This window comes from Urtica dioica, chromosome 12 (genome assembly GCF_054948205.1).
Source record: "Urtica dioica subsp. dioica isolate 48M chromosome 12, U.dioica_male_clone48M_v1_H2, whole genome shotgun sequence".
NCBI lineage: Eukaryota > Viridiplantae > Streptophyta > Magnoliopsida > Rosales > Urticaceae > Urtica > Urtica dioica.
This window is the reverse complement of record NC_142767.1, coordinates 22,186,435-22,464,175: the sequence shown is the minus strand read 5'-3', so window position 1 is coordinate 22,464,175 and position 277,741 is coordinate 22,186,435. Positions and strand designations below refer to the sequence as shown.

At 34.9% G+C, this 277,741-nt stretch overlaps 41 protein-coding genes, 3 long non-coding RNA genes, 1 other non-coding gene and 1 pseudogene across 69 annotated transcripts in view; 24 read left to right on the top strand and 22 right to left on the bottom strand.

Annotated features, from left to right (window-relative positions):
- LOC149380464 (Transducin/WD40 repeat-like superfamily protein) overlaps positions 1–1,032 on the bottom strand; it is a 5,145-nt gene extending 4,113 nt beyond the window's left edge. For both annotated transcript variants that reach the window (XM_089604181.1, XM_089604182.1), the window contains exons 1-5: positions 693–1,032; positions 532–616; positions 343–445; positions 153–237; positions 1–25 (exon numbers count right to left, since the gene is read on the bottom strand). The exon at positions 1–25 is cut by the window's left edge and continues 62 nt beyond it. In XM_089604181.1, coding sequence (XP_089460307.1) covers positions 1–25; positions 153–237; positions 343–445; positions 532–616; positions 693–809 — 415 coding nt within the window. In that variant the 5' untranslated portion in view covers positions 810–1,032. The remainder of the gene's footprint in view (positions 26–152; positions 238–342; positions 446–531; positions 617–692) is intronic.
- A 1,618-nt stretch (positions 1,033–2,650) lies between these two features.
- On the top strand, positions 2,651–6,878 carry SR34A (SER/ARG-rich protein 34A). Of its 6 annotated transcripts, none has more exons than XM_089602758.1 (14): positions 2,651–2,830; positions 3,891–4,168; positions 4,336–4,457; positions 4,601–4,666; positions 4,758–4,832; positions 4,917–5,073; positions 5,192–5,238; positions 5,326–5,383; positions 5,599–5,648; positions 5,741–5,797; positions 5,999–6,090; positions 6,184–6,255; positions 6,368–6,427; positions 6,539–6,878. In XM_089602758.1, the coding sequence occupies exons 3-14, from the start codon at positions 4,371–4,373 to the stop codon at positions 6,579–6,581; spliced, it is 864 nt and encodes a 287-aa protein (XP_089458884.1). In that variant the 5' UTR covers positions 2,651–2,830; positions 3,891–4,168; positions 4,336–4,370; the 3' UTR covers positions 6,582–6,878. The 6 variants fall into 6 exon arrangements, with proteins under 6 accessions (XP_089458884.1, XP_089458882.1, XP_089458883.1 ...); XM_089602756.1 differs by having other exon boundaries at positions 3,891–4,180; XM_089602757.1 differs by having other exon boundaries at positions 2,651–2,863; positions 3,891–4,180.
- A 1,428-nt stretch (positions 6,879–8,306) lies between these two features.
- LOC149380462 (large ribosomal subunit protein P1-like) lies at positions 8,307–9,605 on the top strand. Its single transcript, XM_089604212.1, has 3 exons — positions 8,307–8,487; positions 8,606–8,809; positions 9,349–9,605. The coding sequence occupies exons 1-3, from the start codon at positions 8,419–8,421 to the stop codon at positions 9,409–9,411; spliced, it is 336 nt and encodes a 111-aa protein (XP_089460338.1). The 5' UTR covers positions 8,307–8,418; the 3' UTR covers positions 9,412–9,605.
- A 1,188-nt stretch (positions 9,606–10,793) lies between these two features.
- LOC149380461 (uncharacterized) lies at positions 10,794–11,114 on the top strand. Its single transcript, XR_016294118.1, has 3 exons — positions 10,794–10,878; positions 10,949–11,001; positions 11,083–11,114. It is a non-coding gene; the product is annotated as an uncharacterized LOC149380461 (long non-coding RNA).
- Positions 11,115–16,467: 5,353 nt separating this feature from the next.
- LOC149380460 (uncharacterized) lies at positions 16,468–17,261 on the top strand. Its single transcript, XM_089604186.1, has one exon. It carries the CDS (start codon positions 16,516–16,518, stop codon positions 16,990–16,992), a length of 477 nt encoding a protein of 158 aa, XP_089460312.1. The 5' UTR covers positions 16,468–16,515; the 3' UTR covers positions 16,993–17,261.
- Positions 17,262–19,555: 2,294 nt separating this feature from the next.
- On the bottom strand, positions 19,556–20,953 carry HSP21 (heat shock protein 21). 2 transcript variants are annotated; one of them, XM_089603128.1, is made up of 3 exons: positions 20,857–20,953; positions 20,560–20,748; positions 19,556–20,120 (listed from the first exon to the last, which is right to left on the bottom strand). In XM_089603128.1, exons 1-3 carry the CDS (start codon positions 20,936–20,938, stop codon positions 19,678–19,680), a joined length of 714 nt encoding a protein of 237 aa, XP_089459254.1. In that variant the 5' UTR covers positions 20,939–20,953; the 3' UTR covers positions 19,556–19,677. The 2 variants fall into 2 exon arrangements, with proteins under 2 accessions (XP_089459254.1, XP_089459255.1); XM_089603129.1 differs by having other exon boundaries at positions 20,560–20,934.
- A 6,076-nt stretch (positions 20,954–27,029) lies between these two features.
- LOC149380458 (protein IQ-DOMAIN 18-like) lies at positions 27,030–29,412 on the top strand. Its single transcript, XM_089602428.1, has 5 exons — positions 27,030–27,447; positions 27,561–27,815; positions 27,899–28,177; positions 28,286–28,432; positions 28,762–29,412. Exons 1-5 carry the CDS (start codon positions 27,319–27,321, stop codon positions 29,182–29,184), a joined length of 1,233 nt encoding a protein of 410 aa, XP_089458554.1. The 5' UTR covers positions 27,030–27,318; the 3' UTR covers positions 29,185–29,412.
- Positions 29,413–31,648: 2,236 nt separating this feature from the next.
- Positions 31,649–33,131, bottom strand: GRF7 (growth-regulating factor 7). Its single transcript, XM_089603523.1, has 2 exons — positions 32,701–33,131; positions 31,649–32,327 (listed from the first exon to the last, which is right to left on the bottom strand). Exons 1-2 carry the CDS (start codon positions 33,078–33,080, stop codon positions 31,880–31,882), a joined length of 828 nt encoding a protein of 275 aa, XP_089459649.1. The 5' UTR covers positions 33,081–33,131; the 3' UTR covers positions 31,649–31,879.
- Positions 33,132–37,346: 4,215 nt separating this feature from the next.
- On the bottom strand, positions 37,347–37,671 carry LOC149380456 (uncharacterized). Its single transcript, XR_016294268.1, has 3 exons — positions 37,642–37,671; positions 37,500–37,556; positions 37,347–37,394 (listed from the first exon to the last, which is right to left on the bottom strand). It is a non-coding gene; the product is annotated as an uncharacterized LOC149380456 (long non-coding RNA).
- A 10,341-nt stretch (positions 37,672–48,012) lies between these two features.
- Positions 48,013–49,633, bottom strand: LOC149380455 (ABC transporter A family protein). The gene is made up of 2 exons (XM_089603638.1): positions 49,499–49,633; positions 48,013–48,364 (listed from the first exon to the last, which is right to left on the bottom strand). The coding sequence occupies exons 1-2, from the start codon at positions 49,619–49,621 to the stop codon at positions 48,266–48,268; spliced, it is 222 nt and encodes a 73-aa protein (XP_089459764.1). The 5' UTR covers positions 49,622–49,633; the 3' UTR covers positions 48,013–48,265.
- Positions 49,634–50,534: 901 nt separating this feature from the next.
- Positions 50,535–52,231, top strand: LOC149380454 (uncharacterized). The gene is made up of 4 exons (XM_089602747.1): positions 50,535–50,708; positions 51,103–51,179; positions 51,570–51,669; positions 51,804–52,231. The coding sequence occupies exons 1-4, from the start codon at positions 50,628–50,630 to the stop codon at positions 51,975–51,977; spliced, it is 432 nt and encodes a 143-aa protein (XP_089458873.1). The 5' UTR covers positions 50,535–50,627; the 3' UTR covers positions 51,978–52,231.
- A 299-nt stretch (positions 52,232–52,530) lies between these two features.
- LOC149380453 (RNA polymerase II degradation factor) lies at positions 52,531–59,210 on the bottom strand. 3 transcript variants are annotated; one of them, XM_089602744.1, is made up of 16 exons: positions 58,811–59,210; positions 57,600–57,836; positions 57,211–57,309; positions 57,055–57,110; positions 56,816–56,927; positions 56,555–56,725; positions 56,197–56,469; positions 55,489–55,656; positions 55,188–55,394; positions 54,965–55,090; positions 54,618–54,899; positions 54,418–54,516; positions 53,344–53,514; positions 53,110–53,255; positions 52,979–53,018; positions 52,531–52,850 (listed from the first exon to the last, which is right to left on the bottom strand). In XM_089602744.1, exons 1-15 carry the CDS (start codon positions 58,922–58,924, stop codon positions 52,982–52,984), a joined length of 2,298 nt encoding a protein of 765 aa, XP_089458870.1. In that variant the 5' UTR covers positions 58,925–59,210; the 3' UTR covers positions 52,531–52,850; positions 52,979–52,981. The 3 variants fall into 3 exon arrangements, with proteins under 3 accessions (XP_089458870.1, XP_089458869.1, XP_089458872.1); XM_089602743.1 differs by having other exon boundaries at positions 53,110–53,258; positions 58,811–59,209; XM_089602746.1 differs by having other exon boundaries at positions 53,110–53,258; positions 57,600–57,827; positions 58,811–59,209.
- A 9,434-nt stretch (positions 59,211–68,644) lies between these two features.
- LOC149380452 (CDPK-related kinase 4-like) lies at positions 68,645–72,467 on the top strand. Of its 2 annotated transcripts, XM_089602630.1 has the most exons (11): positions 68,648–69,353; positions 69,934–70,064; positions 70,136–70,177; positions 70,283–70,391; positions 70,665–70,743; positions 70,859–71,155; positions 71,255–71,364; positions 71,441–71,545; positions 71,618–71,680; positions 71,765–71,932; positions 72,045–72,467. In XM_089602630.1, exons 1-11 carry the CDS (start codon positions 68,802–68,804, stop codon positions 72,180–72,182), a joined length of 1,794 nt encoding a protein of 597 aa, XP_089458756.1. In that variant the 5' UTR covers positions 68,648–68,801; the 3' UTR covers positions 72,183–72,467. The 2 variants fall into 2 exon arrangements, with proteins under 2 accessions (XP_089458755.1, XP_089458756.1); XM_089602629.1 differs by having other exon boundaries at positions 68,645–69,353; positions 71,618–71,932.
- Positions 72,468–78,315: 5,848 nt separating this feature from the next.
- On the bottom strand, positions 78,316–79,199 carry LOC149380451 (SAUR-like auxin-responsive protein family). Its single transcript, XM_089602239.1, has one exon. The coding sequence runs from the start codon at positions 78,945–78,947 to the stop codon at positions 78,540–78,542; it is 408 nt and encodes a 135-aa protein (XP_089458365.1). The 5' UTR covers positions 78,948–79,199; the 3' UTR covers positions 78,316–78,539.
- A 10,905-nt stretch (positions 79,200–90,104) lies between these two features.
- LOC149380450 (uncharacterized) lies at positions 90,105–92,277 on the bottom strand. The gene is made up of 2 exons (XM_089603786.1): positions 91,222–92,277; positions 90,105–90,750 (listed from the first exon to the last, which is right to left on the bottom strand). Exons 1-2 carry the CDS (start codon positions 91,627–91,629, stop codon positions 90,280–90,282), a joined length of 879 nt encoding a protein of 292 aa, XP_089459912.1. The 5' UTR covers positions 91,630–92,277; the 3' UTR covers positions 90,105–90,279.
- A 10,044-nt stretch (positions 92,278–102,321) lies between these two features.
- On the top strand, positions 102,322–103,247 carry LOC149380449 (homeobox-leucine zipper protein ATHB-7-like). Its single transcript, XM_089602246.1, has 2 exons — positions 102,322–102,842; positions 102,924–103,247. Exons 1-2 carry the CDS (start codon positions 102,486–102,488, stop codon positions 103,230–103,232), a joined length of 666 nt encoding a protein of 221 aa, XP_089458372.1. The 5' UTR covers positions 102,322–102,485; the 3' UTR covers positions 103,233–103,247.
- Positions 103,248–104,143: 896 nt separating this feature from the next.
- TRNAL-UAG (transfer RNA leucine (anticodon UAG)) lies at positions 104,144–104,223 on the top strand. The gene has a single exon. It is a non-coding gene; the product is annotated as a tRNA-Leu (tRNA).
- An 88-nt stretch (positions 104,224–104,311) lies between these two features.
- PLR1 (NAD(P)-linked oxidoreductase superfamily protein) lies at positions 104,312–106,634 on the top strand. The gene is made up of 8 exons (XM_089602796.1): positions 104,312–104,695; positions 104,776–104,860; positions 105,332–105,455; positions 105,545–105,646; positions 105,719–105,870; positions 105,941–106,034; positions 106,106–106,287; positions 106,383–106,634. The coding sequence occupies exons 1-8, from the start codon at positions 104,353–104,355 to the stop codon at positions 106,384–106,386; spliced, it is 1,086 nt and encodes a 361-aa protein (XP_089458922.1). The 5' UTR covers positions 104,312–104,352; the 3' UTR covers positions 106,387–106,634.
- A 960-nt stretch (positions 106,635–107,594) lies between these two features.
- Positions 107,595–109,057, bottom strand: LOC149380446 (ubiquitin-ribosomal protein eL40 fusion protein). The gene is made up of 5 exons (XM_089602797.1): positions 108,862–109,057; positions 108,686–108,772; positions 108,261–108,363; positions 107,922–107,988; positions 107,595–107,820 (listed from the first exon to the last, which is right to left on the bottom strand). The coding sequence occupies exons 1-5, from the start codon at positions 108,962–108,964 to the stop codon at positions 107,794–107,796; spliced, it is 387 nt and encodes a 128-aa protein (XP_089458923.1). The 5' UTR covers positions 108,965–109,057; the 3' UTR covers positions 107,595–107,793.
- Positions 109,058–115,717: 6,660 nt separating this feature from the next.
- LOC149380445 (uncharacterized) lies at positions 115,718–119,082 on the bottom strand. Its single transcript, XR_016294237.1, has 4 exons — positions 118,306–119,082; positions 117,533–117,792; positions 117,039–117,148; positions 115,718–116,042 (listed from the first exon to the last, which is right to left on the bottom strand). It is a non-coding gene; the product is annotated as an uncharacterized LOC149380445 (long non-coding RNA).
- A 1,397-nt stretch (positions 119,083–120,479) lies between these two features.
- LOC149380444 (putative 6-phosphogluconolactonase 4, chloroplastic) lies at positions 120,480–123,911 on the top strand. The gene is made up of 3 exons (XM_089604272.1): positions 120,480–120,882; positions 121,405–121,540; positions 123,261–123,911. Exons 1-3 carry the CDS (start codon positions 120,515–120,517, stop codon positions 123,726–123,728), a joined length of 972 nt encoding a protein of 323 aa, XP_089460398.1. The 5' UTR covers positions 120,480–120,514; the 3' UTR covers positions 123,729–123,911.
- A 3,706-nt stretch (positions 123,912–127,617) lies between these two features.
- On the top strand, positions 127,618–131,774 carry LOC149380443 (Ypt/Rab-GAP domain of gyp1p superfamily protein). Of its 2 annotated transcripts, none has more exons than XM_089604271.1 (5): positions 127,618–127,988; positions 129,214–129,352; positions 129,489–129,538; positions 130,056–130,109; positions 130,190–131,774. In XM_089604271.1, exons 1-5 carry the CDS (start codon positions 127,840–127,842, stop codon positions 131,442–131,444), a joined length of 1,647 nt encoding a protein of 548 aa, XP_089460397.1. In that variant the 5' UTR covers positions 127,618–127,839; the 3' UTR covers positions 131,445–131,774. The 2 variants fall into 2 exon arrangements, with proteins under 2 accessions (XP_089460397.1, XP_089460396.1); XM_089604270.1 differs by having other exon boundaries at positions 127,618–128,267.
- A 1,090-nt stretch (positions 131,775–132,864) lies between these two features.
- On the bottom strand, positions 132,865–134,883 carry LOC149380442 (cytochrome b5). Its single transcript, XM_089603258.1, has 4 exons — positions 134,763–134,883; positions 134,505–134,602; positions 133,589–133,655; positions 132,865–133,461 (listed from the first exon to the last, which is right to left on the bottom strand). Exons 2-4 carry the CDS (start codon positions 134,592–134,594, stop codon positions 133,208–133,210), a joined length of 411 nt encoding a protein of 136 aa, XP_089459384.1. The 5' UTR covers positions 134,595–134,602; positions 134,763–134,883; the 3' UTR covers positions 132,865–133,207.
- Positions 134,884–140,252: 5,369 nt separating this feature from the next.
- LOC149380441 (metal-nicotianamine transporter YSL3-like) lies at positions 140,253–143,865 on the top strand. The gene is made up of 7 exons (XM_089602559.1): positions 140,253–141,088; positions 141,192–141,364; positions 141,565–141,662; positions 141,757–141,891; positions 141,973–142,162; positions 142,262–142,379; positions 142,640–143,865. The coding sequence occupies exons 1-7, from the start codon at positions 140,704–140,706 to the stop codon at positions 143,566–143,568; spliced, it is 2,028 nt and encodes a 675-aa protein (XP_089458685.1). The 5' UTR covers positions 140,253–140,703; the 3' UTR covers positions 143,569–143,865.
- Positions 143,866–147,228: 3,363 nt separating this feature from the next.
- LOC149380440 (uncharacterized) lies at positions 147,229–150,667 on the top strand. Its single transcript, XM_089604249.1, has 5 exons — positions 147,229–147,563; positions 148,059–148,359; positions 149,019–149,177; positions 149,469–149,764; positions 150,237–150,667. The coding sequence occupies exons 1-5, from the start codon at positions 147,366–147,368 to the stop codon at positions 150,468–150,470; spliced, it is 1,188 nt and encodes a 395-aa protein (XP_089460375.1). The 5' UTR covers positions 147,229–147,365; the 3' UTR covers positions 150,471–150,667.
- Positions 150,668–152,435: 1,768 nt separating this feature from the next.
- LOC149380439 (AAA-ATPase At2g46620 pseudogene) lies at positions 152,436–154,254 on the top strand (annotated as a pseudogene).
- Positions 154,255–158,065: 3,811 nt separating this feature from the next.
- On the top strand, positions 158,066–162,206 carry LOC149380438 (vacuolar protein sorting-associated protein 26A). 6 transcript variants are annotated; one of them, XM_089603448.1, is made up of 13 exons: positions 158,066–158,264; positions 158,530–158,596; positions 158,681–158,731; positions 158,831–158,905; positions 159,171–159,245; positions 159,355–159,427; positions 159,853–159,897; positions 160,317–160,428; positions 160,608–160,674; positions 160,895–160,939; positions 161,108–161,163; positions 161,334–161,509; positions 161,617–162,206. In XM_089603448.1, exons 3-13 carry the CDS (start codon positions 158,729–158,731, stop codon positions 161,793–161,795), a joined length of 906 nt encoding a protein of 301 aa, XP_089459574.1. In that variant the 5' UTR covers positions 158,066–158,264; positions 158,530–158,596; positions 158,681–158,728; the 3' UTR covers positions 161,796–162,206. The 6 variants fall into 6 exon arrangements, with proteins under 6 accessions (XP_089459574.1, XP_089459573.1, XP_089459572.1 ...); XM_089603447.1 differs by having other exon boundaries at positions 158,066–158,303; positions 158,530–158,592; XM_089603446.1 differs by having other exon boundaries at positions 158,066–158,303.
- A 273-nt stretch (positions 162,207–162,479) lies between these two features.
- LOC149380437 (uncharacterized) lies at positions 162,480–164,479 on the top strand. The gene is made up of 7 exons (XM_089603059.1): positions 162,480–162,749; positions 162,880–163,026; positions 163,213–163,311; positions 163,415–163,606; positions 163,683–163,802; positions 163,925–163,996; positions 164,137–164,479. Exons 1-7 carry the CDS (start codon positions 162,504–162,506, stop codon positions 164,359–164,361), a joined length of 1,101 nt encoding a protein of 366 aa, XP_089459185.1. The 5' UTR covers positions 162,480–162,503; the 3' UTR covers positions 164,362–164,479.
- Positions 164,480–164,615: 136 nt separating this feature from the next.
- LOC149380436 (Rhodanese/Cell cycle control phosphatase superfamily protein) lies at positions 164,616–166,297 on the bottom strand. The gene is made up of 6 exons (XM_089603061.1): positions 165,919–166,297; positions 165,722–165,768; positions 165,526–165,618; positions 165,263–165,401; positions 165,059–165,161; positions 164,616–164,981 (listed from the first exon to the last, which is right to left on the bottom strand). The coding sequence occupies exons 1-6, from the start codon at positions 166,100–166,102 to the stop codon at positions 164,864–164,866; spliced, it is 684 nt and encodes a 227-aa protein (XP_089459187.1). The 5' UTR covers positions 166,103–166,297; the 3' UTR covers positions 164,616–164,863.
- A 3,457-nt stretch (positions 166,298–169,754) lies between these two features.
- LOC149380435 (uncharacterized) lies at positions 169,755–172,796 on the top strand. The gene is made up of 8 exons (XM_089602963.1): positions 169,755–169,993; positions 170,468–170,612; positions 170,696–170,864; positions 171,076–171,346; positions 171,525–171,790; positions 171,897–172,112; positions 172,208–172,310; positions 172,416–172,796. Exons 1-8 carry the CDS (start codon positions 169,843–169,845, stop codon positions 172,475–172,477), a joined length of 1,383 nt encoding a protein of 460 aa, XP_089459089.1. The 5' UTR covers positions 169,755–169,842; the 3' UTR covers positions 172,478–172,796.
- On the bottom strand, positions 172,657–174,800 carry LOC149380434 (uncharacterized). Its single transcript, XM_089602964.1, has 3 exons — positions 174,573–174,800; positions 173,825–173,978; positions 172,657–173,742 (listed from the first exon to the last, which is right to left on the bottom strand). Exons 1-3 carry the CDS (start codon positions 174,649–174,651, stop codon positions 173,529–173,531), a joined length of 447 nt encoding a protein of 148 aa, XP_089459090.1. The 5' UTR covers positions 174,652–174,800; the 3' UTR covers positions 172,657–173,528.
- Positions 174,801–175,184: 384 nt separating this feature from the next.
- Positions 175,185–184,960, bottom strand: LOC149380433 (neuroblastoma-amplified sequence protein). The gene is made up of 12 exons (XM_089602962.1): positions 184,671–184,960; positions 184,531–184,579; positions 184,031–184,204; positions 183,665–183,866; positions 183,335–183,528; positions 181,953–182,934; positions 180,773–181,752; positions 180,533–180,621; positions 179,906–180,265; positions 178,427–179,561; positions 178,005–178,270; positions 175,185–177,918 (listed from the first exon to the last, which is right to left on the bottom strand). The coding sequence occupies exons 1-12, from the start codon at positions 184,761–184,763 to the stop codon at positions 175,354–175,356; spliced, it is 7,089 nt and encodes a 2,362-aa protein (XP_089459088.1). The 5' UTR covers positions 184,764–184,960; the 3' UTR covers positions 175,185–175,353.
- Positions 184,961–186,241: 1,281 nt separating this feature from the next.
- On the bottom strand, positions 186,242–187,387 carry LOC149380432 (putative F-box protein At3g16210). The gene is made up of 2 exons (XM_089604158.1): positions 186,354–187,387; positions 186,242–186,248 (listed from the first exon to the last, which is right to left on the bottom strand). Exons 1-2 carry the CDS (start codon positions 187,385–187,387, stop codon positions 186,242–186,244), a joined length of 1,041 nt encoding a protein of 346 aa, XP_089460284.1.
- A 2,903-nt stretch (positions 187,388–190,290) lies between these two features.
- LOC149380431 (F-box protein CPR1-like) lies at positions 190,291–191,403 on the bottom strand. Its single transcript, XM_089604157.1, has one exon. It carries the CDS (start codon positions 191,401–191,403, stop codon positions 190,291–190,293), a length of 1,113 nt encoding a protein of 370 aa, XP_089460283.1.
- Positions 191,404–193,478: 2,075 nt separating this feature from the next.
- Positions 193,479–194,714, bottom strand: LOC149380430 (F-box/kelch-repeat protein At3g23880-like). Its single transcript, XM_089604155.1, has one exon. The coding sequence runs from the start codon at positions 194,712–194,714 to the stop codon at positions 193,479–193,481; it is 1,236 nt and encodes a 411-aa protein (XP_089460281.1).
- A 2,367-nt stretch (positions 194,715–197,081) lies between these two features.
- LOC149380429 (tyrosine sulfotransferase-like protein) lies at positions 197,082–198,646 on the bottom strand. The gene is made up of 2 exons (XM_089602262.1): positions 198,522–198,646; positions 197,082–197,832 (listed from the first exon to the last, which is right to left on the bottom strand). Exon 2 carries the CDS (start codon positions 197,677–197,679, stop codon positions 197,302–197,304), a length of 378 nt encoding a protein of 125 aa, XP_089458388.1. The 5' UTR covers positions 197,680–197,832; positions 198,522–198,646; the 3' UTR covers positions 197,082–197,301.
- Positions 198,647–202,219: 3,573 nt separating this feature from the next.
- Positions 202,220–205,483, bottom strand: DMS3 (defective in meristem silencing 3). Of its 2 annotated transcripts, XR_016294026.1 has the most exons (9): positions 205,267–205,483; positions 204,624–204,770; positions 204,393–204,507; positions 204,058–204,298; positions 203,772–203,963; positions 202,945–203,265; positions 202,655–202,880; positions 202,389–202,520; positions 202,220–202,309 (listed from the first exon to the last, which is right to left on the bottom strand). XR_016294026.1 is itself a non-coding variant. In XM_089602243.1 (8 exons), exons 1-8 carry the CDS (start codon positions 205,285–205,287, stop codon positions 202,476–202,478), a joined length of 1,308 nt encoding a protein of 435 aa, XP_089458369.1. In that variant the 5' UTR covers positions 205,288–205,483; the 3' UTR covers positions 202,326–202,475. The 2 variants fall into 2 exon arrangements, 1 of the variants encoding a protein (XP_089458369.1); XM_089602243.1 differs by lacking the exon at positions 202,220–202,309 and having other exon boundaries at positions 202,326–202,520.
- A 574-nt stretch (positions 205,484–206,057) lies between these two features.
- On the bottom strand, positions 206,058–217,138 carry GMI1 (gamma-irradiation and mitomycin c induced 1). 2 transcript variants are annotated; one of them, XM_089602242.1, is made up of 38 exons: positions 216,996–217,138; positions 216,200–216,562; positions 216,082–216,114; positions 215,912–215,998; positions 215,760–215,815; positions 215,197–215,280; positions 215,033–215,105; positions 214,773–214,828; positions 214,585–214,690; positions 214,387–214,455; positions 214,106–214,198; positions 213,832–213,882; positions 213,587–213,719; positions 213,435–213,496; positions 213,233–213,361; positions 212,918–213,011; positions 212,785–212,819; positions 212,596–212,671; positions 212,333–212,515; positions 211,940–212,098; positions 211,790–211,811; positions 211,557–211,671; positions 211,323–211,442; positions 210,743–211,054; positions 210,560–210,657; positions 210,120–210,294; positions 209,922–210,030; positions 209,714–209,808; positions 209,536–209,634; positions 209,281–209,347; positions 208,904–208,989; positions 208,511–208,792; positions 208,281–208,433; positions 208,013–208,127; positions 207,654–207,867; positions 207,364–207,555; positions 206,953–207,276; positions 206,058–206,570 (listed from the first exon to the last, which is right to left on the bottom strand). In XM_089602242.1, the coding sequence occupies exons 2-38, from the start codon at positions 216,539–216,541 to the stop codon at positions 206,321–206,323; spliced, it is 4,749 nt and encodes a 1,582-aa protein (XP_089458368.1). In that variant the 5' UTR covers positions 216,542–216,562; positions 216,996–217,138; the 3' UTR covers positions 206,058–206,320. The 2 variants fall into 2 exon arrangements, with proteins under 2 accessions (XP_089458368.1, XP_089458367.1); XM_089602241.1 differs by lacking the exons at positions 214,773–214,828; positions 215,033–215,105; positions 215,197–215,280; ... (3 more) ...; positions 216,200–216,562; positions 216,996–217,138 and having other exon boundaries at positions 206,099–206,570; positions 213,593–213,719; positions 214,585–214,703.
- A 9,297-nt stretch (positions 217,139–226,435) lies between these two features.
- Positions 226,436–231,027, top strand: IQD21 (IQ-domain 21). Of its 4 annotated transcripts, none has more exons than XM_089604206.1 (5): positions 226,436–226,677; positions 226,902–227,009; positions 228,115–228,399; positions 229,209–229,475; positions 230,155–231,027. In XM_089604206.1, the coding sequence occupies exons 2-5, from the start codon at positions 226,926–226,928 to the stop codon at positions 230,806–230,808; spliced, it is 1,290 nt and encodes a 429-aa protein (XP_089460332.1). In that variant the 5' UTR covers positions 226,436–226,677; positions 226,902–226,925; the 3' UTR covers positions 230,809–231,027. The 4 variants fall into 4 exon arrangements, with proteins under 4 accessions (XP_089460332.1, XP_089460329.1, XP_089460330.1 ...); XM_089604203.1 differs by having other exon boundaries at positions 226,896–227,009; XM_089604204.1 differs by having other exon boundaries at positions 226,862–227,009.
- A 6,094-nt stretch (positions 231,028–237,121) lies between these two features.
- On the top strand, positions 237,122–242,090 carry SS1 (glycogen/starch synthase, ADP-glucose type). The gene is made up of 15 exons (XM_089603651.1): positions 237,122–237,473; positions 238,254–238,573; positions 238,759–238,836; positions 238,960–239,084; positions 239,448–239,529; positions 239,799–239,972; positions 240,092–240,173; positions 240,271–240,362; positions 240,451–240,513; positions 240,596–240,685; positions 240,782–240,906; positions 241,016–241,124; positions 241,207–241,262; positions 241,444–241,483; positions 241,641–242,090. The coding sequence occupies exons 1-15, from the start codon at positions 237,179–237,181 to the stop codon at positions 241,797–241,799; spliced, it is 1,890 nt and encodes a 629-aa protein (XP_089459777.1). The 5' UTR covers positions 237,122–237,178; the 3' UTR covers positions 241,800–242,090.
- Positions 242,091–243,249: 1,159 nt separating this feature from the next.
- LOC149380424 (SNARE-like superfamily protein) lies at positions 243,250–244,643 on the top strand. Its single transcript, XM_089603654.1, has one exon. The coding sequence runs from the start codon at positions 243,561–243,563 to the stop codon at positions 244,320–244,322; it is 762 nt and encodes a 253-aa protein (XP_089459780.1). The 5' UTR covers positions 243,250–243,560; the 3' UTR covers positions 244,323–244,643.
- A 783-nt stretch (positions 244,644–245,426) lies between these two features.
- On the bottom strand, positions 245,427–248,996 carry TAP46 (2A phosphatase associated protein of 46 kD). 2 transcript variants are annotated; one of them, XM_089603653.1, is made up of 10 exons: positions 248,884–248,996; positions 248,257–248,376; positions 248,043–248,165; positions 247,639–247,725; positions 247,377–247,481; positions 246,953–247,114; positions 246,834–246,869; positions 246,680–246,751; positions 246,170–246,450; positions 245,427–245,865 (listed from the first exon to the last, which is right to left on the bottom strand). In XM_089603653.1, the coding sequence occupies exons 2-10, from the start codon at positions 248,353–248,355 to the stop codon at positions 245,607–245,609; spliced, it is 1,224 nt and encodes a 407-aa protein (XP_089459779.1). In that variant the 5' UTR covers positions 248,356–248,376; positions 248,884–248,996; the 3' UTR covers positions 245,427–245,606. The 2 variants fall into 2 exon arrangements, with proteins under 2 accessions (XP_089459779.1, XP_089459778.1); XM_089603652.1 differs by having other exon boundaries at positions 248,890–248,996.
- A 3,891-nt stretch (positions 248,997–252,887) lies between these two features.
- LOC149380422 (Ribonuclease P protein subunit P38-like protein) lies at positions 252,888–258,044 on the top strand. 3 transcript variants are annotated; one of them, XM_089603043.1, is made up of 6 exons: positions 252,888–253,062; positions 253,228–253,444; positions 254,409–254,498; positions 254,614–255,692; positions 256,174–256,859; positions 257,493–258,044. In XM_089603043.1, exons 4-6 carry the CDS (start codon positions 254,648–254,650, stop codon positions 257,838–257,840), a joined length of 2,079 nt encoding a protein of 692 aa, XP_089459169.1. In that variant the 5' UTR covers positions 252,888–253,062; positions 253,228–253,444; positions 254,409–254,498; positions 254,614–254,647; the 3' UTR covers positions 257,841–258,044. The 3 variants fall into 3 exon arrangements, with proteins under 3 accessions (XP_089459169.1, XP_089459168.1, XP_089459170.1); XM_089603042.1 differs by having other exon boundaries at positions 252,888–253,108; XM_089603044.1 differs by lacking the exons at positions 252,888–253,062; positions 253,228–253,444 and adding an exon at positions 253,914–253,952.
- Positions 258,045–266,500: 8,456 nt separating this feature from the next.
- On the top strand, positions 266,501–268,403 carry LOC149380421 (uncharacterized protein At4g00950). Its single transcript, XM_089603387.1, has 2 exons — positions 266,501–267,240; positions 268,027–268,403. The coding sequence occupies exons 1-2, from the start codon at positions 266,641–266,643 to the stop codon at positions 268,102–268,104; spliced, it is 678 nt and encodes a 225-aa protein (XP_089459513.1). The 5' UTR covers positions 266,501–266,640; the 3' UTR covers positions 268,105–268,403.
- A 250-nt stretch (positions 268,404–268,653) lies between these two features.
- RKD4 (RWP-RK domain-containing protein) lies at positions 268,654–269,305 on the bottom strand. Its single transcript, XM_089604154.1, has 2 exons — positions 268,919–269,305; positions 268,654–268,818 (listed from the first exon to the last, which is right to left on the bottom strand). Exons 1-2 carry the CDS (start codon positions 269,303–269,305, stop codon positions 268,654–268,656), a joined length of 552 nt encoding a protein of 183 aa, XP_089460280.1.
- A 7,420-nt stretch (positions 269,306–276,725) lies between these two features.
- LOC149380419 (protein ABIL2-like) overlaps positions 276,726–277,741 on the top strand; it is a 3,222-nt gene continuing 2,206 nt past the window's right edge. The window contains exon 1 of the mRNA XM_089604431.1: positions 276,726–277,124. The gene's annotated coding sequence lies outside the window, so the exon portion shown is untranslated. The remainder of the gene's footprint in view (positions 277,125–277,741) is intronic.

Sequence of the window (277,741 nt, the reverse complement as noted above, 5' to 3'; positions counted from 1 at the left end):
AAAGCTTAGTTGATATATCCGCCACCTGGATTATATTGATAAGGAAAATATGAAGATTGTGCAGTGAGATCAATACGCAAATTCCAATAGCTCAATAATTTGCCTCTATCTCTCTCTCTGAAAAATCCCTGACCTGATTCCCAATTCCATACCTCAATCCACTCTGCAGAGAAATCGCAAAATGGCTGGCGATAAAGCTTAACAATCCCTTCAGTTGTGCAAACGGCTAATAAACATCTGCGATAAATGTCACATTGCAAAAGAAAGCTCAAGAAATTTACAGAGACATAGATAGATAGATAGATAGATAGATAGATAGAGAGACAGAGAGAGAGCTCTAACCCCGAATTAGGAGAAAGACCGATCGGCGACCAAGAAATGGATCTAACACGCGGCTGTGTGTCCCGAGCCAACAAGATCGGAAACAAGCTCGCCGAGAACAAATCTGAAGCCAAAGTTTCAGACATCCAGAAGCGAAAGAAACAAAAAGCTGCGGAAACGGCTAGAATGGAATTGCAACAAAAAAATTACCGGTTCTGTCGACGACGCCGATCGGAAACGGCTCGGCGGAGCAGAGTGTTATTAGGCCTCGTGGTCCAAGAGGCATTGCCGGATTCTGAAACAACAGATCTCAGAAGTTCATAGTTCATACACAGATATGCTTAGAGAGAGAGAGTGAGAAAGGTCCGTACGATGATGGTGACGAAGTGACGAGACGCGACGGCGATGAGGTTTTCGTCGGACCAAACGATGGCGGTGGGATAGGCCGGAGCGGAGGCGAGAGCGGTGACCTGAAACCGCGACGCCATGGAAATGGAAGCAAGCTTTTTTTGGCCGTTGGAGAGTTTGGAGGGAAAAAAAAAAAAGAGAAGTTCGAAAGAAACTGCGGCGAAGAATGAGAAGAAGATCGCGGGATCGAGTCAGGGTTTTGATAAAGATGATAACATATAATTGCGACTTCTTTTTCTTTTTAGAAGGCGCTGAGTCTGACTCTGAGAGATAATGAATAAAGCCCTAGTTTCGAATCCCGGCGTAAGCGATTCTGCTTTCTTTTTTATGTTTATATATAAATATAATGCTCTATTGCAAGTTTGCAACTTGCAAGAAATTATGTGAAAAATATATTATTGCTTTTATATATTTATATCAACAACAGTGCACTAAATGTGAATTTACATGTTTGTAGATTAGATCGTTAAATCATTCATATTTAGCAGAATAATCGATTCAACAAGAATTTAGTCTAATACGATCACACAATTTTCTGATCACCCCATGCATCATAGTTTTCTTTGGATGAAAACAACTCTTGAGAGACATCAAACCTAATACAAGAATTCCATTCTAGTGTTAAAGATTCTACCATGCCACCTCTTGATATTAAAAAAAATTAAAAAAAAAAAAAAATCAGCGTAAGCGATTCTTGTTTCTTTTTCGTTTTATATATAATGCTCCATTGCAACTTGCAAGCAATTATGTGAAAAATATATTATTGCTTTTAATATTTTATCTCAGACAATATATTTTTATGATTTAGAGCTATATTTAGGTCAAAATGTCAAATCTATTTTCAAATCTAAACAATCTCTTCTCGGCAACCATTTTTTAATAAATTTACATGGAATATTAGACGTTGAGGAATTCTATTTTATTTAGGGATTATTCCTATTCTTGACTTGTACCATGATTTTGGACCAAAATCTACTAAACCCAAATAAATCATAAACTATGACTTAATGAAATGAGTAATTACATATTTATCTTTTATATTTAGTTTATTTTTATTAGTTAATTAATAAAACAAAACAATTATTTAGTTTATATTATGAAAACAAACATCATTACAAAAACCCGGACAGTAGCCCTGGGAATCTTCGACGCTGAAGCTCCTGGGAACGACGGTCATGGTCGTCGGAGAGCAGCCCATGCCCATCCCAGCGGCGGCGACCTCGAAGTGTCCACCGGAACAGCCCGCCATGGATTCCGCGTAGAATTTATGTGGTTTTTAAAGTTAAAAAACAAAGAAAAAACGATTCTCGGGATTCTGGATAATTTTGAAAAGTTTCTGAAAATTTCTGGGTTTTCGTTGAAGATTTATTGACGTTGATGTCAATAAAAATGCATATTTATTGACATCAATGTCAATAAATCTTCAAATGAATTTTCCAGAATCGTTGAAGATTAATCTTCAAAGAAATTTTCCAGAATCGTTGAAGATTTATTGACATTGATGTCAATAAATATGCATATTTATTGACATTAATGTCAAAAAATCTTCAACGTTTCTGGGTTTTCGTTGAAGATTTGATTCTGGATAATTTTGAAAAGTTTCTGAAAATTTTTGGGTTTTCGTTGAAGATTTATTTACATCAATGTCAATAAATCTTCAACGAAAACCCAGAAATTTTCAGAAACTTTTCAAAATTTTCCAGAATTTAGAATCGTTTTTTATTTGTTTTTTAACTTCAAAAACCACAGAAATTCAATGATTTAAACACTTTGAATAGGATCAAATTTTTTTCATGAAAATCTCTAACCCTAAACTAATATCGGGCTTAGTAATAGAGATTGCGGGCCTGAATAACAAAAGCCCACTAAATCAGAAAGGGTTTCTATAGGTGTACATGTCTGTGACTCAACCCCCAATGACCGTCTTTGAGACCGAAATCTCTGAACCCTTGATATATATCCAAACCCCCTTTGTACTTTTAACTCTCAGTTCAGTTCGTGGTGAAGCGAAGATCGGGTTTCGGAGCGATAAATCCCCGACTGGCAATTCGAGCTTTCCGGTGAATTGCCGACCTGTTTTACGGCAAAAGATCTACGATCGGTAAAGCTTCTCCTTCTAGCTTCCCGTTCACTGGTGCGATTCTCGAGGCTGATTTTTCTTTTTTCCTTAGGGTTTTATGACTATGCATATGTCTTTTCGTTTAGGGTTTCGATAATGTGTCTTTGTTTCAAAAGGTTAATCAAATTCCTCTAACTGACCCTGTGTCGTGATGGATTGAATTGAGTTCTGACCAAGTAATATATATGTTTGTGTTTGGGATTGGGATCTCCAAATTTTTGTGATTTTTATTTGTTGCTTTTTAGTTTAATCTTTTGTATGCTCGCATAGAGAGTAATTTTTATTAGTTGGGGCTAATCGTAGTTTCATAACTAGGTATATTGTGAAAGTAAAATGTATGTAACGATTTTGCCACGAAAGACACATTGCTTTATGTTTGTCTTGTTGAGTGTAGATTTGTAAGTTTGCATTTGGAGTGGACTCAGAATTTTTTACCCCTTTTTATTTCTCTTGTTGTTTACATATGTGACATTCTAACTTAAAACTTTTCATAGCTAACATGAAAAGTATACAATTGGTTTGAGTGCAATAAAGTAAAAAAATTTCCTTCTTTCTCAAAATTTTAGGCTAGATGGTTCACGCAAAATTTCACCTCTTCTTCTTCTTCTTCTTCTTCTTCTTCATCTTTTGCATTGCAACTTCAAGTAAACCTGAAGAAAATTGATCTAATTGCCGTCATTTAAATCTCCCAGTGTATGTTTTCGTATATGCTAAATGAAGTCATGGGTTAACCTTAAATTAAAACTGAAGAAAAGTCATCCAATTGCGGTCATTAAAACCTCATAGAGTATATATTCCTATATGCAAAATGAAATCACTGAGTTAATGACACAAGAATTAGATACTAAGAAATAGGGGAAATAACGTACACGATTGTCTTTCGTGCATATAACTTAAAAAATCATTATGCAAAGCTGGTTCAAATAAGAGTTCTTCCAAGGTTGTTTTTCAGCGCTGTTAAAAGTGAGCTGAGCAAGGTAAAAATTCATGAATATCTGTGACATATTACGCGATCCATGACTGAAATGTTTCTTTATGATAGATGGCAAGCGCTTGGACAAGTGTGAGCATTGCTGTCATACATAGGAATATAGAGAGAGGGATTGGGAGATTCAATGTGGAGTTTTGGGGGTTATTTTTTATTATTGGAGATTCTTGCTCACTCTCAGAAGATCTATACATCTGCTTAGTTTGTGGAGAGGATGTGGGAGATAAAAATATTATTTCATATATTTATTGCTTTGGAGCACATCTTGGAGCAAAATGAGGAATGAAAGCTTGTGGAGCATGGCTCACCTCACCTCGAGGATTGCTCTATTGGTTTGCTTCATAGTTAATAGTTTTTGCTTTTACTTGCTTTTGATATGTCATCGCAGTAAATGCAGATGATAAGTAACTGGACATAAAGATAATGATAGATGATAACATACATTGTTTTACAGATTAGTAACAATAATTTATTCATGAATTTATTTTTCTTATTGCAGTGTGATATTTGTACCGGAAATTTCTTGTAGCAGAAATGAGTGGTCGTTTTTCTCGCACGATCTATGTTGGCAACTTGCCCTCAGATATCAAGGAAGGGGAAATTGAAGATTTGTTCTACAAGGTTGATTTCAAATTATTTAATAATATATTTACTTTCTTCTATTTTTTGTTTTTAACAGTATACAGTAAATTTTATCTATTTATCTGCCTGGCATCGTTTGCGAGATCCTCATGAGCTATCTAATCTCAAACGTCTAATTGCAGTATGGTCGTATCGTGGACATTGAACTGAAGGTCCCGCCTCGTCCTCCGTGCTACTGCTTTGTCGAGGTATTCTTTGAGCTTTGATTTTCTACGTCAAGAATTTATGATTTACAAATTAATAATTTTTCTCATTTTCCATCCTTTTTTTTTTTTTTAGTTCGAGAGTGGTCGGGACGCAGAAGATGCAATCAGGGGACGAGATGGGTACAACTTTGATGGATGCCGCTTAAGGGTAAATGATTGATTCACGATTTTTCAATGATATCGAGTGCTAAAAGTTTTCTAGTGTAAACATTTTTATTTCTCTTCGATGCAGGTTGAGCTAGCCCATGGTGGCAGAGGGCCATCTTCCAGTGATCGCCGTGGAGGCTACGGCGGCGGCGGCGGCGGCGGCTACGGTGGTGGCGGCGGCCGTGGTGACGGTGGCGGCGGTGGAGGCCGGTTCGGAGCCTCACGCCATTCTGAATTCCGAGGTACCTATTTTCATTAGTAGTTCCATTACGTAAGTGAGTCGGGTCAATTATTGTCAATACTCGAAAGAACTTGGTTTCATTTGTTTCTCCTTAAAACTTTTTGCCTTTTTTGTTGTAGTTATTGTTAGGGGTCTGCCTTCTTCTGCATCATGGCAAGATTTGAAGGTAAGTGATATCCTCTAAAGCTCTGCAAACAAAGTTCAACTATATTTATCGACTCGTGTGTAATGTAAATGGGGTGATTGTTTTCAGGATCATATGCGCAAAGCTGGTGATGTTTGTTTTGCTGAAATTAACCGTGACAGCGCAGGTATTTTTATTTTATTTTTTTCCTTTTCTTTGCTTTCTGTTTGCTCTGCCTAGTATATAGTTAAGATAGCCTCATTGGAGATTCGTAAGATAAGCAACATCAGATTTAACATGATTATGTAATTGTTAAGTTGTGCCCATTGCTATGTTGGAACTTGGAACCTTTGTTTCTTCTGAGACAAATTTAATAAATGTGGAATTGTTGTATTTGTTCAGGGACTTATGGCACCGTCGATTATACTAATTACGACGACATGAAATACGCTGTAAGTCGCTGATAGATAACAGTTGAACGAAGTTTCTCTTTATTATTCCTAGCCTTTATGAATCAATGTCTTTTTTTCTTCTTCCTCTTCAGATTCGGAAACTAGATGATACTGAGTTTAAGAATCCATGGGCAAGAGGCTATATCCGGGTATGCTGTTCCCTTGGTCTCTTTTACAACATTTTTTAGAATGAATTTTGGATTTTTATTGGATTCTATCCCGGTCTTTTGTCAGATGATATTATAAGAGACTAGTTAGTTAGGCTCTCCTTGCATCTATTAGATGCATGGGAAAAAGTGGATTGTTAAACCCGATTTGTTTATTAATTATTATTTGATGCACTGTTTCAGGTCAGGAGGTTTGAAAGCAGCCCTTCAAGGAGTCGCAGCAGAAGCCGCAGCAGAAGCAGAAGCCGGAGTCGAAGCCCGAAAAGGGACCGCAGGTATTGTGGAATATATACTCATATATTATGTAGCTTTTCTTATTTGTGACGACAATTTGTCTTAGTATCCCGTGTACTCTTTATGTTTTGCAGTAAGTCTTTGGACCGATCGGTCTCCAGATCACCATCGCGATCCAGGTCAGCCTCTCCAGCGAAACCCTCTAGGTAACAATTTTTGGTCTTGTTCATCATGGTTTCAAAATTTCTGACTTTGAAATCCACACTGGTGTTATATATACAATGTCTAAACTCTAAATGCTTGTTTATGTCTTTATAGGTCTCGCTCAAGATCAAGATCCAAATCAGCTTCTCCCGTGCCGGTAAGAGCCGATTCTGGGTCTGTATATTTTTTGTTTTTTTTTTAATATAAACTTTATTTATTCAAAAAGTTTGCCAACACATAGGCTCGTTAATTGGCGTGTTGATTTATTATTGCAATGTTATTCAGGCTCGGTCTGGCAGCCCCTGAGTATCCTCCGGAAGGACATTGATTGATGCCAAAGAGGTTGGCTTTGGCTTTTTGTGTCGTCGATGAAGCGACGTAGTCGAGTTTTGGTTTGTACGATTTAGACAAATATTTAGCAAGTTTTCATGATCCTTTTATTTCACCTTGTAGCCTAGTACTACTAAGTTTGGTTTATTATCTTATTCAACTACCTTTCATGTTCAAGACTTTGAGACGTGTTTTGTTTATTGGATTTTGTGACATTCGGGGTTTGTTCCGAAATTCCCCGCTTTGGTTGGTTTAGTTATTGACATGGTATGGTGAAAGAAGAAAGCATTAATTACTTCGATAGTTGTTGCAAAGAGAGAGGAAGGTTTCAAGGAAAGAAAAAAAAGAGGGGGAGAGAAGACGAAATTGTGAGGAAGAGAGAAGAGAGATGCAAAGTATACTTTAATTTACGTTTATCCTTCTTCATCCTTTATTATTTTCTTTTTTAATTGTTTTTTAATTTACGTTTTTCAATTGTTAATGTGTTATACTTTTTCAAGTTATTTACTAAATTACTTATTCAAAGTATATCAATTAATAAAAATAAGATTCAAAAATATTTATAGGATGATAACTGTTGACAAAATGCTTAAACCCTTTCGTTTAAGTAAATATTTATGTTATTAAATTGAAAATAAGAATATTGATAAATAATTAATTATATTATTTTAATTAAAAGATCATATATTTTACAAATTAAAAAATTGAAATATTATATAAATATATATAATATTTTAACATATTTTGCAATATTATGTTCGATTTTTCATCGATTTATCGATTTTTTTTATGAAAAACAGCATTTGAAAATGATAAATGAGTTGCCATTTTTTTACATTTTTTCGTTCGATTTTTCGTAAATTAAGATGCTCGTAACGTCATCAAAAACGACATTTTCGAACTTTGGTTTATATTGCCTTGAAAATTGAAACCCATGTATGTTCTACTTCGAATTCACTTGCTTGATATGATTGAATTAGTTCTCTTATAAATTGTTTGTCAAAATTATAATTTACATTTGTTGTAATATGAGATGACATGTAAAGTCCACTATATCTATGAGTTTTTTTCACTTGATGACAAGTTACATGTGTAAAAAAACTTTCATGTTGATGTTGATGTTGATGCATTACACGACATAGTATACAAAGTCTTCATGTTTAATCGTTGAGGTCCCATAATTTGTGCTTAAATATTTAATTTAATTGATTTTTCATATATCTAATCTGTGGTTGCAACACAAACCATCACACTAAGCAAGTTACAAATGTGATTAAGTTTTTCCTGACCTAACAGGAATGAGATATACATGTATAACATTTTTACCCTACCAAATCAATGCTTCGGTAAAATACTAAACATAACTAGCTCGATAACATCCTTGTCATTGCTTCTTTTCGATCTAAAAAAAAAAAGCTTGTACATTTTGATGAACACTCTTATGCATTTAATTAGATATGTCATTGATTTATCTATCTAAAGAGTACAAGTCGTAACTATTGGTTATATATATTGAAATAAAATTACAAAATTCTGCCAGTTTTTACTTTTTATATAAAATTCTAGCTCTAGATTATAAAAAAAAACGTTTATATATTAAAAGAAAAAAAAACGTTTTTTTGTTCCAAGTTTACCGTAAACATGAAATTGGGCTTTGATTTGAAGGCCCACTTAGCCCATTTAACTCTCTCTCGTCGTTCCCAATCCCTGAACAAAAACCCTAGCCATCCCTCACATATATATTCTCACCGCACCCCAAAAAATTTACTCTGATTGCCATTTCTCAGCCGTGAATCTTTATCTCTCGCTCTCTCAGCAACCAACCTCGAACTCCAATGGCCGTCTCAGAGCTCGGTTGTGCCTACGCTTCTCTCATCCTCCAGGACGATGGAATTCCGATCACCGTAAGTCTCTCCGAGCACTCAATCTTGATCTACATTTCTCTTTTTTTCTTTTCTTTCTTCATTTCATTTGCATTGATTGCGATTCGCATTTACCTGTTGAATCCGATCGGTACAATAGGCCGAGAAGATCCGTTCCCTGGTTCAAGCCGCGAATGTGAGCGTGGAATCGTACTGGCCTAGCCTTTACTCAAAGCTCGCGGAGAAGAAGAACCTCGGAGATCTCATCCTCAACGCCTTCTCCGCCGGAGCAGCTGCTCCCGCCGCCGTCGCCGCTCCTACCAGCGCAGCAGCCGCCCCCGAAGCAGCCGTCGAGAAGAAGAAGGTACGGATTATCCGACTCCCAATTATCTTCGATTTATACCTGGTTTTGTGGTTCGTACTTGCGTACTAAATTACTTGTTTCGTTTATTGTGTGATCTGGTTTTATTAGTATTGAATTCTACGCGAAATGTAAAACAATAGGATGGGTTTTCCCCGATATTTTGTTGATTCATCACATACCTTGCTGCTTAGGTTTTCTTGACCTTGAACTTCATTAGGTCTCATTGGCTATGCATAATGTCACACATTGTGATTTATATTTGATTGTAATATAGGAAGGGATGAACAAATAGTATATATGTACATGGTCTTATAATTTAGTGCAATTTCCACTGGTCTTTAAACGTTTCAATGAATTACCATATCGTTTATACATTTATGTTACACATTGTGGCATTCATGTTTGATTCTCTCTTTTTTTTTGTAATATATTTCATTATGCGATTTGATTGCATACGGTATATATATGGTGATAACTGCTAATGATGTATATATTATTAGCACATTGAAAATATAGTTGTATGTTTATCTCATTTGCAGGAAGAGCCAAAAGAGGAGGAGAGCGATGATGAAGGAGGTATCTTCGGTCTGTTTGATGATTAGTCATACCATAACAGCTCGAGATTTAGTTTATTTCAGAGTTCGGTGGATAATTTTTTGTTTTCTTTTTGGGGGCTGCAAAGTTTTGAGAAATTTCTCGTTAAGTTGGTCGGTTTTTTTTTTGGATAGTACATGTTTAGAGTGAATGAATGGATTCTAATTATATTCAGTAGTGTCTTCGTTTTATTTTGACTTAATGATTTCATGTTTTAGTATGATTCATATTTGGCCAACATTCCAACTCCGAACGTCATGTTTTGATTATCTTAAATGAAAAAAGAAACCGACCAAATTATATTACGATAGGATTTCTGTGTCACGCTACGGAAATTGCCAAATTAAATGACGACAGGATTTTGTCAAAATTAAAATTTAATTAAATAGGGTGTTACTAATTTCGTATTTCTGCTCCGGAATTGAGTGCCGTGTGGTTGAGAGCTGTATCGATGAGGGCTTTAAGGTTGAGAGTGCCTCACTGTATCACTCAGAGCCGGAGAAGCCTGACTGTTGCCATATAAATCAACAAAATATATCAAAAAAAAAAAAATCTTAGATAAAATGTTAGATTATAGAAAAAAAAAATTGCGTACCGTATGTTATTTGTCAATTTCCCTTTACCAGTAATGTTTCGGACCGGAGGTGGAGGACTAGCGAAACTTCAAACCGGAGCTCTAGCGAATACTTTATGAAAGATAAATCAACAAATACAAAATACGCGGTTTGTGACTCTATGACTCTACATAAACGTTTCCTAGGCTTCATATAAACCAGACACCCGAACACAGGCTGATCCGTGATTCTACATAGTGTCTTGACGTGATCGTGAAGACAAGCAAAAAGCAATATAATATAAACTATCGAAGTTCCAATAGTGAGAAAGAACCAAGCCATATGATATAATATTATTTTAAAAATAAATGCTATAGACGAAAATTTTGTTGCTAAAATGTCACTAGGCAATAGAAAATATATTTTAAATTTATACTTCAAATGGATTGGACTGATGGTGAGAGAGATAGCCATATAGCCGATCCAGACCTCGACATACCTCGACATTAAAATAATAGTCAAAACTATTTTTTTATTAAAAAAAATAGCTGGCAGGCTACTATGGAGAGGTAGACTGTAGACATAATATTTGAATAATTTGATTACTTCATTAATATTGTGTTTATTGGCGAACTTGTTATTAGATGTGGCAATTTTCCTGACATCGGGCCAAATTCTGGAAGTCGTAGCAGCCTAAACCAATCAAGCCCAGTCTTATTTTAGGTATATATAAGTTGGACAAATAATAAAACCATAAATAGCATAAGGGAAAAAGACGCCGATTAACTAATCATTTTGTTGTTGATTTGGTTCTCGGTTTCCAATGATGAAGACAAAGAAGACGAAGGGTCAAAAGATGAAGTCTACGAAAAGAAGAGAATTGTCGAAAAAGGCACTCGATCGTTGGCAAAAATTTGGGGAGTGAGTTTCAGCTTTTGATTTGATATAAGGATGTCGTTTTTTCGTAATTAACGTGTTTGTGTTCTTCTAGGGCTTTTATAGAGGCACATAAGAATGAGTTTCCCCAAAGCCCTGAAGTTGTTGGTACTTATCGTTTTTTTTTTCAATTACTTTATCGTTATAAATTCCATATTCAATTCAATTAATTGTTTCCTGTAACCATAGCTTCGACCAACAACTACTTTGAAGGTCGTCGGGACTCGGAAGTATCAGGTACGTACTAGATAATTGTAATAGAAATATTATTTATTGAAGGCTAATTTAGTAAAATAGTCAATTTAAACGTTTGAAATTATTAAAAGTTTGATAAATAGCCAATTTTTATATATATTTACGAACGCAAATATTAAGTAAATCTCATATTAAGTCACGTCATCATTTATTGATATTTATTTAATATTTACCAAACCTTGATTATTTAGCAATATTAAACGTTTAAGTTGACTATTTTTTTAATGGGCACTGTAGCGAAATAGCCAAAATGAAACTGTGAAATTTGTTTTTAGCCTATGTTTCACAACTTTTAGGGAAATAGCCAACAGACTTATGTGGCAATAATTAAGGTCTGATTTACCCTTATTTATTAACAAATTCGTCATTTTCTCTCTCCTATTTTTTTCTACACTTTTTTTTTACATAAAAACTTCAAAAAACCATATCTATCTCATATGAACTCGAAATTGAGTGATTCCAAATCCTATGGATTCGTGACGCCGAGATCTTCAAAAATAGATCCATTGTGTTTGATGAAAAATCATGTTTAATACCATTGATGTAGAAAAATCATGTTACTACCTTAAATATGGAAATAACTGGAAATTTTTGAAATTATCAAAAAAATAAATAGAAACGTAACTATGATGCATTAAACATAATTTTTCATCAAACACAATGGGTCTATTTTTGAAGATCTCGACGCCACGCATTTGTAGGATCTGAAATCACTCAATTTCGAGTTCGTATGAGAAAGATACGAATTTTTGAAGTTTTGATGCAAAAAAATTATGTGAAAAAAATAGGAGAGAGAAAGTGACGAATTTGTTAATAAATAAGGGCAAATCAGACCTTAATTATTGCCTCATAAGCCATTTGGCTATATCCCTAAAAATTGTCAAACATAGGCTAGATCCAAAATCACATGTTTAAAGTGGCCTAATTACTTACAAATCTCTTTTTTAATTTTTTGTTTATTGAATCACCGATGATATTTGTATGAATTAGGGTTTCTATTTCAGAGCCGGTGGTTGCCACTTGATAAACGACGGGATTGCTCGGGCAAAGAGCAATCAATTAAAAGAAATGGTAGAAGCGACAGAGATCGCAGCTTCTCGGTACAACGAAAAGAATAAGACGGATCTGAAGCCGGTGAAGCTCTTTAGGGCCAATTATTCGTTTTGGTTAACGCTGCGTTGCTATATCACCTTCGAGCTCTCCGACGGAAATTTTTACGAAGCGCTGGTCATAGTCAAGCACAGGAAAAAGAGCGTCGTCAAGATGATGAGAGAGGCTCTTCACTATCCCGCTCTCACCGAAGCCTACACTTATCACGACTTTGATTATTCATCATCATCCTAAACTCTCTACTTATTAATTGCTTAATTAGTATACTAGTACTTGTGTTTTCTTTGTGTTCAATTAAGAATCAAACAATTAACAATGAGTTTGGTGGACCGGACCACATCACGTGGCTCACCTAGAAACAAGACGAACTCACTCTTTGAGATCATCTCTCTCAGCACCTGTTTTCTTTGAGAGGTTCTCCAATTCGGAGACATAATTGTTTCTCCAATATATCTTGAGCTACATCTCACAATTTCCTAATTTTATTCAATTTTCCGAACAATACATACGTGCTACAGAGATATAATACAACAAAAAATTACGTTGGCCCTTATAAAAACAAACACACAAAATAATAAAACGATAGGTGGGTTTCTAATTCCATCACTATTATAATCATTAATGCCAATAGTATATTGTATTTATTTACTCATATTATTGTCTGACACGTCACACGATCCTGGTTGTTTATTTGATGGTGAAAATCGTGACTCTCTCTCTCTCTCTCTCTCTCTCTCTCTCTCTCCTGATTTACTGGTATTTCCGTTAACATCCCTACTTTCTCTCTCTAAAATCATCAAGATCACCGGAATCAAAATCAAATAACAAAGAGCACAAATCTTTTTTCCTCTTAAAAAAAAAGAATTATATAAAAAAAAGGAAAATATATTCGCGAAAGGCTTTTTCTTTCTTTCTCATTAAGAGATTCTTTTCATCTTTCAGTCTGTGTGTATATATACCACACTCATACACTCGTATATCACACATACGTAGGAATACGATATTCAAAGGAGAATTATGAGAAAAGAAAGAAAAACGACGACGATGAAAGGAAGGATTTCTCGGGAGCTACGCGATATCTTTCTTTAATCTGTTCTCTAATTCAATTTAATTCCTAATCGTCACGTGCTATATATTCACTTCCGGATCCGAGTTGCAGAAAGAGCGATTTCAGAGCGTTTTGGATGACGAGAGATCTTCAATTATTAAATTGTTTAATGTCTTTGACTATATATTTTGGATCCGCCAGTTGTATACTCTACTGTTATCACTAAAAAAAAACTATTAAATTGTTCAATGTCTTGACTATAGTCTATATATGTAGAGAATAGAGATGCCGTAACTCAATGAATATTTTTAACATGAGCTATATATATATATATATATATATATATATATATATATATGCATAATTAAAAAAAAAAAATCATTTATATGTCGTTTAGATGCTGTTCTGTTTGTATCTTTTTGTGTATAGCAAGAAGTGAATTTAACTCGATATCGATCTACTTATCTTGAACCTTTTTGCATGCTGTTATATGATAAGTTGATAGAACTAAACATCATATGTACTCATACTCATGAGTCATGAATATAAATGCATAAAATTGACTGCATAAAAAAAAAAAAAATTGTGCATTGTTACAATAAACAAAACCGCTCATGGAAAAGAGAATTAAAACTAAAACGAGTGTCTATTTTAAGAATAAGAAACACAATATGTCTTATTATGTTTCACCCAATACATATAAATTCCATCACAGAACTATCTAATTCTCATAAATTCCATTATTATTATATCATTGCTAAATGGCTGTCGATAAAAGAATTAAAAAAAACAATAATTTAAATGCAAGCGTGACATACAAAATAGAGAACGTGGCATGGTCAAAAAAGACGTAAATAGTAGGTCGAGATGGAATAAAACGTACCCTTTTTTGCATGCCTTTCTTACATACAAGTGGACCCCAAACTATATATATTAATATTATTTTACGCATTAGTATCTGAATTATGAACAATGTCATAGCTCTTTGACTCGTAACATGGCGAAAGTAATTTTGTCTCTTACTTTCCGTAGTTTTCCTTCAAGGGGCTTGTTAGTTATCTCCTAAAATTTTCCAAATATCCCAAAGTTACTTCAAAAATGCGATACTTATATTGAAGAAAGAAATTATATGTCTAATGAAAAAATGAATTACAAATTTCTTAAATCTATCGCATATTTTCAATACCAAATAGAACGCAAAATTAATTAACCCATGAAGTGAAAGCGAACAAGTGGTAAAAGCTTGTGGTATCGTATATAAAATTATATATTATTAAATATATGTCACACACGAAATGTTGTAACAAATTCTTTAAGATGTATCCATGACTGATATAGCAAATAACAAAGCGTACAAAAATAACATGTATAATTATTAGTTCAATTCAGTGAAATCACAATGTTTATCTGATGAAAAAGAAATTCATAAATCAATAACTAATATTTAATAATTTTGTAGATCCCATTTTATAAATTCTTGTGAATTTCAACTCATATTTTTCTTGAGGTAGTGATTCCCTCACTTGCACTTAAACACGGTCAAATTTTTCACACTTGTATATAATAGTTCGAAACAACCATACGATTACAAACTCAAACTCTATAACTCACAAATAAGTGGTATTGAACAAGATAATGATTCACATACACAAATGAAGCAAAATTTTGACTCTCACTCAGCACTCAAGATCGAAAAACCCTCAATATGTAAAAGACCTTTTATAAAGATCGATGAACTTGATCATATGTCTAGGGTTTTTTACAAGAATTTTGTTGAATACATTTGATTACAAATTAATCTTAAAAAACAGAAATCTTTATCAGCAAGACAAAATGTTCTAAAAAATATATTGCATGACATCTTGGAAAAAAAATTCTGAATCATAAAATAAAGGCGACTTCCAACTTAAAAACGCTTTGCTATTCCCGTTAATAAATTGGATCACAAACTTTATTCAGCTAAGAATAGAGAAGGCGTTGTGATCTATATTCATTGCATATAGTTAGGCCATTTGGTTTGTTAACAATTTCAATAATCAAATTAGTTTAATTAGACGATCTTTTGGAGATGTACTTTTAGGTGGAGTAGAAGATCTTTTTCTTGTGATATATTATCTCCACTTTTTATTCTTTATATATTATATGATGACGACGACAATGACATTCACTTATAGTGGAGGTCCCAATATACCTACGAGCACTAAATGCTAAAAAGAAAGAAAAAAAAACAAGAGTTAATATTATTTATACAGTGACTATCACAAAACTTGCCCTGTACGGAAAGCACTCTCTTCAAGTATGGGAAACTCCTAATGCTTTTAATTTTCGACCAAATCTTTCAACCGTACTAGAAATCTTTATATAAATATACCCAACATAAAAGGTTAAGTGAAGTCTATTTTATATGTATGTATTTTATGAATAAATCAAGGACAACACACCCTAGCTAGCTAGAGCAAAGATCTTTCGATCCAACCCTAAAAAGAAGGAAAAAGCCTATTATTTACTTCGGTATTGTTACGCCAACTTGACATTTGGCCCAAAGTACGTGACACAATAATTTATAGTAGACACTGTGCAATTTGCGTGAGATTTTGATTATATATGACTGGTTTGGTCATAACCAGTGACGGAGGCAGGATTTCAATCAAGGGGGGCAAATTTGAGAAATATTTTTTAGGAGGGGCATTATTGAAAAAAAAACTTACAAATTTGGGTCAAAAACATAATTATTAGTTAAATTTATGGGTAAAATTATAAAAAAATATAAAAATTTGGGGTTAAAAAATAATTTTCAAAAATTGAGGGGGGCATTGGCCCATCCTAGCTCCCACCTAGATCCGTCACTGGTCATAGCGTTAGTTATTCGAGAATCATCTCTAGTTAGTTATTCACACATTAATTGATTTGCAAAGATTGTATCAGATCTAATTCAGCAAGCGCAAACGTAATGATATCAATGTTGAAATAAATTTCCACGATCATTTAACTTTTTTAATACAAAATTAATTAATGAGCTTGATGAGAAAAGCCATTTTTCCATCCTCCACTAGCCGACCATTTCTTTTGCATGCGTGTTTGACGATATAGTTTTTCTACTTCTTTATATATTTATTTATTTTTCTTTCTTTGCTTTACTATAAAAACAAACCCATCTCTTTCCTTTCAATCAAAAGCATACACGCAAATTCATTGCTCTAGACTGAACAATGGGAAATATTACTTCTTCAAGTAGTCTCTTCAAGACATGCTTAATCTCTTCATCTTTAGCCAATAATAAAAAAAAAGTTGTGGAGATTTTGGAAAGTATTGATGGCAAAGTCATGACAACTTTCACGTCTCCGATCACCGTGAAAGACGCGATCGCTCGACTATCTTCCTCCGGCGCCGACTCCGAGATAATCGGGTTATCGAAAGAACCCGATTCGGACAGTCTTCGACCCGATTACGAGCTCAAAATTGGTATGGTTTATTACGCTACAGTGCCACGTGTCAAGAGGGTCAAGGTTGCTATAACGAAACAACAGCTCAGAGAGCTTTTGGAGCAACAAATATCTTTGGAGGAAGTGCTTTTGTTGGGGCTAGAGAATAATAAGAAGAATATTAAGAGTTTACTTTCTGTTGGAGATCACTTGTTTTCGAATCGGAGATCGAGGCTTGAATCGATCCCGGAAGAGATAGAGTAGATTTGTTTTTTGTACGTTTTTCTGAGAAGTTCTTAATTAAGGCAATTTTGTACAAAGTTTTTAATCACTCTTTTTTTTTTGGTTACTAGAGAGATATGACACGAGGATGCAAATTAAAATAATGATGACTCGGTGTATTTATAATAATATAGTGACTGTTTTGTATTGGTGAGCAAAAAATATGTTAATTTCTGTTTTGTGAATTTTCTAGGTTTTTATTAGGTACATGTTGGGTTATCAGCACGTTTAGTGCCTTTGGTTAATCACGGTGCTTATAATCGATTTATTTTAATCGGTTGCCATTATTATGTATATTTATCTCCATCCTAAGAACTCATCATCACTCTATACGCTTACTTTCCTACGTCGGATCTAGTTTTTACGCATTTTGCCTAGAACCATAATTTATTATACAATCTAATTTGTCATGGTTAATTTATGTATTATTATGTCGACAATTCATACGTGAATAAACTTTCTTTATTGGTCAGTCGAAATTAGGAACAAGTTGTAACTACTATGAACAAACGCGTTCAAAGCTTGCTCTCAAAAAATCAAAGGACAAAAAAATTACATGGATAGAAATATTTTCTCTCTCTCTCTCTCTCTCTCTCTCTCTCTCTCTCTCTCAAATTTAAATATCCTCAAAGTATTCTATTTCTATATTTACAAGGTATTCACTCTTCTAGCCTCCTTAGTCCTTAGCATCTTTGCCGTTCACATGCAAAGCAAAAATATCAAAAATACTTCCCGAGTATATATATATATATATATATATATATATATATATATATATATATGCTGCTACGATTTATATGCATAGATAAAGATACAGATAGATATAGATATATTTTTCTTCGCAACTCGTTATTACTTATGATGGCTCATCTCACAAGTATCTTGCGTTGCAAGTATCTCTTCGTCGCGGTTCAATAGCTCGTAATTTTTGTTCTTCATCTTCTCAAACTTTTTTCAATTTCCGGTCGAGCTCTTTAGTCAACGTCTTTTTTTTTCTCTCAGCTCCAGCCAATCCATTATTATGAGCTCATTCGGATTCTTTTGGACAGAGCCTGCCATTTTACTTGGTGATTGATCTGCCAAACCAACAATTTTTTTTTAATTAAATCAAGGTAAACTTTTTTTTTTTTTTTAATTTTTTAAATCAATCTGACTATGTATTTATGTGTCCCATCTCATCATCTTCGTCGTCTATTCGTGGCTTTGAGCTCCATGGCCTACGTTTGTATTTTTTTCAAAGGTTTCTCAAACAAAATTTAACGAGAGCGAGAGGTAAAGATATGTGGAAAGAATGAGGTTTTTTTTTTTATCAGATGGAGAGAATGAGGTATGTCACTCACACTTTGCTTGTGGTAGAAAATAAAATAAAGATATTATTGGGACAGGGAAAAAAAAGGAAAAAGAGAGTGATAGACCTTTATATTTATTTCCGACACCAATCTTACAAAAGTTGTTAGTAAAATTTTTCTATTTATACATTTGTTGTATTGATTATATCTTATCCTATTTGTGTAAAGTCTAAACACTTTAAATATCGAATTCCTGAGATGGTTTAAGAGATAGACGCTTGAATCCAGAATATATCAAGATTTTGCTTTGTATTTATAGGAAAAAGGACGAAATTCATTAAAAACGACAAGAAAAAACATCGCTCAACGAAGAAAAACGACGATAAAATATGATTTAAATTAAAACGACGGTAGAAAAACAACGAAGCTGGCAAAAACGACAGAAACGGAAAAACGACGACAATTGACCAAAAAAACGATGACAACTGTGTTGCTTTGAATTTAAAGGAAACGACGGAAACAAACGACGGAATTCGTCAAAAACGACGACAATCGAAGGAAAACGACGAAAAATATGATTCACAGAAAAACGACAGCAGGAAAATCACAAAAGTTGTCTAAAACGATAGAATAAAAAAACGACGACAACAAAAAACATAGAAGTTGTGAAAAACGACAGAATAAAAAACGACAATCGGAGAAAAACGACGAAAAATATGATTCACAGAAAAACGACAGCATAAAAATGACAAAGTTGTCTAAAACGACAGAATAAAAAACGACGGCAACAAAAAACACAGGTTGTGAAAAACGACAGAGAATAAAAACGACGAATGTTAAGGAAAACGACAGAAGAGAAACATTGACGGAAATCGTCAAAAACGACAGCAGAAAAAATGACAAAGTTGTCTAAAACGACAGAATAAAAAAACGACGGCAACAAAAAACAGAGGTTGTGAAAAACGACAGAGAATAAAAAAACGATGAATATTAAGGAAAACGACAGCAGAGAAACAAGACGGAAATCGTCAAAAACGACAAAACCAAAATCGAGACGATCAAGGAGAAACGATAAATAATATGCGTTTTTATGCCCATTAGTTAAATGGAAGGTCGGAGAAAAGACTTTTATTCTAATAAACACGATACAGATCTTTAAATTACTGTAAAGATATATTTGTTTATTTTTTTTCTAATTAAATATTTTATTACCATTTAGCATTTACAAACTAAACACGCAAACATAACATTTCGTAAACAAAAATTTAACAGATCACATATTATAATAAAACACTATAATCACCAAAGACACCATAAGATTTATTGTACAAATGTACTAAATTTTTGAACTTCGGAAAGAGGACTTCCTCTTTCAGTCTCATTGGACATGAACGTCAATAATTTTACGCTCAGCTTTACCTTTGGGGACAGTAATGTACAAAACCCCGTTGCTGAGCTCAGCTTTAATCTTATCCTTCTCGCAGTTATCCGGCAGCTTCAAACGCGTGTCGTACGAGCTGTAGCTCTTACTCGACGACGTGTCGTTTTTGTCGTCCGCGGCCTTGTGCTCTCCCATGATAACCAAAACGTCGTCGTCGACCGAGACTTTGACGTCGTCCTTGGAGAGCCCGGGCATGTCGAGACGAATCTTGATCTCGTGATCTCCGTCGTTGATCTCCCACGGCGCTCGGATTTGGCCACGTGGCTGACCCGTGGGACCCACCACTGACGCCGGCGAGTAATCATCGAAGAAAAGCCGGTCCATCGTGTCCAGCATTTGTCGCATCGTTCTCATCGGCGACACCGTTGGATCAAGTAACCCTGCGATTAAACAACATTTATTATTCAAGAGATTAAAATCAATATCAATTATATAAGGTATAATTTTTTTGGCGTCACTCATAAAGGTATAAGCTCAATAATTTGAATCCCTAGCTCTTTAACTTTTAAGAGGTTGGTCTTGGTTTTTTTTTTTTAAAAACCAGTAGTTCAAATTTTGACTCTAGTAGCCAAATTCTAAATTTGTTTATAAATAAAATAGTAAGTTCATGTGCACTAAATCATGACCATATATATTTTTTTAGGAATTTTTAAATGACATCCTTCGAACTCGAGTATAAGCTTTGGTATAATTATGATTATTGACTTAATAAAATATAATTACTAATCAAGTAATTTAATTTGAATCATACGTTTATTGAGTGAGATATGATTAGTAAGAGGAGATGAAATATAAACAAACGTGACATTAATGACTCACCAAAAGGAGAAATATCAAGAGCGAGTCTGCGAGGCCTTTTTTCCACGGCAGTGGGTTGTTTGTTTTGGTTACCTACGTGCACGTCCACCGAAGTGTCCTTGCTCTGATCGCCGCCCTGAGCCCTAACCGCCACGCTCCGCCTCAGAGGAGTGACACGTGTCACACCATTCCTTGGTAGTCTCAAATTAGCTGGCGAGCAAGTTGGCAGAGACATCAACGTCACTGAAGCCATATAGATATATTCGTAGAAATTTGTTAACTGAACTGAATATAATTAAAAGTGTGTGCGTGTAGTACTATGGTGTTGTAGGGTTTGATTATTCTTGTGGTGATTTTGATTTGTTACGTTTTTTCTTTTGCTTAATTTATAGGCGCGCATTCGATTGGGTTTATTTGGACTGTTTCATGGGACGATATTAGTTTGGAAGGTTTTAGATGGGTCTTGAACTTTTTAGACCGCTTTTGAAACTTCTGGAGACCTTTTACGATATTAACACCTGTCCTCGCAATTTCTTCTACTCCTTTCTAATTTCTTCCGGAGAAATCCTTTAAATTTTTATTTTTTTTATCTTAAGGATATTATCTGGAACTTCAATCTTATCCATTCTCATTCTATATCTTGCCAGATTTTAAATGTTACGACTTAGCTAGTAATCCCTCTTTTCTTGCTATGTGCGTGTAGTTAAGCTACTCTTCTATATTTAACTCATGGCTGATGATAAGAGAAAATACTAGTTAGCTTAAAAATAATATATATATATATTTTAAATAGTAGCATTTTTGTTGTTAAGTGGGGATTGAATCATGAAACTAAAATTACCGAAATGAGGTGACGTGTAATTTTTACATAATAGTTATATAAAAGATGACGTAGTTAAATAGTCAATTTAAAGTTATGAATTTGTAAAATAGTTAAAGTTTGTTTTAATTTAATGAAATAATTAAAATATGTAATAATCTGATTTTAATTTTTTTTACCTCAAAATTAAGTTGAAATTTTGATTAATTTGTTCAATTGTTTCTTAAATAAATATTCTATACTAATTGTTTTCACATAGTCCATTCTTATTAATAAATAAATCTTACATGTAGCTGTTTAACGATAAAAGCGTTTAAGAACCATTCTCAATTATACGTAGCTATTTCGATTTGGCATTTGCACCGCTTGTGAAAGTATCATGGGGTTCCATCTCAAAACCAATTGGTAATGAGAGGAGTAACCCATTACATTTATAAGCTCTTGTTAGTTCTCATTCACTTTCGATGTGGGATTCCTAACACGCCCCCTCAAGATGGCGGCTCTTTGCGTTCGCTCATCTTGGGCCGAATCCCAACGATTGGATCGGATACCCGTTTGGGCTTAATGGGCTCTATTAGAGATCAAGTTTTTCATATGCGTCGTTTATGTCTAATAAACGATAAGTTGAACAAGTTGTATTTTTTCTTTATTTGTTTCATTGTATTTTCCTTATGTTTCATGGCTATATAAAGTCATTTAGTTGTACTTTTCTCATTAGTTTTGGAATAAACATTTTCACTCTCAATCATTCAAGATGAGAGTTAGTTTTCCCAATTCTCAAATCCAATCTATCATAACCTAGAAATGTAATAGGCTCTGATACCATGTGAAAGTATCATGAGGTTCCATCTCAAAACCAATTGGTAATGAGAGGAGTAACTCATGACCTTTATAAGCTCTTGTTAGTTCCCATTTACTTTCGATGTGAGATTCCTAACACGCCCCCTCAAGATGGCGGCTCTTTTGCGTTCGCTCATCTTGGGCCGAATCCCAACAATTGGCTCGGATACCCGTTTGGGCTTAATGGGCTCTGATACCATGTGAAAGTATCATGGGGTTCCATCTCAAAACCAATTGGTAATGAGATGAGTAACCCATGACATTTATAAGCTCTTGTTAGTTCCCATTCACTTTCGATGTGGGATTCCTAACACCGCTTAAGATACGCAAACGCAAGCATTGCTTCATAATTTTGGTACTATTCGTTTTCACAATTGGGTGTGTGAGAGACATTTTCTTAACTTTATAAGGTTACAACTTAAAAAAAATAATTAATTGTCTAAATTATGATCTATTTACACGTTGACTTAGTTTTTCAATGTGAGACTTTGCACTTCAATTTTCTCATTTTAACTGCATGTTTGACTACCTAATTAATTATTGATTTTATACATCTTGCAACTAGAAGAAAGAAAAATCTAATTTTACTCGCACATTTTGACAGCTGGGTCTAACTCAAAATTGTGCCACAAAATATGTCACTATTAATATAACTTGTACCATATATTTTTTTTCCGACATTATACTGCGCCTGAACCCAGTCCTTCTTTTGAAGGATTATACTTTTCAACTTTGTTGTCCATGATATTTGCAAGAATATATTCTTCTGAAGCCAGGTTCTAACATTCTAACAGTAATAACTTTTTTTTTTCTCTTTTACTTCCGGTGCATGTTCAACATATCTCTTTTACCTCATGAGTTTGTTTTCTTTCTTAATTTATTATTCAAAACATTCCAGCGCATGATAGTTGCCATCGTCCTTATATTCTCATTCTGGTATTGTTTTTTTTTTTTTTTCCCATAATGGATTCCAGAAAATTTCAGGTTTATCAATATGTACCTTACGCGCTGTTTTGAATCTCAAGCTCTACCCGAAACACTGTAAAAAATAATAAATATAAACTGCGAATAGTTACATTATAGTGGTGATTCTATTATTATTGTTCTCTAATGATTGAGTTGAGTATAGTTTTCTGAGTTAATTAGTTCTTTGAGTATTTTCATAATAATTATTATCTGTGACTACTTTTATCAATGTTTATGTTTTGACACAATTATAGAATTTATTATCAAGTATATAAGACCTAACAAAAATTAATTAGATTATATATACCATGATGGATATAGAAATCAGAATTCTTAAACACATATATTAATGAATAATGGATGCTGCCATATTAAATTCGAGTGTACTACAGAGAACACATGTACATATATATCTAATAAATCCAAACGTATTTTGCCGACAAAATTTTTCATGTTATTAAAATTTAATGCGTATAGTATAAATAGAAACGGAGCAGTTGAAAATAGCTATTTTAACTCTTGGCTAGGGAAATAATTAATAATATATTAGATTTTAAAGAAAAATAATTTATATATGACACAATGTGTGTATAATATATTTACAGTATACATATATAAAATATTTACAGTAGTGTGATTAATTTAAGTCATTTTTCGTTAATTATTCGTCATCAGTTTATTAATTTTATATGGTTAATATTTTAAAAACTGTTTAAGATGATTTGTGCTCTTAACAATTTGTACTTTTGTATTCTTTTTATTTTTCTTCGTGGTTTTCGTTCTTCTAATTTTTTTTACACTGCAAATTATATTTTTACAATACATAATTTAAACATTTGTTAATTTTAAGCTTTGTAATTTATTAACTTTGAATAGCTATAGATATGACACCGAATAATTCTATAAATTAGTGAATTACGTACAAGTCTACGTATACATGCAACAAAACTGAAGGATTTATCCCATCCAAGTGACAAGCAGATATTTGTATCATATATATCTTCTTCTTCTTCTTTTTTTATCAGAAATTCTAAGATATATATACCAACACAGCCACGTACTCTTTATACTATAGCCCGTATATCAAGTGAGTCCAAAAAAGTATACATGCCTAATAAACAAAAATCCGAGGTTATTAATTCACTATGCCCAAGAATTCCAGATACATCTTTGTGCAGACATACCTCATCTATTTCGATCCCAATAATGTACCAAGGATGTTTTTTTCCATGCTCAAAAATATTGGGACCACTGTATAACAACATACATATATCATACTCATATATGGGTTTTTGCTTCACAATCTGAAGCCAAAGTCAGAACTGTTTTCTTCTACAATATACCAATCCCATATGTACCTAAAATATAAATACATATATGATATATCACATGGGATCGAAAATCGTTCTGACTTTTCTTAGCAACCCAATGAAGGAGAGGTGTGGTAGCACATAATATTATTTTTAATTTTGGCAGAGAGTTTGTCGTTCCAAAGACATTTCAATCCCTTTTTTTTTTTATAAACATATGTATATATATAACTAAAAAAAATATCTTATCATAGAAAGATAATTAAGCTTAAAAAGAGTATATATTCGAATCGATATTCTTTCTTTGAATTTTAACGCTCCGTTAATATTAGAGTAAGTATTAAAAACATGAGAGTCCAGTACTGAAAATTAAAATATATATGCATCAAAGTTATAAATTTGTGTAAACAAAATTGGTTTCGTTATTTTTTATTTTTTTTTGTAAATATAAGACGTTTCTATCACTTGTATATTTGGTTAATAGACTTTAATCACTCGTCATAAATAATGTATGTATTGTATATATATATATTAACATACACATACACATTTAGAGTATACTTGTTTACATTTAGGGTTTGAACATTGGTCATCTCACGTGAGGTTATAGACAATTAAGTTTAGAATCAAGGATAGTATGGCATTAAATGCGGACTTCAATATAATGGAGACTACTTGTTACATTATAGTATAAAAGGTAAATTCATATCATATGAAAACGTACTATCAATCACATGGTAAATTATATAAAAGAAAGATATATTCGATGTTTACTGAGCGATAATTGACGAGGAAAAATATAAGAGCTGGTAAGTGCCTTTAATGTTCATATACTAGTATAGTAGTCTAGTCAAGAGTCAAAACTCTTATTTTTATTGAAGTTAATTAATTTGTTCACTAAATCATTTAAAGTTCCCAAGTTCCAATATTATTTGACCAAAAAAGCTGAATATGAGAAAAAACGCCCATGCAGAAAAATTACATGCGCCAACCTAAACTTTGCATTTCCCAACTTATATAGCTCTCTATAGTCTATTATACACTACTAACTTTATATGTTCTTGTATTTGAGGTTTCAAAGAAAACTAAATTTATTGTATTTGATGGACAACCTATTAAAGTAAGAGAGATTAGGATTTAGTACCTAAAAAGAGAAGAAGAAAAAAAAAAGTAGGGGAATCAATTCAAGTTTGACTGGTCTCTACTAACTGGCCACCATTAACTTTCATCAATAAGTTCGTGTTCAAGGTGGCTATTGAAAGGTAATGGAAATTCCATTTCCAATAAGCCACCTTCCATTGCTTATTGGAAATGGAATTTCCATTAGACATTTTGGTGCCTTCTATTGTTTAATGGAAATGGAATTTCCGTTACACTTAATGGAAATACATATTTCCATTAACTTCCAATAAAGAATTAAAAAAAAATAAAAAATCAAATTTAAAAATAAAACAGCCAATAACGTGAAGCCAAACATCTATTTTTCAATTAATTTCCTCTTCTGCTACTTGTATACACGCTGACACACAGCCCATTTTCTTTCTCTCTCCTTGCCAACGGTACAACAAGCCTGACATCATTTCCGAACTTCCTATCCCACTTCCAACATGTGGCGGAAATTTTTCTTCCATTTCCAAGGCTCACGGTACACGGCAATACCGTGAGGCACACGCAGGTAAAGGAATTCCTTCCTTCCGTGTGGTTCCGAACCGTGAAGCCAGGATGAGTTCGTGTATATAAAAATAAAAATAAAAATAAAAATAAAAACATAAATGTTTCAGTTACGTAGATAGAGTACAAAATTACAGTACCAAAAATAGCACCTCGTATTTACCAAACTAACCCTCCTCTCCTCTGCTTGTGAGTGTTTGTTTTGGAGTTGAAGCATTGGATAATATCCCAATTACACCGTTGGACTCGCTTTCTATTCATTCACAAAACTAGTGACACGCCAGCAAAGCAAGGCACATAAAAAGTAAAAAAGTCAAAAAAAGAGCAAAGCACTCTTCAGAAATAATGCCTATAGTTTTAGACATTTCCTTCAGCTTTCATCAATTTCAAGAAGTACTCTATCATCACACTCTCTTTCGGAGTAATAGTTATATATATATATATATTGTTACCAATATTATAGAAATATTGTACGGAAAATAAAACCGGTATAAACTTCAATCAGTAAAAAAAACATAAACGGAAAGAAAGCGATGAAGCCTGTTGTTTTCTCAATGTTATATCCGTCACACGAAAAATAAAATAAAAAGCTGAAATTAATCAATTCCGATGAGTGGATATAACTCAAATCTTGACCGCAAATCAATTACTCCAAAGCATCAAATGTTTTTTAATACATGTCTTCCGACGTATATCTCTTTAATTTTTCTTTTTCATGTTGTTGTCTCATAAAACACACTCTAATGCGCTGACACACACTTAACAAAATAAACATATTAAATATGCTCTCATGCCACTACAAAACAAAACAACAACATGTTCCTTTTCCTTGTAGTAATTAAATAATAAATACAAGAGCTATATATGATATATGATATGTTATGTTATATATGTTGCAAAAAAAAACAAATGCATGGATGTGAATAGGAGAATAGCAGAGAGCCAAGCTGTTGCAGACTCTAAATTATTGTCCCTTTTCTTTTAACCTCATTAATATTTGTGCCTCTCTCTACAACAACATTCAAAACCCACCAACCACTCTCTCATCACTTACTCTCTCATTCCATTATATACAATAACAAGCTCTAGCTCTACATTATATATCTATATGTGTGTGTATATGTGAGTTGATGATCGGGAGTTATATATAATAATATCATAATACATATCTATATGGGGAAGATTGGAGGAAGTTCTTGGTTGACTGCGGTGAAAAAGGCTTTTAGATCTCCTTCTAAAGAGCCTCGTGAGAAAATAAGTGGTAGAAGAAGAGACGATCATATACAAGAGGAAGAGGAAAAGGTATGTTGTAATATTAAATTTTCTTTAAAAATAAATTAGTATGCGTATCTGTTGATTAATTATTTAATCTTTTTGTTTCTTTGCTTCTGTTGATTTAATATATATTTATGTAGAAGAGAGGAAAAAGAAGATGGATGTTCAAGAAGCAGTCTTGTTACCAACAAGAAACACTCATAATTAGCAGCTGTGAAACTCCAAAATGTGCTAAAGTGACAGCACAAACAAATAATAAGAATAATAATAATAATAATAATAACAAAGTGTGTCTTCATCAAAAGGAAGGGCTACGAACAAGGCCCGAGTACTCAATTATCACTACATTACATTTATCTGCCATATCCATCCAAACCGCCTTCAGAGGATATTTGGTAAGCTATATATACATTAATTCAAGTAATTTCTTCTTGTTTTTTTATTTTTTATAATTATATTATTATGACATTATTTGAAGGCTAGAAGAGCTCTTAGGGCACTGAAAGGCTTGGTGAGGCTACAAGCTTTGGTGAGAGGTCAAAATGTTAGAAAGCGTGCAAAGATAACTCTTCAGTACATGCAAGCTTTGGTGAGAGTTCAAGCTAGGGTTCTTGACCAGAGACACAGGTTGACCAACAAGAGACTTTCTTATGACCAAGCAACTAGCGTTGACTCATATCTGTTAAGTGATCATCGTCCCAATAATGATAACTTGAGAAGGTTATCATGTACTCATCACAACAGAAAGTCATCACTCGTAAGAAACTCAATAAATTCTATATGTGTCTCTATACATGTAATGTATATATATAGGCCCCCACTTTCTATATGCATAATAATTTCTCAATGTATTATATATATGCAGTGTAGAGAAGAAAGTAGTAATGATTCGGTGCAATGGGAGGACCATAATAATTCACAAACATTGGAGCATATTGAAGCATTGTTGTTAGAAACAAAAGAAGCTGGTTTAAGACGTGATAGGGCTCTTTCTTATGCTTTCTCTCACCAGGTAATATCCCTAAATTTATTGTGATTATTGATTTATTGTTGTTATTATTATTATTTAGTACATTGTCAGCTATTGGTATCATAATTCATAACTGCATTGTAAAAATATAAAAAAAATATATATATATTTACTTTTTTTTTCCGTCTATGAAATAGGATTCTTTATAAAAATAGTAAATATTCTCGAATTTAATTTTTTTATTATTTAGTACATTGTTAAAAAAAAATAACTGTTTATTTTTCCATGAAATAGGCTTCCCTATACCCTACAAATAATAGTCGCGAATCTGTAATAATGATTATTTTTTTCTGGGGGTACATAAATAAAAGATGTGGAGAAATAGGGAACAAGAAGTTGAGAGTGAGGCAGAAGATTGGGCAAAGAATTACAAATGGGACCATCCAAATAATCCAATAATCAAAACGGTCGAAATTGACCCTCGCTCCAAGGCTTCCACGCCCAGGCCCAGCCCACGTAACTTAATTTCAATTCCGGCCCATAAGGCCCAAGACACGCGTCACCACCACAGCAACTCTCATCAATCGGACAACGAAGCACCGACGACGCCGAATTACATGGCGGCCACGGCTTCGGCTGCGGCTCGATCCCAGAGCGCGCCGAGGCAGAGTGTTAGGAAGCGATTGTCGTTCGCTGAGCCGATCAATCGCAGCCGTCCGATCGTGAGAAGGGCTAGCGTGTCTTGTTACTCTCGGGGCTCCGATAGCGACAACTCGCCCATGAGGTACCGGTAATTGAATGACTCAGCTTTTTTTTTTTTTTTTTTTTTTTTTTTTTTTTTGTATGTCGTTTGTTGTATATTAGTTCTAGTAAGGATGATTGGCATGTTCTTTATGATTGTGATTGATTTATATAGGAAAATAATGTCCTAGTGAAAGTTTCTTCTGTTTGTTGCCAGATTCTATAGTTGTCACAACTATGGCTTTATTTTGTTTTATTTATTCTTTGTGATGTTAGTTATGAAGGAATATAAGGGCAACCCCAACCCAATTTCTATATTTGGTGTTAATTCAACACAACTTTTGTGTTAATTTAGCACCAAATTTTTTTCCAACTCCAACCACAACACCAAATTTCACACTAAAAATATTATTCATCATTATTATATTATTAAAATAAAACAATCTCTTTATTAATAAATATTTCAATAAATAATTATAATGGTGATATTTTTTAATTAAGTGATTAAAATAATTTAGCATTTACCAATATTTAACAAAAATTAAGATAAATAAAAAAAGATAAATAAAAATAACATTACTAAAAATATTACATTTAAATAATTCAACACAAAAACATACATTTGACAGATAGATTACATCGTACTAATTTTTGTGTGTTTTTAGTTTTCATTTTATTTTTTGTGTGTTTAATTTAAACTTTGTAACCTATATTTAAATTTTTATGTTTTAATTGAACTTTGTTTTGATATTTTTGTAGTCAATTTATGAGTTTTTGTGTTTTATAAACATTTATAAGGTTAATATATGTATATAATTATATAAAAAAAAAAAGACCTTTGAATTTAATATGTTAATTAAAAAAAAACAATGCCGTGTTGTACAGTGGCACGGCAAAATATGCCGTGCCACTGTTTAAAGCACCAAATTTGGTGTTGGTTATAACGTGCGATTGGACCATTTTTTACACTATATTTGATGTTTTAGCGTTGCGTTGGAGACGCCCTTGAAAGGAATATATATCTCGGTGTGATCAAATAAAAGAAAGAAAGATAAAAAGATAAACATAAAGACGAAGTGTGACATCATGTAAGCGAGAGTTCTTTCTAAAAATAAAATAAAATAAAAAGTAAGAGTTCACTAGCTCTTGTTCATGACTAATTACGAAAAAAATAAAGAGTTTTCTAGTTTAATATATTTTGATGGTCCATTTCGTTGAAGTTGGTTGACTCGAAAATCTCGAACACAAAAGAACGCTTTGACATTATTCGTAGACCAACTTTTGTTGATAGATCTAGAACATTGATGGAGAGAAGGGTGATGAAAGAAATAAAGAGGTACATTTTTAAGCCCGAAAGACCCAGGAATTCAAGTACTAGCAAAACCTATCCGATGAGGTATTGGTTATAGGATGATTACTACGCCTAGCAGCTTTTTTTAATAAAAAAAATTTATGATATTTTTTTTTTGTCGTCGTTGTATATTAGTTCTAGTAAGGATGCTTGACATGTACTTTAATATTGTGATTTATCTACAGAGAAAAATAATGTCATAGTGAAGTTTCTTGTGTTGTTGCCAGATTATCTAATTATCACAAACGTAGGCGTTTTTTTGTGTTAGTTTATCATGAAATATAAAGGATTATGTAATAGAAATATAAAGACGAAGTGTGACATCAAGTAAGTAAGAGGTCATTAGCTCTTTGTGTTATGACATAGTTAACTACTAGAAAGATTTAGATTTTTCTAGGGAAATTTTATGTTTTGAATTTGATGATCCATATTTCGTTGAAGTTGGTTGACTTAAAATCTCGAACACAAAAGAATGCCTTGAAGCTATCCTAAGAGTATGTTGATAGATCCATGATGGAAAAAAGAAGCACATTTCTAAGCCAATCTTATGAGATTGTCAATGTGCCTGAACTACACTAAAGCACATTTCTAAGCCAATTATCTTCATAAGATATATTGTAGCATTTTTTTTTTAAAAAAAACGAGCCTCCTTAAAAATATCGTAGCTTGACATGATGAGACAATCAGCTAGTTATTATTGAGATTCTATGACGTGCTATTAAATCATATCTAAGAGCAACATCAATCCATTCTAAATTCGAATGAGATTATTATTTCTTCGACGAATACATTCCTATTTCATAGACAACTATGTTTTGCCCATACATTCCTATGGAGAGAGAGAGAGAGAGACTTGTACGTGCTTGTTTATTTCGTGTGTTGAATAATACATACAAAGAACGGAGAAATGATGAAACACGCATGTGGTGACGGAAGTCTGATTAAAAAGAAATTACACGCATAATGAAAAACCACAAAACACGTTAAGTCTAATATAATTACTCTCACTATCCCCTAAATGAGGTCTGTGAATATCTACCCGGGCCGGGTCTAACAACTTAATTGAAATCTGATTAAAATGAAATTACACGTGATATGAATATCTCACACGTTGCGCTGGATACAAGTCACAGAAAAGCTGTACTACAGCTAGTACCATTCCAATAAGAAGAAACTTTCCTTTTCCAATTCTTTCTTCTTATCAACACACATAAATAATGATAATTAATATTTCTTTCTTACGACCCAAAGATCGCACACACACACAAAGATCTCTGTCGTTTTAACCCGCTTGCACACACACACACAAAAACAAAAAAAACTAGCGAGTCTCTCTCTCTCTCTGTCTCCGAAAACTAAAACAGAGCAAACTCGGGTTTGGTCTTGGTGGGGGTACTTCAGTTACTGAAATCCGACAAAGAAGCCATGGCTGTCGGAGTCTCGCCGGAGCCAGCGCAGAAACCCGTCGCCGGTCGCAAAACCTCGGCCAAAGGCGAAACCCACGACGAGCAAGAAGAAGAAGAAGAAACAGAGACAGAGTTGACCCAGTTTCCCATTCCCAGACTGAGCGAAGAAGGAGACAGATCTCCGACGTCAGTTCCTTCGTTCAGGTCGTCGTTGACTGTCGTCTTCGTCTGAGACCACGTGTCGATGAAGCTTCTCGAGATTTGCTCGCCGTGGCTAGGGTTATAAGGGTCAAAGTTGAGAAAGAGAGGGCTAGTATTGTCTGTAGCCAGGTTCAGATAAGTCTGTTCTTCATGTGGCGCTGGGTTAATCAAATGAAGCCATTGTTGCGCTTCTTCTTGTTGTTGTTGTTGCTCTGTTCTCATCATCCGCTCCAAATTCCTTCAATAATTAGAACAATAATAAATTAATTTACAACCGACTCTCTGAACTATTTAACGTTAAAAAAAGAGAAATTATAGAAAATAGTAAAAAATAACCATTTGAAAGTTTAGCAAAATAACTAAAATTTTAAATTTTCCTCCCAATAGTTCAAATTGATTTGTCAAATTTTTTTGACACCAAAATTATATTTTTAAGACCATTATAAATACAACTTATTATCTAAAAATAATAATAATAATAATAATAATTTTAAGCTCAAATTTTTTTATTTCATTTATTTTAAACGAATACTATTTTACAACTTCTCAAAATAAAAAATATACTATTTTACAAAAACATTAACTAAATCACCCTTAAAAAAATAAAAAACCTGGGTTGAAGATGAGGGTAAAACGACGGTGACGGTGATGGAAAAGAGGATGGCTGGTGATGACGTGGCTTCTTGTGATTGGTGGAGGCGATAGTCGACTGTTTTTGTTCCACAAGCTTTCTTGAACGTGGACGACCTCTGTTGATGTGTCGTTCACAGTATTTCTGGTTCGGAGCGACGTCTCTTGAGCATCTCCACTTCTTTCCGTCAGTTCTCCGGCACCGTACGGCTTCAAAATCCACCGTGGCCGACGATGACGTGGCGAACGGAGAAAGGAGGTGCACCGGAACTGGCATACACGCGGCCATATACTTGTATATCACAGCCTGCCTCTCCAGCTCTTTCCACTGCGCTTTCGTGAATGGAAAACCCATTTCCATTTCTTTTTTTTTTTTTCTATTCTTTTCTTTTTTGTCTGTGTTTGTTGTTTCTTGTTTCTTGTTTGTGTGCCCTAAAAGCTTATACCACCCTTTTTGCATCATTTATATTGGACTCTCTATATGTAAATTTAATAATAGTATAAATATAAAAATGAGGCGGTGTATTTTGTTACTTTCTATCTCAGCCGTTTGATCATATTTTTTTTTACTAGAGTTGGGGAATGATTCTCTGCGCTGCACCTACGAACCTATACTAGAGTTGCTCTATTTGATTGGAGACTGACTCCTAGTCTTTGATTCTATTTCTTGTGACTTGTGCGTGTTTTATATTAATTAATTTAATTCAACAAAAAAAAATTAATAGATTATTTTATTAAAAATCACACCACACACAGAAACACACTACCAGCTCGACGTAGCCTGATTTTGGTAACTTGATAAAAGAGGTAAAGGATTAAAAAATAAAGAAAGAGAGAGACTCGGATTCTCTATTCAATTTTTTTTTTTTGGGTGATAAAAGTGAAACAATATAATCCAAAGAAGACCCATGTGGGCTTAGACTATTAGCCGCAATATTTTGGTAAGCATTTGTATTCCCAGATTTATTTTATCTGGTTTTTATTTCAGATACAAAGTAACAAAATACTATGAAACAAAAGTGGAACAATTTCATTCATAGTATTTGTGTCACTATATTTTTATAAAAGGATAAAATAGTAAATGGATGTGGGAGAATTTAAAAGAGAGAGATGCTTTGCTTCCATGCTTCCAACATTCGCACGCTTTACTACAAGACAACCTACTCTAGCCGAATAAAATGTTAGTTTTCATATTTAATTTTATATATATATTACCAGTTGTCTTTTTTGTTTTTTTTAATCCAATAATACCAGTTTTCTTGTACGTAATAATTTCGAAGTAGATTTCTTGTTATTAACTGTTTAGTTTTATAGTGCAAATCTTTTTAATCTTGTTACTTCGATTTACAGTAGTGATTATTAACTATTAAAAGTATTTAATCGGCCATAAAAGAAATTGATGATTATGTGAATCAAAATATAATTGATTTTTATTAAAAGAGAGAAAAAAAAGAGCAATGTAAAAAATGTGTTAAAATAAACAAGGAAAAAATCATATATAACATGTGTCTGAGAGACGGTTAACCCGTGAGCAGGGACGTAGTGAGACTCTAAATTTAGAGGGAGCTAAATTGATTTTTTTTTCAAAGAGGCTAATTTATATATTTTTAAGATAAAAATAAAAGAACAAAAAATTAAATTTGGATAAAAAAATATTGAGAGAGTCAGCTATGGATGGGCCTATGTTGCCTCAGTTCTTGCGTGAGAATGAGAAACAAAGTAATAGAAGTTATAAGAACCTCAAAACTCAAAATCCTATTCATTTATTCGTGAATGATTCAGACCTAATCGATTTGTTTGTCTTTGAAATCATACGAAGCAAAACTTGTATTTGACGTTGCAAAGAAATTATCCAAAATCTTTTACTTAAAAAAATATTAAATTATATCGAAGATCACGTGAAAAAAAAATGGAAAATGATCTCAACTAGTAAGAACTTGAACTAAAATAGTAACAACTATATTTTTGGACACTTTTACTAGTAACTGTAGACTTATGTGTATACACTTGTTATTAATTGTAGACTTGTAATTTTACAGTTTATGATAACTGTATATTTTCATAACTATAGTTACTAGTAAAAGTTTTCAAAAATATAATTATTATTATTTTAGTTAAAATTATCAAAATTACTATTAGTCGATGTCATTATTTTCAAAATAAAATAGAGAAGGCCGACTTGACAAATTTTGTATAAGTGGATGGATGACCATGAAAGAGACGTGGGCTTGGAGGAATGACAAGTTATTCACTATTCACAATCAACCATGGAGATTCAATGAAGGATGGCAGAATATCACCCAAAAAAAAAAACAAAAAAAAAAAAAATTGTATATAGCTTTTTTCTTCATATTATAAGACATTAGAAAATCATTGCTTACACATTATTTTTTTTTCCGTTACAAAATTATGAATACAATTTTTATAATATATGTAATTATATTTAATTGAATTTCTCATTTAGTATTCAGACATATACAGACAATACAATCCTATTGATTTTTTTTTTTTTTTGCTAGCAATATACAATCCTATTGATTACTCACCCCCTTCACCTCTTCTATAGCCACTTATAATTTTTTTTTATTTTCTTTAAATTACCGATATGGGACACAAAAATGATAAATAAGGATAAGAACCTAGCCTTAGTGGGCAATGTTCTTGTGAACAAATTCAAGCCTACCAACCGATAATATATATATATATATATATATATATATATATATATATATATATATATTCATCAATATCCTTACTCTTTGCACTCAAGTTATACACTTATACCCTCTCTCATTCAAGTCTATCCTTGTACTATTCACTATATTTTATGTCCGAAGGCGTGTGATTTTTATCTCTTCAATTAATCGGATAAGTCTTACTCTTTAGTTGTTCTTTCAGCCTATAATTGGCATGGCCGACTGCAAAAGTCCTTTTCAATAAATGTATATAATCTTACTAAATTTCACATTTGATGATATTATCTTCTTCAGATTAGCTCACATCTGTGTAAGAGTCTCCAAAAACATCAAAATATATTCAATTATTGATGCTTGAAAGATTTTTTTTTTTATTTTTTATTTTTTTAAAACATATAATGTAGGGCTCTATAGTGTAATCACCAAATGAGAATGCATAAATAAATATTAGTAACAAACAATTTCAATAAATATCATACGTTGGGGTGAACTTTATGAATTTATTCACCATTTAAATTTAAACAAAAATAATTTATTTATAGTACACAAATTTAAATTAATAAAAATATTATTTATAGTACTGATATTTTTAAATAATTTTTATTACAGTACTGATAATAAATAACTACTATGATGGATGATGTATGATAAATACGTTAAGACGACGTCATAATTTTGTCGTTTTTTTAAGCCGAGGCCATTCTGGTAAATGCACGGGCTCAAATTGGGGCCATTGCAATAAAGACCAATTTGCGTTAATCATCTTTCCCAACTCACCCGAAACGCGCGTATTCTCCACTCGCCACGTGTCGGTTGAAGCACCATACATGGCTGTATGAGAGGTATTAATGATATTAGTTTTAAACTTCCAATTTTGATGATCTGGCTTGAATGCTATTCAACAGCCAATTACTCTTTCTCATTTTTATATCTGTTAGTTCGATTTCAACACATGTGGTTTTAATTTCTTCTTTTTTTGGTGTGTGTAGGTGGAATAATAACTATGATTATTAGTTGACATTAGTTAGCAATTAAGAAACCTCACACGTTTGCGCAATATTTCTCTGCATAATAATAAGACATTTAAATTATCTTATGACTTAATAAAAAGTTAACCTTATCGGTAAATTATATCAAATAGGAACGAAATATCTTAATATGACTGTAGTTAACAGTTTTATAGTTATATTAAGATTATTTTAGTAATCAACTCATTTGGGTTGTGTTTGTTAGTTAACTCAAATTGTTTTTTGTTTTCTGTTTTCTAATTTTTGTAGTTGTACTGAAAACCTGTTTTGTAGTTGTTTTCAAAAAGCTGTTTGGTACAGTTTTCATTTTTGTTTTTGAGAAATTGAAAAAACTGGAAAAACTGTTTGGTACACTTTTCATTTTTTTTTTTAAATGAAAAAAAGAAAACTGGAGATAAATCTGATTACTTGCATTAGAAAAAAAATTGATATTGCCAATAAAATAGTAAGTTAGACAAAGTTTAATGACTGGAGATAAATCTCCATGCGAATAATTTAAGAAAATAGCTTAATTCTCATTTTTTAAATAAACATAATGTCATTATATTATACTCATGAGTGTAAAAAAAGTGACAATTTAAGGCTAGTTTGTCAAAAAAAGATGACCCACGTAAGATCAATTTGTGAAGCTTTTGAGCATATACAATTTAAATTCACCTCACCAGCTTTTGACCCACGTACACATCCACCTTCTTTAAACAATCAATTAAGTACAACAACATAGTTGAATGATTAATGAATTACAGCAACAAACAATCACCATCAAATACTGAAGAAAATGAGTATGAATAGAATAATTTATGAATTACCTTAGACAAACATAGTATGAAATGAATAAAGGCAGAGAAAACAAACAACAATGAGAAACAACGATTTGTCTCTTCACGAAACCAGGAATGACACTCCCAGAGTCACAAGCGTGTTCTTCAATTTGCTCAGCACCGGCTTCACCTAATCATCATAATCACAAAGCAAACACTTGACTTGATGATCCAAGCACTAAAATATCATCAACAATGAAAAAAAAAAGATCATGTATAGTCATTAGTAACTCACAGAGAACGATCCAAGGAGACGATCACGAGTCAATACTTCGGCGGTCTTAACCCACATCTGCCAATAAATTTGATTTGATTTAAAGAGAAATAGCCTAAATTGAAACTCTGCAAGGTTGAACAATTCTGGATTACTTACTTACCTGGCCATCGTACCAACCTGTCTCTTCATATGGAATTGAAACAATTCTAGGTTAATTTCGATCTCAATCATTACTATGGATATTCTCGGCAGCCAAACAGAGGAGAGTTAAAGAAAGACTGACACTCGACGGTGGCGCTGAGCAGCCGATTGCCGACGTAAGCCCAGCCGAGGTACACTCGGACGAGGACGATGGCGACGAAGATGACGCCGCTGGAACCACGGAGAGGAAGCGTCGGGAGAGATCGGGATCGGCGGAGGCGACGGGGAGCCCGATGACAACGGCGGTTTGGGGAGAAGAATTGGGGTTTCGAAGAATGGGGGAATCGGTTCACGCGCCAATACAAATCGAGTTCAACAACCTCTCGTCCACTAGGACAAAAATCGTCATCGGGTGCGACGGATGTCGCACCTAATAGCCCAATAGTCGCACCTAATAGTTTATTAGGTGCGACTTTCCCGTCGCTAAAGGCATTAGGTGCGACATGTCGCACCTAATAGTCACATCTTTAGGTGCGACATTTTCGGGTGCGACAATGTCGCACCTAATACGTTTTTTTAATTAAAAAAAATTACAAAACTGGACGGCGGGGCAGCGGCTGGACGACGACGTGCAGCGGGGCGGGACGGGGGCTGGCAGGGCTGGACGCGGGACGTGCAGCGGGGTAGGACAGCGACGTGCAGCGGGGCGGGACGGGGCAGTGGGGCGAGGCCGCGGTGCGCGGGACGGGGCCGCGGGGCGAGGCAGCGGGGCGCGGGAGGGGGCAGCGGAGCGGAGCAGCGGGGCGCGGGAGGGGGCAGCGGGGCGCGGGCGGAGCAGCGGTGCGCGGGAGGGGGCAGTGGGGCGGAGCAGCGGAGGGGGCAGCGGGATGGACGGTGGCGGCTGACTGGCAGAGAAAGTGTGAGACGGTGAGAGAGAGAGAGAGTGTGTGAGAGAGAGAGACGGTGACAGAGAGAGACATACCGGGGATGGACGGCGGCGGGAGAGACGACGACGAGGAGCAGAGAGAGAGACAGATCGAGTGAGAGAGAAAGTGAGCGAGAATGAGTGAAAAAGAAAGAAGTTTGGGTTTAAAAACCCTAATTCATATTGGGTGCGACAGTGTCGCACCTAATAATCATATTAGGTGCGACAATGTCTCACCCAATATGATAAAAAAAAATCAGCGGGATTCGGCTGAAAAGTTTAAATTTGAAACCCATTGGGTGCGACATTTGTCGCACCTAAAGGTATTAAGTGCGACACATGTCGCACCTAAAGGTATTAGGTGCGACAAATTCATATTAAGTGCGACAATGTCGCACCGAATAGCACTAAACATTAGCGAAATTTTTAGTCATCCGGATGAGTATCCGGTGCGACATGTCGCACCTAATATGAGTTTAGGTGCGACTTTTAGGTGCGACATGTCGCACCTAATACCCTTCCGCACCCAATATGCTAATTTGTAGTAGTGGTCGGCGGCGATCGAATCCGGCCGACTCGCCGCATTTCGTCTCGCGAGGGCTTCTCCGCGGCGGGGCTGGGCCCACTATCGCCGCTGCTTCCATGTCGCCGGAGAGATGTCGCGCGAGGACTTCTCCGCGGCGACGCTGGGCCCACCATTGCGTCCTCCTCTAGATCCTCCGCGCTGTTCTTCTTCTTCTGCAACTCCATCGCCGCTGCTTCCATGTCGTCAAAGAGAGGTCGGGACTCGGCAGAGAGAAAGGGAAAATTAGAGTGAAAAATTCTGAAAACAACTTTTTTTGTTTTCAATTTCCTTTGCATATTTAAAAAACAACTTCAATAGTTTTTAGATTATATTTTTCAAAACTGGTACCAAACACGTTTTTTCTATTTTGTTTTCTATTTTCATGACTTGAAAAGTCAAAAAGTGTTTTCAAGATGCTTACCAAACACTACCTTGAATCCTGAGATTTTGTATAATAACAGATTTGTTATGTTTTTTCTTTTGCTTAATTTATAGGCGTGCATTCGATTGGGTTTATTTGGACAGTTTCATGGGACGATATTAGTTTGGAAGGTTTTAGATGGGTCTCGAACTTTTTAGACCGTTTTTGAAATGATTATATAGCTAAATAGCCTCCCAGTTTAGACTGTTTTGGTTTTGGCAAACATTTGATTAAATTCGTGTTAATAGTCAGTCTCATTTATTTACAAAGAGCAAAATACCAAATTAACCTCTCAACCGTTCCCGCCCTTAATCTCCTTAAAATAAATTCATATGAATCAATATATTAGGATAAGGGAAAATATCTAGAGTATCCCTCATGTTTAATCGAAATGCGAGATTTATCCCTTCTATTTCTAGAAATATCAGACATATCCCTTCAGTTTAATATAAATGACATATACCTCCCCTAAAAAATTTTATATTACAAATATCACCCTTTTCGTTTATTTTTTTAAAAAAAATAATTTGAATTCCTCAAAATACCCTTAATAGAATAAATATTTATTTACTATTTTATTAAAAAAAAAATCAAAATCTCTCTTTATAAAAAAACCTTAACTTTTATAAAGAAATTTTTTAATTTAATTTTTTTGTATATAGAATAGAAAATAAAATATTATTTCATTAAGGGTATTTAAGGGATTTCAAATTATTTTTTTGTAAAAAATAAACGAAAAATTGTGATATTTGTAATATAACATTTTTGTAGGCGATGTATATGTTATTTATATTAAACTGGAGGGATATGTCTGATATTTCTAGAAATGGAGGGGATAAATCTCGCATTTCGATTAAACACAAGAGATATTCTTGATATTTTCCCTTAGGATAATAACTGCCGCGGTTATTGAGGAACATCATAAAGCTCCGTAATTAATACCATTGATTCACGCAATCTTCTCTCTCACACGCTATCTTCTCTCTCACACAAACATAAATGTCAAACACGAAATCCCCAATTTGAAAACCCAAAAAAATTATTCGCGTGCTCTGGTTTCTTCAGCGAAAACCTTCTTCATTGGCGCTCGGATCAAACATCGTCTTCTTCTCTTCTGCGCGCGGCCACCAGCACCAGCCCGAGCCCGAGCCCGAGCTTCTCTTCCTCGTGCGCGCCATTCCGCTGAGACCGAGCGCCGCCGCGAGCCGCCGAGCGCCGCCGCGAGCCGCCGAGCGCGCCGCCGACGAAGAGACACCGGAGAATAGGTGGAAGGGCGCTGGAGAGTTCAATTCTACCAGAAACAATGTGAGGTTTTGTTTACCCAAATTGATTTCGAAAATTGGGGTATTGAAGATTGATTTGGGGGTTTGAGTTCTCAAGAGGAATTCTGTGGTTTTGATGTTCTTTGATGCTTGATTATGGCTGATTAATATGATTGGATGCTCGAAATTGTACATTGAATGTGGGTTGTGGCTTCATGAAAGTGTTTGACCGTGTCTTTGATTTTGAGTTTTGGCCGAGTGGTTTTTCTTGTATACCAAATGAAAAAAAATAATTCCAGATTTGCAAGAATTGTTTGGAAGAGAGTAAAGACATTTTTTTTTCGATGATGATTGTATCGTTCTTGCTTGGTAAGCTTTGTCGTTGATTTTTTTTCCTCTCGTGCTCCCTGTTTTTTTTTTTGTCTGACGGGTTTGGATGAATTGAAGTTCTTGAATGGATTACAGTTACAGTATGTTCGTGTAAATAGAAATCATATTTACAGTATATTCGTGTAAATACGAAACTTATTTACAGTATATTCGTGTAAATACGAAGCTTAAACCAAATTGCTAATGTTTAAGATGTCTATTCAGCCAATTATTTGAAACTTCTGGAGACCTTTTACGATATAACACCTGCCCTCGCAATTTCTTCTACTCCTTTCTAATTTCTTCCGGAGAAATCCTTTAATGATATTAGTTTTAAACTTTCAATTTTGATGATCTGGCTTGAATGATATTCAACAGCGAATTACTCTTCTCATTTTTATAATCTGTTAGTTCGATTTCAACATATGTGGTTTTAATTTCTACCCTTTTTTGGTGTGTGTAGGTGGAATAATAACTATGATTATTTAGTTTAAAGGTTCTGTACATGTATAAATACATTGATATATTTCTAGATAATAAGTTTAAAGTTTGAATATATATATATACATATTTTTTTTACTAAGCAAATATAATGCCATATTTATATTTATGCATGTAATGTAAACAACGTCCTCTTGAAATTCAATGTACTATCTGCATTGACAGTAATTGCCCTCTCTCTCTCTCCATCGGTATAGTACGTAAATTAATGTATAAACGGTCCCAAAATAAAATATATATAGCAGCGCGATAGATATCAATTCAAGCATGGGTATTGCACATCTTCCATATGTTCAACAATAAATTGTATGATTATTAAATGTTATCATGAAACTATAGTATTTTCCGAAATTCCCCCATACTGTATAGTCATACGAAAGTGCATTCCTGTTTGTTAAACTCGTCTTATATTGATCAAATTAATAATCCACAAAATTTAGTGGCATTTTTGGCAATTAATCAATGAATTTTCGGATTATGCTATTTTTAGTCCTTATCGTTTTTGAGAATTATATATAGATAGGAGTAAATAAATTGCTTATACCATATTACTACTTTTTTTTTATAAAAAAAAAAAGATAAATATAAGAGTGTTTAGTTACAAAAAAGTAATTAATAGTGTCAATTTTGTCACTATTAGTTACATATTTGTAACTAAACACTATTAGATCTGTCTAATTTGAAAAAAAAAATAATAATGTAGAATCAATCACTTATTTATTTATTCTTATTAGTATCCAAACTCTTTTTCTTTTACAGTATTTTAGTTCTTAACCTACCGGTTATTCTTTTTAAAATAAAATTCAGTTTTAAACTAAAAAAAATTAAAAAAAAATAACACCGCAACTACTTAAAACATATTTACTAACTAAAATATCATTAAAATCCTAAAAATACTAATGAAAATTATATAATATAATGTGTATCTTCGAAAAAAAAAACTAACAAAGAGATTTAAAATCCATTTCTAACTACATTAACGTGTTGCTTTAATTAAATAATAAACCGATTGATGCCATTTTTACAGCGGCTTTAGAGAAAACGAGTGACCATGCTCCAACTTTATTAAGTTTGCCTTTCTTTTAAAAAAAAATCCATCACCGACTTGATAATTTTCACTTTTTAAAACAAAGCATAGGACACGATATGTATATGTTGCAATAATGCAAGTAAAAGAAAAAAAAAACGAGTTTGCTATTTTGTGTATGTGATATTCTACATAGGCCTGCATGATTTAAAATAATTTTCCTGTGCGGGAAGAGTTGATATCTAGCCATTTACAAACTTGAAATTGTAATATAGCCAGTGACGGATCTAGGTGGGAGTCAGGGTGGGCCAATGCCCCCCCTCAATTTTTGAAAATTATTTTTTTAACCCCAAACTTTTATATTTTTTTATAATTTTACCCCTAAATTTTACTAATAATTATGTTTTTGACCTAAATTTGTAAGTTTTTTTTCAATAATGCCCCTCCTAAAAAATATTTCTCAAATTTACCCCCCCTTGATTGAAATCCTGGCTCCGTCACTGAATATAGCCACAGTTTGGATAACTTTTGGTTATTAGTAACTTCAATTTATTATCTAATGTTTAAAGACTCTACTACCCTACTTGCCCAATGACACAAATATATGAGAAAAAATAATTAAAAAACGAAATAAATTACAATAACTAAGGACGCGATTAATGAGGAAAAAATTTAAGCATACACACAACCACTTACACCATTTAAAAATGAAAACCAAACGTCAAACCCATTCTTTCCAAAAAAAAAAAATCACAGAAAAAGAAACCAAGCTCTAAATAAATCGCAAAAAGCCAAAAACAATAGCTTGATGAACAGAAAGACAAAGCGTTCGAAAAAAAGGAGATTACGAACAATAACTGCATGTTAAAGGTTAAAAAAATAGATTATGAAATCTTGTATTGGAAGTGGATTATGAAAGCTAGTTTTCCCTGGTTTTCCAATAAGAACTGTTCAAATATTGAATGTTTTTTTCTTACGACCTTGAAACTGAAACTGTAAAAAAAATATAAAAAAATACATGATAATAAATGGTAATATAATGATAATACACGGCATCTATACACACTAAAAATGTATTTGAAATATGGTATTGCATAATAAATGGCAATATAATGTTGTTAACTCTTTTAATAATAATAAATGGTAATATAGCGATAATAAATGGTAATATATAGATAATAAATGGTAAGTCCATGATTTATAAACTATCTCAAAATATAAACTGTCTCTACGAACGTGTGAAGCAAATTTATAACTGATTCTTAAAAAAAGCCAATAAAGTCGGTGTATATCTATTAATTATTTTAAACGTGAATTTTTTTTCTCTCTAAACAGCAAGATTTTTTTTTTTGGCTGAAAATCAAACGTTAATGCACCTAACTCTGAACAACCGTTTATAGTTCAAAATATAATGTAACGCCGATTTGAATCGTGTGAGTATTAATCGGAACCGATTCCTAAAAAAAGAAGCTTTTCAATTACCGTGTCTCAAATAAACAAAATAAATCCACGTACATATTGGTTACTAGATAAAATGTAATATGAAAAAGGTTAAAAAGGAGATTTCATCCTAAACTAATTAGTGCCATGTCATTAAAATGGCTAGTTTTCTAAAAAAACTGAAACGTATGACATTGAAATCCATAAGTTTGTGTAGGCCTAGTTAGTTAGAAAACTCTTTTTTTTTTTTTTTAATCATATCTCATTGCATATGTATAGCTAACTACCATGTTACACAATTCGTTAATTAATGACGTCAGTTAAAAAAATGCAAATTTCGGAGGGATTTAAAATGTCACTGAATTTCATTGTCAATCAATAATGGCAATGAATAGAAAGATTTATCAAGGATAGTCTCACATCGACTGGGTATTACGATCATATTTGCATAAAGAAACTATGCCGTTTAATAAATCTCTAAAAACTTGTGTGAACAAAAGAAAAAATATACATCGTAAAATTTATATTTATATCCTATATATCACATTTCCGCGTAAAGAAAGTTACAAAACCGAATACTACTACAGTTTCAAGATTAAATGTTAGAGTAATTCTGTGCTATTATTAAAAAAAAAAATCACACACACACATATATATATATACACACACACAATGTACTAACTGTAAGAAGCCATGTTGAAAACTAGATATTTTCATGTCTCTGAGCAACAAACAATGTGGAATAAAAACAGCATGGACAGTTTGCTCTTTTATGCCTGTTTTTATTATATGATAGTAGCAATAATAAAAATAATAATAACAATTATTGTGTGTGTTCATTTTCAAAGCTACCATCGCCAAGGAAACAAGTTCGTATTAGAATTATTGTCTTAAAAAAACAGTTGTAGTGGTCAAAGTTCCCATCTTTTGCTATTTCTTTCTTTTTATATAAGTATTAACTATTCTTGATTTATTTAAAAACAGAATTATTGCCCCTCTGGTGCAGAGGAATCTAGGTAGGGATGGGCAGTCTTTTATTTTTCAATATATTTAAAAGTTGGATATGATTTTTTTTTTATGTCCCGCCACTATTACATGGTAGTCCCATGTGATAATTATCTCTTGGCAGGGTAAAGGGAATGCATGTCTATCTCAAATCTCTCCATATGTGTATATAAAAAAAATTACAAAAAAATGGCTACCTAAGCCACCTAAACTATAAGCATTGTAAATTAGTCAACTTTTGGTAAATATTTTATAAATAGTCAATTTGCATACGTGGCAACCTATTAACTATATTTTTTACATGTTTGACTGGATTAAATAAGTATTTTATTAATCTGTTAATAAGTTAACTTGGCTATTTACAAAAAATTAACGAAAGGTGGGCTATATCTCAATTCACTATAACCGTGTGGCTATATAACTTAATAACCCAAAAAATTAAGATACCAATTTTTTTTTATTCCGGAAAATATGACTGCATGAAATGAATAAGAGAATTGGTTCATGTACGGATAGCAAGGTGTTTTTTTTTTCCGGGAAGAAAAAAAAAGTTTTGTTTTGTTACGAAGCCATGCCTTAAGTCTTAACCCACCTCCATGTGAGTCTACATTGCATGCCACTATTCCATCATAATATATATAATATGTTATATTCGAATATTTGAATTTAATTGTATGAAATCATGGTATATAGGAATGTTGTAACAATATAGAAATTCTTGAGTGTTGGTCCATTAACAAATGGGTATAGTCCAACCGAATAATAGAAGAACTACAGATAACGTTGAGTAAAAATTATGGTATTTGTTTTACATCCATCATAAATTATTGTATAGTATTAAATCCAAGCAACAAAAAAAATAAAAATAAAATAGTATTAAATCCCTTTCAATCCATGCTGAGTCAATCAAAAAGGCTTACTGAAGTGGCCTGGCCCAAAAAGAAAGATACTAATTCGGTCCAATGTCAAATCCTTTTTCGCGCCATGGTAGGTACGGTCAGAAGTAAAGAGTGATCTAAAAAACCGATTCATTTTTTTTTATTATTATTACTACGAATACCGTCGTAATCCATATAATTATAACACTATCGTTTTTGTATTAATATTGCTCTTTTTTTTTTTCTATATATCATTTTGTGAGTTATTTATATTTTGTAATTAGACGATATAAACTTTTGACGGAGCCTCAATTTCGAACGGGATTATTATTTTGAATTTTACCAAAATCAAATAAATGTTTTTTACTTCCAAAATACTATGTCAATAAATATTGATTATTGTCAATAAATGAGCATACCTTTGGAATAAAAAGCATTTATTGGATTTCGATCACAAACTTTTTAAATAGTCTTTGGAATAATCTCATTTCGAACTTCTGTCTTCATTGCCTATGGGTGAACAACTTGTTTCAAAATTTAGCGATCAATAATTTATAAGTTGTTAAATTATCAAAGGTAAACTTGTACGAATTTTTCACAAATAACGATAATTTTATAGTATTGAGAGTTGGCCGATGTGTTAGAATTATTTCAAGGAAAGTTGCGGATAAACTTTTGAAAACTACAACTTTTACCCTTAAAATTTTATTAAGTTTCATATTTTTTACCCAAAATTATATGATTTTTTTAAAAATTTGCCCTCCTAAGTTTTCCTTTTCAAATTTGCCACCCTGGCTCCGCCACTGCTCATATTCACGACCTCAAACTAGGTTTTATTGCTCACTGCTTGATCTACCCCACTCGGTATAGGAAACATAATTAGGAAAGTAATAGGAACAGTGTTTTAAAAGGCAACATTATGAAAATTGAGGGTATTCTTTAAATCCTTTTAAAGATAGTGTTTTTTTTTCAACTGTAAACAACGATCTCTTTTTTTTTTTTTTTTTTTTTTTTTTTTTTTTTGTTAATGAAACCGTAAAATAGTGCAAAACATAGCACCTTTTACAACTTGAAATTTTTCGCTGTAAAAACGTTATGCGCTGCGACTAATTTAAATAAATTACTACCACACTAGTTTAAATAAATTACTACCAAATGAAACCTAGAGGTTCTTTGTTATTTGCTGAAGTCGTGGAGAAGAAAACAAAGACTCTAGACTCTATTTTTACGTAAGTCTAAAAATCAACAAATAGCCTCGACAATATTCTTCCGACAAGAAGCCATTCTCATTTATCACAGTAATTTATACCTGAAACTGCCTCTAAATCCAAGCCATGGTTCCCATTTTGAAGTAACTACAAATCTTATAACAGTTCTTTCATTGGAAGCCAGGATCTGCGTTTCACCAAGTCCTGTGGTAGTCTGAAAGAAGTACAAATAATCCTAGAACTCAGTTTTTCCTAAGGTTCTTAATGCTGTCGAAAACCCACGATTTTCCAATTAAAAAAAGGGTACATTAGGAAAATCACCAACTTAAACATTTGATATCGCTAAATAACCAACGTTTGGTAAATCTTAGGTAAATAACAATTTTCATGCACTTACAGACGTAAATCATACATAAATAGCCACCTCCACATATTAGGTCACGTCATTATTTACGGCTATTTACCTAAGATTTACCAAACGTTGGCTATTTAGCAAACGTTTAAGTTGGTTATTTTCCTAATTTTCTGTTAAAAAAAAACCCATTTTCTGCTGCGTACCAACCAACAAAAGCAATTTTCGTTTCCCTGTCGTTTTTCCACAATTTTAATGGAAAACCATGCCTCTTTCGGTCCATGATTTTCCATATTTTTTCCAGCACTCTTTAGAGCCAAATCAACATCTTTTTGAAAAGCTTGATTTCATGAGTTTTGTTTTTCTATTTTTACCGAACCAAGAACTCAAAGCAACGCTAATGTACAAATGAAAACGAAATTTGTAAGTGAGTATCTTTCAAGTTTTATCATCAAGTTGAAGGACAAAACTTCCTCGTTTCATTTTGCTTTGATTATCATCACAAATAAACCGAGGACAAAAGCAATTCCACTGGTACAATATTCAAGTATCAACGATCTCGGTTATCTTGCAACTGAGAGAGTATCACCGTATTATTCTTAGAGAATGAAAGTGCGAACCCAAAAAAAAAAAAGACGATCTCAACTGGTTTCATTTCATCATGGATCAACAGAGGCTCTAAAAAAAAGCTTACTCCGTTGTTTCTGTTGGCTTCGGATAATCTTCACTCTGTTTCAACTTCTCAATAGCTGAAATCCGTTGGTCCAGTGTCTCAAGAAGACCGTCCATCTGAACAAACGAACAAACAACCACAAGAATCAAGCTCCAATCTCTGACCCACATACCAAAGCTTTGATTTTGAAAGAAGCGAATTTAAGAACTTGGTTCTAGAACATTCTAGCACAATACAAAAGGAACTACAAAACTAAGCAGAAACAACTAGAATACCTTCAGATTATTCACAACCATCGATCCAAGTACGATCACATAAAATTCCCCGCGAGATTGGAATTCACAGTGTTAAGTTCGAATTAAAAAAAATGCAATTATTCATCTGGAAATTCATGGTATTGAAGTGTTCAAGCGACAATATTGTAAGTATATAAGAAAATAACAAACAAACTTGACTACCCTAATCCATTTTCGTGATATAGAATTCACAACAAGATATCGAAATAGATCAAGCACCGAGATAAACTGTGAAATGAAGTAACTAAAAAAAGTAAGCATAAAAAAAAACAGCATAAAAAGAGACCTTCATTTTGTAAGAACAGACCAAAGAGGTATTGTTTTTATTCTTATTTTAGACCATTATACCATGGAAATATCCATCACCAAACCACGATGACCTCGATATTCCATAAAAGCATGTATTCGAGAAGAAGAAGAAAATCCAGAAACTTGATTCTAAATCCATACAAAGCCCCTTTAGACAGCAACAGAAAAGAATTAAGCAGAAACAAAGAGCACAAAAGAGAGACCTTCTTTCAATAAGATGAACAGAACAAACATGTATTGTATTGTTCTCATTTCCAGTCTCTCGTTACCTCAACATAGCTACGATTCCATGAAAATACTCGTATTCACTGGAATCATTTCACAGTATCAAGTTCTTGAAACTGCAATTCTTCATCTAGAAATCCATGACATCGAATCTAAGGTTACGATAATCTAAATTCACTTCATTGCAAGTAACATCATAAGATAAACTACCCTAATTCATCACAATAGTTTTCTCGTTGTTTCTTTTTCATGTAGAATTCATAACAAGATCTTAAAATAAGTTAAAGCGCCACGAAACTGAGAAGCTACGAACTCATTCTTATACGGAAATTCAACTATGAACAAGGTTTGCGCAAAAAAAAAAAAAAAAAAAAAAAAAAACCCAAAAATTAGAAGAGGAATAAAAAGAAGAAAAAAAACCTGTTGGGAAATCTTGCTATGAGCGTGCTTGTAATCGTTATGAAGAATGAACATTCCACAAATCGACGCCGTCGCAACTCCGGCGAAAAACGACGCCGCTCTCACTCGAAACACGTAACCCATTTTCTTCTTCTTCTTCTTGTTCTCTCTTCGCTTCTTTACAAATTTTGCCGATCTATATGAACTTTTATCAAACGACGTCGTTTCAACATATTCCAAAAAAAATTAAATGATTTTAGTTTTGAGCACATAGAAGGGTTCGGGTACGGATATGAACGGGCACACCTATATCGGTACCTATTAGAACAAATATTCATTAATCCGTATCCGTTAACCTGTGTTTTCAAGCGGATTGAATAATGACCGAGAATCGGGTGTGAAATTTCAATACTCGTTGCTCGTTAATCAGGTTCAGAAAAAAAAATTAACCACTCTTTGAGTTTAAATATAAACTAAAAACTATAATTTTAAAGTCAAAATATAATTTAAAGTAAAACACTAAAGCAAATTAAAATTCTTATTTATAAAACAAATAATTTAAAAGAAATAAGGGTAAAGGTATCTAATTAAATAAAATCATAACGAGTCTAGCTAACGGATTAACAAGTCGGATGAAATTTCATATATTCGTGCCCGTTTAAACGTTAATGGTATTACCCGTTTATCCGTTTTGAACGGATATTATCCGACTCGTTACAAATGAATAACGGGCGGAATAACGAGTATCGGATAAAAATGCTATCCCTCGTACGAAGAATTTCGTTAAAACTTGGGACATCGTGACTTTGACTTGCGTTGATTCAGGCGTCATAAGAAATTAAAATATGTTTGTCAAAAAAACAAATTTAATTAAAAAAAAAAATTAAAATATGGCTGTACAGACTACAGAGAGAGAGGGAGAGAAACAAAATGTAACGTGTGTTTAGTAGCTTATGCGTTGTGGGGGCTTTCTGGCCTCTCTTCTCACAATATAAATTCCACACACACACACACACACACACACACACTTCATATATATTTGGTTCGTGATTGACAAGAAACACACACACAAAAAACAGAGCTCTTCTTTTCTTTCTTTTGGGTAGAAAGAAAAAAGAAAAAAGAAAAAAAAAACGAAAGGGAAGACGAAATGGACGAAGTGTTACGAATGTTGAGTGAGAGTGAACCTTCAGCTCTAATGCCCAACATCTCTAGCGATCAGATTCAAAAGGTTCTTTCTTTCTTTTTTTCTTTTTTTTTTCTTTATCTTGTGGGTTTGTATCAAAAGGTGGCGTCTTTTTTTGTGTTTGGTGTTTCAGAAAAAGGTTATGTTACGCTCTTCGCATAAACTGTTGCTATTGATAATATATTAGTAAATAAATAACAACAAATACAAGCGCTGTGATTCATGTTCTATGTTTTTCTTTTTTCTTTTTTCTTTATCTTGTGGGTTTGTTTGTATCAACCAAAAGGTGGCGTCTTTTTTATGTTTGGTACTACAGAAAAAGGTTTTGTTTCACTCTTTGCAAAAACTACTGCTCTTCATAATATATTTGTAAATATATACTTAAAATCCAAGCGCTGTGTGATTCATGTTCTTGAGGATATTGGTGGTTACGTTACAGTGCCTTGAGGAGAATTCGGTGTTGATTCGGATGATAATGGAAAGCCAGAGACTTGGGAGACTCAACGACCGTGAAATGTGAGTTTTTTCTTTTTTCTATTTTTTTCGAACTTGTTGAATGCAATTCTAGCTTGCGTTTGAGCAGTGCAACAAAATGGAACTGTAAAAAGATTCAGAGATTAGTTGTGAAGAATATATATATATATATATATATATATATATATATGCTGTAGACTGTAGTGCTAGGCATAGATTCTCTACTCTTGTTTTTAATTTCATTTTACTCTTATTTCTTGAACATCAATCATTTGGTTCTCATATCAAACCTTGTTCTGAATCTGTTGAGAGAAGCCAGGCATTGTGTTTTGCCATCAACCTTGGCTTAATAACATCACAATATATGTTAATGTTGCCTTCATGTCAACTTGAATAGTTTAAGAATTTTTATTTTATTTTATGTATTTACAGACTTACAGATCAGCTTCAGAGGAACTTGACACTTCTCACCAAACTTGCGGATGTGATGTTACCGCCGCCGCCACCACCTCCTCCGCCTCCGCCTCCACAGGTGGGTCCCATTTTGACTCACCCTTCGAACTTAGCCAATTAACTTACTTTTTTTATTTATTATTATTATTATTACATTGGTAATGTTTTGTTTTGATTTATTTATTGATTTGGTGATCGAAAATGGCGGTGTAGCCTTATCCTACTGGAGTGTCGGTACCTTGGCCTGCAAGGCAGCCACGAGCCGAGGCAAACAGCGAGCCACGTCACTTGCTCCAACAACAACAACAACAACATTACTTGCCCGGCACTCAATTCGGCGCGCCATTGGGGAATTCGGGTTTTACCCACAACTTTTTCGCACCATGATTACATTTCTAGGGGAGAGAGAGTTGTGGCATGTTTTGGTTGTTCAAGTAACTACAGAGATAATTGCATTGCGATTATGAGGTGTTAAGAGTTGGGATAGTTTTGTTAGTTTAAGATCTCAACTGTGGTTTCTGGTGCATAGGAAATGGGATATCTCAACATGTGGTGATTTTTTCTAAATACTTGGTTTTTTTTTTTCCTTTCTTCTGTTCGTTTCTTTTGCTAAAGTATAGTCATGATCTGTGACAAAAAAAAAAAAAAACGCCTATTTTCTGCCGTGAGTAATGACAGGTAATGATAGGAAATTTTGGCACGTGCTCATTTATTGAGAAGATATGCCTCTAAATGAACGTTGTTTTGTCTTTTGTTCGACCGTAGAAACATGTATGTTTTCATGTTTGGCTCGTTAGCGTCTGTGAATATGTAGGAATAAAGTTTAACAGGAAAAAAAAAAAAGCAGAGAGAGAGATGATGAGACGTCACAACTCACAAGTCATGTAATTAACATGATCTACTTAAGTTTAAGGATCAGCCCAGAATTAAATAGAGAGAGTTGAGAAATGGAAGCAATTTTCGTTTCAGTAAAATATAAATAAGGGACAAAACGAGCGAGAGCTATCAGAGACCTCGCATGAGCAATTGTTTTGTTTGTGCCAAAGGGAAAGAGATCACTTATGGCCCGCAGATAAACAAAGTACAGAGTCGCTTTAGATGATAAGAGAAGAAGAAGAAGAAGAATCACAATAAAAACTATTCCAAAATAAATAAATGGGGATTCCAGCTATTCAATTTTTTCAGACAATTTTGTATGAATTTAAAAAGAAACCCTTCTCTTCTTGTCAACAATCTGCTAGGGACTCCTTTACTTCCATCCTACACAATACAACATAAAAAAAAAAATCACAAACTTCAAATTTATTTTTATTTTTTTTAGAAAAAAATCACTTTATTGACACAAAATTTTCTATTGAAAGTGGACATCAATATGATACTACACTTACATACTATCTTCTCGGCGGAAAAGCCTGTGAGCCAGTCGACCTGTTGGGAGTTCAAAGCAATAATCTTGATAAGCATTTAAACAATTTTCTGATATGTTTTTAAACTTGTATACTATATTTCAAAGTCACACCTGCCCTGTTGCTTGGCACCGAAGTTAGAGCTGTTAGATCTCCCATTAATCGATCCCACAGGAGGCTGGGCAGGCGCCGAGGTCTTTGCATTAGTCAAACCCCCCTCGGAGACGCCGTAATACGCACCATTGGGTTGCTGACTCTGCTGCTGCGTCAACATTCGAGAAATGGGTTTGCAAAAAAAACAGTGATTAAACATTAAAAGAGAATCGATAAATAAATAAATAAAAAACCTTTCGGGGTCTGTTTTGAGCCATTGGTGTGACGGCCACGGAAGGCATGCTTGAGGAGTACGGAGGCGACGCTGCTGCCGCGGCGGCCACTTTGGCAGCGGCTGCGTTCGCTGCCACCATTTTCTGTGCTCCTTCGCGAAGCTGGATCTGATCGCCCTCTATCATAAAAAGCTACACACATATGACGAGACAACAAAAAAATCAACATTCCGATAAAAAAACAAAATCAGCATTATTGTCAGTTATGACAGTGATTAGATCTTTTTTTTTTTTTACAACTGTTGCATCTGGGTTAGACCCGACTAAAATCCACGTGGCCCGAGACTGACAAGGTCCCAAGAATCTCCCTAACCACTAGACCAACCCCTTAGGGTTATGAGAATGATTAGATCTTGAGGGTGGGGTGATTGTAAACAAGTAGTTGTTAGTTAAAGGGTGGGGTTTTTTTTTCAGCTTAGGCTTAGTTTTTATTTTTTTTAGAGGGAACTGAAATAAGTATTAAAAAAAAAAAAAAAAGTGGAAAAGAGAAAGCTTCGACTCGTTTGAAGCAACATACAAGCTATAGCGCGAGCTCGGACAAACTATAGGAATACAAATCTGAAATAAGAGAAGAAATCCAAACACTAATATTCTAAAATGCTATCCCAAAGAATGTCTAGAGAGAGTTCTTCGTCGTCAAAGATACATTTAATTCTTTGTCAAACATAAAAGCTTCGGCTTAGTCCCTAGGTTCTCGTCTGACCCCACAACTTTTTGGGAACTTAAAACACTAGCATTTGCTAGGTGGGTACCTTTAGAGAGTCTAGAACCGTTGACCTATTGGACATGAACCAAGTGCTTGACCCTAGACCTAGACCAACAACTCTTAGGCTAAAGGGTGGTTTTAGATTAAATTATAATATCTTTAGTCTACAGATAGATCAAGTAATAATGAGTGAGACATGGAAATTATATGTGGAAGAAATTCCTTCAAGGAGAGTTTAGGGTCTCTCGAATACCCGATTATCTTGCACATTCATGATATTAATAAGAATGGAACAAAAACTTATCACGTAAATGGTTCAAGAAACTCACTTCAGGGTGGCTGCCCAGGAAGTCGTCAAGCTTGCCGTATTTTTTCTTGTAATCATGCCAGTATAAAGGTGCAAGCATCTTTCCAAGTCTATTCGGTAACTGTAGACGACAGAAAATGAAGTGAGAAAGAAGTAAATAAAAATTAAATGGGATGCCTTGTGCAGCAAGCTACTACGCAGGTCAACTGAAATATGACTTACCGTTGAACTTATCCGGATTCTACCGCCTGGTGGAATTGTGCGAACTATGCAAGCCAACAAAGACCTTTCGTCTAAAAGAGCAATCTCCACAGTCCTCTCTACAATCGGTGAGATTGTCTGCCCGGACGAAACAAACGATGCTTCAGACACTGCTGATTCAGTAGCATTGTGAATGGCTGCTTTGTTGAGATTCAGATTATGCACTAAAGTATCAGCCTCTGTGCTTATAATTTGGTCTGCTATTCCACCATCCATTGAGGCTACGACAGTTTGTTCTTTAGCCTGTACAAATTACAAAGATTAGATTTGCCAAGCGTCATTCTTTTTTTCCTACTAATATCACCAACCTCTGTTTCATTGTTCTGCACAAGTGATGTCAGCCCTAGTGCGGTCTGAAACTGGGATGAAATCTGCTTCAATTCCTGCTCTGTCTGAGAAGCGGCGAAGTAACCTCTATCAATAGACCCGGGAATCTGTTAACAAAGTAAATTTGAAGTTCAGTCACTAAAAATAGATTATTATATGCAAAAGACAAAGACGTATAAGAGTGTATTCCTATACACTATATACCTGAGCAGGTGCTTCTACTAGAGGAGATGGGACAACAGAACCAGGATCCGACACTTGGCCAATATGAGCGTTCATATACCCCGGAGGAACAGCTTGTCCATTAACAGACATATCATAGTTGTAGCCTTGGTCTGGTCTCCCCAGGTTTTGCTCAGCTGGCGATGATGATCTTTCATTCTGTGCAGAAATTTGGCTGTCTTGCCCAGCCTATAAACAAAAAGTCAACATCGTATAATGTATCATCAGCATGGGAAACATCTTTTATTTTATTTTTTCTTTCGTTCTTTTTTTTTTTTAAGACCTGTTGATTATGCCACTGTTGGAGGGATTGATAATGGGCAAGATGAGATTGAGGAACATGTTGATGCATAACAAATGGATGAAGAGCAGCCAACTGAGTGGGTGGAAGGTAAGATGGCATCCCAACGATAGACGAGGGAGGTATCGCAACACCAGATGCGTGGTCACTCTGAAAATTAACACAAAAATCTCAAGAATCCCGATCATATCTATCACGGTATTGTGGCAAGGAACCTCAGAAAATTCATTGATGAGCTGATACGAAATACGAAGATAACCGGGTATTTGAGAGACCTGTAGCTCTCCCAAAAAGAATTTCTTCATTTTTCCTCTACTCTCTCATGTCACTTACATGCCTTAATCCACCGTAGTTCTATGCTTAATGGGCTAGGATATCATCAATTATTCTAGAAACAACCCCTTAATTAATAGCTAATTATTACAATTACCCAAAGCCCGTAAGATCCTATCAAATTGATTGAATAAATCGAATCTCATCCCTTGATCAACACTAGTATAACCTACTACTCTAACTCTAAAATAGAACCTTAATTAATAGGTAATTACTACAATTACCAAAGCCCTAATATCCTATCAAATTGCTTGAATAAATGCCACCTCATCCCTTGATCAGTACTACTATCCATGCCCATCATTTAAAAAAAAAAAAAAAAGTTAGTAAAAAAAGGAAGGAAAAAGAAATTATAACCTGGGTTGACACATTTCCGGCAGAAGCAAATGAAGGGGCATTTTCGGGATTTCCATTAGGAAGTGCCACGGTGTTTCCGCCAGTTGTCCCCCCGCCACCGTTCATCTCCAGCTGATTTCCATCATTCTGACCATATTGAGAAATCTCCTTTGCGGCGTTTTCTTGGGACATACGTGACTCGTCGGTGAAAGTTCCACTTCTTTCTCTTGCTTCAGCCAGCTCGAGTTGGAGTTGTTGTACAGCAAGCAAATGAACTCTCTCCATCTCAGCAAACTAATATCAACACGCATTCGAAGTATCAATGAACTGAACGTATAATTAGCTTCAAAAATCAAGAGTGAGAAGCAAGAATATGAACCTGTCTTTGACAACCAACCCAGAGCTGATTGTACTGTTCTGTGCGCTCTCTGAGTTCAGCTTGCAAAGTGGTTGACTGAAGGGCGTCCATTTCCTGGACTCGGGTGATCCATGCTTGAGCCTCCCTCAACCGTTCATCCTTGTAAAGAATTGTCTCTTGAATGGCCCTATTCTGAACAACATACTAACCCATTAGACAAACCATTTCTTTTATAAAATTAAATCAATTATGGAAGTACTCTGACACTCGTGTAACACAAACCTGGTCCTGTAAGTCCAAAATTTGCCTCTCTTTTTCCTGAAAATGTTCTTGAAGCTCATGTATTTGCTTCACATGTTGGGACCTTTCAGCATCAGAATGATCGCGCTCTCTTCTGCCGACCCCGTAAATAGCACAAGTACGAAGCTCGGTTAGAGAAACAAGCATTTGATTCGAGGGAACACAAAATGTTGTAAGCCTTGAGTTCTAAGTAACACAAAGGAAAAAAAAAGATTAGATACCTATAATTTGCCAACTCTTTGTTCTGCTCTCGCAGGAGGTCTTCTTTTGCCCAGGCCTGCAATAGAACATGAACAGAGTAATTGTACGATTCAATTCTAGTACATCACCTTTCTCTGATATTTATGAATTAATTAATAAGTAAATTAATTTCAAACCGCTTCATTATCTAGTTTGATAGCATGTAGCTCTCTATCTTTATCTTCCAACTTCCGTTCCAAATCACGAATTGTCTGATCCCTTAATTGCAGTTGCTCCTGCATCGCCACACAAATGCCACCTTTTAAGCTCTTTTAGAATAATAATCACTACGAAACTAAATCATCATAGCAAAATTCAGTTTGTCAAAAATAAAATAAAAAATAAAAAAACCATAGTAAAATTCAGTTTTGTTTAAGTGATAGAGTTTACGTTCAAAGTCACACGCCAATTAGTGAATAATAATTCAAGGTGTGTAAATTAATCAGATACGCCAGTATGCATATATCTCACGGTTATGACACAGATATGTGGCTTATTTAAACGGGTTTCGTTTCTGACACAAGACCTGAAAATCCGCTGCAGCGTTAGCATGCTCCTTCATCTGCGCATCGAAGCTATTCCTCATTTCTATAATCTCAGACCGAGCGATGAGTTGGGATCGGATTTCAGTCTCAATCTGTTGTAATTCCTCTCTTTGCCTCGTAACATCGTGAAGCCTCCTCTGCAAGAGATCATCGTCCAAGCTTCCATCGATTGTGATCGAACAGAAGTCCACATCGAGCGCCTCTCTTCCCTGATGCACCTTCACAAAGGTCACCATCACCAAAAACAAAACAAAATACATATATATATATATATATATATATACATACATATATATATCATACATATATATACATATATATATGATCTGAGCTGTGATCTCATATAGGGTTCTCTCTTCAGATTTCTCTTCAGATTGCCCTAAGTTTTTACTTTCCATTCCCAATATTCAGCCAACATCCAGTTAACATTAAACTTTAAATTGATCACAGAAAAAACCTATCATGCAAAATTTGAATCACAAAATCTAACTAAAAACTCAGCGATGCTTGAATATACCCAAAAATGATAACACAGAATACCTTCCATCATAGTTTTCATAGCTTAAACCACCAAATGAATACACTCTCAACTTTCTTCATCTTGGGTCTAGCTTGAAAATACCCAAAACTGATAACACAGAATACCTTCCATCGTAGTTTTAGCACTAACTTTCTATGTCTAAGTGTGAACACATTGCAAAATTCTCATCCAACTGATCGCTTTTTTTTTTTAACATGAACACATAGTAGGTTAAAAATAACCCCAAACAAGCAAAATTCCTAAATTATGTGAAAGTATCATGGGGTTCCATCTCAAAACCAATTGGTAATGAGAGGAGTAACCCATGACCTGTATAAACTCGTGTTAGTTCCCATTCACTTTCAACGTGGGATTCCTAACAAATTATAACACCCACTCTGAAAAATGAAAACCCAAAAAAAAAAAAAAACAGAAACAGATTAACTGAGCTCAATCCTTAAAACCCTAGACTCACCCTATAACACCACACATCAAGCTAAAGAGCTTTCAAGAGTGAAAAAAACATAAATTCCCGAGCCAGCCAAACAAAGAGAACCCGTAAAACGCGACTGATTTCATTTCGAATTTAGCCCTACATTTTACCAACAACCAAACAAGCCAATGTCGCTTGGGTAAACAGCAAAAGAGGTTTATTTTATTATGATAAAATACCTCGTCTCCGACGTTTCGAACAGAATGATGGTCCGAAACGGCACGCCACTCTTTCCGCGACGGCTGAGTCGGAATCGCCATCGGACCACCGCGTCCGGCGGCGGAGGCCTCCATTGAATCGGAAACACAAAAATAAACGTCTCTCACTTCTCAAACTCTCTCTCCGTAGAAAATCACTAAACCCTAGATTTTTCACAGAGACTCAAGAGCGCAAAATGTTTGAGATTCTCGACCAATCCGTGAAAACAAAACAACGATACACGGATTATCGGGACGTATTAACAACTGGTTCAGTCAGAGGGTGTTTTTGAGAAAATATATGTATCGGAGGGATCAAAGTGAAATTGGCGAAGAGTTGACGAGAGTGAGAGACTCAGAGAGAGAGAGTGAAAAAAAAATCACAGGGTAGTGAAGCTCCCGCCATTTATAGGGCGATTTCACCACTAGAAGAGACAGCGAGGTTTGTAACTCCACGCCTTTTCTTTGACGCGTGTGTGGTACGCGTATTTGTTATTGTTTTTTAATCTTTTTTTTGTTTTGTCTGTTTTTTCAACTTTCAAGATCAACTTTAAGATATTTCTACAAGGAATAGTACATTACCCACTAGTGATATCCCTTGTTATTATTCACTTGCCCAACATGGCAACATGTAAGGAAAAAAAAATTAAAAGATATGATATCGCTCACTAGGAATTCTTGCTGAATGTTAACTTATGCTTGATATTTGCTTCTTCTATAAAAGTTGTTTTATAGAAATGACCGAAATAGTTTTTGTTTTAGGAAAATATAAAAAGTATTTATAAAATATAATATTTATAAAATATAATATTTTCAAAATAAAAGTTGTTTCAATTTTTTTAAATGGTATTTTTCAAACGTAAGTGTAGATTATATCGAATTTTGTCTTCATCAACTCTATTTTTTCTTCTTTCACTATAAGAATACCGATTTTAGGGGGCCAACATTTTGATTTATTCCAATGAATTTCACTACTCTAATTATGTAATCCTCACCGTTTTTTTTTTCTATTAGCAAAATTCTTGATTATTTTTTATTTACATTATTTAAATGAAATATATCATTTGTTTTCACCAACATAGGTACCAACAATTCACACCAACATACATATTTCTATCATAATCTATGGAATCACCAGTTTAAGTCCCGACAATTTCAACTTACTTAAGAATCTACTGGTTTAAGTTCCGGTAACTCCCATCATACAATACATGTTTCATAATCAAGATCCCTTAATGATATCCGCGGACATATTTCTTATCGGCGCTAGGCGGGAGAGTGCGCAATCTCCGAAGATAGCCCTTACCTAATCTCCATGTAGTACCACCACGAAGCATAACAAGTCCTTGCTAACATGGAGACTATGTCGAAGGCGATACCATTCGTATCTTTTCTTTACTTAACTTAACATGGTGTTAGGATTCAACATCCATATCCGACCTAATATCGGAAAACAAAATTCGTGAAGAAAAAAATAAAACACACGCACAGATTTATAGTGGTTCACTTTCAATCGAAAGCTATGTCTACTTTGTCGCTGCAGATTCTCACTAAAACTCAAATAAGGAGAAAATGTGTTTACAGCTCTCTTGCGCTCTACAAGGAACATCGGCGCGTAGGGTATTTATATGGAAAACACTAGGGCTAACAGACAGATCTGGAATTCTCAAAATACCCCCAACTAATAAATCTTATAATAGGATTTTCGCCCAAGGAGCTCTGCTCCATACGACCCTTGGGAAAGGGATTTACCACTCCATTTCCAAACCCAACGTCGACTTAAGCGCATATCGCTCCTCAAATCATCGTCGTAAGGTCTTTAGTCGTAAACTCGTCACATCGGCGCTGATTAGGATCCACACCTCTAACACATGGGAGACTATTCAGCTCGGGTTAAATCTCAGTCTTAACGATTATTTTTTTTCACTCTATTGATCGTAGCTTATAGGATCTCGAGAAGTGACATCGGAAACCCTAACAAAACTTTACTCGTTTTGAATATGAGTCTTAAGCACAATCTCCCATAAACCAGTTCATTAAGATCTGGAAAGCTTGAGGAGTAACTAAACACAAAACAAAGGCTTGGGTTCCTAGTTTTCTCTAGCCAATATTTGTTAGCCGGACTAATTCCACTTCTTCCATTTCGTTAGTGGCTTATGGTCATTAATCTTGATAGTGACTTATCTCATGGCTTATCATATTCTTGTTTACTAGAAAGAACATAGTCTTGCATGTAGAATACATGTATAGATTCCATTATCAATTAGAATCATTTTGTCATAGATTCTCACGGAGTCCGCTTCCGATTCTCATAGTTAAGTCAAAATTCTAAGTGTTTTTGGTACATTAAAATTAGGGTTGGCTTAATATTTAGCTCAAATAACTCATCTCTTTTTAAATTGTAGCCCAAGTATAAACATAAATTAGGAAAATAGCCAACTTAAACGTTTGATATTACTAAATAGTCAGCGTTTGGTAAAATTTTAGGTAAATAACCGTAAATAATAGCGTGGCCTAATATATGGAGGTGACTATTTATCTAAGATTTGCGTCTGTAAATACATAAAAATGGCTATTTACCTCAGGTTTACCAAACGTTGGCTATTTAGCCGTAAATAATAGTGTGGCCTAATATATGGAGGTGACTATTTATCTAAGATTTACGTCTGTAAATACATAAAAATGGTTATTTACCTAAGGTTTACCAAGCGTTGGCTATTTAGCAATGTCAAACGTTTAAGTTGGCTATTTTCATAATGGAATAACATTATAATATTTCAATAATACCAAAAAAAAAATCAATATATAATGTTATTGCTCGTTGTAAATGATATTTATAATAATGGTTAAAATATTTTATTGTCATATATCACATCAAACATAAATTTTGAGTTTTTTCGACAACGATGACAGCGCCTCAAACTGCCAAAGCTTGGCGCTCGCGACCGTAGTCATTAGCATTTGAGGAAACCGTCTTCTCGACCGGAGCTTTCGGCCGTTTTTTCAGCTATGACTTCAGAGCTAGTTGAAGGAAGACGATGGGTACAGTCGCGCTCGATGATCCCAAGAAATTTCAAAACATAAACCTAATATGAATCTCAAACTCATTTGTTAATAACATTAACCTTAACATTTAATGTTATTAATTGTTAGAGTAAATAATATTTACATTTATATTTAATAATAGTAATCAACAAAAATGTCCAGGATCGGAAACGGCCATATCTCCATCGATGACGAGGATGACACCCCAAATCGCCAGAGCTTGGAGCTCACGGTAATAACCAACGACAGTGGAGAAACCCATCTCAAAACACAAATGAGGTTGGTATCTATTTAAAAATTGGTTAGAGAAAGGCAATAAGGGAACAAGCTACATTTATTAACTTATCCCCTATGAATGGCTAATAGTTATTAAAAATAATTATTGGTTTCTTATCAATTTGAATCATTTGTCATGATTTATATTTCTGATTCTCGTAGTTCATATGAAAAAATTCATGATTGAATATATGTTTGGTATGTTTGAAGACATTATTGATGATCGAGCTCGGTTGTCCGTGAAAATAGCTACGTTTGACTCCTCTCTTGATCTGAAGTAGCCTCGTCATTGACATCCCTATTACAAGTTTGTTCTATGTCGGCGAAGGCTAAGCACCAAAGTGGTTGGCCAAGATTAGGCCTTGAAACCCAAATCTCTTGGTGAAAAGTGTAGAGAACCAAGTCATGCACCATACAAAATAAAAGAAAAATTAACATAGTAATTATGAAATGCACAGGACTAAATCTCAATTGAGTTGGGATACTAACGACGTTACTAGATGTCCCCAACAAAGTCTGCCATGGTCCTCATGTCAAAAAAAGCAAGACCCACAATATACGTGAAAATTAGTAAATGAACTTATGAGTTGAGAATTACATATGTTTTAGCTCGCATATGCAATAGATTAGGCCATGTCACTTGAGTTTTGATATGTATATTGGATTTATATATTTTATGTACGTGTAACAAAAAGTTTCAAAGAGTTACGGCCTACCGGTTCCAATAGCTATTAATTGAAAAATGAAGAAACAACTCGAGTACACAATGAACGACTTTTGACAGGATATACATAGAATCTAGGATTGTGTCGTCTTTATCACTAAGATCAAATGAACATTAACAATGTGAAATCTTATAGAAGATCATGAAAAACAACAATGAACAGTTATTATTGTGCACAAACTTGGCCGTTTCAAACGACCTACAAAGGTTGATTAAAAAAATAAAATAACCGATGTCAACCAACCAAGTAAAATGTCATTCACCGTGTAAATAAAAAGTTATGACGGTTCACCCTTATCGAGACCCTGAAGAGATGGGTTAACCTATCTCCAGTCAAACTACAACCCAACACTTCAAGAAAAAAAATGAAACAAAGGCCTTTCCGAGGTGTGCAATGAATTGAAATCTACCACATAAAGGCGGACCAAACAAAGCGTACCGACACTCATCCAATGCGGAAAACACAAAAAGTTGTCGAAGACCTTGTAACCACCAAAGAATTGAAGCATACTTCCAAACCACACTCGACAATGGCTATTGGTGACGGCTCACAACCCCTATCGACCATTGTCAACTACCCTAATAGGCACTCCTCAAATTAGATAAAACAATGAGCGGAAGAAGAATATGACCTGCCATTTAACACCATGTAACATCCCGGCCTAAAACGTCAGCACAATCCTTGCGAGATACATGTTTTCTATTCCATATTCGCATCTCGTTCAGTTTCAAATATTATACATATATATATATATTCGTATCGTTGCCCACCTCTTTTTCTAGAGAAAATTTATGTCGCATTGGCCACTCAAAAAATGAGAGACCATTCTTTGGTCAAAGCCATTGTTGAGACTCAATGAACCTTAAGGGACGGGTAGTATAACATCACTCGGAATAATTTTTTTAAGTAATCTCTTTGGGTTTCAAGTGACACAATCGCATAGACAATTGTCAAAATTATACAAAATAGTCATTTGAAACTATTTGATAAGCAAAATAGCTATAGATTTAAGTTTACACAAAAATAGTCAAAGTTGTCAATTTTTTTTTTACAATGTCGTTATTATTTTTGACAATTTATATGAGCAATTTATCATTTTAAAACAATTTAATTATAGGGTAAAAAAATTGTTTGAAAGTTGATATTAGCATATTTGAGCTATTTCACTAATTTAAGACAAATTTTAACCATTTTATAAATTTTTTAATTTTAATTGATTATTTAGCTAATCACCCCTATATCAACTTCATATTAGCATTCCCATTTGTATTATGCAATTGGAATAGTGCACATGTATAAATGTTTTGAACACTTTCAGACTCGTATATCTGTATCCTTAAAAATACTCAATGTCTTTTATTTTTATTTTTTTGAATAAAAAGTTCAACATGAAGGACTTAATTGTCAAATTATCTGAAACTCAAGCAAAGGACTTGCACGAATAACCCTTTTTACAAATTATCTGAAGGTATCTGAACCTTCGCTCTCTCTATTTAGGTTTCTAGACTTTTCTTCTTCTTCTTCTTCTTCTTCTTCTTCTTCTTCTTCTTCTTCTTCTTCTTCTTCATTTAGAAAAATTTATTCGCTTTCAACAATATGAACGATATGATAAAAACATACATAAGTCCAACAGATATTACTACTATCCTAATTCTCAAACAAGTGAAAAGAAAATAAATAACAAATACATTTTTTTTCTTCTCATTTTTAGCATTATCAAAATATATATTGGATTTGCGAGGCATGTAAATTTGGCTTCGTTGGCCATGTTGTGACCTTGTAATTGATGCCAAGTGAAAACTAATTTATGAAATATCAAACACAAACTCCCCAAAGATAAGAATAAATTTTACTGTTTATAAGTAATTCATAGTGGAACAATAATATTGTTCTCTTCTAATTTTATTTATCTATCTTTTTAGCGTGTGATATTTAAGGGCATTTTCTTTTGAATCCATATGATAAAGAATTTGTTTGGTGACCAAACCATTTTATTGTTAGAAAACTCTATAAAGTATAAGGTCATCTACATTCCCTGCTTTTTATTAAAAATAATAAAAACAAAATACGATAGATATATGTCTATAATATGATTATAATCACGTGGATGATTTTAACTTCAACACCGATCACAATTTGTCCTCTGATCTTTATATTAGGGAATTGTTTTATGTTTTTCATTGTTACACAATCGTCTATTCCGACTAGTAATATTCAACGTATGTTAAAAACAGTAGTTGGTGCATATATAATGTAAGAAATTAGTGTATACAATGTAAGAAATTAGTATATTAACTGTACAAACTATTACTATTTTATATAAGCTGAAATTTAAAACTACTTTACTTACTAGCAATTCAAGCTTAGCGATGTAATCAAGGAAGATTTGCAGTGTGAAATGAATGTGTCATTTTCATATTACAAGTACAAAACCCACTTCATTCGGCGCAAAAGGTTTAAGTGTGTTCATAAATTTGACTGAATCAAACTTGTACAACATCATCTATATTTTAGACACTGTCTTGGTCAACCAATACTCGTATTATTGAACGATATCATAAAAAAAAAATCCATCACTAATAACGTGAACACCAAAAGATGCTAATGATTGGGTAAATAAAATTTAAATTATAATTAAAGAGTTTAATTCTCTGACTACATTATAATACCATACGCAAGGACAAAACTCAGTAGTAAAAATTAATAAATAAAAAGAGAAAATAATATATACACACACACACTTATGTTAAGTCAAATGATACATTTGTATATTTACCTTTCAAAATATCGTATTTTTACCTTTAGTTTTATGAAAATAACGAGATTATACCTTAAATTAAATACCCGACACTTGTATGGAATTCTCATATTAATTACCCTTAATTAATACTATATATGATATTTTTTAAAAACTAAGAAATCAAAGCTTAAACGCCAACAAAGAGGTTCATCGACCTCGCATAGATGTGCAAGTCCATAGCGGCGAACTTCTTTCATGATCGAGACTGGACCCGAGAGGATCCCAGCGACGTAGAGGTTCTCACTCCCAAACCTCTTCCGGAAACGAGACCTCCAATGACAGAGTGAGAGTAAGAAACATGGTTGATTTCAAAACATCGACGGTCTTGGAGGTTTCAGCAGCGAGGCGATCGTGGAAACGAGGTTATTCTTCATTTTTTTTCTTGATAAAGTTGAGATTTCATAAACTAAACCACTTCAATTAGCACAAGAAACTGGACATCTTCGTTGTTTTTGGGTTTTGTTTTCAGTTTCAATTTTTTTTTTTTTTTTAAATTTACAAATAGCTCTAATCATTTAGGGTCAAATGAGATTTCTATAGTGGTGTTGAAGTCAAAATTAAGAAAACTCTACATAAGGTATTCTAAGGTGTAATTTTGTCATTTTCATAAAATTGAAGGTACAACTACAAACACAACATTTATAAATCAAAGGTATAGATGCATCATTTCACTTTAACATGTATATGTATATATATTATTTTCCAAGAAAAAACACATGTTTTCTTTTGATGTCTAAAAATATAAAAGAATTTTGACACAAAAATTATTAAACTCATGGTATTTTACAAGATCAAACAAGCCTTTGAATTTGACATTTCTATTACTAAAATAGGACAAATTTTCCTACGAAAATATTCTTTGGGGGATTTTTTATTATTATTTTGTGACCGATCTGTCACAAAATTTTAAAATAGTTTACGAAACACATATTTTAGTGATCAAATTGTCACAACATTTTGTATTTCGTGATCTATCACGAAATTATGAAGGGTATTACAATCTTTGTACACTTTATTTATGGAATTTTTGTATGAAGTAGCCAAATTAAACTTATTGTTTAGCAAAATGACCAAGGTTTCATAGGCTATTGCATAGTATTACTTATATTGTAGAAATACTAATATACCATTTTTGTATTTGGGTATATATTATTTCATTTTGAAAAAACATATTACGTGATTTTGATATATATATATATATATATATATATATATATAAATTTAGCTCACAAACCTAATTTTGGTCCATCAATCATTCTCGAAATTGTCTATTTTGATTTTCATCATAATTTCTTAATTTTTAGATTTCTGGTTTTTTATGTTCATGTTCACGTTTGTGAACCAGTTTTCTCATGATTTCAAAATAATTAATCCACGTGTCCAAAATTTTAACCAATTTTTTTTGGCATGTGTGTAGTTGAGTTGTTTGAATGATTTCATTTTGAAATATGAATCTTACGTGATTTTGATCAATTTCTTCAGCTCCCAAACCCAATTTCAGTCCATCAATCAATTTCGACATTGTCTTTTTTTTTTTCATTACAATTTCTTAATTTTTAGATTTCTGGTCTTAATGTTCGGATTCATATTCGTGAACTAGTTTTCCAAGGATTACAAAATAATTAATCCATGTGTCCAAAATTTTAATCCGTTGTTTTTGTGTTGTTGAGTTGTTTGGAGTTTTCGATTTTTATGGATAAGTGTGAATCTGTATATACTAATATGAATATGGATTTGGATTTAGAAGAAGAAGAACTTGCAGATGAAATTGAATTCATTAATTTCACTTCAAACAAGTCACAACCATCTTTGATTACTAGTACTCGTCAAACAAAATATTAATCTACAAAATATTTATCTCCCCTTTGATATATTCAAGATCTAAAATATTTATCTAGCATTACAAAATATTAATCTACTGGTCCATAACATACAAACAAGACACAACCATCTTTGATTACTAGTACTCGTCAAACAAGTCAATTTGAGAACTCTAACGAGGGACACAAGTCTTCTTTTCATGTTATACTTTGCTCGCAGATCGGATCTTCTTCATTATAGGTCTTCCGAGAAGTGTCTTGATGGTAGGAGGTTGAATAGAGCTTTTACGAGCAGAAAGAATCGAATGCCTCAACCAAGTCAATTACACATTAAAATATTGGATTAAAATCCTGGACACTTTGATTAATTATTTTGAAATCCTGAAAAAACTGGCTCACAAATGTGAACACGAACATAAACGCCGACCAACTGAAAGTTACCATAACTAACCTAGCTCGACATTGATGGCGATGGAGATCGACTACGATGGCAACGAAGATCGAAGGCGATGGGTCAGAGATTGACGGTGATGGCGAGGGAGATCGACGACGATGGCAAAAGAGATCGATGGTGATGGGTCGTAGATCGACAACGATGGTGACAGAGATCGACGACTAAAACGATATTGGAGGGTGAGTGAAAAAGTAATTTGATGATTATTAAGATTTTTGGTTAATTTATCTCAACTTTAAAAAGTTTGTCTAATTTATTAATCCTAAACTTTAAATTGATTAAATAGTCACCTCACTTTTTATTTAATAATAGAATTGTCGTTTTAATTGATTTGATAAAGCGTCATGAATTTTCATAATACGAGTGTCAAAATTTCAAAAGAAAAAGATAATTAAGAATTTAAGATGATAAATCAAACCAAAGAAAGATTATGAAACCCCCACTGACAAAATCATTAAATTATCAGCAAAATAATAATGACGGTGGTTAGCTTTGAATATTATTTACCCATCAGCCAGACGAACAAGAACAAAGGTTCAAAAACTCAATGCCCCAAAGTGGGACCCACAAGTGTCATTAATATTTCCTGGTCGAAATCGGACGGTCGGATTTTAATCTCTCTATCAATTAAATACCCAACATATGGGTTGCGTTACAATGAAATCTATATTTATTTTTCTTCTAAAACTTTGAAAGCAAATACAGCAACATTTCAACACCCAAAAAAAAAAAAAAAAAGGCTCCGCGTAGTCTGAGAGAAAGAACTTGAACTATTCTCTCCGGTCAGACTCAGAGGCGAAACCAAATCTCCACCGTCGGATGATTTGACTTTCTACGATCAACGCCGATCGCGATGGGACATTGCTTCTCGAAGATGGACTCGGTGGTCAACACCACCGATGTCCCCGGCGGCGATCAGTCAAACCCTGCCTCATGGAACGAACCTCCGTCGGCTTCTACCGGCGTTGGAACCTCTCACTCCGGCAAGGCCACGCCGGCGTACTCTTTCACCGCAAGTCCGTTCCAGAGTCCCTTACCGGCCGGGGTAGCACCGTCGCCGGCGAGAACTCCGGGAAGAAAGTTCCGATGGCCGTTACCGCCTCCTTCTCCGGCGAAGCCGATCATGGCGGCGCTCAGGCGACGGCAAGGGAAGGCTCCGCGGCCGAGAGACGGTCCGATCCCGGAGGAGCAGAACGGAATCGGCGGCGGAGACTACGGCGATGGAGGAGGAGAGAGGGAGAGAGCTCTGGATAAGAGCTTTGGTTACAATCGGAACTTCGGAGCTCGGTTCGAGCTCGGGAAAGAGGTCGGCCGAGGGCATTTTGGTCATACTTGCTGGGCCAAGGGCAAGAAAGGAGAGCTCAAAGGCCAGTCCGTCGCTGTGAAGATCATTTCCAAAGCTAAGGTTAATTATTATCACGATTTCATTTCACAATCTCGTTTTTTGTTTGCTTGAATTATATGCAATGTCTATTGATTTGATTGACAGTCTCGTGATCAGCTTGATTTTTACTGGTTTCGAGAATTCTGTTATTGTTTGCTGAGAAATCATAGTTTCGAGTTTTGATCTGAATCTGGAGACTGAACTTGAAGTCATTGATTCTTTTTAAAAGTTTCCTAGCCAAATCAAGATCACGCCATGCTCAGTGCGAAAGAGTTCTTGAGAGGAAAAGGGAAAGACAAGTGTGAAGACCATCCCATGTGATGGTGTTTATTTGACTTCATATTTATTTATTAAACAAACACACACTCACACAAACAAAGGAGTATGGAAGACGAAAAGCTTACATTCTTAATTGATGCGAAATCTTTCAAAATCTTGGAGGAATGGCTGATTGTCATCACGGGTCACACGCCTAAAACTTTTTTTTTTTGGTTGCTCTTCGGTGACTTTTGGATTTGAATTGTTTAAGCATGGTTTATAGATTTTCAGGGTATGGTCTGGTTTGAGGATGTAGGTTTACTAAGAACGTTATGTTTTACAGATGACGACTGCCATATCTATTGAAGATGTTCGTCGGGAAGTGAAGATACTAAAAGGATTGTCTGGGCATACGAATTTGGTCAAGTTTTATGATTCATTTGAAGATGCCAATAACGTGTACATAGTCATGGAGTACGTAATCTTCATCACCTGACTTGTTTAGAGCATTAGTATGAATTCTGATAATTGTGTTTGCCCATCAGGTTGTGTGAAGGTGGAGAATTATTGGATAGAATCTTGTCAAGGTAATAACAGAAACTCTGTTCATTGGTTATAACCGTTTCATCTATAGTCTTTCTCTGAAGGTGCTTTTTATTTTTGTTTTTTAATTTACTTACATTTTATTGCAGAGGCGGACGATACGCAGAAGAAGATGCGAAAATCATAGTTGTGCAGATATTGAGTGTGGTCGCATTCTGTCATCTACAAGGTGTTGTTCATCGTGATCTAAAGCCAGAGGTAATAGAGAATAGATATTTAGAAAAAATTATGCAACTAGCTATTTGAAACTAATTGATAAACGACATAGCCGTAGTTTTAAGATTTTAGCAAAATAGTCAAAGTTACATTGAAACATGATACGAGCACATTTTTGTAAAATTTGGCTATTTCACTAATTTTAGACAAATGCTATTTCAAAAATCGATTAGGTTCAACTTTCAATTGGCTATTTAGCAGCTTTGACACCCATATTCTGAAGTAAAGTAGTAATAACTTTGTCCCCGTTGACAGAATTTTCTATTCTCGACGAGAGAAGAAGATGCTGCGTTGAAAGTCATTGATTTCGGGCTGTCTGATTTTATCAAGCCAGGTACACTAACACAAGCCATCTTTAAATCTCCATCGCAAATGATTACCGTTCATAATAATGGTAATCAAATCTGCTTACCCCTTTGAGAGAAAAAAAATTAGCTATGTACTTGCAGATCAGAGGCTCAACGACATAGTTGGTAGTGCGTACTATGTAGCGCCCGAAGTGTTGCACAGAGCATATTCGGTCGAAGCGGATATGTGGAGTATCGGAGTCATAACCTACATATTGATGTGTGGAAGCAGACCTTTCTGGGCTCGCACAGAATCCGGAATATTCCGTTCGGTGCTGAGAGCCGACCCGAACTTCGATGACTCTCCTTGGCCCGACGTTTCGGCCGAAGGAAAAGACTTCGTGAAGAGGCTTCTGAACAAGGACCACAGGAAAAGAATGACCGCGGTGCAAGCTCTGAGTAATTGTTTCAAGCTCTTAAGATTTTTTCGTGTCTCTTTTTTTGCTCTTTCTTTGCTGTACTTCATTCATATGACTTATCGATTGTATTCTTTCGCAGCTCATCCGTGGCTACGTGATGAAAGCCGTTCCCTTCCTCTGGATATCTCGATATACAAGCTCGTCAAGGCGTATATCCGTGCTTCGCCTTTGAAACGTGCTGCGCTAAAGGTGATTCAACGCTTGTGGGTACTCTTAAAGTACTTTCCTTTTTGTTTTGGCTTTAACCTCATAGTGACAACAACAGGCTATATCGAAAGCAATAACAGGAGATGAACTTATCTACCTCCAAGCCCAGTTTAGACTCTTGGATCCGAAGCACGGATACGTAACGCTTGATAATTTTAGATCGGTTAGTTTTTTACTTTTCGTATCTAGTCATGTTGAATAGTGGTTTACTCACCCATTCTATGAAAATTTTCAGGCTCTAATGAGGAATGCCACGGATGCAATGAGGGAATCGAAGGTTCCCGAAATTTTGAATACGGTAATCAAATCCTCCGTGGTCACATTTTATGTTTTTTATTTTTATTTTTCCCTTATATTAACTAACTTGGTGTCTGAATTGAAGATGGAATCTCTATCTTATAAAAAAATGGAGTTCGAGGAGTTTTGTGCGGCCGCGATAAGCACTTATCAGCTCGAAGCTCTCGAAGGCTGGGAAAAGATTGCAAGCACGGCTTTCGAGCATTTCGAAAGAGAAGGAAATCGAGCTATCTCTGTGGAGGAGTTAGCCCAAGTAAGTGTTTTATTTATTTGTTTTTATTTTTAATTTTATTTTTTTTATCATGTCATTGCTCAGTATTCGTATAATCCAGAACACTAAATAGCAGTACAAACAAAATTTGCAGGAACTGAATTTGAGTCCCACAGCTTACCCATTATTGAGTGACTGGATCAGAAGTTCTGATAAAAAACTTAGCTTCCTTGGATACACTAAATATTTGCATGGTGTGACAATGCGTAGCTCAAATACAAGACATCGATAGAATTTAACATTGTACTATTCTTTTTTTTTTTATTCTGCCCGTAGATTTTTTCTTTGTTTGTCTACTTAGAGAGTGTTAATTTTTCCCCGTTTACCATTTCATAGATGGTAAAGGTATAAACTCAAGAGTGCTTAGATAGGTTGGAATTTAAAAGCAACATTGCTATTCTATTGCTGCTAAATCATGTATTGTTATGTACTTAAAAAAATATATTCATATCATATGCATTATTATTATTACTATTCATTTTTCTATAAGAAAAAATAATATTCATTCACTTCAGCATTTTCAAAGTGTTGCCTATGAGCTCGCTTTTATTCCCATATATTTTTAAAGATACTTGCTTGGTGGTCCTGTGATGTAAATATTCTTATTAGATTACAGCTTCTCATCTTATTATTCTTATTCCCAAGGTAAACCTATTAAATAGGACTCTACTCTCAAAAGAACTATATAGCAAAGGAACGTGTTTTATTCTTTCTTTATTCAGTTGGTTCGAAATGCACGTATTTTATGTGGTCGTTGCTAATTTAAACTAGTCAATTGGACTCAAGCGTTTAACACGGCAAAAGGGTGAACAAAAGTTGTGGTCATTCATTGTATCATGCCTTTGGATTACAAGCTAATACAACAGCATGAATTCAAACAACATTTTCTTATAAATATTTTAATAAAAAAAAGTAAGCCAAATTATTTTTCTTTTAAGGCATAAGAGAGAATAGGAAAAAAAAAATCTCAAATCATGCATTTTGTTCCAATGAAAAAAAGGCAATAGAGAGGTTATTTTATTTTTTCTAATTTTTTTTTCAAGTCAATGGTCTGGATTGAAATTTTAAATTGAAGCATAAATCAGACAATGTGGCATGCGTTTAGCGGCTATATGTTTCAAAGTCAAACCAATTGATTGCAAAAGTAAACGAGTTTACTTTTTCAATACATCATCTTTCTTAAAGAATAGAAGATTAATCATGCTTTGAAAATTCAATCATTCATACATCACTAATTTTAGGAAACCGAGTCCTCAGTCGTAAAACGTCTCTACCGAAAACATATTTATAAAGGAAGGAACACGTCAAGAGATTTAAATATGTAGTTCAACACTTCAACTAAACATTAACATGATAAGACATCATATGTGATAATATACAACCATCAAGGCATCCACTGATTCAATTTAAAAATGAAGCCACTATATGAAAAATACAAAATGTAAACTTGGAAATAATTTTTTTTTAAGTAATCAGACCAAGACTGGGTCTCTTAATGAAATTCCACTCATTAAAGAAGAAGTTAGAAAGAAAAAAAAAAAGAAAAAAAGGGAAAATTGAAAAACAAGAAAACAATAATGGGCCAACTAGCGTTCACATGGCAATGGGTTGTTTATCTGGACTCCAGTGCTATTTGGGATCTTCAGCCCAATATTTATTTGAGACTTGGTAAATTTAACAGAAAAAAATATTTACTTTTTAAAGTGCTATGAAAATCCCGGTTTCTTGCATAAGATGGCTTACAGTTCAAGAAACAGATCTAACACAAACAATCAACCTAGAAAAGTGCAAAATGACATTTAATTTATCCTGGACTAATAAGCTCAACAGTCCACCAGCTACGTATCTACTGTGTTTATATAATCTTTATCTCGTATTTATGTTCACATCCCTATATTTACTTCCTTTTATGGAATTAGGCCACTCAGAATTATTCTATGATAAAAAGTATTCCGTAAATGAATTCTAAATATAAATACGCATTTACTTACGTATTAAAAAAAGTTACAACACACCACAAATAAACTACTCCCTTTTTTTATTATTACTTAATTCATGGACTAATTACACGTACTAAACCACTTGAAATGTTGGTATTGCAATTTAGCCAACGTTTCACTGAAGTTTCAAATGTAACCACAAATGATGACGTGATTTTACTAGTCATTTAACAAATTTTTAAATTAACCTTTATAAACCGGCTGAACATAAACATGCACCAAACGTTTTGATCGCAGTCAAATAATGCAGCTTTGATACACGTTAACTTGATTACACGTTAACTTGATTTATTCCATAATATTTTCTTTCATTTTTGTAGTCCAATTAATTGCGCTATGAAGCTTTTTGGGGTTAATTTCAATTAATTTCCGTTTATTCTACACGTTATATCAGACGCTAGAAGAGAAATTTTCGGTAACTGAGAAGAAAGAAAAAGAAGGGTAGTTATTTTTGCACGGTTACCTATTATATTTTTGCATGGGTACCTATTATATTTTGTATTAATTTTAATAATGAATTGCTTTTTAAAATTTTCGTTTTGATCGTAGCCAAATAATGCAGTTTTAATACAGGTTAACTTGATCCTCTTTATTCCATAATATTTTCTTTCCTTTTTTTGTAGTCCAATTAGTAGCGATATCAAGTTTTGTTGGATTAATTTTAGTTGATTTCTGTTTATTTTACACGTTATTAGTTTTGGTTGGCTGAAACGCTAGCTAGTAGTTGGTTTTTATGATTTATGTTACATAAGAGTATTTCCGATATTTTCTAACCGTTAATTTTTATAATGGTTAGATTACAAAATTTACCAAACGTTACCTGTATTTTTAAAATCATGTTTGAAATTTGATATGATGTTAGATTACTCAAAAACTGTGATTCAAAATTAATGTCTTTGCATTTTATTCTATTAACTTTGTTTTTCAAGCGTTCATCAGTACTCTATTCACGGTATTGTCATGTTGGTTTTATATTTGTTCATGTATTAACTCTTTTTTTTTTGTTTGAATAAATGTATTAACTCTTTTGAAAATAAATCTAGATTGTAGGCTATTTATTAAATAAAAATTATAGATAAGAAGAGAGTGATCAAACTATAAACTAAAAAAGGCATTTAATTAACACACCCTCTCACCTCGCAACTAAAAAAATGGCATTAACTGCCCATTCTTTAGTCATGGTAGCTTTTTATGCCCTTAGTCATTGTGGCTTTTTATGCCTTTCCATACGTTTTTCTTACAGTAATTATTGCCTCTCATTGTTATATAATTTAACACTAAAAAAAGACATCGATTTGAAAAAAAAAAAATAGAAATGGAATGTAGAAGTTTATCGCTAAAAATGTGGAGCATCCACGTTAAATTCATCCACACTTTTAAAGAGACACTCTTTTATCTAGTAAAAGTCTTTACCTTATAGATTTAATTTATTGTCTATTTTTAAAGAGTAAAACTGTTAACGCTTAAGGGTTGGTCAATTGGACTACTCATATATTTAACAACTTACAATTAACTCATTTAGTTGGATAAGATCTCTTTAATAGAGTCTTTAATCTCAATGACTCATTATTTATAATACGGATTCTATTTCTAAAAAAAAAAAAATAATCCTCGACCTTATTACAACACTTGTCGTCTTAAATCATAAGATGTTGTAAGATGCCATCGATTTTTCCCCTCAGATTTGGGTAGGGTTTTTTTTTATTCAATAGATATGGTATTATTCTAAATTTTATAGTGTACCCTACAATGCGCTTTTTTTTTCGATTGTCTTCCTAAAAGAAATCACCAATCAAAATAAAAAAAGACTTAAGGAGGGCTAATCATTTTTTTCTCTAAATTATTGACCACTATTTATCTAGACATAAAGTTTTGAAGTAAGTGGTGGTAGCATCTATTTTTGTGTGTGTTCATAATAAAATATAGGGCATTGTAGCGAAATAATCAAAATGAAAATATGAAATTTGTTTTTAGCCTATGTTTCACAACTTTTAGGGAAATAGCCAACATGATTATGTGACAATAATTAAGGTCTTATTTACCATTGTTTATTAATAAATTCGTCATTTTCTCTTTCCTCTTTTTTTCCTACACTTTTTTTTACATAAAAACTTCAAAAAATCATATCTATCTCATATGAACTCGAAATTGAGTGATTCCAAATCCTACGGATTCGTGACGCCGAGATCTTCACAAATAGATCCATTGTGTTTGATGAAAAATAATGTTTAATACCATAGATGTAGAAAAATCTACCTTAAATATGGAAATAACGGAAATTTTTTGAAATTATAAAAAAAAAATGGAAATGTAAATATGATGCATTAAACATAATTTTTCATCAAACACATTGGATCTATTTTTGAAGATCTAGACGCCACGAATTTGTAGGATTTGAAATCACTCAATTTCGAGTTCGTATGAGAAAGATACGAATTTTTGAAGTTTTGATGCAAAAAAAATTATTTGAAAAAAATAAGAGAGAGAAAGTGACGAATTTATTAATAAATAAGGACAAATCAGACCTTAATTATTGTCACATAAGCCATTTGGCTATATCCCTAAAAATTGTCAAACATAGTCTAGATCCAAAATCACATGTTTAAAGTGGCCTAGTTAGTTACAAATCTCTAAAAGGTCATTGTAGGGCATTGTAGTGAAATAACCAAAATGAAACTATTAAATTTTTTTTAGCATATGTTTCACAACTTTTAGGGAAATAGCCAACATGATTAGGTGGCAATAATTAAGGTCTTATTTACCCTTATTTATTAATAAATTCGTCATTTTCTCTCTCCTATTTTTTTCCTACACTTTTTTTACATAAAACTTCAAAAAACCATATCTATTTCATATGAACTCGAAATTGAGTGATTCCAAATCCTACGAATTCGTGACGCCGAGATCTTCAAAAAAGATCCATTGTGTTTGATGAAAAATAATGTTTAATACTATAGATGTAGAAAAATCTACCTTAAATATAGAAATAACGGAAATCTTTTGAAATTATAAAAAAAAAATGGAAATGTAAATATGATGCATTAAACATAATTTTCCATCAAACGCATTGGGTCTATTTTTGAAGATCTAGACGGCACGAATTTGTAGGATTTGAAATCACTCAATTTCGAGTTCGTATGAGAAACATACGAATTTTTGAAGTTTTGATGCAAAAAAAAATTATTTGAAAAAAATAGGAGAGAGAAATTGACGAATTTATTAATAAATAAGGGCAAATGAATCAGACTTTAATTATTGTCACATAAGCCATTTGGTTATATCTCTAAAAATTGTCAAACATAGGCTAGATCAAAAATCACATGTTTAAAGTGGCTTAATTAGTTACAAATCTTAAAGTGGCCTAATTAGTTATAAATCTCTAAAATATATCGACTTAATAATAGAATTTTATTGATTGGCCCCCACTACCACGCAACAAAATGACTGTGTACCATCACAAATTTTTATTTTTATTTTATGTAATAAAGTATTTTCTAACCAAAAATATATACTAAGCTATATTAACTTCGAGATTCGCCTGTTAAATTTATGCCAAAACACTAATAAACGTGGATGAAATACATGTAAAAAAATGAACTTTGGAATACAATTATAATGTAGAGAAGCGATCGATTTATTTGAAACAATTTCATCATGAACTTTAACAGTTTGAAACAGTTTCATCAGTGAAATTACATTAATATGTTATTTTGTAATTTCTCTTCTCCACAATTTTTTTTTTAATATTGAAAATAGCGTGACTAGTGGAGCATTTGTAACCCCATCTAACTTTTCTTATAAACGTAGAACCTGATATTTTTCTTAAAAAATTAAAACTTTCTTTGTTTGATATAATATCAATTGTTTGAGGATGGTAATTTTGTACAATATTTCATTAAAACCACCTCACAATATATTTTTTGTTTGAGAAGTCACAAATATTTAATTGTTTTGTAAGGCAAATGCGTGAATCACTCTATAGCCCCTAGAAGTGGGTCAAGCATCACGAGACCCTCAGATAACACACTTCAAGCCTATAAGAAATAATATTCTAAATTCCAAAGAAATTAAAAAAAAAAAGAATATAAAACAACATAGAATCATAAAAAAGAATAAAACCTAAAATGAAATATATAGTTTTATATTGATTTTGGTACTTTATAATATTTACAATAATGAGCCGTGTCATGAACTACACCCTAACATTATCTATGAATTTACGCGCTTTATTTGTTCACACATTCAAGTTCAACAGGAAATAAAAAACTTAACTACAAAGGAAACATATCCAACAAATTTAATAACACAAACATTTTGTGTCACGCAATAAATTTCATAAATATCTAGCATTTTTAGAAAAAAAAATACAAGTAAAAAAAAACTTTTATTTAATATGAAATAAAAATGTCACCTTTGATACAATTCAACGATTTTTCTTTTTAAAAAAAGACAATCGGCAAGCGAAGAGAGCCAATAAACAATACAAATGGAAACAAGAAGGAAGACCTTCAGAAAAAAAAAAAACAGATCGTTTCTTTGTACAGATCACGATAATCAATAATAATAATTTAAAAAAAAAAATACAAATCTTAGTGATGAGGAAACAAAACCCTAAAGCACCAAACATGACCATGATGATGATGTTGATGATGGTTGTGATGATGATGATGATGATCAGAGTTTTCCTTGTCGATGCGACCTTGAACGGCTCTAAACTGCTCCACGTGGCAGGGAATGGTGATCGGACCGTCGTGACGGAATCCGAACTCTTCCTCGGCTTCTTTGAGCAACTGCATGAAGAGAGGGTGGTTTATGTACACAACAGGAATCACAAACTTTTCTTGTTCCTCTGCTTCCGTTCCCACGATAACCGCCATACACCCCTTCGGAACGCCCTTCAGATCTTCGCTTTGATGCTGATGATGATGAAATTGGAGGCTCATCATGTGGCTCAGAAGATGGTGGTTATTATTGTATTTAGCAGCGCTAACAGTCATTTTTAAGACAAAGCTAATTAAAACTTTTTTTTTTCTTTTTTTGGGTGCTAGGATAAGTAGGAATTGAGGAGAGAGAAAGGCCAAGGGTCTGAGGAAGAGATTGCTAGATTGAAGAGAGTGAGAGAAGCGTCTGTGAGAGATTTTGGAATATTGCTCATTATATTTTTTTTTTTTACTGAAATATCAACATATATGAAAGGAGAAGAGAAATATGGAGAGAAGATTGTTTGAGAGACATGTTTATTGGGTGAGGCTTTGTATTTATATTAGATGGGTTAGGGTTTGCTTCGTTTGCACACAAATTAGAGGGCTGAAATGGTCATTTGTGATTTAAATATATTCTAGGTAGGCGAGTTATTATTTACAGCTGGATGGAAGAGTGGAAATTATGCCACACGCTATTTGCCCTCTAATGTAATAGTTATTTACACACGTCATTATTTAAATATATATATAGAAATTTCTAGATTTTATTTAATTTCCATTTGCACACGGCATGCCATTTCAAATGTCATGCATGATATGCGCCAAAAAATTAGGCATATTTAGCATTAGCAATTAATATATATATAGTGTATGTATTTATATATTTTTTTTGAATAAATATAGTGTATATATATGTACATTTTTCATACAAATTGCAAATACTGCTCTTCATTCACATTCCTATAGTAACAAAGCACAAGATAAGATCAGAATTCTATATAATTATACAAGTGTACGTAGTTTTCGCATATCTCTTGCTTATGAAATTCTGACGACTAATCTAACTAGTGTCTAGTGGCCAAATCTAGTACGTACTTCAATCTTGGAACCACATGAATTTCGATTCAATTTCTCTAGGCAATATTTTTCAAAGTATTTAAATGATAATTAAAACGTGTAATTTTAAGTAGGAAAAAAAAGGAAGAGGTAAGTTAGGTGCCGATTAATTTTTAAAATTAAATAAACAAGAAGACCGAAGTCATTAAAAAAAAAAATGAGGAAGGAAATTGAAATAAAAAAGAAAGCACACGTGGACAATAAATTTCCACGTCGGCAATATTTGGGTCCAAGATTGACATATCTTACCGACATTGCGGTGTCGCGTCCACGTCAGCACAAATGTAACGACCAATGGGATGCACGAAACATGTCCAACTCACTTATTGTGACATCAGCAAACGTCACGTCAGAATTCCTTTTCCTTTTTTTTTTGATAATTTATTTATTTAATTTCTTTAATTGAGTGGCAAAGCATATTGCAACCTGAATTTAATGTTAATAAAATGAGAGTTTTCCAATAATACCGAGAGTACCCCTGGCTAATTTGGGAGCGGATTTTATGCCAGATTATGTTCCAAAAATGTTGCGAAGAAAATAGATTTTGTGTGGCGAATTTTCTGTCACAGTAGGGCATAGTGCATGTGCATGCTTTTGAGCTATCTGACTCTACAATTAAATCATTCAACAAAATTTGAAAAAACTATAATAAATAAACGAAGGTCTTCATCAATTAAAATTGACGCGATGGTGATTGGTTATTTCGTTTAGAATATAACTATCGTGTGAATGAACATGCATTTCTGTAATCCAGTGGCTCGAAATTTCATGCAATTTTTTTTTTTCACAAGGAAAAAAAAAAATTCAAGCTAGATCATACGTGAATGGCCTTAATTTCATTCAAAAAGTTTTTTTTTCAGCTGTACACACATATACAATTGCATTTTTGTTGGAATAGTTAAAATGGTCGTAATGAAGAAACAAAATAAGAGATAGTAATTTTTGCTTTCGCGTCTTTTTGTTTTCATGTTGTTTATAAATTTATTAGAAAATAGGTGATAAGTGGTTGTTAATTGTTATATATGATTTTATTTTTATTACATATCTACTTTTTTTTTGTTATTTTTGAGTTTTTTCGTGGTTAAGCATTTTAAATTGGCACATCAAGGATGGCTGGGGTGTTCCAACTTCCAACTCCAAACATTCTATCGAAAATCATTTTGGCATATAACTAATAATTTAAAAAGTTAATAAAGACAGATTAAAGTATGAATATTTTATATGACCAACAAAATATAAACAAGGTTTATAATTAGGTGCCATAATAAATTATCTAGTTATTTTCGAACTCGATTTTAAGTAATTAAATTTTTCGTTTATTTTGTAAATTAACTATTTATTAAAATTAACGTATGAAAATATCAGGGACAATCATATAAATAATATCTTATATATTAATAAGATTATGTCATTAAATATGACTAAATTTTAAATAAGTTTGAAACGTTGGTTAGATTACAAATACAATGTTTCATGTGACCATGAGATTTTTCTCTATAGTTTCACACTAATAACTGAACGACCATACTTGGCCCTAGCTAAGCTAGCGAAACCTCTTATTTTTTTTGGGATAGATCATTCATCGTTGTAATATATTTTACAGTACATTTGCTATTAATTAATCAGTCTTTAAGAGATTATGACGTCAACATAATATGTTGCTATAATGTTGATATATATCATTATATCTTCTGTAATATTATATTCATATCAATTATCAACTTTAAAGAAATCTACTTTTTACCTAAGAAGAACATCAAATAGATGCACTTGCTCTTTATTCCCCACTATCCCCTTTCAACTATCTTTTTCTTTTAAATAAACTTTATGACGAATATATTCACAAAAAAGAAAAATATGTTACCTGTAATTATTGACATTGAAAACTATAGATACTCATAGCGTAGTAGTACATAAGTCGTACGTATAGTAAGTGAGTTTGGTATCTAAATATTTTTATTTTGTTTTTTAGGTTGTGATTATATAATTAAATTTTTGTAATAAAATAGAATCGATTTATATATAAGAAACAAAAATCTCGGTGTGGATATATATACATTATATTCTGAGGACTTTATTTAAATAACAAAGAAAATAATATATATGAAAAAAGAAGCTAATAATTTAGAGAAATAAATGGACCACGCTTATAATAAGTTGTTGTCCATGGATTATGGACGGCATTGCATTGTTTTGCTTTGCTTCGGGACAAAGAAATATCAAGTGTAATTATTAAGGATTGGTACCCATCTAAAAATATTTATATACAACGTAATGCTACCATATTATGTGCATTATTGAGTATTTTACGTCCCTTTCACATTTCACACAATGATTAAAGGTTTTATTATATGACTTTAGAAATTTATTGCTTTCTTTTCAAATTACTATTAGGTGTTTCTTAAAAGCATTATTTATTTGAGGAAAATAATCCAAACTATAATAAGACTGTTATATTATAAGACACTTATTCAATTATAATTTTAATGTTTAAATAATTATAATATAATTTCAAGTTTGTATGTTTATTTTATTGAAGTATTTGTACATCAATACAAAATATGCATTTTAAGTTTTTTTTTTTTATCCTTCAATAGTAAATTGCAAAACAGTATTACACATTGGGGTTATTTGATCTATTTATTTTTAGTGCATTTTCACACACTAGCAGATGAGTGCGTATGAAAAAATGACAAGCATTACTCGAGAGCTAAACGTTTTATTACCTGGCATGTCAAATTTTCAAAACTTTTCAACAAATATCAACAATATTTTCGTCTATCAACATGATGAGTACTGCCTGTAATTTTTAAACTCTAACCGTTCCTTCATGGTTATAGATTTTTTATTATTTACAATTCAATTATTTTTCTCTTACTATTTTCAATTTTATTTAGAGTAAAATTGTCACAGCTTTTAAAAATCAGCAAAGCCGATTTTAATTGGTCATTTATAAATTAGAGAATTATAGAACTAACAGTTTTTAAAGGAACTCCTTATACAATTTACAATTTATGTACAATTAGTATACAATATTCAGTATATATCATACAATTTCAATATATGTACTCAATGAAAGAGTATATAGAATGATTAAATAAGGATAAAATTAACACTTGGACACGTACGCTTTTTTCGATATAAATTAATTGCACACATTATTTTCGTAATAACTTCAAAAAATCCACTACCACGCCTAATTTCCACATTACTCTATTTCATTACACATCCCACTTTTATAAATATAAGAGGAAATAACGGCAAAAAAACTCAATATTTAATTACGGGTTGTAACACTTGAGTATTCATTCTTTAAAAGTTGCAGAAAAAGTACCCAATATCAAGAATTTGTTCCTCCGCTATAACTCTGCAATTAAAACTGGATGGTGGATCATCCACTTTTTGGTTTGGATGAGAACTGTCAAACCAAACAACTCGATCATACAAACAAAATCGCACTCTTTTCTAAACCGCCTCACTAAAATTCGAAGAAATTCGGGTTATAACCAACCCAAACCTCTAGTGTTTGGGGATTGGTTTGGTTTTTAATAGTCATGCGATTATTTTAAACCAAACCAACCCGATACTGTTGGATTAAAAAGTTATGCTCACGAAAAATGATAAATATTAGGGTAGTGTAGAAAAATAGCCAAAATGAAACTATGAAATTTGTTTTTAGCCTATGTTTCACAATTTTTAGGGAAATAGCCAACAAGTTTACGTGGCAATAATTAAGGTCTAATTTGCACTTATTTATTAACAAATTCGTAATTTTCTCTCTCCTACTTTTTTTCCTACACTTTTTTTACATAAAAACTTCAAAAAATCATATCTATCTCATATGAACTCGAAATTCAGTGATTCCAAATCCTACGGATTCGTGACGCCGAGATCTTCACAAATAGATCCATTGTGTTTGATGAAAAATCATGTTTGATACCATTGATGTAGAAAAATCACGTTACTACCTTAAATATGAAAATAACTGGAAATTTTTGAAATTATCAAAAAAATAAATGGAAACGTAACTATGATGCATTAAACATAATTTTTCATCAAACACAACGGGTCTATTTTTTAAGATCTCGACGCCACGAATTTGTAGGATCTGAAATCACTCCATTTCGAGTTCGTATGAGAAAGATACGAATTTTTGAAGTTTTGATGCAAAAAAAATTATTTGAAAAAAAATAAGAGAGAGAAAGTGACGAATTTATTTATAAATAAGGGCAAATCAGACCTTAATTATTGCCACATAAGTCATTTGGCTATATCCCTACAAATTATCAAACATAGGCTAGATCCAAAATCACATGTTTAAAGTGGCCTAGTTACTTACAAATCTCTAAATATTATCAATGTAAAAAAATACACCTTATGCTTTATAATTTTCTAATGAAAATATAAATACATTTTTAAATTAGTTAATTGTTTTGTAAGTGTGTCAATTGAAAAAGAGATAATACAAGTAGACTCGTTATGATCTTGATGAATTATTTATATTGATTTTTACAGTTCATTTTTTATTTTATAGATTTTTCATGAGGTACATATTTTTTTTTACGGAATATGAAATTTGAGATGATATATGATTTATTAATTTTTAGTATTTGTATAATTTTAGTTGAATTTGTTTTGACGATTCTATTTTGAAGCTTTGTTGTGATAAATTAATGGAAAAATATCATATGTATCACTTGTGTTTAGTCGAAATGATGCGCTTATTCTCACTTTTTTAGAAATATCACACCTATCTCTTCAAATTACTACTTATATCATAGGTATACCGTAAAACTCATTTATATATCAAATATATCTCTTAAACTAAAATTTTATTGACTTTTGAGTTTTGACTTATATACCCTAAATGATATTCATCTATTTATTTTTTTATTTTTTGAAAAAATAATATATATATATATATATATATTAATGAATATATACCATTTCATTATTTTCATAGATAAGAAATATTTAAAAAAATTAGCGTGGAGACTAAATGAAATCGTATCTGGCACATTTCACACATTTTCTTTTCTTCTTCATCAAACTCACAAAATTCCAAGTTCATCGTTATCATTGTCTTAGGTCGCCGGAGCCATCTCCAAGTTCATCGTAAGACGAAAGAGGAATTTTAAAATGAAAAATAAATGGAGATATATTTTTTTATAAAGTGAAAAATAAATAAAAGATCGTATTAAAGGTATTATGTGCATTTCATATAACTTTTTTAATTATAAAGTCAACTAATTAAAAATTATGAAAAGGCTTATATTTGATTCAATACAGCGTTTAAACATGCAATAAATAGTAATTTGAAAAGAAGCATGTGATATTTTTGAATATTGTGGGAATAACACGCCATTTCGATTAAACACAAGATATATATATATATATATATATATATATATATATATATATATATATGATATTTTTCCTAAATTAATCCGAACAAACCGCTTAGTCACCCTAAATAAATCAAACCAACTCAATTATTATCAGTTCGAGTTGGTTTGATTTCAGTACCATAAAACAGTTTGGATTGAGTTATAAAAATGACCAACCTAAGATTTTAGGCTGGGTTCATAAAATGTACAAACCCGAATAATCCAAGCCCGATATACATGCTGTTCTCGACCAATGACGAACTCAATATGTGGAGCAAGAATTTCAGAGGCCGCGAAATCATCATCGCCATTTCCTTCTTTGAACTGCCCATAGAAAGTCTGATCATCGTCTTCAACCAATGTCATCGTCTGATCATCCTCGGACAATTATCGCTTTTTTGAGGCTAGAAGTAGTAGACGAACTTGACGATTAGGTACGAGAACTACGAATTATTGGCAGCCATTTTTGGTGCCCTGTTTTTTGGTGTTTTTTTTTTTTTATTTTTTTTTTTTATGGATATTTACAAAGAAAGAAGAGAGAGGGAATGGACAGACGTGGATACCCAAAAGATCAAGCCTTTGAAGAACGAATATGGTGGTTAGACCGATCCAAACCCAATTTTTTTACAAGATGAATCTCAAGCAACCACGAAAAGTTTGGAAGAAAGTTATTTACAAAAAAAAAAAAAAAAAAGTTAGATATATGGTCTCTGATTTTATTTGGGCCTGTCAATGGTGGTGTTTTATTTAGGGATGATGAAATTATATTTAATTTAGTTTTTAATTACATATGCTTGTGGTTATATGTGGGTTTGTGTTTCTGCGTGTATACATCCATAAGTTTTTTTTAATTAAAATTAAAAAAATAAATTTGGTTAAAATTATTTGGTGACACGTGTATCACCATCTAATTTAACAGTCGATATTGTAACAGAGGAACAAAATCATGACATTGAATATTTTCCTCGTAAATTTTAAACAATAGGTACTTAATTGTTAAAACTAAGAGTGTAATTGAGTTGAGTTATTCGATTTTTTCATGTATTATTAACCCTAACCGCTATAATTAATTTTTATTTTTCAAACCCAAACCAACCGATTGAAAGGTATAACAATCAGGTTGGTTTGGGTTAATTTTTTGGATTATTTTTCTAGACACACAACTTTATAATTCACATGATACATGTATATTATATCTAATACGTTAATGTCGAATAAAATTAAAATTTTGCTTATCTTGAGAAATTACACATATTAAATAAAATTACCGATAATTTTAATGACTAAATTTTCATGTATTCGCAATTAAATTAAGTATAATGAGTGTTTTTTTTAATTTGACTGTAATATTATTCGAAGAAGGATACTAGTTTTAACAATAGCTCATATAAAATAGTTCCAATCTTAATTTTTTTTTTTAAGAATTAACGTCATCGGATTAGTTTGATTCAACCCAATCTCACGGTTATCAAAAATCAAACCAAACCGAAACATTTGCGGTTTGAGTTGGTTATGACCCAAACTTTTTCGGATTATAATAGGGCGGTTTAAAAAGATTGTGGTTAATTTGGCGGTTCTCGTGAATACCCCTAGTTATAACCCGTAAACATTGGCAACTTTTAGGGATTATTCCTATTCTATGACTTGTACCAAGATTTTGGACCAAAATCTACTAAACCCAACTAAATCCTAAACTATGACTACCTATTTTCACTAAATACAAAAATACCCTTACTTTTAATAATATTTGATTTTCTTTCTTATTTAATTATTTGACTTTCTTTTCGTTTTGGGTTCAGCTCTCTTCCACTCTCTCGTTTCGTTTTTCAATTTGTCATCTTTGTTTGGGTTCATCTTTGTTTTTTCAATTTGTCTTTTTAGTTTAGGGTTAGATTTTCATGAAAAAAAATATGATCCTATTCAAAGTGTTTAAGTCGTTGAATTTTTGTGGTTTTTGAAGTTAAAAAACAAATAAAAAAACAATTCTCGGGATTCTGGAAAATTTTGAAAAGTTTCTGAAAATTTCTGGGTTTTCGTTGAAGATTTATTGACATTGACGTAAATAAATATGCATTTTTATTGACATTAATGTAAATAAATCTTCAACGAAAACCCAGAAACTTTCAGAAACTTTTCAAAATTATCCAGAATCAAATCTTCAACGAAAACCCAGAAACGTTGAAGCATATTTATTGACATCAATGTCAATAAATCTTCAAAGGAATTTTCCAGAATCGTTGAAGATAAATCTTCAACGAAAACCCAGAAATTTTCAGAAACTTTTCAAAATTATCCAGAATCCCGAGAATCGTTTTTTCTTTGTTTTTTAACTTTAAAAACCACAAAAATTCTACGCGGAATCCATGGCGGGCTGTTCCGGCGGACACTTCGAGGTCGCCGCCACCGGGATGACCATGGGCTGCTATTCGGAGACCATGACTGTCGTTCCCAGGAGCTTCAGCGTCGGAGATTTCCAAGGCTGCTCTCCGGGTTTTTGTAATGATTTTTGTAATAATAATATAAACTAAATAATTGTTTTTGTTTTATTAATTAACTAATAAAAATAAACTAAATATGCAGGATAAATATGTAATTACTTATTTCATTAAGTCATAGTTTATTATTTATTTGGGTTTAGTATATTTTGGTCCAAAATCATGGTACAAGTCATAGAATAGGAATAATCCCCAACTTTTACCGTCATTTCCTCTTAATATTAGCTATTTTAAAATGGAATGTTCAATTGATGCACTGGATGGGCCGAAAAAGATTGAAAATTGGCTCCAAATAGAAGAACTTACCTTGTGTACCTTCTTTAGAAATTTATGTCCCCAAATATCTTATTAACTACTTTTATTTTATGAATAATATTTTTAGAACATTTCTCTCGTTTACAAAAATCGTTTACAAAATCTATTTTTTAAAATTATGATCTTCAAACGATCGATGTATTAGATATTAATAACAATCTCATTTACGTATGTGTAGCGAAGCATATGATCTGGTGAAGTGTAATACTATTTAAAAGAAAATAGATTTTGACGATTAATTTTAAGAGCTTATATAGGATTACATCTCGTCTTCCAATTTTCTGTTTCACCATAAACGATCAGTGATCGTCTTTATTTATTCCTTCTTTGCGTGTAAGGATTTTCGACAATGCTTGCCAATGGGTAGATGCGGAACAAACCTTGCCTATCTAGTCTTCGTTTTTTTTTTTTATGGGAATAAATTGAAGAAACACTTTTCAAGACATAAACGACACGCCCTGCAAAAATCTTCAAAATTTGTTTTGGGATCAAGAGGAGGCCTATTTTTTAATTTTTTTTTTAACAGAGAATTTTTTAATTTAATCTGTCTCTAATTGTATTGCGCAACATTTTCCTGCCATAGTGTCAATAATCATAAAAATAGCTATTTAAAATTAATTTAATTAACAATATATCCAATATTTTTAAATTTTCAATATAATATTTTGTCAAAAACTTTTTTTTTACAGTGTCACTAAACACTTTTAATGATTTTTATAATAATTAATTAGCTGTTTAGCCATCTAAAACACTAGCAATTTGGTTTTAGCCAACCTTTCGTTAATTTCCCGTAAATAGCCATCTTGCTTACGTGGCAGCTTATTAATTGAATTAGTTTTACCTTTTTGTCCTTAAGCTATTTTAATTAGGCAATTTTTTTAAAAAAATTCGAATTAAATATTGAAACCGAAAATGGAAGTTTTCAAATTTGAAATTTGAATTTTGAGCAGATTTTGAAAGATATCAGCCATTAATTGTTATGTATTTGGAAATTTTCAACATTGACTTTAGTTAATTAGTTTCTATTTTTGTTGCAATTCATTAGGTAATTAATTTCGAATTAATTCTTCATTCATTGATATTCTTTTGTCTTCCATATATTCATAATTTCTAAAAAATTTCGTGCTCAAAATATTCCCAGAATTTTTCAGTTTATTTACACGATTAACTGTAAATAGGCATTGTATTTACAGTGATTATACTGTAAATAAGCTTCGTATTTACACGAATATACTGTAAATATGATTTCTATTTACACGAACATACTGTAAATAGGCTATCTATTTACACGAACATACTGTATTTAAAAAAAAAAACCATAAACTTCTCTCAGCAAGAATTTGTCGATTTGCACATGCGTTCCAAGAACAAGAATGAACTTGATTCCCAGGTTATAAAGGAAAACAAAATTCCTGAGAACCAAAATTAGTTGAGAATAACAAAATCATAGATCGTTGCTTTGAGACACGGGATCGTCGCCGCCACATTCGTCGCCACCAGTAGCAGCCCCACGCCGCCCACCGCCTTCGTCGCCATCCACCGCGATCCCCGCGTCACCTCTTCCACAGCGTCCTTCTCAGACTCGATCCCGATGCAGATTCAAACAAACAGCCTTGTTTGGAAATAAAAAAATTAGAGCAGCCGTAAAAAAAAAATTAGAACAGCCATTTTTGAAAAAAAAAAACTCGGGATATTACATTTTCTTTGTTGTCGGGTTCGATTGTTTATGATCTTCAATTGCATAAAAGCTTCCGAAAACTCTTTAATCGCCGAAAAGTTCCAGAACTTCTTCATTTGCCGAGTTTCGATCTGCGTTTTTTTTTGCTCTGAAATGGTTTGGGTTTTTTTGTTATGAAATTGTGTTCGAGTGATTTGTTGAGGCTGCGTGATTTGGTGTATTAATTAATGACGTTAATGACGTTCCTTGAATAGCGGGAGTAGTTATTGACCGAATATTTGGTTTTTAATTTTTTAATATCTGCAGTAAAAATAGGCGGGAAAATGTGAGGGTATACTCGGCCAATATTTGTTGTAAATAAATCATCCTGGCTATTTACCACTTATTTACATAACGTTGGCTAAAAATAAATTGGCCATTTTCAGAAGGCTATTTAGCTTAATTACCCTTTTTATAAACAATATTCCTAATTTTGTTTTTTGACAAATTACACACTTCGTCCATTAATCTCAATTAACTATTATAACACCCTAAATTCAAAGATCATGTATGTGTATATAAACAAATTGAATGGAATGAGAAACGTATAAAAAAATGGTTCCTAGGGTAATATAATATATATACTCCGAAATGACCTAAACAACCCCTTCCCCGACCGTACAGCACCGTCCCATAACGGCGAGCGAATCGGCGATGGGCTTGACGACCAAGACTCCCTCTCCCACGGCGGCGCAAGCGAGCGCCGCCAGAAACGCCGCCACCTCAGCGCCGTCGTGTGCCACGTGGCCGGGCCTCCAAAACCCGGCGGCGGCGAGGAGCGCCACCTGGACGGGGAGAGAGAGCACGACGGCGGCGGCGAGGCCTCGGATCCGGAGCCGGAGCGACTTGTTGATGGCGGCCGAGGCCGCCGTCCACGCCGAGACCGTGAACGCCGCCGCGTACCCCGCCGCGTACGATCGGAACACCGCCGTGCTCAGCAGAGGGCACGTGCACGCGCACGTGTGGCTCGGCGGTTCGCTGACGTGGCAGTACGAGCTCCGCCAGAGGCGATCCGGGAGGTGGAGGAACGCCGCCGCCTCTTCTGACAAGAAGAACACCACCACCACCTATACAAACATTCTTTGCTTATATATTTATGCAGATGGATATATATATATATATATTATAAAGAAGATTAAACAATGCATGCGTTGAAAATTGGATTCTGATTACAACAACAAAACCCTAACCGGACACAAGTTATAAAGAGGAACGAGAAACGATGAATTTTTATTGGAACCAAAATATATATATATATATATATACATATATTCATTCTTATATATATCACACAAATATATGTTTACAGATTAATAATATTAGAGATAAACACAAATTACATTAAAAATGTTTTAGAAACTTTCTACAATATTGTACATTAAATTTATACAAATTAAAAGATTGAACTCACAACCTAATGACAGAGATGAGATTCATGAAAAATCCATAAACTAGAACTAGGAAAAAAAAAGAGTTAATTTTTTTTATTAAGATATAATAAAAATAATAAATAATTCTATATGATTCAACGAAATTACCTGGAGGAAAAAGGCCGGGGACGAGGCGGCGAGGAGAGAGAAGAAAGCGGCGGAGGAATTGGAAGAAGAAGAGTCGGAGAGGGAAGAGTGGAGGAGGAACAGAAGCGCGGCCAGGAACGCCGGCTGGAACAGCCCCAGGGAGAGCGCCACGTGGAGCTCGCACAGCCGCGTGGTCGGCGTCGCCACGTGGACCGCCAGGTGGCAGAGGGCCCACAGCGAGACGGCCGCGACCAGCACGGACCGGGCCCCCCAGACGGAGCTGAAGCGGCGGAGGTGAGGCGACCCGGAGGCTCTCGTCTTGATGCTGAGCTGGACTATCAGCCACGTGGACACCCCTGAGAGAGTCTCCGCCGCCGCCACCGCCAACACCACCACCTCCGCCGCCCCGCCGCCGCCCCACAAGATCATCTCTCTCTCTCTCTCTCACACCATTTGTTGTGTGAATTATGTGATTGATGTTATAATAATAATAATTATAGGGAGAGAGAAAGAAGAAAAAATTAGGAGGGAAAATGTGTTCACATTGTATTTGTGTGTCGCAGCTATTTATTTTGCTTCCGAGAATGATGATGTGTTTTGATTTGAATGTGAGTTGTTATATATATATAAAATAATATATATATATAGAGGGAGAGAGATAGGACTTTGGTTGTAAAAGCCTGCGGGTTTTTTTTTTTAATTCGTCGGACTTGAGCTAGTCAAGAGAAGAGAACATTTCCAAGGAGTTTATCGTTTAGTTTTATGAGATAGATGACAACTTTGACCGTGCATGCAAAAGAAGAAGACAGACGGGATTTAAAATTTAAATTTAGCAAATATATGTATATACATAGATATATAGTTCCTCGCTCGTTGACAATCAAGAGAAGCAATTACACACACACAGCTTGTCAATAAGGTATAGATGAATAGACAGACAAAAGAGACAGGATTTTATATTCAAAATTATACATATATATATTTATGCTCTACAGAGAGCTTTGACAGGGAATCACGTATAATCTTAGCTAATATATCTTATTGGCGGTATACATATGATTTTAAATTATAAATATATATTGCCCACTACTTACTATCTATTCGTCTTCGGTGTTCAGAATTAAAAAAAAAAAAATACTGATTCATTTTGATAGACATACATAACGGCAGTCATATATGTCTCAATGATTAATAGACTATTTTCATTTGATATCATGTCGTAGATAATATTATACGTGATTTTGATAAGCTTTTCTTTGTTGAGAACAGTTCAATTGCCTATATAGCCCGAGTAAAAACGTAGACTAATTGCGCTCTCTCTCTCTGACGTAGACACACACCCATGCAAATTTCATCACTTATATTGTAGTAGGAGATATTAAGACTTAAGAGTAACTGTTTATACACATATTAGTCTACGGGTCAAATCAGTTTGAGCTAAACTTTTGGAGGACCAATTGAAATGAAGCGAGAGAGAGAGAGAGAGAGAGAGAGAGAGAGAGATAGAGAGAGAGGCAACAATAATTACATTCAAAGTGCAATCTACCGCATTATGGTCGGTTGGTGGAATCCAGTTTGTTTTTTATTTTTCACAGATGAAACCCAGCACAATTTCACTTATTTATTTATTTATTTATTTTTAATCGCATGTATCAGGGGACATTGTATTTGTGTGTATATGTAAGAAAGCCATTCCTCAAGTCTTATACGGACTTCAAAGTTCAAAGTAACGCGAATACAATACAATATATATACATGTTATACTAATATATATATATATATATATATAGAGAGAGAGAGAGAGAGAGAGAGAGAGAACCTATATATATATATATATATTTCCGATACAAAGTTCTTATATTTTCTTTTACTACTGTTTTTATACATTCCATTCCATCCTCAACCCACTACTGACAAAGTAGAATTAATTTATACTCATATACACGGTATCACACACATATATATTATATATGCATACAGTATATACACACACACACACACATATATATATATATATATATATATATACACACACACATACATATTCTCTCACCAATGCTGTGGTCCAACTCAACAGTGTTTGCACTGTATAATATCTCTAACACATTACAAACGCACAATAAGATAGACTTATTACTTGAATGCATTTGACTGATGATATAACAGCGTTACAGTCATCAAGTATTAGCTACACATATACATATATAGTTATATTGCTCGGAAACCGCTTGAAAAAATTAGCTACCATAATTATTATTAACGCAGCCTGGTACATCATGCATGGATATACACACACATATATATACATATACATTTATATATATACATTACAGTACCAAGCTATACTGACTCTTTTACTAACAATATTTTTTAAGTGACTTGAGAGTTAATAGTCACTCAATTCAGAATCTGAATGCTATGCCAACTTCTAAGACTTTTGTTACTTTAATGCTTTAACGTTGTTGATGAAGTTCATGAGTCACTATTTTAGCACAACTTCGTGTAAATATAATGAAGCATATATTCATCTTTACCTATCTCACACACACACACACACACACACACACACACACACACACACACACACACACACACACACACACACAAAAAAAAGGATAGCGATAACTAGTAGAAAAGGATGACAAAATTGAAAAGAAAACATTTTGGAAAAAGATGACAGAAAGATACCTCTTTTTCATAAAGGAAGGACGAGAGTGACAATAATAGAATCAATTCTATATATCGAATGTCTATCACATAACGCACTCTCAATTTCCAACTTCATGTATACATTTGTTATGTATATGTATAGACAGACGCGCACACACAATATATATGTCTTCAACCAGAAGTAACATATCAAGCTAGAATATATATATAGATTTATTTAGGTGATATATATTATTAATAATAATAATGTAAAAAAGAGATTGGTAAAGCTGATCAGAGAATAATAATGCAGAGATTTATACAGCTCTGCAAACTCCACGGCCACATTATCCCCACTACCAGAAAACACTACTCGATCAAGTTTAATATTTATTTAATAACTAATAGGATAATAAGAAAACCCTAAATATAAACTACTCTTAATACATCTGATTTGTTTCTTTTTTAGATTGTAAAGAAAATCAGTTTATAAATTAAATCCCATACTTCAAGAGATGATCAAAATTCCCCAATATCCAAATACCCCATTTAAAAACCCTAAGGAAAACATTCAATTAATAAACTTGAAAACTATTTCAAAAAGCATACCTTAACAATGATGAACTTAAAAGTGAAATCCGGAATCCGATGAAAACTTCTTCCAGAAAAAGTACATACAAAACCAGCAATCATATATATAATCATATGAATATTTGACCAAAATCGACATCAAAATCATAAATAGAGTCATCTAATCATGATGATATGAAGATGTCTAGGAGTTCTCACAAATAACCCCAATCCTATATTAGGTCAATAAAAAAAATCATAACCTACGAAAATCACTTTCAACAAAAGAAAAATAGAATCTCACCTGGGCGTTGTGACGTGCTTTGGCTAATCGAAGCTGTAATTGAGGGGAATGAAGCCTGGTCCGAGGTTTAGTAACCCTAGATTATATATATATATACATATATATATATATATATATATATATATATATATGTCTGTGACTGTATAGATATAGAGTCGGTTGAGACCTCGTGCCAAGCATCATTCCCCTCAAAACAAGGCTTCGCAATCTGATTTTCGATCTTCTTTCATCACATTGTTTTAAGTGCTATTCTATCTCAGATATATAGCCATCATAATTAACATAATCATTAGGTTTAGAGGAAAAAAAAAAGAGGGCTGGTAGAGAGAGAGAGAGAGAGAGAGAGAGAGTTGTGGTTTGGTCATTTTTATCTCGCTTTAGGGTTTGAACTTTGAACTGTTGACATAGGTTTTTAATAGTATACAATTTATTTATATATATTATGCACCGCGTGTATATGCTAAAGAATTAATATATTTTAGTTTAGATACAGAAATATATAAAGGATATATCCAAAAAATATTTATGTTTGAAAAAAAAGGTACTTAAAATTTTTTGAAAATATTTTTATTTTTTTGATATAAAAAATCGATACGAATGAACTATTTGTGGTTAAGGTCCAATCTCTTTATTTTATTTTATTTTTAAATTACAAAACATTGATTGAACAATGAGTGTCCACTCTACTCTATTTTATATATTATATATATTATGAGTCGAAGAAGATTAAAAAAAAATTCCTTCGGACAAGGATAATTTTTTTTTTATGAACGATTAAGATAGATAATTGTATATACATAAAGCATCATTGCTTTAATAAACAATCAAGTCAACGTGTACCGTCGGATTTCGATCATCATGACTACGATCTTGCTTTGTTTTTCTACTTTTTTATTGTTTATATTTATAAGGAAAATTTTAATAAGGGAATAATTTATTAATTTGGCCGTTGTGACGAATTGATGAAATTAAAGTGCTAAAGTTGAATATGGACATAGTAAATCATGCCACGAAGTTGGACCGATTAATATGTATCAAAACATTGACCAGACAACGAACATGTATATGCGTTAATTTCTGCACAAACTACGAGGTTTCGAATTACTTTACAAGATTATTCACATCACATACATGAACTTTTGTGTAAAAAGTGAAAAATAATACAATGGATTTTAAAATGTTATTTTTACCACTACTGGTCCAAGACTCATGTCACTCACATTTTTATGTCGTGTAATTTTTAAAATATTCGGTATGGGCTTTATATTAGTTTATCATCCACCTCGATGTCACCAGGCTTCTAAAATAATATAGTAAGTAAAAAACAATTAATATAAAAAGTAAATATAATATAGGAAGAAAAATGAGTTTTAGCATACTAAGGTTGTACCGCATCCACGACGATAATAATAATGGGCGTGTTTGGTACAGCTTTTTTAAATCTGTTTTTGCTGTTAGCAAAAACCAAAATGCAATCTTACTGTTTGGTAAAACAGTTTTTAGAAAAAATTTCAAAAACGATTTTAAAAATTGTACATGAGTCACAAAAGCTACGAATCTTAGCTTTTAGAAAAAGCGTTTTTGTATTTGATATAAAATTACTTTAATATCCTCACGTGATTATCCATAACACTGTTAAATATTTATTTTATGTCTATTTTAGTCTTTTTACTAGAATATATTTATTTTACCAAACGCAAAATCAGTTTTTGTTACCAGCAACAACTGTTTTATAAACAGCTTACCAAACACCTGTCAGTTTAAAAAAAAAACAGTTTTTTCCAAAAACTGAATCTAAAAGCGTTTTTTTTTAAAACAAAGCTGTGCCAAACGATGCCAATAATAGTGTTAAATGGAACGGTAGCTATTTTGTGTTAAGGTTCGAAATGTCTAGGGAATCAAAAAATTGATAAGTTTCGGCGGCAGATGTTCATTCAAAATTATTAATTTTTTTGGGAATCGGGGTAAAACAGATTGGAAGTGATTCTTGGTTCACATGAATCGGTATGGCCCAACTTTTTTTTCACTCTGAACTGTGGTATATAATCGAAACTCGTCCACCTTTCTTTCGCCGAAAAATTGGTCTAAACTTCTCATTCCTTTGCTGAAGCTTTCTCACATGTTTTCGTCAATTTTCACTGGGTTTTCACGTTTACGGAAGTCTGAATGTGATTCTTCCCACCGGTCATGGTAACTTCATCGGTATAGTTTTTATCATTATCCTCACTGGATACTCCGGTAAACCATTGGTATCTCTCGAGATACCAGCAAAATCTGAGTCCCGATATAGCATCGGTAACATTATCTCAATCATTGGTTCAAACTTTAAGATTGATAATATGTAACTTAAAAAAATACAGAAGCATTTTCATTACTCTTTCTCTCAACATTTACATTTCACAAATACCATATGTAATGCCATCATTTTTTCGTAAGTGAAAACTACACTACTAGTTAAAAAACGACAAGAAAGAGATAAATGACGTAGTCCACCAACTCATGATAAGTATCCCAATTATGAGGCTTAAAGGCCGGACCCCGACCCTGACAAGTATCCCAAACAACAAGTATCCCAACCCCGACAAGTATCTCAACCCTACCACGTGACCCAACCTCAACAAATATCTCAACCCTACCACGAGATTCAACCCCGACAAGGGTCTCATCCCTACCAATGGACTCAGCCCCGCTAAGGGGCTCAACTCTACCAAAAGATCTCAACTCCACCAAAAGCCTCAGCCCCACCAAGGCCAGTCTCAGACTCTACGAAGAGACTTTTTACCCTAGTCTCAAACCCCACCTAGGGCTTTTCAGCCCCATTCATAGAACCCACCAAGAGATTTTTTCAACCAACTCCGACCAGCAACCTCAATAAGTCTTAGGGCCCAAGATTCGGGTTCCAAAACCCCTATAAATATCACTTATCTTCCAAAGAGAAAGGGGGAAGAATTTTGGGAGAAACTAAATGCTCTTCATCTCTCTCTCTCTCTCTCTCAATTTCTTTCAACATATACCCGCAAAATAATGCTAGAATTACTCCATACCTTGATTATAAAAAATAAAAAAAAAACATGAACAATCTTCTTTCTTTCTCAATTAAAGGAGAAACACTACTTCCTTTCTCATAATCAAGAGAAACTCTTTAACCTCAAAACACAAAGAGAAATGATCTACTTTTTTTCTCTCTAGAATTGAAGATAAAATAATCACTATCTCTCTTTCATACTTCCTTTCACAAACAAATGCTTAAATTATGTGAAATTATATTCCCTCACAAAAACTTTCAAAGAACTTGAGAAATCTAATTCTCATGTTCTTCACTTAATAAGAGGAACATTATATTATATATCACCCGTTGTGTCTTCTCTTGCAGCTAAGGGAAATGAATAACATGGCGAATCACACCACCCACCTCGATTTCCTCGGGCCTCCATCTCGGTTGTAACACTATGGGATATCCTCTCTCCGGTATGATCCTTTCGGAACCATAGAAAATTGGACATTCACAACCCAAGATCGATAGACGTTGCAAGCTTGCACCACCGACACGTGTCTCGTGAATATTATCCGAAAAATCGCACTAACAACCTCGTGACATGACCTTATATTCATACCTAACTAATGCAATTCAAAAGCTTATTATGGTAATCTTTTACAGTTGGCATAACCTTATTTTCATACCTAACTAATGCAATTGAAAAGCTTATTACGATAAGCTTTTACAGTTGGGAAATTTAGAGAGAGAGTTGATTTACCTTCAAAGGGCTGCTGACTTTTTTTAGATTATAAGGTTAACATTTAGCACTTTTTGAAAAGTTGGGAAGAAAAAAAGTAGGAACGTATACCAACATCCTATTTGTATATATTAATTTTCTGAATACCTAACCCTTTCATACTTTTTCACAAACACCTCTTTATTTTAATTTCAAACCATTTATCCTTTACTTTAAGTGAGACTAGCTATAACACTAACTAAAAAAAAAAATAGATAAAGCTATAAACTGTAAAAAGAATAATTAGAAAATAGATATTTACAACATAAAAATAAGTAAGATATTTGAGGTAATTTCCACATCAGAAATAGAAACCAATTGATGTTGGGCCTATGTAACAGAAATCAACCTTTACCTTGGACATTATCAGAAGAACTAAAGAACGTTTTCCGAGAATATCTTCCTTCTCACTCTTATTCTGAGCATACCTACTTTCATTTCATGCATATCCCAATTCTCATTCTTATTATGAGAATATTCTCCTACGATCTAGTTTGTTATTTAATTATTTTCATTAAAAAAATGTTCATACTATATTCACCTTTTTTAAAAAATCTTGTTCTCGGACATCCGTAAACGTAAACATGGGTCGCATAATAAAAAAAAATGGCATAGCCGATGTGGATTAATATATGGTAACCCTGTGATTAAGATATAAACAATCTATATACAATCCCATGCAAGAATAATTATCTGTATTTTAGACGGGCTCAATAAGAATAATTACGCTTGTATATATGATTGATGGGTGTATAATGTGTCTGATCAATATATATATATATATATATATATATATATATATATATATATATATATATATATATATATAAATGTTCAGACATCACGCAGTGTAATACATCAAACAATAATTTATTTCCTATGATCAGAGAGCCACCACGTCAACTTTCGCTGATATGTGAATTCCGAGTATACAAAAAAACATCAGAATTGGGTTGATATGGCTATACAACGTACGGACGTGTGTATATAAATATATAATCATAGTATACAGTTTGTCTTAGACAAATTAAACACACTTGGCTAAAAGCCTCAAACGACATGCCGACACGACAAATAAACCTTATCATGATATATATATATATATATATATATATATATATATATATATATATATATATATATATCAGTTTTTGTAGGGTCATTCACATCTTTATACCCATAACCAAAAGAAATGCTAATAATGGCCGTTTAAGACAAAAATGTGAAGTCATTTTCAGTGGTTGTTTGTTTGGCATGAAATTTATGGTCTTTGCTTCTCCACAACTTAGAAACCTATAGTTTTGATTTTGAAAACTTTATAGGTGTTAATAGAAAGTTACGTTCATATTATATTTGTAGAGGTCTGAAGCAAAAAAAGTAAAATTAGACCCTAAAACACATATGAGTGAACAAAATTTATGTATATGCCTTCACAGAAAGTAGTGAACCCCTCCCACTTTTTATTGTTTTTTTATTTTATATAGTTACATTAGCTTTTTATTTTATTTTACATTTTCTTTAGTAAAAGAAAATGTCAAAATTGAAAAAAAAAAAAAAAAAAAACTCTCTAATTAGGACTGAATGAGTTTGAGGACAAATGTCATTTTTGTTTAGTTTAGTACATCTTAAAATTTGTGAGCCTTTTATTCAATTGTGAGCCTAAAGCAAAAAATTTAGGACTTTTATGGTCTAGCCGGGCCTACTTATTTGTGATTGGCTGAACTTGAAACAGCGGAAGAAAGTGAGGTTACTTGGTCACTTGCATTATTAATAGTTATCAATTTCTCTATTGTCTAAAAAATATAAGGACTTTGAATTTAAAGAAAGCTCATACTTATCAAGTTCAGCTAGCTAAATTGACGTCTCTCGCTAGAATCTTGTACACTTGGCCAAGAACTTATGAATCGTTCCAACCAAAGCTAATAATTATTATTAAATACAACTATTAAAACAACCCCACAAGTTTGAATATATATGTAGTTATGTACGAAAGTGTGTTTTCAGTAAACTTGAGTTTTTTCTTCAATTATTTAATTTGTATCCAACACATCTTAATTTATTTAAAAAAAAAAAAAAAATTCCTGACGAAAATAAATAGATAAATTTTCATTAAATTTTACCTTCAAGTGTCTTAGCTGTATCGATTTCTAAATGAAGCTTGTTTTTTCCTAGAGAAAACATTTATTGTTGCTTGATTTTCGACGTTTCAATGTATATAATGAAAAGACTATTATATAGTACCGTGGCGTGTAAGCATGACATATATACATAATATATGTATATATAGCAGTTGACTGACACCTGTGTTCTTAATTTTTATTTTAAACGACGCTGCAACAATCAACACAAACACGCAATTATTAAGTAATAAAGAAAGCCACAAAAACTAGTGCAAAATAACTAAACGCTTTTATTTATAATTTTGTAATATCATGTATATAATTGATTATTTTGGTGCGAATGATTAGAAGATTATTATAGTGAGATTTGCTTGTGATCTTATCCTAAGTACGTCAGTCAGTTTATAACTATAACTATTAAATTATCCTTTCTTAATTGTCGCTTAACGACCATTAATATTATTTCCTTATATAAACTCCGTTTCTTAAGTACCACGTGAATCTTTCTTCGACCAAATTTATGGAATTATCATGGGAAACATAGCATACATTTTTTTTTTGCAACATCTATGTAGCTTTTATCATTATTATAAAAAAAATTCCCTTTAAAAAAATTGGCCTCCTTGTTTAATTATTAGATTACATAAATAGCATGTTTAGGAGTTTTCAAATTCAAAATTAGTATGAATAAATATCTTAAATTACCCAAAATACATCGCCGAGGTTTGTGGACACATGTATTTTATTCCAACCACCAAAAAGACAATCGTTTAGAGAAAACCACCAAAACAAAAGGCAATAAAAGGAATTTGTGTCCCATTACTTTAATTTTGTCTTTGTACCCATGGCATGGAATTGACAGTAGAAATGTTATAAAATAGCTGAGTGCATGAATTAAAATATTTTTCAGAATTTTGCTGTCTGGTTTATACATATCTCCATGCACAAATGGACAAAATTGAAATTTGACCACTCAGACCACCCTGGGCACCTTTATTTTTTGTCACATACCCACCTATGCATTACGTGTGTGTAAATATCATAGACACACAAATACAAACACAAAATCATTATTACAAGGTTGAGAAAATGAGTGATTCATCAACCACCACGAAGATCTTCTTTTTCATCGCCTATCTTATCAATTACCATCCCAGTCATCTAATCACCGTAGTAAACTTAGATTCTTATATGAAGATGGGAAAAAAATAACCAACAAATTAACGATATATTAACGTAATAGGAATATATAAAGGCAAAATAGTTTCTATATTCTTCCCTCTCAATTGCCATTGTATAAACGAAAAAGATAAGAGGTCAGTGAACGTACTAAACTTGAGTTCTTATATGAAGGGAAAAAAAATTAAAAACAATTAACTACCGTATTATAACAAAGAATAATAAAGTGCAAAGTTAAATATTTAGAAGAAAGATAAGAGAGGCCCCATTATGATATCAGTATATATTAACGCATTAACGCCGACTAAAATGGTTATAGGAAAAGCGATATAAACTTTTCCTCGAAGGGAAAAAAAAAAAAAGCGATATAAACTTAGGATACACAAAAAAACCAACCATGAGTAATTGGATATTGTTTTATACTTTTACTTTTATAGCTCATGAACGTGAAGGAAAAAGAGAATGAAGATAAGAGATGTTTACAAGGCACCTGGGATTGGTTAATGTCATAAGATATCTTATATCATTGGTTTGCACTATCACATCAAATCAATAATAGTCACATTTACCATAAAACCGAGATGAGAGAAACTTCTCTCTTTCTTTGTCATCACACAATATATTTCTCTCTCTCTCTCTCCCTCCTCTCTCTATAAAATTTCTTTTTCCGGCCTTAGTGATCTTTTAGCCATGGAAAGAAGAACAACAATACCAACACAAAAAGGTTTCTCTGAAGAGCCTCCAAATCCAATGACGAAGAAGAGAAGCAACAAGGACACGAACCAAAGGAGGTTCAGCGACGAGCAAATCAAGCTTCTAGAGACCATGTTCGAATCCGAGACGAGGCTCGAGCCGAAGAAGAAAGCTGAGGTGGCGAGAGAGCTCGGTCTCCAGCCCCGCCAGGTGGCGATATGGTTCCAGAACAAGAGAGCTCGTTGGAGGTCAAAGCAGGTTGAGCAAGACTTGAGATCTCTCAAAGATGAGTATGAGAGCTTGGTATCCAAGTTTGAGTCTTTGAAAAAAGAGAAACACTCCTTGCTCTCTAAGGTAAATTTCATTTCATTTCATTTTATTTATTCATTATTGGTTGCTTATGGAACAAGATTCTAATTACGTGTGTGAAAACAGTTACAAGAACTAAACGATGCCCTAAGAAAAGCGCAAGACGAGGAGGAGTGTAAGGACGGAGGATCGAGCAGCAAAAATAGTGATCCGGGGGGTAATTTTGCAAAACCTAATTTTCTAGAGGTATTGGAAGAGAGGTCTTTTTACAATACAACCAACAACAATGTTGAGGATGAGATGGTTATGAACACAAGTCAACAACAAGTTGACACTTCTTTAGCTTCGTCTTCGTCGATCGAGAATTGGTATAGATATGATATCGAGGGCATAGTAGATCAATCTCGAGCACAATGGTTGAATTCATGGTTTTAGAGAAGAAAAAGAAAATAGAAAAGTCGACGTACAATTTCGTTACAATCTTCGAGCTATACAAGCAATAATTGTTGTGCTGCAAATTAATTTAAGGAGGTTGTGGATTAGCAACGCATAAATGTTGCTTCAGTGAGCTTGTAAATTAGTTGTTGAAATATATTTTCAGGTATTATTAGGCATATAGAGGGTTCTATGAAAGTATGTTTAGAACGCATTTTGTTTTTTGTAAAAGATGTTATGCTTTTTTTTTTAATATTATTTGTAGTGAGTATTACTATTTGAGAGATGAGGACCCAAGACAGACTGGGAGTTTATAGCTATACAAGCAAAGTTGGCCACGCATTTAATTTAATGTCGTATGTTTTATAAAGCCAATGATTTTGAGCAGCCAAATATCGTGTAGCATATAATTGGATATAAAATATTCAAACGCTTCATAAAAATAAATCAGTACATCATGCTTTTAAATTTTTCAGGATTAATAGCCAAAAATTAAAACCAGAGTATGGAGATACTTAAATACACTATAAGCTCATTAAATCACATATACTATAAGCTTTTTCATTTATCATTTACTTACAATTTTATTATAGTTAAATTTGTCTGTTGTTTATAATTTTATTTTACTTACAATTTTTTCATATTTAAAAATTTTTCTTTGTCGTTTATAATTTTATTTAAAATAATAGAAAAATCGGCTTAAACATAACAAGTAAAAACGTATTGAGGAAAGTTTAAAAAAACTTGGGTTATTCACAGATTTAGCATATGGAAATGAAGTATTCGTATAATTTTCGAAAAAAACTTGAAACAATGTTGAATGAGGACAAAATCGCCTACATGAAAGAATCTCAAAATATAGGCCCAATATATCGAATATAATTTTTAAAATTTGAACATCAAACAAAATGGACAGTTTGGCCGAGTGGTCTAAGGCGCCAGATTTAGGCTCTGGTCCGCAAGGGCGTGGGTTCAAATCCCACAGCTGTCAAATTCTTTTTTTTTTCTTTCTTAATTATCCAAAAAGAAAAGCAAATCTATTTATATCCTCACACGAACCATATTCACTTTCTTTCTTTCTTTCTTCTTCTTTCGAAGTCCGAACAGTCAGTCAAATATAATGTCAACATGTTTATACTCAACAGCCACACCGTGCAATTTCCGATCATATAGCTCTTCTTCTTCTTCTTCTCCTAGTTTGAAGCTTCCTCTGGTTTGGCCATGGCAAAAGCTGAAAGTGGGCCCACAGAGCGTGTCGCCGATGGGGTTCGGGACTTGGGCTTGGGGAAACCAGCTTCTCTGGGGCTACCAAGAATCCATGGACGCCGAGCTTCAGAGAGCTTTCGATCTCGCTCTGCGCAACGGAATCAACTTCTTCGACACCGCCGATTCGTACGGAACCGGAAAGCTCAACGGCCAGAGTGAAGCTCTGCTCGGAAAGTTCATCAAAGACTATCGAGGAGGTTTATTACGCCGATTTCGAGTGAAGTGTCAATTGTTCTGTGATTGAAACGTTGAGAAGAAAGAAAAAAAAAATGTGCAGGGAAAAAGGACGACATTGTGATCGCTACGAAGTTCGCAGCTTATCCGTGGCGTTTGACTCCGTCTCAGTTCGTCAACGCTTGCCGGTAAAAAATTTTAAAATATATATGATATTTTTAACAAAATTTTAATTAGAAAACTAAAGATTAATGACGTCAAATGATTTACATAAACATGAAATATTAATTTAAACATTAACAGAAACTAAAGCCACAAGGTTTACAAAAAGTCTACTACATGATTTGTGAATATGTACTCAAATATGTTTGAAAAGATGAGAAACATAATTAGGGGAAATAGAAACGTAATTTAAATTTAATACATCAAATCAATAATGTGAATTTTTTTACATCTACATAGACCTTGACAGAAACTAAAGTGACAAAAGTATGTCTACTTTGTGATTTTGGAAAATGTACAAAAGTATGTCTACTATGTGATTTTGGAAAATGTACAAAAGTACGTGTACTATGTGATTTTGGAAAATGTACAAAAGAATGTTGGTAAAATATGTACTGAGATATTAATGGTATTTCGATCCCTTTTTGGGTATCAAGGGTGTCTCTTGATCGTATCGGAATAGATCAGATCGGAATAGGGCAACTCCACTGGTCCACGGCAAACTACGCTCCTTTTCAGGAGAAAGCTCTTTGGGATGGTTTAGTCGCAATGTATGACAAGGTTAAAAGAAATTTCTTGATGAGCAAGCGATCCAACAATACTATCATTTATTTTTTTTGTAATCATATTGGTCTATGGTTTTATTTTAGGGTTTGGTTAGGGCAGTCGGGGTCAGCAACTACGGGCCAAAGCAGCTTCTGAAGATACATGATTACCTCAAGACTCGCGGGGTTCCATTGGCCTCGGCTCAGGTTTGAATTACTTGCTCTTAAAGTAACACCGTTACTTCATTGTTAGTGATTATTTTTTGCTTGTGGTTCAAGGTTCAATTTTCTTTGCTAAGCATGGGAAAAGATCAGTTGGAGACAAAGGAGATCTGCGATTCTCTTGGAATTAGATTAATCGCGTACAGTCCTTTAGGGCTCGGAATGCTTACTGGAAAATACACTCCTGATAGTCTTCCGCGCGGGCCTCGGTAAATATTTTTTGATATAGACTCGAAATCTAGTTTTTCGATCCCTGAAACTATTTCCTTTCTTCTCTAGAGCACTTCTATTCAGGCAAATTCTTCCGGGACTAGAACCTTTGTTAGGTTCACTCAAACAGATTGCACAAAAAAGGCAAAAAACTATTCCACAGGTAAATTTTCGTTGCCATTTATTTATTTCAAGTCTACAACATAAAAGGGTTTGAGAAATTATGTTTTGTAGGTCGCTATAAACTGGTGTATATGTAAAGGCGTGATTCCAATACCGGGCATTAAGAGTGTGAAACAAGTCGAGGAAAATCTAGGATCTTTGGGTTGGCGATTGAGCTCCGATGAGTTGCTTCAGTTGGAATCTGCATCAACTGAATCTCCCACAAAAATGATCCAGAATATTTTTCAAACAAGGTTTTGGAAGTTGTATACTTTAAAGCAAAGTAAAAATGTTTCTCAGATATAATTATCGGGACCTAATATTTCTTTTTTCTATTTACTCTTAATAGATGACATTGAGATCGTGCCAAAGTGAAGATGAACGTGGAAAATACGAAATCATTCGGGAACCTACGACTAGAATGTTGAGTATGTCACTATATAGCTTATTTGATTCATCCCAACTCTATTTTGTTACGGATGTGGTACTTTCATTAGTTCACTACATTTCTGAAAAACTAACGTTTATTATGTGTACCATTTGTGTTCAACATGAGTTTTTCTTAAACCACTTAAAATGTTACAACTAAAAAAATAATACAACTCATGATTTGTTTAATTTATTTATGATGTATAAGAGCTATAGTTATTGTAGCAGCATTATACTATCATAATGAGTGACATTATTATTATTTGTTATTATTCTTACTATTGTTAAGTCAGCTGACACACTGACAAATTTTGTTAGGTTAGTTAGGAGTCTTGAGTCTGTATTCGTGCTAGTATAAAGCAACCACTCGCCTTCTCTACTCTTTAGTTTGATCATTTGTAAACACGAGTAACACAGAGAAATTGGGTTAGAGAGATCTGAGCGAGTAAGGTTTGGGAAATCATCTTCTTCTCGGGTGGCTTAGGTCACACGATAACTTTGTGTTTGGATGCAAAGAACTCGGTTTGTGAGTCTTCGAGGAACTGATAAGGTTCCAAGGTGTAATCTGAACGGAAAGACATAGTGCAACGAATTCTATGGTGAATTCCATGGATTAGGCCAATTTGGCTGAACCTCGTCAACAATTCGTTTGAGTTCTTCTTTCGTATCTCAACTGTTTGATATATTGTGTGAAGTAGGTTCATTTTCCTAACAATTATTAATAATGCTTGGGGTTTTTTTTTTTGACAAATAATTTTGGTTATTATCCTTGGGACTGAAGGATTTTATTATCAGTATTATTATCATTATTATTATTAATGTTTGGTTTATTATTCTTGAAGTTACAAAGGGTCTTCATCTTGTTGTAAACTACTTGCATATCCGATGAATGAATGAATGCGTTTTTTCATAATCATTTGTTCACCTTAAACCTTACAGTCAATTCCTATTCACCTTAAACCTTACACCTCGGTAAACCTCGATAAACACATTGATACCTCGGTAATTCCTTGCTATACAATTTAAGATTATAACAATTTTGTGAATTAGTCTGCCTAGTAAATTTTGCTTGGAACCCAGAAACAAATAAAGAACCAAGTATCAAAATTTCAATACACACAACACCGAAGAATTGTTGGCTCAAACGCTAAGTAAATCATTCATACCACTGGGTTCACAGACCAAAACAAAATAGCAAAATTCTAGAGGTTATAAGGAACAATTTATCCCAGCGAAATCGATGTTTAAAACATACTTTGAATTGCTGAAATTGTGAAAACAAAAACAAAACGGATGCCCATACGGCATAGCAGTCCGGTGTAACTGGTGATCTACTTGATCTTCTTCTTGGGCCTCAACTGAAAACAAAAAAAAATACAAATATACAAAAAACACTAAACTGTAAATATCATACAGAAGTAAATGAAACAAACCAGTAAAATAGTTATAAATCACGGACCTGGTTGCTGTGTCCACACTTCTTCTTTCTGCAGTTGACTGCACGGGGGTGGAGACGAGCGTAGCACCTATTCAAGAACATTACAATAACACAACTTTTAATATACTAAATTTGCTAGCTAATCGAGATTTAAATCATCCAAGAATATTGCAAACTTCCAACCAGTTATCAAACAGTAATTGGATGCTAATTCAGATCAGAAGAGCTCTAGCAAATCAAATTTAACCAGCATTGGTAAACACAAATGGGCCAAATATTGGAACGATTCAATGGCATTATATATTCAAGATAAAATGCTATGAGACAATTAGTTATGGAAATCAAAACCAAGGAACGTACTTGCGGCAGATCATCTTGTCCTGGTTGTACTTCCTGGCCAAAGCCATGAGAGAAGGCTCAATGATTCCACCACGAAGCCTCAGAACCAAGTGCAAAGTCGACTCTGTTTACATGACAATCAAAACCACGCAATTGTTACTAGTCAGTCAATAATCAGGAACCACATATTCAAATTCACCAAGTGCCACGGAAACACAAAATGACGATTGACAATCACCTATTTATCAGATCACTAAACAACTAGTAATGCAATCGATAGTAAACTTACACGGAAGCATTTGATACTTTTTCAGTGGTTGACAACAAAAAATATATAAGACGCTAATTCAATCAAAAATACCTAATTTCAAAAATCCATATACAAGAGAGTACTATTATAACTATCTTCGCATTTCATCGCCAACCTAGCGAGAACAAACCCTAACCTTTCTGGATATTGTAATCCGCGAGAGTACGGCCATCCTCGAGCTGCTTTCCGGCGAAGATCAACCTCTGCTGGTCCGGAGGAATCCCTAGGGTTTCATACACAGCGAATCAACATGAATTCAAAAACAAAAAAATCGACCTCAAATGAAACTGAAGAACAGTCCAAAGTACTCACCTTCCTTGTCCTGAATCTTGGTCTTGACATTGTCGATGGTGTCGCTGGACTCGACCTCGAGAGTGATGGTCTTGCCGGTCAAGGTTTTCACGAAGATCTGCATCTTGACTCGCCTTCCTCTACGCTCGCTCTGATCGGCGTTGGGTTTTTCCTGATGCTATTGGCGATGAATTCGTTTATATATGAGATAGATGAGAAGTTAGGGTTTTGGCATAAAAAAAAATATAAAAAAATAAAAACGGACTTTGGACTTTGGACTTTGGATTTGGGTTGGGATCACTTTGGGTTTCGAATCCCAACAAACACTCTTGGACTGTGTCCCTTAGTGGACTGGGCCGAATTCGTAAAGCCTATAAATACGACTAATGGGGATAGCAAGTTTTTTTTCTGGAAAAATTATACCAATTATATAAATTAGTTATTTAAAAAAGATTGATTCGTAAAATAATCAAAAAAATTATTTTTTTTGGTAAAATATTCAAAATTATATCGTAAAAAAATTAAAACTATCATTAATTTTTGTTGTTGTTTTATACATGAAATCAAAGCGCATTTTCAAAAATTTAGACGACAATTTATACCGGATTATGTATGACATTATTATCCGGTACGCATTTTTAAAACATCTAACCTAACCACGACGTGAAAAATATTTCAATTTTTGCAGGCAAACTGTTGGAAGATGAGATATGGGAGATTGGCTTTTTTAATCCGACGGTCTATATTTAAAAAATAAAATAAAATTCATAAAAGCATCACGAGTTAATGAAAGTGGATTTCGGTTGGCCCATTCCAATTCTGACAGCCGATCGCAAGTGTTTCTTCTAATACTGCCTACCACCGAAATGATATTTTTGGTGACATAAATTTAAGCATTGGAACCGGATTTTATGGTCTCTTTTGGTTCCGATGTCCAATATTACTTTTTGAATGCAACTACACGACCTTCATTTTTAAAGTATTTATATTAATATTTTATTTTACTTTTAATATTAAAATAATTAATAAGATGTTAATAAAAAAAAAAAACTAGCTAGGTATAATTTTTGTTGTTGCGCTCCGACATGTAATACCCATTAAAAATAATTGAAAATATAATTAATTGAGTAATTGGGCAACCAAAATCGAGAGATTTGTTAAATAGCCAACATTTCGTAAATTTTAAGTAAATAATCATCATGATAATTTTGCATTGTTTAGACTTTTTTAACATTTCATATATTCCATTGAAGTGGTTTACAATTATTAATTAGTATTTATAACTATTAATGTATTTTTGATTTAGCTAATAAAATTTCGTGATTACTTACTTAAAATTTAACAAAAAATTGTTATATGACAAAATTTGAGTTTTTATATAGCTATATATCTAAAGTTAATTTTGCAAAGGTTTCTCTCTCTACGCATGGTTTCTCTAAAAACACCATCGCTCTAAGTTTTTGCCGCCACCGCCCATGAGACTCGAACGTCGGCTTTACGACACCGAGCGAGGCCCCTTTTCTTCTTCTTCTAGACGTGATCGGAGTTTTTATCCTAAGCCTCGATGTGTGCTGATTTGAGACGGAGCTCATCTTGGAATAATCAGATCAGATCTATGAGTGTTTTTGGTCTTCAGGTCGGACGGTGAGTGAGGTTCCAGATTTGGCGTCTTCATTCACGATTTGGTCTCGTGCAACCGACACATCTCGAGTCCATGAGGCAGCGGGTCTGAGGTCATCCTCAGGCGTTGTGGAGCCAGCTTTGCTAAAGATGGAACCTGGGGAGGCAGTTCTGTTTTCTTCTCCGGCGGGGTACAGTTAGTCCGTGAACAGCTAACCATGGCACTGTAAAAACTGGATCAACGACCCAATTGCAAAAGTGAAGCTCTACCGACTGAGCTATATCCCCCAGAAGTAGGAGGCACTCTGGTAGGATCCTCACGGAAGGACGAGGCATCGGAAGAAGAACGGGAACGGCTTGGTCGACGAGATCAATGCATGGTCGGAGTGAGGATGTTGTCCAATTTCTTAATTTTATATTTTCATTTGGAGCCTAGTTAGTTCTTTGTTGAGTTAGTGTTTTAGAGTTTAGTGGTGACCTCTTTACGTGAAGTTGTTAGTGTTTTTAGTGGGTTGTTTTAGATAGATGTTTGTTCAGGTCTTAAAGTCCACCATGTGTGTGGTATTTTGGGTTACAGTCTTTGTTCAAGTTTAGAGTCATTCATATCTGTTATTGTTGGAAGTGAAGCCCACATCTCCGAGCATTGAGGCCCAAGCCCATTAGTCAGAGAACGACGAGTTGCAGCACTGCTGGTACCGAAAACGACATAAAGTCATTAAACCGACTTTACCCTGTGTTTGATGACATGCCAGAGTCGTTGCCCGTTCGATCTGACTTAATCCAATGGACAAGAAGCCAAAGCCTCACAACATGTATAAAAGTCGAGAGTCAGACGTGGTTTGACTTACTTCATCTTCTCTCTTCTGAAATTAGGGTTTGTACTCTGAGTGGGTTTTGAGATCTTGATTGTAATCGTGTGAGTTTTGCTGAGAGTGTTCTTGGATACGTTCGATCGTCTTGATCGTGAATAGCGTGAGAACTTGTAAAACACTGAGTGATTACTGAGTGAGATTCTGAGAGGTGAGGCGATTGTCTTGAGGGTGTAACTGAACAAGGATACTAGTGTGCAGAGCTTTTCCGATCGGAGCTCAACGAGGATTAGCACAAATCACGGTTTGTGTGAACCTCGGTAAAAAGGTTGTGTTGTTCTTTTATTTTATGTTCAAATCTTGCAACGCTAGTTTATTCTTAGGACCGACAATTTACAACAGTGGTATCAGAGCTTTTGGTATCTTTAGATCGATTCTTTTTGTTCGGTCATTTTATCTTCCGCTGCGTATTTTCTTTTGGCTCTCCCTGTGTTTTCTTTTTTTGAGTTCTTTGGGAAAGAAATTAGGGTTTCTTATTTCTTTGCCCTAATCTTTGCTCTTGTTGGTTTCTAGTATCTTGTTCCTATTACCCGTGAATAGATCTGCTCTGATTTATTCTTTTCTTTTCTGTGTGTCTTCTTTCATGGCCACAACTCGCCTCGATATGTCCGTCTTCGACGGCAAAGTGGATTTCGGAGTTTGGCAAAAGAAGATGAAGGCTCTGCTGACCCATCACAAGGTTGCAATTGCGCTGGAAAAGGATCCCGAGAAGTGGCCAGAAGCGTCGAAGGCTCGGAAGTCAGAAATCGACGACGAAGCCTACAGTCTCCTGGTCCTGAACCTCTCTGACGGGGTTCTTCGAAAGGTTGATGGTGAAGACACACCTCTGAAGCTGTGGTCAAAGTTGGCCTCCATATTTCAGGCTAAGTCTTCCTCCAACCTTGCTTTCTTGAAAGGCTCTCTGTTTGGGTACAAAATGGATTCCTCTAAATCCATTGATGAAAACCTTGATGAACTTCTTAAGATGACTCTGGTATTGAAAGGCACCGATCTTGCCTTGAGTGAGACTAGCCTGTCTATGATCTTATTGAATTCAATACCAGATAATTATCAAGTTGTCAATGACGCTTTTCAATACACTGGTACTATGCCTTCTTTTGATCTGATTGTTACTGGTTTGAAGACTCGAGAAATTGAGTTGAAAAACCAGAAACGATCTGGTACTAATCTGTTTGTGAAGAGTAAGCAGGATGCAGGTACCTCTTCTGGCTCAAACAAGTCAAATAAGCATAGCAAATCCTCCAAGTCAGACACCAGCAACAAGACTGAGTCCAGAAAGTGCTATTATTGCAACAAAACTGGACACATCAAGAAAGATTGCTACAAGTTCTTGAACAAGAACAAACAGACCAATCCTTAGACCAATCTTGCAGCTGTCCCTGATCAAAATTCCACTTCTGAGGTACTGAATGTCTCAGACTTGGTAAGTCATGAGAATTGGATATTAGATTCTGGTTGTACCTTTCACATGAGTCCGAATGCAGACTGGTTTAGCGACCTGAAGCCTGTCACTAATGAGTATGTGTTCATGGGGAACAATAACTCTTGTAACGTGACTGGTACTGGCTCCATTACCTTTCTTCTTGATAGTGGGAAAAAGGTAACTCTTACAGAGGTCAGACTGATCCCTGGCCTCAAGAGGAACCTGATTTCACTTGGTGTTCTTGATGACAAAGGCTATTCATATGGAGCAGAAAATGGTGTGTTAAATGTATGGAAGAATGGTAAGGTTCTCATGACCGGTACTAAAAGGCATGGTCTTTATGTTTTGAATGGAATTCATTGTACTGCTTCTGCAAATACCACTACTGCTGGTACTAACCTTTCAGGTACAGAGAAATGGCACCTTAGACTTGGGCACATGAGTCAAGGTGGGCTAAATGAACTAAGCAGACAAGGTATGCTTGGTAAGGATCCTATCTCTGTTCTTAGTTTCTGTGAGCCTTGTGTCCTTGCCAAACAACATAGATTGAAGTTTGGCACGGGTGTACATTTGTCTAAAGATAGGTTAGATTATGTGCATGCTGATCTGTGGGGTCCTGAGAAGTGTGAAACTCATGGTAATAATAGATACTTCCTCTCTATAGTAGATGACTTTTCTAGAAGAGTGTGGACCTACCTCCTTAGGACTAAGGATGAAGCCTTCTCTAGGTTTAAGGAGTGGAAAGTTTTAGAGGAAAACCAAATAGGCAGAAAACTCAAAGCCCTTAGGACTGATAACGGTTTGGAATTCTGTAACTCTGAGTTTGATGCCTATTGTAAGGAACACGGTATCTTGAGACATAACACAGTCCGAAAAACCCCTCAGCAAAATGGGGTTGCTGAAAGGATGAATCGGACTTTGTTGGAAAAAGTGAGATGCCTCTTGTTTACCTTTGGCCTAGCTCTGGGGTGAAGCCTTATCCACATCAGCCTACCTGATCAATAGGAGCCCCAATAGGTCCTTGAACCTTAAGAGCCCTATGGAAGTTTGGGATGGTAAGAAAGCTAGCCTAGACCATCTAAGAATCTTTGGCTGTTCTGCCTATGCCCATAACCGTGAGGGAAAATTAGACCCTAGATCTCTTAGGTGTGTCTTTATAGGTTACCAACAACCCTATGGAACCAAAGGCTATAGATTGTGGGAAAAAGACTCGAGAGGTGTGAAGATCATTATCAGCCGTGACGTAGTTTTTGATGAAACTTCGTTTCCTTGTAAAAAATAACACCTCCCAGCCTGACATAGAACCTGTGATAGAAGCTGACCCTCAGCCTAGCACTCAGTTTGAGGTGGAGCCTAGAGTGCCTACTGATCACATAGAACCTGAACCTGTGATTGAACATCTTGTTAATGTAATGATCAGCACCCTGAATATGAACCCATAGAGCATGAACATCCTGACCTTGAAGAAAACTTAGAACTCTCTAACCACGATGATTTGGACAATTACTAGCTTGCTAGAGATAGAGATAGGATAACCATAAGACCTCCTAATAGGTTTTCTATTGCTGATCTGGTGTTCACTGCTTTGGTTGCTGCTCATGATGTTCAGAGTTCCGAACCAGAAAGTTATCTAGAAGCCTTAGAGTCCAAGGATAGTGATAAGTGGGTAGAGGCTATGAAAGAAGAAATGTACTCCCTAGCTGTGAATAAAACCTGGGTTCTAGTTAAGCTTGAGAAACAAAAGCTGGTCGAGTGTAGATGGTTGTTCAAGTTGAAAGAAGGGATAGGTACCTCAGATCCACCTAGGTATAAGGCTAGATTGGTTGCTAAAGGGTATACTCAGAGAGAGGGCATAGATTTTAATGAGATTTTTTCACCAGTAGTTAAGTTCAAAACCATTAGAATCATGCTTTCCCTTGTAGCCTGCCTAGACCTAGAGTTAGAACAACTAGATGTTAAGACTGCGTTCTTGCATGGTGAGCTTGAGGAGACTATCTTCATGAGACAGCCCGAGGGGTTTGAAGACAAGAAACACCATGGTCATGTGTGTTTGCTGAAAAAGTCCTTGTATGGACTAAAACAATCTCCGAGGCAATGGTATAAACGCTTTGACTCTTTTGTTCTTAAACTTGGTTTTACTCGGAGTAATTTTGACTCGTGTTTCTACTTCTGTTCCCTTGATAATAAACCTGTCTACATTCTGCTTTATGTTGATGATATGTTGTTAATCAGTAGTTCTCTTGAGAAAATTGACAATTTAAAGCAGAACTTGAACTCCGAATTCGATATGAAGGACCTTGGTCCGGCTAAGCGAATTCTGGGAATGTATATTGAAAGAAACAGAAAGAACTGTACTCTTAAGGTTCATCAAAAACCTTACTTGATGAAACTGGTTGATAAGTTTGGAAATAGAAACACAAAGTCTGTGAATATGCCTTTGGCAGCTCATTTTATGTTGAGCAAAAATCAGTGTCCTCAATCCAAGTCTGATATTCTTAAGATGGAGCATATACCTTATGCAAACGCTATTGGCTCTATAATGTATGCCATGATAAGTACCCGGCCAGATTTGTCCTTTGCTATATCTCTTCTTAGCAGGTTTATGTCAAATCCGGGCTATGATCATTGGGTTGCTTTGAAATGGGTTATTGCTTATATTAATAGCACTGTTGATTATGGTTTATGCTATGGTAAGAGAAATGTTGCTTTTGACTTGGTTGGTTTTGTAGACTCTGATTTTGCAGGTGATCGAGACAATAGGAAGTCAACAACTGCTTATTGTTTTACGCTTGGTAAGAATTGCATCACATGGAAATCTCAGCTTCAACCCTTGGTAGCTCAGTCAACCACGGAGGCAGAGTACATTGCCGTGGCCGATGCTTTCAAGGAAGCTGTGTGGCTCCAAGGTTTACTGAGGGAAGCCCAGTTGGTAAATTATGTTGTGACTATTTTTACTGATAGTCAAAGTGTGTCACGACCCGCGAGCGATAGCTCGCCCACGAACCGCGACTGATCAACTCAAATCTGTACTTAACTCATAATATAAACACATAAATTAAACATAATATTTCATAAGATTATATAATAAAATAGTTTGCGAAAATTCGGGGAAATTTTTTTCGCTTTTATAACTTAGAGTCTTATAGCGACTCATATACAAATATGTTCCGGAACGTTTTATCATAAGATACTAACCCCCGATTAAGAAACCCCATAGCCCATAGGTCAAGGCAATACGCGCTCGGTCTCGGTCTTCAATCTCGTTTCCCGCTTACGAGCTTTTCCCTTATCTACATTACCAAGGGACATAAAACTATGAGTCGAATGACTCAGTAAGTGGGAGTCTATCTATAAAGTAAAACAACTAATGCCATGTGACGTGCAAACAAATACACAAGAATGCAAAATGATTGCTAGATGCAGCTAGATTATATGACTAGAGCATGACTGACGCGTGACGTCACACTCTATCTACACACTGGCCGTCCCGCAAGGTTATACACTCCTCACTGCTATAACCTCCGGTCCGACTAGAGACCAGCTTCAGACTTCGAGCAGCAGTCGTCAGCTGATCTAAGTTTTAACATCTGTCTGGGATCCACTAGTGGTACTTTCTTCATCATGACGTCAGCGCCACTGGTCTCTGGCATAGTGAGCTCGCGAATCGCGACCTTCACCCACTACGCCCCGGGGCGCTCAAGGCAGCCTCCGGTGAGTCTTCCAGCTAACAATGAGCTCGCGATGCGCGACCTTCACCCATTGTTTCGAGTACTCGGCGCACGGACCGGCATGGCCCGCCAAGCACAAGTCAGGGACTTGTGAGTACCACCGACACGAGTTTTAATGTTTGGGTACGCTGCAGCTAGCAGCGTACACGTTAAACTTATATACAGAAGAGCGTAACGGGATAAACCCCGAAAGAAATTATTGTTTCCCTTTGAAGCTCGTTAAGTGTTTTAAGTTGAAAGCTCGAAATGCGACTTCCGAACTCTCTACTCTCGATTGAATTTGAGAGTCTATCGCTCTTCCGTCCTCTCGATTCTAACTTACTTCCTAGAGTTAGAAGAGAAGTCTAACTATGCACAAAGCAAACGTGTCTGGTTCAAGTTAGCGTTTGAACCTACCGGGCGTACCCGAACTAAGTTTTCAAGCAAGAGTGGCCGAAGCCTTAACTTTCGAGTTTATTCATTTTAGGCTTTTACCTACTCTTGTTTACTAGCAAGCAAATGCACAAACAAACAGGGTTATACCCTTGGTAAGTAGTTGACTTATGTCTCCTCACTTACCCGGAAAAGATCGTCTGGAAATTTGTTGACTTCAGGAGTTTCCTTGCTTCTCACGTTTTACGAGACTCTACACGTCCTGAAGCGTTAACACGTCCTGAAGCGTCGAGAAACTAAAACCCAAAGTTGAAAACTCATCAGTCAATGATCCGAAAGGTGATGACAAGCTTAAGATTCGTTATCGGGATTCACTGCGAGTCGGTTCAGGGGTTCGAGAATTTAATTCACTTATTTCTCGGCTTTTCGGAATTTAAACTTATTCAAGACTCGTGCGAGTTCGTACCAGAGAACGAGTACGAAATAAAATCCAAATCATTATTTTGACGAGTCTTAAATAATTAAATAATCCGAAACCATACAACCGAGAATTCTAAATGAATTAACCAACAATTAAATTCTCGAACATCTCTTAATTAAATAATTAACAATTCTTGAATACAATCTCAAATTACTAAAGATAACTCGAGTCTAACGCTATAAAGCGATAAACGACTCACGAGTGAGATCGAGCTTTACAAATCCTTTTTTCTGAATTGTCAACTTTCAGGGCTTCAACGCGTTCAGTTCCGCCGGCTCTTCCTCGATTCTATCTGATCCGTGACTGAGCTGTGAAATTCAGAAAACGAACATCGAATCAATTTATAACATCCAACTCCCGACTCGAAACTTAGAACCCGAAAACGAGCAACTAGCACGAATCTCAACTTGTCACAAAATCCACGGCCCGACCGTTCGGCTCGTACTATTCAGACAGCGACTGCAAAATGAATCATAACTTTAGCTACACAAACTCAAATCAAACGATTCCAATTCCATGAGAAAGACAACTTCCGTAGCTTTCTAAAAACATATTATAAGACCAATTTCAAGAATCATAGCTATCTGAAAAACTATCTGAAATTTCCGGTCGCTGTTCTGGAAATTCACATTTCACAGCTTTGAATACCAGATTTCAAAAATTCATAACTCATTCAATACTCCACGGATTATTACGTTCTTGGTCATTTTAGAAAACCCATAACGTCTACTTTCATGGAAAAATACTAACAAAAATAATATCAAAGTATATCGGAGTGTCCACATCCGTTTACTCTCAGATTTCGTCCAAAATCAAACCACACAAGAAAACGAGTTCAAACCTTCAATTCAACACTCAAGAAACACCCTTGGACATAAAATGAGAGGTTCAAACCGAGTTCAACACCAAATCCCCAATTCCAAAATTCGAAACCCTAGCCCAGATTCAAGATTGGGGGAAACCTCACCTCACCTCAATTTCGTGAAATCTCTTCTCTTTGGTGTTCTCTGCCTCGTTTCCCGGCGTCGCCTCTCGGTCCGGCGTCCTCGGCGTGCTCGCGGCGGCGCTCGCTCTCTCTCGGCCGTGCGCGGGTGGCGCTAAGGCTCAGTGGCTGTCGGCCGAGCCTCCTCACCTTCAGTCGCTCGGTCTCCTTCTCTCTCTCGCTCTCCCGGCTTCTCCATCTCCCTCGATCTCTCTTTCTCTCTATCGGCCTTCTCTTCTTCTTCTTTTCTCTTTTCCTTTCCTTTCTTTTTTTTTCCTTCTCGCGTGGGCTGGTACATTTTGGCCGACCAGGTGATACATATCACTTGAAGAAGATTCTAGGATTCTACTCATTGATGACGTGGCAAGCTAAAAAAAAATTATCTCTTTAATTATCAACTAACCTCTTTTCCTTGTTTTCTTTCAAATGGGTCCCTTAAAATTGTTACAGCCACATCCTTTCCATATAATTATTTAATTAAATCCATAACCGAGCGGATTATAATTATATGATTCAAACCGAGAATTTTCTCGTTCGTTCTCGATTAATTTAAATATATTCAAGGTTTCTCGGAAATAATTCTCGTCCTTGAGAATTTATTTCTTAAATTAAATTCCGACATATATCCTCGGAAAATAATTTATTATTCGAGGCGAACTCGATAAATCCTTTATTTATTCCGAGATTTTCCATTACCTTAAAATAATTTAAATTAACTCGATAAACTTATACGTCCATCATTCACTCATTAATTTAATTGTAACAAACGGAAGCTCGTTTATTCAACGTAAATTACAAACGGCGAGATTCAAAAGTTATCCTTTACAAAGTGCTTTGCATCTTAGTAAAAATCCGGTTTATCATGAGCGTACTAAACATGTTGATGTTAGATTTCATTTTATCCGAGATTTGATTGCTAACCATACTGTGAAGCTGTTAAAAGTTTCAACAGAAGATAATCCTGCAGATATGGGCACGAAGGTGGTTACTTGCAACAAGTTTAGGCACTGCCTGGACTTGCTGTACGTTGGATAGTTCAACCTGGCAGGGAGCGATGAAGATCGTTGAAGAAGCCTGTGCATTAGTTAGAAATCTCAGTACACGGGTCGATGGAGCTTCAAGGTGGAGACTGTTGGAAGTGAAGCCCACATCTCCGAGCATTGAGGCCCAAGCCCATTAGTCAGAGAACGACGAGTTGCAGCACTGCTGGTACCGAAAACGACATAAAGTCATTAAACCGACTTTACCCTGTGTTTGATGACGTGCCAAAGTCGTTGCCCGTTCGATCTGACTTAATCCAATGGACAAGAAGCCAAAGCCTCACAACATGTATAAAAGTCGAGAGTCAGACGTGGTTTGACTTACTTCATCTTCTCTCTTCTGAAATTAGGGTTTGTACTCTGAGTGGGTTTTGAGATCTTGATTGTAATCGTGTGAGTTTTGCTGAGAGTGTTCTTGGACACGTTCGATCGTCTTGATCGTGAATAGCGTGAGAACTTGTAAAACACTGAGTGATTACTGAGTGAGATTCTGAGAGGTGAGGCGATTGTCTTGAGGGTGTAACTGAACAAGGATACTAGTGCGCAGAGCTTTTCCGATCGGAGCTCAACGAGGATTAGCACAAATCTCGGTTTGTGTGAACCTCGGTAAAAAGGTTGTGTTGTTCTTTTATTTTCTGTTCAAATCTTGCAACGCTAGTTTATTCTTAGGACCGACAATTTACAACAGTTATAGGTAGTGTTTATTGCTCGTTCTCAAGAATTGTAGAAAGTATTTGTTGAAACGGTTAAAAGTATTTATCGACTGATGTTGGTTATCCGGCAAAAGATTGTCTTGTCTCATTCATTTGTTCTGTTTTTTTCTGTCTCTCATTTTTATTTCAGGACATTTTTATTATTTGAATGAGACGTCGACCTCTGTTCGAAATCTATTCCACTTTTTATTTTGTTAATGAGAATTTTTTTTTACAAAATATAGCTATATAGGTAGAGAGATTTAATATATATTGATTTGATGAGATTTGACACCCATCGTTCTTAATTGAAGTACGTGGAGGTTGTTTATTAAATAATAATTAAAAAAAAAGTACGTGGAGGTTGTGGGGTATTGGGAATAAAGCCACGTCATCAGGAGAAAAATCATGGTCAATCTCACACGCATGATAGTTGATGGTCACCCACTCCGACAACACGCGCGCGAATGGCTTCTTCACCCTCACTTTCATTCTTCACCGATTCCCTCAAATTCCTCTCTTCCACCAAATATTCCTCTTCGCTTCGTCTTCACGCACTATCGATTTCGAACCCTAATTCCTCTTTCTCGTTCTCATATTCTTCTTCTCTTCCGAGGCCTCGTTCACTCTCGCTCTCACTCACACCGACAAGACTTTCATCGGTCACGGCTCTCATGGCGACGGAGAACAAGAAGAGCGTCGAGATCTTCGACTCCAAGGAAGAGCTCACCTCTCAACTCGCTAAATACACAGCCGATCTTTCCGCCAAGTTCGCCGACCGGAGAGGCTCTTTCACCGTCGTCTTGTCCGGCGGATCTCTCATCGATTACCTCAGGTCTCTATCTCTATCTCTCTCTCTTTATCTTATTCTCAATGTTGAATGTTCTGTTTGGATTCGTTAAAAAGATGAAGCAATATTTTGGTTATCGAATAGTTTCGTCCGAGTACAAATGTAATTTTTTTGTTAATTAGGTCACCCGAACTTGATTTCGACTTTTGCTTTGTAATTATCGAAATGAGATTTTGCTTCACTAGATAAATTAACTTGAAGTCATCGTTGTACGGAAGAAATGTGATGTCTTCCAAGTTTTGTTTTATTTTCATACACGTTGTGTTTGGAATAATTCTCTGCTTAAACTGATTAAGAGAAAGATTAGCTCAGTCAGATTCATCTATTTTCTTTTTCTTTTTTCGGTGGATAATCTGACTTTATATTTGGTATCGTTGACATCGATAGATGAGTGAGGTTAAAGCTCTTGCTTCATTGTGGCAAAATGTGGAGAAGAGTTTTGAACAAAAGAGTTATTCTACGGCAACATTAGCAATATTTATAAAGTGTTTGTAAACCATATTTCAGGAAATTAACCGAACCACCGTACATTGATTCGGTGGAGTGGTCGAAGTGGCATATATTTTGGGTGGACGAGAGAGTTGTTCCTAAGGATCACGAAGACAGCAACTACAAACTTGCTTATGACGGTTTTCTCTCCAAGGTACATCTGGTTTTATATAAGATACTTAACCTAAGATTTTTTATTATCATCACTCTACTTCATGTATGAGATCTATGTTACTATCTTCTATGTCTGTGATGTCTGATTATTGCCATTTTGGAATCAAAAGTCAGGTGTTCATGAGAAAAACATTCTGATGTGTCAACAGTATAGTCATGCAAGATAAACAAGTCTTATCAATTCTACTGATTTGAGCTTAGCATTGTTAAATTACTGATATATACTTAATTTGCTTGCACCAGCTTCTGATTTTATATTGGTGTGGACCTATCTAATTAAAGACCTCATCATATGGTTTATAGATAGGCACTTTGCACGGTAAATTTTTATTCTTATATAGTTGATCAGATGAAGGACAATATGGAAGCCTAACTATTAAAGATTTAATCTTTGTTTCCAGTAATATAAATATCAGTTGTGTTGTCAAGTATGGTGTTGTTGCAAACCTTTTAGATTGAACCTCATATCTAAAGAAAGCAAATAGCCTATTTCCTTGAAAAAAAATGTTTGCTAAATGCATAACCCAGTTTGGGGTAGGTGCTTTACATCAAATAATTTGGTTCCTGATAGTGAAAATCATTCCAAGTCACACAATTGCAGTAAAACGCCAAACGCCCTTAGGAACATTAGGGTAACACTGTAATTAGAAATGAGTAGTTTCTTAAATCTACTTTGTATAAAAGAGTAAAGGGAAATGGAAGGATAGAAGATTTTGGCGGAAAATTGGAATGTTTCCCTAGGAGAGAACAAGCCTCTCCAAAGCTTGTGATTGTCGTATTTTTTTTTTTTTTTTTTTTTTAAGTAATGAAATACTCAGGGTCGTATCAAACACCTTCATTGTTGTACTTATGTAAAAAACGAGCAATCACATAGTCTAAATAAGAGAAGAGGGAAGGAAAAGGACAGGGGCTTTTACATGAAAAGGACAGAGCCTCTCTCTTAAGCTCGTCTTTGTATTATTTTCTTATTTTGATAGTAATCAAATACTGAAATTCTAATCATACACCTTCATTACTGTTGTAAGTTTAGGAGAAGAGGGAAGGGAAAAGGTTAGGAGATTTCGGGTGAAAATTGGGGATTTTTCCCTTAGGAAAGAGAACAAGATGCTCGAAAGCTTGTTTCTACTAGATAGAAATATAGCCAATTTAAACGTTTGATATTGCTAAATAGCCAAGGTTTGGTAAATATTAGGTAAATAGTCATAAATGATGACGTGACTTAATATGACAGTTGCTATTTACTTAATATTTATGTTTGTAAATATATAAAATTGGCTCTTTACCTAATATTTAACAAACTTTGGCTATTTAACAATTCTAAACGTTTAAATTGGTTATTTTGCTAAATTACCTTTTTTTTTTTTGTTATTAAGTTATATAGCCACACGGTTATAGTGAATTGGGATATAGCCCACCTTTGATTAATTTCTTGTAAATAGCCAAGTTAACTTATTAATAGATTAGTAAAAGACTTATTTAATTCAATCAAACTTGTATAAAAGGTAGTTAATAGGCTGTTACGTATGCAAGTTGGCTATTTACAAAGTATTTACCAAAAGTTGTCTAATTTACAATTCCTATAGTTTAGGTGGCTTACGTAGCCATTTTTTATTTTTTTTTTGGTAATGAAGTACTAAGGTTCCTATCAAACACCGTCATTATCTCTGTAAAATCGATTTATTTTTTTTATTTTTTGGCAGGTCCCGATTCCCCCGGGTAACGTGTACGCCATAAACGACGCTCTCTCGGCCGAGGGCGCGGCCGAGGACTACGAGACGTGCCTGAAACACCTGACGAAGAACGGAGTGGTCGATTTCTCGGAACCGACGGGGCTTCCGAGGTTCGACCTCATGCTTCTGGGGATGGGCCCGGACGGCCACGTGGCGTCACTCTTCCCGGGACACCCTCTCGTCGCAGAGAAGGACAAGTGGGTCGCCTCAATCACGGACTCACCGAAGCCTCCCCCGGAGCGGATCACCTACACGCTCCCCGTCATAAACTCCTCCGCGCACATCGCCCTCGTCGTCACCGGGGCCGGGAAAGCCGGCCCCGTCCAGAAGGCGCTCGGGAAGGGCGCGGAAGGTTCCGGAACCTTGCCCGTCGAGTTGGTCTCTCCGGCCGGGGAGCTCACTTGGTTTCTCGACAGCGCCGCCGCGTCGAAGCTGTAAGAATGGTTAGTAAGTAAGTAAGTTACTACCAAGAATAATTACTGATTTTCGAGGCTTTTAATAATAAATCGACTGTGCTCTTCTAAACTTGGGGATAGAGGACAAGAGAGGTTATTAATGTATGAAAAACAGAATTGGTTTTGCTTCATGCCAAGCTTGACGTTGTTAATGGTTTTTTTTCTTTCTACTATTTGTTATAAATTTTAGGTGGATAATGGTTTTACATCACTAGATATTGGGGCATTAAGCAGAGCCCTATTTTTCATGGTAAGTGAGAAAAGCCCCACAGTCCCACTTGATCTTAGAAGAGCACATGTTGTGACTTGTGAGAGTAGCAAAAGGCTATGTTTTCGGACCAATATTATCCACTTGCGTTGCTAAATCGCTATGCGTGTTTTTTTCCCCTCGATTAATAATAGAGCCAAATAATTTCTTGGACCATCTTTTAAGCAATTGACTCTTGGTCCAAGATTATGATGCCCCCCCACTTTTTATTTTTATTTCTTTTTTCTTTTTCCTTAAATCTAAGTAGGCAAGTCATATATTTTTTTTTCTTCATCACGGCATGTTGACCTTGATTAGAAATAGAATACACGGTATATGTACGGACAAGTTCAATGGCTTCCTTGATGAAGCCTTGATTATATAAAACACATAAACAACTTCTATCATCAAACCATTACGGTGAATCAAAACTCAACAATGAGCCAAAAAAAACAAATAAATAAATAGTGGGAATAATAATTGCACTTTACCGGTGTGTTGCGCTAGTGAGTGAGCATGATTAATGGAGGTTATGATTGTGTTAGGAATAGCAAGCAACGTGAATGGTGCTTCCATTTTTCGCACTACATGGTGACAATATTTTTTTTTGTGAATTCCAAAGCAATATATTTGAGATGGGAAAAATAATAAGATTAGAAAAAAAGGTCATTGAGTTGTGAGATCTCTTCTTTCTTTATTAATTTTGTGTGTTCTTCCTTTATTCCTCCATTGTTGAGTGATGAGGCGTGTTGTCACTGTCCATTGGAAAGACACAGAGCTCGCTTTGGGATCACATTTATGCCATGGAATCTCTTTCATGATTGTGCCGGTTGATGAAAAAGAGTTGGAGATGTAGGGCATGCCTCAAAAACATATTGGGGCCGACACTAAATTATATTCTTTTGCAATTTTCATTTCCTTTGTTATCTCATAGGCATACAAAAGTGGATTAAACAAATGAAAGAAAGCAAAATGGAAAGATAAAAGAAACTTGTAGATGATGTAGTAGAGCAGCAGAGATCTCAATTTTCATGCTAATGAATTATTATTATCCGTTTCTTATTCGAATCTCAATAACATGCCACATAACACACAACCGTCCCTCGTGGAATTAAAGAAATGCTAGAGAGAAAATTCAACATCTAAATAAAACTATTTTTTATTGTATTGTGTTTGTTCTTGTACAAGGGATTATTTTTAAAGTATGGCTTTAGTGCATGAAATCCAATGCCATGTTACTCTTCATTAAGCCCCAAAAACAAAAGGGCATGTTACCCTTTGACCTACTTTATCTTTTTTTTTTTTTTTTTTTTTTTTTTTTTTAAATGCGAATAAACTATAAAGAAAACCCCAAATATTTATTTGTCAAGGCTCTCTATCACCACTACTTTTTTACATTTACATTACATCATCTTATCACTTCGATGTTATATTGTTATTCACCAGTCACCACGCTTTTCTTTGTTTTTTTATTTTTTCTCTTTTACTTTGTCAAAGACTCTGCGCCCCATTTTGTTGACTTTTACTTTTACGAGTCACCATCTTTTGGAGAACCGAAATTTTAGGTGTTAGTTTAAAGTTAAAACTAAGAAGCTAAAACGCGGATCAATCGAATGGGAATTAGGCAGAACTTAGTTAAAGTGTCACGCCGATTAATAATTTTATTCTAGCACTGATTAAAGAAGATTAGGACCATGTTGAAATTCACTCCTTTCATTGACTGATTTTGACCCTTCACTATGATTTTTCCCTAATGGATACCTCAAGGCTCAAACTAAAATTACTTATAGTTTATGGCACCTGTAAATCCATAAACTCTATTTATCTTATGAATTTATTCTAGATATATATATTTTTTTAAGAATAGATATTTTTATTTGTATACTTTGCAGTTTGCACATTAATGCCTATTAATTACGAAGATGTAACACGAAAAGAAGGCAATTCTAAGATTAGTTTAGAGTTGGTGTACTTACTAACTTAAAATTCAATGCACAATATGTTCTTATCGACTTGTCTATAATTGAGTTTGTTAGTTGTTTGTTTTTGTCCAAACTTCAAAGCATGTGAATTTGTACGACGTAGAACATTTAATACCAGAAAAATACGACGCCGTTGGGAGATATTTTTTTTATTGTTTGATTAAACAATTAAAATAAAGTAAGGGGATAAAGTAAAAAAATAAATCCCTGATAATATAAGTCCACTCTTGTACGTGAAAACATGGTCACGGTTTTTCTTCCACACAGTTTTCACATTGAATCTGTTTTTTGTTTTTTTAGAATTGTCATATTGCTCAAAACTACATCACATATTAGCAATTAGCAGTGTTGGTGCATCTGACACCATTGATCAAAATTACATAATTTTAAGATTAATTTTAATAGACATGCATTTTTGTAGTCCAAATGACTTGAACTCAGAACTTTTCAATCGAGATATGTGTAAGATTACCACTAGATCAAGTTAATCACCACACTGAATTTAAAGTTGTTTTCAAAACAAACAAGAAAAAAAAAAGTTGTCGACGAAGCCGAGTAAAATTTTATTTTAATTTTATATTTAACATTAAATAATGATTTAATAATTCCTTGCAAGTATTCTTTATTTTTCCAAAAAAAATTTCTTTACTTAGACGGACCGAAATACCCTTATTCTTCAAGTCGTATTTATTTTAAATACTTCGAATGAAATACTAAGTTTATATCTTCGGGCTACGTTCACACTTCATACCTGATCTAATTAATTATAAAAATATAAAACGTTGAATCTCACGAGCTAATCGTTTTGCATAGATAGTTTATAATAATTTTATTTACAAGTTGTATGTTTATTATCAAATAAATAGAAATTACAATTTATAAATTATTAATTTTTATAAAAGAACACTATAATTTCGATCTAACAACAGCGTGAGATATTAAAGGTCGATAAAAAGAATGACATTAAAAAAAGATATAAACCTAAATTTAATTGGTCTTAAGATATAACATCTATTACATTTAGTCATAGTGTAGCTAATAGCTTTGTATGTAATAACAATTGGCTCCATATCCCGAAAGAGTCTTAGGATGAATAAAATGAGCTTATCGAAGAATCAGTGATCGTCCAAGCACCACTAAGTTTTCATCTAATTATATTTATAATTGATCAATCTAATTACATAATGGTTTAGTGGTTACTCAAGAATAACTGTTGTACATATGTGACATTATGGTTATCCATATGATAAATGATTTTTTTGTGTGGAAGAGAGAGTTATTTTTGAAAGTTTCTAATCATGTTTTGATATCTGTTTGACTATTCTTAAATAACTGCAATTTTAGTGGTAAAAAAATATATAAACAAAATGCAACAAGAACGTGATTATTCAAATTTCAAAGCAAAAAAAAAAAAACGCAACTTATTAAAATATAAAAAAAGTCATTATTAAATTGTCACCGGTCGTCGTTCCTCAAAATCTCAACGACCAGTTGCTGCAAGCTTTAGGGTATTTCCGTCATTTCAGGCAAACAATATCTTCCCAAAAATCTTTCGTAATGCCATGATTTTTAATTTAATAAAAACGCCAAAAAGAGACATTATTTATCAAGAGAAGCCCATGAGCTACGAAAATTACTCTCTCACACACTCTTTCTCGTCTCGTCCCTTTATAAACTGTGTAGAGAGAGAGAGACAAAAAAAACACTCTCTCTCTTGTTTCTCTCTCTAAACCGAAGCAAAGCAGTTGGGTTTTTGGTTTCGTCAGCTTTTTTTTTCTTTTCTTTTCTTTTGGTATATAACCAAACGAAAACCACCACCACCGCTGGCGAGGGTATTTCGGTAATAAACCTTCCAACCCTCGTCCATGGTAATCTTCGGCGCCGAAGAAAGCAGAATCTCCGGCGGCGGCGGCGGAGGACTCTGGCTGAGGACATCGCCGCCGTCTAGCATCGCCGTCGCCGTCACGGCCTTGGCCGGAATCGTCGTGGTTGCTGCCATGTTCTACACCAGTAGGTAAAGATAGAAAAGACAGAGGAAGAAAAATCTGAAAACCCTAGAACAGTACGGAGTTTCTTCTCCGACCTCCGATTTCGAATTTTTTTCGATTTTTTTAGTATAATTAAGGATATAGATGAAAGCTCTTCGACGAAGCCAAACTTCGTCTTCTTCGAATTCCCCTCCTTCTGCGTCTAGTTCGTCGTCTTCATCGTCATCGTCGTCGTGGATTCAATTGCGTTCGGTTCTATTTGTTGTCACTTCTTCTTCTCCAGCTTATTGTTCCCATTCTGATCGGTGAGTCTTTTTTTCATCCTCCAAATCGAATCGAATTTAGCTCTTTTTGTTCTGCGATTCAGTGATTTTTTTTTTTTTTTTTTTAAATCTTTACTAGTCCTTTTTCGTTGTTTTCGATCAGATCTCGATCTCGGAGTGGGACTTAATCGTGCTTCCAGTACATATTGTAGTTCGAATCCACTTTTTTCATCTGATTTCACTTTTCTTTGGTCTTCGATTTTCGTGTTGTTTGTTGTTTGCTTCAATTCACACTCATCCGCATCTATCAGTCCCAGTTTTTTTGACTCGCCATAGACTTAGTTCTAGGAACTTAAAAATTGTTGATTCGTTTTATTTTTGGGTTTTCTTCCCACAATCAGGGATTGGGATTTAGTGGTGATTTTGACTTCTAGTTTGGACTTTAGCTTAGGATATGGTTTTTTGTTGATTTTCTTAAGCTGGTTTCACAAACACTGATCTCGTTTGCGTTTCATCGTATCTGTGAAGTATTTTAGGGTTTGTACTGCTGATAAGGATTGTTTGTTTTTCCTCCTTTAGATATGAAGAGGTTGTAACTGAACTTATACAATGATTGTCTTAGTGAGAACATCAAACATTGACTTCGAATATAGCGATCCTTCAACTAACTAGATTTGTTCAGATTAGGAATTCGAAGAAATGTAGCTTTCTTGTGTGTCTAGGTACCGTTTCTCGTAACGCAATGCCAATCACTTTCCTGATTCCTCATCTGATGATGATTAGGAAATTGAAATTGTCTGTGCTTGCGTTGTCAACATTACACCTTCCATTTCTGATCATCTTACTAACCGTCTGTTTTCGTTCATTGTTTTTTGTTTTTATTCAAACACGGAATCTTTACTTTTTTTTCTTTTCTCTTAACTGGCTGAGTTTTATCCTAAGCTAAATAGTTAACGATTGCGATATAACGTTTCTTCTTTTGTTTCAGGGGACGGCTTAAATCATCTTGGTCCAGGAGAAAAAGAAAACAGCACGCCCTTGTACCTCGGCAATGGAAAAATTTATTTACGCCAGATGGTAAATTACGTGACGGAGGAGTGAAATTCCTGAAGAAAGTTCGCAGCGGGGTCAGTTACTATATTACTTACAACAACTTGAAGATTAATATATTTAATTTTATTTCCAGTATTAGAAATCAATGGTTGTTCTATCTTGTTCTGCGGCGTTGGTATGGCTATTCATAGTGGGAATTTCTGAATGTAGGGCGTGGATCCGAGTATTCGGGCTGAAGTTTGGCCATTTCTTCTTGGAGTGTAAGCACACTTTATTTCTCTCGTCTTAATTCTCGCATCGATAATAAATTATATGGGATTCGTTCCTCTGCTGCTTCGAAATTAATGGGACCTTAAGGGTAAATAGTAATTAGAAATTAATAGTTAGTCTTAGTAAACGCTATTACTTAATATAAATAAGAGAAGAGAGAAGGAGAAAGGGGGGCGATTATTGAGCAAAAATCTGTATTTTTCCGGGGGAGAGAACAAGCCTCCCGAAAGCTTGTAATTCATTGTATTTCCAATTTTCTTAGGAATGAAATATTCAGGTTCCTACTTCCTATCAATTATGTATATTGCCCCTTGTGAATTTAATTAAACAACACGGCCCATCAAGATCAGCACTAAAAATCTGTGCAATAGTTTCTGATTATACTGAATTAGTAATTTGGTGCATAGACGAGTATAGGCGTTTTATTGTACTTTTATAATACATTGAGATGGTCATGCATTTCTCGTGTAAGTCAACCTTTTAATGTTGTTTTTTATCTTTCAACAGATATGAGCTAAACAGTTCGAAGGAAGAAAGAGATGCAATAAGAACTCAGAAAAGGTACACGTATTCGAAAGCTCATTCAGAAATTATGGTTCGATTCGCGCTATACGCTTATCTCGTTCTCTATACATATGCAGAAAAGAATATGAGAAACTGCGCAGACAATGCCGTCGACTCTTGAAGCGAAACAGCGAGAGCTACAAGCTGAACGACATCGGCGAAATCAGTTTCGAGGGAAGGAACGGCGACAATAACAGCGGTATTCTCATTCACGAGACGGATTCTCCGAGCTCCGATGACGCGGTCAGCGCTCGGGAGTCTCTCTCTAGCGAGGAAAGAAGCCCCGAAAACGAATACTCGGAAGATCCCTCGAGCACTCTCTTGGACGGAATCACAAACGCCGACTCTTCTTCCGCTCTAAACACCGACTCCTCCGACTCCGAATCCTCCGACGACGCCGAAGTTTCTCAGCCCTTCCCTCTCACAGAAACCCCAGAAGAAGAAGAAAAAGAACAAGAAGAAGAGGAACGAGTCAAACCGAAACTTCCGACCGAGGAAGACTTCATGACGTGGCAGCGCATCATTCGTCTAGACGCGGTTCGTGCGAACGCCGACTGGATCCCGTACTCCTCGGCCCAGGCGAGCGTTTCCGAGCAGACCGCGAACCGCTCGGCCGAGGCGGTGGGTTTAAAGGACTACGAGCATCTCGAGCCGTGCCGCGTATTCCACGCGGCCCGGCTCGTCGCGATCCTCGAAGCCTACGCGATCCACGACCCGGAAATCGGGTACTGCCAAGGAATGAGCGATCTCTTGTCCCCGATCGTCGCCGTGGTCTCCGAGGACCACGAGGCCTTTTGGTGCTTCGTGGGGTTCATGAAAAAAGCCCGCCACAACTTCCGGCTCGACGAGGTCGGGATCCGGAGACAGCTCAGCACGGTGTCAAAGATCATCCGGAGCAAGGACTCGCATCTGTACCGCCACTTGGAGAAGCTCGAGGCCGAGGATTGCTTCTTCGTGTATCGGATGGTCGTCGTGCTTTTTCGGAGAGAGCTGAGCTACGAGCAGACGGTCTGTCTGTGGGAGGTCATGTGGGCCGACCAGGCCGCGATCAGGGCCGGGGTCGGGAAATCCGCGTGGAGCAGGATAAGGCAGCGCGCGCCTCCCACGGAGGATCTCTTGCTCTACGCCATCGCCGCCTCGGTGCTCCAGCGCAGAAAGCTCATCATCGAAAAGTATAGCAGCATGGACGAGATCCTCCGCGAGTGCAACAGTATGTCGGGACATCTCGATGTTTGGAAGCTTCTAGACGATGCTCACGATCTCGTCGTGACGCTCCACGATAAGATCGAGGCTTCGTTCTCGGGCCCGCCCGCAAAACCCGGCTCGTTGTAGGTTAGGTAGATAAAGAAGAAGATGAAGAAGAAGAAGAAGAAGAAGCTCTCTCTCTCTCTTTCTACTTGATACCGAACTAGTCTTTCGTACGGACAATGTTGTGGGATGAGTAAAAAAAAAAGGCCATGAATCGTAATGGCTTGTATTTTATCCCTTTGATTCGATTCTTGTTGTCTACTCTTTAAATTTTTTTTTTTCTTTTCTTTCTTTCTAAGTTAAGAAACAAGTCATTGAGAATTGGGATTGTATTTGGACTGGACTGGGACTGGACGCCGGTGAATGAAGAATGAATGGATTAGTTTAAAGAAACAAAGATGTTTCTTAATACTACATTATCTCTTTTGTTTAATTGATATTGCTGGACCCATTACCATAATATAGATAATATGATTATAAAATGTTTTTAGATCATGGCATATCTTTAATATTCTTAAGATTTATTTCTCTCACCACTATCTCCACTAACGTCTTTTGTCATTTTTCTAGCATTATTCTTCAATCTTGAATCTCTGGATCAACGTTGTTAAGGTGTTTACTATTTTAATTTTATATGTCCCTATATCATAGCCATACCCACTATGTTCCACTATAAATATTTTCCCTCCATGAAAGCTAATAGGTTATGAGCTATGACTAACCCTAGGCATTCCGATGGAGTGGAATCTTTTCGTCCGGTCAGAATTTTGGCGTTCCGTTCTAATAAGAATTCCGGAGGGAAAAAAGTTAAATTTTGAATACGCCTAAGAATTAAAATATAATAAAATAATAAAAATCAAAACGGAACATACATAGATCAGAGTGGAATTCCGAAATATATTTTCTGGAATGAAATTTCTCGTAACCGAACGAAAAGATTTCAGCCGTTAAATAACGAAAATACCGGCTGTTTGTAACCATAATTTCCGTTCCAAGCCAGCAATTTATGGTTCTAATTAAAAGATAAAAAAATAATAATAATAATAATAATTGAACAGTTAATGTTGAAAACAAATCAACACTTTGTCGCGGAGAATATAGCAGTTCGCCGGTGAACATGATAATTTGGACAATAGGATAATCCAAAGATCCAATTTTATTAGAAAAAAAAAAAAAAAAAAAAACAAACAAACAAATCGGAACAGTACAGCTTCCGGGTTTTTTTTCGGGTACTTCTGTTCACAGAACCAAAAGTAACGGGAATTTTTGTGGGAGTTGCAAGTTGGAACCAAAGTTTTTGGTCCCTTCCGGTTCCAACCCCAGATTTAGTTATGAGTTGTACCAAATGTGGTGGTTTTATTGATTGATGAGGACATCTTTGTTCTTATCTGTAATCAGAAATAATTAAATACTTGTTGCAATTTGCAACTGTAAAAAGTTACTTAGGATACATATATATAAAGGACATAAAAATTGTCCCATAGTAAAGTTTGAAAGTGAAACGTTCTAGATAACAATTTTGTATTACTTCTTCAAATTTGTATCCGTTCAAGATTTTATTCTAAACTGTAACACACAATTCATCTATCCAATAATGGAAGAGAATGAATGGAGAAACAATTAAATAAATAAATAAAAATAAGTCTAAAGAACTCTCTCTAGTCCCTCCAACAAAAAAAAAACGGCAAACATTTTCCAATTCACTTAGAGGACACACACACCACCCATAAAACAGTAAAACACCACCAAAAGATTTTTAATTTTTTTTTATTTTTTATTTTAAAATAATAATAATAAACTCCAAATCTAAAACAGGACACTAGTTTCGATTTTTTTCGGGTACTCCTCTACTGATCTTTCTTGGTGAAGTGTCGGACGGCGAAGGCGAGTCCCAAGATCAAGATTGGGACGAGAAACTGCAAGATCTTGATCACAAACTCGGGGGTCTTATCGTGGTTGTACGCAGCCTGCTGCGGAGGAATATAGGTCCGCTTCGTGGGCACCGAAGCCGAGTCGATTTCCCCGATGTAGTACTTTTCCATCATCTCCCTCGCAGTGTCGCTGTGCCCAACGTCTTCAAAGTCGTTCGTCGCGTCTTTGCCTGCGAAAAATCAGAGCTCGATGTTGACTTTGACCGGACCACACACAAACAAAATCGATAAAAAAAAAAAACAAAAAATAAAAATAATGATAATGATAATGATAATGATTATGATATTATGCGTTACCAGTAGCCGAGAGAAGAACCTCGTCACCTCCGGGGTGGTCTTCCATGAATGGTGTCACATCGTACACCTATCAAATACACACTAAATTAGCAATATAGATTTTTTTTTTTTTTTTTTATGCTTGTTCCGTGAATATCGACTTCCAAAAGCTTCGACAAATTGTAATATTTTGAATTGAAAGGTGTAAAAAATAATATATGTATTGAAAAGTACGTGTGCCAGGTAATTTCTTCTATATAGCGAAACCCGGTTCCGATAAAACCTTCGATTCTTTATCGAGCGAAAAGAGGAGTCCCAGAACATGAGTTATTAAACATTAATCTTCCGATGCGATACTTTTCGGTCGTATTCGAATCATGGGTTTCAACTTTCAAAGTATCAAATTAAATTATTTAGAAGAATAACAGAATGTTCAATTGAAGATAATTTAAAAGGAGCATGATAAAGATTCTTATAGCCACGACGAGCCGTTGAACTTCGATTCCTTCGAAATAAAAAGGCTTAATTCGTTGAAGATATTGAAAATCTAAAGCTTCACGCCTTCAACCACAATAGGGAAAACAAATCCAATTCAGTTTAGTTTCTTGTGACTGAATCATAGTTGAGTTCAAGTACCTGACCTATTGTTCTTGGATTTTTAGAAATCTAAATATCAAGGCTTCAATTTTTATCACAGAAATCGTAAATCGGAAAGGATACCAAGAACATTTATGAGCAAAGTTACAATGCTTAAAATAAATTCAATAAATCAAGCGATAACAAATCCAGAATTCAGCTTAGTTTTCTCAACAACAAAACACACATTCAACGCTTAATCAATGAATAGACCAAATCTCTCTTCTTCTTCTTCTTCTTCTTCTTTTATTTTTAATTCAGTGTAATAGAAAAAAATTAAAAAAAAATAAAAAGATCTGACCTTTCCAGAGATAATAAGCCAACAATCCTTGGTGGCGTTGTGCTTCGACACTTCTTCGAAACCGAGAACATTCTTCCCATCTGAAGCCATGTCTTTCACTGCATATTCACATTCAAAAAACAAACTCTCAGAGACTCAACAAAAAGAAAAACCACAAGAAAAACGTTGAATAGACATGATGCTAAATCGTATCGAGTGAAAGAGGATTGAGATCGTGGAGCAGAGAGAGAGAGAGAGAGAGAGAGAGAGAGAGAGCACCTGCGATACGAACGAGAGAGAGAGAGAGAGAGAGAGAGATTGTTGTTTCGTTTCGTCAAAGGACTGTCAAGAAATTCAAAGGTATTAGTTTATTATTACTTAAATATAGTTTATTAATGTATTTAGATTTCCGAAGAGTTCTTCACTCTACATTGACTAGTTATAAATAAGCCCTTCGTTTTCACCAAAATTACGGATGGCTATTATTAGAAAATGACGTCTATTTTCTCCACTAATTCATTCTGACTTATCGATTTTATTATTTTTATTTTTGGAGAAACACTCGTCGATATTTTTTTTGGAGAAACACTCGTTGATATTGTTGTGTTTCTTAACTTTATTAGTTATTTAATATTTAAGAATAAATTGCTTTCGCATTTTTTTTACTGTTTGGAGGGGAGATTTGGAATATGATTTTGAACTAGAATTTTGTTTAAATTTATTGTGGATTAAATTTTATTAAAAGCACAATTAATTATTTTGAAATCTAGTATTTTGCTTGAAAATTTGAAGGTTTTATAAATAATTTTTGCTATTTTATATGTGTTTTTAAGGATGGATTGACAGATTTGAAGGCATTCAATTTTATAAAATTCAATTGCCTAATTTCGACGATAAAATTAATTTCGAGCTTCGTTTATTGTACAAAGTGGATTAAATATTTTGAACGCATAATTAAAATTACATGTTGTTGCCGTACCTGATAATTTTATTTTGGAGTTTAATAGAGCTAACTTGTATAATAAATATGTATTAACAGTGTAAGCGCATGTGACAGTATTGGCCAAAATTACATGATTTATGATAAATCTTAAAGGAGCATGCATTTTCTGCAGTCCATAAACTTTGAACCCGGAACGACCAAACTAGTTACCATATGAAAAGATCAATATTAGAACATTTGATTTTTCAGTTGTATGTTCCTTTCAGATATTCATTTTGATTTTGGTGAAGTAAATGAACTGATGCCAAAGAATAAATTAACCAAAGAAAAAAAAAATTGTAAAACGAAGTCTTGTTTAGGATCGGTTAAGCCCAAAGGTCTATCTAAGCCCAATAGGCATGTTTGTTGCGTGGACTGACTTTTGGACCAAGCCCAGTTGGATTGTTTTGTTCCGAGACATAAAAAAAAACACTCATCGAAATGACCTCCGAACACTATTTTCATGAAAATAATTTAGACATTTTATAAAAATATTTGTATACAATTTATTTATCTATAATTTAACCACCGTCAGCTTCAGTTCTGGATCAAATTCCCATTCAGTGATAATCAAATACATAGCGTGACACCTACAAGTATAAATCAGGCATTTTATTGCTCCTTTTTATCATCCGAACAATTTTATTCTCTATTTTCAGTCTATAATTCTCTTTATTCTATGTCACTTTTTGGTGACCTAATGATTCCTTTTCTCCTAGATCAATATATTGAAGACTACTTAATAAAACTTCTATAAAGCACACATATATTAGATAACCAAATCTCCATCCACTAAAAAGTTATTGATCAAATTTGAGTTTAGATGAAAAAGTTAAAATATAAACAAAAAAATATGATGCTTATGTCACATTCCACGACGAATATAATGTGTTTATATTAAATTATAGTATTGTAACAAATCAAATATAATAATAAAATAATTAAAGAAGTGGATCTGATATTATTAGCCAAACATCCACTTGTAGTCTCTAATTCTCTATGCCTTATACGTATATGGTAAGGACTAAGGAGGAGAAACTAAAAAGTGGAGAAAATCGCCATGGTTTTATTTATTTATTTATTATATTAATGATTTGAGTTATCTTCTTGTTTTGTTTGGTATATTATTATATAATGATTTCAATATATAATTAAAAAAAACTGGCATCTAAATTGTCTCAATGGCAATTCTATAAAAGAAAAAAGAAGAAGAAGAAGAAACTAATACAATATTGATAATTAACCTTTTCACTTTTTCTTATTAGAAGCCTTTTTAATTTTAGTTTCGTTATTCTTTTAAGTTACTTTCATGCCCCACGGATTCAAAAGCTTGCGGTTGTGATTAGAAAAATTTAACGTTAACATTGTTATTTAGCTAGCGTTTCAACTATAGCCACTGCATATCATGTGGCAAACTTAATTTATGTTAATTTATTTAATATTTTCGATATATGTATACCATTATTTTCTGCTGATGGTTACTTTGCAAAATTAATATAACGTTGACTGTTTATCAAAATTTACGTGGCTAGTTAACTATAGAACCCCTGTGATTATGTGTGCAATAAAATGAGAACCATTCAATCGAGTTAAATCACATATTTATCGATGTTTTGATCTAAAACGATTTTTTTTCCATCGGTTTGGTCTAAATTCAAAAATTTAAAATTTTAGTTTAGACTGGTTCTAATTTTTATTTTTTGTAAAACATCATGTTTTATCTATCGAAGACTTTTTTGAACCTTAATTATGAGTTTAGGCATTTGCATGTCCCTAACAAGAGTGAAATCACAAATTTTAATATTGAAAGAAAATCAAAAGGATTTAAAATAAAAAAATAAATGAAAATGATAAGAGAATAAATGATTCATGTTAATTTGAAAATAAATCAACAAATTAATATTATTTGAATCAATGAATAATACTTGATTTTGAATTTTAGATCTATAACGTGTTTTTAAATGGGAATCAATTTTCGGTAAAACAATCTTTTTCATTATCCATTTTTTTATTAATAGAAATAATAGCTAATTAACTAAAATTTAGTTATTTTGCAATTTCATAGTTTCCAATCGATTGTATAACAAGTGAACCACATTAAAATCATATGTAGACATAACAAATTATAACTAACCTGTTACTTCGAAAAAAAAAGGGGGAAAAGCTATAATCACTCTTCAATATGATATATAGAAAATAAGTTTTATTTAATGACATCGTTTGACATAGTTTTGCTTTTATAAAAATGATTTTATATTTTGTTTTTGAAACAAATGTTTTCCCTAAAAACTACGAAAAATATTATTTTTCTATTTTCTTTTATATTTTTCAAATTTTATTAAAAATTATTTTACTAAACACTTTACTTAATAAGCTATGCCAATATGATTTGATCAATGCCAACATAATATTAAAAGATGTCATTATAATATATTAAAAACTAGACATGAGCAAAATATAAAAAAAAAAAAATAAAAAAATTGTCGAGGACAAATATGCAGGACTTGCTATTCGATTTGTAAGCTTCTTAAATCAAACGTAGTTTCTTTCTCCTATGCTATATGTTTCGCTAAAATGTCGTTATCATGGACAAATAGTTTTTTTTTTTTGGTTAATATTATCTTCTTAAACTTTTCATAACTCATTTATTGCTACATTGCCTTTGAAGCACGTACCACCTTCGTTCACACCTACCATTGAATTTTCTTATAAATGACCGTACATGAACATCAACACATTATTCGATCTCACTTGTACGTTCGAATGTCAAGTTATACGAATACAATTACATTTAATCATTTATAACACTTTTTTTTTACCGGTGCAAAAACAGTACAAAAATGTATGGCTCTGTTTTTCATTTCTTTTTGGTCTTCTTTAACGTTTTTTTGTTTGTTTTTTTTTTTTTTTTTATCGTTCTTTGAAAATCGAATGCCAATATTAAGAACGCAAATTTGACATGCGAAATTCTAAGTCTATAAAAAATCACAAGCATATAAGAATATTTTCACCTTAAAAAAACAAGTTACATAAAATTCCAACCAAGAGATATGTAAGCCCATAAGGCAAATGACAAATTAAATAACTTGGGCAAAAAATAAGATTTATTCTAAATGAAATAAACTGTTACAAATTATATATATATATATATATATATATATATATATATGCTTGATTTTTCTATGCAAGACATATAAATTCAAGGATAAATGTTCATAAATTGTGGAAAAATATCTTCTTAGAACGAGGATTATGAGTTGATCAGACCCAGATTTGAACGATTATTCTAGTAATTGCCAGTCCACATCATTCTTGCGTGACATCAAAATGGCAATTGTCATTTTGTATAAGAATTGGACAGTTATATGTTGATAACAATCTTGTCTCGTGGCATAAAATGTTATAAAGTTGGACGTGACTTATGTCTCGATATTTAAGCGTTTGACTAGTCTTTGAGTTCACCAACTTATCCAATCTCTTTGATAGTGTTCGGTAGATTTCAAATTTTACCTTATGATCACATTCGTTTCTCTATAATAATCATTCGCTCTCTTATGAGTCGGATTTTTTTTTTTTATTTTTTATTTTTATAATGAGTATCAATTAACTTTTAATTGGAATTATATAAAAGTTGAAAATCAGATTTGTAATGTTTTTGGCCAGCTTAAACCAGCTATGCTCACAAATTTATACCAATGAAATTTTTCTGGAATATGATTTGTCACTACATCTTGACATCCTTCGTTAATTTGTGTTAATCTGTCGATAATTTTTATCGAAATTCTAACCAATTTGGAGTTCAAGTGCAAAATCAATGTTGAAGTTTTTTATATTATTTATTTATTATTATTTGTAATTGAAAATATTTTAAGAAATGATTAAGTACTAAATAAATGGTCAACGTATGTGCATTTTGAATTTCAATGATTAATACCATCCTATATATTTTATTGGGAAATTAAATTAAGGTATTTATTTATTAGATCGAAAATGGACTAAAGAATCACAGCTATGTCGCCATCCGGGTCCACCTAGAAGGAAAAAAAAATTTCCAACTCTTCCACGTTTTCTTTCTGTTTTAACTTCTTTTTGGGATCGTACATTAAAAATCGCAATTCCCAAAGTCCACAAAATCGTATTTTAAATTTTTAATTAATATCCACCCTCATATGGTAAAATTCGGACGAGGAAATAAATTCCCAAGATATTAAAAAAAAAAAAAAGGAGGGACACTTTCAAGCAAAGAACTTGACCGCAGAGTAGTAAAACTAAATGTTTCCCAAAAAAAAAAAGTAGTAAAACTAAAAAGCCAAAAACTTTATTTCTTAACAGTAAAGATTTTTGTCACGAGTTCACGACTCACGACTCTCCTACAAAAAACATAAAGCTTAAAAATTGTTTAAAATTGTTCCACGTGTCACGCAGTGTATGGATAGCAAAAAATCGTGAGTCACGTCGTACTCATTTCTTAATACTTCCAAGCCACAAACATCCCATCATTTACCAACCGCCTAAAATTCGATATCGAAAGAGAGAGAAAGACTAGTCAAGTCAACTAGAATATTATTTTTCATTTTTCATTTTTGTTTTTTTTTTTTAATTTTTAATTCTTTTTTTGCTTAATTATAATTTATTAAGATTTGTTGAGTTGTTGCCTCACTTTTCGGTTCAAATAGTAACCAAAGAGTTTTCAGGTTGTGTAGTACAACAACGTAATGTTTAGTTGTACTGAAAATACAATCACACGAATTACTTTGCAATTTGCAGTACATTCAATGAAAATAAATTCTCTCTCTCTGATATACCTCTAAATATTGAACATTGAATTTGAAACAAATGACCACACTCCGTGGCTTGTGCCTCTGATCAAAGTCCACCCCAGAGAGCCTTTTTACACAATAATATATCTCTATATATATATATACCTCTTCTTCATCTTCTTTTGTGTGCCCTCCAAAATAAATCTCTTATCTCACCCCAAACTCCAAAAGAAATATATTAAAAAAACCATTGACCAGACTCTTTAAACTTGCACAAAAACAAATGGCTATTCAGAGAGTCGAACCCAGAAATTGGAAGTCTTTTCAGTGACACAAAACTAACCCATTTCCAATCCACCAAGAAGAAGAAAATATATAGAGAGAGAGAGAGTATAAAAAAGGTAAAAAGATCAAATCTTTCTCATAAACACCCAATCAAATCCAACCATTTCAGGCGCTGAAAAGAGAAGAAAAAGAAATGGCGGTTTCGAACATAAACGGAAACGGGTCAACGGAGATACAGAGGTTTGACTTCGAGAGAGACGACGTGGAAGAGAGCGGCCGAGGAGGAATAGATGATGACGCAAGCAAGATCGAACACTGGACCAAACAGATAACGATTCGCGGGCTTTTCGCGAGCCTAGTCATCGGAACAATGTACAGCGTCATAGTCATGAAGCTAAACCTGACCACAGGTCTGGTTCCGAACCTGAACGTCTCGGCGGCTCTTCTCGCCTTCGTCTTCGTACGGTCGTGGACCAAGCTTCTACACAGAGCCGGAATTACCTCTAAGCCCTTCACGCGCCAAGAGAACACCGTGATTCAGACTTGCGCCGTCGCGTGCTACAGCATTGCCGTCGGAGGTAATTTCGTAATTATAGAAACAAAGACACCACCTTTTTTAATTTTTCTTTTCTAGGGTTTGTTTTGATTTGATTTGGGTTTTTTTTTTTTTTTATTTTGTAGGTGGGTTTGGTTCGTATTTGTTGGGGTTAAATACGAAGACTTACTTGCAAGCTGGGATCGACACGCCGGGAAATACAGCTGGCAGTACCAAAGAGCCTGGAATTGCTTGGATGACAGGCTTTCTCTTCGTTAGTTGCTTTGTTGGTCTCTTGGCCTTGGTTCCTCTAAGAAAGGTATTTATATGATTTGTTTTTGTTTCCCCTTTTTTGTTGGTGTAACTGTTTTTTGATCAATAAAGTTGGGTATGTGTGTGATTTGGTAAAGTAGAGTCATTTTTGTCACTTAAAAAAATATGGATTTAGAATATGAAAAAGTGCTTCTTTACAGTGATTATTGATTTATTTCTTATTGTTTTTCGTTTTTTATTTTGCAGATTATGATAATTGACTATAAATTAGCGTATCCTAGTGGGACTGCAACGGCTGTTCTCATCAATGGATTCCACACGCCCAAGGGAAACGTGATGGCCAAGTAAGTGAAAAAATTGGTGTTGTTTGAGGTTTAGTTAATAGAGGGAATTTTGAAATGACTAAAAAAAAAAAAAAAAACTTGTATTTAATTTCAGGAAGCAGGTAAAAGGGTTCATGAGATTCTTCTCAATTAGCTTTGTGTGGGGATTCTTTCAGTGGTTCTACACCGGCGGAGACAATTGCGGCTTCTCTCAGTTCCCGACTTTGGGGCTCCAAGCTTGGCGAAACTCGTACGCCAAAAATTAAAAGAACTCCTAGAAAACCGATAATTTCACGACTCGTTTATTGAATCTTTTTTTTTTTGGGTGCAGATTCTATTTTGATTTCAGCGCGACTTACGTTGGGGCGGGGATGATTTGCTCTCATCTTGTGAATTTGTCGTTGCTTCTCGGAGCGGTGCTCTCTTGGGGAGTCATGTGGCCTCTCATCCGGGGTCTCAAAGGAGAGTGGTTTCCTCAGACTTTGTCTGAAGGAAGTATGAAGAGTTTGACTGGTTACAAGGTATTGAATTTGAATATGAAACCAACACAAATCAATCCATTTCTTTTGAGAACTTCAACTTATGGATGTGCCTTTTTTTCTTCTTCTTCGTTTTTTCAGGTGTTTATCTCCATTGCTTTGATACTCGGAGATGGGCTCTATAATTTCGTCAAGATCATGTTTTTCACCGGCTTGAGCATCCATGCCAAGATGAAGAAAGACAAGGAGTTCAAAGCATGTAAGTCTTGTTAATTTTGAGACGAAACTCCGCTTTGCTAAATTCAACAACCGACTAATTCTTTTTTAAATCCTTAATGGATTCATTCATTTTTTTTTTTGCATTTTTGAAAGTCATTATTTTTGTTCTTGAAGTAATGAGATTCAGCCCGAGGTGTGAGGCCAAAAAACTAACATTTTGAGAGAGCATTTTTTAGAGTCCGACATCAAAATATTCGTTAAGAGAGTTACTCTTCAACTATTCCTTGTATGTTCACGCAGCAATGGTCGACCAAAGCGAGACTCTTGACGATCGCCGGAGAAACGAGCTCTTCGTGAAAGACCACATCCCGTTCTGGATCGCCTGCGTCGGCTACGTGTTCTTCTCGGTGATCTCGATCATCGTCATACCGATAATGTTCCCAGAGCTCAAGTGGTACTACGTCGTGGTCGCGTACACGCTCGCCCCGTCCCTCAGCTTCTGCAACGCGTACGGAGCCGGGCTCACCGACATGAACATGGCCTACAACTACGGGAAGGTTGCGCTCTTCGTCCTCGCCAGTCTGGCCGGGAACGACAACGGGATCGTGGCCGGGCTCGTCGGGTGCGGCCTCATCAAGTCCATCGTCTCGATATCCTCAGACTTGATGCACGATTTCAAGACGGGACATCTGACACTGACGTCCCCTCGGTCGATGCTGGTGAGCCAGGCGATCGGGACGGCCATCGGGTGCGTGGTCGCTCCGGTCACGTTCTTCCTCTTCTACAAGGCCTTCGACGTGGGAAACCCCGAAGGCGAGTACAAAGCACCGTACGCGCTGATCTATCGAAACATGGCGATCCTGGGGATCGAGGGCTTCTCGGCCCTTCCTTTGCACTGCCTCCAACTGTGCTACGCGTTTTTTGCGTTCGCGGTCGGGGCCAACCTCTTCCGTGACCTTGCGCCGAAGCGAATCGGGAAGTGGGTCCCGCTCCCGATGGCAATGGCCGTGCCGTTCCTCGTCGGGGCGTACTTTGCGATCGACATGTGCGTCGGAAGTCTTGTGGTTTTCTTGTGGCACAAGCTAGACCGGCCGGGCGCGTCCCTCATGATCCCGGCCGTCGCGTCGGGTTTGATATGCGGGGACGGGCTATGGATTCTTCCCTCTTCGATTCTCGCCCTTGCGAAGATTGGTCCTCCGATTTGTATGCGTTTCTTGTCGGCCAAGTAAACTATTTCGTCTTGCGAGGGAAAGTTTGGACTAGAAATTTAGGGTTTTAGACCTAAGTTATACGGGGGTTTACGGTAGAATAAGAGTGTTAGAGAGCGATTATATTTTAGCCGATTATTTATAAAACGAAAAAAAGGCATTATTTGAAAATGCCGTTACGTTCTAGGAATGTATCTAGTTTCTCATGTTAGAGCAAAAAAACTCTACTAGTCAAAGAAGCAAATCTCTAATGTGAAAAGGCATGTGATGAGAAATATCAAAGTCAATGAATAACAATATAGAGTCAATTTACGTGTTTGTACTCTCTTTGTCTCATTGCTACTAGGAATATATTTAGTTTCTCACGTTAGAGCAAAAAGCTCAAGAGGCCAAAGGGTTGAATCTCTAATGTAAAAAGGCAAGGCATACAATGAAAATTTCAGAGTCAATGAATAACAAACTCAGAGTCAATATTAATGTTGACATGTTGTACTCTCTTTGTCTTATTCTTGACTTTTCTCTTCAAGGGCCATTCGTGTCTACGGCTATGCTTTAAAGTAGTTCCAATTTCTTTTTGGTCCTTTGTTGATGATTGATATAGTAGTTTTATATGAGATAAGGTGATCGAAAAATAATTGAAGCAAATCAATTAATTTTTTTTTTTAGCTTATCTCTATCTCTTTTCTTCTAACCATCCTTATCTAAATCTCTATTCACATTTCCACTAGCCACTCACCATAGAATACCGTTTCTTTGTGCCGATAAAAAATCGAACGGAAATAATGTTATATAATATGTTTGATATATATATATATATATATATATATATATATATATATGTATCTTTCGATTTTTAAATTTGAAATTTATGCTAATTTATATTTTATAATATTCAATACTTTATTGTTTTTGCTCCAATATCATATCAAATACTCTCGTTAATTTCAATCTCAACGTATTTATACCCAATACATATATATATATATATATAATTGTATAAATAAACATATACATATGTATATATATATATATCGGTATAATTTTATATTCATAATATTTATATTTTTATTATTTTCTTTTTTTTATATTGATTTATATATTAAAGTTTTCTATTTACATATTTTGTATTAAAATTGTATAAAATGTAACAAGTTTATCAACTTGATCTAGTGGTAAAAACTTATGCACCCAAAGTGTAGGGTTTGAGTTTGAATCTCATTTAAGTATAATTCTCTCAATTTAAAAAAAACGAGGACATACTCCGAAAACGACAAAAAACGAAAAACGTCGACAAAATAAAAAAACTGTTTTTTATCGGCCGTTTTTGCTCTGACAGCGGCGCCGTCATCGATTTTCATCGAAATTTAAAATCTTGATCTAAATTACTAATTTGGCTGCTAGCAAAGAAGAAAAAAAAATCACAAATTTGGGTATTCAATGAACTTGATTCTTGAATGATAAGTGTCAAGTGGTCCAAGATATATCTCCCATCGCTATACATAGTAATTTTCAACGCCTAGAAGCTATAACATAACCTTTTATTTTTTTTGGATCGAAAAGAAGCTATAACATAACTTAGTTGGCCTTATCAAAATATGTGTATATATATATATATATATATATATATATATAATATATATATAGGTTATGTAAGCATCGTGTCGATCGTAGAACGTGGTGATACTCTATGTGAGAGCAATTACATAAATTCAACGATGATGACAAGAAACAATGTGTGTGTGTGTGTGTGTGCAATCAATGAAATGCAAACAAACAAATGTGGCGTGTGTATATAAAGTGATAAAACAATGTCAAAAGCTACTGGTTTCCTAATTCTAGAATGAAGTAGACATCTTTATAAAGTCTATATTCAATTGCCATGACATTATATTGGAATTTCTTTCCCTAAAATGCCTTAAATTTATATACCGGGCAAAGTTGTTAGTCCATATCTCATAGTCTAAAACCCTTTATAAAGTTTATTTTTCAAGAGAAGAAAAATGTTTTTCGAGGGAAGAGAATAAACATAAGTTATTTGCTAGATATGTGTGGTTTTCTTACTACGTTATATTTTGAACCACAGAGTGTTCCAATGTATATACATATTCATATTTTTTTTGTTACCGAAATATGTCAACGTTTTAAGTATTTTATTTTACCAAAAAAAAAAAGATGTGACAAATGTAATAAACTATTTTGTACCAAATTTATCCCTATTAATTAATTAATTAATTGTATTTATTTTCAAAATAAAAATATCAATTTTCTAATTAGTAAGATATTAATACCTGATTGAAAATTTGATTCTCTCTCTCTCTCTCTCTCTCTCTCTCTCTCTCTCTCTCTCTCTCTCTCTCTTTGGTGGAGTATCAGATCAAAACATGTAAATTTCGCGAATCGGTAGTGATTTTTGAGTGAAAACGGGCAAATGATTTTAGCCAACTTTTGCTGTTTCAAGCTCCAAAACGGTGTTTTTTTTCGTTCCGGCAGTTTTCCTATTTGTTTTTATTTCCATATTTTTTTTCAAAAAATTAGAGAATTTATTTACTTTCTTGTAGTAATAATTTGAAAATTTTGGGTGTGGTGGAGATCTTGTCCATAGAAACTCTCTATTCCTCAACTTTGGCAACGACGACCGGAACAAAGCGTATAGAGGATGCCCATGACAAGGAAGGTCGGGTGCTGGTCAGCGATGCAGTGGTGGCCCTGAAGTGGATGTAGGATGTCCGTCAATGTGAAGAAATCGGTGTTGATCAGACGCATGTGGAAGAGATCGATGTTGCTCATCCATCAATTCTAAATATATTTAATTTTTATTCCAGATGCGTTTATTAGTGCCCTTTTTCATACTTTCTCGGGTTTTACTTATAAATCTTGTATAGTTAATTACAATAAAATTTTCGTTAATAACCTTCAATTATTATTAATGTGGTTGTCTTTATGTTTTTATTTGAGATTCTGCACAATTAATAATCGTTAACTAGTGTTAATCGGTGTTCTTCTTCATCGTCTTCTTATGGACTTTTTCCATTGATTTTTTTTATCGTTTTGATGGACACTAATAATATACATGTATTAGGAAGACAGTTACCTAAATTGCGAGAGTGTAATCATCACCTTTAATTTTTTAAATTTCTGAAAAAATGAATAAAGTAAAATGTGCGATTTTCAAGGAGAGGACAAAATTGATATTTTTACACGCTTAAAATCTTGCCACATCAGCAAATGAAGTTTTTGTTAAAACTTATGAAGTATGGGTTTAATTGAAATTTCAACGTTTTTATTTGGCTACATTGTTAGAGTGCCAAAATAAAATTTTGTAGACATGCTATTTTTAAGATTAATTTTAACCAAGCTACAATTCCCACATTAAATAGAAATTAATAAAACCCATGACTACAACTCTTGGGCTTAATGGCCTACCCCACCCGTGTTGTAATAACAGGCCAGCTAATAAAGCTTTAAGCCCAAAATAGCGATCAGAAAGTCCACGTCATCAAAACGACTGGGCTTACTATTTAGCCCATTTAATTCCACCGTCGTTTCAGACCAAAATCCTGAATTTACGAAAAGACCCTGTGGATACAAATAAACGACCGCATTACGCAAAGGCTGTTTCTGTAAATCGACCCAAACATCTAAATAATTACTTAATAAGATATTAAAAAAAAAAAACAAAGAAAATAAAAAGAAATCCCTTGATCTTCCTACACAATCAAGCCTACAATCGTCTCTTCTTCTTCCGCTTCTTCTTTGGAAGGTCTTCGAATTTCCCCAATACGTAATCTGAGACGAAGAAGAGTTCGTTAATCGTCGGAATGGGAGGTTCAACGGAGACAAAGTTTCTTCAAGAGCTGGTTCTTTACGCGGCGAGCGCTGCGCTGAGTTGCTTGGTCCTTTTCGCCGGACTCCGACACTTGGACCCGAACCGAGAGGCCTCGAAGAAAGCCCTAGAGCACAAAAAGGAGATTTCCAAGCGATTAGGTCGTCCTCTCATTCACACCACTCCTTACGAGGTACGTTTCAAATTTTTTTCCCCGTTGATTAAAGTTTCTGTTTTTGGGGATTTTTTGCGGTTATTAGGGATAAGGATGATCAAAATCTAAGCGTAGTGGTTTATTCACTTAGTGTTTGTAATTGTAGGGTTTGTTTCGTTATTTGTTCAGAATATTGTGTAGGTTTTGTTTTCTTTTTCTGATTAGGGGTTTGATTGTGGAAACTGTACAGCGTTCTGTTGAACCGTTTTACAGTTTTGCTGCTCAATTGGAAACAAATAAAGTCTTCTTAAATCTCCACAAAAGTATATAACTAGAAAGCACTGAGCTTTAATCTTTCAAACAAATAACTGTTTGTTAATTTTTATGCTTTAGAAAAGGACTAAAAGATTCCCTTTTGTTAGCATTTTCAATATAACGATGGAAGTGGATATTGTGTCGAAGATTGGTGTGGAGTTAGTTTGGTGGTAAAAATTGATTTATTTTCCTTTTATTTTTATTTCGTATCTATAACAGGACGTTATCGCGTGTGACGTGATTAACCCGGATCACATCGAGATCGAGTTTGACTCGATCGGTGGATTAGATGCGATCAAGCAAGCACTGTATGAACTGGTGATTCTTCCCTTACGGAGGCCTGAGCTCTTTTCTTATGGAAAGCTTCTCGGTCCGCAAAAAGGGGTTTTGTTGTACGGACCTCCTGGTACTGGAAAGACCATGCTTGCCAAAGCCATCGCAAAAGAATCCGGAGCCGTTTTCATCAACGTGAGGATTTCGAATCTCATGAGTAAATGGTTCGGTGATGCACAGAAACTAGGTGAGTTTCTTGTTTAGAAATCTTTGGTGGCTAATCTTTTTGAAACGTGTTCATTCAATCCGAGAGAGAATAATGTACAAAACTTGACTTAATAGTCCCTTAAATATCATGCGATTTGCATTTTTTGTCCCGTAACTAGAACGAAATGGTCTTCAACCAATTGATTATGTAGCGTTTGAGTGTTTTTCATGAAATAAATTAATTTTTTTTTTATTAAATTCAACAGCATAAACGACACTAAACATATGTACAAATTTATAATTAAAAAAGTACAATGAAGACAACATCTTTTTTCATTTTGTATAGTATCTTAAAAAAAAAAATCTTACTCTTAGAATCATAAGTGTTTAACTTTTAAATAGTATTTCAGTATATTATTAATCATTAGTTTTGTTTAAACTCATAGCAACTTACTTGTCTGTTACTAAATTTTAAGCGGTTTCGGTGTTTAATATCTTACAAAAATGTTATCTTCTTTTTTAATGTATATAAAATGACTAAAATCCTATAAAATTAATAATTCGTATCTGATTTTTTTAATTACTGTTTTGGCACCAAATTACTCGCATTATAGTTTGCGATAAGAGCCTATTTTCTGTTAAAGTAAAGTTACGGATAAAATCATATGGTTTTGATCTTGAATCCACACATTGCTACAGTCGCTGCGGTCTTTAGCTTGGCGTATAAACTCCAACCTGCTATCATCTTCATCGATGAAGTTGACAGTTTCTTGGGCCAGCGACGCAACACCGATCACGAAGCGATGACAAACATGAAGACTGAGTTCATGGCTTTATGGGACGGTTTCACTACAGATCGTGAGTCTTTTTTTTTCTTCTTTTCTGTTTATGTATATTACCTATTTATGTTTATTCTATTTCTTTTCCTGAGAAGTAAACTTTCTGGTTGCATATTGTTTTAAGGGTCCATTAGATAAATAGCCACGTTTTCAGTTTGACATTGCTGAATAGCTAACGTAATAGCCACTTCCATTTATTAGGCCACACCATATTTATGGATATTTACCTAAGATTTACGAAACGTTGGCTATACAGCAATTCCAAATGTTTTAGTTGGCTATTTACCTAATTTTTTGTTGTTTTAATCAGAGAATGCTCGGGTTATGGTTCTTGCCGCAACCAATCGTCCGTCGGAACTCGATGAAGCCATTCTCCGGCGGCTTCCTCAGGCCTTTGAGATCGGAATACCCGACAGCAAGGAGAGAGCCGCGATACTGAAGGTGATTCTGAGGGGAGAGAAGGTCGAAGAGAGAATCGATTACGACTATGTGGCGAGATTGTGTGAGGGTTACACGGGTTCTGATCTTCTTGAACTTTGCAAGAAAGCAGCTTATTTTCCCATCAGAGAATTGTTGGACCTAGAGAAAACGGGGAAACGAGCTTCTGTGAGTATACCATTTTTTTATTATTTATTTTTTCTGATGATTTCTTCCCTTTGACATATGCATTACTCATATTTAATCAAAGGGATTTATAGTGAAAACTACCAATACTTTAGGCGTTCTGTACATTTATAATACCCATTTGTTTTTTTAAAACGCATATCGTTGACACAAAAGTTATATCCGTGGTAGAGACTGTCGTAAATGAGACTAATCTATTTTCTTGGTGTAATATTCAATTAATAATAGGATTCTTAAAAATATGATAATTTTTTTCTTAAAAAGTGGGAACAAGCCTAATTAGGAGATTTTCAAATTATGTTTTTTTTTTTTTTTTTTTTTTTTCCTTTTCTTTTCATACTTGCAATTAGACATTGCGGAAAACTCCACGACTAGAATAAGCTAATACATGAATGAATTTATATCTATATGAATATTGTGTTCTTATTATTATTATTATTGTCTATCGTTACAGGATCCGAGACCTCTTTCGCAGGCAGACTTGGAAAGAGTGTTGTCGACATCACGGAAGACAAAGGTCGCGGCAAGTGAGTACAGCGGATTGATGTCTGAGTCTTCAGGGTGGCCGATGAGCAGCGATGCGGGGGATAATCCTGTTCAAGCCGCCATTAATGAGATCTCCAAAATATTCGCTGCTTCTCATGTCTTGAGTCGTCCACCAGATTCTTCTTCCCCGGACGACCAGTAAAGTCGACTCACATGTTTTCAACTTTTTTTTTCCCCTCTTATTCGTTTTGACACTATATATATATATACTATTTTCTAGTTGTAACACTTAGTCACTTTCTTAGTTTGTTATCTTTAATTCAGAGCTTGCAATACACCTTGATATTTATATATAATATTAATTGGTGTGGCATCGTTGTTGTTGTGCCTACATACTTACTAAGTTTGTCAACAACATTGTTGAGTTAACATCACATGGTAAGCCATCAATTTTTTATTTTTATTTTTTATATTTTTTATTTTCGGTGCAGATAGGTTAAATGATTAAAGATCATTTAAGATACAAGCTGGCAAGTTTTTGATTGAGGCTCTTTAATTGCTTGGAGCGAATCAAAAGCTGGCCAAATAAAGTTTTTTTGCTTATCATTATTGATTGTTATGGTCCTTTATGAAAAAAAAAACATATTTTGCAGCGTCTCTCAGGTACAACTACGACTTTTATTACATAAATCAGGACCACAAACAAGTTCTTCACCAAAACCAGCTGTTTGTCTTTGGGAAGAAATAAAGTTGTAGAACAAATAGTTGGATTTTAGAATTGAAAAGAGAGGATTTGAAAGCAAAATGTCATTGAAACATGTTTTATGACTTTCCAACTAGAAGAAGAGACCATATGTTTTCAACAGAGTGGGGCTTTGATGATAAATAACCACTCACTTGAAAGCACTTTCTTATATTTCACTCGGTAAATGAATTTTTTTTTTAATATTAATTTTTTTTTTATGGGATATATGTGTCTTTGGAATGAACTACCGCTAAGATTTTTTTGTACTCTTTCTGGGAACTGAACTATCAAATCTATTTAATATTGGTGTATAGATCACAAAGATAGTTATGGATGAGATTTACATTCTATGGCCGAATATGAGTCCCTGGTTTTTGTGATAATAATACACCAAAGATTGCTTGGTTAACAAGCCCCACATTTCTCGTGGGTGTAATATTAACGAAGTATGAATTTTAAAAGGATAAAACGACTAATTTTTTTTACACAAAGTCAAAACTTATGAGCAAAGCCATTGACTATTTTTTGTGTTCCAAGCGTGTTCTTCACGGTTAAAGTTTCACTTGGGAAAATGCATGTTTACTTGATCAAGGTCAAGTGCTACATAAAATGACAAATATAAGTATATAATAAATTAAGAAATGAACTTCTCTCTAATATCCTCTGTTCCTATCACTTTTGGTCAGCTTTCACGTACGAGGCAAATTTTTATTAGACAATTTTTTTATTGGCATAATGGTATCTCATTGTAAATAGATTCCATGCCTACGCATTAAAGTTCAATAAAGGCTGCGTGGCAGCAATACTTGTTAAAAATTTGGTGAGCGTTAGGCTTATATAATTAATGACACGTCAAGCCACGAATATATTTAATTTCATTTAGGTATATGTATTTTATCTTGAGAATTTTCCAACATTCTATTTCTTCCCTTTTTAATTCACACTTGTATTAAGATAATACAAAAAAAATTGTGACAATCGTACGTACGTGCTAAATTGCCAAACTATCGCAAGACTACAAAATCTTTTGCACAAATTATGCAATACTAATGATAATTTAATACTAAACAATTCGCACAAATCCAGCGCCGTTTGCACCAAATCAAATTCGATCGACGATCCACCAATACACCATAATAGCCGATTATCTTTTCAGAATACGCACAATTATCACAGCACAATTACTCAACCAAACAAATAATAATAATTTTTATGATTTAAAAAAAAAACAATAAAGTGAGAAGGGATAAATATAGAATATAGGTCATTTGATGATCCTAAAGGTCCACAACAAATAAAACAGAGCTTACATGTGTAACGGACTGAAATAAAATAATATTCGGATAATAAGCTTTTATTAAATAATTATAAAAAAATAGTAAATATAAGCGGCTCATCATTCATTGCTATTTGCTGACGAGTAATTTATTTATATTTTATGGGTCCAATTCCATCCAATCCATAATATATACTATCGCCAGTCATACATTCACAGCCTGAAACCAAAAACCATCTTCCTCTCATTTTCTCTTCCTTCTCAAAAGTGTACACACATACACATTATATATTATATATAATTCATAAATAAATATGTATAGGCCACCGAATATCTTTGACATAAGCAACCACATTTTGGCCATCGAATCCACAGCCATGGCTTTGCTCTTCTACTCGTTGCTCTCTTTGGGCTTCGCTTTGTTGATCGTCAGAATCTTCTCGAAGACTAACCTGATTCTGATTCTGGTCCGATCATGGCGGTCTTTCACCGACTTCTTCCACTTGTACCAGCTCTACAAAGTCTCTCAATTCGCCGACGATAACGAGTTCCAAGAGAATCGCCTGTACCGCCAAGTCTCTGCTTATCTCGCCTCTCTCTCCTCCGCCGAGGACTCCGACCTCGTCGACCTCGTCTCCGGCCAGACCTCCGGCGACGTTTTCTTCCGCCTCGCCGGCGGCGAGACCGTCCGCGACGAGTTCCTCGGCGCCAGGCTTCACTGGACGAGCCATTCTCCGGCGGATAACGGCGGTGCTAGGGCTTTCGTGCTCCGAATCCGCCGGAACGATCGCCGGAGAGTATTCCGGCAGTATCTCCAGCGGATCCAGACCGTCGGAGACGAAATCAGGTTTCACGTGGTCTCCGGTGAAAGGCGGTGGATTCCGGTTCCGTTCTCGAATCCGGCGAGCTTCGAAACGGTCGTCGTGGAGCCGGAGATCAAGTCCAGAGTCGTCTCCGATCTCGAGCTTTTCCTGAAATCCAGGCAATACTACCAGCGAATCGGCCGAGTCTGGCGGCGGAGCTACCTCCTCTCCGGCGCCTCCGGAACCGGAAAAACCAGCTTCGCCGCCGCCATGGCTAAGTTCCTCCGCTACGACGTCTACAATCTCGAAGTCACCGGCGATCACTCCGACCTCAAGGCTCTCATTTTACAAACCACGCCGAGATCGGTAATCGTCGTCGAAGATATCGGCCGTTTACTTTCCGCCGGAAACTCTTCCCCGGCGAGCCTCGCGGCGGTTGTGAGCTTCATGGACGGGATAATCTCGTGCTGCGGAGAGGAAAGAATTGTAGTCTTCACGATAAACGGCCAAGATAAGGAGAGACTCGATCGGACGGTCATGAGACCAGGTCTCATCGACGTTAAGGTGCACCTTCCCTTATGCGACAACTTCTCAGCCTTCAAAAACCTGGCGAGCACTTACTTGGGCCTCAAGGAACACAAGCTGTTCCCTCAAGTGGAGGAGATCTTTCAAACCGGTGGACCGGGTTTTCTGAGCCCGGCCCACATTGGGGAAATAATGCTGTCGAACCGGGGCTCGCCGAGCCGGGCCTTGAAATCCATCATCTCGGCGCTACAAACCGGGTCGGGTCGACTGAGCAACAGCAATTCTGGTCGTTCCGTGGATGAATCGACCGGCTCAGTTTTTAGCCGCGAAGGAATCCCAACTGTCAAAGAGTTTCGGAAGCTTTATGGGCTTTTGAAAATGGGCAGTCGAAGGAAGGAAGAGCCCATTTCGGAATCGGGTTCGGGTCACAAAGAAGGATTGAGACAATTGTCATGATTCAATCTAAACAAGGATAATGTAGATTGTAGAATATTTTTCGGAAGAAAAATATAGGCATACGCAGATTGTTTATTTTTACTTCAAATTTTTAATTTATTTTTTCCACGCAGTATTTCTCATTTCTGACATATCTGTTTTTGTAATTAGTTCTAGGATAGATTAATGGAATTTCCTCTGATCTCTTGTCTCGATAACAAATTTTTCCTTCATTTCGAAAAATCACAAAAAAACTTCTGAACTCTGGTTTTGGCGATTTTTGCCCTTTCCGTCAACATTTTTCAGTTAATATCCATAATTTGTGCACGTTTTAGTCATGTGAGGACTCAGCTGAGGGAATTTATGTTTTTACCATCTATTAAACCTAATAAATATCTCATCGATTAGTTTATAAAATCCGAATTTATGAATTCATACCATTTTTTTTTTCTCGCTCTCTCTTCCTTTTCATCTTCTTCGGCATTCCCCAGCTACATGTTCCAATCCGGCATTCCCCAGCTACATTGTTTCCCTCTGATTTAATAGCGATATCACAGTCCAAGATTCAACCTGCAAATACAAAAAACAATAATTGTTGTTTGTTCATGAATCATAAGGTAAAGAAGAAAAAAGAAAAAAGAAAAAAGAAAAAACCAGACCTTGGAGACATAAACCAGTCAAATTTCAATCCATTCCATTGCTATAGCGAATCCCTATCTCAACTTAACTCAACTATATTATTTTTCTAGTTATACAACAAAGAACATCCAAAAAATTAAAAAAGAGAAAAAAAAAGACAGAAACTATCAAAAAGTCCCACATCGACTGAAAATGTATCCTTTGTGCTCCTTATAAAGGTCATGAATTACTCCTCCTATTGCCAATTGGTTTTAAGATGGAACCCCGTGATACTTCACTCTGAGAGTCACTAGCTCGGAGCCGAGACTGAGAGTCGTCTTTGGGAGCGGAAGAAGGCGAAGCCACATGATGATTCTGGTGACTTTGCAAAAGCAGTTGCTTATCGTGCGATAATCCTAACTCCAATCCAAAATACTACCGGTGAGGCTAGTGATTCCCTCATGCGGCAAGAATCGAGGTGAAGCTCATCCCACCGCCGGCGAGGTCCATAGTGAATACGCTGTCGCCGCCGCCACCGTGGTGGTGGTGATGTGGTGGCGGTTGTGGGGCCCACAGAGGTCCGACGGAGGTGAGAGCTGAGGCCGGAACGGTGCCTGAGCCAGTGGCGGCGAATATGGAGGGCTCGGCTTGGAGAAGGAGCCACTGGATGGTCTCGCGTTGAACTTGTGACCTAGCTCGAGATTTACTCAGCCCCAATTTTTTTTTGTTTTTTCTCTCTTTTTATTCTATTTGTTTTTAAAAAAATTATTTATTTATTTATTTTAGTAAAATTGCTAATTTGTCCTCTAAATGTTGATAATGTGAGAGCACAAGCTCAAAAATGAGAATTTAACGGAATGTTTTAGACGGAAGGGGCGATAATGCAGCAAAATCAGAAATTTTTTTGTGGTTTTTTAAAATGAGAAAGCAATTTGTTATCGAGATCAGAGTTCATGGGATGAAGAATTTCTATAATTTATCTTTAGTTCTGAGATAAACTAGAATACAATGTTTTTCTTTTTTGGTGTAGTGTGAAATCACGACAAGGCTAAATTTGGTTTACTTCACTATACTTGGATTTTGGCTGCAATAATGTCAAGCATTTAATTTTAGTCAACACGTTGAAAAAGAGTGTTGATGAGGTATTTACGTGGAATTTATTTTGCTCGTGTTGTTATTCAACATTTGTGAATAAGTTAGTTGAATAAAAAGTTAATTAGACTCGTATACTCATATGAATTTATCAAATACTTCTGCGCTGATGATATTTATTCCAGCAGTTAGCATTACCATTAGTTTACGAGTCTTGACTAACCACTAACTATGCTACATTTTACACACGCAAAATTGACGTATAGAAGCCCACAAGAAGCTTCAAAGTTCTTACTTAATAAATCTCATTCATCAAAATAAAATATCTGCGGGAAATTTACTTGAATTTGATCAATTGGCTGTTGGGTATGGGTATAGTGAACAAGGGGGGAGAGCTAGAAAGATATAGAAAAAAAAAACAATAATTGTAATTGAAGATATTCTACTAAAGTGTATTAGTTTTTTGTAAGGGTATCATGCGTGCACCAAAAAAATACCATGAAGACATGTTAATGTCAAGGCCGGTCCGTGCCACTTAAGTAATGACTTAAGGTCTACCAAATTTTTGTGGAAAAAAAGCCTCAATTTTTTGTGAAAATAAACTATTGTACATAATTTCTTTTTAATATATTTTTAAAAAGTCCTAATTTTTTTTTTCTTTTGCCTATATAATAGTTTGGGCCGACCCTAGTTAATGTTCGGACAAAAATGCCTCAACCCTTCATGCCAGCCATTAAGGCTAGATCACCCACTTGAACCATACCGCTCAAAGCATTTCAGCACTTTATTATTATTATTATTATTATTATTATTATTATTACTTTTAAAGGTAAAACGTTAAAGGAAAATGGAAAACAAAACTAGTATTGAAGTAGCTATTTTGTTTAGAGTATTCCGGTATTAAATTAGCAAACATGTGTTCACAATTGTGATCCATAAATCCCATCTTGTTAGAAAGCCTATTGACTTCTTACTATTTAATTTATAAAACAATAGTCACTCTTATAGAGTCATGTTTCCACGATGGAAAATGACACTCCATGTTTGAAAAAAGATCAGAAAAACAACGAGTTAGGCGAATGAAATAAAGGCCTAACCACGACACTAAGTTCGCGGTAGGGTTCCCGATGCTACTCTAGTCCAAGGTGTGCAGTGCAGGGTCCCCGACACCACTGCGTGCCGCGCCTCTTACCCGCCTTAAGCTAGCGACCGCGCGCCGAGATGCCCACACCATCTCCCAGCGTGCACCACTTCATGCACCCCCGTGCTATGCTATGAATCTACCTCATGCAGTGGACTAAAACTACCCTATTTTCCCAAGATTTGAGGTAAGTTCTCTCAACTTTGACAAACTTTTTTTTTTCTTTCATCTCTCTCTCTCTCTCACACTTTTTCTCTCTACCCTCGAGACAAGAGTTAGACCCACCATCTCGTTTAGATCTTCAGACTAATGTTAAGAGTCAAAGCGTCCGTTCGGAGAAATCCCTTCGTACCATCTTAGTTCATATTAGTCTCTTTTCTCATACTACGAAGAACCGAGAACGACTTTTCAAAGAGCCAAAGATGACGAGTTATAAGATATTACCACCTAATTTATGTGTAGTCATAGAGTCTAGTCTTGTATCGAATCACGTGTGATTTTTAGTGTTGAGCTACGAATATATTAAGAATAATCATGAGCAAATTGATGCCAGATATCCTAATTCTTTGAAAGGCATTGATGTGTCAATTCATTCATGTTCATCTGTTGTCCTGAAGAAAACGAGGACTCCTTATAGATTTTTTCATGGGACTTTTACTTATTGAATTTTCTTCAAAATTTCATGTTTTACTATATAGAACAATACTTTTATCTAAATTTTTTGACAACTTTGATACCGATTTTATAGTTTCCACGATGAATGATATACAATCGATGTTACCTTCTCAATTGGAAAAACACGTCCCATTCAAAAGTGTGCCACAAAACAATACATTTTGTAACCATACTTTTCCAACATTGACTAGTATATAAAGTCATAAACTAGTCTTGATATATGATTATAAAAATTGAGATATATGATACAGTTGGAGTTGGTTTGTATGCGTGTTAAACGTTGAGCGTCATCCCAACAAACTACTTTGAAGATTTTCTAGGAATGAAATTAAAAAGGCCTTGAATGACAAAAAGATGCGATTTGAATATGATAACTGCAAAATAAGAAAACTTTTTTGGACAATGCTTTAAATTCGTGAAAGTTTAGGGCTGTTTAGAAAGAAAAAAAAAGTTTAATATCACGTGCAACGCACGTGGTCACGAGTTTACCGAGTTAGCGTTTTACTTTCGCTACAGAAACGACCAGTCTTCGTTCGTCCGAATATTCCCAACCAACTATCAAACAAAGCACAGATCGATCGATCGATCGCCGAGAGTTTTCTCTTCTCTATGTTTCATCGCATAAATCAATCCCCAAAGTTGTCGATTCTTAATCTAGGGTTTTTTCATTCACCTCCAGCCGCAAGGTGCGTCGAATTCATCACTCTCAAACTCCGAATTCAAAGGTTTGCGATGAAATCGAAATTCAATTTTACTGTGTTTTTTCTGTTACATTTTCGTTGATTTAGTTTGATCCCGATTTACTTGAGCTTTATGATCCTCGTGCATGTATTGTGCGATGTTTTTCGCAAATGACGGTGTGTATACAGTGGAAATGGGATATTTGGGCAAATATGGGTTTTGAGATTTTCAAAACCGAGAAATTTTTGGTAACTTTCGTTATCGTTACAGGTTGAAATGGTTTTTATTGCTAGCGAATTCATGCGGTGAACATTGGCTGCTGATTTTGATAGTGTATGTATGTATCACCAACAACATGGGGAGTGAATTCATTTGTGTATTTCATATATATATATATATATATTTTTTTTTTTTTCTCCAGGTTACTGTGGGAGTGAATTTATAGGATTCTTGCTATAGCACCAACAATATGGTAAGATCACACAAAATTTGCACGAGTGTGTGTGATTGTTCACTTGCAATCAGTATATCATCTGATGCTAAATAAACTTGTTTCATTGATCCTCCTCAGAACTACTTAATGGGAGCTTTTAAGCCCTCTTGCGGCGTTTCAGTCACGTTCTCCGATGGGAAGACTCGCAAGCAGGTAATCTAAATCTAAACATGATATGTGAGTTTATATTTTCATGCAAATGAGGTATCAAACACCGATGAATCTTTCACTGGAGGTGAATACGTCGTGTTTAATCCAGTGAGCTTTCTTTGGTTTGGAATTTTTTAAGTTGCGAAGTAACTTGTTAAGCTTGGTGTTTGCCTTTTGTTGTTGGACTTGGAATAAGAGCTTCTAGGATTCATCTCCTTTCAGACCAGAGATATTGAATTAGAACTGTATATGTGTCTTTGACTTACAGGTTCCATATAAGAAGGAAAATGGTCAAACAGTTATGGTCCCACTATTTCAAAGTCAAGAGAACATATCTGGCAAGGTCTGTTTCCTTTAGTCAAATTTGTCTAATTGTTGGAGTTCGTAGGAGCTTATATGTTTGAATTCTTGCTTTTATACCCACTTCAACGTTTTCGGTGTCATATCAACAGATCTCTGTCGAACCAGTTCCTGGAAAGAAGGTGGAACACAATGGTATAAAAGTTGAGCTCCTCGGTCAGATTGGTAAGTTCTAGCTCCAAGTTTGTTATGTGGTTCATGAAATACTTGGTATAGAAGAACGCCTTCGAACATGTTACTAATGATGGTGAAAAAATGCTTGGGGTTTTAGTACATTTTTATTGTTCAAGTGGTGTTAGTCGAGATAATAATTTTAGGACATGTCACCTTTAGCTTGTATTTTTCTCTGGCCTTTCTAAAGCTTTCCTTTTCATTTCAATTTGAGTTTCTCATATATATAAAATATATAGTGCTGTGGTACTATTGGTTTCATGGAACTCAGAAGGATTTAGTTCAGGGCTTTGTTAGATTGTTAAATTATTATCATTTTACCAGTCTTTTTTTCCTGCACCAAATGATTTGAAAGTGATTTTTTCCTCCATATTATAAGGATAAAATGTTCTCATTATATATTTATTTTCACTTTGCAGAGATGTACTTTGACAGAGGCAACTTCTATGACTTTACTTCTCTTGGTGAGTGTGCCCTGACCTCTTGCCACTCTCTTTGGATAGTATCAATACCGTTTGTTCTCCTAAAGTTTATAATATTCCGTTTAGTTTCCTAAAGCTACGAGGAATATACACATATACATAATATATACATATACACATATACATAATATATACATATACACATATACATAATATACACATATACATAATATATACATATACATATATATATATATATATATATATATATATATATATATATATATGACACTTGTATACATAGAGAGACATATTTCTTGTAAGAAATTAATGAAAGTTGTCTTGATAAGCTTCAAGATTTAAAATGAAATCAAATTCTTAAGTGGCATTCGGGAGTCTGTGGGTTATTATGTTTATCAATTTTCCTTGAATGTCTAATATACTGTTACCTTTTCTTTCAGTCAGAGAACTGGATATTCCGGGAGAAATTTACGAAAAGAAAACTTTCCCTTTTGAATTTTCGACTGTTGAAATGCCATATGAAACATACAATGGGGTGAATGTGAGGCTAAGGTAAACAAATGATCAAGCATGGCCCACATGTTTTATTCTCACAACCTCCTTGGCTGCTTAATATTTCAATGTAACTGCTTCATTGATGGCTAAGACATGTTTAGTCCAATGTACTCGTGGTAATAATTGCCATCTTTTATTTATTTTATTATTTTTTATTTAATTTTTTCCGCTCTCAGGTATGTGTTGAAAACGACGATCAGTCGTGGTTATGGTGGTAGCATAGTGGAATACCAGGACTTAGTGGTAATATTTCCATTGTCTTTCACTCACACATTTGATAGGTGTCATATTCACTTGCACAAGAAAATCTAATCGTTGCCAACAAAGTTCCAAGCTTGATAGATAACGTTTCTTCTCAACATCCTTTGCTCACAATTATAATGTTTTAAAGTCACTGCATGTAATGATGTTTGTTTGCGTTCAGTGTGGCACTTGGTTTTAAAGATTTTGATATTATGTTCAGGTTCGTAACTACACCCCGCTTCCACCAATTAACAATAGCATCAAGGTGAGTGACTTATGATTAGTATGGTTAAATTTGTGTGCTGTTTTATTACTGTCCGATTTAGTCCAACTCTTTACTGTAAGCATCTTTTTTTTTTTTTTTTTTTATATCTATCCATCCATCAATACGATCCCCATAAGATCATCATAATAATCATTTTTCTTTTTTCAGATGGAAGTTGGGATTGAAGACTGCTTGCACATTGAGTTTGAATACAACAAAAGCAAGTAAGTTCTTTGAAATTTTCTTTTGACGAGTCTCACTTTATAACTGTAGTTGAGCTTTAAAAAATGTGAAATGTAGAAAAGAATTGGGTTACGAGTAAGAAGCTAGTACAAGTAGAACGTGTTTTTCGTGCTGTTAAAGGACTTTTAATTCATTAGGTGTAAATATACAGGTATCATCTGAAAGATGTTATTATTGGGAAGATATATTTTCTCCTAGTAAGAATCAAGATCAAGAATATGGATCTGGAAATTCGGCGCCGAGAGTCTACAGGGTCAGGAGCTAATACCCATGTTGAGACAGAGACTCTGGCTAAGTTCGAATTGATGGACGGTGCTCCTGTTAGAGGTGAGTTTATTTATTAATTAATTTTTTTTATTTATGTTATTTTATATTATTTCAAGGCTATAAAAGATTTAATTTTCCCATGTTTAAAAACCATGTCTCGTCGTCAGGTGAATCAATTCCGATCAGACTGTTTTTAAGCCCTTATGAGCTGACACCGACACACCGGAATATCAACAATAAGTTCAGCGTGAAGTATTATCTGAATCTTGTTCTTGTCGATGAAGAGGACCGGCGGTACTTCAAGCAGCAAGAGATCACTATTTACAGGCTGGAAGAAAATTCATGAACTCCGGAGAACTCTAATGCTTACCGTGCTTCGACTCAGACACTATTGTAATGCCTCGCCTTTGGACTTTATGGACATATTATTCTGGCGAATGGGCGTTCTTTTTTTGACTTGCAGCTTTTTATTTGAGAGGGTTGTGTAAATTGGTGACGCCGGAAGGGGAATTGGAGATTCGCTGAAATGGGTTTTATGCTGAGAGTTTCTTAGTGAATGGTTTGTTGTTGCATTTTAAGATCTTATGGAAAATAGAAAGGGAGATTTTATGATTTTAACTTTTAACGTCTCTTGAACAATTCATGTTGTTTTATCTTTCATGGAATAAATGAAAATAACCTTGTGTAGATAATGGCACTATTTATGTTTGTTTTACCTCGTGTACTTGAACTGGATGTTGTTCAACAGCTTTTATCATGTCGATGTGTTTACTTAATCTTAGTCGTCAAAAGTTTTCTTGTCTATAAGACATTATAACATCCTGAATTTCAAAGATCAATTCAATAGAATCGTATTTCCCCTGATTATACAAGTAAAGTTGGAAGAAGTATATTGCGGAATTAGTAAACTTGCCAATTGTAATTAAAGGAAAAACATTGAATTGGGCTGGGCTTTTAGCAATCCAACCAAACCCAACAATTTCACATCCCTTCCCTCCATTTCTCTCCTCCGTCTCGCTCGCATTTTTTTTTTGGTTCTTAATTACCGGCAGGAATGTTAAAAGCTTGTCGTCTTTACTCAAATACGTCACCGTTTCGGTGGCTACTATCTCCTTCTCCAATGGCGACGAAACGTTCTCTGAACCAGCCTTCGTTCTCACCGTTGGCGAAGAAGAAGAAAATACCGGTCATCGGAACTCACAACGGAAGCTTCCACTGCGACGAGGCTCTCGCCTGCTTCCTTCTCCGCCGCACCGGAAAATTTTCCGACGCTGAAGTCGTTCGGACTCGTGATTACCAGGTTAGCTCTCCCGGAACCCTAACTTTCTTTATATACCTCTCTTGTTTCGTTCCCTGGAAAACGAATGCGCCGAGAAAAAGAGTTCACTCCGTTTTCGGTTCTCTGATCGTATTTTCCGGAGGATTCTCAGGTACTTGAGTCTTTGGACGCCGTGGTTGACGTCGGAGGTGTGTACGATCCGAGTCGAGACCGATACGATCATCACCAGAGCGGATTCAGTGAAGTTCTTGGCCATGGATTCACCACCAAGCTCAGTAGTGCAGGTCTTGTCTATAAAGTAATCAAGCAATCTCTCAGTTTTTCGTTTATTGTATTCATTTATGTAAATGAAAGTTTCCTATAATTCCATGACCATGAGTTTATTCATCGTGAATTTGTGATACTAGTTGTTGATTTGGTACAAGTAATTTCACGGGTTTGGTTATTTCACTATGCTCACAATATTTCTACTTCCAATCTTAAGCATTATGGAATGGAGGTTGTTTCGAAGGAAGTTTGTCTCGATCAAGAGCATCCAAACGTGCATCGTCTGTTTCTGGCAGTGTATAAGAACTTCATGGAGGTTTGGCCATAACTGTCAATGTCATGTATTTTCCTTTATATTCTTATTTATATAAGTGAATGTTATCAGTTGATTTATTTTAGTCCTATGTTGGATGAGATAGGCCGTTGATGCTGTTGACAACGGAATAAACCAATACGACATTGACCAGCCTCCCAAATACGTGATTAACACGAGCCTATCATCCAGAGTCGGGAGACTAAATCTTGATTGGATCGAAGATGATCATTCAGCCCAGAAAGAAAACGAGGCCTTTCGACGTGCGATGGAGCTCACGGGCAACGAGTTTCTAGATGTACGTCCTTTCTTTTGCTAGATTATAGTTCTGGTAATGTGTTAATTGCTTCGGTCGTTCTTGGTTGGTGTTTCAGACTCTGAAATTCTATGTGAAATCCTGGCTACCGGCTCGATCGATTGTTATGGAGTGTTTGGCAGCGAGAAATAGTGTTGACCCAAGTGGAGAAATTCTTCTGCTGACGAAATATTGCCCTGTAAGTAAACACACCTTAGTGTTACTGTTAGTCTAATACGAGTATTTATTGTATCTTTTGATGTAAAAATAAGTAGCTATTTGGTATTTTTAGTAAGTCATTTAATTTGGATTGTTGTTCAGTGGAAGCTTCACATATTTGAGCTCGAGGAGGAAATGAAAATTGACCCGTCCATCAAATATGTCATATACCAGGTATTCATTACTCCGGATTTGATTCAGAAACTGCCTTTCAGAGCTCGGATTCTCATACTGACATTGAGAAAGAAAGAGAACAGAGTTTGCATGTGGTTCTTGTTTCATGATTTTCATTTTTTTTTATTTTATTTTTTCAGGAAGACAGAAACAATACTTGGAGAGTTCAAGCAGTGGGAGTTTCGCCAGATAAATTCGAGAGTCGGAAGCCTCTACCTTCTCTTTGGCGGGGTTTAGAACGTGAAAAGCTGTCTGAGGTAGCTGGGATTCCAGGCTGTGTTTTTACTCACATGAGTGGATTCATTGGGGGAAATCAAACTTACGAAGGCGCTCTAAAGATGGCAAAAACAGCTCTTCAATCGTAGTTCAAATGTTTCAAGAGTCCCCGGCCATAACCGATCCATAATCACAGCGTAATTTAGTGTACTGTTTGATATAGTTTAATATCTGTCGCATGTCTTGCAAGTTAAAATCTCAATCATTTCAAATGATATAAAAGAAATGATTCATCAGTTCGAGTTATTCCAGAGCATTTTCTTTACGGCTATTTCAATATTCACTCATTTACTACTGTCTCAACTTGTATTTCTATTTTTAATTTTTTTTCAATTACGCACAATGAAACATTGCAAGACAAACGTATACGCATGTGGAAACCAGTTCAAGGATACAAGTTTTTTGAGTGAAAATATGTACTCCCTTTTGCTGAACATAATTGTTCACTGTTCTTACACTCAATTTTCCATAGCTTAGAAAAACCTACATACGAGATTCATACAAAAAACTTTTATGATTTCTTCTGTTAGTCATGATACAGGCTCTTGGATTCTTGTTAAAAGACAAAATCTTCGCTGATGTCTTAACTCTTCACTCTTCTTCAGATTCAATTGGAAGATCTTGTTTGAACCACGAATACAGGCCTCCTTCCAAGTGGAACACGTTGGTATATCCATTGAGAACGAGCAAGTACGCCGCAATCAGCGATCTGTTGAGAAAGTAACATGGTTTTTAGCCGACCTCGATTAAACACCATAAACACGATTAAGATGTTTAGAAACCCACCTTGATTGTTGGCCTTCGGGGAGATTCTGGGTCGGTTTCATCGTACCCCCGTTTGCGCAGACCACTATTATCTTTTCTTCTTTGCCTATTTTCGATTCCACCACTGTTCGACATATATCAAGCACATCGTCACGTCCACATCTCTAGCTTCCGAGATTGTATGAGGGAAAAAAAAAAGGTTAAAGATTAGGTTACGATCCATACATTCCAGGAACTCGGGATTCTCTTCCGTTCCGGCAAAGATTCCGAAGAATGCAAACGCGGCTCGTCGAGCTATGTCCCACGCTGTCCACTCTTTTATAAGCCTGTATATTTGTACGTTGATTGCCCCTGGAGGATGAGCCTAAAACACCAAAGTAGATTGGGTTAGTTTGAGTCTCAGATGTTTTGGTCATTGAACAATTGAGCTTTGGCTTTTCGGATAGAAAGATCAAGTTCAAGAGATAGTTTTTGTGCCCAGGACTGACCTCTTTGTATTCTGCTACAGGCCTCACATCAAGAATGACAAAGTTGTTTTCTTTCTGAAGTCTCAGAGCTTCCTTTGCATCTACACTCCTTACCTGCCAAAGATAAATAAATATAAAAAAAAGGTATATATTCTGCTCAACAATCGTCTGTTTCCTGTGTTCCTCTTATATTTTAGCTTTGAGACTGAAATCATACCCTTTTATTTTGCAAGAGTTCCCTTTTGACTTTCCACTCTTCTTCAGCTGAAACCCGCATAAAAAAGAAGAAGAAATAAGTCGAGAGTAATTAATAGAAGTCAGTGTCACAGTACATATCCAGTTAGTTTAGGTTTTTAACATGTCATATTCTAAACTTGACAAAGGAGGATTCGTAATTCAAAGTTTTTAGGCTACCTGGTTTTTTGGCTGGTTTTGTCGCCGCGCACTGGATTTTGGTGCCTTGCGGTCTAAGCGATCCTCCGAGCATCGACCGCGAGGAACTGTGGGTTCGCAGAGAGTGTTTCCGAGGCAGTACTAGAGTCGAGTGTAGAGAAGATGATGAGGTTGAGCAAGCGGTGATTGAAGTGAGAGAAGCCATCTAATTGATCCTATGGGAAAATCAGCTTCTGGGTTCTTTTTCCTTTCAGAATTATAGTCCTTTTTTTAAAACTTTCATCAAGGATTATTAGAAATGGCCTTTCTCTGCTTTCGATGCTTCTATTTGCTTGAAGAAAGATTAGATATTTTTTAGCCCTTATGGGAAAATGACCTGGCAAAGGGGTGTTGGGGATTTTTTCTCTCTCTTAGAGAATCTGAATTTGTGGTGGATTTTTATGGTGATTTTGCTATTTGGATATAGTTGCCCCTCATTATTTTTGTCTTTATTTGCAGGCCAAAAATGAGGACTCATGGTTTACGTTACTCTAGTTAGCATTTTCACATGCTTGGTATTATTAGCATTTAATTAAGTCTTCATCCAATTAAGTCTTCATCCAATTATCAAACTCCAAATCACTGCCTAGACACGCTAGTCTATTAATTTTTTTTTTTTTTTTTGATTAACACGCTAGTCTATTAATTGAAATGTATTCTTATCTTTGGACATCATTATTCGGGTAGTGAAACTCAAGTATTAGACTTCGACCAATTATTAAATTCCAAATCACTGCCCAGACACACTAGCCTAGCGTTTTGCTAAAATGTACTAGTATATTTTAACTTAAGAGACTAGCTAAGGTTATAGGCTTAGACTCCCATTATTAATGGTCTATTAAGAAAATAGCTAATTTAAAAATTTGACATTACTAAATAGCTAACGTTTAGTAAATTTTAGGTAAATAATCGTTTTTAGACATAAATATTAGATAAATAGTTACTTTTATATAACAAACGTTGGTTATTTATCTAAGATTTACTTTTAAAAGTGATTATTTATTTAAGATTTATCAAACGTTGTCTATTTAGTAATGTCAAACTTTTAAATTGACTATTTTCCTAATTTTTTTTACTATTAAAATGCTGGTTAACTTTATCTTTTCAGTAAAGAATGACCTTAACGAAATTACTAGATAACACAGATAGATTCGGTTAATTTTTTACATATAGATGATTTTTTTATTTTTTTTTAATTTTTTTTTTATTTTTTTTTAATTTTTTTTTTCTGTTATTGGTCAACCATTCTTTGACCGGCTGATATTTTTCCCTTTTGTTAATTTGAACGGGTTAAAATGGATTAACTTTAAAGTAGTTTGCTAAAGTGCGTTGTAGTTTTCTATGATAAAATTTCAAGCGAAAATGTTCCCTAAAGCGCGTTGTAGTTATTGAATAAGATCTTGAAGGAGCGATCTTTTTTCTGAATTAATTAACAATGAAAGTGCTTTCGTTCTAGTCGACATCATTCTCTTGCCATGTGAGCACAAAGAGGGCACGATCCATCATCATTAATTACTGAAAATACAGTTCATTGACTCTAAATTAATACGAGTTTTTGTTATTGATCGTTTGTCTTGTCACTATTGAATGGTTAGACATTACTCGTAGATCTAGAAAAAAATTGAGTTTTTTTTTTATTTCTGAAAAATGTACGTCTCATTCTCACCTAGTTTACACGAAGTTGATCATTCAAGTGTTTACAGATTCACATTTACAAAAACTAAAAGGTCAATGATTCTAGATAATAATCAAAATTACATAACCACCTCGAAATGGACACATAATTCCTAAAAAGCACCTCGTTTGAAATCATTCTTGAAAATGTTTTTAGGACTATACTTAAAACATACTATATATACATAAAGTCTGCTTTTTTATTTTTATTTTACATGACATTTACAAAAACTAAAAGGTCAATGATTCTAGATAAAAATCAAAATTACATAACCACCTCGAAATGGACACAAAATTCCTAAAAAGCATCTCGTTTGAAATCATTCTTGAAAATGTTTTTAGGACTATACTTAAAACCTACTATATATACATAAAGTCTGCTTTTTTTAATTTTACATGTACTATATTTCTTCTAGTCACTTGAGTTTGAAAGAAAACTCATTTTTGACACCAAGAAGAAAACTTGAAGTAAGAGAATACTAAGAATGAGATGTCAAGTGTTATACATATACATATATATACACATATACATATACATATACATATACATATACATATATATATATATATATATATATATATATATCAAAACGAGATAACTCACATAATGGACTTAGAGTAGTTTTCCTTGGATCACAACCCTAGACAAATTTCACTCAAGCTTGACCCAACAAGCAATGCATGTGAGGACAATAAAAATGGTCTAAAATATTAAAATTCAATCAATTGATCATCAAAGAATGGGGTCAATACATCCCTACCCTACTTTGCACTTCGTATTTCTCTTATTCCTCATTGGTTCCCACTTGTCCCCTTTTTAGTTTTACTATTTTCCATTTCGATGAACATCATATAAGACTATATAGATAGCCCACCAAGAAGAAAATAAAGCATCCTTGGCGTCACGTCAAAATTATAAGCAACCGTGCCTTGTCGGTGAGTAGTACATGGAGCAAATTAGGAAAGAAAAAAAAATTGGGCTATGCGTATCAATTGATAAAAAGTCAGGGGGCAAATTTGCAAAAAAAAATTCAGGGGGCAAATTTATAAAAGTATATAAATTTAAGCTAAAATTATAAAATTAATGGATAAAAATAATAATTTTAAAAAATTGAGGGGCATTAGACCCCTTGAGCCCAAGGAGCTCCACTTTTTTTTTTTTTTGAACCATCCTTTAAAGAAAAAAATCCTTGAATTAAATTATTCCTTTTACTCGGGCTATAACAAATATATTCAAGTGAAATTGAATCTACTAAATGTCAGTAAAAGCACACCAACAAAGTATACTATCCGCTCTATTTTATATAGGGAATAAGTGAAAAAAAATATCTATTAAATACGTAAAGATAATAATATTGAACATATGGGTGGATTTCTAATTTTGGTTAAGTGGGTGTGGGTCCCACTTTTACATCTCGCTCATCGACACAAAGGAGATCTCAATTCCAATGTGTGCCGTTTTAGTACAAGCCCGAACCACCGACACAAAACAATCCAACAACCCACATCTCGCCACGTGTCTGATCAGACCCTACTTTGCCCATGTAGCAAATCCGCGTCCTGGTAGATTTTATCCCCTGCAACGCCACCACCTTTTTGGGTTTCTGGACTCGCTCATTAGTTGTCTTTGTCCGCAATCCGACAAAAGTCCAAATCCATAAAGTCAAATATAAATGCAACTTAAACGGATTACATATACTTTTCACACGATAAGTCCCTGAATTTATTGTTAAACTATATTTGGTTTCCAATTTTTTTTTCTTCAAATTTTATTTTTACCCTAAGTTGAAAAAAACTTAAACTTCTACTTTCTAGTGTTCATTATCACAATCGAGATCACAATACAAGTAGTGAACAACATTGATAGTATATAGTGTGAAATAAATTGTCTACGATTTATAAAAAAAAAAAGGGAAAAAAATACCTTATCTACGATTAAAATATTATATCTACTTTCAGAATCAGAGTATAAATGAAGAGTTAGATTCTAAAAAGTCTTGAGCTTTTCTATTATATCGGAGTTTTGCCTAATCGTGCAAAACACACTAAGTTGAAGGACTAAAGTTAAAAAAAAAACATTGTAGAGTAAAGCGTAACAGAGAATCAGAGCTCTTTGTCGTTGGGACTGGCCTCAGAATGACTATATATACGTGTGTACAAAAATTCCTGAAAATATCCACTGAATATATTACATTTTGAAGGTCTCTCAGAGAGAGTGAGTGAGAATCGACAATGGAGATTTTCTATTACCTAGTCTTCGGTGGCTTAGCGGCCGTGGTCGCGGCAATGGAGCTCAGCAAGAACACCAAGGACCGTATCAGCACTTCACCGGCCTTCAATTCATTCAAGAACAATTACCTTCTCGTCTACTCTCTCATGATGGGTATATCTACTCTACATATATATATATATGTTTGCGAAATCACATCTTAATTCTATCTTTAGATCTGAAATGGCTTTCGAGATCTCTCTGTTTCTCCGCTTGATTCGTTGTTCTGTAATTGCGTTGTTGTGATTTGATGTTGAGAGAGAGTTGGATCTGATCCGAGCTTGAATTCTAGGTCTTAAGGCTCTGTAATTTGATTGAGACGTCACAATTCTTGTCAGATCTGTTGATTGTTTATTAAGATCCGTGTTTCGGTTGTTAATGTCGTTCGTTTTTCTTTACAATTTAAGATGAGAATTTTGGATTTGAGACTCTTTTTAGCTGGTTGCTGTGTTGATCTATTAGCAAAAGGGTCAAAAATATAGAACGACTTTGAATGCCTATAATCAATCATAGCGAGCAGTGTACAAATTGGTGTTGAAAGTAAATTGCTAATGATATTTTTTGTTTTTTATTTTTGGTTATGTTCAGCGGGAGATTGGTTGCAAGGTCCATATGTATACTTTCTCTACAGTCACTACGGTTTTGGGAAAGGGGAAATCGGACAGCTCTTCATCGCTGGATTCGGATCCTCTATGTTGTTTGGCACAATTGTCGGATCTCTGGCTGACAAACAGTAAGATTTTGCAATTCTCTTGGCTGCAAAAATTTAAATAAGTAAATATCTATTGTTGGTATGTGATGCGTATTATATGGCAGGGGTCGAAAGAGGGCGTCCGTGACGTATTGTATTACTTACATATTGAGCTGTATGACCAAACACTCTCCTCAGTACAGAGTTTTGATGGTTGGCCGTGTTTTGGGTGGAATCGCCACTTCTCTTCTGTTTTCAGCTTTTGAGTCATGGCTTGTTGCAGAGCATAACAAGGTAATCGCTTCTCTTCTTGTTTTTCCTGTACTTTACTTATTCCGTTTTGTTAAGGTTTGGTCGGGGCGCGAAAATTCCGTGGTTCGCGGGGCATACTCGTGGGTTGAGGGATTGGGCCGATAGGCTTTTGTCTCTTTGTAATCTAATTTCTGCCCTGTTCTAAGTCTCTTTGTATTGTAGGACTTAACACGGTAACTTTTTGTGATTGCAGAGAGGTTTTGAGCAACAATGGATATCGATTACATTCTCGAAGGCGATATTTCTCGGAAATGGTCTTGTTGCTATTTTGGCGGGTTTGTTTGGAAATCTGTTGGTTGGAACGTTGCATCTCGGGCCCGTAGCTCCATTTGACGCCGCTTCATGTTTCCTCGCAATCGGAATGGCTGTGATTATGGCATCCTGGTCCGAGAACTACGGTGATGCTTCCGAAAGCAAGGACTTGCTCACCCAATTCCGGGGCGCTGCTGTGGCCATTGCTTCTGGTAAACTCTAAGCTCTCTTAACGTCTAAGCTCACTTTCGAGTAAAGTTTAAAATTAATACGAAAGCTCTAAAATGTTACGAAATAGCCATTTACACTGTCAATAGAATAATATTGACCCCTGTATATAAGCTGTAACATTGCCTCATCTCTGATCTAACACTGCCTCTATGAACTCAGACGAGAAGATAGCGTTGCTCGGCGCGATCCAGTCCCTGTTCGAGGGCTCGATGTACACCTTCGTGTTCCTCTGGACTCCGGCTCTGAGTCCGAACCGCGAGGATATTCCTCACGGCTTCATCTTCGCGACTTTCATGTTGGCCTCGATGATGGGAAGCTCGCTCGCCTCTCGTCTCATGGCCCGCTCCGTTCCGAGGGTCGAGAGCTACATGCAAGCCGTCTTCGCCGTCGCCTCCGCTTCTCTCCTTCTCCCCATTTTAACCAGCGTACGAACATTAATCTCTATAAACCCCCCCAAAAAAAAACATTAATTCATTTATTCTCCGGTGGACTTGACATGATTGTTTTCTTCGGATAAAAAAAAAAAAACAGGTGTTCGTAGCGCCTTCGAACAAGGTCGGTGGTAGCATATCGTTTGGTGGGTGTCTTCAGCTCCTCGGATTCTGCATCTTCGAGGCTTGCGTCGGATTATTTTGGCCGTCCATTATGAAGATGAGGTCACAGTACATCCCCGAGGAATCCAGAAGCACAATCATGAACTTCTTCAGAATCCCTCTCAACATCTTCGTCTGCATCGTCCTCTACAATGTAACCTCATAATCTTTCTTTTTCTTCTTCTTTTCAATCTCAATTACTCGGACAAGTTCTTATTAGACTAACGAGAAAATCGTTTAAATTGAAAGGTCGACGCTTTCCCAATCACCTTCATGTTCGGTATGTGCTCGAGCTTCCTTCTACTCGCGTGCTTCTTGCAGAGGAGGCTCTTCACGATCGCAGAAAAGCCGAGTTAGTACACACAACAACAAAAAAAAAAATTGAAATATCTGAATTTTATTTTTCTTTCCACTAATTAGCTCAATGGTCATTATGACTTGGTTGATATTATTGCAGAGACTCAGAACTGGGAGGCTATGCAAGAAAGAGACTCCGAGGCTGAGCCGCTGAACCTGTAATTCTGTGATGATTCTTTTTGTTGCGACGATGGCGATAAAACAACGCCGTTCAATTCTCGAATATATAGCATTGGTGTTAATTGATGGTTGTATTCAATTTTTTAGTAGAGAGACAAACTTAATAGTTGGTCACAAAGAGGAGAGAGTGACAAGGGTCACTTTAGAGCCTACCTACGTAATTGTTTTTTTTGGTCACAAACCCTTCTTTGTAGTTCAATTTTCAGTTTATTAGTTTCGGTAATATAAATATAATATAATATATACATATCTATTTTTGTAGTGTCAAAGCCACATATCTATTATTGTTTTTTTCTTTCTACATCTATGTTTACAGTACGTATTTCTTCATTAAATTGTAAGTGGTACACGAATGATTATAGCTAAAAGCATCCCTTAACATTAATCATTTCCAAGTTTTCTAATATTGCCCTGTGGTATTATCTTCAATCCTTGAATTTTTATTGCCAATATGCCATTGCTCGGGAAGTATTTTAAGCTTTTAACTAATGAAGAGCATTATAGCAAAGCCAAATCTTCAATTTCATATCAATCTTGAAACAACAATTGAAGGTACGTAAAATTATATGTTCCAATCATAGAACGACAAAAACACATCAACAAATTTCCATTATCAAGTAATGAACGGACAAATTATATAGCAAAGCCAAATCTTCAATTTCATATCAATCTTGAAACAACAATTGAAGGTACGTAAAATTATATTTTCCAATCATAGAACGACAAAAACACATCAACAAATTTCCATGATCAAGTAATGAACGGACAAATTATATACTATACAAAAAGAACAAAGATATGAACATAGCCAACACCATAAACACAATTTTTTTACACTTTTGAGACAACATTTTGAGGAATGCGTGACCTACTTTTATACCCAACCCAACTATAAACTACGAGAACCCATTGACAACTTTCCATGAAAAATTAATACAGAGATATAATCCAAACTAAAAAGAACAAAGAAATGATCATTTGCAACATCATAAACACACATTTTTACACCTGGAATAAGTCATGACCAATATCTTCAAAGCCATCTGCTACGTTTAGCATTGTATGAAGCAACTTCAAGGTCCCCGACGAAGAAAAGGATATTGTCAAAAATCCCGCGGCAAGATTTTTCTTCTTTTTCGCCTCTCGACGCTTCTTCGGTTCTTTCTCTTTTCGAGCCCAAATATCTTCGAATCTCGCCTTGGTGAACAAGGTAATAGGCATCGCCTTCTCTGGTTACCGTCAACCCCCTATTTTTCACCATTCGACCAAAATGGATTAATTAAGTCAAACTATTCCGGTAAAAATATCCGAAATGAAAGTGAGACTTACACTCCGATTCGGTAGCAACGGTCTTGGACCTCGTAAGCATATTTCCACGATTTTGAACTTCCCGGCAATCCTTCACGATCTTTTCCCCATCGTGCCTTGTATAAGTTTGACCAGAGATTGTCATCTGAACCCAACAATTTCCATTTCCTGCAAACTTTGGATTGAAAAAAATATAGAATAATAATGAGAGACATGGCAATCAAAACAAAAACACATGCCAATAATTGCGTGTATTTATTTTGTTTTATCATATCACTGCTCCGCTCAGGATAACAATGGCTATGGATTGCTTGAATGTGAATTGGCTATAGAAAGCACTCATAAACATAATAGCATTACTCCAACTAGACCAACTTTGCGTACTTTACCAGAAGGAAGATAATTTTTTTTTTCTTTCACTAAAAACCATATCATTGGTTTGTAAATGAATTTAATATACTCAATCTAGATCTTGTTTTCCTTGCAATATTTCCATGGAAAAAGCCCCCAGTAACGCACTTTACAGAGAATTTCTTACAATGACAACGAATCTGCAAGGATTTATCATTCACATAACTGAAAAAAAAATTATAATAAAGCGTGAAAAAAACAAGGGAAGTTGTATGACCAATAGTCTTAATTCATCTGTGAAAAGAATGAAGAAGGTCAAACCAACTTATCAAACAATAATTCAAATCCAAATCAAATAGATAATGAATTCTTTATAAGAAAAATCTTCACCATGAAAAGTGTGAGAGAATTGACGGACCTTGATGAGCAGCGGCGAGACTCTGATAATCCATTAAACAAAAAATCTTGTGGCAGATCTCCAATGGCAATCCTTCCATTTTTGCTTCCAATAATATTTTATTTTCCTTCACTGGTATTTGTGATCACTAATCATATATTTTTTTCTTGAGGCGTTGAAATCAATCGTGCGCCTCGATGGCAGATATTGCTACAACTGTTGATGATTCCTGAGTTAAATCCCGTCATTGTTTTATTCTTGTCTGACGTGTAACTCGGATCGACACGTGGCATCATTAGAACGAGTCTTATGTCTATCTGTAAGAGTAACTACTAACTAGTGCAAGTTGGCTGTTGTAAAAAAAAAAAAAAAAAAAAAAAAAAAAAAAAAAAAAAAAAAAAAAAAAAAAACCCCAACGCAGATGCAACAAGAGATAAAATTGGTTTATTAATGTTTGGTCTGTCGGCGCGTTTTTCAAATTTACCGCGAATTATTATTTTTTTCTCAAAAAAAAAAAAAAAAAAACCTATGGACTTATGTCAGACGACGAGTAATCTCATTCAAATCTGTATCAGAAAAACGACGAGTGATCTTATCTCGCAACTTCGTTTAGAAAGATAAATACTCATCAAATTATAACCTGAAATGACACTAGTTCATCCTTCTACATAACTGAGATGCAGATATTAAGTTTACCAAAAAAGAGTTCACAAAATCTAACAAGAAGGTATACATAACCCATCATAAATTGGGTTCCTACATTCATTTAAACTTCATAAAAAGGAGAGGAAAGATCCACTATTCATTTAACATAACTGTTAGAAACAAAAGTTAATGCAGACCGGGCAACAGTTTCAAGTTTTCCCACCAAACCCAAAACCGAATTCTTCAACGTCCCATGCAAACCACCGGCCTCGTCGAACGCGACTTGATCATTTCGCAGTACATGAAGTTTTAATTGCCTCTCCAGAAACCTACGGAGACTCGGCTCCGCTATATTCACAAGACTCAGAGACGCGTTCGTGTGCATGAATTTCGTGACGATGAGTCCCGCTAGAAGTTGCTGGTCTGCCTTTACAAGCTCCGAGACGAAATACGGAAACATGATCCTCCTGAAAAGTAGCAACTCTCTCTCGCTCTCCGCCGATTCTCTTGATAGTTGAGCCGACTGAGACTTGTGAGACAAGTTTCCAACCAAATAGCACGTGTAAGAGAATATCGTACCGTAGGCCGATTCAGATACGATACTAGATATAACCCCCGAGGATAATACGAGAATTAGAAACTCGTGCGACTGCCCAATTGTGCCCGTGATGAACCCTTCTCGAGCCAATTTTTCTTCGAAAGCCGACAAGCATCGAGTCCGTAGTGCCTCGTAAGGAAGCAAGAGAACTGACTGTAGAGCCACGAGGCAATCCGTTCGAAGCAAAGTTTCGGTTATGGTCTTGGCACCGTCCTCATCGAGCAATAAACTGTTGGATTGGTCGATTAGTCTTAGAACAGCTTTGAAATTAGACAATGTGACGAGCTTCTTGAAGATCTCCAACCAACAGACGTGTAACGGGTGAAGCGAAGCGGTGTTTTCAGTGTTTTCCTTCTGTTGCGGTTCGGCGTCTTGGAAACTTTCCCATCCCTCGTCCCAGTCGTCGCTGTTCCACATATTCCCAGCCTCGGATGCTTCTGAAGAGGCTTCCTCTTCGTTCCTGGCCGAGAAAATTCCTTCCCATTCACCCAAAACAGCCACCAGAGAACTACAATGGCGATCGGTTTCGGCAACGCCGCACAACTTGAAGAAGCAATTAGTTGCCGATTCGACTGTCGAGAGATCGTCGGGTGTTACTTCCATTCCAGGCGAAATTCTCGCCGCAAGCTGAGACGACTTGAGCGCGACCAACGTGCTCGTGACTCGGGTAGATGTGTCCGTCGATCCCCGATCGGCGGAGGTTTCACTGTGTTCGCTTGTGTAGTGAATTGCAGCCCATCCTTCCCAGGGTATGACTTTCGAGTGGATCTCGGAAGAGGGACCCTTAATATCTTTACCCGTGAGGAATTGCATGAGCTCTAGCATGTAAACTCGAACCGATCCCGGTACGTTCAGATCATCGGAGAACTCGGCGAGTCTTTTCCAAATCGCGTGCCTGACCTGCTTCAGATCCTCCAGATTTCCCTCCGACTTGCTCACAGAGTTCAATATGTGATAAAAGTTCTGGTGTTCGTGAACTTCACCGGCAGCCAAGACCTGCAAAATGGGCTCCAAAAGCTTCAAGAAGAGATTGGGCAGATCTCGGAGCTCGGTGTTGTCTGATGATGCTTCAGAAAATACTTCAGCCACGGCACTGAATACACAGCCGGAAAAGACCATGGCTCTGCAGAACATGAAAATTTCGAAGGCAGGATCGCCGGATAAGCCATGGTTGACATAGTCGACAAGTGTAAGCCATCCCTGACTTGGCGAGACGTTGTCCTCGATCACAAGTCTCATGAAAACATTCAGACAAGTCATTAAGCAATCGGGAGTGAATACCCTATCTTCCGCGTTATCGCGGGACACGATCTCCTTCATCTCATCGGTGAATTTCATCCAACAGTTTAAGAGAATCAAAATACAGTCCTGCCACGTCGAATCATCGGGAAGAGTTCCGTAAGAACCGTTCAGGGGTACTATGATCATGAAGTACCTTTTTATGAACTCCAAAGCATCGGAATGTTCCAAGCATTTGATATACTTTCTGGAAGAGTCAAAGTTCTGCTCAAGCTGACATATCAAACCCTGCAAGTTTTCTGGCTTCTTGACCATATCCGTTTTAGCTTTGGTCTCGAAAGTCTCCAACAAACCGACTAGATAATGCTTGTACACGTCTTTCCATGACATGAGACCACATTGAGCTGAGTCGCTATAGATATTGATGAGGGTCTCTACCATCTTTGCCAGAACTTCCAAGCTACTATCATCAATGTGCTGGTAGACTTCACGGTTGAAGAACTCTAGGTTTAAGCCTCTAAGCCCAGCAATGTTTTTGAAGTTGAGGCTCGTAAGAGACGAAACTCTAACGCATTCTTGTTCAATTACCTTGTAGTAGCGAGAAAAGCCAAAACCCGATAAGTTAGCTTGTTTTGGGTGTATCTTTGGCAATGATCTTTCGGCTTCTTCTAGCTGTAAACAGCAATCAGAAACCAAGCCAAATACTAGTCCAAGTCGCAACTTGTTACACCCGTCAATCTCAGGGTAAACAGTAGAGGAAATGACTTGGACGGTCTTGACCGCAGAGCCAGTTATTTCATCTTTAAACGCCGAAATTTCACGCACGATATCATCATTGGTCCAAACCTCAGAAACAAGCAAAGAGCTCAAATATTTTAACAACACCTGTCAGGAAACAGAGTAAAAATATAAATTTGTAAGGTGAAATGGTGTCTAAATTATTTATTCTAATTGTGTGGGTATTTGCATACCTCTGTCCGATTTAAGCCATATGTGTCAGCAAGATTTAAAACGTCCTTCAGAATGTGCTTCTTCTCCAACTTGATCGACTCAGTCAGAGAGAGGACAACACTCTCAATGTACTTTGTATCACCAGACAAAAAACGTCCAGCATCAACCCCGGGGACAATCTTCTCCAAAGCTCTGGAACGATCAGCTACAAACTTTTGTTCTTCTAACTTCTGTTTCCATTCTCTCCAAAATGTGGACTGCACTTCATCAAGTTTTGCTATTTCATCTGAAATAAGAAATTACAACATTTGAAAAGAAAAAAAAAAAAAACATTGAAGCAAAAAAGAAAAACAGATGGTTATTTTTTATGGCCTTCATTAGTAACCACCGATTATTTTCAGACATTTGAATGAAAATGAGATAAAAGGGAAATTCCCGGTACCAGGTGTCTGTTTTTCCCTGAATTTCCTGAGTAACATCACTCTCCTCTGGGCAGGATCTCGGCACTCGATTCCATAGTTGTGCAACAAACTGTACATCATTCCAACATTCATGATACTACTAATTTCCTGGTAATCTTTCCTTCTTTTCAGTTCTTCTTCTATGACTTCAATCCCACCAGATGCATCCACCAGATTCAATAGGTAGGAGCAGAAATTCATGCATTTCTCTTCGGTGATTGGTGGCTCAATCATTGACTTTGCCAGAGAGGCAATCAAATAATCTTTCGGAGCAAATCCATTTCTTGCCAGCCAGGATAAGATAGTCAACGCAGCTTGTGTTCTTACACTATAGTATGAGTTTTCCATGTTTTCGGCTTTGCTAATAAGCTCAAGCAACCAAGGCAGCTGTGAAGAAGCGAACGACAAAGTTTTCCCATTGTCTTCCAGAGCAGTTTCCCAGTTCTTTCCTTTCTCAACAGACACGTCTTTAGCAACAACGGCAAGTATTTTTGTGATGTTACTGATGTGTCCTTCGTGATCATCACTGCGGGTTCTTTCAACTTTTTCGAAGATACCTTTTCGGTCAACTCTAATTTCCGACTCCACTAGCATCTCACACTGGCCTTGCATGTCTAAATCTTTCCATGCATGTAACAACTCACTAAGAGATTCCTCATCGCAGTGGCTTAAAGCAAAACCCAATAACCGTTTCCGAGTTTTCATATCCATATTTTCAAGCGCTGGACCCCTGGAAATCGCAGCACATAGATCCCAAACTTGACCATGCCCTTTCTTAGCCAAAACAAGGCAGAGATCGAGGGCCAATTGCAGATCGCCAGCTACTGCAGCTTCTCGAGCAATAGCTTCCTGGACAGCTGATATGTCTTCTACAGAGCTTAATCCCAAGAGTTTCGCAATCTCAATGATTTCATCAACATGCAAATACGCCCCGGTTTGACTCGTAATAGCCATTTTAATGATTTCCATTGGGTCTTTTATTTGTCTGAATTGCATCGGTAAAAGCGTCACTCCTAGATTGGGAAGTTTAATTGTCAGTGCGTCAATAGTGTCAAGCTCTGCCGTAACTACTCTACTGTTTGATAGTAAATTCAAACAATCCCTGGCCTTCCAAATCTGAAACAAGAGCCAATATATTAAAAACTCTTTTACAAACTACATTTTAGTACGTAATATATAACCAAATAGCTAAATTGACATGAAAGGAAAATTTATGTTGGTCTGAATGCTTTGCAAAACATATCAGCTTAGCTGAGAAATACGAGAACATTCCTACGATACGTTACACGTTCACAAAAGGAAATAAGGTAAGAAGGGGATATTGAAATTTGAAACTGCAAAGCACATTATTATAATGAAGGATCTTCAATTGGTGTGCATCTCTAAATCAGCTTACAGAAAGTAACCAACTCTAAGATCTTAACTGTTCTATGCATTACCAATTAGACTCTGATACTTACTTCGGGACTATTGAGACTTGAGGCAGAGAAAAAATATTCCCTTGCAGCTTGAACAACAAGATTCTCTGCCTTATCCGATGACAAAGCAACTGAGCCCGTACCCTTCAAATAGTTCCTAGCAAGAGAGAACTTCCCAGCTTTCAGTAGCCCTCTGCAGAATTCCATGAGCATATACTCTGGATCGAGAAATGGAAATGCCTTCTCTCGCATGCACTGCATATCACGCCACATGCTTGCCCATTCATTATCTGATCGGCCAGGCTGTCGCCGAACAAATTTTGAAAGTATGAGGCGAAGAATTTGCTTTACACCTTTTCCGTCGCCGTGAGATTCGAGAAAAAAATCCAAAGGCTTTGGCACCTGGATCAGAACAAGTCACAGTTATATATTGGAATAGGTTACATCATCTAAAAATTACGATAAGATTACAATAAGTCGCAGTCATGCCACAAACACAAATTACGATAAATGCTTCATAAGGAAAAAGGAAGAAGTGATTTGGAAGCACAAAGATGATAATCATGAACATTTTAGTGATCTATACTGTTCCCCTGAACGGTAAGTACAATTTTTAAACTTCACATAAAAATACGTGTGGAAACGCTACTGGATGACTGAATGACAAACCTGATAAGATGATAAAAGCCTCCCAACTTCGATATGACCCTCTGCAAGTTTTAATCTTCTATCTAGTCCCGCATCATAGAAGGTACTACCTGTACGGTGAAAAACAGGCTACGCTAAATTTTACATTCAAAAGTCTCTTTAAAAAAAAATAGGTTAACTAGACTCGCTAAACAAACAGGAAAACATTCATCAAGTTAAAGTCAAGCATCCAAAACAAGAAACACAGAGTCAAAGGATTACCTTGCATTTGTGGAAGCTTTGACAACATGGCTGTCATGGTACTCCACTTATCTGTTACTTTGGATAAATAAAGGCACTGTAAGGCACAAATTATGGCTTCAGTTTCGTCCCCGAATAAGCCACTGGGTTGGATATCTCCACCCCCTTCTTCTACAACCCTCAAGCAAATGTCCAGTTTATTCTGTGAAGCAATCTCCTTCATCCATCTCACCAAAAATGATTCGGCCTCGTCAGGATCGCCAGAAAGATGATTTCCAGTCACCTGATCATGAGAACCTGAGGTTGTGTGATGATCCCTAACTTTCATGAAGGGAATTGCTTTATCCTGGAGTTTTTGAACAACATTTTCTGCTGTGACTCCCTTGAGCATCATTCTAAACTTTTCATAGTCAGACAATTGTTCCCACGTGGCAAGGTTCATATCAAGTTCGCCATCCGCGTCATCGGAATAAATAAGTTGGTGTAAGTAAGAAACATCATCGTGAAACCTCTTCAACACAGAAATTCCCTTTCTATTCGCAAAATCAAGCAAGGAAAGGCAATTATCTAGCTGCCCGCTACATAAATCAATATCTCTTGCTCTGTTCTTGTACCACGTCGAAAGTTCATCACTTGATGGCCACACGAAACCCACACACTGCTTGAGAATGGGCTCTGTTCGGAACTGAACATCAATCTCATTATTATTGTTATTATTTAGGCTCTGAATTAACCTCACCATCTTCTTGCATTCAACCCAATCTTCTTCCCTCACGACTGTGCTCGAAGGAGGAGACCTGCCAGGAAGAAGCTGTCCGTATGTTTGTACGGGAAGTGTTTCGGGAATACTTGATAGAATCTCCAAAATATAAGGAGCAAGTGAATATGGATGACGCTTGAATAGAAGGTTCAAAGCTCCCATTTTCCCACTTTCAGCCAATGCAACAGCAGCTTCGTTAACAGGCATAACACGAAATTTTGCATAATCCTGCACAGAAAACCTGCAGAAGACTATTCGTTAAACAAGGGTTAGTAGCAACCATCACATAACTAGAAGTTTAGTGTAGTTTAAAGAATTTTGAGTACAAGAGATTTCCTGTAATATCTGATCATTCCTTTGTCCCGTTACGCATAAATACAATCATATGTTTGTCTTGTTTAAGATTAATAACTTGCATGAAGTAAAGATCAAGAAACGTACCTGCCCATGTTTATCCCCAGGTATGTCTCCAACCTGTCTCGGAATTGCAATATCCGAAGCCTACCCATTCGAAAATCTGAAATTTGGCCAGACTCGGAATCTTCTCGGTCAGAATATCTATACTGGTTCGTAAGGCGTAATCCATACTCAAGCAAAGCCTTCGTGGAATCTTCTGTTGATCCAACTTTATCAACACATTCTGAAAGTACGAAAGCTTTATCCTTTATTTTTGAGAGATACATGCTTATTTCATTTAACCCTCGGGTGGAATTCAACCACTGTGACTTAATGACTTCATCTTTATCCAGTCCATGGGAATCAGCAAAATCCAGGGCAGCCTGATATCTTTTATTGTTTATTAAAATGTCATACATTTCAGGGACAGACCTCTTCGTAAATGTCACTAAGTTCCAACTCAACTTAGAAATCTCAAAATGGTTAAACTCATCAGTAATCTGCTCTAAACGATGCGATTCATCTGTTCCCTTGTCCTTAGAAAGATTCTCTACCATGCTCTCCAGAAGAAACAGATTTCCTTGAAACTGATAAACTCGTTCTAACACAGGCATAGAGTATACGAGATCATTTTCCAATTGATAACCGCTGCATATATTACCCATGTTAATGACACCTGTTCTTTTTACAATTGCAAGAACATGATCAGACCACCAGGTAAAATCCACAACATCATTAAAGAATTCACTTCCATTTATTGAATTCTCTACTACTTCTGACACACAACTCTCTGCTATATCGAACTTCGAAAGTGAAAAGCGTTTCTTATCCATCTTGAAAATATGCAAGCATCCCATCGTATCTAGAGTACAAATAAACTCGGCTTCTGGCGAGATTACCACCTTTGGATATGCTAGCTGACCTTTATGTTCCTTCGGTTTGGTATTCAAGCCTTCGAACTGAATGGTAAATAACTGTTCGAAGTCCATGACGTTACTCTTACGCCATATAGAAAGATTCCAGGATCCTGGAACAGACGTGAATACCTAATCAACAATTACTATTAAGAGAAGATTGAAAATCAATGATAGAAGAATCAACATTTGAAGAGCTGAAAATGTCAAAACTCTGATTTCAGAAACAGATATGCATAACATCAGCGTCTACGGTTTCCAGTGACATTTCCGTACAATATTAAAAGAATCTGATTTTCATATTATCGAAATTTATCGGATGGTCTATATTAATTAACATGTCGAATATTAACCGAATGAAGATATTTTTTTAATCTTTGTGGTGCTAAAATAACTTTATAAAACATAATACATGAGTAAAAGTTAAAATATTAAAAAAAATGATTAGTTATTAAAATAACAGCCAAAATAACAAGGCATGGGAAAAGTAGCAGATACTACATAATATGTTACCTGTACTTTGTGTAATGCTATCTGAACAAGACACAACAGCAAGCATTGAGAGTTCAAGATGGTAATCAACACTACAGACATTTTGCACCAGCTTTCCCTTTTGAGTTAATGCATTATTGATAGAGGTGTTGGGTTCTCGGCTGATCTCAATATGCTGAAGGGAACCATCTGATATCACAACTGTGAAGCTACACCTGGATAGATTTTTGTTTAACGTACAAGCAAGTAAAAAAAATTTGAGTCAAGTTTTATTTCAACCCAGAGGAATGACAGCAAATCCACAAACACAAATAATTATTAAAAATACTAATTGAAAGAAGAACAACTTACAAACAAGATGTATGCACATCAGAATCCTCGTTTGCAAGGACCTTTATGATTGGCGAAGAGACTTTTAATTGCCTCTTCGTAATCCTAACTATCTCGTCCCCATTGGCTTTGATAAAATACAGAGTGTCCGTATCATCAACTACTCCAAGAACCGCATGGCTTTCTGACCAAGTCCCAGTTGAAAACGTAACAAGGCTGCGAGCTACCACAGTTTTTACTCGTCAGAAAATCGGGTTTTTTCGCTACCGAAACCAATCAACACTTGTCCACATAATACAAAATGCAAAATGCAAAAAAAAAAAAAAAAAAAGCAGAAGCACGAGACAGATATAAGTAACTTTATATGCAAAACCCTGAAATTCTTACTCGTAAAAGTGCCACATGGGGTTGAGTAGTCATCTTTCTTCTGCAAAATTGTTATCTGATTCCCCGCTGCTACAGCCACATGCTCACCGCTCGGAGATATAAATAGAGATGATATTTTTCTCAATTTTCTTGGTTGCTTAGACTCGAACCACTTTTCTTTAAGCCGACTCACACCTAAGAAAAATCGCCAAAGCAATGTCAAGCAATTTCCAACTGAGAAACCGATTGATCAAAGCAAGTTTATTTAGATGCTTGCAAGCAATGATCAAACCGAGGTAACTACTGAACACAACAAATTACTGGCATATAATCAAATTAAAAAGCAAGCTGATTGATTCAGAATCGAATCCACAAACAGGCAAAATATTAAGGAATTTCAATATCACAAAGCCAATGCTCTATACAACCATCAACACAAGCCAACAATAAGCTCTGAGAATGAGAGATTCAGACAAGACCAATAATCAATGAGTTCAAACGGACAATGAAATTGGACAAACCTTGAACTGAAAGCAGCGATAGAAAACCGCCAGAATCTCCATTATCAATCTAAACTTAGAAACACAAAAACATAATCAAAACACGGAACTGAGAAATGAAAAAGGTTAGCGTTCTGAATCAGGGAAAAGAAACTCGGAACCTGTTGGGGAGGGTAATTGGGAGTGTACGGCCTCGAAGCGCGACGACGAGTCTCGTAAAGCACTGGTTCAGACTCTCTATCGTCCATTGCCATGGTCACAGTGCTGTGAGATCTCAATCCCTAGGGCTGTCAAATGGTTAAGAAAGAGATTCGATTTCCATAGACACAGAAAGAAAGATGGTGAAGATAATTTTTAAGGAAAGACACGATCAGAATGAAGAAGAAATAAATTATTTAGAATTTTGACAAGTTTTATTTAATTCGTTTGCAAGAGTGATTCATTTATTTTTATTTTTATCAAATAAGAGTGATTCATTTAACACCCTTTATTTAAATTAAAATGAGTTCCCTTTAAAAAAAATGTGTTTTTTTATAAATAAAAGGGATTTGAAATATTATTCATCGCAAATTCTTAATTTCATTACATTTACAAATTATTATTATTATTATTATTATATATATAAAGTAGAAGTTTGATCTTAAGAGACAAAATCATTACCCATTTATTAGTCGCAGATTTTTTATTTTTTATTTTTATCTTTTTAGAAAAAAGAAATATTTGATCATAAATACAAGTATTACTCATTCGTACCGATTTTTTTTAATTAAAAAGATAAAAATATCTCCAAAAAAATTTTAATTCATTTTTTTCAAACTTAAATATTTTTGGACATGTCTCCGTATATTTTTTCCTCAAGACTAAAATATAGTAACTATTCCGCTGTAACACGCGGGACATACTACTTGTACCATATATAATAAACAAAAAATTAGCCAAATAAGTCACCGAAAGTCTAAGAATTCCTAAATAGCTAACATTTTGTAAATTTTTTGTAAATAATCACCCCAACTTATTTACGACATTCATAAAGACAAAAATACCAAAAAAAAAATCCCACCTATTTTGAGGTTTTTTTTAGTGCCGTGAATAAGTTGAGATAGTTATTTACAGAAAATTAACAAAAAATTAGCTATTATACAAAACGCTATAAGTCAAATGGCTATATAGCTAAAAGACCCTAAAATAAATCGTGACAACAAAGTACCATAATATAAGAGATCTTATAGAAAAATACTTTTAAGCTCCCACATCTAGCTAGATGCACTCAATATTGACCAATAAATTATCTTATTACTCTGTTTAGAGGATTTGTTTAGATGATTCAGTCGGATCCGATCCAAAATCAATCACTAAATTAAATTAATTGCTTGAAAAAATTGTGATAAACTAAATAAGTACTAAACCAAAGCGGACAAAATTTAGATCGGTCCGGTCTAATTTAGTCCAGAGTTTAAATCGTATAGAATACCTTCATAATAGTCTTTTATTTATTGATTTTAGTCATTCTAAATTATTTTGTCTTGCTACAAATATAAAAGTGATTAGTCTTTTTTTTTCTTTTTCTTTTTTTTTTTCTCTTTCTATAGTTGCAAATCATACTAACAAACTTTGGCCCTTTTTTATATTTAAATCAAACACAAAACACAATTAATTTGTGAAGGTGAACTATAGATGTACTCAAATCATATTGAGTCAAAGAAGAGGAAGAGAAAAATAGTAATATTACAATTTAATCACTAGAATAAACACATAATAATAATAATAATAATACTGAGTGATCTAGAAAGGAATAATAATAATAATATTCAATACATTCATCAAGAATCTGGAAAGACAGAGACCAAAGTGGAACGTAGTCGATGACATCCCTGAAGTAAAAAGAAGGCACATCGAGCTCCGCTACGACGCGACAGCTGTCACCATAGCCGATGATCTGCGGGTCCCACAGAACGAGCTGGTTCTTCCGTGGCCGGCGATCCGACTTATCGATGATCAGAAACAGCCGTTTGCTAAGAACATCTTCGAAATTATTGTTGGGGAAGTAAGTGAGCGCGAAAAGCTTAGACCAACGAAACTCGTCGCCGTTCTTGATCATCACCGAGACCGCCCAGACCTCGTTCCCGTCCCGCGCCATCACGGCCACCGAGTCCTCGTTCCAACCGAACAGAGGACTCGTCTCCGTTAAATCATCGGGCATCAAGATTATCTTTCGCGCTTTCCCGTTCCGATACGAGAACGACAACACCGCCGGTGAAGAAGATCGGCGAGGAAAAGATTGCTTGCAGAGGAAGTAAAACTCGCCGCCAACGGAAACCCCGACTCTGTGAAAGAGTGAGAATCCGGGGAAGGGTTCGAGGTTCTTCCACGAATCGGCTCTCTTGCTATACACTTGGAAATTCAGCGAACCAATTACCTCGGCTTTGTTCTGACCCACTCGTACCACCTTGTGATCGTCGCTGATTTCGTCGAACCCTATGGTCCCGAAGTGAAAATCGTCGCCGATCGCGGGATTCGGAAGAATCCGGAACTTTCTGGTGGCCGGGTTCCACAGCGTCATCGAACTTTCTGGGAGATATGACGTGTCGAACTCCGGTGGTGGACTGAGATTAGTTTCGTCTTTACGGACCAAAAGCACTCTCTGTCCTTCTTCGTCGGAGCATTTATAGAAATGTTCTCTCGCGTGAACGATGGCCGAGATTTCTCGGCCTACTTCGCGAGTAGTGTGAGCTTTCTTTAGACCCGCGTCGTTGCTTATGAAGTCGAACCATTCCTTCGACACGCTTTTGAATCGGATCACAGATTTCGTCGGCAGTTTCGGGAGAATCTCAGATTGCACTAAGTATTCCGGCAATGTTTTGCCCGTCGGAAACTCCATCGTTGTATGTATAGGCTGTGAAGTATAAAACTTTTTTTTTTCTTTCTTTTCTTCCGGTTGTAGTCTATCCGGGTAAATTATAAATTAGAATATATGTTTAGCAGTGTTGTTATTGTATGGTTATTTTATTATTATTATTCTTAATAGTAGTTTCCTTATTTCCAAAAATAGTTTACTTTTTCGTAATAGCTATAAATAGTAGTTTTCCGTTTATTAACTATTATTACTTACTATTTAACTTGTAATGGTATATTTTTGAAAACTGACCATGTAATCTTTAGAAAGTTCGACATATGTACACACACAGATTATTTAGTTTCCTATTTGGGTAATATAGCTAAATAGCCTCCCATATTTAGACAGTTTTGGATTTAGCCAACATTTGATTAATTTCGTGTTAATAGACAGCCCAATTTATTTACATAGATAAAAATACCAAAATAACCTCACAACCGTTCCCGCCCATTAACATGCTGAAAATAAAACATTAAATACAAAATATACTGATATAACCGCCCATTAATGTCATTAAGATCATTAAGAAAGAAGAAAGAAAAAAGAAGAATGAAGACACTGTTGTGGCTGGTCGGGCTTTTTGGTTTCTTATCCTCGCTCGCGACAACCTGTGCGCAGTTCCATGGCCGACCTTGTCTGGCTTCTTCGTGCGGAAGCATCGCCAACATATCTCATCCTCTCCGACTCAAAAGCGACCCCAAACCCTGTGGCGATCCACGCTACGAGCTTTCTTGTGAGAATAACTCAACTGTGCTGTACTTTGGAAGTATTATAACACTATGTGCAGACAATAAATTACAACAATTATACGATCAGAATTGTGGACGCTAATGATCAGAAATATAGCAATTGTTTCTCTTTCCCTCAAAACGAACCTCTTGTTCGATGAGCTTAGTGAAGAACCGCTCGGCCTGAACCGCCGTGACATCGCCGCGATAATCGCGCCAGATCAGGACTCAGCCTTTGATGTCGAGAAGGAACAGTCGCGGCCCTTGACGAGGTTCAGGTCGGGATCGACCTCGTCGGCGCCGTCGATGGCGAGGTCGAGGCGGGGATGGTCGTCGAGGACGGAGAGCGGGAGCGCAGGCTAAGGCGGAGCGACGGCGGCGAGAGGAGCGAGATTGAACTGGATGCCATTTTCCCTGTTTTGTGTCCCTGTGAGAGAGGAGTTGAGTTTTTTTTTTTTTTAATACAGTATGTCGTGTAAATTGATAGCCTATTTACATTATGTTCGTGTAAATAGAAATCATATTTACAGTATATTCGTGTAAATACGAAGCTTATTTACAGTATATTCACTGTAAATAAAAAGCCTATTTACAGTGTATTCGTGTAAATAAACTGAAAAATTCTGGAAATATTTTGAGCACGAAAATTCTAGAAATTATGAATATATGAAAGACAAAATAATATCAATGAATGAAGGAATTAATTCGAAATTCGTTACCTAATGAATTGCAACGAAAATATAAACTAATTACCTAAAGTCAACGTTGAAAATTTCCAAATACATAACAATTAATGGCTAATATCTTTCAAAATCTGCTCAAAATTCAAATTTCAAATTTGAAAACTTCTCTATTCGGTTTCAATATTTAATTCGATTTTTTTTTTAAAAATGCCTAATTAAAATAGCGTAAGGACAAAAAGGTAAAACTAAATCAATTAATAAGCTGACACGTAAGCAAGATGGCTATTTACGGGAAATTAACGAAAGGTTGGCTAAAACCAAATTGCTAGTGTTTTAGATGGCTAAACAGCTAATTATTTGTTTTATTATTAATGATAGTGTCTCTTCTCTTGTATACATATAAGTAACCAAATCTTTTTTCCCCCTTGAAAAGTTATCAAATCTTATTCGTTTAATTTAATATTATGATTTCCATTTTTTATAGCTAATTTCCCCTTTTCTTGAGGAAACAAACTAATTTTGCTGATATTTTATGTTGGAATTTCACTAAATATGTAAATAAATTAGATATTATCCTTTTTGCATGAAAACTTTTATAATATTCACTTCCATAGTTTTAAAGCTTAATTACGTATGTGATGCCAATTTCCAATACTATGCCAATTTCCAATATATGCAAATGCAAGTAAACTTTCCAAACCCGAAGAAGCTTAAGGAAATCAAAGACGATTTTCAAAATAATTATTGGCCCCTTTTGAAAAATAAAAGTATTGTTAAATTTTACCCGAACGTTTTTGTATTTTAGAAATTGAACCCCCTTAAGTTGGATTAGCGTTGGATTCAGATAAGGTGGCATCTCTGTCGTACCCTTCTTTTGTAAAAACCTTTACCAACATTGATTATAATAAATAAATAATAAAAAAAAACTCTGTTTCTTCTAAAAAAAATAAAAATAAAATCTACTCATTTAAAAAAAAAAAAAAACTTAAGTTTGAAGATATATATGGCTCATAGCCCCGCATGGCGTGTGTATACATAAGCGTTCAATGGATTTTTGTTTTCCTTTCAAACGCTAACTTGAGTACTTGCTGAATCCCCATAAAATTATCTCAATTAAATTTACTTTAAAATATTATATACTACAAAGAAAAGGAATAATCATAAAACAAAATGACTTAACTATTAAAATTATGAACTGATCTGTCGTTGGATTATAATTTATTGGACGAACGACAGAACGTGGCTCAAGCATTACAAGTAAGCGTTCACTTTGAAACAAGAACGTTTTAGGCAATAAAACGTTTTCTTATATTTTTTTTCTTGAAGTTCTTAAAGTCAATTTTATCCAATCTTCGCTTACGCAATAAATACAATTTTAACACTCGCAGATGGTGCACATGAATAAACTTTGTTTTGTACTATGCTATAAACACATAATAAAAAAATAGATAGAACAAACATTAGAAATCAAACGGATTTAACAAGCAATATCCGAAAAGACCGAGACCAAGGTGGGAACGTAGTCGATGGCCTCACTGAAGAATCGAAAAGGCTCGAATATCTCGTCGAGCCCGAGACAGCTGTCATCCGATCCGTCTCGCCGTGGGTCCCACGGAACAATAAGCTTGCTGCTCCGAACCCCGCGAATACAAGAGCTATGTAGCTCCGATAACACGAAAAGCTTGGACCAACAAAACCCGTTACGATCCTCGATCATCACCCGAAACTCATACCCGTTGTCGCTGAAGCCGATCAAAGCCAGCGAGTCATACTTCCACGGGACGAGTTTGAGGTCTCGCGAGCCACGATGATTATCATAATCGGGTGCGTCGATTAGCTCTCGCGCTTCCTCGTTCCGGTAATCAAACGACAAGATCACGGTTTTTTCGTCGTCGCTGATTCTCCGACCGAGAAAGTAGAACGCTCCGCGGATCGAAACCGAGCGGTCAGAGCTCGAGAGCCTGAATCCGCGGAAGGGTTCGAGCTTCTTCCACGAATCGGCTCTCTTTGTAAAGACTTGGAAGCCAAGCGACCCAACCGTTGGATTATTATAATCATCATCGCCGTCGATCTTCAGCGCCTCGGTTACTCGAACCACCTTGTGATCGCCGCTCTGGTCGTCGAACCCTATTCCCGAGATATGGTAACAGACGAAAATCTCGGCGTCGCTGTCGAACAAGGGCTCCGGAAGATTCCGGAACTCTCTGGTGGCCGGGTTCCACATCGTCAAGCCCCAGGGCTGCTTGGAGACGAGGACGAGGCCGCCGGAGGACCCGATGACGTGGATTTTTTCGTGTTGTGGAAGATATGACGTGTCAAACTCCTTTGCCGTCGCTCCAGAGACAAAGAGCAGTTTGCGATGGTGTTTGTTGATCTTGGCGTGAACGATGACCGAGATTTCGTCGGAGCTACGAGCCGTGGTGGTGTGATGACGAGCGTGAGCTTTTTTCAGATCGGCGTCGTTGGCGATTAAGTCTCGCCAATTCTTGGAGACGCTTTTGAATCGGAGGAGAGAATTCGCCGGAAGCTTCGGCAGAATCTCCGACAGAATCAAATCTTCCGGCAGTGTTCTGTGCATCGGAAACTCCATATAATTGATCGGAAATAATGGGCTGGGAATAGGGATAATGTCGATCAGTAGTATTATATATGTATACAGAAGAAACTACGACTTATACTAATATAGTATTATAACTAAATATTCTAATAAAATAATATATTCTACTTTTCCATATTGTTTTAGTTTTTGGGCGTAAACAAATTCCTATAATAGTAAGAGCAGTTTACCTTTTTAATAATAAATATTAATAGTAATGATTTTGAGGCCTGAAACAAAAATTTTAAAAATGGTTTTTATTCAACATATAAGAAAAAAAATTCTAGTTATAACACTTATGAAAAAATCTGTCAAACAATAATAACTTTTTGATTACTTTATAATCTGACAAATATATAAGCAAATGAAGAAGAATAGTGGCAATAAATTAACGTGAATAAGTTTGCATTGGTATTTTTAACAAAATAAAAAAATAAAAAAATAACAGATTTGTGCATCCAGCACTAAGTACATATGTCTGGCACTAGTGTTAATCATAATACAAGGTAACCATGAGAGAAAGATGTATATATATATATATATATCATATATGTATATATTTATGTATGTATATATGTATTATATGTATATGTACGGCTGATAAGAGACAGAAAATACATGCTTTATTTTAGAAAACATAAAATATATTTACATAACATAGTATTCGTATCATGACTTTGATGTGTGTGTATATTATGTGTGTGTATAAAACTTACGATGGATATGTGAAACAAGCCAATGACTTCTCTAAAGCCAAATGATAGTTTCGTATCATACTATCATAGTACTAGTTTGGTAATTTAGCTTTGTAATGGTACTATTACCACACAATCTTTTTATGAATAATACTCATATTATTAGACGCAAAGGCGGAGCCAGGTGGGGGCCAGGGTGGGCCAATGCCCCCCCTCAATTTTTGAAAATTATTTTTTAATCCCAAATTTTTATATTTTTTTATAATTTTACCCTTAAATTTTACTAATAATTATGTTTTTGATCCAAATTTGTAAGTTTTTTTTCAATAATGCCCCTCCTCAAAAATATTTCTCAAATTTGCCCCTTTTTAATTGAAATCCTGGCTCGGCCACTGATTAGACGTGTATTTTTCATTTATATCATAAGTCATAAGTAACCAATTTGAATATATGATCATATATGGGGTCTTAAACATGTTAATATATTAAAATATTACTCGATTTAGGCCGCATCAAGCATGAGATTACATAATGACCAACATTTTAAAGTTTTTTGCAAAATGACCAAATTTGTTTACGTGGTATTTCAGTTGAATTTGTGATTAATAAAGCAATATCTGTAATATGCAAGTCAACTATGATGATTTTGAAAACTAAAGCTTGATTTCCTAGTTTATAACAACAGATTTCTATATAAAAAAAATAATATATCAAACAGAATCATTTTATTCAAAATTAAAAAAAAATATATATATTAAGCGCTTATTTAAAATATATATATATATATCATTTCGTAAAGGTACTTTTATGCTCAGATTTTTCTACAAGTTTACTCGAAAATTCCAGGTTTCATCAATGATGAGCGAAGGATTTCCTTTGATTTCCAAGTTCTATGTTATTTAATTATTAAAATAATAGTATGTTATATATATATATATATATATATATATATATATATATATTAAGTAACAACTGAAACTGAACGTAGATGCAACTTTAATTACGTTTTCTTATGTTTGTTAAAGAATTTGCAATTTATGCAAATTATATTCCTGTGTGTAGATTTGAGAGAAGTAAAAGTAAAAGTGTAAAACAATTGTTTTACTATTACTACGCTTGATGAAATATTGTATCACTACATACATAGTACTGGATCAATCGATAACGCTTGAAACATTTTACTCATTTTGAACGCTAATTGTATTATTCTTCTCCGGAGAGCACATAATTATTTATAGAGTAACCAATGAACAACGAGCTAGTCGTTTCAATTCCAAATGAAACTCTGATATTTTGATAAACAAGAATACGAAGTTTATATCATTAAATCCGAGCGTAAACAATATGTAGTGTACTCATTTTTTTATGGGCTTTTCAACTACGATGACGTGGATGGACAGAAAAAATGGTGGGAACATAATCATGAGCTTGGCCGAAAAGCCATGACCGTCGGATTTTCGCGAGCTTTGAGCCGCCCTTGATCTCTCCGACGTCCTTTTCCGGGTCCCACCATCGGAGCTCGGTGCTCCGCCACCGAGTCTCCACGATTATCGGGAACCGGTCTCTCCAAATCCCTCTCATGTGATGGTAAAAGTTAAAAGTGAAGAGCTTTGACCAACTAGATAATAACCCTCCTCCCATTTTGCTTTTGCTCTTGCTCTTGACCATAACCCAAAAGTCAAACACGTTGACTTCCATGGGCCGCGCCGAGACCACCGCCACCGAGCCTCCCTTCCACTTGGCGAGGCTCACGAGTTCCCCCGCGGCGGCGGCGCAGCATTGCTCCGGCGGGGCCGTGAATTCCCTCACTTCCTCGTCGTGATAACTAAACGACAAGATCACGCGCGACGACGATGCGTCATTACTTGCGCCGCAAGACATCATGTACAAAACCCCTCCCGCGGAAACCACACAGAAATCGGGGCCCGAAATCTTGTACCCCTTCAAAGGCTTGGGCTTCTTCTTCTTCCACGACCCGTCTTCTCGGCTGAAGATTTCGAAATCGAGTCCGCCACCTGGCGGATCGTGATTCGTCGTCTCGACGACCCTCAAGGCCTTGTGGTCCCTCTTCTTCTCGTCGAACCCTAGGTCGAAAAACGATCGGCTGTTGAATCCGATCCCCAACGCCGAGACGCTCGGCTTCGGGAGAACCCGAAACGCCCTCGTGGCCGGGTTCCAAAGAACCAACTTGTTGTCGGGAGCGGAGAACTTGTCGTCGGTGAGGAGAATCAGACCGTTGGAGGATCCAAGGATCTCGACGTCGTTCCGCGCCAGGGCTGCCTTGTGGAACAAGTAAGACGAGTCTACTCTCTTGGCCTTGGGGCTCGTATCGTCGCCGTGGAGAACGAGCATTTTGGGTCTTTCTCTGCTGCGAGAGTGAGTCGCGACGATGATGCTCGAGTTTTCTCCGCCGGAGGAGGAGGAGAGAGAGTGGGATTCGGCGAGCGACGTGTCGTTCGAGATCCGATCGAGCCACTTCTTCGACACGCATTTGAACCGCACCAGAGATTTCACCGGCAACTTCGGTAGAATCTCCGACAGAACGAACTCTTCGATCAACTCCACGTCGTTTCTAGGGTTTGAACAGATCGTCGCGATATTATTTCCCATTGTGGTATATATCAGTTTATTCAATGGCGGTCACTTAGCTTTCTTTCTTGATAAATAGATAAGGATTGATTACAGATGTGAGAAATTAAAAAAAAAAAAAAAAAATTACGAGAATTTGGATATGGTTAATTATGAGTCTTTGTTTCGAGTTTTATGCATTGACCAATCTCATGCTTGACTTTTTCGTTGGAATGGTTTGTAGTAGCTAAACTCGGAACTATATTTATGTGACTCGTTTGTGGATAATATACCTTATTTTTCATTTTTTTTAATATATCCTTGATTTCTTCTACTCTCTTTTTTTTTTTTTTTTTTTTGAGAAACTACTCTATGGCAAAATAACGAAACTATGCTGAATACCGATATATATTTTAAAACATTCCGATTCGGTTTGTTATTTTTTTCATTAATGTGCGATATTTTAGGCTTTCAGAACACTATTTGACTTTATAGGGCAATGGAGATATCAAGTAATCTACCAAGTTTGTACACGTATATAATTGTAAGATTCAAATTACAATGGTTAACTGAATTGCCATGTTATGAGGAAAATGAGCCTCTACGATTCAGTATTATCTTAGTTACGTGTTAAGAAGAACCCAACTATCCGGATCTATAAACTTGTTTTTCAAGCAAAAAATAATATCTATAAAAAGGAAAAAAAAATCGAAAATAAATACATTGTTAACTTCTAATTTGTGATTATAGTACGCAAATGTATTCAATACAAATTTTTTATCACGAGATAACACTTAGTATTTTTAAGTATCAACACAAAACTTTTATCACAATACATAAACTCATTGGAGCTTTACCAATAACGATAACGAGCGTTTCGGACTATAGTGTCCTCCACAATAATATTTGACTATTTGAGGTCCCTAAAATTTTTTAAGTGTATATTTATTAATAAGGTAATTTTGTACATCCAATTTGCATACCAGAAGTAACAATCACTCGATATGGAATATATTACAACCAGCTTGTCTTTTCCAAAACCCCAAAGAGATAGAAGTCATCAACAAACAACACAGTGAATGTTGATTGTGATTTAGCTTAATGACTCCGATTCTCAATAATCAAAGCTAATGCAAGGCCAAATGCTTAAGACTCTATTTAAATCCAAAATCTCAACGATTCAGACGAACTTGTAGTCCTTGCTATGACAACAGGATTTGATTATGTCCAATGTTTACAATATCTTGACAACATATTTATTGACTTTACAGCTCAAAGTCTAGCTAAACCATTTACCTTCAATTTCATTAACAGATACTGCTGATTTGAAAGACTTCATATCGAATAAAAGCTCTCATAGAAATCAACAAGCAACATGACGAAGAAAGAAAAGAAGAAAAAAAAACCCCACCGATCGTCATACTATATCGAGATACAGATGAAACAAACAACATAGCGAGCTATATAACCGAGTCAAAAAACCTCATCTAGTTTTCGTATATCATCAACTTAAAACACAAAAGTGCCTGAAAGGAAAAAAAAAAGTTACTTGAACAACACCACAGCTACAACACGAAATGTAGCTGAATCATTAACCTTCAATTTTGATAAGTAGAAGCGCTGAAATGAAAGACTTCGTATCGAACAAAAGCTTTCATAAAAATCAACAAGCAACAAAACAAAGAAGAATAAAATAAATCCACAGATGATCATCATCATCATCACAATCATATAATGAGATACAGATGAAACAAACAACATAGCAAGCTAAGAACCAAGTCAAAAAAACCCTCATCAAAGTACCAAAGAAAGAAAGTTAATTGAACAACACAACAACTACAACACAAAGAGCTGAATCATTAACCTCAATTCCGTTACCATGTAGAAGTGCTGAAATGAAAAACTTCATATCGAACGAAAGCTCTCATAGAAACCACCAAGCAACAAGATGAACAGAAAAAATTTCCACCAATCATCATCATCATCATAAATCGGATCCATATGAATTTAAACAAAACAAAATTAACAAGCGAGTAGAAAAACATCATCTAGTTTTATTTTCCTAAATTGTCAACTTTTTAATAAATAATAAATAAAAAAGAGTACCTGAAAGAATAGATGTTACTTGAACAGCACCAGAAATACAACACAAAGCGTACTGAATTATTAACCTTCAATTTTGTTAAGTAAAAGATCCGAAATGAAAGACTTCATATTGATAGAGACCAACAAGCAACTAAACGAACACAAACAAAAAAATAAAAAATAAAAAACAACAACCAACCCCACCGACCATCATCATCATGAATCGATTTCAACAAAACAACATAGCGACCAAGTTAAATAACCTCATATAGTTTTGCCACTACATTAACAACTTCAATATTAAACAAATAAAAAAAGTATAGCTGAATCTTTAACCTTCAATTTTATTAAACAATAGTCAATTCAACAAGCAAGAAGATGAACAAAAAAATCCACGAATCACCATCAACATACATCGGATCCAGACGAACTCAACAAAACAACATACCAACCGAGTTGAAAAACCTCATCAACTTTTGTTCCTACATTCCCAACTCTAATAATAATAATATAAAAAAAAAGTACCCGAAAGAAAGTGAAGTGATCACTTGAACTTCTTGTCCTCTTCCTTCATCTTCTTGTCCCATCGGCGCTTCCTATAGGCGAGCAGCAAGACGGGCATCTTGGCCATGAGCTTGGCAGTGTTCTCCCGCTTCTCGGCCGCCACGCGGTCGTGCTTGTGCCCTTTCCGGCGAGTCCTCTCCGGCTTCCTCTGCGGGTCGTACGGCCAATCCCGTCCCGCCACCAAAGCCTCCTTCCGGATCCTAGCGCGGTGCCTCGCGCTGATCCCCAGCGGTTCCCACGCCCCGAGCTTCCAGAAACCCCACACCCCTTTCGCCAGCTCGTTCCGGTACTTTCCGAGCTTCTCTAGCCACGGGTTTCGGTACGCTGTCACCGCCGCCGCCGCTTTTCCACCCGACATTTCGACGGTCCTTTTTGACGGCTCGGAAATGGAGTTTTGGGATTGGTTTCGTTGTTTCTTCTGTAACTATGTGATTTGATTAACTGAGATGGGATTCGGTGGAAGGAGTCAAGGAGAGGAATAGAGTTTTGTTCTTGAACTTTTGTCGAACATCTGGAAGGCAAACAACAGACATGTGTATGAATGATTATAAAAAAAATTATTTCTTTCTTCCTGCAAGTAACTGGCAAGAGAGATATACATCTAGTTCTTTGAAATAACTTCAGAAAATAGTCATAACAGAAACACAAGCGCAGAACATAGCCAAATGGTTGGTCACGGAGAAGGAGATTCGGAGTCAAGATGAGAGAAATGGAAAAGCTGATAGGACGAGAGAGAAATAGAGCTAAAACACAGAGGCTTAAGATCGAAAAGAGAAGAGAAGAGGTCGCGTTGAGATCAACAAGAATGAGAGAGAGAGATTGCCTGTAATAATAGTGAGCTCAATGGAGTGAAAGATTGCTCTTTCTTTCTAGGAATTGGGTTCTCTGAGGTAGGGTTTATTCGACTGTGAACACTTGCTATATGTTTGATGAAATGCCCAAGAGAGTGAACTAGCCTCGGATGAGAACAAGGACCGACCTAAGATGGCTGGAGGATAAAAGCATTACTCTTGACTCAAGGATTGTTCTTTCTTCTAGGTATTGGGTTCTCTAAGGTGGAATTAATTAATTGATCCTGGTTTCGTTTTGAATGTTCGATTCGTTGAAGAACTTTATATTGACCAAAAGGAAAAACCTAAGATTTGACGAACAAGAGAGAGAGAGAGAGAGAGAGAGAGAGAGAGAGAGAGAGAGACTGACCGGTAATTGATCGGAGTGAGAGGGAGAACGGAGGCGATCTGAGCGGCGCCAAAAAGTGTTATGCAGAGGCTAAGCTCTCGCTACCACTCTCGTTTAAGTTTCTCTAATTCTGTGTGTCTCGGTGCAGGCTAAGTATATTGATAGCCAATCAAAAGTGTTTCCTATATTAATTTTTTTTTGTGTACTTTATTAAAAATAGCCATTTTAATTTTTAATTCCAATTTTACATCAAAACATCTTAAAATAAATAAATAAATAAAATTTACAAATACAATTACGTACTTTTACCCTCTCTTTTTTTTTTTTTTTTACAGATGCCCGTTTAACTTTAATTATTTAATTTAGTCTCTGAACTAATATAATTTTTCAAAAATTAAGAAAAAAAAAAAGAAATATATCATATATACAACATGAAAGTTGGCGCGTACATGTTTATATGGAGCATCATATATAATCTTTTAATTAGGCCGGGCCGCTTATGAGTTAACCGGTCCGACCCTTTTTTTTAGAGGTTTTGGGTCGGTTCGACCCTTTTCGAAAAGAGGTCGAGCTGAACTGGATTTATTGAAGGGTCTGAAAACTGGTTTAGAGTATAGGCCCTCAACCCTCAAGCTCGATCTGAGCCCTTAAAAAAGTACAATCCGGACTTGGCCCAGCCCCTAATTAAGCCTGGTTCGGGCCCAACCTAAAATTTATGTTTTTTGTTTAAAAAGTACTTTTACACTCAAATTAAATTTTATTATTAATGACATAAATGTATTTGACCCAATTGTGCGTGTGTGTGTGTTCATCAAGATAGAAATGACTAGACCCAATTTTTTTTTTTTTTTTTTGAGGAAAGACTAGACCCAATTGTTTATCAGACTCAACACATAATTTCCGAAATTTAGTTTGAGTGCTTTTTTAATAAAATGAAGAAGATGGGAAATGAGGGTATTTTGGTAAAATTTCATTCATTCCATTCTAAAGTTTTGGGATTAAGAAAAACAAACCAAATAGATGAAAAATATTTAGCATTCCATTACTATTACCATTCTTATTCTCATTCACATTCCATTCTCACTTTTATTTTCTACCAAACATGCCCTCAGGCCCTTTTCAAGCCCGGTCTCGAAAGTCGAGAGTTTGGTCATAGGTTGGGTCTAATATCATATTCCTTAAGCCCGGCCCGACCTTCTAATAAAAAGGTTTAGCTCGGATCCGGGCCCGAACTTCACCTCTTTTGGGTTCACGATACAATGCATTTATTTTGCTACCAAGCAGGCTTAGAATATAGATAATTGTATTGTAGTATGATTAATAATTTTAGTATTGTTTGCATGTAATGTTAATTATCGAGAACCTTGGCAATTTAACTACTGTAGACTATTTATTCACTATAAAAAGGCGCCTCTTCTAAATAATGAAACATGACAATCATCTAGAAGAAAATAGTTTTGAATTTGATATAAAGCTCTATAATTGTAATTGGTTATATGATGAAGAAAATCGTTTCTCTTATAATCTTCACTCTCTCTCATCTATAAACACGATCTTATCACTCTTAAGGGTTTTGAGAGAATATATGATATGTACCTTGGGGTTGAAGCAACCGAGAAGAAGTTGAAGAAGAGATAATTAAAGTTACTCGAACTACCTTATTCTGAAGAGTTCCGGGGATTATGCATTTGTGTTTAATCTCGTAAATACTCGCGTGTGTTATCTGTGTTTGAATCTTGTTTATGGTTTTGTTAGACTATCTTGCTTGCGCAGGAAGTAATCGGTGTTCTTTAGTGAATTAAAGGCGCGAAAATATATACACTTTTATAATTTCAAACCTTATATAAGTTTTTTCTTATGCTTGTTAAAGAAATTTCCAATTTATGTGTGATGACAAAATACACTATTCCAGTTCATTATGTTGGAGATGACAAAATAAATCTCAATCGTATCATGTGTGATGTTTTCTATGTTCCTAACTTCAAATTCAATTTATTATTAGTCAGTTCTTTAGCTTCTTATACAAATATAGTGATTAGCTTCACAGACTATGGTTTCTTGATTCAAGATACTTTATAACACCGATGGGATCGTATTTCACTTAACTTGCTTTACCATATTGCTCAATAACTCCACTTCAGAGATGTTTTGTATAGAAACGTCTCTGCAGATATATGTGGACAAGTCATCTTGGTGTTTGTTAACAGACAAGACATGGTACGTTCAAATTGCCGTACAAAGTGTCATCATAAGAGAAGCTTTTCATTTTTTTTATTGAGCGAAAGAATTGTAATAAATTACAAACTTATAAAAGCTAGTAAGTCAATGCGTGGATATATGGTGCCTCAGGACTTCACTCACTACATCAGAAAATCACAGTACTAAGGTCAACAAGTTTTCTATAAAAGAATCCATACGAGCCAAAGAAAATGTTTTATCTGATACTTGAATAAAAGTAGAGAACGAACACAGTAAATGAAAAGTTTTATTCACATTATAGCACCTGTGAGAACAATGAATAATGAAAGCTAATAACTAAATTTCTCAAGGATCTGAATAGACCGAGACCAAGGTCGGAACAAAGTCAACGGCATTGTCGATTGTCCAACGAGGCTCAAGTTCCGCGAGCACGAGACAGCTGTGTTTGTCGCGGTCCTTCCGTGGGTCCCACAGAGCAAGCTCGGTCATTCTTTTGCGAGCGATTAGAATCCGGTCGCTCTAAACTCCGCGAATATAACAGTAGCAATCGAGCACGAAAAGCTTGGACCAACGAAATCCCTCGTCACCGCCGTCGTTCTTCGTAGTCGTGACCCAGAAATCCCAAACGCCGGTCTCAATCTCATCCCGGGAAATCACGGCCAGCGAGTCCTCGTTCCACTTCACGAGCCTGAGGTAGTTTTGCGCTATCGGAAATGATCGATACTCAGGCCCGTCCGTCAACTTTCGCGTTATTCCTCGTTCCGATACGTGAACGACATGACCACGATTTTGGGACGTGGATGATCGTGTTGCCAGGCGATAAAGTACAGCGCTCCGTCGATCGAAACTCGGTCCCCACCGATCACGCTCGCTCTAGCGAGCGTGAATCCGGGGACGGGTCGGAGTTTGGTCCACGACCCGGCTCTCTTGCTAAACACTTGCGAATTCAGCGACCACAATTCCGGATCATATTTACTATGCTCGTCACGAGTCACTCTTACCACCTTGTGATCGTCGCTCTCCTCGTCGAACCCTAGGCCCAAAACCGGGGGATATTCACCGTCCTCTAGGGGATTCGGAAGAACCCTAGATTCTCCGGTGGCCGGGTTCCACAGCGTCAACGGCTTTGAGACGAGAACAAGGCCGTAAGAGGACATGATATCGTCGAAAACCTGATATTTTAACTTTCTTGGCGTCTCGAACTCTCTCGCTTGCAGCGGTGGAGCGATAGTGTCGTCTCCGGCGAGAAAAACGAGTTTGTGACTTCGATCGTCGTTTTTCGTCACGCCGACGACGACGGAGATTTCGTGGGAGTTTCGAGCCGTGGTGGTGAGATGGCGAGCGTGAGCGATCTTCAGACCCGCCATTTTTTTTGAGAAGTGGAATAACTTTTCTTAAGCTTGCAATGTCTGATGAATAGCCTTTTGAATGTCAATATTATTTAGTTTCCCATTAATATTAATAGCTGTTTCTTCTTCTTTTTTTTTTTTTTTTGAAAGACTCCTTTATTAATAATTATTATAGTAGAGTTTCCCATTTCTCTTTATCATAATATCGGCTGTAGCATTTTCCATTAATATCACAAGTCATTATTTAACCCTAAAATAGTTTCAAAAAAATGCTCATGCAAGGATATTCTATATAATAAAACATGATAATTATATAGCTTGTGAACCAAGGATATTCTTTCCCCAAGAATTAACAAACCACCAAAATAAAACCTTCAGAGACCAGTACAAGAGGCTCAAAAATCTCTAACGAGTCAGACTCGGTTTTTCATCTCGGTGTTGTTCTACTCTGTGCCACGAATGCTGTTTGGTGCTGCAACGTTACAAACACACGGCCATTAGAACCTACTCCAAATCCAATAGAACCTACTCCAAATCCAATCAGAAGACAAAACAAGAAACAAAAACAAAAAGAAAATCTCGAGAACTTTTGGAAATACGATTTACCTGAGACGCGTACGACGAGCTCGCGGTGAGAAACTTGAGAAACTCTTCCTTCTTCTTCTCGAACTTGAGCTTGACATTGCCGAGAAGCGCTTGCTCTCTCTTGATATCTTCCATCATCTTCTCTTTCTTCCATTTCAGCTCCTGGATTTGCCTCTCCGACCCCTTGAAAACCTCCGTCAAGCTCGCCGCCGCCGCCGATTTCAGAAACTTCACGCCCAAGTCTTGCCTGCACGAATAAAAACAATTACAAAAAAAATATATAAAATTTAAAAAAAAAAAAAGGTTTTTACCGGTGGCCGAGAGAGAACACGCCGGAATCCTTGATCATTCCTCCGTCCAAGGAAACGGCTCCGTGGCTTATACACGGGATCGCGCGTAACATCTCGGCTCTCGTCTTGTAGACTTGCAAGCGAGAGAGGAGATTGTAGAAGAGAGTCTCTCGGAGGCCGTGGCCGCCGGTGGTGGTGCAGAAGAGGTTTTCGGTGTCCACGGTGATCATGTTCACAGCGAAGCCGAGGAAACCCGGCGGACACTCTCCGTTCGGTAGCCTCGGCTTTCGGAGATCGAGCCTCCTTTGCGGATCGTCCGCCACAAAATCGCCCGAGTATGGCCTGTGGGAGTCAAGATAATGAAAGCCTTTTCGAGTTAGCAATAAAGATACCGTGTCCGAAAGAAAGAAAGAAAAAAATACTTTTTAGTGCACATAGTCACTAAATTGTTGTGCAAGTGACAGTTTGGATCACTAAACTGTTTTTTGGAGCAAAATAGTCTGGATTCTGGAAACTATTGATTTTGTGGCATTTTAGTCCTTTCTGTTAAATATATATATATATATATATATATATATATATATATATATATATATATATATATATATATATATATATTGAAACTCAACGCCTAAATAACTTGTCTTGAAATCAAATCAACTCTAACGAAAGTGAAGATAATGCAAGCTTTTCCGAGTTGGCAATAAAGATACCGTGTCTGAAAGACTCTTTAGCGCAAATAGTCATTAAATTGTTATGCGAGTGTTTTTATGGTCGGAACAAAATTTGATTGGTTCAGCAACTATTGACACTAAATAAAAGATATAAAATTTTAAAAAGGACCGTGCCTCAGATTTTCGAGACAGATGGCGAGGAATCGGCTGTCCAAAGGCCTTCCAATGGAAGCGCCGAGGCCATGAAGGCCTGTGCTTTTGTTGATAGAACCATCTTCGTCGTAGAGTTCTAGGGCTCTGAGACCGCCGTAAGTCTTACACACGATTCCCAACATCGTTTCCATTCCCAAATACTCCGACAAAATCCTGTCAAACCAAACCCCGCCATAATCAACGCCGACCCACTAATAGTACACGAATCGGGACCATAAAAAGTCACACATATCACTCATAATCATACCTGCTGAGATCATCATCGTCCACTTTTCCGAGCGCAGCCACGATACCCAAAACGCCCTTCGTCATCGGGATGTTCGAAGCCTGAGCACCGTGACGAGCTTTGAGCTGGCACAGAACGCCCGCTGCGGATTTTTCGTGCCGGAGAATCTCTTCCATCGTTTCCTTCTCGGTTTGGCGACGAGACTGGTCTTCATTCTCGGCCGTCCTGGTTGCGTTCGCAGAATGGTATTTACCTACAGCAACTGAAAAAGAGAGAGACTTTTCAGACGATCGGCATTAACGAATTACTAGAAGAACAAGGGGAAAAAAATATTATATATATATATATATATATACCCTGCACATCAAGAATAGAGTCCTCTAATTTGGTTTTCTGGGAATTGAGAAACTTTACGTTGTCCTCGTGCTGTTTTATTTTCATTCCGATCGTGTGTAGATCATCTTGAAGTCTCTGCAAAGATCAGCGTTGGGAAAAAAAACAAAACAACCCTAAATCAATTCAACTTATCTCTAATCGTATGAACGAATAATGTGATTATTCTAAAAAAATAAAGCTTCGATTACGACCTTTGAGAAGTCGACAATGGATTCTGCCTGGGCATACCCTGTGTTTTGCACGCCGTCCCTTACTACTAAAATTCCGCTCGGATTCGGATCCACTTGCATCGAAGCTTGCGATTGTTCAACAGGCAATGAATTTGTGTTTGAGGGAATCTGCATCGAACAAATTTCATTTTCTTTTTAATATGATGAACCCAACAGAAACAATTGAGACATTTAATAGGTGTAGTGAAATTAGGAAGCACAAATGAGACATAAAAAAGTTAAGGGAACACATTTACTCAGTTTTTTCTCTTTTCATTTCCCATAAAAAGTTACTGAATTTTCAACTGAAACTGTCTATGAAGTATGAACTATCTTCAAAATGTTAATCTAGATTTATCACGTAATTTGTCACAACCTAGAAACAAAATCATCATCAATATTCAAAAAAATAAAAAAAAATTCATGTTTTCTTCTTCCTGGTACATTTCATAAGCAAAGAAAGAAAAGCCATTGAAAACATGGACATGCATTGGAATTTCCAAATTTCTCGGAGCCGCCAAGTTTTCGTCGCTCCTCATATAAACATTTTCTAAATAACCAACAGTTTTTGGCCAAAAAAAAATAATAATAAATAAAGAGAAAAGACTTCCGAAATCTAACTCACCTGGTTATTAGGATGGAACATTGCAGAGTCGACTCAGTACTCTCTCTCAGGCTACTGGGAAAAAAAAAAGGTCCTTTTTCTGTGGGTCTCTATTCCGTCACCAAATGTACTACATATGTAATAACATGTGCGTGTATAACTGTATATCGGACGTTAATTTTTGGGTTTTGGGTTTATTTTCCGTCATCGTCATCTTCGTCCTTTTTTCCTGAAAAAATAGTTTAAAAAAATTAATATTTTGGCTGAAAAAGGCATGGGCTTCCACATAATTTCAGAAATAGGCTTGGACAAGTGGGCTTAGGAGAGATTTTGGGCCCTGGTAAGAGAGAGATTTTGGCTGAAAAAGGCATGGGCTTCCACATATTCGTATTTTTGTCTCTATTTCGAACAAAAATATCCTTATAACCATATAGCATCGTATGACATCATACGACATCGAATGTATCTTATGTCACGATGATCAAAAATATATTTTTTGTCCGAAATAAAGATAAAAATCTATTTTTAAATATTTTTAAAATAAGAGATCTAATTTTGATATTTTATTAACTTTGACGTAATGAAATTTCTTGAGAGAAATGCCCCATCTTTATTTATGGAAGAAGTCAAATACTCTCGATAATTAATTAATTAATCATATTTCAGAATTAGACTCAAAATGACAACTTATATGTCCTTTTAAGAGCTCATCACTCCATTCTTACTTTCCAGTGTACGAGTTTTTACACATAATATTTTGTCGCACAACCAACATTTATTATAGTCTAATTTCTCTACCTCGTTCGTTTCTGTAACTACTATGAACAGAAGGAAAAAAATTACTAGGATAGAAGAAATAGAACTAGAACTAGAACCAGTTGGAGAGCATATATGAGATAAAATTATATGGATAGATATCTCTCTTTTGTCTCTTTGAAATCTAAATATTCTCAAAAGTACTCTATTTCTATATTTACAAGGCATATCTCCTCTTCTAGCCTCTTTAGCATCTTTTGCCTTTCAAATGCAAAGCAAAAATAGCAAAGTACTCTATTTTCGTTCCCGCTCTATTTTACTAATTGTCATCCATCTCAACAGTTTCTTGTGTTCCAAGTATTTCTTCGTCGCGGTTCAGCAACTTGTAATACTTCTTCTCCATCTTCTCGAAGTTTTTCTTTTCCCGGCCGTGCTCTTCCGTCAATTCCTGTAAGGCCTTGTTGGTCTTTCTCAGCTCCAACCAATCCTCTTTGAGCACATCCAAATCCTCTTGAGAACAGCTCGTCCCACTCTCTGCCGGCACGACTTGAAAACATATTTCAGGCTCCCTATTGGAAAATTCGCCAAACCATTAGGTAAAATTCTAACGAACAAAATTAAGATTTAGAAACATTTTTTTATAAGTCTTTTTAGCTATATAGCCATTTGACTTATAGCGTTTTTGTAAAATAAGTAACTGTTTGTAAATTTTCTGAAAATAGTCACTTCAACTTATTTACGGCACTCAAAAAGACAAAAAAAATCCAAAATAGACGGGAATGGTTTTTGGGTATTTTTGTCTTTTTGAGTGCCTTAAATAAGTTAAGGTGGCTATTTACAAAAAATTTATAAAAACATTGGCTATTTAGCAATTCTTAGACCTTCGTTGGCTTATTTGACTAAGTTTTTGGGTTTTTTTTTATTATTATTTTTAGATTTGTGTAGTAGTACCCGAAACCAAGAGAAACCATGCCGTTTTCTTTCAGAATTCCACCGTCGAGAGACACGGCGCCGCCACCGCGGTTGATACAGCCTCGAGCGTCTAACATCTCGGCCCTCGTTCGGTAAACTTGGAGGCTCCCAAAGAGACGATAAAATAACGTCTCTCGTAGACCGTGGCCCGATCTCGTCTTTATGCTTAACTGTTCCGCGTCGAGATCAATCATGTTCACTGCATGTCCCAGAAACCCACGAGGCACGGTTCCGTTCGGCAGAGAAGGAAGCGGTAAGATCAGCCTCTGAGGGTCGTCGACATCGAAGCAATGATTGATTGATCTGTCAAAAAAAAAATAATAATCAAGGCATACTTTTTTTTTCGTTTTTTTTTTTTTTTTATCTTATACTTTTGAGGTGTAGAGTTACCTTATATCTTCGAGGCATATCACGAGAAACCTGCCGGTTATTGACTTCCCAAGTTTGATTGCTTCGGCGTGAAGAGCATCGTCGCAATCAACTTCTCCGTTCCGGCGATACTTCTCGAGAGAAGAAACGGCTTCGAAAGATCTTGTCACAACAGCCAGCATTTGTTCTGCACCCAAGTATTCCGATAGAACCCTGTACTTGTAAACAAGACCATAAGAGTTGAACAATGATGATAGAATAAAATAAAATAATCAAGTATTTTAGCTTTGGCTAATGGAAAAATGCTTAACCTGCTGAGAGGAAAAGAGTTGACTCTTCCGAGAAGAGCAACAATGCCAATTATATCTTTTACTAAATCATCATTTGAGTCTCCAAAAGGGACACCTCTAGCGATATTGCAGAGAGTCCCCGCAGCAGAGTGATCTCTTTTCTCTATCTCCTCAACCACTTCCTCTCGAGTGAAAAAGCGATTCGGAAAACCCAGAAGACAAAGTTGTTTAGAATCTGAAATACGAGAAGAATAGCGAAGGAGACTTTGTTCAGTTGTTAAGGGCGACTTATGTTTGTCTAGCACGACTAGTATATCGTTCTTCACATTTTCCGGCTAAATAGAAAAGAAAATAGATAGAAGAATTAGTGAATTCAAAACCTTGCGACGCCTTTATGTTATCCTCAACTTTTTCCTTGTGCGCTTCAATCATTTTAATTTTTTTTTCCAGCGTTCCTATTTTCAGACCGCAGTCCTTGATTTTAGCCTTGCGTTCCTGTAACGAAAGAAAGAAAACAAAATTTAACTTGTATCGACGACGAATGACGTAAATCTTGACATTACGAGCATTAAGGACTCGCAGCATTGCATCACTGCTAATGCGTAAATTGCATATATAATTAATTCTTCGGTTCATGTATAGATGTACCTCATTTTCATTTTTGGTGAGCACTATAAATTTTTTCACTACTACAGCAAGAGGATTCGGGTCTTGAAGAAGTAAGTGATCTTCACCACGCTGTGGAGATTGATCCTCACCATACTCCAGTGTCGGAATCAACGATGGTTTCACCAAACATAGCTGTGTATGAAATCCCAAGGATCATAAGCTTAGACGAAGAAGGCAGCGACTAGAGATAGAGCAAAAGCCTAACTAACCTCAACGTCTAGGCTGAGAGTTGAGTGACGAGAATGTCTAGCTTGGAATTGAAAGCGGCCCTCTTCTTGAGGCAGGGTAATCGAAGGAACACGGCACCGACCATGGTCGAAAGTGTATCGAATCGACTGCTCTGTGTTGAGCCAATCAGCCTTTATTGTAAGCATATGCGATTGGTCATTTCTTTCGTCATCGTGAATGGTCACATCGACATCTCCCTCGGAGTTCACCACTTCGAAAATTATTTCTTCGAGTTGGGAACCAGCAGTGAGTGACTCGGGTATCTAAAGATAATTGTAAACACTTTTAAGAGGAGAATATTTTAAAGCAATAATTTAATAATAAATATATATATATATATATATATATATATATATAACTAAAACATCACCGACCTTCGATGCCATTCTCAATTCTCTTCCCTCGATCAGGTACTCTAGCTCAAATACAACTTTCTTGTTCGATGAAGCAGCGAGCAATACTAAATTGAGAGGCAGATATGATGTATATCAAGACTGACATGATAGTAAGTCCAAAAACTGAATAGAATGCTTATTTTCTGTTTTAATATTGGAAGGCCCTATTCTAGCACACAATCAAGTGTTCAACAGATGCGAAGACAGAGGTGAAAATCCATGTCCCAGTAATATTTTACCCTTTTTTTTAATTCTTCTCTTAATTATATCATACCTCATATTTTAAGTAATCTTAGTACCAAGAAGCATATAAGAGAAGAGGAGTAAGGACATAGCTGTTCATTTAATGAACATACCGGTTTGTCCATAAGAAGCAGCAACTTTCAAGATGCCACTCAGATCGATGCATCCATGGTGATCCACCTATTTCGGAAATTTGCAAGTTCCAATATCATTCATTACCCAACCACAAACATTTCAGCACATTACACAACAATGGAACACATTCATTTCAATATTCTCAAGCCCAAGTATAATCCCCACTAACTGAAGTTCGCTTCTTTACAAAATGGTTCTGCGAAAAATGAAAGAAACTTTACGAATAATCTGACCTCTCGCTCTGATCCAAGTTTATCTAGGAACTGTAACCCCTTCAATTTGAGGTGAACTTTGGACCCTTTCAACGCATGATTTTTGAACGCATCAAACAACTGGAAATGGAAATATAGTATCAGAGTAAACCTTCATTGTACTTGTGGTTAAAGATAGAGGAAAATATAATTGATGTACCTGAAGTCGAAGCTCTTTGATAATGCAACCTGGGAGCAATTGGTTAACGAGAGTCGGAGGTTGGGCTTCAACAGATTCTATGTGCCCAGGATGAACTGATGCCGAGAAAAGGAAAGATACATAATAAATATCAAACGGAAAAAAAAAAAAATATATATATATATATATATATATATATATATTTGGTGATACAGAATTTTATGAGTACCAATGCAAGGAATGGAATCAGAGAATTGCCCATCCAAGCTTGAAACAGTCAGAGTGGCTCCGTAATCTGGCCGGATATTGTCCAAGTCACGGCTTTCAATAAGCATTTTCTGTATAAAAAAAAAATGCAAACGATTAGTGGTTTATTAGAACTCTAGACAATTTGAACAACCCCGATATCTACACATTTAAACATTACCTCAATGTGTAATGTTGATTTAGAAAGTGAAAGCACAGTTTTAAGATCTTTCACATGGAAACCTAAACCGGCCGATGCTTGAAGTTTGACCCGGACTTCATTTGACGTAAAACTAGTTCGGTTCCCATGGATATCATGACATTCAACACTCAGCGGTTTGCAATTGGAACCAACCCTGACATAAAATAACATAGAATTGATTTTTTTATGAGAACGTATAGCAAATGAGTAAAAAATAGTCAAATTTGGCACGGCAAATAAATTTGAATGCAGTAACTAAATATTAAGGGAGGTCTTCATTCCACTTTCTACACACAAAACTCAACCTAATACAACAAATATTCACTGCCAAGATATTGTTAAAAAAGCTAAAGCAATTAAAATTTTACAAGAGGAAAAAAAAAACAAAAAACAAAAAACAAAACAAAACAAAAAATTACCTCACTCTGTACGGCGGACCGCGTACGATTTTCCACTTTTCAATCTGGGGAGACGGTTTGACCTTTACTTCTTTGGAAGTTTTGCAACTTGAGTCAACCTGATACATGAATTTAAGATGAGAAACATCGCGTGATGAGATACATATACAATGACTAATTTGAGCTTTTGACTCCACAACTTACTAGAGAGAATGCAAATGTGTACGATCCTGCTTTATGAAACATATTTGGAAGCTTGCACCCAAGTGAAAAGACATATATGCCCTGGATTCCATTTTTTTGCGAAGGAGTAACCCGCACCGAGTGAACATGGCTATCCTTTCCACTCCTTTTGTCCTGAAACTTGACTGTCAAAGACATCTCCGAGTTCCATTTTAGAATATCTCTTTGGTCCAAGTCTTTCGGATCACTCCCAGATGCATAGTTTAGAGACCGTACAACTGCCACAACTTCCTTAAGAGGACTTTTTCCAGCTTCAACCGACGCTTCCATTTCCTGAAAAAAAAAAAAAAAAAAAAACAAAACAACAACAACAACAACAAAAGAAGAACTCGCAAAGTTAATTACCAAGTACAGGCCAGAAATTCCTTGCTAATGTAAAACATTAGGAAGTCCGTTGACATATATACGACATTAAGAAGAGGTAATACAACAGTGTGTAACTGTAAAAAACTATTAACCGGCACAAATCTCAGTTTTTCATAACAGAACTATTATTGCAAACTTCAAAATTTATAATCAGAAGACTGATTATAAGACTGACCTCCCCATCAAACCCCAATTCTTTGCAATGTTTTGCGCAAAGCAATTCTATCGAAGAAGGAGATTTCTGACGTTCCTTCTCAATTTGGCTTTTCCATTCAGTATTTTCAACTTTTACACACTGCAGGTAATGGATAAGAAAAATTAAGACATTTTTTTTTACATTTAATTTCAAATAGAAATATAATAATATTTTCCTCTTACAATAAGAAATAAACTCTTGTAAACTGCTAACCTTTCCAGAGTCAATGACACCTAGCGGTAAAGACAAGGACTTGCGCAAGTCAAAACTGATCTGCCCATCAACTTCTGAAAGAACACAGCCCTCCTTGGCTATTATCTCGATTGGCCTTTTAAGCCAAAATTAGAAAATGGAATGTTAGAAAATGATTTACGGAGTGATATATAAGACATTAGTAAAAAAAAAAAAAAAAAAAAAAAAAAGGAACATGAAATAATAAAACATACCTGCAGATAATCCTAGCGTCTCCTGTGAAATATTTGCCAGGAGAAAGAAAAAAAAGAAATGAGACAGAATCATAACCCAAGAATCTTGCAGAGAACTAGTTTGAATCTCTTTAAGCACAAGAAAACAAATTTATAAGAACGGTCACGTACCACCAGCGTCACCTTCGAAACCTCCAAGATAAAAGTACTCTAATGTGGCATAGACATTCTTATTGTGAACTTTGGGACCAGCTCCCTTAAGAAGTTTTATTTTCTGACCGGATTTCCAAGTTTCTCCCTTCCTCTTCAGAACTTTATGAAATCGTCCGACTAGAAATAACAACAAAGCAACATAATAAAATTGGATTCAATTCTGACTTGCAGAAATACCAACTGTTAATTCGCATCAATTCTTCAAGATTAACAGAACACAGTGTTGTTGATTTCAGTGTTTGTTAGAACCTAGAAGACCATTCTGATTGACATAAAAAATAAAGTATACGAAGAAAATACACAAAGGGTCAGACATATTGCATAAATAACATAAATGATATATGTGCCTACCATCAGATGCAATCGCGTTTCCCTTTTTTTGCATTGGACTTACAACAATGATGGGTTGATCTTCCCCTCGATCAACTTCTTCATCATAGCGATTGTGCATCTCAAGAATCCAATCCTGGTATTCCTTTTCTAACTGGGCAAGACTCAGCGATTTTCCATCTCTGAGAACATTGATATCTACAACTGCAATACAAAATTGTCAGATTTGAAGCGAGCAACTAAATATATAACAAACTGTATAGCAAACTGTATAGATAAGTGACCTTTCTCACTCTCGGAAAAATTGCCACCGAAGTTCTTTAAGGCGACAGTGAAAGGATTTTGCTGTGCAAGATCGGTCTGTAGATAACGAAGCATAAGATAACAAACTCTTATATAGAGTAGTGAGTACTAAGTTAGAGCTAGCATGGCTTGATATTACTGTCCATAAAGAAGACAAAAGTCGGACTTGCCTTAGAGGGTGTTGGATTTATGCCCGCATCAGTATCTGCAACAACAATAATCCATGAATGAATACAATTTATACCGAAAATTTCCATGCTATTGGTTTCTATATGGAAACAGATTATTTAAAGAGAAACTAACCGATGAAGCACTTGACTCTGAAACAACAACGCTTCAGCAATTGGCACTTGTCAGAACCCTTTTTTTGTCTCAAGTCCATGAAAGGAAGCCAAGCCTGTAAGTAAATATTAGAGGAAGAGTTACCAATCTACTCAGAGATAGCATAAAAATGGGCAAGCTTATTTAGGAATATATGAAACTTAATTATAAGCCCTCGTGGTTCTCAAATACTGGGTAAAGCCTACAAGGCCAATTTAAGAATTCCTAATTTCATCAAGAAATTTGAGGTCTATAATATCATGAGTTCAAATATGTACTGAGAAGATCAAAACCCACCCAACGAGCATCTGGGAGAAGACGACCAAGCCTTCTTATGGAGACACGGCTAAAGTTGTTGTATTGTTCTGAGATCTTATGATTATCAGCTCCCAAAGTCTCTAAGATCCTCTCGATATTCTCTTTCCCCTGAAATGCACCACAACTCAAATTTCGAGAACAAAAAACGTAGAACAATAATAAAAAAAATTATTATATTGACCTCGGAAGCGGGGAAGTAAACACATTTAAGACGTGCATTAGCTTTAGGACATGATCTTGAACCTGATACAATTCAAGTAAGGAAGCAAAATAGATGTTAAGTCAACTCAGAATGCAAAAGACATGAGAGCGTATAAAGTAATAATGTAATACACTGACTGCTTGTTCCACTGTCTTGCTTCAACGTGAAGTGCAATCCTAACACAAAATCGGGTCCATTGGACGAATGCATATTTGTGATTGCCACTTCCCCGCCATCGATCCCCGCCAAATCAGTTCCATTAACCTGAGATGTTACGAATTCAAAAATATTTCAAATTGCACATCCAGGTCTCACTGCTTAAGCCTAAGACTGTGAGGATATGTTTGCAAAGTGGAGACAAAGATCCAGGACAAACCTGAAACATTACAGGCATGACGGTTTTCCCTGTTTTGGACACCTCGTCACACTGGTCACCCACACAAAGTCATTCACAAAGTAAAACTCATAGGGAGAACAATACAACAATTATGCGCACACACACACACTATCAAGAAGGTTCGACCTCGCTTAGCAATGTGTCGAAACATAAGCATTGAAACATAGGCCAATCTTCCATGGCAAACCCATGCACAGTCAAAATATGCTACCAAATTGAGAAAGACAAAGACTTAAAGAGCATTTTAATTAACCTGAATGTATGGGAAGTATATGTCCTTTAGCCAGCATTTAAGTTGAACGATGTCCAACTTTTTCAGCTTCAGCTTTGGTTCAAAAATTTCAACCTACAAAGACGATGCAAAGAATCAAAAAGTGCGAATGCCATTCCTAAAATAAATCGAACGAGACAAATATTCCCCTGCTCAGTTTCTTTTAGCAAATAAAGAGTAGAAAATAAATTGAAAGGATAATAATTACAGAAGAGAATAAAATGATCGAATCACTATATAGCCTAGTAAGCACATCAATTTACCTTGGTAAAACTTCCATGAGGTGAACTCTCCGTTTCTTCTTCCAAGGGATCCCTTATGCCACCAGGAGTCTAAAAAAGAAAGTATTATAAATACGTTTTCCCAGGAAGAAAAAGAAATGTAACTATAGAGTTGCTTGGCAAGAAAAGAAGAAAAATCTAACACGCAAGAAATAGCGTTTGGTCCTACGACTACATTACCTTCCAGCTCCGATCAGAACCAGAACTTCTGACTAAAGCTTCTCTTTCAAGATGTAAGACATACACCTTCTTCGAGTTTTTAGTTTTTGAAGAAACTACAGCGCGTCTAAAACATGGAAATTAGAAAGAAGAAAAAATTAGTTGACCCACGTTTAGTAAATGAGAAATATGGTATCGTATAGGTATACCTCCCGAGGTGCATTGACGCAATAGGTCCTCCGTAACCAAACATGCCAAAAAAAGGCTACATAAATATGGGATCAGCAAGTTAAAGAGTTGAACATAGTTGGTCAATACCCGAACATCGTGTAAGTAGAACAATGAAGTAGAAGCAGATTCTTGTAAACTATTATAACACTAAATATGTAAGCTCTCAAGTACTAAAAAAAAATGAGCATTATAGGCACATAAATAGCTTCGAGAAGATGAAAAAATTATACAAATTTACCTTCAAGTAAGGAGGTTTTCCACCTACTGCATGTTCCTTAAAAGATCTGTGAAGCGAGGCACCCATTTTACCCCTAATTGAATGTGTCAAAGATGATAATGAGAAACATTTATGTCACAAAAGTAAATATAAAAATAAGAATATAAGAAACTGCTAACACATACCATTTCACTATAGAGTTTTCTTCACTACCGTCCATTCCGGGGCCAGAGTCGAAGATTGATATTCGGTCCACCAATACATCAACTCTGCAAATGTAAAAAAATTACAAATAACTAATCCAATAGTAAATAAAATCTCGGAGAAGTGATTCTGATAAACCAATTTTGTTATTTAGTGTACATGCTAAGCTTGTGTTTCACCGCACATCAGGCTTACTAAGCTGCTAACTTAAAACTCAACACGAACAGGGATTATAAATTACTGAACTATTCTTGAAAAGTAAAGACATCATGTCCCAAAAAGGAAAAAGAAAAAAAAAAGGAAGAAAAAAAAAAGTATTTTTCAGTGTACTGAGAAAAATTTCAGACCACAAACTTGGAACTTAACATTTTTTTTCTTGCTTTCTCCGGCACACAACTTATGTCAGCTCATACTCAGTCCTTAGCATAGTACTTGAAATTAACAGTCAAAATCCAAATTAGCCGAATCCAACTTTTTTTATTTCCAAAATAATATCGTAACGTAAGAAGACATATAATCATGGCAAATTAGAACAGTTCTGTACTTGATTATCCTCTGATCGCTTCTATCGTTTGACCATACAGCTTGCAAAGAGTTGTCCTGTAACAAAAAACATCGAGCGTAACTACGTAATATAATAAAATAAATCATTGCTCGCTATAAAATTTCGTTTTGTAAGAAGCACAAATAACCCACGATTAAATCTGCAAGAGCAGTCTCGAACGTGTACTCTTCCGGAAGCTCTTTCAGCAAGTCGGGATCAGGGGTCAAATCCCACATATTCTGCAAATCGAGGCCAAGGATTTTGTCAACAATGAATCAAAGCGATCAGCGATACAACGACTTTGAGTTAATCAATTTCTAACCTCAAACGTGTTGGTGTTTTCTTCGCCTCCGTCCTAACAAAGAAGCAAACAACATTACTTTAAAAAAAAATGGATCCTCACTATATACTTCCAAAAGAACAGTCACAATAATACTCACGTAAAGCCATAAAGAGTGTTTTTTATTCAGCGCAAAGCTCTTGAAGCTCAATGCGTTTACAATCTTCACATGGTTTGCATCGCAGAGGACCAAAGAACGGCTTTCCCAGTTGAAACGCCTCTTTGGCTTCACTGCCTCTGAGTTTCGCACAACCCGAAGGTACTCTGCTCTTGCAAGCTTAATGAACTCGTCGACCGGCATTTTCGGACCCGGTTCTCTTAGAGTCAGCAAATCTACTATAATACCATTGGAAAAACGGATTTGGAACCTGAAAACTTCGTCACTGCTAGTACCACCGGTCAATAGGCCAATCGGCCTTTTCTTTGCTTGCTCGCTAGACATTCTCAACAGAGATGATAAAACCTGTCCAAAAAAAAAAAAAAATTACACCCTGCTAAAAAAAAAATCCAAACAAATCAAACTCATGTAACTAATCTAAGCGTTTGTATTCAAGTACACGATAAATAAAATGGAATAACCAAAGATACGCTATATTCGCTCTAAAAATGCAAAGAAACACATAAATAAGTCCGCAAATATGCATAAAAATCAAAACTTTTTTTTTGCCTGAACTTTAGAAAAGGAAAGCAGAACCACCTGTCTAAGCAAAAACAAAACGTTCTATGGAAGCTAAGCTACGAACAGTAGATTCAATCATTCAACGGCACAAACTGAAACGAAATCAACGTAAGAAACAAACTCAAAATCTTAAACTGAAGTATAAAAGCATTGAAACGAAAAGAAAACCTTTTCAAAAAAAAAAAAAAAAAAAAGGACTTATTATCGAAGAAAATACCTAATTGACAAACGCGTTACTTGAGAAATATACTTTGAGTTTGACAACACTGAGTCGACTGAAATCCTAGAGAGAGAGAGAGAGAGATAGAGAGGTGATCGGAAATGTGAGAGTGTCAGTGAGTGGGTTTCCTTGTGAGGGAAGCTGAAAGGTTTTGTATTTTTCTTCGTTGGCCTTTTTTATTTAAAATAACCCATGAACTATAATATATCTCACTTTAGCCCCTGAAGGCCTGGACTAATTTTATATAAACAAAAAATATCCTAACATTTTTTTTTTTTTACAATTTTTAAAAATATTCTAACATTAAAAGTAATAAATTCAACACCTAAACATTCAAAACATATTTCATTGAAATAATTTTGCTCGTGATTTCAGAAACTTCATTAAATATTGTTTTAACAATTCAAAATGATTTATTTAGAGTATTATTTGACTAATTCTTTGTTCCTTTCAAAAAACAAAAACTTTATAGGAGTAACTTATTTTGTTTAATAAAAATGTGTTGTAACTTGTAACTAGCTAATTTTTAAGTTTTTATTAAGAAAATAGTTCAATAAGACGAAGTTAATTAATTAAATAATTAAGTTAATTTAATTTATTTCGAAAAATAGTTCATTAATTAATTAAATTAATTTAGTCAATTAATTAATTAACTTCGGTACGTTGGACTATTTTATTAATAAAATGAAATTTTGATTATTTAAAAAAAAAAAAAAAAAGTGGAGTATTGGGTAATTGCTCAAATATTGTTATTTAATGACTAAAACAGAAAACTTAGCAATTACGGCATAAAATGCTTTTCGCGTGATAGAGTGCAACGTGGCGACATCGAGAAGAAACAGGTGGAAGATCCAACGGTTAGTTTTCTATTTTTCTATTTAATTCAGAAAAAGGACAAACACTCTTTTTTTTTTGTAGTAAAGGACAAACACTCATTATTTCAGGATAAAAAGAGGTCAAGAGGCGAGTAGAGTAAATGTCCCCAGCTAAAGTCAAATCACGACTGACTTCGACTGAATGTCGTTCGGTGCAAAACGACAGAGTTTCGGTGTAGACGGACTTGGGCTTCTAAGTCTAACTAAGACTAATTGGGCTTCACTCACAATATGGGCTAATCATGTGACCCGAGTGACAGAAAAACAAAGGGCGAAAATTACATCTATAGTGTTTTTCAAACTGTTATTTGAGATTCTTATGTATATATAATTTTAAAAGATTATCAAGTAGAGCTCGGAATAGTAAATAATTTTTAAAAATAATGTATAAACATCAATAAAAAAATTTAATTATTTATAACTTGAAAAATACTATTTTCGCGATAAAAACATAAGACACGCTATCTTTACGATTACTTCTATAAATATACTATCACTTGCAATTTTACGAACAAACAAAAAAAACAATCTAGGTAAAATCACATACAGCACAACACTTATCATACCAGACTTAAATACAAAGGCTTTGGTATTTTCATCTTCATCAAAGACACATAAATGGAAAATAAATTCAATAATATAACTGGTTTAATTAATTAAAAATTCATGATAAACAAAATTCCAATAAATTCGAGTGAATTGGATATCTGTAGAATTGAGTCAATAAATCAAAGACTTCACTCTAATTTGACTCAATAGACTCAAAATCAAAACTTATAATTTAAAATTTCATAAAATAACTTTCTAAAAATATACGAAAATAAAAATAAAAATAAAATTAGGGTTTTGTTGAACTCGTTCACTTATTTCGAGGAAACATAGAAAACCGACAACATGTGGAGGTTTCGCTTGTGAATTTTCATATTAAGTTCACTTGCGACAACGATTTTTTTAGAATATTTTGTAGCACTTAATCATACTTTTGAGAAGAATTTAAATATTTTGCAACTTAAAAATAAATAGTTGTGTGCATTGGTTATCCAGTTGCGGTAACCCGCTGTGTTTCGAACAGTTTACGTACATTAAAATGAGAAAATCAACGATTAACTAATAACGTATTTCTACCACATAATACCAACTGTAATCAATTAGTATTTCAATCCCCCGTATATATTTGAGAAAATATAAAATCAAATTTAGACGTTAAAGTGCAAATGAATCTTAACTCAAGTCGTGTTATCTCTAGATTGGAATTGTTGTACACCAACCCTTAATTAAAAGAACAGAAATGCTTACATCAAAATGATTACCAAATTTAGTAGTTGAAAACTCTCTCTCTCTCTCTCTCTCTCTCTCTCTCTCTCTCTCTCTCTCTCTCTCTCTCTCTCTCTCTCTCTCTCTCTCTCTCTCTCTCTCTCTCTCGCTAAGATTGTTTGTTGTGACTTTGTGTTCCACAAATGAATCATCGACTTTATTTGTTTATGCACGTAGTTAGGGGATGGAAAAAAATAATTTGACTATAACTCTATAAGCAAACTCATAATGCATAGCTATCAATTTTAATGTTGATTAAAATAAATCAGATTAAATAACTAATGATGACGGTAATATGATTCTTTCTTGACCTATTTGTATACTTCTTAAATTTGGATATGACACTTGTATCGTCGTTTGCATGAAAAGTAATCCAAATTTAATGAAGCAACTAAGCAAAGGTCATTACCAGACAACATCTTAATCAGAATTCAGAACATAATGTTATGGTTGTCATTAGAATTCATGATTGTAACCAGGGACGAAGCCAGGATTTCCACTTTGGGGGGGCTAATTTGTAAAAAAAAATTCAGGGGGGTTAATTTGTAAATTTTAAGGGTAAAAAATTGTAAAAAAAATGAAAAGTGGGTAAAAAATGAAAAAATAAATAAATAAAAAATAAAAAATTGAGGGGCCCCCTCAATTAAAGCTGGCTTCGTGCCTGATTGTAACATTATAAGTTTCAAACTTAAATATGTCAATATTTGAGGTGACCTTACAAATCCACAAACGAATTAAATTTATACCGTTATTACCATAGTCTTGTAACATTTTTTATATTAATAGCGGATTTGTTGGCTCTTGCCTTATAGTAATAATCTCAAACTTACTTTTAAGGGATACTAACGTATATATATGCTTTGGAGTTTAAGTAAAATGTTATGTTCCATCTTCGTCTTCATTTTTTATTTTTTTTATATAGAAACGTCACGTTTGTATAATTAGTTTACTATTAATAAAAGAAGTATATATATCTTCATTAGTTTACCATTAATTTCTTAGGCCCCGTTTGGTTAAGGGGCCGTTTGGTTATGTTTTCTGTTCCTGTTTTCTGTTTTCTGATTCTAAATTCTAGAAAACAGTTTTAGAAAAACTGTTTGGTTATAAATTCAGAAAACAGATTTAGAATCATGTTTCTGTTTTCTTTGAAATTTGTTTAGAAAACAGAAAACAATGAAAAGTTGTTTTCTATTTTATCTCTATACAATTGAATGGAAAACATAACCAAACAACATTTAAAATATTCTGAAACGTAATTCTAAATCTGTTTTTTAAATTTAAAAATTAGAATCAGAAAACAGAATTTAAAAACAGAAAACGAGTTTAGAAAACTAAACCAAACGGCCCCTAAGTTTTTCATTCCTGTTTTCTGTTTTCTGATTCTAAATTCTAGAAAACAGTTTTAGAAAAACTGTTTGGTTATAAATTCAGAAAACAGATTTAGAATCATGTTTCTGTTTTCTTTGAAATTTGTTTAGAAAACAGAAAACAATGAAAAGTTGTTTTCTATTTTATCTCTATACAATTGAATGGAAAACATAACCAAACAACATTTAAAATATTCCGAAACGTAATTCTAAATCTGTTTTTTAAATTTAAAAATTGGAATCAGAAAACAGAATTTAAAAACAGAAAACGAGTTTAGAAAACTAAACCAAACGGCCCCTTAGTTTCTCTTAACTTTGACTCTAACAAATAGCTGTAGAGGACATGATTCGTGGTGACGTAGGACAGTATAATTTCTACAATGTAATAAAGTAAATTTGTATAAATATTACTAAATTGATGTGCAGTGCAAACCTTATTGTTTCTTTCTATTCCTTACATTTAGCTAGTTAATTGGTCAATATATAAACTAGTAAAAATTATATGTGATAATGCATTTTTAAAACTACTCGCATGAATACTATAAAGTTTTCATAGCGATATTATTTACTGTTTTAGACCATATTTAACTTTAATTACTGTTTATACAATTTAATTTATAAGAAAAATGATATTTTTATAGTATAAAACTATTCTTGATATAATTTAAAACACATGTTACACTTTTAAAACACAGATGCCAAGGTGTGTTTGGTATTCCTCTCAAAAACAATTTTTTAGTTTTTGAGTTGAAAAAATTGAAAACAAAAATTGAAAACATGTTTGGTTTAAGTTTTTGGAAAAAAATTTCAAAAAATTTTGAAGTTGTTTTGTAAAAGAGTAAAGAAAACTGAAAACAAATAAAATGTGTTTTTGGAAAAAAAAAAAATTATTCTCTTATCTCCTCATCTTCTATTTTCATTCTTTCAAAAACAAAAATGAAAACTATACCAAACACTTTTTTCAGTTTTTTCACTTTCTCAAAAACAAAAATGAAAACTGTACCAAACAGCTTTTTGAAAACAACTGCAAAATAATTTTTCAATACAACTACAAAAATTAGAAAATAGAAAACAAAAACTTTTTGAGTTAACTACCAAACACAACCTCAAAGTTTTCTTTACTATTGCTCGGAAGAACTAGTATTACAAACAGTATACGAGATTATATAGGTTTTATTTATACGGTAATAATCTGTAAATGTTCAGAAAGTTTGTCCAAATTCCCCATCACGTACGTTTTGTAAAGTGTGTTTATAAATACGTTGAAACTTGAAAGGTGCTTGTCACCAAACTCAATAAAACATTAAAACCCATAAAATAAAATAAAATAAATAATAAAAAAAGGGTTTACGGGTTATGACAGCAAAACTAGAAAGTAAAGAATTGAGACTCACTAAACACATTTATCTCACTTCAATTTGTCCCCTTAAATGCAAGCAATGTCGCCATCTACCTTAGATAACCTCTTTATTTTCCTTTTTATGACTCAATTCTTAATACGGTTTACATTTATTATGAACAATTTAATTAATTTTACAACCCATCATGCAAAAAAAAAAAAAATCTTATTAGTGGTGGAACCAATTTGCCTATTGTATAGGTTTCCTTGAAGTAGACATCCAACTAGTATTTTTATTTCATCATCCTAAATACAATAGCTCATGAGGGAAATAAATTATATTTTGACTCTGATGTAGACTCTTTTCATTTCTTTATTAGTTTATATTATAATAACGAAACTTTTATACATATGTTGGTGTGTTTTGAGTTTTGACTTCCACAAAAAAAAAAAAAAAAAAAAAAAAAAAAAAAGGTTTACTTTGATTTAGTAGTTTATACTTTATACGTAGAAGATTTGCACCATTTTTTGTTTTGGGATAATTATGGAGCATGGGTTTTTATATTCTTTACATTTCTTTTGGGTTGAAAATTAGTGAGTATGGTGGGTTAGTTTTTAATTAACACTCAAATTTATGGGACCGGCAACGTCGCAGTGCGTGGATTCATATATGATCAGCATATTAAAAACGATTGCCGTAACACATGCTTAGTTTCAACTCATATTGCTAATGGCGAAAAACTACAATTTGTACATATTTGTATATAAATAGCCAAAAATACCGATACATAAGTCGGAACTAATGTAAATAATAGATGAGTTTGAAGTTTAGTGTGATGAATATTAACTTCGAAAAAGGGAGTAACCAGAGCGAGAAAACATGTTTTGATTTAGGCAAAACACCTTAACCATTTTGTATTTTGCAAATTTTTCGTCGGAGTCAATCAAGTCGGGCGATATTCTTGTTGTCAAAATTCAAACGATCACATTACGTAAATTATATATATGATTAGTGGAAAATATATAGGATACATGTGTTTATGCAAAGATGCCACCGAGTACAACAAACTCGGAACCACATAGAACAAGAAATGAAAGGACCATAAATCGAGGTCTAATGACCACTAATTAGAATCGAGAATATCGAGAAAAAAAATAATGACCAATCGATAATATCAATTAACTGCTATAACATTATACGACGCAAACAATTATCAAAATCACCGCTTATACGTGGGAATTGATGAGCCTACGATCTAACTTCATCCACCCTCTATAAAAAGCGAAACAAGCCCGACAAGGCTCTAGACATTGACACATAAATTCAGGTGTAGCAACGAATCTAATCGTTTCGACTTCACCTACTTAAGCACTCTAATTTATTTTGTTTAATATTTTTTTTAGAATTGTCTAATATAAGAACAATCCAATCTAAATTATCGTTGTATCGGCTAAGTCTATTGAGCATAGATTAGTCTCCGCCGAGACATATATATGTATTATGTATACATATCTACTAAAATTATGCGCTGCAAGGCGTGAGTACTCTAGTTGTATATATGACAAGGTGAAAAAACGTACGTTAACCATATTTTTTGTTTTGTTGAATATTAATGATCACGGATATGGGCATCTTTGCTTGATCCTGACTTAAGGCATGCTGGTCATTTCACATATTCGATTAATTGATATAAATATAATTTCAGTAAGATGTTTGGTAAGAAAGAAAAGTGCACTTTAATTTCCTAAACCTTCAATTTATTTAGTCACGAAAAATAAATAATTTTTAACATATACAAAATTGATCTAAATATCTGATTCACATTTCATCTAAACAAAACTACATGTTTGTTTTTAATCAAAGATTTTATCAGAAACTTAGCGCAAGAACTCTCAAGATAAAAGCGAGCATAGAGCTTAAACGCGAACCAAAAATTCTGATAGTGATATGCTATTAAATCATTGACCAAAAATTCTGATAGTGATATACTATTAAATCATCTCCAATGCTAAACTCTAAAACTTCAAATTTAGAATTTTTCTCTTATAATGGTTAAAATACTAAAACTTTAAAACTCTATATTTGGTGCAGCTTTTCCATCAAATAAAAAGTGTTACACCAGATTTGATGTAACACTGTTAATTTGGTGTCAAGATTACACCAAATATTTAAGCATTATTATAATCTAATTAATTCATAATTCTTAATTAAAAGTACATATTTTAATTACTTCAACCTTAATCAATATATTTTTAACTGTTTGGACTTTTGTTTATAATTCAAATTAATCTCCTCAATACCACTTAAACTAAACCAATAATTTAAAAAAATTATAAATATCAAACCAAATTAAGCAAATAATTAATAACAATAATTTATAGATATCAAATCTAATCAAGTCGATAATTAAAAGATACTAGTACAAATACTATTACCATAAAATTCTTAACATTACAAGAAAATACAAAATACAAAATAATATTACCGCTAGATTTCAAGAGTTCTTCTCTCAGCATAAGAGATTGAGAGATAGAGATGCTCATTTTGCACTACGTGATGCATTGATAGATCATTTGTGGAATGAATATATAAATAGTGAAATTTGTTGTAACTAGCCAAGTTTGTCATTCTTATTGGGGGAATAGCCCAAGTTTCATTTTATTAAGCAAATAGCCCATATTTTCGGCTCAGACCATAATGCCCTTGACAAATTCTCGAATTGGTTAATTTAATTAACATACTGGAGTGAGTTAGGTTAATTAATTAACTTATTGGTTGAATATTAGTTCAAGTTCTGATTTTTTTGTGAGTAAAGTTAATTTACTAAATGATTGAATTCGGAATTAGGTTAATTAATTGAATGCTTTGATTATAAATTGACTTAAGTTATGATTTTTGTAAATTTTTTGTGAATTTCAAATCATTTACGAATCAGTTAATTAATTAACGTAACTCACTCCAGTAGGTTAATTAATTAACCGATTCGCGAATTTGCAAAGTGTCTCTCCTCAATCCCCTCCATCGCCGCCGATTTCCTCTCCGCCGCCGATTCCTCTCCCCCCGCCAATTTTCGAGTCAATCCGACGACGAGTAGTAGTTGTAGTTGTCTGGAACAATGGCGATCCTCCGGCACGGCCTCTCTTGTCTCTCCCTTCGCCGGAGCTGCTCCGGCTCTGGCTCGCCGGCTTCTTGTCGTTGGCTCTGTCTCTCTTTATTCCGAACAAGCCTTTATATACAAGGGTAATTTAGGTAGTGAAATATTAATTGGGCTATTCACCTAATTTATTCAAACTTTGGCTATTCTCCTAATATTGGTGGTTTAATTGGGCTAGTATGCTTACTCTCCCTATGGATTAATTCAATGGTAGTATGTAATTTTCACATTTATGTTTTTTTTTTATGATGTATTATCTATTCCCTAAAAAATATTGTATTATCTATGTAACTAAATTTATTAATTTTCACTTTTATTAATTGTCGGAGTTTTTTTTTTAAATAATTTATTATTTATTTGTACTATATGTTATATTTAATTGATAAATAAAATAAAATTACATATTTATACATCTAATTAGACATAACTAATAAAATTAAGACAATAAATCTAAAGCATTTTAAATTAAGAAATTTAATCAAAAAGCATATTCTTAAATATTTTCTTTAGTATGAGATTTAGTGTAGTATCATTGGAACAAAAAAGTAAAATTGGTGCTAAAATTACACTAAATTTAATTCTCTTAAGGCACACAAAATACTGAGAATAGACATATATTTATCAGAAACTTAATGCAAAAACTCTCAAAATAAATACTCTGACATAAAAAGACGTGTACGCTCACACGCATGTATCAAAATTTATGATGATTAAATGAGAAACTCCTATATTATATATGGTATTAGTTTCTACCTCATTTCTACGTGGATGCACATAATACGTACCATCAAATATATTTTTTTTTCTTGCTCAACTTTTGGACTAGATTCTATATATTTTTTTCTTGCTCAATTTTTGGACTAGATTCTTGTTTGCTATATATTTCGACACATATAGAATTTTAAAAAGGGATTTGGACCGAGCATAAGTAACATTGATTTTTTTTTTCTTTTTCAAAATCATTCAAAAAATATAATCAGGACAATATATTAGTGGAACCTATAGATGCATGTTAACACATCCATAATTTGTTTATATGTATATCAATAAATTCATGTTTTTATGAAATCTATATAAACCAAGTCTAAAATTGTTGACATACATTTATAGACACACTAATATATTTGTCCTGATTACATTTTCGATTGAATTCGGGAAAAAAAAAAAAAAAAAAAACTTTTCACTTTTACTCATGGGTCCAATTCCCTTTAAAAATAATGAGGCTGCAACTTCAATCAGTGACTTCATGAATATGAGTAGGTTAGGTCCATTTTTTTTTCTTCCTGATTTGAGGACTTATATTAAGTTGATTTTGTAACGTCTTTACAAACCCACTCCGTGAAACCGTTAAATACTTGACGGCGATCGCGCGGGTTCGCAGTTACTGCTCTCACACCTCTCTCTCTCTCTCTCTCTCTCTCTCTCTCTCTCTCTCTCTATGCTATATGATATGATGAGCATTTTGGTGTCAGTTTCTCTTCTCTGTCTCTTCTAATCCCCTCCAAAAAAAAAAAAAGTTCTGCATTGACAACAATCTCCAAAGAAGAAGAAGAAGAAAGCCAGAAAAAATGCGCGTAAAATGAGACTTGTTCACCACGATTCCACCGAGGAGATACATATCTTTCTCAGGTTTTTCATATTCGCTCTCAATATTGTTTTCCGTTGGATTTCGAAATATAAAAGGAGAGCAAAATTTAATATGGTTGATTCTTAATTTCCTTCGGTCGAAGTTACAGTTACAGAAAAAAAAAGAATTGTAATTAAGTCGATTGCTTATTCAATTTTATTATATCGATGTATTTATATATAGCAGTTTAAAATTTTGAAATGAAATGGTGTTCGGTTAGTATCAGAAGAAGCCGATCTTCAGAGCTGAGATGGTGAAGAAAGGAAATGGTTGGTTCTCGTCCGTGAAGAGAGTTTTCCGGCCTAATTCGTCCAAGGATTTGTCTGAGAAAAAGGTAAAATCCAAAACCAAAAAAGAAACTAAAGCAGATTTTCATTTATTTTTAAGAAATTCAGTGTATAGTTTCTTATGTACGACATTCTCTATCTCATTCTCTACACGAAATTTCAGTTTCAGAAACTGTCCTGAGATTCCAAATATGCGATTAGCTGTAGATAGTACAACTACAAACAAACATCCTATATTATCCTAAATATGTATTAGTTATATTCGATTGATAGTGATCATTCGCTAAATGATTCGTCTTCATAATCAAGTGAGTTTAGATAAAAATATTTTTGCAAAACAAATCGTGATAATAAAGCGAAATTGTGGTTAAGAGTTAAGGCTTGAGATTATAAAAAGTTTCAATGAAGAGCTTTTCTTTTTTGGTTTTATCTTTTTGATGAGAATCACTGGCAAAGCTCTCCAACTGTCAATTTTATTTTCATGGACCATTTTCTTTAAAAAAAAAATAGTGTTGAAGCCCAACTAACTTAAATTATAATTAATGGTCACAGCACTAAATTAGCAATAAGAACCATTAATCACGTGCTTTATTATTTTAGACCAGCGGGAGAGAGATTTTAAAGCTTTTAATTAACGCCATAATATTTGTTTGACTTTTTTGCTTTTGTAAAAAAATTATATATATAAATAAAAAAGTTGGGGTAAATATAAAGCAATGTGGTGGATTGGAAAGTGACATGGTTCTTTTTTCTTTTTTCTTTTTTTTTTTTTATTAGAAAACATGGGTTTCTTGGTGTGTAAATTTTTTGCTTCATCTCACCTCTAAAACCATAGGAAAAAAAAAAAAAAATTAATCCAAGAGGTGTCACAATATATGGTCCCCCAATGAAGGAAATAGGACCAAAAATAATGTTGCATGAGACTTGTGAGTGGTGACACATTGTTTTCACTACACCTAAGCTCGCTCATTCACATCATTTCATTTTTTCCCCTCATCATCATATCATTCACATGCCTTTCATCTTCAACCATCCCACAACGCTGAAAAAAAAAAAAAAAAAAAAACCTCAATCATTGTTCCAAAGGAAGACATACAATACAACAATAACGTTTTGTTTTGTTTTGTTTTTTGTTAATAATAATAATAATAGAAAGAAAATGTGGAAAAACGACAACAAAAGGCCGCGGAGGTGTTGTCGTTTGAGCATTTCTCGACGGAGAGCTCGGTGGCGGACGAGAGCGGTTCTTCGAGCCCCGTGACGACAGAGGACAGAAGCCATGCCGTCGCTGTGGCGGAAGCCACCGCGGCGGCCGCGGCAGCGGCGGTGGCGGCGGCTCAGGCGGCGGCGAAAGTGGTTCATCTCGCCGGATATGGCCGGTATTCTAAGGAAGACAAGGCAGCCACGCTCATACAGTCACATTATAGAGGCTATCTGGTAAATGATCTATCTCTCCCTATCTATAGAAATATGAATTTTTTTATTTTTATAAAATATCTGCGGGTTCTTTGGATATGTATAATCATATGAAAAGTTAAATAGTAATAAGATTTTATTAACGAAGCTAAAAAGACATTAAAAGTTATAAACATTTGTTAGTAATTGTAAATAATTATCAGACGGATATAAATAAAATGCTAAAAATATCAAATCATCATAATGATTATTTATTTAAAATTTATAATAAATTGACTATTTAACGAATCTCCAAATTTTGGTGTTACTCAATTAAGTGAGGTTTACATAAGGGTTATTATACAAATAGAATTAGAAATATAGTAGATAGTAGTAATAGTATTCGTGCATAATATGCACTAGTTTAGTGCCATGGTTGTTTGTGACTTTTCTCTCATGATAGCTTCAAAGCACTCTAATGATTGTGCGTTGATATTGTTTCAATTTGAAATGTGTGTGCGTGTGTGTTTTTTTTAATTATGTTAATTTGAAAGAAAAAAAAAAATTGTTTTTGGTTAGATTTGATTTTATTGATTTATCACAATACTTAAAAAAAAAAAAAAAAATGCTGAAGACTGCTTACTATATATGTTTCTAAGAGTCGATTTTCAAGTGTCTTGTATTAAATTAATTTATACATATATTTATCTATTTTTTTTTTTTTTACTTCTAGCAGTAGAATCTTAAAACTAATTATAAAAATGTATATTGCTTTAGGAAAATGAGAAAATGAGTTCGAGTAAAACTACGAAAACAAAAACTGAGCGTTGGGATGAATTTGTTGTGTAAAGGCACGGCGAGCTCTGAGGGCGCTGAAGGGGCTGGTGAGGCTGCAAGCGTTGGTGCGGGGGCACAACGTTCGGAAGCAGGCCCAGATGACGATGCGATGCATGCAGGCTCTCGTCCGTGTCCAGGCCCGCGTCCGCGCCCGCCGTCTCCACCACCAGAGAAACCACAGTCTCGAGAGCAATTCTAATAATAATAATAATAATACTAATACTAATAATAATGCAATGATGAAGAGGGAGAGAGCTCTTGCTTATGCTTTCGCTTGCCAGGTAATTAATCACTACTTACTCTTTACTCTTTGATTCAATTATTTGAATTTACTCTTCATGATTTAGAAGCAAGCAATCTCCAATATCAAGCACCTTTTGTTTTTTTTTTTGGTGATGTAGCTAAATAGTTAATTTAAAGTTATGAATTTGTAAAATAGTCAAGGTTTGTCTTAATTTAGTGAAATAGTCAAAATGTACAGTAATCCGGTTTCAAAAAAAAAATTTGACCCCAAAATTAATTTTTTTGAAAGTGATGAATTGTTAATCGTCAAAAAATTTAATCTTAGCTGTCAAAAAAATTTTGAAAACGTAAATTTGATTACTTTGATAAAAAGTTGAATCTTTGACTATTTTATTAATCAATAAGTTTCAAATGACTATTTTGTACAATTATTATTATTTTTTTTTTTTTTTTGCACTTTAACGAAGTAAGCGGACACCATTTTTTATTGACTTTCTATTCTTAAAAATCGAAAAATCAATCTTATATATTACATTCTAAATGTCATTAAATGTATTCTAACTTGGGCGTATATATACTCTTAACTTTTAAAAGTGATTGCTCCAATATTTGAGGGGTTTGATAGAATATCTACCCCAATATTATGTTTGGTAGGTGTAGATATCACAAGTGATTTGCCTTGATAATAATAATGATCTTTTGACTTGAAAACGACAGCAGCAACAACAACAAGAAGAGCAACACGAACAAGTACTACAAACCATGAGCAGCGAGTTCGGGCCCCAAATAGACCCGAGAGAGAAGGCCCAACGGGGTTGGACCTGGCTCGAGCGGTGGATGTCTTCGCAGCCCAACCACCACGGAATCCGACGCGACACCTCGCGCTACACCCTCGGCCCCGCCGCCCCCGTGGCGAGCGACGAGGCCTCGGAGAAGACGGTCGAGATGGACGTTGCTTGCGGGCCAAGCAACGTCACGACGGGCCGGCTGAGCCACGAGTCTGCCTCGTATTCGGCTCGGCAGAACCTCAAGTCGAGCCCGAGCCACCACGTCCCGAGCTACATGGCTCCGACCCAGTCGGCCAAGGCCAAGGCCCGCGGCGGTGGGCCCAATAAGCAGAGAAGCCCGTCCACGCCGCAGTGGAACACGTCCACTCGGCGCGGCGGGTCCGTTATGAGCTCCATCTTCGACTCCTCGAGCTTGGGCGGAGCGAGCGCGGGTTTTCAACTCCCGAGAAGCCCGAGCCCAAAACACAACGGGTCCCATTTGCAGGCCAGGCGGGCCGTGGTGGGGTCCACCTCCAACTCGCCCGGAGGAGACGAGTGGGTCTCGCCCTCTAGTGTGCATGCTTGGAGACATGATTTTGATTAAAAGAAAAAGTGTGTGGTGTTCTCTACTTATTTTGTACTCTATTTGTCAATACCTTGGTCTTTAAGTTTTGTTCTTAACTTATGGTGATGGTAATGACGTCGGAAACGACATTGGTGTTGAGGATTTTATGACCGTTTGTACATTTCTCTTATTTTCTCCAATTTTCTTTTTCACTTTATTTTGACTGATGAAAAAAAAAACAAAATTATGCTACTACTATCGTGGAAGTTTTGACATGCTATGGATTACTTGTGCGATTAATTACGTTATCTTTTTTCTTTTCTTTTTTTTTTTTTTTTTTTTTAAATATCGAAGCTATTAATTACGTTATCATTAAGATAGTCCACTAGCTAAATACCATTTAGAGATATTTTCGAGCATCAGTATTTTTTTTATTGAAGCATCTTCTTAAAAATTAGCTGTAAGTTAGAAGTTACAAATTACAAGGTACACGTTATAACTTATATGTTATCTTCTTTGGTGAGTCCTTGAAACCTAAACTTGATCAATTTACTTTTTAAGTATTGAGAAAATTGTTGGTGATAGAAAGCTCTTACTGAGGAATGAGAAATGGATAGCCAAGTTTTCACCATTTTATGTGAACGATGATGAAAACAAGTGTGCAATATTGGTAAACGAGTTCCCCAAATGAGTAGACGAGTTTGAATCGTTACAAAAGTAAAAACGATAATAATTATAAATAAATAAAAAGACGTCAATATACATGTTAACTTTTCCGTTTCAATAGCATTCACCCGATCCTTTACCATGTGTTCTTTTATTAGCTACAATTCTTCTTTTTGAGTTGCCAAAGGCAAATTTGATCGTTTTTTAAGCTTATACTTAAGGGATTGTGCTACGCGATCGATCTTTGATTGTATTTTTTTAGCTCAAATAGAACGACAAATGCGCTAGTGATCCAAAGGTAAAAAATGTAGCCCATTTACATGCCAACCAAGCCATGGGTCCCATTAGGATTCGCCTCAAGTAAAAAAATTGTAGTTACCTTGGAGGAAAAATAGTCTTGTTTTGTTACTACAATTTGAGATTCTTGTGTTTAAGAGGTCATATTTTCCGAAGGTCAAAAGAACAATTTGGCACCCGCCGCGAGGTTTGGTGATTGTTCGTCTTTGGAAAAAAAATTGATTTAAGAGAAATTGTCTCATTTGTCACTAATTTCATAACATTTTCTCACTTTCAACCAAAAGACTAATTTGACCCAAAATACCACCATCTATGTCAACAATGTTGACATCTAATAGTGAATGATAAAAATAGATGTCAACAAATGTCAACATTGTTGACATAGATGGTGGCATTTTGGACCAAATTAATTTTTTAGTGAAAAGTGGGAAAATATTATAAAAGTGATGGCAAATGAGACAATTTCTCTTTATTTAATAGAATGTGGTAATAGTGGTAAATCAACAATTGTTTAGGAGAAGACCAAGAGAATAATAATGGTAATTATATTTGGTAGCCGTATTCTATACATTATCACAAACGTAGCATATTTAAAGATTTTACTGCGTAAATAGCTTTGCTTAGTTGTAAAGGTTCATCATTTGAATTAATATTATTTTGAAATTATTTAAAATATCGTTATTTTAGTAATATTGCGCACTAAAAACGCTATTTTTGTAATTTTCCTAGAATAATATGCTCCAATTGCGGCCATAAGGTCTTATTTTGTACACCCTTGAGTCAAGGAAAATTGTATCAAAATTAACAAATATTTGGACTATAGTGTCACAAGGTCTTATTTTGTATACTTTCATCATGAACTTCAAATATTTTTATGACGAATGTCATCATAAAATAAAATGGTGATAAAAATGTGTAAAAAAATGTAATAATAATTTTGTCCAAGCTTGTGTTATTGAGGTCTTATTCACCTCACCTTCCTACTTAATAGTCAAGATTTTGCTTTAACCAACATTACTTTCATATATTTTTATGGGCGCCCTAAGAAAGTAGCCAAATCAAAACGTTAAAAATTCAATTTAGCCAATATTTCATAAATTTTATGCAAATAACTATTTGTTGATGTGACAAAAATTTAAAGTTAAAAACCCGATTTTGTCCTTTCCTATAAAATCACTAATGTTAATTTATTTATTTCCAAAAATGAAGGAAAAAAACATAATAATTAGAATTTCGCAATTCAGGTCAAATATTCTAGAGAAGAAGATGAAGTTCGTCATCTATTAACAATAATTAATGATTATTAACTACAAAGAAACCCTGGGAAAAAAAAATCAGTAGACGAAAATGAAGAGGACCGCAAATAAACTATAATTCACTATTATTTAAAAAAAAATTAACGTAAATTTAGACTAATTAACTAAACAATATTCAGAAGTAAAACTTGAGAAATCATCGAAAACAACATTAATTAATTAATGTTAATTACCAATAATTAACGAATCTGAAACAAAAATAAAAAATGCAACGCAGACAATGGCTATATATATATATATGTATATATTATAATTTTTTTTTCTTTTCCATAATTCGTCATGAAAAAAGAAAATTATATGAATAGAATAATTATATAAATTTATATTTTACAAATCCAATCATGGACAATGTATTTATACAAAATCTCAATAGGAACCTCAGTTTCCGAGAATACGAACACAACAAGAAGATTAATTTATTTATACAAAATTTCCATACAAAGATGTGGCTGAAAATCTAGAATATATACTGGGATAGATTGAAACTGTATAGAGATTTGATTAGTACCGCGTTTCGTCTCACAATGTGTGTTAATTTTTTGGATTTTACTTTCAAATTGAAAACAAATCATTGGAAGAATTAGGCTGGTAAACTTTCTTCACGGGCGAGAACCAAAAAGATATATATATATATATATATATATATATATATATATATATATATATATATATATATATATATATAAGGCAGTTATTAATAGAGAAAAATAAGGGACTCAAATTTAAAGCAATCACAAGTAATAACTACTATTTCTAAAAATTAAACTATAAAATATTATCTGAATTAAATATATGTTTAAGTATAATTGAGACTAAATTTTAGTTGAATTGTCACATATGCGAAATTGGTTATTCTGTTAAAAAAAAACTTAAACTTTGAAATCTCAATGTTTCAAGTGGTCTAGTTCCATATGATATCTCTATTTTTATCGTCAAATTTATGTTTCATAGGCCAAACTTTTGGCTCCGCTACTATTATGGTGATATAATATTATGAAAATTGCTATAACTACCACCAAATCAATAATAATTTCCAATAATCCACCAAACAATAATTTTGGCCAAATATACCACTTACCTCTATGTGTAAAACCCTAAATACCCTTAAAAAAATTATTCTTTACATTTAGCATCTAATTCATTCTCTCTCTCTCCCTAACGTCTGATACTTCTCCAAACTCATCACTCAAGCTCACCCAAAATCAAAACCCTTTCTTCTTCTTTGAACCACGATCGAAATCATTGCCCAAACATTTCAGCGAACGAAACTCTTTTTCTTCTCCACGAATCGCTTCTCATTCTCCACGAATCTCTTCTCCTTGCCCGGATTCTACTTGGTTAGTTTCAGCGAATCTCTTTGCCAAAGTCTCTACTTTGTTAGTTTTAATGTTTTTTCTTATCATTTATTTCGTTTTGTGTATGTTTATTCTAGGTATGTTTAAATTTGGGGCAAAAATACGGTTTTCGTGATTCTGGGTAATTTTTGAAGTTGTTCTGCGAAGTTCGTAAGTTTCATCAGATGTCAACAGTTGACGTCAACAGTTGACATCAATTGTTGACATCTTATGTCAACAGTTAATGTCATCTGTTGACATATATTGTTGATGTATAATGTCAACTGTTGACATTAATTGTTGACGTCAACTGTTGACATCTTATGTCAACAATTACTAACTTTGGATTTCTTCTTGATTTGTACGCAGTGATGGCGAAAATTTATTGAGGACGTCACTGTAATGGAGAGTTGGCTGAAGTTTGGATTGTTGAAGAAGAAAGATTAGGAAACAATGTAAACAATAGATAGCAATGTGTTTCACGTACTACTCTTATCTTAATCTTTTGGTATGCTTTTGATAGCAATGTTGTTCACGTACTACCCGTATCTTAATCTTTTGGTATGCTTTTGATAGCATGTTTAATGAATATCAACAATATATCAATTATCAATATGTAGTTTTTTTTAATGGTTTTGACGTCAATTGTTGACGTCAATGTCAACAGTTGACGTCAATTGTTGACATCAATGTCAACAATTGACGTCAATTGTCGACATCTGTGATTTATGAGCTCTCTGTTTATTGACATTGATGTCAACAATTGACATTGATATCAACAGTTGACGTCAATTGTTGACATTGATGTTGTTGACATTGATGCTTTGTTCATACTACTTTTGTTTAAGAGTCTATTTGTTTAATTCATTATGTTTTTTGTTTAAACTACTTTTGTTAAATAGAATCTCTTTTGTACAGACTACTTGTTGACCTCAACTGTTGACGTTGATGTCAACAATTGATGTCAACTGTTGATATTAATGTCAACAATTGACATCAATGTCAACAATTGACGTCAACTGTTGATATCAATGTCAATAGTTGACATCAATTGTTGACATCAATGTCAATAAACAGAGAGCTCATAAATCACAGATGTCAACAATTGACGTCAACTGTTGACATTGATGTCAACAATTGACATTGACGTCAACAATTGACGTCAAAACCATTAATAAAAACTACAGATTGATAATTGATATATTGTTGATATTCATTAAACATGCTATCAAAAGCATACCAAAAGATTAAGATACGAGTAGTACGTGAACAACATTGCTATAAAAAACATATCAAAAGATTAAGATAAGAGTAGTACGTGAAACACATTGTTATCTATTGTTTACATTGTTTCCTAATCTTTCTTCTTCAACAATCCAAACTTCAGCCAACTCTCCATTACAGTGACGTCCTCAATAAATTTCCGCCATCACTGCGTACAAATCAAGAAGAAATCCAAAGTTAGTAATTGTTGACATAAGATGTCAACAGTTGACGTCAACAATTAATGTCAACAGTTGACGTCAACTGTTGACATTATACATCAACAATATATGTCAACAGATGACATTAACTGTTGACATAAGATGTCAACAATTGATGTCAACTGTTGACGTCAATTGTTGACGTCAACTGTTGACATCTGATGAAACTTACGAACTTCGCAGAACAACTTCAAAAATTACCCAGAATCACGAAAACCGTATTTTTGTCCCAAATTTAAACATACCCAGAATAAACATACACAAAACGAAATAAATGATAAGAAAAAACATTAAAACTAATCAAGTAGAGACTTTGGCAAAGAGATTCGCTGAAACTAACCAAGTAGAATCCGGGCAAGGAGAAGAGATTCGTTGAGAATGAGAAGAGATTCGTGGAGAAGAAAAAGGGTTTCGTTCGCTGAAATGTTTGAGCAAGGATTTCGATCGTGGTTCAAAGAAGAAGAAAGGGTTTTGATTTTGGGTGAGCTTGAGTGATGAGTTTGGAGAAGTATCAGACGTTAGAGAGAGAGAGAGAGAAGGAATTCGATGATAAATGTAAAGAATAATTTTTTTAAGGGTATTTAGGGTTTTACACATATAAGCAAGTGGTATATTTGGCCAAAATTATTGTTTGGTGGATTATTGAAAATTATTATTGATTTGGTGGTAGTTATAGCAATTTCCCTATTATGAATGATCGTCTTAAAAAGATTTAAATATCATTTTCAACCTCTATATTTTATTGAAAATTTATCGGTTTCTAATCTCTTTTTTTGTTGCCGATTTGATATCACTGTCGATTAAACAAAAAGAAAATATCACCTATATATTAACGGCTTATATTAAAAAAATATCACCTATTTATTTGAAGTTTGAACGACGAAGAAGATATTTATCTTAAACGGCTTATATTCAAAAGATTTTTATCTATATTTTCAGCGAATCTAGCTAACGAAATAAGTCACATATATTTGCTAGACGTCACGTAATTTTCTTTATGGTACACTCGTACCCTATTCGTTCTTTTTTCCACGTGTCAGCATAAAACAATGCCACATGGATAACATTCGAAGAGCAAGCACACGGTGCAAACCTTCTCACCTTAACAAAGTAACGCTCAACCAGTAATACTCTCCACCTAAGTAAGACCTCAAAAGAAGACATGTGATTGTACGATAGTACCCTCGCTATTTTATTCTTAAGCTGGAGCGTCGCGTAGAGGATAACAGGCGTTTGGCATTAAAGATTTCCCTTTCAGCGTCACAGCTTACTCCGCTGTTTCTCTCTCTCTCTTCTTCTTGAAGCTCCATCAATGGAGTCTGTGCGATTCCTCGGCTCCACAGTTCCATGCAGTCGATTCTCGTTCCCGAGCAACTCGCAGAAACTTCGCAGGCTTGCTCAGGTCTCGGCTCAGCGGAAGCGGAGAGGGGTGAGAATTGGCTGTTCGAGGCCGAGAGGTTCGGTTTCGGCGGGAGTGATCGAGAGCGACGGTCCGATCAAGCGTGGTGAGAAACAGATTAAAGGAGGCGATGAGAAGGCTCTGATCTTGGGAGCTGAAACGGATGGTAATGGCGCTGTAGTCGGATTCCAATTGATTACTTCTTCTGGTATGGAATGCAATTATGCTTTTTTAGTTTCAGCTAATTTTTTCTTTTTTTTAATCGCGAACAGGAATTTTGAATAGCAAGTGTAAATTGTTTAAATCATGGTCTTTGCTCAAAACTTTAACCAATGTATTTCTCTTAATTCGCTCTTGTAGCACCATTTTTATTTTTTTTATTTTTTTTATTTTTTTTTATGGGATGCTAATATGACGATATTGCTAGATCAAGTAAATTTTTTTTAGGTGTTGAATGTTTGGGATTCGTGAAGCATATAACAATTTGGAATTCTGTACGAACACTAATCTAGTTGTTATGTTATCGATCAACAGAACAACTAAATTTATATCATAATAAATTAATAGTAAAATAATCATAATAATAAAAGAAGAGCTAACTTACGTCGTACGCATAGTAATTGTTACTTTAAATGGATGCTAATTGTGGAGTCAAATCCTAATTACATTTGATCAACGTGATCTGGGTTTTAAGTTAACATTGAAGCGGACTTTTCAGTACTGAACTCTGTTCCTTAATAATTATTTTTTTGGCACTTTGTTGGATGCCACGTTATCAGATTTAGCTAGGCTAATTTGTTGCTAAATTATGATCATTATTAAGAGTAGGACCACAAGTAAGCCTTTGTGGATTTAAGTTTTGACTGCACTATTGATTCTCAGTCAACCTAACTAGACAGACTTTAATTACAATATTCTTTCTTTGGGTAGTGATGTATTTTGTTTTTACAAACACATTCAGTGCAATTCTTTAAAACCAAATCTGCAGGTGAAACAGAAGACGCTGTCGCTGACGAAGCGGAAGGGAAATCAGAGACCAAAACAACGTACAACATCGTGTTTGTGACTTCAGAGGCGGCGCCGTATTCGAAGACGGGTGGTTTGGGAGATGTTTGTGGGTCTCTTCCGATCGTGCTCGCTGAGAGAGGCCATCGTGTCATGGTCGTGTCTCCACGGTATCTCAACGGAACCGCCGCGGACAAGAAGTTCTCCAACGCCACTGATCTGAACTGCCGCGTCAAGGTTTCGTGCTTCGAAGCGGAGCATGAGGTTTCCTTTTTCCACGAGTACAGGGACGGGGTCGATTGGGTAAGAAGAACTAAAGAACTCTTAACCACCCCTTGATTTGGACGATAGGTCATAAAAATATCTTGCTAAGTCTCGAAGATGTTGATTTTTTTTCGGGCTCATTCATCTCCGTTCGGATAACCCATGGCATAATATGTGTTGCTAAGTCTTTGGTCTTTGACAAGCTCTCTCCGCATATGATTCAGGTTTTTGTCGACCATCCAATTTACCAGAGACCCGGAAATCCTTATGGAGATGCTTATGGTGCATTTGGTGATAACCAGGTAATGCTTAGATGCTTATGATGCTTATGCTTATGCTTGTCGACCATCCAATTTACCAGTGCGCTGTTTATTGTTTGTGGTATTAACGACGGATCTATTTTACATGCTTTGGTTTTTTTACAGTTCCGGTTCACTTTGCTGTGCCATGCAGCGTGTGAAGCCCCATTAGTGCTTCCACTGGGCGGTTTCACATACGGAGAGAAAAGTATGTTCCTCGTCAACGATTGGCACGCAGGGCTTGTCCCAGTGTATGTTTTTTTAACTGATCAATTAATAGTGTTTTTTTTTTTTCAACAATTGGGATTATAAGTCTTCCGTTTTCGTTGGTGAGATTACTAGTTTAGTTTTTATTTGTTCCTGTTCCTCTTTGCAAGAATTGTTTATTCACAAGTTTTCTTCATATCTTAGTCGAAAATCTACTTACTAGATAATTGGAAAGTTTCAAAAAATGTCTTCCAATATATCCTGACTATTTAATATATATATATATATATATATATATATATATATATATATATGTTTAAATACTGTGTATACTTTTTTTTGTTTGGGACTCATGGGCAAAATGAGCACTATTTGTGACATGCCTACTTAAACGCTTTCTGGTTTAGGCTTTTGGCAGCCAAATACCGCCCTCATGGAGTTTACAAAGATGCTCGAAGTATTCTTGTCATCCATAACCTTGCACATCAGGTGAGATTTTTTTTTTTTTTTTTTTTTTCGCCACTGTATATCTAGTAGCAAAAAATAATTCAAGAATTATAATTTTTTTTTTTTTTTTTTTTACACAGGTGTATACTCATACTACAGTCTTTCATGACTGCTTGAAAAATCAAATTAAGATTTGGAAGTTGTAAAACTTGAAATATAATACCGTTGCTACTTGATAAAAACCAAACCGTTCTTAGTTAAGCATTTAGAGTGATTACACGAATCTGATTTTGAGTTTCGGATTGGGTCAGGGAGTTGAACCAGCTTCGACGTACAAGAACTTTGGACTTCCTCAAGAATGGTACGGAGCGTTGGGATGGGTTTTTCCGACATGGGCAAGGACTCACGCTCTCGACACCGGCGAAGCCGTCAACATTCTCAAGGGTGCGGCCGTCACATCGGATCGCATACTTACTGTTAGCAAGGTCTCTTCTCTTCCCACGAAATGATAACGAGTCTATAACTTTTCCAATACTGGAAGTTAGGCACTTTGATATCTGACACATCAGTAGCTTCTGATTACGATTGCTTTGTGTGACTATAGGGATATGCATGGGAAATCACTACCCCTGAAGGAGGATATGGTCTACAGGAACTATTGGAGAGCCGAAAGAGTGTCCTTAACGGTAGTGAATCTGTTAATTACTTTTCACCATGTTTGGGACGATGACTTGGGGTTGTGAATGCCACGGTGATTTTTTTTTTTTTTGTTGAAATGAACAGGGATCACAAATGGCATCGATGAAGTTGATTGGAACCCATCTACAGATGTTCACATTGATTACCATTATTCTGCTGAAGATCTCTCTGGAAAGGTGGGAAAAAGTCTATCTCTTTATAAAAGCTCGGCATTGTTATTTATTTTGTTGTAGTCTCTAACATATATATTATCAACAAGTGCAGGCCAAATGCAAGGTTGCTTTGCAGGTGGAATTGGGTTTACCAGTTAGGCCTGAAGTCCCATTGGTAAGCTCTTAATATTTCTATCAAAACGTTTAATCTGTACGGTTGGTAGCTAAATTTTTTTGTCTTGTACCGAAAATTGTAGATTGGGTTCATTGGGAGATTAGACCACCAGAAAGGAATTGACCTAATCCGGCAAGCCATGCCAGAAATTCTGAAAGACGATGTACAATTCGTAAGTTCTTCGGTTCCCTTTTTTTTCCCCTCCTCGCATACCTCCCATAGTATTCTCGGGTATATTTTGACAGAATTCTGTGATAACATGTTCCAGGTCATGTTGGGTTCTGGTCTACCGGAGTATGAAGAATGGATGAGAGCAGCGGAGTCGCATTATAAAGATCAATTTCGGGGATGGGTTGGATTTAATGTCCCGATTTCTCACAGAATAACCGCAGGGTAATTACAGCATCACATACCTAATAATTTCATGACGTGTCTGTCAGAAAATCACTCTTCATTGTCCACAACACCGACTAATTACTTATTACAATATTTTTTTTTTCAGCTGTGACATTCTGTTGATGCCTTCGAGATTTGAGCCCTGTGGATTGAATCAATTGTATGCAATGAGATACGGGACTGTACCTGTAGTTCACAGTACTGGAGGACTTAGGGTCAGAACTAGACGCTAAAATTTAACCATTTATCATTATGACTTGTTAATTTATTTTTAACACTTTATTCCTCTCGTTTCAGGACACAGTGCAAAATTTCGATCCATATGCCAATGGTGGCAAGGGAGATGGCACAGGGTATGTCTTATACAGACTTCTTTAGCTCCTATCAAATCGACACTAGGACTATACTTTGGGAAAGTAAAACTCTCAACATAAATTACAATCTGATGGAAACATTAGAAAACCGATAGGATTATCTTTGTTTCTTTAAGCGCTCTTATTTCGGACATTTTTGTTGTTTTTGTTTTTGTTGCAGATGGACTTTTACGCCCCTAGTTAAAGACGGCATGTTGGCGGTATGTTTTGAGACATTATTTCATGAGATATTATCTTATCAAACCCCATTTACGTCCGTTTTTTCTTTCTTTCTGTGGATTTGAGACATTATTAGTTTTATGAAAGAAGAAAAAAAAAAGGCTAACTTTCTAGTGTTTTGAATACTCATATGAGCAGGCCCTAAAAGTTGCTATATGGACATATAGAGATCACAAGTCTTCTTGGGAGGGATTGGTGAAGAGAGGTATGCAAAAAGACTCCACATGGGACACCGCTGCGATGCAATACGAGCAGGTCATCGAATGGGCGTTCATCGACCCGCCTTATGTCAATTAATGAGAGACAACGAAATCCCGGGCAGAGAGCTGAATAATACACATAATACAGTCGAGCTTCTCATCGCCTACCGGTAAAAATAAAAAATCAATTTTATTTTGTCAATTTTATTTATTTATTTTTGGTGTTAAAATAGTAGGTAATTAAGTCATTGTCATGGGGTTTTTTTTTTTTCATTTTCTTATTTGTTTATAGTTTCTAGTACAATTAAAGAGTGAATATTTATATTTATATACCTCTTTGGTTGACTCATTGATGGCTGGAAAATGGGAATTTGATTAGTTTACTTTATTCGTGTTTGTGAATCAACATCAGTGAGATAAGTCATATAGGAGAGTAGGTATATGTATCTAGACATGATATTTCAGGTAGTGATTCAGCATTATTATTGTTTATTTTTTATTAGGAGAATGATGCAATTATTATACAAGGATAAAAAAAAAATTCATTTGACAAGACAAGAACTAGAAGTGTCTAGTTTGTTTGTGTAAGGGTGTCAATAAAGAACATTCTCTCTCTCTCTCTCTCTCTCTCTCTCTCTCTCTCTCTCTCTCTCTCTTGTTGTTAAGATTCACAAGACTGGAATAAATTACAACCATGAATTTGATACTGAGACTCAGATGGTTCCATTATTCTTTCTCCAACATTAGTTTAGGAAGCAAAGTTGGTACCTAACTTTGGTTCCTAAACTCTCACCGAAGTAGCCACAAATAAAAACTAACGAATCTTAAAATTCCTGAATTTGAAAAAAAAAAAAATTTAAAAAAGTAGGTAAATAATAATTATTGAATATTTATTTCTTTTCTTCATATCTTGAAATTGAACTTTGATTTAATTATTAACGAATAGAAAAGAAGTCAATAGATAAAAGAATCACCAAGCACAGCGATAGAGACATTTCTGGATCCAATGATGAGCCGTGTTGAACCATCCTTCATTTCCAAGTGGCACCTGTCATGGTCATTCGCTAAATTAATTTAATAGTAGCTTAATATTAATCTGATCTCCATTATGTGATATATTTGGCATAAAAAAAACGTATTTGACTTTTACGCATGTCTTTGTTGTCACATAGGATATTGATAGTGCAAAATGCAATTCATATACTTAATTCAATAATTTATTTTGGCAGGCATAATATGGATAGATATTCTATGTAACTTTTTACATCTCAAAGATATAATTATTCTTTTGCTAAACTATAAAGCTATAAACTTTTAAGAAAAATAATAATATCTTAATTGAATATTGACTGAGACATTTGAGTGGAGAAATTTTCGAAAGTTTATTTATTACTAATCCCATTCATTACTGAAGACTTTGACAACATAAATATTTTATTTGATTTTTTTATTTTTTATTTTCTAAAATTTGATTTTAGATTGTTATTATAGGAGTAGTAAAATTTAAAATTACGGTATAAATATGAAACGAAAAATACCTAAGAGATGGGGAATTTTTAAATAGACTTAAAAAATTCCCAAAAAAATTAGGTATTTATTATAAAATCCCTTAATTTATTATTATTTTACTCTTCCAACGAAATCCAGTTCCTTTAAAACGAACTGAACTTGTTATAAGGAAGTTGATATCTGAAGACGAAACCAAATTGACAGCTATGAGATTCAAGATTCGATTATGAGCGCCGTTCGATAAACCCTAATCTCGGAGCTCCGGTACTCGTTCTCCGGCGATGTGCCTCAGCCCGTTCCGCTAGGTCTCATCGTTTCGTTCGATTCAATCGGAGAAAGAAAAAAAAAGATGATCTCGAATCCAGATCTCATCCACTATGCTTGCATTGCGAGAAGCAACGCCATTCTCGCCGAGTTCTCTCGAAGCGCCGATCTCGGAACCCTAGCCCGGCGTTGCATCGACCGAGCGCCGCCGTACCATGCCGTGTACACGCACACCGTAAGGAATCGGAGCTACACGTTCCTAATCGCCGAGCCTCTCGTCCTCTTCGCCATAACCGACGAGCTTCTCAGCCAGAGCGAGTGCCTCCGGTTCCTCAGCCGCCTCAAATCGGCGCTCGGAGCTCCGTCGGCGAAACGGCGATCGGAAGGATGGTTCCAGGCCGAGTTCGACTCGGTGATGAGGGAGTTAATGACGGCGGAGGCTCCGAACTCGGTGAGCTCGACGCCGAGCATGTCCAGCGCGAGCTTCGACGGGTCAGGATCGATGGCGCATAGCCTAGGGTTCACGCCTTTGCTTGGCGCGAAGCTCTGCAAAGGACTGAATCTGAACCTGAAGAAGAAGAGGAGGCAATCCGGCGAGCCTAACGGCGACCACGTGAAAGATTCCGCCGCCGCGGGGAGGACGGAGGACGCCGTGGACGTCTTCGACGACGGTCCGTCTCCGGCGCCGCAGAAGGCGATCTCGTCCGGCGGCGGAGATCGGCAGAAAGCGAAGCAGGTGTGGAAGAAGCACGTCTGGGTGGTTCTGTTGCTGGATTTGTTCGTCTGCGTTGTTCTGTTCGGGATTTGGCTCTGGGTTTGCAGAGGATTCAAGTGCATAGAGAACTGAAAGGTCTGAAGATCTCGATTTTCCCTTTCGTCTTCCCATGGTTGGTATTGGAAAAGCGTTGACCATGTTCGTACATTTATTACACACACAGACCCGAACTAAGGGCGTTGGAAAATCATCGTCTTTATCATCGTTCCTTTTTTTAGTTTGGTATTGGATTTATTGTTTTTTTTTTTCCTGGGATACAAAGCTGATGTTGTGATTGATTGAATAGTCATCAAGCTTCAATCCTAGCTGGTTGTAATTCTATGAGTTTATAATACTTTCACTTGCTTTCATATCATTAATCAAACAAAAGACTCATGTGCTTTTGTTACTTCACTGCAGATATGAATTTGTATTCATTACCAAGAGATATTCAATGGCGATACAATTGGCTTCCTTTTTCTCTATGTAGCAAGAAATTTGATTAGATAGACCTAGTAATACCCATGATTAAGTTTGGTGTTTACGAAGTTACTTTGATCTAAAAAGAGACGACACAAATTTCCTTAAATTGCTTCAAAATGCCCATCATCGAAATTTCTCAATGATCAATGATTTTTAAAATTATGTTATATTTTTAATTCATTTGCGGTTTTGTTTGAAATTGCAAGTTTAGGGACAAATTTATTCTTTGAATCTTTGTAAATACCAAGTCCTATTAAATGTATAATTAAAGTATAGCTAATAAAATTTCTCTATATAATTAAGAGAGTATGCACAAAGTACCCATCATGGGTTGTTGGATTCAAGTCATTTTTTTCCCCTAAACAGGTAAGAGATAAAATAAACAAAAATCGTGCAAAAAGATAGGGTTGTCTATGCAAGTGTGTAACACAGCCTATCGCATCACATGCCAAGAAAGAGAATTGTAGGCGTAGCTTTCTACAAGTTAATCTATTCCCAAGATTTCCTTTCATGGATCTCTAGAACCTTGTTTTTGTCTCTTGGGTTTGAGATAGAGACATTCTTTAGAATCAAATAAAAGCCGTACAAAAGAAAATGGTTCTATAATAAATAAAGGTAACCCATCACGAGATCCAACAGCTTTATGACAAAGGAAGGAACTTTGCATCTTTGTTAGCTCAATCAACCATAATTTTTATTCGTTACAGACACTACACTGAAACCCTTAATTCATAAAATGATTAAACGTGTTATCAATGACCGAGACACACCGTCCAAAAAACAGCACACACTTACAAAATTTTCGATAAGCTACAAAATCAGTCATCGGAAAAAAAAGAACAAAATCCGATCCGATTTACGCTGGTTTCTTCTGTTGGGTTTGGCCGTTTGTTTTTAGCCACACGGTGTGAGCTTCTTGTTTCCGGCTCCGCGGGGATTTTCGTCCTTCCAATCGTCCCAAGCCCTGGCTTTCTCTTGGGCAGCATCGTCGGCTTCTTCGTCCTCGTCTTCCTCGTTGCTCGGACCGGGTTTCCGAGGATCCTTGTACCACGAAGAATTGGCTTCCTCGATCATTTTCGCTGTGTTCTCTTGCCAATCGTTCATTATTTTCATCTCCGTCAGCCCGGCTTCCTCGATGCTCATCGTCGGCAATCTTAAACCAATAAATATATGTAAATGCAAGCATCACAATATGCAAAAACTACGAAACAAAAACAAAATGGGTTGTTTCGATACAACCCGGGATAACTGGTATTGATAAACTCGATTCCTTACCAATCCCTCCAATTACATGATAAATAAACAAAGAGGCAACTCTAAACTCGTCTCCCAACTCTAATGATCCACCTAACTTATTTATACTAATTTAGAATTATATAAACACCAGCGAAAATATATAGGTAAATTTATAACTTACCCTTCTGGGTCTAACAGGTTTATGGAACATGGAAATTTACCTAAAACCAGGTTGGAAAACTTGGGCGGCCATTCTTTCCCGTTCTGTCGTTAAAGCTCCGCTGACGAGGCTCTGAGGTCCGAATATCATCGGCTGGTGTTTGTGTTCGTGTGCTTGTGAGACCTGTGCTCTTCCTTCTAGAACATCCTGTGCAAAAGTAGCGCAAGTGATAGGCTGTGCCGGTTTAGTGTAGTGAGATCGAACCGCTGCTTCACGATGCCAGGTCTCAGCTCTATTGGTTCGGTCATCGAGAAGATCCCGGAAGAACTCTTCATTGCCCTCCTGTATTACAGGATATATAAACTCTCAAACATGTTGCCATAATAATAATTTCATCCAAGAAAGAAGGAAATCTCAACGTCCCCAGTAAGAACGAGTAAGGGAAAACACGTTCTAATATTGCCCTGTTTATAAACATTTTGATGAACATATATCCTCTCAAAGAAGTTGTAGATTGATTGGTCTCTTCTTTCACATATAATTACATACGATTCAACATGCTGATTAATACCTTTGCTTGTTTTTCCTTGATAGCTGACAGCATTTCTTCCTCTTTCTTTAGCATTTCAATCAAATCCAGAGCCTGGACCGTTGCGGAAAGAAACCAACATTACTACCAGGAAACGGGTTTACATATTGAGATTTAAATCGATTCCTTGACCAACCTTACACACTGCCAAAGAAATTGTTGTAAGCCAGGCCTGCACCGATAAGCAAATGGGATATCAATCTAATAGAAAAAGAACATCGGAATGAAGCCCACTAACAGGATCCTAAAACTGACCTCTCGTTCTTCTTCTCCATCATCATCAGACACATCTTCCTCGGCTATCTCAACTGGACTAGAAAGCGCGGCTGCTTTAGTGGATCGCCCTCTTCGTTCTTTTCGTTCCTTAATCTCCAACAACTTTGATTCAGCAGCTCTCTGACGCTTGAAGCGGGCAATCTATATACATTTTAAAGGACGGAGAACATGAAATCAAATTATATATGCAATCCTCCTCAAATTTGGCTAGCACAAGGCATTGCTTTTAGTCACCCCCAAAGACCTAGCTTCAGTGGCACTACCTCCTTCCTATGAGGTTTCCTCTTATCTGAAGCTTAAAAGTATTTCCTTGTAAGTTGTGCTTAATTGTCCAATGCAATTAATTGTACACTATATATGTGATTTAAAAAGAAAAAAGGACATTAGTCATAAAGTGACTCACCTTTTTAGCCCTACGATCAGCAAAAGTTTGGGAACCTCCTTCCCTTATTGTTTCCAGTTCGTCCTCGGGTATGAGTTCCATAGCCTCACAAAACGTAATGAACTCCTGCAATCAGAATTTCTCGAGAACTCATTATCAAAGTACGCAGATAGCATCATAACGAAGTAATATCGAAAAAGAAAAAAAAAAGTTGGAACTTTGACGTGATGTCCACCCGAAACTATTAAACATGTTTCAAATCGTGAAAGAACGTTTTGTATACCTTTAGCCTTGCCAGTGAAACCTTAAGAATCTGTAGCCTGTCATCTTGTGCAATTTTTTCAGTCAGCTCACCCAGATAAAATGGAACCTGGATCATACACGACTCGCGATAAATAAACAATCAATGATATCAAAATAAAAAAATTTAACATAGTGTACACAGTAGTACACAACTACACATGAAAAAAAAAAAATTATCTTCTTATAATGACATTTCAACATGGTAGTTTAGTGCTCGATATGTTGGCCTTAGACTGACCATATTTTGATTCTTCTCGACAGCATTTAACTCAAAGATTAAAAAAAATGTGTTTTTAATTTATTTTCAACCACGAAAAGTATTAACACCACGGTAAATAATGCACAAATTCAAATTTGTATATTCCATGATCAGAACACAATTACCAGAAGATATTTAAGATTGGTTGTGCTTATATCCTCTTTGGCCTCATTTGTCGAGAACAACCCAAGTTTGCTTATCATCTCATCGCATCTTCTGAGAGCCTCACAACCCTTCATCACCTCATCCTAACCCACAAAAAATCAAATCTTATTTCCAATTATTCCAAACACTCCACTTACTTTTCTTTTTCTCAAAGCAAATCACAGCTCATAGTACCTGATCAGCGTTACCAGATTCCGTGGCACGGAGATGAATCTTCCGAGCTTGCTCATACAGCGCTGGGAGTGTCATGTCATCCATTTGGCAATCGCCCATCGGTGAGTCAATCAAAACACTCTGCAAAACCATTTCTTTACAAATCAATTCAAATTCGAACCAAAATACGAACTTCAAACCCTAGATTTTCGAAAAATCTTCAGAAATGAGCGAAGAAGAAACACTAATAAACGAGCAAACAAACAGAGCAAACGAAAAGACACGTCCCATTCGCATCATTTTACCCCAACCACGGTTGAATCCAGACATGTAAAGACTAGAAAATAACTTGCAGAAAAAACGATATTTAGCGCTTCGATTGAATCAGTAGAACACAAAATTAAATTCCTTACACGTTACGAGGCTCCTAGTGACTTTGATTTGAGATACTTCAAAAGCTTAAAGACCCCTAGTTTCGATTTTAAAAATTCGGACCGAAAGCTGAATTAGGTGAGAAATCCGTTCGCAACTCATAAACAACAACAAATCTTCACTACCCGAGCCTCAATTTAGAGATTCAACAAGAAATCAAGCAAAAACCTAAAATCCTCTTTGGATTTCGATTATAGAAGAGGGAATCAAGTATACCTTTACCTTTGATGTGAAATCCGGTGAGCTTCTCTCTCTCTCTCTCTTTCTTTTTCTTTTCTTTGTTTCGTTCTCGTTGTGCTACGGTCGAATGAAAAAGGTGAATGAAGATATTTGGAGTTTATGAGCAAGTTCTATAATTGCTCATTTAGTTCTCGAATTTTATTTTCCCTTCTAATCTTCACCACAAAACATATTTTTCTTCTCTTTTAAAACTGTTGCAAATAGGTCCTTTTTTCACAAGAACTTAGGGGCCGTTTGGTTATGTTTTCTGTTCCCGTTTTCTGTTTTCTGATTCTAAATTCTAGAAAACAGTTTTAGAAAAACTGTTTGGTTATGAATTTAGAAAACAGATTTAGAATCATGTTTCTGTTTTCTTTGAAATTTGTTTAGAAAACAGAAAACAATGAAAAGTTGTTTTCTATTTTATCTCTATACAATTGAATAGAAAACATAACCAAACAACATTTCAAATATTCTGAAACGTAATTCTAAATCTGTTTTTTAAATTTAAAAATTAGAATCAGAAAACAGAATTTAAAAACAGAAAACGAGTTTAGAAAACTAAACCAAACGGCCCCCATATTTCACTCTCGACGGAATCGAAATAATTTTTAGAAAATTAATTAAATAACTTTCTCGTTCATTTAACTTCTATGATGTTGTAGAGTTTAGTCTCACTTTCGAGAAATTTTATTAAATCTCGAGAATTAACTAAAAAAATTTGTCATGTAACTAAACTCATTCGAGACAAACTCAAGACTTTATTACCGAATTTTTCTTACATTTTGTCAAATTTAAACCATCACCCTCACTCAAGCCGGCTATTGGAAGGAAATGGAAATTCCATTTTCAATAAGCCACCTTCCATTGTTTATTGGAAATGGTATTTCCATTTCCAATTTTGGTGCCTTCCATTACTTATTGGAAATGGAATTTCCGTTAACCTTAATGGAAATCCATATTTCCATTAACTTTCAATAAAGAATTAAAAAAAATAAAAAATAAAACAACAGCCAATAGTCTATAGCCAAGTCAGCCAACGTTTACTTTTTGCAATTTATTTTCTCTTCTGCTACAAATATATACGCTGACACACACACACACATCCCCCTCTTCTTTCTCTCTCCTTGCCAACGGTACAATGCGCCTGACATCCTTCCGAACCCCCTGTACCGCTTCCGACACATGGCAGAAATTTGTCTTCCATTTCCGAGGCCTACGGTACATGGTAGTACCGTGAGACACACGCAGGTAAAGGAATTCCTTCCTTCCGTCTGGTTCCGAACCGTGAAGCCAGGATGAACCCTCACCCCCATTTTATAATATAAATATATTAATTTTTAGAGCTTCTTTTCAAAAAAAGTAACATGACAAACATTGAACGACTTTTAGCAAAATACACATATCTCACAACGCTTGTATCACTAAGATCGAATGAAGATGAATAATATGTCAGCTTAAGACGCTAATGCACACTCGATTTTGAGCACAAACAACTACAATTCATGGAAAAGACCTCATTCAGCTCTTTTGAATTACTCTCCTTATATGATGGAAAGAAGTCAAATAATGAAGACTCGCACCACCAAAAAACGTTTTAAAAAAAATAACAATCCAATCTTATAATTCATCAATCATTAGCTAAACTACAACATGGTCATGGACGTGAGCCACCGAATGTGTTAATGAGGTCGGCGACTTCGAAATCGTTTATAACTTTATATTATTAGATCAATAATAATAATCAATGGGCACTATTATGATCCAACCATTATATAGACGATTTTCATTGATTTTGATCACTAATTTGAGCGCGGTTTGGTCTAAAAATTAATGAGTCAGCTTTGATAAACATATTACTATTAATGCGATTTCTCAGATAACATTTACGGGACGCGTGTCGGAGTGTGAGCTTGTGACGTGTCTCGATCTTGGGTTGCGAGTGTTGGGAGAGAGGATATCTCGTAGTGTTGCGACCGCAATAGAGGACCTGAGAAATCAATGGGTGGCGTGATTCGTCGTGCGCTTGTTTTTCTTAGCTGAATGAGAATATACAAATGGTTATATATATGATTAAAAAGTGAAGAACATGAGAATTAGATTTTTCAAATTCTTGGACACTTTTTGAGAGTGAATGTAATTTGACATTATTTTAGCCTTAATTTGTGGAGAGATATAAATATAATAACTCTTCTTCAGTTATAGAGATAAAATAAGTATATTATTCTTCATTGTGTTTTAAGGTGAACGAGTTTCTCTTGATTATGATAAATGAAGTGTTTCTTCTTTAATTCTAGAGAAAAATAAAGAAAATTATTATTTTTTTTTTTTGTGTTTTGAGTGTTTTGAGAGAAAAAAAGATGTGAGGAGTCAATTTGGTAGCTTTTTTCTCTTGATTTTTGTTGTCCCTTCACCCTAGAATGAGAGAAATATTTATACGAGTTTTGTTTCTTGGGCTTCAAGACTCTTTGAGGTTGTTTGAAAAAAAAATCCTTTGAAGGGTCGAGTTCCTTTGTGAGGTTGAGAGTTCTTTTGGGAAGTTGAGAATTCCATGAGGGGATTAAGAATCTTTTTGGGGGGTTGAGAGTTTATTTGGAGCAATGGTCGTTTTTATCGAGAGAGTGTGACGACATACTAATTATTATATGCGATTTTTTGTTTTAAAGAAAATATTCTTACCATACTTTCATTTTTACTAATTGTGTTGATATGCATAATTCAAGAAGCTATAAGTAATAACGAAATATCATTAAACAAAAAACAATAAGTATGTTCATTGTACATTTAATTAGGCTAATATCTGTTTTTTTTAATTATTATATATATTGAAACTTGTTAGTGCTTTGGGATACTTGGAACTTGAAAATAATGATGAAAATTAAAAGATGGACCTGATGCCACCTAGTCTGTGTGTCCCATGTTTCTCTATGGTGGGCCCTACTCCAGAATCCCAACAAAGTATGATTTATCTAATCAATATAGATCTGCTTCCAAACTCCACATAATAATCTAAAAAATTATGTGTCTGAAAAGTTAATCCCTTTTTATATTTCGGATGTTGAAAACATAATGAAGAGAGGAGTCTACCAAATAGCTCAGTTGCGGACAAGAAATATTATTCAAAACATTGTAATTATGGTATGATGACAAAATAAAAATTAGCGAATAGCTAATTCTCTTAGAGTAATTTATTTTAAACTGGGAAGTATTAAGGAGAGAATCCATGCAATGTGCAACTGTTTTCGGATAATATCATATTTATTGAGTGGGACACACCAGAAATGAGATGTCCTTGAAGAACCACCAATTGCCTTTCATATTCTTTCATACAATGATTTTGACACACTTTAAATTTATCAAAAAAGTAAATGTATTACGGTCAATAATTCAACCAAGTTCATTGAGGCAATTTGCTTTTGTTGTGTGCATTGTCATGGTAGTAGACTAGAGAGTATAGACTACTCTCACTCACTCGTTTGATTGAGCAAAGGAAAGTGCTTGGAGACTCTGAGACAAATAGAACTTGCAAAAAGAAAAAATATAGATTAAAAAAAAAAAATATTGGGGTTTGTGTAACTTAGTGTGACCCACATTTTTGCAGATCCCACTTATAAGAAAATGATTATTTTGCCCAGAGAATATTTGGGTTGTGATAGTGAATAGCATAAAATATATATTCTTTTGGGTCTATATATAAACCTGAAAACAACTATTATGGAATTCTATTAGGCTGGGAAATGGGCAATTTAATTGGAAATCAGCCATGTTAAAAAAAAATATATAAAAATTGGGAATCAGTCACATATTTCCTTCGTCCACAGAGGTAGCTCAACAACGTGAATATAAAAATAGAATTAACAGAAAATAGATATCATTAAGTCTGGTGAGACCCACTTTTAAGACTTTCATTTTCTTTTTCTTCTTCTTCTTTCTCTAATTTCATGGTGAAGAACATGGGGTGTGCCCACAAATGCCCTCACTTGATTGTGACCCTTTATTAGTTTATTCTTCCTCCCCCATTATTTTATATTTGTTTCTCCTTATTTCAGAAATAGTACTCAATCACATGACTTGAGAGAGAGAGAGAGAGAGAGAAAGAGATTTTCCCACATAGCTCATACCATGTTATTATATAAAACATGAATCAAAGGAATACAAAAGTCCCAGCTTCCAAAGGTAGATCTTGAGTGTGAGTGTGTACACAAACAAATGAATATACAAGGTGGTTAATTTTCTAATACATTAAGCTTAAGAAATGTTCAATTTTTTTTTTTTGGTAGCTTTATATGTGTGTATGTATGAATAAGTGTTGTTGGGTGAACAAAGTTCCTTCCTTTACAGTGTTTCAGGTCTCAGCTAAGGAAGCAAAGCTAGAGAAGACACAAAAGCTAGTCTCTTTGGATTGGACCCATGAGAACCTGGTTTCTTAGGTGTCTCAATTATGAATATGATGACGATGATGTTGAAGATTCCTCAGAACTCATCAAAGCCGTATTCTCAGTCTCTTCTTCTTGGTCTTATTACACTCAATTCCGAAATATGTTGCAATTTTTGGGAGGTACATGCATGCATTTCTCTCGTTTCCTCCAACCAATATTATTTTTGAAGTATATATATATATCCTAAGAGAAAACAAAAGATGGGTTTTGTGGGTTTAAAACACTTGTGATGGTGTGTTGTTAAAGCAATGTATTAGTCAATTAGCATGAATAAAAATGTTTTTTTTTTTTTTAGTTTAGAAATTGAAGGTTTGTTTTTAATAATGTGGTCCAGTTGTGAGTTATTGTGCTTTATTATTGTTTCTTCATATTCCATGTTTTTGATAGCTTACAAGAAAATAAAGTTTGGCCAATCCACATATAAAATATCTGTTTACTTTTGGTTCTTAGCGAATGGAGAGAAGCGAAAACGAGACAATACAAACGTATATACGGATATATATATGATACAAACCCTATATCATATATTTTAATTCATTAATACTATTCAAAAAGCCACTTTTGTGTTTGCACTTTGTAGTCTTTTTGGTGGCATTTTTGTGTGGTGTAGTCTTTATCTGCAAACAGGTAATCAATACAGTCTGGAAGAAGAAAAAAAAATAGTACTGATTTTTTTTTACAAGTTATATTCAAGAGAGTGAAAAGGGAATATATATATATATATATATATATGATTGATCTGTGAATTTACATTATCCCGAAACAAGGAATCTAGAGAGGCTTTCATGACATTCGCTAGGGAAGAAAAAGAAAAATGATTGTCTTTGCGACTGTGAGTGAAGAAGAAAAAAAAATAAAACAGCAAGTGGGGTTCTTCACTGAAAACCAGGGAACAATCTTTTCTACATTGTCGTTTTTTTCTTTTATTTTTGTTAACTTAGTACATTTAGCTTTTAACAGATTATGCAGTCATACACGTGTAAAAGCCAGTGCCTTTGGCTTTCACTGGCCGTTTAATTTATATACCAAACTCACACACATCAAATCACATATTTTTGCACTTTTTTCCATTATTCATTGCAGTTGGGTTTGTGTTAATCTCTCTTGGTCTGCACGAGAAACATGGCTCTTCTTCTGATTTGATCACTTGATTTAGGAAACTCCAAACCCCATGTAAGTTCTGCTACAAAGTTTTAATCTTTACGAGAAAGAGAAGAAAAATGATTTATCTTATTCTGTATTTTGGTTTAATTTCTCTTCTTTTTTCTTTCTCTTGGGAATATGATAGATACAACAAGTGGAAGAAGAGTAACTTCTAAGTAATGGACGAGAAAGTGATCCCAATCCCAAAACCAAGCTATCTTTTCGGGTCAAGTGACGATAGTTTATACCCGGTGTGTTTCGGCGTTTCGTTGGCATTCTTCGCGGTTCGGGTCTTGTCATTGTTTCCCAAAGAGGTCGGAGAGTTCGAGAGATGGTCCGAGGCGAAAGAGAATTTGCTGAAAGGAAGCGCTCAGCTCATGGGATTGCTCGCGTGGAGAGTCGAAAAAGAAGGACTCGACCGCGAGATCACGGAAGCCAGACTCGAAAAGGCCGAGAGAGACGTGGCCGAACTGAAGAGGATAAGGCGAGAGGACGCGAAGGCCAACGAGAAGGTTGTCGGGATATTCGCGGCTCAGGAACAGACCTGGCTCGTCGAGCGCCGAAAACTCAGACAACACATCGGAGCCTTGATCACCGAGCTGAGGCACCAAGAGAAACGCGCCGACCAAGCCGCTTCGGAGGCCGACGAGAGGCTCAGAGAGACCGAGGCTTCGTTGCGGAAGAGCATGGATGAGGGCTTGGCCGAGGAGCGCGAGAAGAGAGAGGAATCGGATCGGAAGCTCAGAGAAGCCGAGACCTCCCTCGAAGAGCGGTCTTCGGACCTGAGGAAGTACAAGACCGCGTTCATCGAGCTCGTGTCGAACCAGAGGCGAGTCGAGGCCGAGATGGGTCGAGCCACGAGGCAGAAAGAGGAGTCGGTGCTGATGGTTCAGAAGCTCTCGGCGGAGATGGTGAAGATGCAGAAGGATTTGGAGCAGAAGGACAAGATATTATCGGCAACGATGAGGCGCTCGAAGCTCGACACGGCCGAGAGGCAATTGCTCTTGAAAGAGGTCAAGCTCTCTAAGGCCAAGAGGAAAGAGGCCGAGCTCGAGAGCGAGCGATGGAGGGTCGTTTCCGAGTCGAGGCGCGAACGGAGCTCCTTGAGGAACATGTTCGCAAAACACGCCAACTCGGGATCTTCGATCGTTTCGAGCGATCGCTTGGATTTGGACGACGGTGAAGGCTTCGATGGCTACTCGGTTCCCTCGAATGAGGACATTGGTAAGAACAATTTACACCTTCTTTACGGTTAGTATCGGTATTATAAGAGGTTTTAGTCTATCAAATAGAGGTCGAAAATAATCATTTCCAAGGAACGAATAAATCAAGGCTTCGCCTTTTTGGAAGAGTTACGGGTCTCTCGATAACTTGATTCCCTCGAATGAGTACACTAATAAGAACAGTTTACATGTTTTTATCATCACCCTTTTTCAATATTTACACGATAGATGTTGAAAATATTCATTTCGCCGGAATGAATTAGTTTAGTATTGGTTAAGGCTTAGCCTATGGGTGATTTACGAGTCTGTCGAATGGTTCGTATGAATTAGACTGGCAGTCTTGTAGAAACTTGAAATTTTTCTTCCCAAATTATTTGATTATATTTAGTATTTATAGAACATTATCAGAGAGACATGGCATTTGATTTAAAAAAAAAAAAAAAAAATTGTGTTATAATTTGTCATTTGCATTTTTTTCGAAGATGTGAAGCAGGTCGAGAATTGGGTGCGATCGGAGGCGGAGAGGTACTCGGCTGCGATAGAGCAAAGGCACGGCCTCGAGATCAACGCCTTTGTGGAGCAAATGAGGCTCAAAGACGAGAAGCTCGAGGCTTTCCGTTGGCGCCACCTCAGCACGGAGCTCGAGACGAAGCGCCTTCAGTCCCACGTCGAAGCCCTCAGACACGAGGCCGTCAAAGCCCAAGCGGTCCTCTCCGAGAGAGAACAAGAATTGGCTTCCCTGAGAGAACACAGAGACCGAGAAGAAAACGACGAGGAAGAAGACCGAGCGTTGACTCTCCAATCTCCAGAGGACAAAGAAGAGGACGAGCCTGAGCCCGAGCCGCGGTTCGAGAGCCCGAGCCCGGCAGAGTCAACGGGCTCGAAAACGAGTGAGAATTCGGGTTCGCCGTGCCAAGGACAGAGCTTGAACAAGGCGAACGGTTCGCAGTGGAAGATCGATCTCCACGCTCTTGGAGTGTCTTACAAGCTAAAGAGGCTCAAGCAACAGTTCATTATGCTCGAAAGGCTTCGAGGAACGCGAACCGAGAGCATCGGCGACGACGGAGCCGGGACCAAGGATTTCTTGTCGCTCATGTCTTTTCTCAACAAGCAAATCGGACGATACCAATCTCTACAAGCCAAAGTCGATGATCTTTGCAAGCGAATGGTATGTCTTCTTTTTTTTCTTATTTGCACTTGTTGCGAAAAAAAAAATAGTACTAATGTGTGACCTTCTTGCCTAACTTCCGTCAATTTTTTAATAGAATCTTAAATGTACTACCCAAAAAAACCTGGTGTATCTATGTGATTTGATCCATTGTCATTCATCTCTGTATATTCCGCGAGAGTTCAGAGATTAGTAGTGCAAAAAAAAAATTTGATATGGGTCAAAACCACGGACGAAAAAACCACCCGTTGGCGTCTTTTTCTTTTTTGCACAAACAGTCCCTGAACTTAGAAAAATGGCATCCGCGACCTTTACGTCCAACTTTCGACAATTTTTTGATAGAATCTTAGTGTATGACCCACGTGGCCTTAATTTTATTTTAGGGGTCAATCTGCTAAACCTGTAAAGTTTAGAAACCGCGGGAACAAATAAAAAAAATTTCTTAAAAGTCTGCTTAACTTAATTGTTAGAAGTTAGGCAAAAGGTCCACAAGTACCTACTTTTCAAAGTTCATAAATTACTAGTACCAAAAAAAAAAAAAAAAAAATTAGTCTTATTTAAGTCTGCTTAGTCGAATTATTAGTCTTGTTTAATGGAGCGTTAATAATTTGTGCTATTCTTGTCCTGTTGCAGCACGAGAGCGATCTAGAGCTGTGCCGAGAAGATTTCAAGGTTGCGAGGACAAAAGAGAAGACAAAGATACTCGAGCATTATCTCGAGGAGACATTTCAGGTTCAAAGGTACATTGTGGCAACGGGACAAAAGCTCGTTGAGGTTCAGGCCAAGATCGGCTCGGGCTTCGTGGGGATCGCCGAGGAGCTCGATAAGTCAACGGGGTTTGACCTGAGCCGGTTCTCGGAGAGTGTTAGGTCTCTTTTCCAAGATGTCCAGAGAGGCATTGAAATTAGGATAGCCAGAGTTATTGGAGATCTTGAAGGGACTTTGGCTTGTGAAGGAATGATCAGCTTGAGGAGATGGTGATTTTTTTTTTTTTAAATTTATTATTTTTTTTAACAGCATTTTTAACATTGTTATATAGTTATATGGTTTGAATGTGATTATATTAATATATATATATATATATATATATATATATATATATAAGTAGGCAAAATTATACAAAGTCTTGTTGCTTGCAACATATTTGGGAAAAAAAAAAAAAATTAGTGGATCCATTGATTGGTTGCTGGAATGTCACCTTGATATGAAGAAAAAAAAAAAAAAAAAATCAGCTGTTGTTTTATATATTGTAATTATGAATTAAACGACATGTCGTTTCGAGAAAAGAGTAACATGGTGACGTGTAATTTGACTCGAGGAGAATTTGCTGTCATTTGCTCCATACAAACGACTTGATGCTTTTCATCATTGTTCGTCTTGTATTTTTTTTTTTTTTTTTTATGTGAAAGGACAAAAATGATACAATAATTTATAGGCGTCCTTGTGAAAGTTGTCCATGCTTACAGAGATTTTATAATTAGAAAACAGCTGGCGAAGTTAGATAAATAGGTACTTTTATATTGCTTTACAAAATAGAAAATAGGTATATTTAAGGCGAAAAATGTTTTTCTACTTGGAAAAGAAACATGGTGATTTGTTTACTTGAGTTAAAAATAAAATTTCTTCAAACAAAAAAAAAAGTAACAAAAAAATAAACTACATGTGGACAAAATTATCCCTATTTTAAGAGTAACTAGAAGTCTAGAACAGCTTGACAATTTGGTGCTTCTAGTGTGTAATTGGATGTCAACAACGTATTTTACTATTTACAAGCATGAGTTAATAATCCTACATGAATTAATTTAATTTAGGGAAAATATCATGTGTCTGTATTTAGTATAAATATTGCGTTTATTTTTACAATTTCTAAAAATAACAGACGTCTCGCTTAATATTATATTAATTGTGAGAAATAACACTATAAAATAAATTTGGCCAGCTCAATTTTGGTTAAAAAAAAAATCAACAAAATCTTATAAAAAAAATGAGAGTTTTGATATGTACAAAATATAATTAATATTAATAAAAATGTTAACACTTATGATATTTTTAAAAATTATAGAAATAAACACAATGTTTCGATTAAATACACAGAAGACATGTTCCTTAACGTAATTTACTATAATGAGTTGCATAATTATATAAATTGAAGAAGCCAACGTGCAGCGTTGTATACTACTTTCTTGCAATGTTTAAAATTTCGGGGTATTTCGGGGAAATTGCGTGGAAATTTCGTTATTTTTGGGATTCCGGCATAAAAATGAACATTTGTCGTTTCGCATATTTTTTCCGTCGGCATTCCCAGGAATTTCGACCGTGCCCACATTATTTCCACGTTGTCTGTGCAAAATCAACAATATTTCCGTCATTTCTTGGAAATGTCGTCGAAATTCCCGTATTATTTCCACTGTTTTGTGCCGACAGTTTGAGTTTGTGATGAAATCGAATCGTTTTATTTTTTTTGGAAAAATCTAGCCGAATGAAAGATGTGTAATTATGTTGTGTGGTTCACATATGTTTTTCTCAATTTATTTTTTAATAGAATCCAAATTTATTTGATATTTGAGACTTAGATTTCAAAGTTAGAATGTGTTTTGAACTTACTATTGAGTCAACCTACTATTGAGTCTTTTTATCTATGTTGAACTCAATATGTGTTTTGAACTTAATCTTTGTTTTTCAACCTATTAAGTGGTTTAGACCTTTTGTTTATTTTTTTTTTTTATGATATGTGAAATTATTACGTGTGTTGGAGACTTGAATTTGGAGTTTAAACTCATTATGTGTGTGTTTGAAACTAATTTATTTGTTATATTAATAATTATGCAACATTATTTTCGTCAGCATTTCAGTGTTTTATCGAAATTTCCGTCGACACCGCAATTTCCGTCGACATTTTTTTAAGCAAATTTTCACATTTTTTCCGTCGCAATTCTCATCGGCCACCGCAATTTCCGTTTTTTGAGACCATCGGCACGAAATCGGCCGTCGGCATTTCAATCCTTGCTTTCTTGTTTGATTTGTCTTTTTTATATAGTTAATTCTTAGAACATGGTGGTAGCTAGGTCATGATTATGACAATTTCAGGTGACAGAGAAGTCGAGAAAGGAAGTTGAATGTAGATTTTTACTATATACGAAGAAAAGCACAATAAATAGGAAGAAAAGTCATCAGATATATATGCCTCATATTTAGACAGGTGAATATATAATAAGTGGTGATCCGAGTCAGGTTAGTCGAGTTAAGTGGCCACTTGCAAATTTATTTCTTGTGAGGAGAGTAATATCACTCCCTTCCTTGCTCGCGAAGTCATAAATTTACTTTTTGATGTTTCTTGGTTTTTGTGTGGTCATGGTGTATTGAAACATGTTATTGCGATCCCTTGATCTAATCGCTTTTAATATCATCGTATTTAATCGAAATACAAAATTTATTTTCTCAATTTAAGAAATTAAATCTTAGTCATTCGATCTTAACAAGTGAATCATATTTTTTCTCTCATCCGTCAGATCAGCATCTAAGATTTTATTTTATACAATTTTTTAATTTAATATAAATGATAAATATCACTTCTAAAAATATGTTATATTGTAAATATCATCATTTTCATTTATTTTTTACAAAAATAAAATTTGAACTCCTCATAATGCTCTTAATAAAATACCACCATTTTCGTGTTTGTACCCTTTATTTTATGAAAATAAGGACATTAATATACTTTATAACCATAATATATTTATTTCTTTTATTGGGTTTTTTTTTATAATTTCGACGTTCATACTTTTATTGGAAAAAAAAGTAAACGTAGAAATAAACGCGGCATGCTAATGTGTTCTAAGATATAACGTTGTCATTTTCATAAAAGTAATGGTACAAATCTAATATTTCTGAAAATCAAAAGTACAAACATAATATTTTACTTAAATTCAAAATATACATGCCCGTTTTCCTCTAATGGCTTTATTTCGGTACACATACTAAGGGTAATTAAGCGAAATATTGACTTACTTTCAAAAACTTAGGTTTTGATTTGGTTTAGTGGCGTAAAAAAGTACAAAGAATTAAATTTAATGAATTCAGGCATGCCAATCTGTCTGCAATTAAAAACTTCCCCATCAGTGGACTAATTACTCTTTGGTTATATCGCTTCGCTTTCTCTTCTGCGAAAATAATACAAAATCCAATCCACTGTCACATTTTTTGGGTCCATTCATGCTATGAATGATTTACTTCATAATATATATATCCAATAATTTTGATGATCATATTGATTTCATGAGACTGGACTGCCCATAAACAAGTGGCGAGTGAGTGGCCCAATAGACAGGTGTATATATCTGTCTGTCCCCAATATTAAACCTTTTCACCAAAACATTTAAGCTCAAAAAATAAGTATAAAAAACAGTTAGTAGTAAATAGAAACAAAAAGCAAAATATTTTTGAAGATCAATGATAGATTATAAAGCTTTAGAGGAGCAGATATATGGATCAGCTGGGGCAATTTGTTTTCTAGATCCTTGCTGTAACAGAAGAAATATGTGAATATATTGCTAATTTAGATGATTTTTTTTATTTACCAAAATATGTTAAATCTGTCACAAAAATTAATGTAGTTTTCATAAAAAAAAAAAAAATATTTAAAGACAGTAAAACCACATCCAACATGTCCAACTTCCTTGTATATATATTTTTTTAATTGGTTGGGGATTAATATCAGAAATGATTGATTAATATGGTCCAACCATTTAATCCAACAGCGTATTTACAGCCAATCTTCCATCTAGTAGCTAGCTTCTTGTAGTTAAAATCTATTCATATTATTATTATATATAAGGAGACCTTCTCTCTCACGAAACACTGATCAATGAACAGTGTGTCATGGTTTTTTTTTTTAAATTAAGATATTGGATCCTAAACAAAAGTAGTGTTCATTCGTACCGATTTTTTTTTCTACCAAAAAGATAAAAATATTTTCATAAAACTTTAAATACATTTTTTTCAAACCTAAGTATTTATGGACATATTTTTATTTTTTCAAACTAAAATATATTAATTATTCCGCAGCAACGCGCGGAAGATATTGCTTATAATATATAAATTATGTAACTACATTTACAACTATATATACGAAAATATTATATATATATATATGTATATGTGTCTATAAATAGAGTAAAGCTATTTGGCACAACTCACGATCTACAAACGATCCATTCAGAGGTTGACATGTGGAAGTTGGTGGACACGTGTCAACCTCTGAGTGGATCGTTGTGGATCGTAAGTTGTGCCAAAAATCATTTCCCCTGTAAATATGTTGAGTAAATGACTTTTCATAAGGAAATTTGTTATTGTTTGACTCAGCACTCATTTTCATGTGTCTTTTCCAAAACCTGCACACATTTGTGATATGTCGGACGAAATAAGGAGAAGAGAAATGTTTGTAGATAATGGTTTTTTTTATTATAAAATGTTTCATAATTTGGTTATCGTTCTTTTAAAACACTTCCTTTATTGTACATATGTTCCTTTCAAAATTGAGGACATCACTAGCCTAAGTATACATTACTTCCCAATTTAAATAATGTCCCTTTTAGGACTTTTTCGATATATATATATATATATATACGACATCGTGATTGGTTATTATCAATCCAAATGAATTATTATTGTTTCTCATTTTTTAAAAACACCTTAAAAAAATTCGGATTTGTGATAGAAAAATTCTATACACAAATTATATACCTTCAATAGATAAGTATGAACCGAAATTTTATTATTGAACCTATATTTATCTTGTAGTTTATCCGATCAAAGGATATACGCAAAGGCGGATGTACTTATTGCTTAAGTGGGATCAAAGCCCCCTAACTTAAAAAAAAAAAAAAAAAACATGGAAAATGTATAAATAATAAAAGTAAAATATATATAGCAAGATAAAATAGTATACTTGATGACTGATTGTCATCGTACAATACTTTACACAACTCTCAAAAGAAAGAGAAAAAAAATGATACCATTTTAAACTCCTTATGCACAAATAATGCAACACAATTTACAAAAGAAAAAAAAAAATACTTCCTAGATAATGATTGTCTCGATACAATTTAGTTTAACTTTCTATCAATCAAAATCATATTCTCCTACTACAGATGCCGTCTTTTGCTTAGTGTGTTTCTTATTCTATATGAAAGATGGATCCTCTAGGTTAGATGCATTCACCGTCCATGGATTTACATCATGAAAAAAGATGAGAGATGCAATGTTGGTGCATATCGGGAAAGATTCAAATTATGTTCACGAAAATACAAAGAAAGCATGTACAGATCTCATAAATCAACCATCACACATTGTAAGAAGGTATGAAAACTACGTCCCAAGAAATTGAAGAAAATAGACTTCGTGTGAAAACTTATATTAAGGCTATTACGTGGCTTGCTTTTTCCAGGATGTTCGTTCAGAGGTCATGATGAGTCCAACACATAAAAGAATCGTGGAAACTTTTTGGAACAGTTGAGTTTCGTAGCTTCCTATAGTGATAAATTGTTAGAAGTTTTGGATAAAGCTCCTCAAAATGCTTCATAGACATCACCAACAACGCAAAAACAAGTCTTACATGTGTTGGTGAATAAAGTGAGAAACTACATCCTTGAAGAAATTGGTTATTCAAAGTATTGCATAATGGTTGATGAAGCGCGAAATTAATCTAAAAAAGAGCAAATGTCAATTGTTTTTTTACATTTCTCGACAATAATGATTGCATGCAAGCATGCAAGAGCGTTTTTTTTTTTTTTTTGTCTAATTCATGTCGAAAATACGGCTGCGTCAACATTGAAAAATGGTTTTTTTTTTTGTTCAATCTATACGATTGCAAGGTTACGATGGTGCAAGTAGCTTGTGTGGAGGATGGAATGGATTGGAAGCGTTAATTTCAAGTGAATGCCCTTATGCTTACTATGTTCATTGTTTGGCTCATCGCTTGCAATTGACATTAGTTGCGGCATCTAAAGAAATTATTCATGTCCATCAATTTTTTTATCAAGTTGAACTCCATTGTCAATATTGTTGGTCCATCATGTAAACGCAATGACCAGTTAAAAGCTGCATATGCTGCAAATATTGCCAATTTACTTCAAAATGGTGAGCTTGAAACTGGAAAATGGCGTAACCAAATTGGTTCCTTACAAAGAGCATGTCATACCCGATGAAGTTCTCACTTGAAATCTATTTCTAGCTTGATGAAGATGTGCAACCCTGTGTACGAGATTTTGTTGAACATTATTGAGGATAGAACCACAACTTCTCAACGAGGTGATGCAGATGTTGCTTATGAGATGTTGACTTCTTATGAGTTTGTTTTCATAATGCATCTCATGAGTCTTAATGTGATGCATTTGGCTTCATCTACTAAGTCTCTCTTGCAGACGTTAAGTACTGATGGATGAGATGGATTAACTACTAATGTCATATAGTTTGCAAATAGCTCAACATACCTATACAAGATTTTGATGCCTCTTATGTTCCAAGACGAGGAAGAGCTCGCAATCAACAAGATGAAATTACAGTTGGGCATCACTACAAAGTTAATATCTTCAATGTTGTGATTGACTCTCATCAGTTACAAGAATTGAATAAAAAATTAAATGATACTCATTCTAAGTTCAGCTTTAGATCCAAGATATATGAGGATATCATTCAAAATTGACGACATTTGCCAGTTGGTAACAAAATTTTACCCTTAAGACTGATGAATATGAGATAATACAACTAAGGACCCAGTCTGAGCACTTTGATCATGTGAGATAGCTTTCTGATTTTGAAGCATTGGAAATTACTTATGATTTATTTCAATGGTTGATAAAAACAAGAAAAATGAGCTTTTTCCTCTCTTGTATAGGGTGATAATTCTTATTCTCACACTTCTCATTTCTACGGCTACTACAAAGCGATCTTTTTCAGCAATGAATATAGTCAAGACGACACTTTGTAGCAAGATGAAAGAAGAGTTGTTGACCGATTGTTTGTTTAAATACATTGAAAAGGAAATTGCTGATAAGTTTAGTGTAGATTCAATTGTTGATGATTTTCATGACAGGCAAGAGAGATGTTCTTTATTTAGTAAATTATCATGTAATCATAATTTTCCTCCGCTATAAGTGAGAGTTTTTTTAATAAAATTTATGTGGTATCGTATATGTTTTAAAAAAATGATTTGAAGAATATTTAGCCTGCAATGTATTGTGTTTATATTGATAGTTTTATATTTTGAAAATTGGCCCCCTTAAGTTTAATTTTTGGCTCCGCCCCTAGATATACGTGGGTGATTTTCTCATGGCAATACAATATCTCACACGCTCACATATTTGTTAAACTAACAATTATGGGCGAATTTCACTTAGACTCATGTATAGTTTTACTTCAAGAAGGATATGATATACATAAACCTAGGATTTTCAAACCTTACCAGCCGCTACCCACCCCTCCTTCAGAGGCTTCTAGTTCCAATAGTGGGGAGATGGGGTCTTCAAAAACTTTATTTGCGTGGCTCTTAATGGTTGCTTCTTTTTGTTGTTTTCATCAAGAAATAATGTTTTTTCAACATCGGTTCGTCAATCTTCTTGCTGCCTCTGACGTCATTTCCGGTCACCGCCACCTGTATCCATTTTTGGTTGCCCCTCTCTCATCTCCGACAGTCGTTGGTTCTTTCTCTGGTTGCAAGGGTGGATCTCGTCCTCGGCAAGGTGGGTAGGCGCAGAGTTGGGCGACGGGACAACATCTCATCCTCTACGCTGTTTGTTGATTCCTCTACTTGTTGGGGCGGAGTTTAGACACTGACGAATATTGGGTGGGTTGAAATTTGATGGTTTGTTTTTTTGTTGGATTTTACCATTAGTTTTCATTTCAACATCTTTAGGTCAATTTTGTTTTGGTTATATTATGTGTGTGAACAATTTACTCTGTTATTGGGTTTTGTTTGGTTTGTCTTTTATTGGAGACGGAATAGCTGTCTTCCACCATCTAAGTTTGGATTTCCTGTTAGATGTTGTTCTATACATGTTGAAGATTCATTTTCTTCATGGTCATCGGACTACAGTTGATTGGATTTTTTCATCAACAATTATGGGTATTCTAGAAGAGCCGTATGGTGCTCGATTTTCAATGTGCTTTTTGTTTTTCCATTTCTCGAAAGTAGACGAGCGATCACTTATTCTTAGTGTTGATTCATTTCGACTTAGGTCTGTGATGCGTCTTGTATCGAAATGTAATTTTCCTGTATTTTTGAGTATTTTACCTTATTTTTAATGGAAATTCCGTGTATTTCTAAAAAAAAACGAAGGATATGATATATATTAAAGGGTTGTTACACACATATTTCAGTGCTCTTGCATTGCATTATGCTACACAAAAGACGCATTTACACAATTCACCTAATTATAAACCCGACTTTTTCAACAACAAAAAAAACCCACCAAACCATGTGACCGTTGATGGTCGTTAATAATAACCCCGTCATAGAAGCGTCCAATCACCACATGCACATGCAAGGGCAGTTCAGTCATTTACAAACCCACACACAAAATTCACCAGTTTGAAGTAAAAGCCATATAATATAATTCTCGTGAAGAATAAGCTCTATGGAGCGTTTTTCCTATATTATTATTTTGTCACACTTCACGTCTCTCTCTCTCTGTCTCCGTCTCTCTCTATATATATAGATATCATATATATATATACATGTAAATCATATTCATTTGCGAATCCCAGTTCACTTCTTATTAAAAAAATGGATCAAATATACAAAACAACAACGCCGAAACTCTCTCTCTACTCGCTTCCGAGCCAAGCGTCCGAAGCCACAGGCTCGGAGTCTCCGCCGTTACGCCGAACCTCCGCCTCCGTTCCGTTCCTGTGGGAGGAAGCCCCGGGAAAGCCGAGACGGACGGCCGGCGCCGTCATAACGGAGCCGGATCATCAGCAAGGGGAGCAGGAAATTACGTACAGGTCCCTGGGGCTGCCACCTCGGCTGGCGAGATTTACGAATATGCCATCGCCGACGACGGTGCTTGATGGGCCCGATCACGTGGGCCGGGCCCACTCGTTCAGGAGCCCAGAGGGGAGGAGGGAAAGGGGAATTGGCTATTTCGGGTCTGCCAGGTGGGGCAGTTTCAGGAAGCAGAGGGCTTTCGACGGGGGTAGTTTCGACATTTCGTCTTGGGGAGTTATTGAGGAGGGCCTCGTCGATTCGTGTGGTGCTGCTGGGAGTCAGTCGGAGGGTCATGATCATCACTGTGACGTTAAGCTCAAAACCGGCAATAAAAACAATTCATATGGCGTTAGAAGAAAATCAAGCTTTTTGACCCGCTCTCACCCTAATAATTTCCTGGTAAGTTTGTTTTTTTTTTGTTTTTTTTTTTTTGGGTATACCTTTGTTTTGCATGAGTTCTATTATATATGGATGCAATATAAAAAATTCTTAATTAGTTTCAACAATCAAGCGTATTTCGCCAGAAAAATACATGATACTTTTAATAATATCGAATTAGTTAAATTAGCTACGCAATTTTATGAGGGAGCGTATCGTATATTACTCTCAACAAAGTATGATAATGATTGTAGGCATTGCTGACGTACATGCCTATTTGTATTGCCATGATAATGAAGTTTACATTATATATGACCAAATGGTATACTATTCTTAACACGCCTGTTATATTATCGCCATTATCGTTTATAATCTGTTCCCACACCAGCTAAAGTATTATATTTCTTGATATAAGTTGTAAGAAATTATGTAAAATATGAATAATAACTCACTGAATTTTGTTTAATTATATTTTAATATGGCCATTGCAATTTGCATACAGCCGTAATCTGATTATATATATATATATATATATATATATATATATATATATTTATATATATATATATATATATATATGTTAGAGTAGGACGAAATAAGTCTGAAGCTATTAAAAGTGTTTTGCTACAATTAATTTATAGATAAATAAAAAAAAACTTAATTTAGTGTATTATCAGTTTTATTTTTTAAAATTTTCTCAAAATGAATTATATGGAATGAATCAAACTTGCTATATGTCAATGTATGACTTGTAATTTATGTGCTTGGACATATTATTAACAGCGTTACATTATTTGGCAAGCGCAGGCAAGTATTTATGAGGGCTTTAAGCAAGTGGTCCCATGGAGGCGCAAGCAAGAGAAGCCAAGAAAAATTGGCACTTAGAGATATAATGGCCTCACAAATAGTTATGTTACTACTAGTCATATATATTGATAGACTTATTAATATTCTTCCCACTAGACAAAATTTATTAGTTGAATTTTCTTTGCCCTTTTTCGTATATTGCTTGTTCATATATAATTATAAATAATTGTGACGTTTCTGTCACAGGTAATAATTATAAGGGGTACCACCATGGATGTTACAAGACATTATATATACATACATATATATATCCAAGCCAACTACTTCAGTCCCTCTCTAATTAATTTAGTCGTCGCATAGACCAAGTGACTTATATGGATTAATATTAGAGATGTGCATGTAGAAATGGTCGTAGTCAAATAAAATTATAAATGTAGTCACGATCTATGAAATAGTCCATCAAAAGATGAGAAATTTCACTGCATTGAGTGGTCATTACAAACACTACCATATACCACTAAAACATGACACTATATCGACACAAAATCACCAAAACACAAGGTAGTTTTGGCTAATATTAACAATATATTAATTAGATAATAGCTATACAGCAAGGAAATAAGAAAACTAGTGACGAGCAAATGCAATAGCCCTCTTGTTCTTGTAATTTGCTTTGAAACAAGCTTGCCTTAGCCTTTTGGCCTTCAAGGTTAGCTCCAAATTAGGTGTCTCCTCTAGAAGCCTTTTTTGCTCTTCCAACATCATTATATCCTCTTTGTCCATACCCATTTTCTTCATTTTTACAAACAATATTAAGATAAAATAATAAAAAAATTATGTTATATAGCCACTAATAAAAAATAAAAGATAAATTACAAAAATTATACAATACCTTGACATTGCTTATAAGAAACTTCAAGCTTCTAAACTTGCGGTGAGGCCATCTCATAATCCCAACCTCTCTACAACGCTTCTTCAATCTCGTCACACCAATTCCCAACTCCTTAGCCGCTTCTTTGATTGGCACATCAAAATGCTTTTGTATGTCACTCAACTCTAAGCCAACACATTTCTTGACTTTAGTACTTGAATTTGCCTCTCCGAATAATTTGTGGTCCAAACTTGCGTATATTTCCCTAATACTACCAACCATCCTTGACGCTTCGGTGAACATGTCACTTTTGTTTATAGCAAACATTTCATGCTCATTTTGTTGGTTGTTGAAGCTTTGGTCAAAATTAGGAGTGAGGTTGTTGGTTTGAGGCTTCTTCTCAACCATTGTGTCTTCACAATTGTCATTTGTTGATGAAAATGGGATCATGTTTTCAAATGGTGAAAACCCATGAAGGAAATTCTCAAGATCTTGGAAATCATTGAGTTGGTCATAGTCATGTGATAAAGGTGACAATTTGGGCTCTTGTATGGATTCCAATGGTGGTAAATCCATTATTAGGCTGCAAAATAGAAAGAAGAAAAAAAATTACTCGTATAGAAAAAGTTAGCAAAATTATTATGAGTCTATGATGTTATAAAGGACTCACTCTTCAAGTTGAAGTTGTTGGTCAAGGTAAAGCCAGTCATAGCCAAATGGGTATTCGATCATGGGAAAGCTTGGTTGGATTGAGAAGTAATCCATTTGAAGAAGTAATTTGCTTGAGAATGATCGGAGTGACAATGTATATGAGAAGTAATTAGTGTGAAGGTCGATAAGGAAGGAGAGTATAAATATTGGGAATTGTGGGATGTGGGTTATATTTAGAAGTTCATGTACGTACCCATTTTTGGGAGTTACAATCTTAGTGGAATTCAAACACTAATTAATTGCTCATCGGGTAATTGGTTAACGATTCCCAATCAATAATAGGTTAAATAGATAGGGTAATTTACGCGTATTTATGGTGGAATTCGCATTTAATTAATCGACTCTAAATTATCTATATGCAACTAATATATTATCAAGGAGAAATTTCATTTTCTGGACCTTAAAAGTTGAGAAATATTAAGGTTAGACTCATTAGTTGAAAAATATTAAAGTTAGACCTATTAATTGAAAAATATCAAAAACTGGATTTTTGACCGGAATTCGAACAAAAATACCATTTCAACCCTTTTAACTTTCTTTCTCTCATTCTCTCTCTAATTTTCTCATTTCCTCTATTCTCTATCTATCTCTACCTTCAAATCATCTATCCATTTGGGAGAATTCAATGAAAAATTGATAAGTTCACTTATTTAATCATCTTAAATCGATTTAGTGATATGTTTTGAGGAAAATCACTTAAGATGTTAAAATTTCACGTATTTTACGATGAAATGCGATAGTTTAGGATGAAATTTAACTATTATTTACGACAAAAGTAATGTTGAAATAGGATAATAATGTGCATAGAAATTCAACCATTTGTGCAATATTAGGGTTTATTAGGAGCATTGCTAACTTCCACTTAATTGTTAGGAAAATTGGATTAATAGAATTATTTTATTATTTTTTTTTTCGTTTATAACATATAAAGAAACCCACATTTGAAAATAAAGGAGAACTAAAAATTATGAGCTACTCTCTTTTCAGTGTCACTTTAGAGATAAAATCTCATGATATTTTCACAATGTAAATACTATATTAATAAATGTAGATCTCTATTTAATAATGTATATATAACATATAATGTATTATATTTCTCTACATAACTTTCAGTTTTTAAGCCCATGAATGGATGTCGTTTATGGGTGATGATCGACATTACATGCATAATTATACGTATTTACCCAAGCGTGGGAAATTAATGATGGTAAGTTACACAAAACGATTAACGAGGTTGAAGAAATCAATGCACTATCATTATGCCTAATAGCGGTTTTGTCATAAGTGTTTTTCACATTCCACGTTCATCATTTCGTTTCCCTCGTTATATGAAGATGATTAAAGGACTGCGTGATATTAATTAGCACTAATTAGTTTTAAGAAGCCGTCGAAACCTGAAAATGTGCCAATTTACAGTGCATTTACAGTGCGTTGTAATGAACTGGGCTTGGGTATATAGTCCATTCGGCCTAAATCAATACAATAGGTTTGGACTAGTTGGGTTATCTGGGCCTGGTCATTCTATCTAGTCTTTAGAAAAATTATCCTCTTACAGAAACTACAACTTTAATCCCAAAAGTACTATGTTAATTTTTTCTAATTCCAAGAATATGGTTAATTTCCTCTATTCTCCTCTTATTTTTATTAAACTTGTTCTTTTTTATATTTTTATATCTTTTAATTTTCAATCAAAACTAAAAGAATAAAACTACTTTCATTAAAAATTAATAATAATAATAATAACGGTAAAAGAGTCCTAAACATGAGTAAATAGCTATTTAAAACTACTATTTATGTCTTTTTCCTTTTTTTCATTTCTTTCTCCCATTTGATATCATTTGTAATATATCATGGATTAGTTATCTACATATAAATTATAATAACCACCTAGTAACCAATAAACCATGTTCCACTGTATTTAATTTTTTGTATTTATAAAGTTAAGCAAGTTTCACTGTTTATAATCTTGTTTTTGTAGTAGCGTATACTGTAAAGTATTTTTTTTTTTATCCTTTTATAGCTTGCAAATAATTTTTTAGAAATTGTACAAACTAAACCACTTATAAGAATATGACAATTAAGAAATTTCAAATACCCATTGTTTATATATTTTTAAATAACTAGTCAATCTGAATTATTTAGGCAAGTTTTATTTAAACGAATTACTTTTTTTGTCTTTCTATTATTTTTATTTTAATATTAATTTGATATAATTAGTTTACTTTTATCTTATATATAGGGCAGATTTTTTTATTTTTTATTTTTTATTTAAAAAAAAAACCGGATTCTTTGCTTCAATATATAGTTTTCTAATTTTATTTTTTAAAGGTAATCACAATTGCAATTAACGCAGATTTTTTTAAAAAACACACACACACACGGATTCTTTGTTTTAATAAATCGTTTTTTTTATTTCCTTTTTTTAAAGATAATCAGAGTGGGGATTTTATTTGATCAGGCCTAATGTTTACCATTTTTTTTAATAAGACCATTAACGCAGATTTTATTTAAAAATAACACCATTGACTTCGATGGCGATTTCACTAATGTTCTTCGTCCAAAAAATCACATGTTGGTCTTGTTACTCGTTATTTTGTTCTCATTTTGTTATGTTACAAACAAAAAAGACAAGATCTTATTTATAAGATCGTATTTATAATTTTACAAACATATACAAAAAAAAAGTACAAGATTAAAATGCTGAGAAATGCACAATAAATATATCAACAATTTTGGAGTGTAAATCAAATACTAACATATATCATATCATATCATTTAATGACATTTTTGCACAAACGATATGATCCGATCCAATCTAAAACACTTTCTTTAATAATAAAAAATGGAATAAAAATATAAAACAATCAAGTGACAAACCAACAGATACTCTATTTTTAAACAAACAAATGAATAAGAATTTATCACAAACAAATACGATTGTTTTTAAACAAACGAATAAGATTTCACAACCAATTAGCATGCATACAATAGTTTCACTAACTAGCAAACCATCATAATTTATATTTTTAAATAAACAAACACCAAAAATTCAAACAGTGCTTAAAATAAAAAAAAATAAAAAAAACCGTTCCCTAAACCCTAAACCCCAAACCAAACTAACTAGCACATTCAATCACAAACTAATGTTTAATTTCGTTCTCAAAACGTAAGAACCCCAAAAAAAATTATTACAAATACAATAAAAAAGAACTAAACTAATCAAATTTAAGATCCAATAAACGATCTAACTTATGACATATACAAATTTTAAAAGATGAACAAAAAACAATTGAAACCTAACAAACAAAAATACAAATTTTTTTAGTGAAAACCGCGTAGATCTCTTTGTGTTACGCGTCTTTTGGTTTCCAAAAGAGTGCTTGTTGCACTTTCCTAATGAATAGATCAATCAAATAAATATTCATATTTTATCCAACAAATCTCTCATTTATGTTATAATAAATATTACTATTTTTGGTAATATTAATTATGTACGTTATTGATCTAAAATTCTTTTTAATTATTACTTTTATTTAATTTAAATTAAGGGTAAATTATCTTATTTATACTTTAAGAGGCTGGTGACTGTTTATAAGTAAAGAAATTATGGCTATTTTGCAATAGTACAAATTTAAGAAGGCTATTATGCTCAAATTCATGTTTGGCTATTATATTTATACTTTAAGAGGATGGTGGCTATTATAAGTAAAGAAACTACAACTATTTTGCAATAACCCAAATTCATATTGAAAATGATCTAAAGCGATGTTGGAATGAACAATCATATTATTCCTATCGAATTGTAAAAATAATAAAATAAATCATAGTTTTGTGTCTTCTATGGACCCACCCGAGACCACAAATCACGGCACTGATCTACCATAAATTAGTTTATTGAAAAATAGTACATTATATTAAACTTTAAAGTTTAAACTGAGGATCCCATTAAGAAAGGAAAAACAAATATATTTCTGAGTTTCAGAAATCAAATAGAAGATCCAAGAGACAGACTTTAAATAATAAGAATAATAACACTATAACAACAATCATAAAGCCTTAACGTTTTCAAATTAGTGTGGACCTCACGACGAAACATGAAGCATTATGTAGAAGAAAAAAATTGCGTACACCGTTGAATTATGTAATAAATTATAGTAAAGCGTATGGATAAAATTTGCCTTTTTTTTAGTAAAGATGTATAGCCTTTAATAAATTTTCCGTTTTTCATTGTGCTAATTAATATATGAAGTCCATTCATATTTGGCCTAAATGTCACTGTAACTTTGTTATAGTACGGATACTATAATTTTAATTTGTCGTGTATAATCACAAGTATGTTTGGTACTTTTTTTTTATCCTCTGCACTATATAATTTGTTCATTTTTTATTTTTTAAAGGCGTTGACAACAAGCTTTTTAGCTTCTTCTTTGTTTTCTTTCAACTTTTTTAGAAAGTTGGGTTGTTATGCTGTGTCGTGTAATTGAACTACTTTGTTTTGTTAAGGGAAATTGCAATAAGGTCAATATGAACAAACCTATTTTGGACCTCATTACTTGACAACGACTATTATCTATCAAAAGGGTACATAGTAGTGACTAGCGAGTGGTCCGAAATCTCCATTGTACTACTATTGGTTGGATTTTTATGCTCATTTAAATAAAAAGACATAATTAAAAATAAAATTGCAAGATTTAAAACCCTAATTCATAACCTAAATACTTTCTTTATATTGTGTATGTTAGGACTGTTGTTGCTTTAGTTTAGATTACTTTTTGGGTTTAGGTGGGGTTGGTTATGATATAATATCCACATTTCTACGGTGGTTTTTGCGTCCTGAAGATGTTGCCATCTTTCGGGTTTGTAGTTCGAAATTTCTGTTAGTCTTTTGGCAATGCAGATAATCGAACATCTTTCTCAACGGTCGGTGATCTTCGAGTATTTTGGTTCATCCATTAACAACAGAGGGTATTGTGAAAGAGCCATTGTATTGCTCGAAAATTAGCGTGGTCAATCTTCTATTCAATAAGAGTTTTCACATGTAGTGCATTCATAGAAATTTAATCTTGAATCATTGTATTTTTTCTTTAAGTCTTATTCTTCTTTGTTGAAAGAAGTTGTATGTTTTGTACTCATGAATATTATGTCCATTTTTTTAATAGAAAGACTCGAGTTAAATTTGTTTTTCTTTTTTTCTTTTACCAATTCTTTCTCTCTCTAGCAAAAAACCCTAAGTTCTTTTTCACCGCCGCCCCCCTCGGGCCTCGGACGTCGGTCACTCGACTCCGATCCGGGGGGGAAAGCGAGGTCGCGATTCTTCGCGAGTCTGGTTTCTCCGGTGACGTGCTTCATCGAACTTTGCGCGACTACCAAGACGAGTTCTTGTTGTTCTTCTCCTCCGCTTCGTCGGCCGGCGCTGCTCCCGTCTCCGTGCCTTGCCACAGGTCCGAGATGTCCTGGATCTAGGAAGGGTTCGTGGTCCTGACGGTGGCAGAGGCCCGATTCTCAGATCCGTTCGTCAGTGACGAGATCTGGTCCGATCCGTGCGTGGATTTTCTTGGAGTTTGCTTCAGCCGCTGACGTGGGTCGAGGCCGCTGATGGCGGTGACGTTTCTCGGCGGCTTTGCAGTCAGGGTGGTAGGCTCTGTTTTGTCTCCGGTCGGGGTTGCTTTGTTTTTCAGGGTTATCTCGGTAATCGGTCGATGGGGAGATGAGAGGGGCTAGAGGTTCTTGGCAAATGGTGGAAGGGTGAAGTTTGGGTGCGGACCTTTTTTTCTTGTTTTTGATTTGGTTTAATTGTTGTTTGTTTAGTTTAACTTTCGCAGTTCAGTTTTAGTTATGTTTACTCATTAGTCTTTAGTGCACCGTGTGGGTGTTTTTTGTGAAGTTTAAAGTTCTTGCTGGGTAAAGTTTCTTGGCTCTCTGTGAAAAAAAAAAATTGGATGTTGTAAGTTAGAGAGAGCCAAATTTCGGTCTTGAGTTGTGCCAGGTTTGGAGGCCCTCGTGATGTTCGAGGTTATCGTAGGAGTCGAGCGTTATTCTGTTATTGGCAGAGATAATCTTGCTCGTTCCGGGATTTTGCAGAAGATCTTTGTTGAAGGAGTCTAGTGGAGTTCTTCACGAGTATGTTCTTGACGAGTACGTCTATACTCGGTCGAATCCTTCATTGTCTTTCTTTGTTCCGATGTGTTTGTCTTATGCTTCTCATTTTCATTTCAGGACATTTGTTTGTAAAATGAGATTTCTGTCGCTGTTCGAAATCTTTGTAAGACTAAAGCTAGTTCTGTTTTGTTAATGAGAAATCCTTGTTAAAAAAACATAGAAAGGCTCGAGTTATTAAAAAAAAAAAAGATAAGAAATATTATGCGATGATAATATTTGAGCTGAATTGCGAAGGTGAAACTTGTTCGTATATCTTAGAAACCCTTATCCACAAAACTTTATAAGTTCAGCTAAAATTATAACGTAATCTTAAAATTGAAGTGTCTATGAGATTGAGAGCTGCAATCAAGATCCAAGCATTTATAATATCTATGTCACATCTGTGTTCAAACAAAAACCATTTCCAAAAATTTTAGATTAGGTAAAAAAAAAAGTAAAGCGGTACACCAAAGGTTATGTTTTCTAAATCTTTATATAAAGTTACCACAAGAAATTGGAGTTTATCACAAAAACATTATCCAAAACAAAATAAAAATCGGAAAACAAAAGTGGGAAGATCCACTTACTTTATAGTTTATACAGACAAACAAATCAAAGTCCATTTCTGTAATGTATCCAATAAGAAGAGCACCACTGAATCAAAGAACTTTAATGCAGCCACCAACAAATAAAAATTAAAAATAAAACACAGAGAATCATAGTACCCACAACTATTCAAACGTATTAAAGTAATTACGACTGCTAAAACTTTAATATTAATGATTTTATATGTTTTAATAACAGAGTAGCGCAGCGTATAGGACGATAGGGTCCACATGTATTATTATTCAAATTCACACAAAGAAAGAAAATATTGGTCCCACAAAAAAAAAAACTAAATAAAGTAATTATGCAACAAAGATAGAATATTACTCATAGCGTCTTGGTTGCGACTGTGCTGACCAATTTTATTTTATTTTTTGTCTGCCAAAAAGAAAGTTACAATCTTTATTTTATATTTTTTCCCCTCATTGCAAAGCTCAGGAAATTCCATGTCTTTTTCTGCCCAGTGCCCAGAGACTCACATCAGTTCATAACAATAATGATGTTTGTTACACTCTCTCTAGTCCTCGTTCAAGCCTGAATAGTAATATACTAATATAGCATATAAAAAGCCAAACTTTTGTAAAAAAGGATATTACTAGGGTTGTCAAACAATATACAACACTAGTCACTTTCAGAACTTTCTTCTTCTTCTTCTTCTTCTTCTTCTTCTTCTTCTTCGTTTCCAGTGTTTGATACCTGGAATTTGGGATGTGGGTTTTGACTCTTCAAGCATTGGCTTCGGTTTCATAATTTGAAAGAGGGCTTTTTTCAGGTTCGGAAATCATGATTCTCATTTTTATTTATACCCCTTTATGTTTTATTTATTCATTTATTTCTGGTTCACTAAGAGCTGGAATCGCCTTTATGTTCATTTTGGAATTTTCATTTTGGCTTAATTCAATTTCGCTTTTTCCTTTTCGAGCAGAAGAAAAAAAAATGAAATCAACTCCCAAGTAGTTTCTTTTCCATGGCAAATCCATGATAGAGAGAGTTTTCGAACTGTCGTTTACCTTTTGTGGGTTTCTTTCAATTTTATACGCAATTAATTGGATTGTTAATGAAGATTCAGACAAAAAAAAAATCTTTTAAGCAGTTGGTTCAGAAGCATGGAATACAAGTTCTCATCATATTTTATTTTTAATTATGTTCCTCTTCTAATAATTTATTGCATTGTTTTTTTTTTCTTCCTTCTTCAGAAACGTGGCCAGCACTATCTGTTTAATGTTTGCTTATTTTCCTCTTCTTATTCTTTCAAATATATATATAATATAGAATGTGGATTCAACTCTCAACTATTGGTATTGGTTCTTCTTCCTAAAATAACGGTCTATGGTTTCATGTTCTTTTCATGAGTTTTCTGTAAAGAAAAAAAAACCCCTTTTTTCATGG

Coding starts and splice junctions, on each gene's coding strand:
- SR34A (XM_089602755.1), top strand. CDS start 4,371: ATGAGTGGTCGTTTTTCTCGCACGATCTATGTTGGCAACTTGCCCTCA. Junction 5,239..5,325: donor CATCATGGCAAGATTTGAAG/GTAAGTGATATC, acceptor GATTGTTTTCAG/GATCATATGCGCAAAGCTGG. Junction 5,384..5,598: donor AATTAACCGTGACAGCGCAG/GTATTTTTATTT, acceptor GTATTTGTTCAG/GGACTTATGGCACCGTCGAT.
- LOC149380462 (XM_089604212.1), top strand. CDS start 8,419: ATGGCCGTCTCAGAGCTCGGTTGTGCCTACGCTTCTCTCATCCTCCAG. Junction 8,488..8,605: donor ACGATGGAATTCCGATCACC/GTAAGTCTCTCC, acceptor TCGGTACAATAG/GCCGAGAAGATCCGTTCCCT. Junction 8,810..9,348: donor CAGCCGTCGAGAAGAAGAAG/GTACGGATTATC, acceptor TCTCATTTGCAG/GAAGAGCCAAAAGAGGAGGA.
- LOC149380460 (XM_089604186.1), top strand. CDS start 16,516: ATGGGAAATATTACTTCTTCAAGTAGTCTCTTCAAGACATGCTTAATC.
- HSP21 (XM_089603128.1), bottom strand. CDS start 20,938: ATGCGCGCCTATAAATTAAGCAAAAGAAAAAACGTAACAAATCAAAAT. Junction 20,749..20,856: donor TCAAACCCTACAACACCATA/GTACTACACGCA, acceptor CTTGCTCGCCAG/CTAATTTGAGACTACCAAGG. Junction 20,121..20,559: donor TCTTGATATTTCTCCTTTTG/GTGAGTCATTAA, acceptor GTTTAATCGCAG/GGTTACTTGATCCAACGGTG.
- LOC149380458 (XM_089602428.1), top strand. CDS start 27,319: ATGGGGAAGATTGGAGGAAGTTCTTGGTTGACTGCGGTGAAAAAGGCT. Junction 27,816..27,898: donor CCGCCTTCAGAGGATATTTG/GTAAGCTATATA, acceptor CATTATTTGAAG/GCTAGAAGAGCTCTTAGGGC. Junction 28,433..28,761: donor CTTATGCTTTCTCTCACCAG/GTAATATCCCTA, acceptor CATAAATAAAAG/ATGTGGAGAAATAGGGAACA.
- GRF7 (XM_089603523.1), bottom strand. CDS start 33,080: ATGGAAATGGGTTTTCCATTCACGAAAGCGCAGTGGAAAGAGCTGGAG. Junction 32,328..32,700: donor TACCCTCATCTTCAACCCAG/GTTTTTTATTTT, acceptor TAATTATTGAAG/GAATTTGGAGCGGATGATGA.
- LOC149380455 (XM_089603638.1), bottom strand. CDS start 49,621: ATGGGTTACGTGTTTCGAGTGAGAGCGGCGTCGTTTTTCGCCGGAGTT. Junction 48,365..49,498: donor ATAGCAAGATTTCCCAACAG/GTTTTTTTTCTT, acceptor TCGTTTGTTCAG/ATGGACGGTCTTCTTGAGAC.
- LOC149380454 (XM_089602747.1), top strand. CDS start 50,628: ATGGACGAAGTGTTACGAATGTTGAGTGAGAGTGAACCTTCAGCTCTA. Junction 51,180..51,569: donor AGACTCAACGACCGTGAAAT/GTGAGTTTTTTC, acceptor ATGTATTTACAG/ACTTACAGATCAGCTTCAGA. Junction 51,670..51,803: donor CTCCGCCTCCGCCTCCACAG/GTGGGTCCCATT, acceptor ATGGCGGTGTAG/CCTTATCCTACTGGAGTGTC.
- LOC149380453 (XM_089602743.1), bottom strand. CDS start 58,924: ATGGAGGCCTCCGCCGCCGGACGCGGTGGTCCGATGGCGATTCCGACT. Junction 56,928..57,054: donor AAAGAGTTGGCAAATTATAG/GTATCTAATCTT, acceptor CGGGGTCGGCAG/AAGAGAGCGCGATCATTCTG. Junction 54,517..54,617: donor GAATCCGGATAAGTTCAACG/GTAAGTCATATT, acceptor TGTCGTCTACAG/TTACCGAATAGACTTGGAAA.
- LOC149380452 (XM_089602629.1), top strand. CDS start 68,802: ATGGGACATTGCTTCTCGAAGATGGACTCGGTGGTCAACACCACCGAT. Junction 70,065..70,135: donor AACGTGTACATAGTCATGGA/GTACGTAATCTT, acceptor TTTGCCCATCAG/GTTGTGTGAAGGTGGAGAAT. Junction 71,156..71,254: donor GACCGCGGTGCAAGCTCTGA/GTAATTGTTTCA, acceptor ATTCTTTCGCAG/CTCATCCGTGGCTACGTGAT.
- LOC149380451 (XM_089602239.1), bottom strand. CDS start 78,947: ATGACTGTTAGCGCTGCTAAATACAATAATAACCACCATCTTCTGAGC.
- LOC149380450 (XM_089603786.1), bottom strand. CDS start 91,629: ATGATCTTGTGGGGCGGCGGCGGGGCGGCGGAGGTGGTGGTGTTGGCG. Junction 90,751..91,221: donor CCCCGGCCTTTTTCCTCCAG/GTAATTTCGTTG, acceptor ATGTTTGTATAG/GTGGTGGTGGTGTTCTTCTT.
- LOC149380449 (XM_089602246.1), top strand. CDS start 102,486: ATGGAAAGAAGAACAACAATACCAACACAAAAAGGTTTCTCTGAAGAG. Junction 102,843..102,923: donor AACACTCCTTGCTCTCTAAG/GTAAATTTCATT, acceptor GTGTGAAAACAG/TTACAAGAACTAAACGATGC.
- PLR1 (XM_089602796.1), top strand. CDS start 104,353: ATGTCAACATGTTTATACTCAACAGCCACACCGTGCAATTTCCGATCA. Junction 104,861..105,331: donor CAGTTCGTCAACGCTTGCCG/GTAAAAAATTTT, acceptor TTGGGTATCAAG/GGTGTCTCTTGATCGTATCG. Junction 105,647..105,718: donor TTCCATTGGCCTCGGCTCAG/GTTTGAATTACT, acceptor TTGTGGTTCAAG/GTTCAATTTTCTTTGCTAAG.
- LOC149380446 (XM_089602797.1), bottom strand. CDS start 108,964: ATGCAGATCTTCGTGAAAACCTTGACCGGCAAGACCATCACTCTCGAG. Junction 107,989..108,260: donor GACAAGATGATCTGCCGCAA/GTACGTTCCTTG, acceptor GTTCTTGAATAG/GTGCTACGCTCGTCTCCACC. Junction 107,821..107,921: donor AGTGTGGACACAGCAACCAG/GTCCGTGATTTA, acceptor TTTTGTTTTCAG/TTGAGGCCCAAGAAGAAGAT.
- LOC149380444 (XM_089604272.1), top strand. CDS start 120,515: ATGGCTTCTTCACCCTCACTTTCATTCTTCACCGATTCCCTCAAATTC. Junction 120,883..121,404: donor TCTCTCATCGATTACCTCAG/GTCTCTATCTCT, acceptor ACCATATTTCAG/GAAATTAACCGAACCACCGT. Junction 121,541..123,260: donor ATGACGGTTTTCTCTCCAAG/GTACATCTGGTT, acceptor ATTTTTTGGCAG/GTCCCGATTCCCCCGGGTAA.
- LOC149380443 (XM_089604270.1), top strand. CDS start 128,107: ATGAAAGCTCTTCGACGAAGCCAAACTTCGTCTTCTTCGAATTCCCCT. Junction 128,268..129,213: donor TATTGTTCCCATTCTGATCG/GTGAGTCTTTTT, acceptor CTTTTGTTTCAG/GGGACGGCTTAAATCATCTT. Junction 129,539..130,055: donor TGGCCATTTCTTCTTGGAGT/GTAAGCACACTT, acceptor ATCTTTCAACAG/ATATGAGCTAAACAGTTCGA.
- LOC149380442 (XM_089603258.1), bottom strand. CDS start 134,594: ATGGCTTCAGATGGGAAGAATGTTCTCGGTTTCGAAGAAGTGTCGAAG. Junction 133,656..134,504: donor GGCTTATTATCTCTGGAAAG/GTCAGATCTTTT, acceptor TGTATTTGATAG/GTGTACGATGTGACACCATT. Junction 133,462..133,588: donor GGTTCTTCTCTCGGCTACTG/GTAACGCATAAT, acceptor GATTTTTCGCAG/GCAAAGACGCGACGAACGAC.
- LOC149380441 (XM_089602559.1), top strand. CDS start 140,704: ATGGCGGTTTCGAACATAAACGGAAACGGGTCAACGGAGATACAGAGG. Junction 141,365..141,564: donor CCTTGGTTCCTCTAAGAAAG/GTATTTATATGA, acceptor TTTATTTTGCAG/ATTATGATAATTGACTATAA. Junction 141,663..141,756: donor AAGGGAAACGTGATGGCCAA/GTAAGTGAAAAA, acceptor ATTTAATTTCAG/GAAGCAGGTAAAAGGGTTCA.
- LOC149380440 (XM_089604249.1), top strand. CDS start 147,366: ATGGGAGGTTCAACGGAGACAAAGTTTCTTCAAGAGCTGGTTCTTTAC. Junction 149,178..149,468: donor GGACGGTTTCACTACAGATC/GTGAGTCTTTTT, acceptor TGTTTTAATCAG/AGAATGCTCGGGTTATGGTT. Junction 149,765..150,236: donor AAACGGGGAAACGAGCTTCT/GTGAGTATACCA, acceptor CTATCGTTACAG/GATCCGAGACCTCTTTCGCA.
- LOC149380438 (XM_089603449.1), top strand. Junction 160,675..160,894: donor TGGAATACCAGGACTTAGTG/GTAATATTTCCA, acceptor TATTATGTTCAG/GTTCGTAACTACACCCCGCT. Junction 161,510..161,616: donor GGACGGTGCTCCTGTTAGAG/GTGAGTTTATTT, acceptor TCTCGTCGTCAG/GTGAATCAATTCCGATCAGA.
- LOC149380437 (XM_089603059.1), top strand. CDS start 162,504: ATGTTAAAAGCTTGTCGTCTTTACTCAAATACGTCACCGTTTCGGTGG. Junction 163,027..163,212: donor GTGCAGGTCTTGTCTATAAA/GTAATCAAGCAA, acceptor TCCAATCTTAAG/CATTATGGAATGGAGGTTGT. Junction 163,803..163,924: donor TGCTGACGAAATATTGCCCT/GTAAGTAAACAC, acceptor ATTGTTGTTCAG/TGGAAGCTTCACATATTTGA.
- LOC149380436 (XM_089603061.1), bottom strand. CDS start 166,102: ATGGCTTCTCTCACTTCAATCACCGCTTGCTCAACCTCATCATCTTCT. Junction 165,769..165,918: donor AAAACCAGCCAAAAAACCAG/GTAGCCTAAAAA, acceptor TGCGGGTTTCAG/CTGAAGAAGAGTGGAAAGTC. Junction 165,619..165,721: donor AACTCTTGCAAAATAAAAGG/GTATGATTTCAG, acceptor TATCTTTGGCAG/GTAAGGAGTGTAGATGCAAA.
- LOC149380435 (XM_089602963.1), top strand. CDS start 169,843: ATGGAGATTTTCTATTACCTAGTCTTCGGTGGCTTAGCGGCCGTGGTC. Junction 172,113..172,207: donor TCTGCATCGTCCTCTACAAT/GTAACCTCATAA, acceptor TTAAATTGAAAG/GTCGACGCTTTCCCAATCAC. Junction 172,311..172,415: donor CACGATCGCAGAAAAGCCGA/GTTAGTACACAC, acceptor ATATTATTGCAG/AGACTCAGAACTGGGAGGCT.
- LOC149380434 (XM_089602964.1), bottom strand. CDS start 174,651: ATGGAAGGATTGCCATTGGAGATCTGCCACAAGATTTTTTGTTTAATG. Junction 173,979..174,572: donor TCTCGCCGCTGCTCATCAAG/GTCCGTCAATTC, acceptor TTCAATCCAAAG/TTTGCAGGAAATGGAAATTG. Junction 173,743..173,824: donor CGTTGCTACCGAATCGGAGT/GTAAGTCTCACT, acceptor GGTGAAAAATAG/GGGGTTGACGGTAACCAGAG.
- LOC149380433 (XM_089602962.1), bottom strand. CDS start 184,763: ATGGCAATGGACGATAGAGAGTCTGAACCAGTGCTTTACGAGACTCGT. Junction 184,580..184,670: donor CCAATTACCCTCCCCAACAG/GTTCCGAGTTTC, acceptor TTCTAAGTTTAG/ATTGATAATGGAGATTCTGG. Junction 177,919..178,004: donor ATGGCTTAAATCGGACAGAG/GTATGCAAATAC, acceptor GTTTCCTGACAG/GTGTTGTTAAAATATTTGAG.
- LOC149380432 (XM_089604158.1), bottom strand. CDS start 187,387: ATGGAGTTTCCGACGGGCAAAACATTGCCGGAATACTTAGTGCAATCT.
- LOC149380431 (XM_089604157.1), bottom strand. CDS start 191,403: ATGGAGTTTCCGATGCACAGAACACTGCCGGAAGATTTGATTCTGTCG.
- LOC149380430 (XM_089604155.1), bottom strand. CDS start 194,714: ATGGGAAATAATATCGCGACGATCTGTTCAAACCCTAGAAACGACGTG.
- LOC149380429 (XM_089602262.1), bottom strand. CDS start 197,679: ATGTCGGGTGGAAAAGCGGCGGCGGCGGTGACAGCGTACCGAAACCCG.
- DMS3 (XM_089602243.1), bottom strand. CDS start 205,287: ATGTTCCATCCTAATAACCAG. Junction 204,771..205,266: donor TGTTCCATCCTAATAACCAG/GTGAGTTAGATT, acceptor TGTTCGATGCAG/ATTCCCTCAAACACAAATTC. Junction 204,299..204,392: donor CTCTATTCTTGATGTGCAGG/GTATATATATAT, acceptor TCTCTTTTTCAG/TTGCTGTAGGTAAATACCAT.
- GMI1 (XM_089602242.1), bottom strand. CDS start 216,541: ATGTCTAGCGAGCAAGCAAAGAAAAGGCCGATTGGCCTATTGACCGGT. Junction 214,691..214,772: donor GCGTCAATGCACCTCGGGAG/GTATACCTATAC, acceptor TCCATGTTTTAG/ACGCGCTGTAGTTTCTTCAA. Junction 212,672..212,784: donor TAAATCCAACACCCTCTAAG/GCAAGTCCGACT, acceptor CGTTATCTACAG/ACCGATCTTGCACAGCAAAA.
- IQD21 (XM_089604206.1), top strand. CDS start 226,926: ATGGTGAAGAAAGGAAATGGTTGGTTCTCGTCCGTGAAGAGAGTTTTC. Junction 227,010..228,114: donor AGGATTTGTCTGAGAAAAAG/GTAAAATCCAAA, acceptor TAATAATAATAG/AAAGAAAATGTGGAAAAACG. Junction 228,400..229,208: donor CACATTATAGAGGCTATCTG/GTAAATGATCTA, acceptor TGTTGTGTAAAG/GCACGGCGAGCTCTGAGGGC.
- SS1 (XM_089603651.1), top strand. CDS start 237,179: ATGGAGTCTGTGCGATTCCTCGGCTCCACAGTTCCATGCAGTCGATTC. Junction 240,907..241,015: donor TCTCACAGAATAACCGCAGG/GTAATTACAGCA, acceptor TTTTTTTTTCAG/CTGTGACATTCTGTTGATGC. Junction 241,125..241,206: donor ACAGTACTGGAGGACTTAGG/GTCAGAACTAGA, acceptor CTCTCGTTTCAG/GACACAGTGCAAAATTTCGA.
- LOC149380424 (XM_089603654.1), top strand. CDS start 243,561: ATGATCTCGAATCCAGATCTCATCCACTATGCTTGCATTGCGAGAAGC.
- TAP46 (XM_089603653.1), bottom strand. CDS start 248,355: ATGGGCGATTGCCAAATGGATGACATGACACTCCCAGCGCTGTATGAG. Junction 247,115..247,376: donor CTGATCGTAGGGCTAAAAAG/GTGAGTCACTTT, acceptor AAATGTATATAG/ATTGCCCGCTTCAAGCGTCA. Junction 246,752..246,833: donor TTTCTTTGGCAGTGTGTAAG/GTTGGTCAAGGA, acceptor GCAACGGTCCAG/GCTCTGGATTTGATTGAAAT.
- LOC149380422 (XM_089603043.1), top strand. CDS start 254,648: ATGGACGAGAAAGTGATCCCAATCCCAAAACCAAGCTATCTTTTCGGG. Junction 255,693..256,173: donor TCCCTCGAATGAGGACATTG/GTAAGAACAATT, acceptor TTTTTTTCGAAG/ATGTGAAGCAGGTCGAGAAT. Junction 256,860..257,492: donor ATGATCTTTGCAAGCGAATG/GTATGTCTTCTT, acceptor GTCCTGTTGCAG/CACGAGAGCGATCTAGAGCT.
- LOC149380421 (XM_089603387.1), top strand. CDS start 266,641: ATGGATCAAATATACAAAACAACAACGCCGAAACTCTCTCTCTACTCG. Junction 267,241..268,026: donor CTCACCCTAATAATTTCCTG/GTAAGTTTGTTT, acceptor TGGCAAGCGCAG/GCAAGTATTTATGAGGGCTT.
- RKD4 (XM_089604154.1), bottom strand. CDS start 269,305: ATGGTTGAGAAGAAGCCTCAAACCAACAACCTCACTCCTAATTTTGAC. Junction 268,819..268,918: donor TTCTTATAAGCAATGTCAAG/GTATTGTATAAT, acceptor GTAAAAATGAAG/AAAATGGGTATGGACAAAGA.